General features: G+C 42.0%; 1 protein-coding gene and 1 long non-coding RNA gene across 7 annotated transcripts; one reads left to right on the forward strand and one right to left on the reverse strand.

Annotated features, from left to right (window-relative positions):
• Positions 1-16,960: 16,960 nt before the first annotated feature.
• On the reverse strand, positions 16,961-147,803 carry LRRC8D (leucine rich repeat containing 8 VRAC subunit D). 6 transcript variants are annotated; one of them, XM_027536573.1, is made up of 3 exons: positions 147,573-147,803; positions 127,022-127,175; positions 16,961-19,906 (listed from the first exon to the last, which is right to left on the reverse strand). In XM_027536573.1, the coding sequence occupies exon 3, from the start codon at positions 19,902-19,904 to the stop codon at positions 17,328-17,330; it is 2,577 nt and encodes an 858-aa protein (XP_027392374.1). In that variant the 5' UTR covers positions 19,905-19,906; positions 127,022-127,175; positions 147,573-147,803; the 3' UTR covers positions 16,961-17,327. The 6 variants fall into 6 exon arrangements, with proteins under 6 accessions (XP_027392374.1, XP_027392373.1, XP_027392375.1 ...); XM_027536572.1 differs by having other exon boundaries at positions 127,022-127,179; XM_027536574.1 differs by lacking the exon at positions 147,573-147,803 and adding an exon at positions 147,135-147,406 and having other exon boundaries at positions 127,022-127,179.
• Positions 147,804-231,416: 83,613 nt separating this feature from the next.
• Positions 231,417-233,967, forward strand: LOC113889628. The gene is made up of 2 exons (XR_003510302.1): positions 231,417-232,256; positions 232,741-233,967. It is a non-coding gene; the product is annotated as an uncharacterized LOC113889628 (long non-coding RNA).
• Positions 233,968-257,963: the final 23,996 nt, after the last annotated feature.

Here is a 257,963-nt window from a genome sequence, read left to right on the forward strand (position 1 = left end):
TATGATAAAGAATACTGTTCAACAGCCAGATGAAGAGATACATAGGGCAAGTTCTGGGAAGATTCTGAGCATAGGGAGCTTCTGTCCCCATAGATTTGGGGTGCATTATCTTCCCTGTAGGTGTATGTGTTGATCAACCTGGAAGCTCCCCAAACCTGATGCTACTGGGATTTTATGGAGACTTTTTCAAGTGCGTGTGCATGCTCAGTGGCTCAGTTGTGTCCAGCTCTTTGAGGCCCCATGGACTGTAGCCTGCCAGACTCCTCTGCCCATGGAATTTTCCAGGCAAGAATACTGGAGTGGGTTACCATTCCCTTCTCCAGGGGATCTTCCCAAACCAGGGGTTGAGCCTAGGTCTCCAGCATCACAGGCAGATTCTTTACTGTCTGAGCCACCATGGATTAACTCCATTTCCAGCCCTTCTCTCTTCTCTGGAGAATGGAGGGTTGGGCTGAAAATTCCAAACTTCTTACCATGGCTTGGTCTTTCTGGTGATTGGCCCGCATCCAGGAGCCTACCCAGAGCCCACCCAGAGTCATTAGATTAAAAGATGCTCCTATTTGTCTTATCACTTAAGAGTTGATAAGGGATTTAGGAGACCTGTATCAGGGACCAGAGGCAGAGACCAATAGCTTTTCTATTATCACACAATACCCCATGAAGAAAGACAACTTAAAGCAATGCATGACACTTGATTAGATCCTGGGTCAAAAGAAAGAACATTTTGGGGACATTTGGAGAAAGTTTGAGTACAAACTGTGCATTAATTATTGCTGTGTAACCAGTCATTTCAAAATGTGGTGGCTTAAAAGACCAATGATCATTTAATTTCTCACAATTTCTTTGCTTAGGCATTTGGGAGTGGCTTGGTTGGACAGATCTGGCTCAGGCTCTATTTTGAGGTTGTATTAAGAGGTTTAACTTAGGTTGCAGGATCCACTTCCAAGGTGATTCATTCAAACGGTGTAAATTAGTGCTGGCAAATTGGCTCCTCTTCATGTGGCTGCTTGGGCATCCTCATTATATGGCAAGTGGCTTCCCCTAGAATGAGCAAGCCAAGAGACCAAGGTGGATATTGTAATACCCCTAGATTTAGAATCACAAACCATCACCTCCATCCTGTTGTAGTCTATTTGTTACAAGAACCAGCCCTGATTCAAAGTAAGAGAGAACTGCATAAACGTATGAATACCGAGAGATGAAGATTGAGTGCCATCTTGGAGGCTGGCTGGTACAGATTTTATATTAGATGAACATTATATGTATTTAAATTTCCTGAATATTATCACTATAATGTCCTTGTTCTTAAGAGAAATGTGCTAAGGTATTTAAGCTGAAATATCAAAATGTGAGCAATTCTCTCTCAAATGGTTGAGCAAAAGTAATCATAAATAAAAACAACTGAAAACACCCTATTGGGGCTTCCCTGGTGGCTCAGTGGTAAAGAATTTGCCGGAAAATGTAGGAGGCACAGGTTTGATCCCTGACCTGGGAAGATCCCACATTCATTTACTCACCACAGAAGACCAACAAACTCTACAACTAGGACTCCTCCTCGCGACCTTGCCCGAGAGCCAGTTGTTCAACTTTTATCAGCACACACACATTTACACACACACACATACATATATTTGCACACATATAGTTAGAAAGACAGAGACAAAGAGAGAAAGAGAGGGAAGAAACAAACAAGGCAAATGACAAAAACCGGGCAACCTAGGGGAAGAATACATGGGTGGATTCTTACACTACTATGCTATTCTTGCAACTTTTCTATTGATTTAAATTTTTTTCAGATGAAAAGCTGGGGAAAAATTTAAAATATGATCAGGGAAAATATGTAGAAATTTAGATGAAAAAATATTGGTCATTAGTTGATTTAGTTAAGTTGGATGAAGTGCTTTTACGATTTATTATAATATTCTTCCTATTTTGGTATATTCTTAAAGTTTTTCATAATAAAAAATTAACAAAGTGTATATAAAACAAATTAATATACAAAGGCAGTTAACCAGCAAGAAACACTGCCAATACATGACAAATGTTAAGGGCAAAAATGTTAATTGAAATCTGCTAATTAGGCTTAGGTGAAGCACTACAAGAGACAGTACATATTCAAAGGACAAGTGTTTGCAAGAAAATCTGAATGTTCAATAACCATACTAGGGATAGGTTGCCTCTACTTTTATAAGGCCTGAACCTTAATCCTTCATTCTACTTGACTTCTACTGAGAGTCAAATTGAACAACTGAACATCAGGAATTTGTGTTTTGTACGCAGTAGGCAATTAATATCTATGAATGAATTAAGAGAAAAATAGGTCCCTGTCCTGCTCTCTTTCTAGATAGGTAACTCCATAAACAAGCACTAACACCCTCCTGGCCTAAGACAGAGAGAGACCGGGTAAAGAGAACTGTTGCTCAGTAGCTCAGTCACGTCCGACTCTTTGCGACCTGAGGGACTGCAGCACACCAGGCTTCCCTGTCCTTCACCATCTCTTAGAGCTTGCTCAAACTTATGTCCTTTGAGTCAGTGATGTCATCCAACCATCTTATCCTCTGTCGTCCCTTCTCCTTCTGCCTTCAATCTTTCCCAGAACAAGGGTCTTTTCTAATAAGTCAGCTCTACACATCAGGTAGCCAAAGTATTGGAGCTTCAGCTTCAGCATCAGGCCTTCCAATGAATATTCAGGATTGATTTCTTTTAGGACTGACTGGTTTGATCTCCTTGCAGTTCAAGGGACCCTCAAGAGTCTTCTCCAATACCACAGTTTGAAAGTATCAATTCTTTGGCACTTAGCCCTTTTTAATGGTTCAGCTCTCACATCCGTACATGACTACTGGAAAAACCATAGCTTTGACTATATGGATCTTTGTCAGGAAAGTCTCTGCTTTTTTAATATGCTGTCTAGGTTTGTCATAACTTTTCTTCCAAAGGGCATCTTTTAATTTCATCACTGCAGTCACTGTCTGCAGTGATTTTGAAGCCCAAGAAAATAAAGAGAAAATAATGAGAACCATGGAGAGCCCAAATGGAAGGATGGGCATTACAGCTCCTGAAGAAACTCTCCTTTCCCCCAGAGATGGAGCAAGGAGCAAGTCCTGCTTTAAAGTCATAAGACCTGTACGGTCACACCACACTTGATTTAATGATTTGTTGTTGCCATTCTGAAATTTTTAAACTTCTACTTATTATTATTCTTTTTGCCTGAGCTGTGCAGCATGTGGGATTTTCTTTCCCTGATCAGGGATCTAATTCATGTCCTCTGCATTGGAAATGGAATCTTAACAGCTCCCATTAGACTGCCAGGGAAGTCCCCATTCTGAAATTTTTAATCATTTTATCTTTGGACTTGGATTTTGCAAGTTACACTGATGGGACAAGGGAACTTGTATGAGCAGAGGAGAGAGATATAATATGAGTTTCTACTCTCTCTTGCTATTCTGTTTGCATATAACATTCTGGATGTCCCATGAGCACAGAGCTCCCACTGATTCCGTGATGCCTGGGAGGCCAACAAGACTCAAGGCAAGAACAAGTTAAGTGAGTTCCACCTACTGGAGGGGGAGGGAGAGGCAGGGCACTCACAGTCTTGAGAGGCCCTGCTGTGTGAAGCGGAACTTGATTTGAATGCAGAAAGAAAGAAATGGTGCTCTAGATATCTAGATATAGAGCAATGGTGCTCCCTATCTTTATCTATATCTGCATATAGATATCTGTGAAGAAAAATGTTTGCTTGGTGATGGCTGGCTCAATCAATGGATGGACAGTTGGACATACATATTGCAAAGGGAAAGAATAGAGTCTGTGAATATATATATATATATATATATATATACATATACATACATACATTGTTGTTGTTCAGTCACTCAGTCATGTCCAACTATTTGATATCCCATGGACTGCAGCACACCAGGCTTCCCTGTCCTTCACCATCTCCTGGAGCTTGCTCAAACTCATGTCCATTAATCAGTGATAGAATCCAACCATCTCATCCTCTGTTGTTCCCTTCTCCTCCTGCCTTCAATCTTGCCCACCATCAGGGTGTTTTCCAATGAGTTGACTCTTCCCATCAGGTGACCAGAGTATTGGAGCTTCAGCTTTAGCATCAGTCCTTCCAATGAATATTCAGACTTGATTTCCTTTAGGATTGACTGGTTTGATCTCCTTGCAGTCCAAGGGATTCTCAAGAGTCTTCTCCAGCACCAATTCCAAATCATCAGTTCTTCAGTACTCAGCCTTTTTTCATGGTGCTCTAGATGTAAATGTAATTTAAACATTGAGTAAAGAATCCTATGGATCCTTTCTTATTCATGTTACTTCCCTGAATTAGCTAACCACTAACGTGGAAAGCTATGACATAGAAGGAAAGGGCAAAATGGTGACCCACAGTTTTCAAGTGTTTGCTTATTCACCAGTAAACTAAAGGTAGAGAATTGGGAGAATGTGTGTGTATCAACACATGAAATAAAAGCAGTTGAGTTAGTTTTATCCAGTATTTCTACTGTTTTATTTAGTAAGCACAAAATCTTTATGTATCTTTGAGCTACAAAATACAAATTGTGTAATTTCACTGTTCTCCATACACATTTAATGCTCTCAAATTTGTATTTAAAATGGACACTGCACAATAAAAAGATGAATGGTAAAACTTATGATAATTATCTAAAACTTTTTTATTTACTTAGAATGATATTAAATAGCAAATTAAAAATACCATTAAGTTGAAAGAATGAAGCAGAAAGCATAAAACTTCCTATTTTAAAAATGACCTCTTTCATCCCTAACTTGCTTCTAGCCCCAGTCAGCAAGTGATCTCTCAAGGGGCTTTTCTGCAAGGTGACAAGCCTTTCAACACATTTTTAACATACAGAGTTGTATACTTGCTCCATCATTTCCCTGTGATACTAAGATTTGCTTATTAATCAATCCTCTCAGTGGAACAGCCACTCATTGCTTGAGAGGAGATTGTTTTCTGCTCCCTACAGGCTCAAGCCAAGGCTTATCCAGACCAGAACAGCCTGGCAACCATGGGTTGGACACGTGGCTTTAAAGTTTAATTTTACACAAACAGTGCATGCAGCCCAGGGCAAGGTCCATACAGATAGGTCCCGACAGCCTTCCCTTTTAGTGCCTTGATGGCTCTGGGTCATCGAGGCCTTTAAGTTTTGGTTTCTACAGGAGGGATTTCAGAGAGATAGTGCTGCTTCTCTTGGCCCTGTGGCTTGTAGCCAGTTGGGTAACTGAAATTATTTACTCTTCATGCTCTCCAAGCATGAAGCCCTGAGGAGGGAAATAGAAGAGGCAGAAAGTACCTTTCACCTGAAAGTTTGCAGGACAGCTGGTGGAAAGCCTGGGACATGATGTCAGAAGCTCTGTTCTTCTCAGATGTGAGACTTTGGGCAAGGCTCTCTTTCTGTCTATGCCTCAGATTCCTCATTTGCAAAGTGGGAGCAATGATACTGATCCTGCCTGTTTATTGAAGTTGTTGTGAAAAGTAAAATGGGATAATTTTATCATAAAGTTCTTTTTAACAGCAAAAGCACAACCAAAGTTATAAAAGCATTAAGGATGAAGGGTTCCAGAAAACAGCTTCAAATTAATGTCTTCAATGAACTCAACCAATGCTTATTAAGTTCCCACCATGCTAGGTTCCATTCTAAGTGATGGAGATACAGCAGTGAACAAACACTTTATGTGGAGAATATGTAGTTTGTTATCCAAAGATAACTGTGCAAAAGAGGAAGAGTGGAATTGCAAGTTTAAATCCGATCATATGGCAGTTTGCAATAATTCTGACCACTGACAAATCAGGCTGTCCTGGATCCACATCCCCTTGCAATGGACTCTGCTGTTCCTGACTTGCTCATCAGAAGCCCGTGCCCTAAGGAGTCTGGAAGCTTCCACTCTTGCCTTTTTGAAACCTTCATGCTGTTGTGTGAGGAAGCCTGGACTAGACCATAAAAGAATAAGATCCTCCATGAAGAGTGAAGCCCTGCCTTCAGCAGCACTGAGGCCCAGCTGCACAGATGAGGCAATTTATATGTTCTGGTCCCAGTTGAGCTGCCAGATGATTGTACCTCAGGATTATCCTGATGAACCCAGCTGATCTACAGAATTGACAGAAATAATAAATCAGTGTTTTTACGAGGAGGCCAAAGAAAGGAGATGCTTCTCAGAGAAAGCATCTCTGAGAAGGTGAAATGTAAATAGGAAGAGAAGAAGGAAGAAGCTGTTATGGCCTGAATGTATGTGTCCTCCCCAAATCCCTATGTTGAGGCCCTAACCCTTGTGTGGCTGTACTCAAAGATGGGACCTTTCAGGACGTATCTGAGGTTAAACCAGGTCATGAGGTTGCATGGAGGAAAGGCCATGCGTGGACACAGCAAGAAGATGGTTGTCTGCAAGTCAGGCAGAGAGTTCTCACCAGAAATCAAATTGGCTCAAACCTTGATGTGTGCTTCTGTCTTCCAGGCCTGTGAGAAAATAAATGTCTGTTGTTTAAACTGTCCTGTCTGGGGTATTCTGTCATGGTGATCCGGGGCAGACTAAGACAGAAGCCAGGCAGGTATCTGGGGGAGAGCAGGGCCACAGAAGGAACGGCTGGTGCAAAGGCCCTGATGTGACGGCCCGCTCAAGTGTTGATGCTGAGCGCAGGAAGCAGGGGCAGAACCAGAGGACACGAGATCAGAGAGCAAGGCGTGCAAATCAGCAGACCATTGCAAAGCTTGGCCTTTTACCCTCGGTTAAAAGGAAAGTCTGTGCAGTTTTTTGGGGGGGTGTGATATGTTTTCAAAGGACATGCATTTCTGAAATATTTGACTTATGTAATGATGAACACGTGCTACTTTTGTCATCAGAAAAAAAAACAAAGACATTAGAACACTTAGAAGGCTACATATGAATAAACAAACAAGTACGAGCTATGTCCTTTAATGCCAACTTATGGGTACAGAGGAAAGAGGGGAGGGAGAAAGAGGAAGAAAATGGTAGGAGGCAGAGATCGCAGCTGATTAAAATGCTTGTCTCGCTGTGTCACTGCCCTTGGATTCTCTGAGGACCTGTGTGTTCTCTGTCCTCCCACTGGCAATTGCACGCCTGTGCAACTGGCGCCTGGCATGAGATGGGGGCAGAAGATGGGGCAAGAAGAGAAAACAAAGCCTGGGTTGAATTTTTCTTGAGAGGAATCAAGTACATCTGATTATCCCAGCATTGAGCATATTGCCCAGCCTATGGGAGAGGAGCTAGGTTATTTCTTGAAGAAATGAATGAACTGACCTGAGAAGACTCCCTAAATTATTCTGTACCCCGCTTTCCCCATTCTCCCCCCTTCTTTGTGGGTAAAACTGAATTCTAAAAGGGATCTTTAAAACAAAGAATGGATGTAGTGGAGGGTTGATCTTTAACATAATAAAACAGTATTTAAGTCCTGTATGCCTCATGACTGTTTCTAGTTTTAAAAACGTAGTAAATTGGGCTGAACTTTCAGGATCTCAGAGTTTCTCAGATAACTCTTTACATTACATCATTTATTTCTAAGTGTGGATTGAGACTGGTGGTGTTAAAAGTGCAGTTATCAAATATTAAAAATAAGATGCACATATACATATATTGACATGAATTCTTTAAAGGAAGCAATGACCAGCTATTTGTAATCACAGAGATGATTTTTTCACCCTCTTGAATAAATTAGAAAAGGTTGAATAGTTTCAGCCCCAGTGACCAGTCTTAGGTACAAGTTTTAAGTTAATGAAAAGAAATACAAAATACTGATCAGCTTAGTGAAGGGTGACAGAATATGCCATCCCCAAATATGCTACTTTGGCATGAGGATTATTTTGAGCTAAAGGAAACTGAGAAGAAGCAAATACAAGAAAAGCTCTCTGCCCACCCCTATTTGCCTAAAAACGAGACTACACTTGCAAAGGTTTCCTGTCCCTCCTCTCTACTAATAAGGACAGAAGCTAATCCCTGGGGACAACTCTAGACCTCTACCAGCTCAGAGATAGCACGAGATGATCTATACAAGTCTGGCCTAAACTAGCCCTTATTTCATGGGTTTCCCCGGTGGTTCAGTGGTAAAGAATCTGCCTGCCAATGCAGGGAGATTTGGGTTTGATCCCTGGGTGGAGAAGATCCCCTGGAGGAGGAAATGGCAACCCACTCCAGTATTCTTGCTGGGATAATCCCATAGACAGAGGAGCCTGGCGGGCTAGAGTCTATGGGGTTCCAAAGAATTGGACATGACTAAGCACGCATGCAGTAGCACACTGGCCCTTATTCACCATTAGGTTCCCCATATATTTGCCTTCCCACAATTTGCCACCTTAGGAGCTCAAAGTCTTTTTCCATTGTCTTGTCACCTCTCTAAAACTTTATTGTTCTTTTGTTAAAATGCTATATAAGCCCATGCTCTAACCACTCCTTTGAATTACTCTTCTTTAGGTGTATCCATGATGCACTTAGTAATAAACTTCTGTTTGATTTTCTCTTGTTGATATCTTTTCTCAGTTTGATTTACAGGGCCCTGCCAATGAACCTAAGATAAGTAGAGGGAAAAAACGTTTTTTCCTCCCTTATGCTGCTGCTGCTGCTAAGTCGCTTCAGTCGTGTCTGACTCTGTGTGACCCCATTGATGCAGCCTGCCAGGCTCCCCCGTCCCTGGGATTCTCTAGGCAAGAACACTGGAGTGGGTTGCTATTTCCTTCTCCAATGCATGAAAGTGAAAAGTGAAAGTGAAGCCACTCAGTTGTGTCCAACTCGCAGTGACTCCAGGGACTGCAGCCTACCAGGCTCCTCCGTCCATGGGATTTTCCAGGCAAGAGTACTGGAGTGGGCTGCCATTGCCTTCTCCGTTCTTCCCTTATTCAGTTCAGTTCAGTCGCTCAGTTGTGTCCGACTCTTTGCGACCCCATGAATCGCAGCACGCCAGGCCTCCCTGTCCATCAGCAACTCCCGGAGTTCACTCAGACTCATGTCCATCGAGTCAGTGATGCCATCCAGCCATCGCATCCTCTGTCGTCCCCTTCTCCTCCTGCCCCTAATCCCTCCCTCCCTTATACCAGCAACCAATTCCACATACCCTGTACAAGTAAAATAGTCAACATGCCTTACAAGGACCCAATAAATAAGCCCAAGACAGAGTTCCTTGCAGCTGTTCTTTGGAAATCAGTCTTCAGGCCTTTGGCCAGATGGGTCATTGAGTCTGACCCAAGTTTAGAGAACTACTTAGAAACATTCATAACCAACCGAAGAGGGTTCTTATTAATACAAAGTCTGGTTCCTCTGACTTGCTAAGTAAAATAAACAGATTAATAAATGTATGAAAAGCTTCTTGTGAGACATAAAGTCCCCAGTGACTTGTCTTTGTTGGCTTTTGAAAGGAGAGAAAGGCATGATTAGTTCCTACTTGTAAAGTGTCCACTTCCTGAGCTCTAGTATAATTCAAATAGCTTTATTTTCCAGATTTTTTTTTTTTTTTTGCTTATGGACAGATCCTCCAAGTAGTTTAGAAACATTATTAATAAAAACCACTAAAATATATTAAGCATTCAAAGTGCTAGACATTGTCTTAAGTGCTTAATGTGTGTTAACTCATTGATTCCACACAACTATGCTATGAGATAAATATATCATTAACCCCATTTCACAGATGAGGAAGCAAAAGCACACCCATGTCAAGTAACTTGCCTGTGAGACAGTTCCAGTCACTAGAACCCTGGCCACTAGGTTGCAGTTTTCCCATTTCAGTGACAAAGAGCAGATCATTGAACTGTTGGCATGAGGCTCTGTCTGAGGCCAAGGAAATTAAACTCACACAATGAGATTTTAGCAACTAAGAAGTCAGTATCAGTAGGGTTAACTCACTCTGTAAGCTTCCCCAAAGCATCTGCAACAGGTCTGATTCACTGCAATTGAGCACACATGTTATTTACTATATCTTTAGCTCTGGCTGGTGGAAGAACTGAGGCCATAGTTAGACTGTGTCATTGGGCTAATTTTATTCTGTAAATAATAGAATAACTGTTTACAATATTTTAGAACAGCTCCACCTTTTCCCAGGCCCATAGACTTATTGCTCCAGATACAGAGTTTCTTGATCGGTACAGACTTGAAATTTAGTCCTAGAAATGACAAGATTCTCCTGCTTGTATTGGTCGTCCATGAGTTATGTTAGCTCGTAAAAGCTCTACTCACTTTTTACAAGGGGTCCAAGTTATAAAACATACATTACTGTTTCTCAAATAGTAGTTCATGTTTTGGTGAAAATTTGTTCCATCAAACTGAGCTGACTTTAGGTAAGATAGTAGAACAAATTTAAATGGATAAGGAAGGAAGGCAAAAAAAAAAAAAATCAAAATACAAATCTGGAGGTGGCAATTGTAGATACAGGGATACCAGCAGTGGAGCCACGGGGGAAGGTGGTACCTGCTTTCTTCTTCTTAGATTCTTCCATGTGAAACTGGGTTCTTTCTCTACATGGACCACAGATATCCCATTTCTCTTCCAGCCCAGATAGTGGAGTATAGTGACTAACAGAAGAAATCCAGTAAAACTAAATGTCAGGATGATGCAGGCTGGGTTAGTAACAGCTTGAGAATCTGGGTCTGAAATGCCAGGCTGGACAGGAAAGTCACATCTGCCCAGAGGGCCTGGCACATGTTACTGTTTTTGTGCACCCACCTTTCTGGACCTGTTGAATGTCACTCTCTGCCACGTTTACTCTGCATCACATAGCCCAAACAGAGCTTTCTCATTTCAGAATAAATGACCATGAGTAAAGACAGTCATGCCTTGAACATTTAGTGAAGGTACTAATTCCATTACCTTGGGTGGAGTGCCCTTTCACAACTGTCAGGCAGCCGAACAGAGGAAGCAAGTCGTGAGGCTAAGGGCAGATGCTGAGACACATCAAAAACTTTTCTCTAGTACTAAAGAATGAAGGAAAATCCTAGCCTGGGGCAGATTTATGTAACCGGATGTCAACACAGATTTCAAAACCTCTTTTGGAATTGCTGACAGAGCCCCAGACATCCGCCGTGTAGTTGGGTGGAAGAGCCGAGCTCTGGTTTGTGACCAGTATCTGCCACTTATAAGGTGGGACCAGAGACAAATCAGCCTCTCTGATACAGTTTCTTCATCTCCTAAATGGGGATAATGCCTTTGTTGTAGTGGTCTTGTGAGGATTAAATGGGATCAGATAAGTCATTGTCTGCCTTAGCAGTGCTCCTGTCACCTGCTGGCTAGGTGACCTTGGGCAGATCGCCTGTCTTCACAGTTTCTTCATCTCCTGTTATTGTTCAGACACTGTCATGTCTCTTTGCGACCCCATGGACTGCAGCATGCCAGGCTTCCCTGACCTTCACTACCTCTTCGATTTGCTCGAACTCATGTCCATTGAGTCAGTGATGCCATCCAACCATCTTATCCTCTGTTGCCTCCTTCTCCTCCTGCCCTCAATCTTTTCCCAGCACCAGGGTCTTCTTCATCTCTATCACAGGGATAATCCACACCTCCCAGGTCTGCATGACAAGTAGTCAATAAATCAAAGTGAGTTGTGTTCCTCTAGCATAGAATCCGAGCTATGATTATTCCTACTTACATTGTCCAATCTACTTTCTATCTTCTTCCACTTTCAGAAATGGAAACCTGAAACAAATAATCTCCCAAATAATCTCCTAAAATAACAGCAGTTGCTTAGAATTGAGAAGTGGAAGGTAGAAGCCTGATTATGCATCAGCTACTTGTTAGGCAGAGATGAAAGCACTGTCTTCAACTGAATTTCCTGCTGACCGTGATGATAAATTAATAGCGAACTATTCAGGCACTGTTTATCTCTAGGGAGCTCTAGTCATTGTGCTGACACAATCTTCACAACATCCTGGGGAAGAGAGGATGAGTGATTTAATCACCGTCTTCAAGAAGATGGAGGGTTATCATCTGGCTGGTGACCAGCTGTTTTCACCACAACCAATGCCAGATAAAGAGCCAGCAGGCCTAAATTGCTGCAAAGATCTGAGTTAAACCCTTCAAGATACATCTTAAAGAGAGTTCCACTCAGGCAGTACTTCATTTCAAAGTACTGAATCCTGAGGCTACTATTTACAGTTTTCCAGTGGCAAAGTGAGAAATGTATTTGTTTACAGTATCTACACAGTTTGGCTTAACACCTGGGTGATTCCTTTGGGCAGGTCTACCCTTGAAACTACTCCAGCCAATTTTCATGACAGGCTACTTGGCAGTTTCCCAGGGACATTCAGAAAAGGCTCTGAGCAGGTTATCCCACGGCTGGGTGAGCTTCAAGCAGCTAACCCAGACCCAGTCTGAAGGTTAAACAATGAAATGGATTTAGCTACCTGAGTCTGTGAAGGGTGTCCGTGTGTTGAGCACGAGTGTGTATGTCACTAGAGTGGTTGTAGGACCTTCAAAACCTCAGGTTCTTGGGAGAATGATATATAATTAATTATAAGCAGTCAACTATCACGCTTCCTCTCTCTGGTTGCCATGGTGAATGAAAGGTACGGTTGCCTTTCTCCTTAAGGGCCTGATTCGGAAATTGCATGTTCCACTTTCATTCCCACCTTCTGGGCTAGAATTAAGTCATTTGGCCACATCTAGTCTCAAGTAAGTTTGGGAAATAATTTATTTTACACATATTTTATGTTACACATATTTTATGTTTTCAGGTGTTCACTGAAAATCCCATGACTAAGGAAGTTGAGAATGCATATTAAGGAAGGCTAATTGTCTCTGTCACAGTTGGGGATAAAAATAATGCTAGCTGAATGTTATTGAGTACTTACTCTCTGCCAGACAGAGTCCCTTAAATCATTCCGTCTTCACCAAAAAAAATGCCATTGGAAGGCATTATTATTTCCAGGCTTCCCAGGTGGCTCTAGAACCCCCTGTCAATGCAGGAGATGCAAGATACTCAGGTTCCACCCCTGGGTCGGGAAGATCCCCTGGAGGACATGGTAACTCACTCCAGTATTCTTGCCTGGAGAATCCGATGGACGGAGGAGCCTGGTGGGCTACAATCCAAGGGGTCGCAATACTTGACTTTGAGTCACGACTGAAGTGATTGAGCACACATGGACACACATTATTATTCCTATTTACAGATAAAGCAACTGAGGCTTAGAGAGGTTAAGTTACTTGCTATGGTCATACAGCTGAGGCCGAGGCAGGATTCAAATCCAGACACTCTCACTCCAGAGCCTGACATCTTGGGAGTAAAAAAGAACTAATTAGGGGGCAGTTTTTATCAGAGAGGTCCTGCACTGTGGGAGGGTGGCGAGTCATGAGTCAGAGATGAAGCCCTGCAGGACTGACCAAGCAAAACAGCTTGCTCATTTCCACCAGCAAGTTGTAGCTTACCTGGGGCAATTTAGCAACTGTATTTCCAGAAGTAGTAAGGATGAAGACGGGACCACTATTCCTCTTTCGAGTTTTAAGACTGGCCAGTTAAGGGGCTTTTCCCCCTGATGTTGGTGGTATGACCACCTCCCCAGCCTAGGCCAGACTTGAGGGGCAAGGGCTCTGGCCTTCTGCCTCCTCCCCACCAGCAGACACTGCTCTAAATATCTAATGTGCTGTCCCAGAAGGGCCACAGCTGGCTAGGCCAGATGGGGCCACTTCTTTGTGTCAGTCACAAGTTAGAGGACGTTTGAAAACTGTTTTCCAGGTTTTTTTTTTTTTTTTTTTCCTTTCCTTCTTCTTTTCATGAAAGGGGCTTTTTGTTAGTACAGTCTTTGTTTAAGGATGATAAAGGGACCATTTTATTGGAATGAATTACTGACGCAAGCGCTGCCAGAGGTCTGAGGGAGAGGACAGCCCTCTGGCTTCACTTCAGCAGGTGAATGGAAACAGCCAGTGGGCGCTGGTCTCAAGGGCACTTGGGAGCTTGCTCCATCAGCAACTTTGAGTTTAGCTGCTGGCTGAAGCTGAGTCCAGGAGAGGCAGTCAGAAAAAGTACTAGCAATAATACTAATAAAACATAAGACATTTTCCTTTGCACATGAAAAATGTCAAATGATCAGGAATGTTGCCCAGGGCTTACAGAGAATGAACTCTTTCTACCTATTATCAAATTGCTAAGAATCACCTGCAGTGCAGGAGACACAGGAGATGTGGGTTCAATTCCTGGGTCAGGAAAATCCCCTGGAGGAGGAAATGGCAACCCATTCCAGTATTCTCCCCTGCAGAATCCATGGACAAAGGAGCCTGGTGGGGTACAGTCCATGGGGTTGCAGAGTCAGACTCGACTTACAGACTGCTGCTGCTGCTAAGTCACTTCAGTCGTGTCCGACTCTGCGACCCCATAGATGGCAGCCCACCAGGCTCCCCCGTCCCTGGGATTCTCCAGGCAAGAACCCTGGAGTGGGTTGCCATTTCCTTCTCCAATGCATGAAAGTGAAAAGTGAAAGTGAAGTCGTTCAGTCGTGTCCGACTCTTAGCGACCCCATGGACTGTGGCCTACCAGGCCCCTCTGTCCGTGGGATTTCCCAGGCAAGAGTACTGGAGTGGGGTGCCACTGCCTTCTCCGACTTACAGACTAAACAACAACAAATTACTACTACGAATGGGGCCCCAGTAACAATCTCAGCTCGTCTTTCTGAACCCCTGAAAAAGCCAATCCTCTCCGCTAAGCCAAAACTGAATGTTGATGGGAAAAAGTCAAGGAGCTGAAAATAAGCCAAGTTCTCAGGGATTCGCATATACATGGAACATTTAAAGATACTTCAAAATAATTTTCTTCAAGTGGTGCTCAAGGAACTTTAGAAGATACAAAAATGCTAGTAAGCCAAACTTGTACATTTTAACTTGTGTTTTCCCCATGTCTAGAGTGTGCAGTGCCAACATAAATTTGTGAAGACATATGGGTTGATGGTATATTTGGGCCCATAATCTCATCTGCTGTTTTATTGAGACTCCAAGACCCAGCGCATTTAAAATCTGTTGGATGAATCAGCATTTCTTAGGAATCCTCTTTTAAAATACGGCTATTTGCAAACAGTGGCAAGGAATGCGGCATTTAAATCAATTGACCGTGAACTCTTCAGAGTTCAAGGAAATCATTAAGGGCTGATAAAGTCAATAGAAGTTTGGGTAAGAGCAAAGATACCCCTTGATATTGTTTGAAGGCATGTAATACCAATCAGTTCTAAGTGACTGAACCCCAAGTATTGATAAAGAAACAGGTGCCTAAGGGCAGCTGCCAGTGTCAAGCTGTGGGAGGGTCAGACTCTGGGTTCCTCCAGGCCTCTCCTCTGACAAGCAAGTTGAGCTGTGGGAAGGCTGTCACCTGTGCCTACAAGAACAACATGCACTTTTTAGAGAGGAAAACAAGCTTCCTAGTCCATAAAGCAAGGATCCTAAGATCTGGCCTGTTTATCTCACAAGTGAGGCATCCTTCTAAAGATGTTGTACCAATTTTGGGTGGTGGCCTTACTCTTTAGGGAGAACAGCGCCCTGTGGGGCTGGTGGGGAGGAAATGTCCAGGAGTGTTGACAGGCAGAGTTTCCAAGTGCAAACTTCCCTGAACCTCCACTTGAACCAAATGTGCCCCCTCCCAGCTGTTATTCATGCACAGATTCTGTACGCCTTCTACATGACAACTATAACCAATTATTTGTATTAGTTGCCTAATTGATATGATCTCACACAGTCTGTTATAAACACAAGGCTGTGACTTATTCCAACAGTGAATCCTCAGTTCCTTGAATTTCCAAAGCACAAAGTAGGTACATGATCAATACCAGTGAATATATCAGTGAATGCTGAGAGAAATGGAAGATGCCTGTTCCGGAGAGAACTTGCTTACACCAAAACTCAGTCACGGTCCTCTGATTTTCTAAACCTGGCCTTTCAAGTTACTCTTCTACCTCAAGTCTTCTAGGAAGAGAGGGAGTGGCCAGGATGCTGACGCTGGGGTCGGTTGCTCATTCAGCCACGGTGGCTGCAGCTTCTATCAGTGATAACGCCTCTGAAGGTAAATATGCAGAAGCTATACAGTAGGCAAAGACCAGCACCACCTGCAACAGGCCAGCAGCCCCAGAGATCAATTTAGGGGAGGAAAAGCATGCATGCAAGTCCATCTTTGCACATTCTCTGCAGAATCTTTCAAGCCATGCTAAGGTGTGATGAGAGACTATCCAAGTGTACAAAAGCCTATGAAATACCTGCCAACCTATACAGACAGGTACCAGGGAATTTTTTTGATTTTCTGAGATCGATTTAGCTACTTTCTAAGTTAGATAAAGAAGGAAAAATCATCACCCAAAAAGTACATTCGGCTAGCATTTCCCTGAACATGACCCTTCCTAGCTGCAGACAAACACAAGAAGTACAGCCTGTCACTAAAATGAATAGAAATAGTTTTCCAATTCAATGAACTACAAATCCTACTTTTTTCCCCACAACAGTGCAAAGGGTAAGTAATTTAATGATATTTGCTTTGAATTTGTGTTATCTTCCAAATGGTGATAAATTGGAAAGATGTTAGTCATTAAAACATTAAAATTTTATTTTGGTTGTAATTAAATTTATTTTAAACTAACATTTTCTATTTATTGGCAGCTCTATAGTAGTGATAGAAAAGCATATCATATGATCAGAACTCCAGACTATGAAAAACAACTATTAGTAAGGAGAGAGTTCTTTTTTCTTTGATATTTATTCTTAAAAAACAAACAAACCAAACTCTCTCAATGATCTACACTCTTTTGCTGCATTTCAGGTCTTCAAGAGTGTAAAATCTATAAAATGGGATTCTCAGAAGTGGTAACACCAGTTAAATATTATAAGAAGTACTTATTTTAGGTGCTTGAAATTCAAACAAAAAAGAAATCAGTATTTCAGCAAATCTAAATTTGCCTGATGTGCCTTCAGTGGTCTGAATTAAAGCATTATTATACCAATTAAGCAAAGTAAATCAAGACACCTCAAAAAAAGGTGGTATAGTAAGAAAATGTCAATTTAATCATTTACTTTAGCAGGCAAGCAATTTGTAAACATTCAGTAGCGGCAGCATCCAAGTTACAAACAATTTAAAAAGAAACCAAGATTAGTGATTATAATTTTTCCTTCCCTTTCCCCAGAAAAAAGAAAAAGAGAGAAAAGATTTGGAAGTAAATGACTTAAAACACTACAAACGCTGAACATTCAGTTATGTCTTCTATCAGCCTTCTATGCGTCCTCTCCCTGTGTTGTATTTTTAGAGGTGTATCTACTCCTAAAATGCATCATCTTGCAATAACTGGTACATGAACATCTGCAATCTAGGAAGTGGTTCCTGCACACGTATGTGCATGCAGGATCTCAGTTTAAATCCCATTTGCAAAGGGAATATTTATATCTTGATTCAACGCTTCTTTGACTTCGAGGGGAAGGGTGTCAAAAAGGTGATCTTCCACCACAAGCCCACTTTTCTTGAGCAGGCGACACTGGCCCAGCTGGGCTGGCAGGCGGTCCAAGCAGTTCCCCTTTAGCTCCAGCTGGGTGAGCTGTGACAGCTGACCGATCTTCTCTGGGAGGGATGTGATACAGTTCTGCCCTAGATTCAAAGTCCTCATCTTAACACATTTAAACAGCTGTTTCGGCAGAACGTCCACTTTGTTCCCCGTGATATGCAAATGCTGCAGGTTCTGAAGCAATCCTATTTCTACTGGGATCATGGAAATGTTGTTGTAACTCACATCTAAGCATCTGAGTTTCTGTAAACTAAACACTGCCACCGGTAGGGATTCCAGCTTGTTGTTAGAGAAATAAAGTGACTCCAAGTTTTTGACGTGGGTGATGGAGGGTGGAATGGTGACAATTTTATTATGCCATAATTTTAAACAAGTAAGTCGTTTTAAATGCTGGAAACTGATGATTTCTTCAATTGTGCGGATGTTATTTGACTTTAAATCCAGTTCCTGTAAGTTAGAGAGGCTGAAAATAGCATGTGGAATTCTCTCTAGCTCACAGTTTTGGAGTTCAAGCTCGGCAACATTCATCATTTTCTTAAGGCTGTTCAGTACCAGGAGTTTAGTGCCGTCATTATGAATGACTAACTTGGTGAGATGTGGGGCCACATCAGTAATGTTGGAGGGGACTTTGGTCAAATTGCTCTTCACGTGGAGGATCTTAAGGTGCCGCAACTCTCGGAGAGATTCGAGGCCTATCATCTTATTGTTTTCAGAGTTCAAATTGCCTATCAAGTACAGTTCGCGAAGGTTTTTGAGCAGATACACCCAGGCAGGGATTTCTGCCACATCAGTGAACTTCACGTGAAGGCATCTCAAGTGATCACGGAGAAAGCTGAAAGCAGTCTGCTCCACTTTTGCAGGGCAGTGGCACAGGTGAAGCTCTTGGAGATTAGTCATCTGAGAAATCTTAGCAGGAAGTTTAGCTTCTGGAATCAGCTCGAGTTTTAGCACATCCAGGTCTGTGAGGTCAAAGACAGCATCAGGCACGCCGGAGAGCATAAACAAATGGAGCTCCTGCTTGTCCTGGGCGTTGCGTGACACGTGCTGCCTCAGTTTTTCAAATGTCCACTCGTGGTTCAAACTAATTTCCCGAAGTTTATTTTCACTGACTTCTGACAAGAACACCCCAAAACGCTTGGAATAGAGCTGGTCATACTGGTCTACCATGTGGAGAAGGAACGCAAAATCATTTTTGACATCTGGAATGTCACTGAAACTGCTCTCTTCTCTGACTTTTTCAAAAGAATATTCCTTCAAAGGAATCCTGAATAACCAGAAGAGAGTGTAGAGGCAGATAAAACCATACACACAAATAATGGATATGTAACTGATGAGCAGCTTTTTCAGCATGTACGCCATGTTGTGGGTGCACTCAAACACCTCGTAACCAGTCAGGTGCTCCACTTTGGGCTTGCAGACGTGTTCAAAGCTGATTGCGTTGACAAAGTTTGCTGTGTAGCAGAGAATAAAAATGAATTTGGCTGTTTTGATAACTGTTTGGACCACATAGAGTTTATAGATCAAGTCACTGTCTTCCACGTGAGCACGGAACTTCCGCACTTTCTCGAACAGGGCTTTGGCCTGTTCCCCGTCCTTTTTATCCAGGATGGTCATGCTGGGGACTTCGATCACAGGCTTCTCGGCTGAAAATTTGAATCCAGTCTTGTTGATCATTGGGGTGCTGGCGCTGGGGCTCCCTTCATCACTGCTGGTAGACACATGCTTTGGTAGAGTCTGGGCACCTGTTATTCTCTGCTTGTTTTCCTCCGAGTCTTCACACGCTGTCTCAGACAATGCTTTAGTAGTCCAAGGAGATTCAAAGCACTTTCCTAAGATTGAAACGAAATGCTCTACTTTTGAGCATGTTTTAGGATATTTGAACCAAAAGTTGCTACTGACCATGAGAATAATAGTATGTATAAGAGCAAGGTATGGAAAGTACTTGGAATACCACGGAAGGGCCAGATGGTAACACATCTGATTAATAAATACATATTGCTGGAAATCCAAGTTTGTTTTTCGGCCTGTTGGGTCTTTCTTCTCTTTCTTGGCCTCCTGATTTGGAGCCGTGGAATCTGCATGAGGATATGTGGCTCTGAGAGGTATGTCAGGTGTCACAGCGGATGCGCCAAAGGAAATCTCATTTGTCATCCGCCCATCTTGGTCTTGGTCTGTGGCTGATTCCATCTTCGGGATGTTGGTGGTAATGTCGGCATTTCCTGGTGTAGCATGTGCCTTTGAATTTATAGGAGCTGGCAATACTGGCAAGCAGACCACTTGATCTTTGGTAAGTTGCATGGTTCCTGCAAAGATGGCTACCATCAGCATAACAACAGCCAGGTAATCCATAAACACGTCCCACCATGGTTTCAGGATTCGGTAAGTTGGCTGAATGTCATTAAGTGAAGCAACTTCCGCAAGGGTAAACATTCCTAGAAAACAGGCAAACAAAAGATATTATGACACAGATGCAAATGAAAACATTAAGTGGCAAAATGCTTTCTATTTCTAGCCTCTTCTTCCAGCTTCTCCAATCAGCCAACCTCCCCTACACTCTACTCCTCCGAAACACTGTTTTCTCTGCCTGGAATACTTCCTCCCCACTTCTCTCCACGAGCCTATCAGTTTATGTTGCCTTTCCCAGGAAGCCCTCCCTGATTCCTAGTATGGGTGAGGTGCCTCTTTGATTCTATGTACTATGAGAGAACTATGTACCTCTATCCATCACAGCCCTTATTATATTAGTAGAACCAACTGTTTACTTGTCTAATCCTCCCTAAGATTCTAAGTTCCATGGGCATAGGGATCATGTCCATCTTCCTTAGTGTTATACAGCCAATGCTTGACACACAGTTGATGCTCAATTAATGAGACATTGTACTAGTTCTTGATCATCACCTTTATCGCCATCATTATAATCATCAAAATTCCTCAAGAACATTTATTCATGGTCTCCATATGGCACTGGGCAGAAGAGCATTTTATTAAACTTAACTGCAACCACAAGCAACCTGGACCCACACGAGAATAAAAACTGTTAGCCAGTTCTCAACATAAACATAGTTAAAGGAACACACAGCAAAGAAGCTGTGGGATCCTTGTAATCACTGACATTTTGCAGCTATCAAACCTTCAGAGGTGGTTTTCAAGCACCTTGTACTCGGGACAGGTTTTGATCCCAAGAGAGAGAAGAGATGGCTGACTATTTTCCTAGAGAAGGAAGAAAATAAAAGATACAGGGTGGAGAACACAGCAGCAGAGTACTGTAATGTCACACTGACACCGAATGGTCACCAGCTCTGCCCCATGCATCCTAGCAAGGGTGACAACACCTGAAAAACCAACACCAGCACACAATGATTCCAGCCTCAGATGGCTCTTCTCTTCTAATATGCTGCCCACAGCAGCCGCTCCCCAAAGGTTTTGTGCCCCTGCCATTTCCTTTCTTTTCCTGTTGAACTCTGACTTATTCTTCAAGTCCCAGCTCAAGCACTACCTCTTTCTCAAGTTCCTATTGTACACTCTAAAAAGAATCTATTTCCAGTGTTGGCCTCTTCAACTAGCTCTTGAGCTGCTACTGGGTAGAGACTATGTCTTATTCACCCTTGGGTCTACCGTGTCCTGCTCTCTGCCCTTAAGAGCAGAGAAGGCAGTGATTAGTGATGATGATGATGTCAAGGAGGATGATAATGATAGCAGCTATCATTTGTCATCTTCCTTCCGTATACCAAGCACCATAGCAGGAGCTTTGTATCTTCACAATCCCCTGCTTCTGTACACAGCACTTTCCTGAAAATGAACATATTAAATTTGAAGCTTTGGGGGCTGAGGGAATGATTCCACCTCCAAAATGCTACACAGTCTTATAACTCCTAAAATTAAAAATACAGATAATACTGAAGAGGTGAGGATGTGGAGCAATTAGAAGTCAAACACTTCTGGTGGGAGTATGAATTTATACAAATATGCTGGGAAAATTTTTTTTAATATTTACCCAAACTGAATATATGCACACTCTATGGCCCAGCACTCCCACTGCTAAGTATACACCCATGAGAAATACATATACCCATCAAAAGACATGAATTAGCAATCACAAAGGCACTCTGCAACACCCCTAAACTGTAGATTTTCCAAACGTCCATCAGCACTAGAACAGAAAAATCAGATGTGGTGCATTTACAAAGTGGAACATCAGGCAGTAATGAGAATGAATGATCTGGTTACATGGGTGTATTCAATTTATAAAACGTGATCTATACACTTAGGCTATGTACCTTTTTGGTATGCATGCTTTAACTTCAATAAGGAGCTTCAAAAAGAAATGGTAAAAGAAGCTGCAGTAGAAACAGCTGCCCTAGGAATGTGCTGGGACACCACACTGAGGCTTTGCCTCACCCCTGTCCCAAGGCACACCCAGGCCAGCTGGGGTCACAGGCCGGGAGATTCAGTAACTTCCTCCAGCAGCCTGCCCTTACTGTCCTCTCCCTGGCCTGAGAGGAAGGGCCTGCTCTCCCTGGGGTAAAATCTGCCATAGAAAAGAGGGTGCAGAGGTATGAATATACAATGTGCAAAAGCGCTGGTTGCTAACCGTTGAACATACACCGATGGACTATAAATGGAACATTGCCTGGATTCCATCTAACCTTCACAACATTACTTTAAGCTGCCTAAGTGTTATTGCTTTCCTTTGACAAGCAAAGACATAGGCTCTCAGGAGTTAAATTGTGCAGGTCAAATAATTAGTGGTGGAGTCTGGACTGAAAATCTTATTTAAGGCCAAACCACCTGTTCTTTCTACCAGATTCTAAGGTCTCTTCTCATGTTTGCAGCGCTTTCCAGTTTGCAAGCTACTTTTCCATAAAATGTCTCAACTGATTCTCACAATAACCCAGTGAACTAGGCATTACTATTGCCCAAGGATATGAGGAAACCTGAGGCACAAAAATCTTAAGTGACCTTCCTGAGCCAATTAAGTGACAGAGCTAACAGAATCTTTCATCTTCAAATCTCTGTCTCTATCACACTGTTATCCACTGACTGTGCTCTTGGTTAAGGCTTGGCTGTTGAAGGAAGGACCTTTTCACTGTTGTCCTTGGCTTTCAGGAGACAGAGGAATGAAATTATGTAATCAACACCTTCCCTAGAACAACCTTTCATGACATTCACTCAGAATTTTAAAAAAAACATGCGTCAGGCACCATGGAGAAGCAGATAGAAATGGTCCCGCAAAGAGCTCCTGCTCAAATGGTAGATGACAAGCAATAAGTGTATTATTATGACATGGTAAGAAAATCGCTCTTACCTGGTTAATGCAAAGTACAGGGGAGGCACAGAACAGGGCAAACTTACAGCCACACTGGGCAAATGGGAGGACTGCAGAGATCTGGTTTTTCAGATGAGACCGGAAGGATGAGAACTTCCATGTGGTTGTGAGGAGTAGAGGAATATAATTTTGGCAGAACAAATAGCAAATCAATAGCATAGACACATGGGAGAAATTATGTTACAGAAACTATAAGGAATTCTTGTTGTTCAGTCGCTAAGTCATGTCCGACTCTTTGTGACCCTATGAACAGCAGCACACCAGGCTTCTCTGTCCTTCACTATCTCCCTGAGTTTGCTCAAACTCATGTCCACTGAGTCAGTGATGCCATCCAACCATCTCATTCTTTGTTGCCCTCTTCTCTTGCCCTCAATCTTTCCCAGCATCAGGGCCTTTCCCAGAGTCAGCTCTTCACATCAGTTGGCCAAATAATTGGAGCTTCAGCATCAGTTCTTCCAGTGAATATTCAGGGTTGATTTCCTTTAGGATTGACTGGTTTGATCTCCTTGTTATCCAAGGGGCTCTCAAGAATCTTCTTTACCACCACAGTTCAAAAGCATCAATTCTTTGGTGCTAAGCCTTCTTTATGGTCCAGTTCTCACATCTGTACATTCTAATGTTATTCTATTATTAGTCTAGTATGTCTCTGTATAGATATCACATTTAATGGGTAAGTCAAGAGATGGAAACCAAGGATGGTTTCAATGAAGTTATAAGGAAGTGCCTGAGCCATAGGCAGGAAACCAGTACTTTTTTGCAATGTCGACCACTGACTAGGTCTTATCTTGAACACAGGACTTCAATTAATGTGTCCATTCTCCAATTTCACCTATCAAAAACTGGGTGGAAAACTGGAAGTGTTTCAACCACTACCTGAATTAAAGATGCAGTGGCACTTTGAAAATAAAAATTGCTCTTCATATATAATATACATTTGTGTGTACAAAGTACATTAACTACGTATTCATATAACATAGTTTATTAAGTCTCTTATGATCCTCAGGTGAATTTTTTATAATCTAAAAGTCAAGTTAATGAGGGAGGAGACTGTATCTAGATATCCTGAGGCTTGATCTCCTTAGCCATTAGTCAGAAATGGCTATCAATGGTTATTAGGGGATTTTTTCTTTTTAACTTGAAGAAGGCACATTAATAAATACTAATTGCATACATGTTTTGGGGTCCCCTTTATGTATCTTTAAGAATTACATTATAAGGAAGTAGATTTCACATTCAAAGACTTCTCTACGGCACATATGAAAATCAGCTTAATATCCTATAAGCAAATATTTCTCATGGATGGTGAGGAAGCTTTTTGGACTAAAGTTCAAAGGGGGAAATTACTGGACTTTGGTTGGACAAAGATGAATCAGAAAATTATAGAGAATGGGTCTACATTATTTTATGATATATGATTCTATTTCTTATCTTACGACCAATGACAGTAAAATAAACCAACAACTAACAGATTCAGAAATTAGAAATGATGATGGTTTGACAACCCTGTGACTATACCTAAATTAAGCACTGAATTGTACACCTTAATGGGCTTCCCTGTTGCCTTAGACAGTAAATAATTTGCCTGCAATGTAAGAGACCTGGGTTCGATCCCTGGGAAGATCCCCGGGAGAAAGAAATGGCAACCCACTCTAGTATTCTTGCCTGGGAAATTCCATGGACTGAGGAGCCTGGTGGGCTACAGTCCCTGGGGTCACAGAGTTGGACATGGCTGAGTGACTATCACTGTACATCTTAAATGAGTATATTTTATAGTATATGAACTATATCCCAGTAAAGCTATTAAAATTTAGAAGCTAGACCTCAGTCTTTGTTATTTTATTGCCTAAACCAACTCTCTGGAGAAGGCAATGGCACCCCACTTCAGTACTCTTGCCTGGAAAATCCTATGGATGGAGGAGCCTGGTAGGCTGCAGTCCATGGGGTCGTGAAGAGTTGGACACAACTGAGCGACTTCACTTTCACTTTCCACTTTCATGCATTGGAGAAGGAAATGGCAACCCACTCCAGTGTTCTTGCCTGGAGAATCCCAGGGACTGGGGAGCCTGGTGGGCTGCTGTCTATGGGGTTGCACAGAGTCGGACATGACTGAAGTGACTTAGCAGCAGCAGCAGCTGCAACCATACATATGCCAGGCAGAAACGTGGGTGTCCTGGAAGGGGCAGCGGCTGGGAGCTGGAGTTTAGGGATTGTGGAACAATCCCAGTGTGAGGGCTGCTGTTGACTGTGGAAAGACAGATTGAGGGGATGTGAGGGAGGAGACCATGGTGGGAAATGCCTGTGGAGGAAAGCCAGGCAGCCATGGAAGCAAGGCGATACTGCTGTCACACGTAGTGGGTGAAACCATTACCATAGCCTCTTTCTCTCCACACGCCAGCATCAACAGCTGAACAACAGAGAGGCTGGCCCATCAAACACCTGATACACTGAATTACAGAGTAGGACCCCACCCAGGGGGCTCCTTTAAGTGACTGATGCACTGAACTACAGAGTAGGAACACACCCGGGGGCCCCTTTAAGTGCCTGATGCACTGATCTACAGGGTAAAAAGAAAGAAAGAACTTTGCAACCTCAGACTGTAGCCTAGCAGGCTCCTCTGTCCATGGGATTTTCCAGGCAAGAATACTGGAGTGGGTTGCCATTTCCTTCTCCAGGAGATTCTTCCCAACCCAGGGATTGAACCCGGGTCTCCCACATTGTAGGCACATGCTTTACCATCTGAGCCACCAGGGAAATCTTCAGGATCTACAGGGTGGGGCCCTCTATATGCCTGATGTGCCGAACAGCAGAGAAGGACCCCATGCAAAGGATCCCTCTAAGTGCCTGTACTGGCAGAGCTATGGAGAAAGACTGGCCAAAGAGGCCTTCTGATTGCCAGGTACAAGAGGCTGGGAAAAAAAGACTCCTGCCTCGGAGGAAGTTTGTGTCCCTGAACACTTGGCGCTGCCGGGTCCCTGCAAGCCAAGCAGCTGCACCATCTTCACACTCAACTCTCACTGGGGCAGAGCTACCACAGGCAAAAAAAAAAAAAGTCTTGTGTTTATGCATGCAAGGTCGCTTCAGTCCTGTCCGACTCTCTGTGACCCAGTAGACTGTGGCCTGCCAGGCTTCTTAGAGAGGGGGTTCTCCAGGCAAGAATACTGGAACATACTGGCCAATACTGGTTGCCATACCCTTCTAGAGCACTATATTTCCTGCTGCCCTAGCCGCCAACCCCCCTGAGCACCTGGTGCTGCCAGAACCCCTGCAACCCAAGCAGCTGCACCACTTCCACAGCTGGCCCTCACAGGGGCAAACCTAAGTGCTCCAGGGCAGCCTCAGGAGCTAAACCCCAGCAGACAACCAACATGTGAATGTGGAAATAAAACCACAATTGAAACCCAGGGGCAGTGTGGCTAAGGAAGAAGACCCAGAATCTTCCTACAAACTGTACAAGCTGTAGATTAAATCTGCATGATCAAGTAGATTCTGTGTCTATGGAATATATAAAAGGCCACTGAGAGCTCCCACAAAAGAAAACACACTAGCTCTGATAGCTGTGGACATTGGAGGCAAGAACACACAGGAGTAGGACCAGATTAGAATCTGAGCTGCCCCCACAGCAGGTCCAGAAATCACTACAGTGTTGGAGGGCATCCTAGGGAGGTGAGGTGGACTGTGAGTCCCAGCACAGGAAAGGACTCTGACAGCAGAGACTCAAGAAAAACATTTATTATTCTAATTTTTTGATTTGTTCTGCAGATTCTTTTGGATTTTTTCTTTTTTCTCCTCTCTGTTGTAGTTGTCGATTTTATTGGCACTAAGAAATCCAACTAAACTTTTGAGCTTTTTTTTCTTTTTCCTCAGTCACATTTTTAATTGTTGTTATAAACCTCTATGTTGGGCTTTTGCAGTTCTGTGGCATTTCCTCTTTTTCTTTTCTCTTTTTTAATTTTTTAAACCTATTGTTATTTTTTCTACATTTATTTCTTTGTTTGCTTTTCCTACTGTTCTTTTCCCCCTGCAGTTAATCTTTAACTGATATACATCTTCTTTATCTACCTTTATTTAACTTTGCATATCTATTTTTTCTTTCTTTTCTTTCTTTCCTTTCCTCTGAATGTATTTGTTAGTCTTATTTCCATTGCTTTATTCCCCAGTTCGCACCTTGCTTTGTTTTCTAGTTTGTGCTTTAATTAGTTTTGTTCTGGTAGATATAATTTTTGTTTTCCTTTGTTTGCTAGGTCAATCTATTGTACTTAATTTTTGTTGGACTGTTTTGATTTTGCTTATGGGTATATGTATATGTGTATATTCAGTCACACTTTCTCTTGTTGTTATAAACCTCTGCCTCTACACTGGGCTTTTGCAGTTCTGTGGAGTTTTCCTTTTTTCTCCCCCCTTTTCTTTCTTCTTTCATTTTTTTTCTTTTCTCTTTTTTTAAAATTTTAATTTTTAATTTTTTAAACCTATTATATTTTTTCTATATTTATTCCTTCATTTGCCTTTCCTACTGTTCTTTTCCCTTACAGTTTATCTTTAATGTATATAAATCTTCTTCATCTACCTCTATTTAACTTTGCATATCTATTCTTTCTTTCTTTTCTTTCTTTCCTTTCCACTCAACGTATTTGTTAGTTTTGTTTTCACTGCTTTATTCCCCACTTGGCACCTGGCTTTAGTTTTGTTTTCCAGTTTGTGCTTAAGTTAGTTTTGTTCTTAACTGGTAAATATAATTTTTGATTTTCTTTGTTTACCAGATCAATCTACTGTACTTTATTTTTGTTGGACTGTTTTCACTTTGCTCATGGGTATATATGTATATGTGTATATTCCATTATTTTAATTATTATTTACCTGATTTTGTAACTGCCATTTGTCTGGGGTTCATCTTTGGTTTCTCATTTTTGGATATTGGTTTTACTCTCCCTTAATGCCATAACAAACCACTTGTGGAATCTTGATTCCTGACCAGAGATCAAACTCTGAGCCTTTGGAGTGGGAGCACTGACTCCAAGACCCTAGACTACCAGAGAACTAACTCTAGGGAGTATCAAATAGTGAGAACTCACACAAAGGACACCACTTGGATACAAGACCCGGCATCACCCAACCACCAGTAGCACCCTGTGCAGGACGCCTCATCTAAACAACAAACAAAACAAAAATACAAACCCAATCATCAGCAGACAGGAGTACCACCTCACTCAGCCTTCCTGTCAGAGGAAAAACAAACAAAAACTCAGCACAAATCTCACCCTATACGAAGCTCACACAAACCACTGGACCAATCTTAGGAGGGCAGAAACCAAAAGGAAGAAAGAAATCAACCTTCTTCAAGGAAAGAATTCAACTTTCCTTGAAGGCTGGGAAAAGGAGACCTCAAATACAATAACTTAAAAAAAAGAGAAAAGGCAGAGAAATACTGCACAAATGAAGGAACAAACTAGAAACACAGAAGTCCAAATAAATGAAGAGGAAATAGGATGGTTACCTGAAAAAGAATTCAGAATAATGATAGTAAAGATGATCAAAAACCTTAAAACCAAATAGAGAAAATGCAAGAACCAATTAGCAAAGACCTAAAAGAATTAAAGAATAAGCACACAGAGACAACACAATTACAACATAAAACAACACAATTACTGAAATTAAAAATACTCTAGAAGTAATCAATAGCAGAATATCTCAAGCAGAAGAGCAAATCAATAAGTAGGAAGATAAAATGGTGGAAATAACTTCTGAAGAGCAGAATAAAGTAAAAAGAATGAAAAGAGCTGAGGACAGTCTCAGAGACTTCTGGGACCGTATCAAACACACCAACATTCAAATTATAGGGGTCCCAGAAGAAGAAGAGAGAAAGAAAGGGTATGAGAAAAATTTTGAAGAAATTATAGTTGAAAATTTCCCCAACATGGAAAAGGAAATAGCCAATCAAGTCCAAGAGGCACAGAGTCCCATACAGAATAAACCCAAGGAAAAACACGCCAAAACTCATACTAATCAAACTAACAAAGACTAAACACAAAGAAAGAATATTAAAAGCAGCAAGGGAGAAGCAAGAAGTAACATACAAGGGAAACCCCTAAGGATTAACAGCTGATCTTTCAGCAGAAGCTCTGCAGGCCAGAAGGGCATGGCAGGATATATTTAAAGTACTGAAAGGGAAAAATATACAACCAAGATTACTGTACCCAGCAAGGATCTCATTCAAAATTGATGGAGAAATAAAAAGCTTTTCAGACAAGCAAAAGTTAAGAGAATTCAGTACCACCAAACTAGCTTCACAACAAATGTTAAATGGACTTATATAGTCAAGAAATACAACAGAAGAAAAAAGATCTACAAAATCAACCCCAAACAATTAGAAAATGGCAATAGGAACACATATATCAATAATTACTTTAAATGTAAATGGATTAAATGCTCCAACCAAAAGACACAGACTGGCTGAATGGATACAAAAACAAGACTCAAATATATGCTGTCTACAAGAAACTCACTTCAGATCTCAAAACACATAAAGACTGAAAGTGAGAGGATGGAAAAATAAATTCCATGCAAATAGGAAGCAAAAAAAAGCTGGAGTAGCAATCCTCATATCAGAAAACATAGACCTTAAAATAAAGAAGATTAGAGATAAGGAAGGACACTACATAATGATCAAGGGATCAATCCAAGAGGAAGACATAACAATTGTAAATGTCTATGCACCCAACATAGGAGCAACTCAATACATGAGACAAAACTAACAGACATAAAAGGAGTAATTGACAGTAACACAATAATAGTAGGAGACTTTAATACCCCACTCACACCAACGGACAGAACATCAAAAGAGAAAATTAATAAGGAAACACAAGTCATAAATGATACATTAGATGAGACAGATCTCATTGATATCTTGAGGACATTCAATCCAAATACAGAATACACAATCTTCTCAAGTGCACATGGAACATTCTCCAGGATAGACCACATCTTGGGTCACAAATCAAACCTCAGTAAATTTAAGAAAACTGAAACTGTATCAAGCATCTTCTCCGACTATAATGCTATGAGACTAGATATCAATTACAAGAAAAAAACTGTAAGAAACACAAACACATGGAGATTAAACAACATGTTTCTAAATAACCAACAGGTTACTGAAGAAATCAAAAGGGAAATAAAACAAATTCTAGAAACAAATGACAATGAAAACAAAACAATTCAAAACCTATGGGATGCAGCAAAAGCAGTTCTAAGAGGGAAGTTTATAACAATACAATCCTACCTCAAGAAACAAGAAAAACATCAAATAGACAACTTAACTTTACACCTAAAACAACTGGAAAAAGAAGAAGAAAAAACCCCCAAAATTAGTGAAGGAAAGAAATCATAAAGATCCAAGCAGAAATAAATGAAAAAGAAATGAAAGAAACAATAGTAAAGATTGATCAAACTAAAAGCTGGTTCTTTGAGAAGATAAGCAAAATTGACAAACCTTTAGCCAGACTCATCAAGAAAAAAAGAGAGAAGAATCAAGTCAACAAAATTAGAAATGAAAAAGGAGAGGTTACAATAAACAATGCAGAAATACAAAGGATTATAAGAGACTATTATGAACAACTATATGGCAATAAAATAGATAACCTGGAGGAAATGGCAGATTCTTAGAAAAGTTCAATCTACCAAGACTGAACCAGGAAGAAATAGAAATTATGAACAACCCAATAACAAGCATTGAAATTGAAGCTGTGATCAAAAATCTCCCCCAAAAACAAAAGCCCAGAACCAGATGGCTTCACAGGAGAATTCTATCAAACATTTAGAGAAGAGCTAATGCCTATCTTTATAAAACTCTTTCAAAAAAATCGCAGAGGAAGGATCACTTCCAAACTCATTCTACGAGGCCATGATCATCCTGATACCAAAACCAAAGACAATACAAAAAAAGAAAACTATAGGCCAATATCACTAATGAACATAGATGCAAAAATCCTCAACAAAATTTCAGCAGACAGAATTCAGCAACACATCAAAAAGCTCATACACCATGATCAAGTTGGGTTTATTCCAGGGATGCAAGAATTCTTCAGTATGCCCAAATCAATCAATGTGATACACCATATTAACCATTTGAAAGATAAAAACCATATGATCATCTCAATAGATGCCAAAAAAAACCTTTGACAAAATTCAGCACTCATTTGTGATTAAAACTCTCCAAAAAATGGGCACAGAAGGAACCTACTTCAACATAGTAAAAGCCATATATGATAAGCCTACAGCAAACATAATTCTTAATGGTGAAAAACTGAAAGCATTTCCCCTAAGATCAGGAACAAGAGAAAGGCATCCACTTTTGCCACTATCATTCAACATAGTTCTGGAAGTCCTAGCTACAGCAATCAGAGAAGAAAAAGTAATAAAGGAATCCAGATCGGATAAGAAGAAGTAAAGTTCTCATTGTGTGCCGATGACGTGATACTGTACATAGAAAACTCTAAAGATAGTATCAGAAAATTACTAGAGCTAATCAGTGAATTTAGCAAAGTTGCAGGATACAAAATCAATACACAGAAATCACTTGCATTTCTATATAATAACAATGAAAAATCAGAAATAGAAATGAAGGAATTAATTTCATTCATCATTGCAACAGAAAGAACAAAATATCTAGGAGTAAATTTACCTAAGGAGACAAAAGAACTATACACAGAAAATTATACGACACTAATGAAAAAAATCAAAGATGACATAAACAGATGGAGAGATATTCCTTGTTCCTGGGTAGGAAGAATCAATACTGTGAAAATGACTATACTACCAAATGCAGTCTACAGATTTAATGCAATCCTTATCAAATCACGAATGGCATTTTTCACAGAACTAGAACAAAAAATTTCACAATTCATATGGAAACACAAAAGACCCTGAATAGCCAAAGCAGTCTTGAGAAAGAAGAATGGAGCTGGAGGAATCAAGCTTCCAGACTTCAGATTATATTACAGAGCTACAGTTACCAAGGCAGCATTGTACTGGCACAAAAACAGACATACAGACCAATGGAACAAGACAGAAAGCCCAGAAATAAACCCATGCACCTATGGGTACCTTATTTTTGACAAAGGAGGCAAGAATATACAATGGGGCAAAGACAGCCTCTTCAAATAAATGGTGCTGGGAAAACTGGACAGCTACATGTAAAAGAATGAAATTAGAATACTTCCTAACACCATACACAAAGATAAACTCAAAATGGATTAAAGACCTAAATGTAAGACCAGAAACTATAAAACTCTTGGAGGAAAACAGGCAGAACACCCAATGACATAAACCAAAGCAAGATCCTCTATGACCCACCTCCTAGAGTAATGGAAATAAAAACAAAAGTAAACAAGTGGGACCAGATTAAACTTAAAAGCTTTTGCATAGCAAAGCAAACTATAAGCAAGGTGAGAAGACAAACCTCAGAATGGGAGAAAATAATAGCAAATGAAACAACTGACAAAGGATTAATTTCCAAAATATATAAGTAGCTCATACAACTCAATACCAGAAAAACAAGCAACCCAATCAAAAAGTGAGAAAAAGACCTAAACAGACATTTCTCCAAAGAAGAAATACAGATGGCTAACAAACACATGAAAAAATGTTTCACATAGCTCATTATTCAGTTCAGTTCAGTTGCTCAGTTGTGTCTGACTCTTTGCGACCCCATGAATTGCAGCACGCCAGGCCTCCCTGTCCATCACCAACTCCAGGAGTTCACTCAGACTCACGTCCATCGAGTCGGTGATGCCATCCAGCCATCTCATCCTCTGTCATCCCCTTCTTCTGCCCCCAATCCCTCCCAGCATCACAGTCTTTTCCAATGAGTCAACTCTTCGCATAAGGCGGCCAAAGTACTGGAGTTTCAGCTTTAGCATCATTCCTTCCAAAGAAACCTCAGGGCTGATCTCCTTAGAAATGCAAATTAAAACTACAATGAGATATCACCTCACACTGGTCAGAATCGCCCTCATCAAGAAGTCTACAACCAATAAATGCTGGAAAGGGTGTGGAGAAAAGGGAACACTCTTGCACTGTTGGTGGGAATGTAAATTGACACAGCCACTATGGAAGAAGGTATGGAAATTCCTTAAAAAACTAGGAATAAAGCCACCATGTGACCCAGCAATCCCACTCCTAGGCATATACCCTGAGGAAACCAAAATTGAAAGAGATACATGTATCCCATTGTTTATTGCAGCACTATTTACAATAGCTAGAACATGGAAGCAACCTAGATGGCCATCGACAGACGAACGGATAAAGAGGTTGTGGTGTATATACACAATGGAATATTACTCAGCCATAAAAAAGAATACATTTGAGTCAGTTCTAATGAGGTGGATGAACCTAGAACCCTCCAAGTGAAGTGAGTCAGAAAGAGAAAGATAAATACCGTATTCTAACACATATATACGGAATCTAGAAAAATGGTACTGAAGAATTTACTTACAGGGCAACAGTGGAGAAACAGACATACAGAATAGACTTATGGACATGGGGAGAGGGGAGGAGAGGGTGAGATGTATGGAAAGAGTAACATGGAAACTTACATTAGCATATGTAAAATAGATAGCCAAGGGGAATTTGCTGTATGGTTCAGGAAACTCAAACAGGGGCTCTGTATCAACCTAGAGGGGTGGGATGGGGAGGGAGATGGGAAGGAGTTTCAAAAGGGAGGGGATATATATATACCTATGGCTAATTCATGTTGAGGTTTGACAGAAAACAGCAAAATTCTGTAAAGCATTTATCCTTCAATACAAAATAAATTAAAAAAAATAAAGAGCTTATCAAAAAAAGAAAAAAGTCAAATAGCCTTGAAATGAAAGAGTTTTCATTTAATGAAAGAGTTTAATGTATGAAGAAGCAAATAGCTTAATTACTCAACCTAATACATATACTTTTCACTTAGGCATGAGTGCACTACCCAATCAAATACCAACTTTCATTTTCTTTCTACAATGTTCTGTGAGGCTCATCTTGTGGCTTAGCTGGGATTCATGGTGAGGTTTGACAGAAAAAAAAAAAAATTCTGTAAATCAATTATCCTTCAACTAAAAAATAAATTGATTAGAAAAAAATGAAATTACAAAAAAAATAAAATAAAAAGTGGGACATGAATAAAAAGAAAACCAATCAGCCTTCTTAGTCAAACTGGGAAAATGGGAGAATACCCAAGAGACTGGTGAGGATAACATTCTCAAACCCTTCACTGAAACAAGTCAAAGGGGAACAAATTAAAGTTCATAAGAGGTAATAAACAATAACTATCATTACCAATTACCCTTTTTCAACACCCAACATATACTTGTGCATGGACACACACACCACACCCAATTCAGATCCCTAAAATTCATACGGTTAAAGAAAATACACGCTTCAGATACAGAATGAGAAGGAATGATTCAGTTTTTTTCCAACAGAGCTTTGTATGACTGGTATGACATAAATGTTGTTTGAAATTTTATTTTTTTTAATTTATTTTTTAATTGAAGGATAATTGCTTTACAGAAATTTGTTGTTTTTCTTTACAAAGAATTCTAGAATGTTTTCTGTCAAACCATCTCCCTGCCCCATCCCACCCCTCTAGGTTGATACAGAGCCCCTGCTTGAGTTCCCTGAGACATACAGGAAATTCCCATTGGCTATCTATTTTACATATGGTAATATAAGTTTCCATGTTACTATCTCCATACATCTCACCCTCTCCTCCCCTCTCCCCATGTCCGTAAGTCTGTTTTCTATGTCTGTTCTCCATTGCTGCCCTGCAAATAAATTCTTCAGTACCATCTTTCAAGATTACATAAGTGTTAAGAGATATAGATTATAATGATACAAGATACTCTATAGCTGATATAATCCTATACACAATTAAAACAAATCACTAGTGTTACTCCCTCAAAGATTATGAAAAGAAATTATGCTTTTAAGAATATTTTTATTCTAATACTACCTTGGATTAGATACCTCAAAAATAACTGAAAAGAATATTCAAAAGAAAAAAATTCCAGATTTTTCAGAAAACTTCATATAAACCCTATCAAAATCAGATTGCACATTGGCAAAACCCATCCACTGAACACCTGAAAGAAGAGGACTAGAGAAAATTCAGAACTTGTGAACTATAAAAAAAACTTTACACAAAGTATATTTTAGTATCTACTGGGGTTTTTTCTCTAGAGTACTGCTATTCACAGAGAAAAATTTACTTCAAAGCTCTTAAACTGAGAAATATAACTCTGAACACATTTTAGCAGATCTAAAGCAAAATTTAAAAAAAAGTGTTAATACACTGTTGTGAATTGTTTTGCTTTCTCTTTCAGCTTTTAATTCTAAAAGTCAAGGTCCATGTTTGTGATCTTATTCATGAGATCTTATTCATGGAACAATACAAAAAAAAAAAAAAGCCTCTAAATCAATGGCTTTCACATTTTATTCCACACAGCATCAGAGTCTCTTCTATAAGTTATCATTCGTGTTCCCTAAACCACAAACTCAGGCCAAAGGATTTCAGAAATGCTTCAGGACCTACAGGACTCCCTTAATGTACCTTCTACTAGAAGCTTCATTTCATTCAACAAATATTTATGGAATACACTCTGCATGCTGGATATAAGTCCTAGAGATAAAAAGGGAAATAATAAAGCAGCTGTCCTGCCTGAGAAAGCAGCCTGGAGAAACACAAACAGAAAAAGAAATAATGGAAAAATGGTCTGATTAGCCCCTAAAAAAAGAGCCAGCAGGACATTAATAACTTATTGACCAGAGATACATTAATGCATCTTGTTACCTGATCATTATTGACCAGACATTTCAATATACACTTACATAACAAATTGCCTGGCACAGGCGTCAGCTTGGGCAAAAACCTCCCAGATAATAATGTGCATAAGGGATCCAGAGAAAGCTATCCCAAGTTCAGAACTAAGCGTTTGGTCAAAACTTGATAATCATAAACCCCATCCAGTTTACTAGGCAGCCAGTGGGACTCCTAAAGGGAGCTTTATTTGCACTTCCGCTGCTTCTTTCCATCTGTAAGATGGAAACTTAGACCCAAAATGATCTTTTTCCTTTTAAGGTCATTCACTTTCAGTCTTGTTTCTCTAGAGTATGGCTGGCACATGCCTGAAACTGGGCTAAGTAAAGTGAACTAGGAGCTCCTTAAAGCCCTAGCAGCTTTCCATGGTCCTGGGAAATCTGCCACATTCTCTTCTTGCTGTGATTGAGACAGAAAGCCCTGCTGATAACAAACCCATGGATATCTGCTCTGGATGCGGACACCTAGGAGCCTAGCGGTTTTTAATTCCTGGTTTGGTAATAAAGACTGCTAGAAAGCATCTGAGTACCTCACTCTACTTACCTTAAACACTTCTCAAAGTCAGGAAAATATACTCAGATATTGATACAGTGTACCTTGGATAGGTAGCTTATTTAGTTGAAAAAAGTTACTCCGCAGTTTATTAGGCGATCTTAACCATCAGTACTAAAAATATACACAGAATTAAGACAATGGTTGCTCATGGAGACATTTCAATATACACTCAAACCTTTTAAACTGTGAGCTCCATCTGTCTGTCCAGCTTCCTTTCTTCCTCCATCTGAGTTTGAATCCCTAACCTAAAGGGAGGAGAGTTTCTTTCATCTGCGTCCCCCCAGGGGCATGGCACAGGACAGCCACCTGATAAAGGTCTGTAACTGAATGAATCATACAGCCCGTAACAGCATTCTGAGAGAGGGCTCAGAAGGCCCTGAACCTGGGAGCCAATGTTGTCACTATTAATTACAGAGACATACAAGGTCACTATTAAGGATGCCAAAGTCAAAGTGATCAGCTCTGACAGGCGTTCTTCAATGTCTAGATGGATGGCATGACACAATTATTTGGAACGAGTTATTCTGAAGGTAATTCACTCTGATAGACCATCTGCAGGCAGTTTGGTTCATAATTAAACATTTTACAGGAAAACAAAAAGACAAAGGTAAGTCTGGGCACACCCTGAGCAGGACAGAATCTGATTCCTGATGGAGTGTGACAAGTCAGTGTGAACTCTGGGCAGAGGCAAAGGAGCACCAGTTAAACACTTGGCCAGGTGATGTAAAAGGTCAGGAAGGAAGAAGCACAAGAGAGGCAGACTCCCTGAGATAATGAATCTGCCAGAGCCTCAGGCCTTCCTTCTCCTTGTCCTTATGGGGGTTCACTGTCCTTCCCCACAGGCAATGGACGCAGAAGTTCTGACTGTGTGTGCAGTTTACTAGGGTCAATAAACATTTAAATCAAAAAACTGTGTCAAAGCACTGAGCAAGCGCCCAGAACAGAGTAATAAGTGCTTAATAAAATTAGCCTTTGTTATTATTCACCGTGTTGAATAAGCTGCTTTATAGAGAGAACCCTATAAAAGTATATCTTTGCTACTAGGTGTGAAAAGATTGTCTCTCATAAAGAGCTATGGAGGCACTTCCATGATGATCCAGTGACTAAGACTCTGCATTCCCAATGCAGGGGCTCTGGGTTCGATCCCTGATCAGGGAATTAGATTCCACATGCCACAGTGAAGATTGAAGATTCCATGTGCTGCAATTAAGACCCAGCGCAGCGCCCCCAAAAAGAAAGAGAGCTGTGGAATCCATACGTTCTCCACTTGGCTTTGGCTTCCAAGCAATTCGGCTGAATTTTATGTATGCATTATACACATTAACTCTTAGCCTGAGCTTTTACTTAATTATTCATTTACTCATACCTCCATCCATTAAAAACATACTGTAAACTCAAGTGTTAACATGATGCACATTCCTGGAGAAACCTTAGTGAGAAAATTCAGACCTACTTCCTTTGATAACATAATCTGTGTTATAGTGGAATTCATTATCAACACTAGAAACCATCTTAGAGTTGACTAAAAATTACCCCAAAGGGTTAGCCTTTTAGAGAAATGCAAACAAACCCTTATTTTAGAATTAGTCGTGATAAACTGGTAAGTTTGGCAGAATACCACTTTTTTCCTCTTTCAAAGAAATGCTTTAGTCAACTTCAGTTTGCTAAATCTTGTTTCTAAGATTTAGTCCTGTTTCTAAGGACTTACCATCTATTTGTGTGGCTCTTGTGAAAATTATAAACAATATTTAGAAAAGCAGGTAGGATAGAACATTTAATTGGAAAGTCCTTTCACTAGCCAGAATGTGCATGGAGTTCATGCTCCTCTCCTTTGCCCCCAATTATACAAACTAGTGGAGCTTTCGGAGAAGGCGATGGCACCCCACTCCAGTACCCTTGCCTGGAAAATCCCATGGACAGAGGAGCCTGGTAGGCTGCAGTCCGTGGGGTCGCAAAGAGTTGGACACGACTGAGTGACTTCACTTTCACTTTTCACTTTCGTGCATTGGAGAAGGAAATGGCAACCCACTCCAGTATTCTTGCCTGGAGAATCCCAGGGACGGGGGAGCCTGGTGGGCTGCCGTCTATAGGGTCGCACAGAGTCGGACACAAAAGAAGCGACTTAGCAGCAGGACCAGCAGCAGCAACTGAGCTTTAACAGAGAGCCACAGTCATGAGGTTATGAAAGTGAAAGTGTTAGCTGCTCAGTCGTGTCCAACTCTTTGTAACTCTGTGGACTGTAGCCTGTCAGGCTCCTATCTCCATGGAATTCTCCAGGCAGGAATACTGGAGTGGGTTGCCATTCCCTTCTCCAGAGGACCTTCCCGACTCAGGGACTGAACTTGCTGCTGCTGCTGCTAAGTCGCTTCAGTTGTGTCCGACTCTATGCGACCCCATTGATGGCAGCCCACCAGGTTCCCCTGTCCCTGGGATTCTCCAGGCAAGAACACTGGAGTAGGTTGCCATTTCCTTCTCCAATGCATCGAAGTGAAAAGTGAAAGTGAAGTCGCTTAGTCGTGTCCGACTCTTAGGGACCCCATGGATTGCAGCCTACCAGGCTCCTCCGTCCATGGGATTTTCCAGGCAAGAGCACTGGAGTGGGGTGCCATTGCCTGGGTCTCCCACATTGCAAGCAGAATCTTTACGATCTGAGCCATTAGGGAAGCCCTATGATGTTATAATATTTATTTCTCCCAGTCATAAAAAATTAGTGGAGCTATAAAATGAAATCACAATTGAGTAGCCCACCATTTGTAAAAATCCCTAAATTTTTTGAATTGGGAAGGTACATAGTTACTTTACTTATACATAATCACTTTAATTATAAAAAAATAATTTCTAATTCGGTATGCTGTAAGTTACCTCAGATAAGATGCTTCTTTGAAGATTACATGAAGATCTTTGACTTTGGAGATGTGGGGATATTTACTTTCTGCTAAAGCATGACATCAACTTAACTCTGGAAAAAACGGCTCAAGATAACATTTTTGAAAAACCATGTTACATACTTGAGTATCAATGATAAGTATCTGCAATTCCATTGTAGAGATCACTAATGGTGTTTCCCAGCCTAGTTAATGTCATGGGCCAAGAGAAGATGACGTTTTTACATGCCTTTGGGAAAAGAGGATGAACACATTCAGGCCCAAGGCTTTCGACTCTGCCTGAATGAACTTACATTTAACCCATCTGGTGCCCATTCCTAGAATACCCACTGGGAATTCCAGACTAAAGTATCAGATACTGGATGTAAACTAAGGTCTAAATCTTCTAAGTGACAGAATTTATCCTTCTGAGGTATTTTGGAGTGATTAAGTATCATTTCCCTTTCTTTCTCATGAGAGGCCAGAACAGTAAAAACAAATCATTATAACCAAGAAACAACTGGATCATTTGTGTAATTTACATGCAACACATTAGAACTATAACCAAAATGCCTTCTGTCTTGATGGGCCAATATCATGAGGTAGAGTGTGCCAACGTTAAGACCGACAGTAGCTGTCAATCATTCAGCGATTCATTCTCAAACAACAGACATTGTGTTAGGTAATAGGGATTTGTAGTTGAAGATAACTTATCTTACCCATCAGAGACCTTAGGAAACCTCTGTTGTCATGAAGTCATTAAGTCTGTACCATTAATATTTTCAATAAATATTTGGCTTAGGTGATGTGACAGTTGCTGAGAATATATACATAATGGAATAAGATGGATACAGTCCTGTGTTCCTAGAGCTTAAAGATCTGTCAATGCCTACCTTAAGTATTCTGCAAAAGATGAACCATGAACCACTACACCATTCTGTCCACAATTATTTAGGGTAAACAGTCCTAAAAATGACATCAAAGTTAAGTACATGACCATCAAAGAAACTGCCAATAACAGACCAACTATAGGCAACAAAAGTAAACATATCATACAGTCTCTGAACTGGACAACTCTTGACAGTGACAAATGCTAAACAAGGTGAGATGCCAGGATAAGGTATAACTGGGATTTTTCCAGGAAAACCAGAAGTTGTTGTCATCCTAAGTATGGGCCACATGGTTAGAAATACATGATGTCACTTCGTAAGGCTGATGTATAAACAAGTCTAGATCTTTTAGTCAAATAATCTGTAGACACGTTCTATCTTAGGTATTTCACACTACAGCCAATTCAAAGTAGTTGATGTCTCACAGTAGTCTTTACTACTTTATGAATGGAGACACCTTTGTATCACGGGAGCATGTTACATATTACAATTACTGAGTTGGCCAAAAAGTTAGTTTGAATTTTTCTAAAGACCCAAATGAATTTTCTGGCCAACGCAGTATTTTCTAGTAAGAAATCTAGAAACAAAAAAAAATTTTTTAAAGAGCAGAAATAGTCTGAAACCACCTACACAGAATTTCTTACACTTTGCCCCAACAGGATATACATAGAAAATGATAATATTTGTACTGTACAAAGTGGAAAAGTGCTAAAGTTGCTCCTCGCTGGAGTGCCCCAAACTGTGGGCTAAGAGGATTTGTATTTTGACAAACAGGTACTTAGGCTGTTACCTGTGTGCTATGTCACACCAGCTGAGAAACTGATCCAATGTTGCAACACACTGATAGGGGATGTTTATCGACAGATCTGAGAGTGAAGAATACAAGATGGAAGGACAAATGATAACTCCACTGAGAAAGAGAACTTGTCAACATTACCTTTCAGAAAATGTTTTGAAGATAATGATAAAATGCTACCAAAAGCTGTACTGAAGGCAGAAATATAAATGGTGAGTATAGACAGAAATTCCAAGCCATGAACATTAATTTGTATGTATGCTCATGTTATCAAGTGCCACAAATTTTTACCACAAATGCATTAGTTGAAGTATTAGTTGAAGATATGAGCAGCTGACATCTACTCTTTTTGTTCAGATATTCTTAACCTAGAATGATATACTTTTTTTGGAAGGGGAAGGGAAAAAAAAAGTAAAAAGTGTTGAGTGAATCCTGTAACTTGTATATTGCAGCTGCTGAAACCTTCCAGAGTAGATCCAGCTGAGCTTTTTAAAAAACCATTCATTTTCTGCCCATTTGACTTTTTAATCAACATAGTTTTTTTGTTTGTTTGTTTCTGTGATAGAGGCAACTAAGTATCTTCCAGAAAAACCATTTTCCCTTTCCACTTTTTGGCAGTACACAGGCAGCTTAGCTGGGTGCACTGCTGCCCAGCTAGAACATTTCCTAATCTCATCTGCAACCAGCGATGGCCATGTGACTAAGCTGGGCAAACAGGCTTTGAGAAGTGACTGTGCACTTCCTGGTCACCTCCACAAAGACAAGGCTACTGGACTTGGCCTTCCTTTTCCCCATTCCTGCAGGCTAGGAAATGGGGAACTGGGCACAATCTTAGAACCCACATTATTTCATGGCAGAGCTGTCCTGCCAGCCTGTGGCAGCTGGTACCTGGGCTGTTATATGAGAAGGAAATATGTTATCTTACTTAAGCCATTCTATTTGGGGTCTCTGTTACAGCAATTTAGCAGGTAACACAATTAATAAATTTCAAATTATTTAAAAATACCTCTTAAATAAAAGCATCTAGAAAGATTTGGATAGACTCACTTGTGAGCACTCCCCTTTGTTGTTGCCCAGATCACAAAAGTGTAGGGGGTTCTGCAGGACAAGGGCTCAGGGAAAGTGTCATCAGATCCAAATTAGAAAGGGACAATAAGGAACCCCTGAAGGGTTTGAACAAGGCGAGCAATGAGATCAGCACCCAAGTTTAGAAAGAATTCTATCCAGAGTAAGGAAGGGGGACCAGAGGGAGGAAAGACTCAGGAAGGAAATGTATTAGAAAGCTTACTAGTCAAGATGATTTCCAGATAAATTCAATTTTCCAGCTTGAAGAGCTTGTCGCTGTTCAGTTGCTCAGTCATGTCTGATTCTTTGTGACCCCATGGACGACAGCTCACCAGGCTTCCCTGTCCTTCACTATCTCCCAGAGTTCACTCAAACTCATGTCCACTGAGTCAATGATGCCATTCAACCATCTCATCCTCTGTTGTCCCCTTCTCCTGCCCTCAATCTTTCCCGGCATCAGGGTCTTTCCCAGTGAATGGGCAGCTCACATAAGGTGGCCAAAGTACTGGAGCTTCAGCTTCAGCATCAGTGTTTCCAATGAATATTCAGGGTTGATTTCCTTTAGGATTGACTGATTTGATCTCTGTGCTGTCCAACGGACACTCAAGAGTCTTCTCCATCACCATAGTTCAAAAGCATCAATTCTTTGGTGCTCAGCCTTATTTATGATCCAACACTCACATCCATACATGACTGCTGGAAAAACCACAGCTTTGACTATACAGACCTTTGTCAACAAAGTGATGTCTCAGCTTTTTAATACAACGTTTTCTAGGTTTGTCATAGCTTTTCTTCCAAGAAGCAAGCATCTTTTAATTTCATGAAGAATTTCATTTAAGAGTTAGAATTGGTATAATATATTTAAGTAGTGGTCAGTAGGCCTGCATCTCAAGAGAAGGACCTGGGATGAAATTATATTTTATGATTAATCCATATATGGTAGATGAGACTACCTTGCTGCTGCTGCTAAGTCGCTTCAGTAGTGTCCGACTCTGTGCGACCCCATAGACAGCAGCTCACCAGGCTCCTCTGTCCCTGGGATTCTCCAGGCAAGAATACTGGAGTGGGTTGCCATTTCCTTCTCCAATGCATGAAAGTGAAAAGTGAAAGTCAAGTCGCTCAGTCGTGTCCAACTCCCAGCAACCCCATGAACTGGAGCCTACCAGGCTCCTCCGTCCATGGGATTTTCCAGGCAGGAGTACTGGAGTCAGGTGCCATAGCAGAGTCCATTTAGAGCAAAACGTCAAAGAACATTGGAGATGAGTAATATTGAGACAACAGGTAGAAGAAAAGAATTTAGCAAAGGAGAGTGAGAAGAAAGGCTCAGAGAAGGAAGAAGAGAACTCTGTCCTAGAAGCTGAAGGAGGCAAACACTCAGAGAATGAGAAGCAGTATCACTTATCACAAGCTAGTCAAGGGAAGTTCAGGAGTAGATAAAGAGCGACTACTGGATCTGGCAGCTCAGAGTCCCCTGAGACCCCGGCCCAAGCTCTCTCCACGAAGAAGTCTGGCCCACCGCAGGCAAGCAGTAAGTGGGAAAGGAACGTTCATTTCTAAAAATTGGGGAGAAAAACAACAGGCTGGGAAAACAGCAAGAAGGGGAGGCTGGCTTGATAGAAGCATGTATTTTTTAGAATGAAAAGGAACAGGGAGATAGAAGTTAAAAATAACAGAGCAAGAAAGTACAGAGATGTTTTCACATGTCTGTTTCTTATTTCAAGCATAAAGTTAAATCATATACAGTAAACACATTTCCACTTGGGAGCTCTCACCCAAGTAGGTAGCATGCTGTTATGACTACATAAGGGTGTCAAGATAAAAGAATTCATAATTCTATGGACATTCTTAAACAGAGTTTGGATATATATTGTTTGCTTTTCCCTTCAGCAAGCTGGTAAACATTAACCTTGCTAACCACCATATTACTTATCCGGTCGTAAAACTTTAAAAGGTCCTTTTTGGGGAAAGTCTAAAGGAAAAAAAAAAAGGTGTCTCACAAAAATAATTCCACAACTCATATAACTCTGAAAAGAAAACACAGCCTGTGGACATAGGACTGAGTAGCTCTGTATATGTTCAAGGAAGCCAAACAGTGGGAAGCTTTCTCACCCACTGAAACTGTCTTTGAAGGTCAGGCATTGAAAGAACCCAAGTCAGATTACACTGAAAGGAAGAAGGTGGGAAAATAAATATTTATTATTCCTAAGGAGAGTGTCAGTGACCTAAAGTGCCTTTATTTTCTTCTCCTTTCCCTGGCCACAGTATGGAGGGGAAAATATGAGGTGAGGGGGCCATTTGGAGGTGGGACCCTTAGGCCACATCTCATCATGCAACACTGAGACTTGTGCAAACATCTGAGGGGAGATGAGAACACCATCCTGACTGAAGGACCAAGCACTCGCACACCAGACCTCATGAAACTGTCACATCCTTTCTGAGCAGTAGCATTACTCTTCTAGTTTTATTGAGAGAAAACTGAGGTTTAGAAAAGCCGAGCTTGACCAAGAACGTGCAGTTAAAATATTGGCAGTCAGGATTCAAACCTGGACCTGACTGCCTCTACCAAGCCCACACCTGCCCACTTCAGCTTGTTTTAAATTCAAGATTGTTGTTTTCTATAGTCGCTAAGTTGTGTCTGACTCTTTTGACCCCATAAACTATAGCCTGTCAGGCTCCTCTGTCCATGGAATTTCCCAGGCAAGCACACTGGAGTGGGTTGCCATTTCCTCCTCCAGGGAATCTTCCCAACCCAGGGATCAAACTCAAGTCCTGCATTGCAGGCGGACTCTATACCACTGAGCCACCAGGGAAGAAATTCGATATTAGCTCAAATTAAAGTAACTTCCCACTCCCCTCCCCTCCGCCATTCACAAGTTATTAGAAGGAACTCTTAAGCAAAGGAGACAAAACCCTGGTGTTCAAAGGCTGTCTCAGGATACAAGGAGCAAAGTCTGAAATGTGAAATTACAATTTACAACCCAGGTGACATTTATTAAGACTATTACTTCAAGTCCTTATCATCAACTCAGTTTTTAAAAGCATTTGCATGGATTCTAACTAATCTGATCTTTACAAACTACTAAGAGATGAAGAAATACTGTCAATTTCATTTTTTGGGCCAAGAAACTGTTGCAACAAGGAAACAGCATAGCTGAGGTTAGAACTGGAGGGTCCATAGCATCAAGTGTACTCGAATGGGCCTCTAGCAAGTGTTACGGGCTTCCCTGATGGCTCAGATGGTAAAGAGTCTGCCTGCAATACAGGAGACCCAGGTTCGATCCCTGAGTTGGGAAGATCCCCTGGAGAAGAGAATGGCAACCCACTTCAGTATTCTTGCCTGGAGAATTCCATGGACAGAGAAGCTTGGAGGGCTTCAGTCCATGAGGTCACAGAGTCAGATATGACCGAGCAACTAACAGCTTAACAGTTTTTTCTCACAATTTATCTTCAGGAGATGTTAACAAAGCCAGACCAAACATCCTGTATAAACTTACCTTTAAATTTAACTCACGAAGATTTTTTTATTCTAAATTCATTTAATATAAACTGTGATTCTAAAGGTATAAAGAAGTGACTTAGCTAGCTGCTTCCTAAAATGCAATATGTAATAATTACCCATCATGAACAGAGTACAGCCATAGCTATGATTTTAGGACTATTAATGGAGGGGGCTAAGGGCTTAAATAAGTGGTAATATCCTTACTCAATAAGGGGACTGGTTATATTTATTTATTCTTATAATTCTACTTTGCCAAATAAATTTCCTTCTCAAAAGATGTACCACAGTTGCTCCTATACACGTTCTCTTTCTCTTAAATTAAAAAAAGAGACATTTGGGAAAATATTTCTACCTATTATTTTTAGTTATGGCATCACTAGTTACACAATCAAATCCACCAAGTTGTAGCCTGGTAATCTATACCAATCTAATGTCAACTTTCCATAAACTATGGCATATGAAGAGGCAGTATATTTCTTAAATGACTCAAGTCTTCATTCTCTAATAATACAACCACAAGCAGAAGAAAAACAAGACTTAAATTGCACAAGCATGGCTGAGAGATAGTAATACCACTGATACAAATTACAGGCCTCCTCTAAATCAGACTGTCATCATTCTCACATTGAGCTTCCTGCCCAGTAAAATCTGCCTTAATTGGTTTTCTTTCTGTTGTTGTTGTTGAGAAACAGAGTGAGCCAGCTCAGGCAGTATCATGGGAATTTCAGAGAGACACACACACACACACACAAACACACACACAAGTATACCCTTTAAAGCTCAAGTGAGTACATCTAGTTTTTAAGGAAATACTAACAAGGAACAGGTTGAGGGTATTTTCCACTGGTTTAAAAATAAAGCCTTCTACCCATAAATAAATAAATAAATAAATCTCAGAATTATAGAAACAGGAAGCAGCAGCTGGATTTATCATCCTTCATTTCCTGAAAGTGGTAGTAAGGAACTCCCCCTCGAGACCGAAGCGACGGCGGGGTTTAGTCTCCTCCTGCCCAACCCACCCGCCTGTGCCACTGGTTCCAGTGCTGGCTGATCATTTCAGAATCACCCTGCTCACTGCATCTCATAAAGCTTTCTCTGCCCCAGCCCTGCATTTTGAGAAAACAAGAAATCTGACTGGAATTTAAGCACACATAGAAAACTGTCCTAATCCTAGAAGAGTCTGGCTCTCATCTCTCTAGGGCTTACTCACAGAGGCTTTCGCGGGGTGCGGGGTGGGGCACACCACCCTCTGAGGGACTCTGAGCCTTCTGCAGGTGGCTGTGTTGGAAAGAGCAAGAGGGTTGGGTTCAGGCATCCTCCAGCCCCTTGTGATTGTAGACCCAGGACTTCACTTTCCTCACCTTCATTCTCTCATGTGAGAAACGAGACACCACTTGCTATATTTCACAGGGGTGTGGTGAACAATAAAGGAGACTATGCGTGTGAAGGTACTTTGTAAATTACATATGTATAATAATAGAGTCCTCACTCCTCCGAGTCCTTGTAGGAGCGGTTGTGGGAGGGGTTTTAGGGGTTCTAAAGCTTTCACAGACATTATGGGTTTGTTTCATCTTCAAAATGATACCCGAAGATACAGCAGCAGTGGAGGCATCCTCATTGACACTGCCACTATGGTTTTATACATGAGCTAGTCTAGAGAAGCACCATGGGAAAACCGTGTCCTCCCTCACTCTGCACGTGAGCATGCGAATCATCTGAAAACATTTCTGGCAGCATGTGAGTGGTAAGTCCTAGATGAGGAGTCACGAAAGGCCTTCACGTTTCAGGTCGACTGGGCAAGTCCCTTAGCCTCTCCAGGCAACATGATTCATCCATTTGTCACCAGGCTGATGGGAGACGAAAATTAATTAGACCTGGTTCCAGCACTTGAAGCACTCACTTGGATACAAGGGTTGGGGGGGGGGAGGGGGTGGAAAGAAGTGACATATAAACAGATTAATTACAAAATAGGATTTACTTAAAATATAGAGCATGAACAAAGTGCCTCAGGATCACAAAGCAGGAAATGACTAACTTTGTCTGGAGGGCTCATGGAAGAATTCCTCTCATTTATAAACTGGGAAAAGAAGGAAATCAGATGACATATTTATCAACGTCCCTTTTGTGGCTGAAACTCTGAAAAAACTAGGCCTAGAGAGATTTTCTCTAAAATTAATACAAAGCACAAGTCCTGTTTGTTTTTGTATTGGAATGTAACTGCTTTACAAAGTTGCATTAGCTTCTGCTGTACAACCAAGTGGACACAGTGTGGAAGGGGAGGGTAGGACAAATTGGGAGACTGCCATATATACACAGCACAACTCCTCTTACACGTCCACTCAGCCAACACATCAGTGAAATAAGTTGGACAGCTTAAGCGCTAGATTACTGTATTCTAGAAAATGCTGAAAAACAAGATTTTTCAGAATATTACTTAAACACAAACCACACTTGTAAGTCTGTGGACACTTGTGAAAGCTGGGTCTATAGTAGGCCCTATATGTAGTAATTAGATTAGATCCTACAGTCAGACTATGTGGGTTAAACTCTTGACTTTATTAGGTACTAGTTGTGCTACATGGGGTCGCAAAGAGTCAGACACGACTGAGTGACTGAACTGACACCAACAGCTGTGCTACTGGGCAAGTTATTGGATTTCTTTGTGCTTCAGTTTTCTCAGTTAAGAAATGGTGGTGCTGGCAGAAGCAGTGTGCTGAGAGGAGAGGGGAGACTAATAATGATGACGATGACGGTGATGACAGTGATGATGCCACTGCCTTCCTCACTGTTGTGAGGATTAAATGAGCTAATACACATAAGTACTCAGCATGGTTCTTGGAACAAAATAAGGGCTACTTGAGTTAGCCACTATTGTGATTTGCAAAAGCGTAATAACCAGCCATTTTTGAACCGCTTCTTTAAAAACATTCTCTTAAGCCCGAAAATGTCCAATTTGATCTCAATCCACAATTTTCATTTTTTAGAACTGTATGGAAGATTCAATGAACCAGTGATGAAATGTAGACTGTCTGCTTCAGAAACAGACTTAAGCAGAATTTGGGGGGATGAACACCATGATTTTGAATGATATTTTGGAAAGTACAGAAAAGCAGAAATAAAGAAGGAGGAAAGCCCACATTTTCACAAAATTTTTCCTATTGTTTTAGATTTATATTTAAAATATAATTTATGGTACTTTAAAATTATCAGCAATTGAAGTAATATTAAAGATGCAAACTTAGTCACCCACTGAAAATCATAAGCATTTAAACAACAAAATTATTTTTACTTATCTCATTGAATTCCCATAGAATTTTAGGAAATGATTTGGTTTGTTAACAGTATTTTAGAATCATCCTATAGTAACCGTCAAGTGAAATGGATTGTATCCAGATAAAATTAAACTTCTGTAAATCAAACTGTATGTTTTAATTGGTGGCATTAGCAACACTCACCAAACCCAAAGATTCTGCCTTTAATATTTAATATATTAAACATCATTCATCCATTGGCTCTCAACCAACATCAATACGTACTGACTCTTGTGACCTATGGTTTTTATTGCAGTCATTAATGTTTAGGGGTTCAGGCCTTAAAATTAATCATTAAAATCTGCTGCTGCAAAAAAATGTTCCCCAGAAACCCAAAAGAATAGAGAAAGGCAGGACATTTATCATATTCTTATTAATGTTCTGAAAAGAGTAGGATAATTTTTCTTAATACAAAACAAGTTTGCTCTGTTATAGTCGTAGGAAATGAAGCAAAATAATTGAGCCATAGTTTACGGAGATTCAAGTATGTGCCAGGCACACTAGGGGAGGGGTTTTACAAAGACCATTTAATTTCATTAATACAACTCCTTGAGGCAAATTATTTCCCTAATTTTACAGGTTAAAAAAAAAAGTTTAGAAATATTAGTTAACAATCCTCATAAAGTTCATGAAGTCACAGATTTAAAAACCAGGAGGCAAAACTAAACATATACACACTCTTACACAGGTTGCCCAGGTAATCATTTCAGAGAAATACAAGGAAGGAAGGTGTTCAAATGATTCTTGATGAGGGTATTATACTAGTCTGTTTAATTCTACTAGTCAGGAATTGCAAATGGTATGAAAAATAAACTTATAAGTGCTTTGTGGCTATATGGTCTAAAATGTAGAAATCAACTTTACAGGAACAGAAATTTTAGGCAGCCCTGAAGGTCAAAAAGCCACTCTCTCATCTAATCAATCCTTATAATCATAATCAATTAAAAACAAAAAGAAAAATAGTGATATTTTAATAATTTTATAGAAATGATTTAAGATAGGATTCAACAGCCAATTAACTTGTTTAATTTATTAAATTTCTGGTACATTTGGTACAATGATTTATAGCTCCTAGATTACCTGGGGGCCACAGACTATTCCTATTAGGAAATTTCCAGACTTCCTTGCTTTTTACTGTTTTTGTAATAAAATATTAAAATAATCACCTAGTCCAGGTACCAGGAAAACTGTTATTTTAGATTCATACAAACAGTTACTTAATCAATCCTTCTAAGACAGCTTTATGATAAATGTGACTTTAAAAACAATAGGTTGTTCCAGGAGAAACTATACTCAAAATCAATCCCATTTTCCCAAAACAATTATTTCCTTGGATACCTTGAGTTCTATTTATAGAAGAAATAGTAAAGTTCTGGTGAAACTCTAGTTTGACACTGACTAGCTATTGTACCATGCCACTGCCGCTGCTAAGTCACTTCAGTTGTGTCTGACTCTGTGCGACCTCATAGGCGGCAGCCCACCAGGCTCCCCCGTCCCTGGGATTCTCCAGGCAAGAACACTGGAGTGGGTTGCCATTTCCTTCTCCAATGCATGAAAGTGAGAAGTGTAAGTGAAGTCGCTTAGTCGTGTCTGACTCTTAGCGACTCCATGGACTGCAGCCCACCAGGCTCCTCCGCCCATGGGATTTTCCAGGCAAGAGTACTAGGGTGGGGTGCCATTGCCTTCTCCGCTATTGTATCATAGCCGTGGCAATTTAAATCTCTAGGTCTCCAGTTCCTTATCTGTAAAATGAGAAGACGGTATTAGATTGTCTCTTCCATCCTGATGTAAAATTCTAAGATTCAGTTCACACTTAAAATCCAAACTCCATTACATCCTTCAGTGATAGTCATTTGTCTCCCATCTGTACTCCAAGGCTGAGTAAGCTACTCAGAGTAGCTGAGTCCCCATGCAACTTTATTTGCAGTTATTACAGTAATCATTAGGATATAATTATTTGTCTACCCAACAGACTGTACTGTTCATGGGGTTCTCAAGGCAAGAATACTGAAGTGGTCTGCCATTCCCTTCTCCAGTGGACCACGTTTTGTCAGAACTCTCCACCATGACCCATCTGTCTTGGGTGGCCCTACACGGCAGGGCTCATAGTTTCATTGAGTTAGATCAGGCTGTGGGTCCATGTGATCAGTTTGATTGGTTTTCTGTGATTGTGGTTTTCATTCTGTCGCCCTCTGACAGATAAGGATAAGAGGCTTATGGAAGCTTCCTGATGGGAGAGACTGACTGGCAGGGTTGGGGAAGTGGGGGGGGCAGTGGCGGGGACTGGGTCTTGTTCTGATGGGCAGGGCCACGCTCAGTAAATATTTAATCTAATTTTCTGTTGATGGCCAGGGCTGTGTTCCCTCCCTGTTGTTTGACCTGAGACCAAACTATGGTGGAGGTAATGAAGATAATGGTAACCTTTTTCAAAAGGTCCCATGCACGCACTGCTGCACTCAGTACCCCTGACCCTGAAGTAGGCCACTGCCGATTCATGCCTCCGCCAGAGACTCCTGGACACTCACAGGCAAGTCTAGGTCAGCTCTCCTGGTGTCACTACTCCTTTCTTCTGGGTCTTGGTGCATACAAGGTTTTTTTTTTTTTGTGCCCTCCAAGAATTTCTTTCCCCAGTCCTGTGTAAGTTCTGTAATCAAATCCTGCATAGGTCAAGGCTGTATATTGTCACCCTGCTTATTTAACTTATATGCAGAGTACATCATGCAAAATGCCAGGCTGGATGAAGCACAAGCTGGAATCAACATTGCCAGGAGAAATATCAATAACCTCAGATATGCAGATGACAGAAAGTGAAAAGGAACTAAAGAGCCTCTTGGTGAAAGTGAAAGTGAAAGAGGAGAGTGAAAAAGCTGGCTTAAAACTCAACATTCAAAATACTAAGATCATGGCATCTGGTCCGATCACTCCATGGCAAATAGATGGAGAAACAATGGAAACAGTGACAGACTTTATTTTTTTAGGCTCCAAAATCAGTGCAGATGGTGATTGCAGCCATGAAATTAAAAGACGCTTGCTCCTTGGAAGAAAAGCTATGACCAACCTAGATAGCATATTAAAAAGCAGAGACAAAGGTCTTTACTGACAAAGGTCCATCTAGTTAAAGTTATGGTTTTTCCAGTAGTCACGTCTGGATGTGAGAGCTGGACTATAAAGACAGCTGAGCACTGAAGAATTGATGCTTTTGAACTGTGGTGTTGGAGAAGACTTTTGAGAGTCCCTTGGACAGCAAGGAGATTAAACCAGTCATCCTAAAGGAAATAAGTCCAGAATATTCATTGCAAGGACTGATGATGAAGCTGAAACTCCAATACTTTGGCCACCTGATGCGAAAAACTAATTCATTGGAAAAGACCCTGATGCTGGGAAAGATTGAAGGCAGGAGGAGAAGGGGACGACAGAGGATGAGATGATTGGATGGAATCACTCACTCGATGGACATGAGTTTGAGAAAGCTCTGGGAGTTGGTAATGGACAGGGAAGCCTGGCGTGCTGCAGTCCATGGGGTCACAAAGAGTTGGAGATGACCGAGCATCTGAACTGAACTGATCTGAATAGACTGTAAGTTATTTCAGAGGAGAGACTGTCTTAACGATCTTTTTATATTTGTCATATAACAGATAGATCCTAATTGCCTACTATACAAAAGAAATGCAATAAATGTTTTTAGAATAAATTTTTTGAATTATCCTATCAAACAGTCATCGGGTACTTTGCTTTCACCTAAAGCACATTCTGCAGATATACCAAAGTTCCCTCCCTTTTAAAGTATTTGCAATTTAGAAACAGGTCAATCACATGTGATGATGAATAATAATACAAATTTTGTGCATTTTAATTCATATTTGAGCTCTACAGGAAAAAAACATTCTCCTGGCATTTAAGATCTCTAAGATCTTTGAGGCTTTACCATTTTGTGACTGGCTTGCAGGGCTTTACAATTTTTCCTCCCCCATGTTAGCAGCATGAATCTGTTCCATGCTTATTTTTAATGACTCAATTTATGGAGAAGAAAGTGATCTCAAAAGGAGAAAGGCTGATTCAGAGATAGAAAAGGCTAAAACACTTAAAAGATCAGCAAGAGGAAAAACAGGTAACAAAAATTTTTCATGGGGTGGTTTAAGTTAAGGGTGAGGTTACATCAGGCCAGGGCAAGGGGAAAAAAAAGAAGAAAGACATATATTTTTTGGCCTCAGAGTGTTTAGCTTTCAAGTTCCAAGAGAAAATTTCATGCAGTACTTGTCTGTTCTTTGGTATTTATTTTTCTTGTTCATGCACATCCCTGGCGATCAGTAACAAAGGGAGTGAAGGCTGTTGGCACCTGTGCATAAAGGCTCAGTGGAAGACAGGAAGTCCAACACATGAATGGTGGCCAAGAAGCCCTTGGGGACCCTTTGTGTTCTGAATGACCAATCATGGTAGCCTATCTGCATGAGTAAATGCTGACAGGTTTGAATGGAGGAACTGGAGTTATCCACTCCTTTGTGTTTCTTCTAAAGTAACACCTGAATCAAGATGAACTATTATAAATTTAGATTTCTTACACTCCACCTGGGGCTTCCCTGGTGGCTCAGCAGTAAAGAACCTGCCTCCCAATGCAGGAGACACAGGTTCGATGCCTGGATTGAGAAGATCCCCTGGAGAAGGAAATGGCAGTCCACTCCAGTATTCCTGCCTGGGAAAACTCTCAGAAAGAAAAAGCCTGGCGGGCTACAGTCCACGGGGTCACAAGAGTCAGACATGACCTAGCAACGAAACAACAACAAAGATCTACCTGGACCTAATCTTTCTAAGGAGCCCCCACTGATCAGCAAAAGAATGCTTGGCAGGTCAGAATGCAGTGAGCAGTAAAGCAAACCAATGCAGCTGGGGAGCCCTTGCCAGCCAGGCTGAGCCGAGATGACTCAGCAGGCTACAGCCATGACCCTTGTCTTCTGCAGTCATTATTCTGGTTCTTATTCAGTGGTTACTATAAATGCACACGCACGGATCGGTCTTACTCCAGAGCCCATCTGAGAACATCATGGAGTGACTACCATAGCTGTGCACAATCCACAGGCAGGTTTTTTTCACAGAAAGTCAGTCCAAAGTCCTGGCTGACAACTGGGTTTGGCTGATAACACCAACAAAAAAATCCTGGTCTACCTTAAATTCTGTAAAACTCTGTTCTTTAGAAAGGACACCGAAGTTGGGAAAACGAGAAAAGAAAAGCTGGGTGTGATTGTGGGGTTCTGTTCAGTTCAGTACTACAAATTCAACTCCCAAGCTAGGAAAAGAATCATGGTAATAATGATGATGATGATGAATTCCCTTCAGCAATAATAGTGACTTCTTTTTTCTGTTCTTCAGCAGATTTAACACACTTGCTTCTGTTTTGAGCCCAGTGTCATCAGGCAAAGACTCTCTATCCTGCTTACATTTAGGGTAAAATTCACCTTTCGGCTAAGTTATATACACCATCAGATGTTTGAAAGGCAGTACCTTATAAAGAGGATCTGTTCCTCTCATCATTTTTTAGTCAAGTAATGGATTTAATTTTTTAAAATCCTAAAGTGGTGACTGAAAGAAGCCTCAGATGTCAAAAGGGGGCCAGTTAACATGCCAGGGAGAAAGGCAGCAGCCACACAAAACAAGCTCTTACTCCACATGTAAAACTTCAGCCAGAGCTGTGCAGAATGGCAAAGAAGAGCCATCTCGGGTTCAGTCACAGCTGAACAGATGCCCTGTCTCCCCCTTCCAATCCCAAAGAAAGATGAGAGAAAGGAGAGAAAGACCAGGACTAATCCACCTTTGAAGACCCCGCTGCCGATGTTAGGAGAAGACTTTTATTCCCTTTCTTCCAACCATCCCCTGGCAAGAATCCCCTACAACAACAGACCTGGCCTCTCTCTCCATCTCCTCCTCCCTCCCTCTGCCTGCCTGCAGAAATGATGCATTCTAGACTTTTCTCCTGCTGGGTGCCAACTTCCGTTGCTCTGAAGTGCCAGAGAAAGAGTGGGTAAATCTATCTAATTCGAGTATGAAATTTCAGAAGGCTCACTTGGCTGCAGATCCAAAGTCACATTCTCCAAAAAGCATTTTCAGTAATAAAGATGGCATTTTGCTGTCCATTTGCCTGGCTCCTTTAGCTCCCTCAAATGCTTTTAAATTCAGGCATGGAGGAGGGCATATTTATGGCCTCCTCAAATCTCAAGATAGGGTGGGTCTCCTTGCCTTGGATGTCTATGATAGTTTTTAATAACTATTTACTGAATGCATAAATGTGGTGAGAAGGAAACTAAATAATCTGATTAATCTTACTTGTTCCTGGGTGGGTACAGGACTATACCCCAAACCACCAAAAGCTGGGCAAGATAGTCTAAAACATGGTAGCCAATTTCTGTGTGAATTCTGAGAGGGAAATAATTCATCTAAAATACACTCAAAAGAGAAACAATCCTATCCAAAATATTGCAGGCAGACTCTCTACCATCTGAGCCACCAGGGAAGCTTATTGATGGCTTAGCACATGGAAATACTTTTCTGATCTATGAAAACTGTTAACCACCTGGGAAGTTTCTTTCAAATGTTTTGTAAGCCAAATGACATAGGTGAACACTTAACCCTTGGGATGATTTCTTTGCGCGTGATGAAATAAATCTGAACAGCACCATGAAATGTCTTCACAGTTCTTCCTCATTTTTTCAGGCAGGTATTTTACACTATCCATCCTTTATAAAAGTGTTATTTAAAACCTTCAGAATAAATGTTCCCATGTAAAAATTCATGTAGTGAGCCATTGTCTGCAACTAGAAAAGCCAGCTATGGGTAGGAAACATAACAGCGAGGATCAACAGTTCGGTTGCTCAGTTGTGTCCAACTCTTTGTGACCCCATGGACTGCAGCTTGCCAGGCCTCCCTGTCCATCACCAACTCCCAGAGTTTACTCAAATTAATGTCCATTGAGTCGGTGATGCTATCTAACCACCTCATCCTCTGTCGTCCCCTTCTCCTCCTGCCTTCAATCCTTCCCAGCATCGGGGTCTTTTCCAATGAGTTGGCTCTTCACATCAGGTGGCCAAAGTATTGGAGTTTCAGCTTCAGCATCAGTCCTTGCAAAGAATATTCAGGACTGATTTCCTTTAGGATGACTGGTTTAATCTCCTTGCTGTCCAAGGGACTCTCAAGAGTCTTCTCCAACACCACAGTTTAAAAGCATCAATTCTTCGGTGATCAGCTTCTTTATAGTCCAACTCTCACATCCATACATGACTACTGGAAAAATCATAGCTTTGGCTAGACAGACCTTCATTGGCAAAGTAATGTCTCTGCTTTTTAATATGCTGTCTAGGTTGGTCATAACTTTTCTTCTAACGAGCAAGTGTCTTTTAATTTCATGGCTGCAGTCACCATCTGCAGTGAAAAAAGTCTGTCACTGTTTCCCCATCTATTTACCATGAAGTGATGGGGCCAGATGGCATGATCTTAAGCTTTCTGAATGTTGAGTTTTAAGCCAACTTTTTCACTCTCCACTTTCACTTTCATCAAGAAGCTCTTTAGTTCTTCTTCACTTTCTGCCATACTGGTATTGCTAAGTCACTTCAGTCGTGTCCAACTCTGTGCGACCCCATAGACGGCAGCCCACCAGGCTCCCCCGTCCCTGGGATTCTCCAGGCAAGAACACTGGAGTGGGTTGCCATTTCCTTCTCCAATGCATGAAAGTGAAAAGTGAAAGGGAAGTCGCTCATTCGTGTCTGACCCTCAGCGACCTCATGGACTGCAGCCTTCCAGGCTCCTCCATCCATGGGATTTTCCAGGCAAGAGTACTGGAGTGGGGTGCCATTGCCTTCTCTGTTTCTGCCATAAGGGTGGTGTCATCTGTGTATCTGAGATTATTGATATTTCTCCCAGCAATCTTGATTCCAGCTTGTGCTTCATCCAGTCCAGCATTTCTCATGATGTACTTTGCAGATAAGTTAAATAAGCAGGGTGACAATATACAACCTTGACGTACTCCTTTCCCAATTTGGAACCAGTCTGTTGTTCCATGTCCAGTTCTAACTGTTGCTTCTTGACCTGCGTACAGATTTCTCAGGACGCAGGTTAGGTGTTCTGGTATTCCCATCTCTTAAAGAATTTTCCATAGTTTGTGGTGATCCACACAGTCAAAGGCTTTGGCATAGTCAATAAAGCAGAAATAGATGTGTTTTTTTAATTCTCTTGCTTTTTTGATGATGCAACGGATGTTGGCAATTTGATCTCTGGTTCCTCCGCCTTTTCTAAAACCAGCTTGAACATCTGGAAGTTCACGGTTCACGTACTGTTAAAGCTTGGCTTGGGTAATTTTGAGCATCACTTTGCTAGTGTGTGAGATGAGTGCAATTGTGTGGTAGTTTGAGCATTCTTTGGCATTGTCTTTCTTTGGGATTGGAATGAAAACTGCCCTTTTCCAGGGCTGTGGCCACTGCTGCGTTTTCCAAATTTGCTGGCATACTGAGTGCAGCACTTTCACAGCATCATCTTTTAGGATTTGAAATAGCTCAACTGGAATTCCATCACCTCCACTAGCTTTGTTCATAGTGATGCTTCCTAAGGCCCACTTGACTTCTCATTCCAGGATGTCTGGCTCTACGTAAGTGATGACACCACGATAGGTGCCCAATATGCTACTGCAGATCAGTGGAGAAATAACTCCAGAAAGAATGAAGAGACAGAGCCAAAGCAAAAACAACACCCAGTTGTGGATGTGACTGGTGATGGAAGTAAAGTCCGATGCTGTAAAGGGCAATATTGCATAGGAACCTGGAATGTTAGGTCTATGAATCAAGGCAAATTGGAAGTGGTCAAACAGGAGATGGCAAGAGTGAACATTGACATTTTAGTAATCAGCGAACTAAAATGGACTGGAATGGGTGAATTTAACAGCAAGGATACCAGGCAGCTAACAAAGTGACTTTAATATGTTTCATCATTTTAATTTATCCTGAGCTACCCTGGGAAATAAGTCCTATTATCAACCTCAAATAGGGGAGAAAACTATTTGGGAGAAATAGAAAACTATAGGGGAGAAAATTCAAGAGGTTCAACTCCTTGCCCAGGTTTACTCAGCCACTTAACAGTGGTAGCACTGGGACTCAAACCCAGGTCTTGTGATAAAAGAATATAAGTGCCTTCCATGCAATCTTGATTTGAACTGGGATGGGCACTGCAGGATGGTAAACAAAGCTCCAGTAGAGCATGCCAGCAAAAACAAAATAGAGAGAAGGGCAAGCTAGCTCACTGAGTTCAGATTCCCCTTTTGCATCCCTGCAGAATCCTTTTAAGGAAGAAAAGGGAGTGAATTTGTTTCATTTTATTTCCTTCCTTCCTTCCTTCCTTCCCAGGGGCCTGACCCACAGACACAGCCTAGGAACCAGCCCAGTGGCAGCTGACATCTCTAAAAACAGTTTCACATCTGTTAAACTATAGATGCTCCATTAATTCCAAAGAGAACCTGAAGGTCCAACTTCCCTGAATCCCCAGTGGTCAGATGGTCATTTACAGCTTCAATGCACAGCTGAGGCTGGGGACTCCTAAGGGACCCAACGTAAGGGTGAAAGGTCTTTGGCTTTGATGGAAGCAGGAGGTGGGTGGGTAGTAAAGATCTTTCCAGAGTGCTCAGAACGATGTCTTTATTGTTAAGTTTTCATCCCACCTCCTCATTTTAGTTCTTTAAACTCTACTTTCTCTGGTTTGTCCTTTGAGTACAGCAACAGTCTTGAGGTATGAGTAGGGGGAATTTGGGTAGTCTCAGAATAAACTGGAAATTCCATAATGATTATTGTTCTTTGGGGTGAAAACAATAAATAACTGGACTCCCTCAAGCCACTAAAACCATTAAAAAAAAAAGTGACAAGTGGGTGGTAGATATCAGAACTATGAGAAGAATCTTAAAAGTGTACTTATGCTTTGGAAGAAATCAATTCAAAGCTAAATATAAGGTTTCTGGGCTCAACTCAAGGCATCAAATTAGTCTTAAGAACTCTACTCAAAGGAAGTAGTAGCTGACTGAAATGTTCATAAAATGAGAGACACACTTTTTAATGAACCATGGTTATTACTGCATTTAGGAACATCAGTAAACACTCCCCAAAATCAATGTGGTAAAGAAGCAGAGGCATTATTCTACAATTAGCCAAACACAGAGAGAGAAACACATGGTACCACAATATGTAGGATCTAAGTAAAAGTTGAACTCACAGAAAAACGGTCACCAGGGTCTGAGGGATGGAAGAAATAGGGAGATACTGGTAAAAAGGTACAAAAGATGAATATGTTCTGAGTTCTCTACTGTATAACATGGTGAGGATGGTTCATAACACTGTATAGTATAACTGAAATTTGCTGAGAGAAGAAGTTAAATATTCTCACTAAAAAGAAAAACTAAATATATGAGGTAATGGATGTGTTCATTAATTGGATGGGAAGACTACCTTCACAATGTAACATATACGAAGTCATCACATTGTACACTTTAAATATCTTACAATGCTGCAAATTATATGTTAGGAAATAAGTAAATCAAAATGTATTATGAAAATAAAGGAGCAGAGGAAATAATGTTTAACTTTCTGAAGGACCCCCTCCTTCTTAAAACAAACCAATCAACATCACCAGGATCCTGAAAAGACACATCTCCATGTACGAAACTGTGCTTGCTTGTTCAGGGAGAGATAAGACATCTACACCACTCTTTCTGGCTAAAGATGCTGTTTCTCTCAGTAGTAAGAAAAGTGTCACCTGAATGGAAATTACGCTTGGCAATGTGATCCTGCGGAGCAGGCAATGGCACCCCACTCCAGTACTCTTGCCTGGAAAATCCCATGGATGGAGGAGTCTGGTAGGCTGCAGTCCATGGGGTCGCTAAGAGTTGGACACGACTGAGCGACTTCGATTTCACTTTTCACTTTCATGCATTGGAGAAGGAAATGGCAACCCCCTCCAGTGTTCTTGCCTGGAGAATCCCAGGGACGTGGGAGCCTGGTGGCTGCCGTCTATGGGGTCACACAGAGTCGGACACGACTGAAGTGACTTAGCATAGCATAGCATAGCAATGTGATCCTGTGGACCTCAACGAAAAGGCATCCATATCAGGTAACTTTTATTTTGATCAAATACTAGTAAAAAAAAAAAAAGATGAGAATCAAAAAGATGGCATTACAGATACTAAAGATATCTAACATATTTAGAGGAGGAACTTTCTAGAATTTCCTCTTTTGGAACAATTCAAATGACTTTCAATTTGATGGAAAGAAACTCAGAATGAGTTTTTCCTCCTTCATCCACACATTCCCCAGCCCACCCTACCGCCCAATTCCTTGTCCCCTGAACACATAGTACAATGTAATGGTTGGAAGCAGGGGCTCAGAATCATAGTGCTAGAATAAGAATCCTGGCTCTGCCATCAGCTATATGACCTGCAGGTGTATCAATAGCATCCCTTTCTTTCCAAATCAGTAAGACAGAAAAAGCAGCACTCATTTAAGAGGCTGTGATGAGGATTTAATGAATCCACACGTGGACTGCCTTGAGCATGCTGCCTGGCACACAATCCCACAAAACATTTAACTTAATAATAATGACAATGACCATGACATGGGCTTAACCAGACTGTGGTAAAAATAAGGGACTGGGGATCACTTAGTAAACTGAAAGTCTTTCAGTCAGTCTGACTCTTTGCAACCCCGTGGACTATACAGTCCATGGAATTGTCTAGGCCAGAATACTGGAGTGGGTAGCCTTTCCCTTCTCCAGGGGATCTTCCCAACCCAGGGATCGAACCCAGGTGTCATACGTTGCAGGCAGATTCTTTACCAGCTGAGCCACAAGGGAAGCCAGGAGATCACTTAGGGTCTATGAAAAAGCCAAATGTTCTAAGCAATGACACAGAATCTACTAGAAAAACGCTCTCTCATCCCATGGGCCCAGGGGACTCAGCTTGGCTATTCTCAGTGGCTACAGCAGCTTATCTGAAGGGACAGGCTCAAAGGACCAAAGACAGGCCAGAAGAGATATGATGAAGGGACAGAGACAGACAGTCCAAGTCTGGGAGAAACCAGTTTGGAGCAGTTCTGAGAATGGGTAGCAGCCAACAGTCCACAACAATGGGATTCAGAATTTAGAAATAAAGTAACAGGCCATTCAGATACGCACATGTTGGTATTATGGTAAAACTCTCCACCACTTTTCCTTCAAGGTCCCTCTAGCAGGGAACATCTTTCAAAAACTGCTCTGCCTTTGAATTTCTGTAGCACTCCTTCAAATATTTACAAGCACGTGTGGCATTTCATTGTTGCAGAGAATAACTTACGTCTCAATTTAATTGAAAATTTTGGAGGGCGTGTCTTATAGTCAGATGTCTCTCTTCCTGGCCCCTCTCTGTCCCAGAGCTGAACTCCCCCCATGGAAATGTTCAACCAGAAAGTACACAATAAAATGGAAAGCTCTGAGTAAGCCAGGGCTACAGAAATATTAATACATGCTGCTGTACTAAAATAAGCACACATGGCTTGTACAGACAAGAGGGGACAAAACAAATCAACGTGCTTGTCCCTGTCTCTGAGAGGCTGTAATGAAAAGCCAAGTCCAAGAAGTTTGCAGGCAGAAGATGAAGCCTTGGGCAGCCCTAAGTACTGACTAGTTGATACATTCCTCTGAACAGAAATTAAATTAACAAACCATAAAATAATAAGGAAGTCCAGTAAAAGTCTGCAATTTTTTTCCCCCATGATGATTGCTTACATATTTTCTAAAGCAGTGAAGATTAAATTCTCTTGAAACCATTTTCTCAGGGTGTCTTTGCTTTGCAGGTGCCCTAAGCACACATTTGGTCTGTCTATCTGGTAATCTAGCCCTACTTGGGCACCGAAGGATTCCCTCTAGGTAGAAACAGGCAAGCATAAAAGAATGGAGTCAGGAGGGGTAGCAGGTGGAGAGGGAAGAGTGAAGGAGGTGGTAGGAACCAAGGGGAGGGGCCAAGATGAGGAGAGTTGGAGGCCAGGCAGTGACGCAGTTAGAGTAAGGTTAGTGCCTTTGATTCCTGCCAGCTGAAGTCCAGAGAGAACTTCAGAGATGATCTAAACCCAATCTTCTCCTTTCACAGGGGAGAAATTATAACTCACGGATGATGACTCACTCAAGGCCAAAACTGCTGCTCTGAGGCCAGAACTGAAATCTGGGTCTCGTGACTGCTCGCTTAGAGCTCTTTCTACTCAGCACATCCCTGTTTTACACTCTCAGGGCCTGGGGAGATCAGGGTTTAGGCAGATAGCTCAGAACTCAAGTAGCCATGAAAAAGCCCTTGCAGCTTCCCCAACCTCAACAACACATGCTGGCAGAGTCAACAGATGTGACGGGAGAGATTAGGCCCCTCGTCATCACACTGCCTTTGATGAAGCCATTTGGCCTTCTCAGAGGAGTCACTGGACTAGAAATGCACGGGGACAGTCTTGTCTGTCTCCCAGCCAGGAGGAAGTCTGGCTGAATCAGGCTTGACAGTTTGTGGCATGAAAGCGTACAAGAATTACGTACCTCTTACCCTCCCTGCCCCCCTCTTCCCCCCACTGACGGTTGCAGGAGAAAAGAAATCACCCCCGGGGAGCTGACTTTCTTGCTTTCTGTGATTTCTTGATTCTGAAGAGAGCACAAGGGTGGGGATAAGACACGTAACTGAGGTGGCTACTGTAAGTCCACTCTTGAGGGGATGACACTGCGATTTTGCCGGCTGTAAAATCAGGGCAAACATGATATTACTCAACAGAAGCCCTGCTCAGTGCTCTGCATGGTTTGGGGACCATCTCTGGGTTTAATTACAATTCAGATCTCCTGGGCTTTCTTTATAAAAGAAAGTCTTCTAGTCCACTAAGCTTACCTCCAGTGTTCAACATATACTACGCCTGACCTGAGTGAAGTGTTCTTTTTAATCATGGGATTTTGGCGATGTATATAAATCACTCATCCTCCTTCCTGTTCCATATCCCTAACGCCTACACAAAATCAGGCAAATGAAGAGAAAACAGATGACTGTTTTAACCTATAACCCTTGCCTTTCCTTCTCTGAATACTTGTCTATGCACCCTACTCAATGACAAGTCATTTCTCTCAAGGGAAAGCAAGCGAGCATTGAATAAAACACCTCTTAGCATGAGCGTCACAACATCCCTCTTCGGTGTTCTTACCCACAAGCCTTTGTCCACTGTGTTCCCTCGTTCTCCAATTCGCCCTGTTAACCTCCACTTTGTCCTCCACTAGCAGCTGTAGGAAGCCCCTGCTGAAATCCCCATCTCAATAACCCAGTCCCTCTAGTCCTTCCTTAATGCCCCTAGAGTAGGTATCCTGGGCATTTCTGCCCCTCCACACTCTTTTTAAACCAGTTTTGAGCCTATTCTTTTACTAAGCTGTCTTTTACTAAGCTGTTCTCCAGGACAGGAATCAAAACTTATTCATGTCAAGTTTCCCCAGGGTCTGTGCAACACTTGGCACACAGCAGGAGTGCAACACTTCTAAGTTGTAAGGCATAATCACACCCATTTCTCAAGCAGATTCTTAAAAGGGACACTTAGGCAGGAACTATCAGTCTCATTTTACAATGAGGCTCAGGGGGTGTCAAGGCGCTCCAAGGCCACCAATTTCCATACCGTCTGGCTCCCTGACTAGATTTTCACTGGACCACATTATAATCAGTTAACTATACAAGCTGCATATAGAAGAGAAAACAGAAAGCACTGATGTTCTGATAGAGGCATATATGTAGTGACCCACATATATGGGGTCATAAACAACAGAAGAAAAAACACACAAAAACTCTCAAGTATAGGTAAAAACCACTGTTCTGAAAGGAAAGCCCCTGATCAGATTTTGGGATGCAGCTGACACTAATTTTCTCAAGGACCTTTCCATCTTAAAGCTCTGCAGAAATGTCTGTGGACATGACTTTAGATACAAACAAAGGTTCCGCTGGGCTGGTGACAGGTCATGAAACAAACTGTCTCCGGTTAAACTGCCAAGACTACCTTGGATGTCTTGAAAGAGCTGGACGTGGGACAGCAGCAGCTGTTGCCCAACAAGAAGTGACTCGGATGTGGCTGATTCACCATCAGGGCGCAGAGAAGGAACAACATGCAGAAACTGGGGGCAGCTGGCAGGACGGGGTTGGTTTGGGTCTTTGACCCTTCATGACCCTCTGGGAGCGCTTGAGCCTCTCCGCTGAGGAAAGCAGCTTTCAGCACAGCTGCCTCTAGCAGGTATGACGCCCAGCCACACCCTGGAGGTGCTCACTTAGCTGGCCCTGGGGTGTGGCCCTCCAAGCTGCACCTGGAGTGTTTAAAATCTCCCTGTAATTCTAGCATGCAGCCAAAGTTACAGTGACAGGCACAACTGGAATATCTTCTGGGCCCTTCCACTGCCACGTATTCATCAAAGTTTAAAACACCTAAGTGAACAGCTGCTCAGTACTCTGGGGATAGTGGCACCACTTTTAAGTTATTTAAAACCAACTTTTCTAGAGATGAAAGCAGGACGTTCCTCTTACTATATCCCTAAGAGATTTTCCAGCCTCTTCTACTCATGCAATTTCAACAACAGGAAACTGGCAACCTTAAAAGGCACTTTGGAATTGTTACTAAGGTTTAGTAACTGCCACTCAGGTTTAGTCTAACTCCTCTTTCATTTGGAGGAGGAAATGGCAACCCACTCCAGTATTCTTCTTGCCTGGAGAATCCCATGGACAGAGGAGTCTGGAGGGCTATGGTCCATAGGGTCACAAAGAGCTGGGCATGACTGAAGTGACTTAGCATGTACACACACCTCTTCCACTTGACTTTGGATTCAAGGACAACAGGGTTTGAATTCATTACTAGCTGAGTGGGGCTTCCTAGGTGGCTCAGTGGTAAAGAACTGCCTGCAATGCAGGAGACGCAGGTTCAATCCCTGGGTCGGGAAGATTCCCTGGAGAAGGAAATGGCAACCCACTCCAGTATTCACGCCTGGGAAATCTCATGGACAGAAGAGCCTGGTGGGCTACAGTCCTAGCGTCACAAAAGAATCAGATATGACTTAGTGACTAAACAACAGCAACTAGCTAGGTGACCCACAGCAAATGATCTCCCTCCAAGCTTCAATTTCCTTATTAACAGGAAATGGGAGTGTTACCTTTGTGGGACTGGTGAGGATCAGAAAGCACCTAATATCTGGATCACTGTAAGATGCTCAGTGAATTCTTTCCTTCCCTTCCCCATAAAAGGAGACTACAGGTCTCCCCCAAAGTTCTCCTTTTTCAGGCTAAACATCCATGAGGTTTAGCAACCCACAAATATTTAGTGAGTCCTCATCAGGGTATGGTTTTTCCATTCTTCACCATCTCAGCTCTTCTCTGAACAATTTAAAATTTGGCAATGTTTGTGGTCACCTTGCTTCCATAGCACCAGCAGATTCTGGTACAGTGAATGTGGTATACCATAAACTGCTTACTGGCTCACGTGAAATGTTTTACGAGTTTTAGGAGCCCAAGATTTTCCCTCCCAATTAACAGTTGCCTATGGGCACTAAACCATATACAGAGGTTCAGTCACATTTCAGAGGCAATGAGTCATTTTTACTTAGCTCCTCAGGGGTAAATGTGAGAATTAGGTAGGAATTCCTTCTGTTAGCCACTGTGAAAGGAGAGGTGACCTTCATTTATTACAGCCCAGAAAAGCTGTTCCTTTGCTGTAAGCCATCAGGACTGGGCACACACCATGCTGTACTTACTCCATGTCTAACCTGTCACATTTGCCAAACCCCTTTTTAAAAAAATCATTCATTTATTTATTTTTGGCTCTGCTGGGTCTTCACTGCTGCCAGGTATTTCTCTAGTTGTGGCCAGTGGGGGCTACTCTTTTTAGTTGCAGTGCGCAGGCTTCTCATTGCAGTGGCTTCTCTTGTTGCAAAGCACCGGCTCTAGGGCACATGGGCTTCAGTAGCAACACACGGGCTCAACAGTTGTGGCTCCCAGGCTCAATAGCTGTGGCACATGAGCTCAGCTGCTTCACTGCATGTGGGATCTTCCCAGACCAGGGATAGAACCCATGTCTTCTGCATGGGCAGGAGGATTCTTTACCACTGAGCCATCAGAGAAGCCCCATCCAGCCCTTTTTTATTTGTGATTCTGGCTTAGTAGAATTAAACTGCAGAAATCCAAGTGATCTGGCTAAGGTAGACAGGTTCAAATCATGGCATTCTCTCTCAGACGAGTTATTTGACCTTGCGCATGTCATTTACCTCTGAGTATCAGCACCTTCCTCTGTGAAAATGGGAACATAGTGCCCTTCTACAGAAGTTACTATGAATTAAATAATATGTTACAATAAAATGCATAGCCCAACCCCTAGCGCATAACAGATATCCAAAAAGTGAAAGAGTAATTATTATCATCACTACCATGGTATGGCAATTTTCCATTCTTAGACTGGGCTCAGTCCTATATGCTATTCTATTAATACCTGGTGAGGGTCCTGACCACTCTGCTTAGTTCCTGCCATCTCTGGCCTCCCGGAGAGGTAAAACCTGATCCTCATACAGGAGTTTCCCCAATCCCGTGTCCTCCTTCATAGCTCCCTGTCTCCAAGCCGCAGGGTATGACTTTCCTATCAGCCTGCATGAAGCAAGGGGGGAATGTAAAAAGTCTACATATACTGGACTTTAGGTCCTGCTCGGCCACTAGCCATGTGACTCAGGCTAGTCATACAGATCTTTTGGATCTCGGCTTTCCCTTCTAATGATGGCATTAGACAACCTGATCTAAGATTATGCAGTTCAAACCTGTTCAAATCAAAGTAAAATAAAAAAGATAGAAACTCAAGATAAGTCAAAGAAACAATGAAGAGATACAGCTTTATATAAAAATTTCAAGTCAGCAGATATGCTTCTTAGAAGATACATGTACTACATAAAAAAACTTTCTATATAATACATACATTTACATACAGTCTTCTGAGCTTGCTCATGGCTAACCTAACCTGCCTTGGAAGTTTAAAAGATATCTGGGATAAAACCATGTGGCCATGAATTTTTTCTAAGCTGTCTGCCTATAATAATCACTTAAAGAAAATACACCAAGTCTGTCAAGTGGGTAAATATACAGTGATTTAAAATTCTTGTCAAATAAGAAAACAAAAAAATGTAATTATCATCTAGCAGACTTCATAATTTATGGATATAGTAGGCTTATCTTTCCGGAGAAGGCAATGGCACCCCACTCCAGTACTCTTGCCTGGAAAATCCCATGGACGGAGAAGCCTGGTGGGCTGCAGTCCACGGGGTCGCGAAGAGTCGGACACGACTGAGTGACTTCCCTTTCACTTTTCACTTTCCTGCATTGAGGAGGAAATGGCAACCCACTCCAGTGTTCTTGCCTGGAGAATCCCAGGGACGGGGGAGCCTGGTGGGCTGCCGTCTATGGGGTCTCACAGAGTCGGACACAACTGAAGCGACTTAGCAGCAGCAGCAGCAGCAGCAGCAGCAGGCTTATCTTTGAGGAGTAGGAATGTAAAAAGTCTACATATGCTCCCAAAGTATCTGGCTATCATTTTAGGTATATGTAATAATTTGGTTTCTTAAACATTTTCACTATACTATCACACATGTAGCTATTAATTATCCAGCATGCTTATCTGTCCTCAGACAAAGCAGGTGCAGGAGTCAGTTGACGCTGTTCACTGAAACACCCACCTGTGTGCTCACTGAGGATGGGTGGGCAGTGAGGAGGACATATTCGGGTCCTGGGGTTCACAGAAAAAGAACATGAGCTTGTAGCAGGGAATATCGCTGCTGTTTTTGCCAACTGCAGGGTTCTTTTTTTTTTGGTTGTGCCACACAGCATGTGGGATCTTAGTTCATGGACCAGGGATCAAACCCACGTTCCCTGCATTGGAAGCATGCTGTCTTAAACCACTGAACCACCAGAGAAGTCCTTGCAGGGTTCTTTCTGAGCTCGACAGAACCTTCCGCAACATGTAACCAAAGAGCTTCCTCAGCTATAATATAATACAATACACAGAACACCTTGTGTCCTGGAGAAAGGTAAGAGACAACTAAGCAGTGACTTGTGACTGCCTTTGTGAAAATACACTCACTCGCATCCAAATAATGATTAAGTGTAAACCATGTTTCTCTCATTCAGCTTACTTAATATTGTACCGAGGATGTACATGAACTTTTTCGACTTGGCTTACCTTGTCCTCAATTCACTTTCAGCCAATCTAATCCATGTGCTTAGTTGCTCAGTTGTGTCCTACTCTTTGTGACCCCCATGGACTATAGCCCGCCAGGCTCCTCTGTCCACAGGGATTCTCCAGGCAAGAATACTGGAGTGAATTGCTATTTTCTTCTCCAGTGGATCTTCCCAACCCAGGGATCGAACCCAGGTCTCCCACAGTGCAAGTGGATTCTTTACCATCTGAGCCACCAGGGAAGCATCATTAATTATACTAACTACCTCTGAACCCCAAAGAATCTGACTCTGTCCAATTGACTAAAAGCATTTAACTTACAGCTCTTTAAATTTCTATCTAAAAGAATGTTCAAGATAAGGGACCATCTGAATTTCCTATGTTCTGAAAGCCAACACTCAGAGATAAATAAGACCCAGATATTTTGGACCCCACACTCCATTCATCGTCTCAGTGTTTCCTCTCATGCTCTTGTGCCGTCAGTGCTGAGAATGCTATATACTTGGCTTACTCTGGGACAAAGAGCAGATAAGTGGTGAGATGACATGGAGATACGGAACCCTCTGCTCCCCGCATATACTGCTCTGCTGAGAGTTATGAAGGAACATTAAGCACATATTAATCTGAAGTTCATTTGGAAAGAATTTATCAAGAACTCAAAAAACTGATTATTTGCAAATATCAAAACACAACAATCCAAACCAAGAAATTACCCCAGATATATATCCAACAAAATTATTTTTTTCCCATTATGCTCTACTGAAAAGACTAAGAAAACAACTTATATTACTTGATTTATATCAAGTCTGCAATCATCAAAACATCCACAGTCTAAAAGCCAAGTGCATATTTCTAGGCAGTATTTTACAACAGATATTAATACATCCAAAACAATAACCCATTATAGTCCAGTGGTTTTCTATTTAGGAAATGTCATTGTATTTACCCGAGGGAGAAATGTACACTTGGAAAGATAGTAGTGTTCTTCCCAACTCTCAAACATCTATAATTTCCAACATTTTGTTGTGTTTTTATTTTCAGATGATACTCTGTTCCTAGGGAAAGGCACTAATTCTCTTCTTGCGATTCTGTTTGAACTTTTTTCCAGTCTAGCTGAGTAAACAAGATCAAATCTTAAGCACAAAATTAGACTATTTCTAGGGGAAAAAAGGAGTTAAGTATATCTTCCAAGTAACTGGAGGTTACAACATTGTTCTAGCTTACTGACTGACCTTCTGTGCTTTGAGTATGACAAAATCATCCATGCCTCAGGACTTCTGCACTTGCTCTTCCCTCTACAGAACTATTCTTCCCCCAGATCTTCTCACAGCTCCTTTCTCACCATTTAGATCCTGGCTCAACTATCAGCTCTTCACTGAGGCCTTTCCTGACTAGGTCCCAGTCTACTTTATTATCTTCATATCTTTGGTAACTATTTGAAATGTGTTCTTGCTTACATTTTTGTTTGCTTTTTATCCATAAACAGGAACTCATATATTTTGTTCACATCAGAGTTTTATGTTACAGCAGTGTCTGTCATATAGTAGATGTTCAATAAGTATATGTTTCATTAATGAATGAATGAAAGAAAAAAATTAAACAGACATCATGGAAAGATCATAAAAGACATGTACTTAAAATCAACTTGGTCTCATCAAATTTTACCTTTCTGTGGTAAGGAAAACCAGTCTACTTTATTTTCAGAGAAGTCTTCCCCTGTACCTGAAGAGTGCTATGTCAGTGTCTCTGTATACTTGGTCCTATCTTATCTCACACTGCTATCAATCATTCGGAAGGAGAAAAATGCTTAGATTGCACAAAGCTGAAAAGATAGCAAATGGGCTAGAGAAGAGAATTGGGTATTAGAAAGATCTCCAGTGTTGAAAAGACAGGCTAAACAAACAAGATGGTATTTATAGGGATCAGCCCAAAGCCTTGAACTTAATTTAAAAATTTAAGAGTAGAGCGATGGAGTTCAGTATACCTGGCTTAACAGCAGCAGTGCCTGTAAGAAAAGGTCCAATTTTGAATGTATTGTGAACTTTATATGGCTTAGCTGCCGAACAGTCACTACAAGCATGTGAAACAGAACAATGTAACATGCCAGGGAGGATGAACCAGGGTTATAAAGGCTCTAAAACCACATTATTTCATTCAAGTTTCTGAGCACTTACGATGTGACTGGTATTACACACAGGATAAGAGACCAAAGGTCTACTGCAGGAGAGAGAAAGCCCAGAATTAGCACAGAGGGTGGGGAAGGATGGTGGCAGATGGGCAAACTGTTAAGTTACAGGAAAAGGAGAGTTATTCAGTCTACACAGAGAGGCTGGATAAGATTCTGCAGAAAAGACAACACTTGGGGGCAAACTATCTAATTCAGAGGGTATTGTGAAAAGGTGAACTTAAGAGCTTAGCACAGCACCAGGCATATAGCAATTCATAACAACAAGACAGCACTATGACTAAACCCTACCTAATTAACAGTTACAGGCAAGGATCATGGACTGGATGGCAAATATGCAAAAGCATGATGAGAAACAGAATATCTGCATGGTGTCAAAGTATCTATAAGATGCTTATTACAAAGAGAAAAGTAGTAATTTTACAGTGGAGAATCCTGGTAGACACCACTCTGACCAAGAGATCAAAGTTAACATTTGCAGTGATGAGATGTATCAACATCACATAGCCCCTGGGTATGACAGGCTGGGAAGAACACACTCCTGTGATTTTCTGGCCAATAATGCATACCCCAATCCACATAAGAGCTAAAAACCCAACTGAAGGATAACATACAAAATAACATAGCCAATACGCTTCAAAAGTGTCAAAGTCATGAAAGACAAAGGAAAACTGAGAAGCTATCACAGAAGGAGGGTAAGGAGTGCCATGTGGGATACAGGGTCAGATCCTGAAATAGAGAAAGAACATCAACAGAAAAACTGGCAACATTCAAATAAGGTCTATAGATTAATCGTATTGCATGAGTGCTAATTTCCTGGCTTCTTCATTTGTTCTGCATTCCATAAGACTGACATTAGGGGAAGCTGGGTGCAGGGTATTTGGGAAATTTCTGTATTATTTTTGTGACCTTTTCTTTTTTTTAAATTTTCTTGGCCATATCGTGCAGCATGTGGGATCCTAGTTCCCTAATCAGGGATGGAGCCCACACCCCCTGCAATGGACGCTCAGAGTCCTAACCATTGGACCACCAGGGAAGTCCCTGTGAGTTTCTTAACTCTGAAAATACCTCACAATAAAATGCTAAGAAAAAGTGGATAAGCCAGAGATTCTTCCAGGAGATAAAAGAAGTGAGGAAAGGCTCCCTCAGACCTGAATTTTGACTACTGGGACTACTAGGCCAAACTACATCACAGGAAGATTGAATGGATGACAGACTGAATACAGAGCCCAGGGCTAGAAATATCAAAAAGTTGGCTCTGACCAAGAAAATGTAGTGAGAACCACTCTGAGTTACAGTGGTATGTGGAGAACAGTTGAACCTGTACTTGGTGACTCAGCTCTAACATAAAGAACATCAATCAACACATGGATTTTCTAACAGGAAGGCCCCAAGGCTCATGGGGTGTGGCGGGCAAGAACTCTAGCAATGCTTCTGCAGTCCTGCCACCTTTTTCTTTCTTTAAATAAACCCTTTATTTTAAAATAGTTTCAGATTTACAGAAATGTTGTGAAGCTGCTACCAAGAGTGAGAATACAACTCACACTTAGTTTCCCCTATTATTAATATCTTACACTAGTATTATATTTGTCAGAACTAATGAACCAACATTAATACATTATTATTCATTAAAGGTTATGCTTTTTGCAGATTTCCTGTTTTTTACATAATGTTCTTTCTCTGACCCAGGATAGTAGCATTGTCTCCTTAGGCTCCTCTTGGTTGTAACTGTTGCTCAGACTTCCCTGATTTTTGGTGACTTTGATAGTTTTGAGGCGTGCTGGTCACAGATTTGTAGAATATCCCTCAGTTGGGATTTATCTCCTTTTTCTCAGGATTACGGGGTTACACTGGAATTGTGGGTTTGGGGGAGGAACACCCCAGAGGTAAAGTGCCATTTTTGTCATGTCATATCAAGTAGAAATACTACAGTGACTTGTCACTGTGTTGTTATCAACTGTGACCAGCTGGCTGAGATGGTTTTGTCAGTTCTCTCCCCCTTTCCCACACTGTACTCTTTGGTGGAAGTTACCCTGCAAATCCCACACTGGGGGAGTGGCAAGGATGATCCACCTCCTTGAGGTTGGAGAACATCTACCCACTCCAGCATTCTTGCTTGGAAAATCCCACGGACAGAGGAGTCTGGTGGGTTACAGTCCATGGGGTCACAAAGCATTGGACATGATTGAGCACCTAACACTTCCCTCCCCATATACATATATATATATATATATATAGTGGTTTCAGATTCATTAACCTGTACCCTCACCCTCATGGAAAATGTTCTTCAAGTTGAGTTGATAAAGTGCTTTCATGCATTTCTTTGCCTTTAGTCTTGCAGTCTCCACTCAGATCCAAATCAGTGTAATCAGTACTCTTTTCGTCTACTCCCTTCAGTGACTTCACTGCATGATGTGTAACACAGTTGGATCCTTTTGTCATAGTTTAAATTTCATCCTGAGATCCTCCAACCCTCTATATGTCATGTATCCCTCAGGCCTCATCTTTCTGTCTCCTCTGGAGGCATCAGACCATTATTTCAGGCTATGGTTAGTCCACTCATCTCTAAGAACTCTCTCTCCCTCTTCAACTTGTGGCTCCTTATCTATCATTAGCCAAAAAACTAAATAGATGAAATTTGTTAGCATCAAAAATAATACAAGAAAAAGCCAGCAGAGAATCAGAGGCTTAGATGTTCATCTATGCCCAACCTACACTTTTTCTACAGGGAAGTCTTGAGCGCCGGTGCCCAGGGCTCTATGTCCTGTTCCTGTTGTGTCCCACATTTTAAATCAGTAATATAGTTGCAGAGAAAGTTTTATTGCACAAAGCTAAAGAGGACAAGAGAATGGAACAGAATAAGAATTAGTAACAAAAACGTATCAACAGTCTGAACCTTGGGTCAAAACAAAATAGGTTAGATTTAGCAGCGATCAAGTTAAATATTTATTTCAAATAATTCAAGAGTATGGATTAGGGTTAGAGAACTGGCTTAATAGCTACTGCATCCATAAGAAACACTAAGATGTTTTCATAAATGGGCTCAATATGATCAAAGATGAGACATGGCCCCAAACATTACCAGAAGGACAATGATCAGGACACAGGAGGAGACGGTCCCTCTAATCTTTGCACTTGTCAGATCACATCTGCCACGCCATGTTCTGCCAAACTGGCAAAACTATTAGATGAACCAGGGTTGTGAAAGGTCTTGGAAAATTAACCCAACAATCATTTAGTGAGTACTGGTGGCTCAGACAGTAAAGAATCCACCTGCAATGCAGGAGACCTGGGTTCAACCCCTGGGTCGGCAAGATTCCCTAGAGAAGGGAATGGCAACCCATTCCAGTATTCTTGCCTGGAGAATCCCATGGACAGAGGAGCCTGGTGGGCTACAGTCCATGGCGTTGCAAAGAGTCAGACATGACTGAGCAACTAAGCATAGGAACAGTGACTTATTCAAGGGCTTCCCTGATAGCTCAGTGGTAAAGAATCCACCTGCAATGCAGAAGATTCGGGTTTGATCCCTGGGTCAGGAAGATCCCCTGGAGATGGAAATGGCAAGCCACACCAATATTCTTGCTTGGGAAATCCCATGGACAGAGGAGCCTGGTAGCCTACAGTCCATGGAGTCACAAAAGAGTCAGATACGACTTAGCAACTAAACAATGACAACAACTTATTCGAGTTGTTATAAGATGTGCTAATGTTCAGGGGTGATCATGATGAAAATAATGACAGTGAAAATAACCATATTCCAAGAATTGCTCTAAGCACTTTTTATATATTAATTAATTTACCCAGATGACTGACTTTGCTTCTTGGTAACTTGTCCAGGTAACTGAGGCTTCTAAATCTGCCCCCGTGAACAATCACTATATCCAACAAGTTGTATTTAACCCTTTATTCTCCCACATTTTATGCCACGTTTCCCTTCATTTTTCTTCTTTTAAAAAAATTTAATTAAATACCAAATTGGTACATAGCTATCATTATTTGGCATAACCTTTAAAAAGTGACTTTATAAAGTTAATAACACTCACCAAAGAGAAGCTGGACAATACAGACACAGAAAAAGAAGTAAAAGAAATGAAACAAATCAGATAATTTTCTGACCACTGTATACATCTGTGGTGTTCCCCTCTGCTTGTTATAAATACATGTACGGTTTTCATTTTACACTGAAGCTATACTGTATATGCATATTTATACTTGACCTGGTTAATCTGATAAGCATTTTCCCTTTTACTAAATGAACTGTGTTACTGTGAATTTATGGGCTGTGAATATACCATATGTTCTGAGATAAAAACTAGAGAAAATGTTTCCTCCTACGCCCCATTTTAAATCACTTATTACCAAGTGATAACTTTACGGTTTCTAAAAAGATGTCCTTAGAAATGAATACAGTCTCTTAATTGTTACTATGACTTAAGGGCGCTTATCTAACTGGACAAGGGGCAATTTTACTGAGTGGGCTACACTATGAGAGCTACTAGATCCTACCCCCATTTCTTATACCTTTAAGAAGAAATTTGGACCAAAAAAAAAGAAAATTCTAACCGAGACTGCTATTTCTTAGGCAGTTACAAATTATTACTTGGCTTGTGCCTCTCAAGAACAGTGTTTTCCATCTTAAGGTGTCTCTTCCACTCTTCACAGATGAAATGAATTGGCAAAAGGAGAAAATCTTGGGATATTTAATTTCCTATCACTGGCCATGGATGAAGCACTAGACTCTAGACGATGGGAGAGAGAATTTCAAAGATTAATGGAATTCATCACGGATGAGGTGTGACATGGGAGAGATTCTCCCATTAATGCCCCTCTCAGCTTCTTCTTATAAAGTGAGGTAAAGTGTCTCAACAAACAAGAATAATTTCAATCGTAAAGACCAAGCAAAATAGCATTTGTCTCCAGGGAAGATTCCCTGGAGAAGGAAATGGCAACCCACTCCAGTATTCTTGCCTGGAGAATCCCATGGACAGAGGATCCTGGTGGGCTACCGTCCACGGGGTCGCAAAAGAATCACACACAACTTAGGGACTAAACAAAAACAACAACAAAAAAAGGGAGACAGTAAATACTAACAATGGCAAAATAAGGATTCTCTGAGGAGTTTAGAAAAAATGTTTTTTAGTGCACATAAACCAGAAACTTACTGTCTTTTTGCTCTTTCCAATGCCCTAACTCAAAGACATCTTCCTCTGCAGTTTAATACTATCGTACTAACCTTACAAGGATGTAGTGATACCATTATGAAGCTAATGTATCCCAATGCTGTCAGAAAATTATCAAGGCGAAGGAAAGCTGAGGGAAGTGTGTCAAGATACAAAGTTCCTCATGAGGTTTTAGATGACAGATGAGTTTCTAAGCCCTCAGGTTTCTTTCATGACTAATGATACATGCATATATACACACGTGTTTTAAAATGCAGACAATGCTGTATGCAGCTTTTCAGGCAGGAGAAATGGCCTGAGCAAAGGCACCATGGTAGGTCTGAGTTCACTGAATGTCTAAGCTTAGGCTGCCTGATGTGACTGTAGCAAAAAGTTCGCACTCGATAGTCATGCAAAATAAAGTCAAACATTATGGTTGAGCTAGATTTCCAAGGACGCTGAATTCCAAAGGGAATTTGGTTTCACTTAGCAGGCAGTGGAGAGAGAACACAAATTCACAGTAAGATGAAACAGAGCTTTAGGAAGCAGTGACACCATGGTACATGAGATACGTGGTGAGCACATCATGGTGGTGGGGGATGGGGAGAACGAGAGGCACTAGAGATAGGCTGGGAGGTTGCTGCCATCACTCGGCTGGAGATGAGGTCAAATATAGTACCAAGGGGACCCAGGCAGAAAGGGCACACAGGTGAGAGAGATGAGGGACGTAGGTGGGAACTGTGACCGTTTGAATAGAGAGGACAAAGGTGAGGGATGTTCAGTGACACCCAGCTCTAACAGTATACAATCTAAGTAAGAGGTTCTTAGTATTTATTATCTGTCTCTGCACCTCTCTGGTTCAGGCTGTGTTTGCAAGCTTTATAAACCCAATTCCTTTCCACTGTGATACCAATTCTGAGAGGAATTCTTATTCTAGTTTACCAAGAGGAAGTCGGGATTTAGAGACACTCAGTAGCTTGGGATTTGAACCCTTGTTTGTCTAATTCCATGATTCTTATCCACACTACTGCTTCCCCTGTCAAGGTTTGAAAAAAAAGAAAAGGAAATAGAAGCAGCCTGCCCTCCACCAAAATTCTTACCTCAATTAACACAGTCCCCTATATATCCAGTTCCTCTCTTTTCTTTCTTCAGTTTACAGTGGAACATCACGTATATGATTTCTGATATTTGGATGTGAATATACACAGCGTCAGGGAGCTCTCAAGTGCTGAACAGATGTTAGGTATTATTTTTATTATTATGTGGGTGTTTTCCTTCAGTGACTAATGGCAGGAAATAGAAAGGGCTCCAGTACACAGAGTCTACCTCATCTACAGCCCACCCTGAAGACTAACTTACTAAGGCTTACTGTGAGATCATTTTCCTTTATAGCAAGATATATAGAACACACAAGAATATGCATTCACGGGTTTGGGAGTCTTGCAGAAAGGTCCACCTGCAATTTTAGGTACAGGCTGCGGCACAACCAGCTGCTGTTTCAGACAGCATGCCCTACTTTCTTCAACACTGATACGGGGAAAAGGGTTAGCATGAAACACACTCTACACTAGCTGATGTGTTTCCTTATAAACTTTACCTACAAGGTATTAGTAACAACAAGTAAGCAAGCAATAGATCAAAGTAGCCACACTCTGCCAGGCCCAGATGTCCTCTCTGAGCTGGATGCTGGCGGAGGGTGGCTGGCCCGGCTTTCAAAAAGCACCCAGGTCTTCTAGAGTCCCCGATGTCTCCAATGATGGATTCAGACTGCTAGTGCTGACCAGGATCTGATGGGTTAATTTGACAAAGGAGGTAATTAAAGCCCTAAAAGACGAATGCTCAGTGTCCCACATTTTCTGCTCAGTTGTCAGTATTCCAGTTACACTATTGGTGCAACAAGTTAAGACACTGTGAAATATACAAGGGCGGGGGGTGGTGGGGACGGAGGTTAAGGTAGCATGAGCTCTTCTGGTTTTCCTCTCTTGTCCCCGCGCCCAGCTAAAATCCCAAGGTGAACCATTTTAACAGTGGCCCTGAAGGCCCAGAATCTGCAGCCTTGGCCAGCTCCTCCAGGAGCATCTCTCTCCAGCAGGGGCTTTGCTGAGGGTGTCCCATCCCTACAATGACCATGTTTCCAAAAGGCATGCTACTCATCTCACCATCTCAGAGTGACCGTGCACCTCAGAAAACCTTCCCCTTCTCCTATCGGTCCCTTTTCCCTAACCTCCAGTTATGTTTAGGTCTCTCCATTATTAAAACAACAACAACAACAAAAAACTCATATCTCAGTGACGCCTGGAAAAAAAAAATCCCTATTTTGATCCTGTGAAAGTGAAAGTGAAGTCGCTCAGTCGTCTCCGACTCTTTGCGACCCCATAGACTGTAGCCTACCAGGCTCCTCTGTCCATGGGATTTTCCAGGCAAGAATACTGGAGTGGGGTGCCATTTCCTTCTCCAGGAGATCTTCCCGACCCAGGGATTGAACCCGGGTCTCTCGCATTGTATGCAGACGCTTTACTTTCTGAGCCACCAGGGAAGTCCTGTAACCGCCCCCTCCACCCCCAAATCCACCCATCCCACTGCCATCAAAGGTAATTTGTGAAAGTACCTAGTGGAACATCTTAAAGAGAGTTCTCTTTAAGAACTCTGTTGCTTACTAACTGAAGTCTAAATTTACCTGACACAGCCCCTCCACCTTTTCTCACAACCCTACATTTCCCCACAAGCCTGGTGCTCATCACCAAACAGAATTCCCCGTGGTTTCTCGGGTTTAGTGAGTGGCTCGGGCCATTTCTGGTGCTTAGAATGCCTTTGACCATCTCCTTTCTTCTTCTGTGGAACTGCCACCTACAGTCCCAGGTCTGGTTCAGATGAATTTGCTCTCTGCTGAAGTGACATTAATTTCTGTCTTGCAACACACTTTGTTGTTTGTTAATTCAACCAACATTTATTCAGCACTTGAGCACCAGGTATTCTGCTGGGAATACAAAGATACCTGGAGTCTGAGACACAAAAGATCAAACACTGAAAAACTTAAATAGCGGTATGTGCTTCTGGAAGTACAATACAGTGGCATCTCTTCTCCAGAGTTGACTGTATACTGCCTGAGGGCAGGGGGTGTGCCCTTCCCATCAGCACCTTCCTCACGACTGTACACCAAGTGTGGATGCACAGAACTCTCAAGCATCCAATCACAGAGTAAATGTAAATGTACTGTCATTTGTCTGCTTACCCTTGAGCGGACTGACATTAATATTTTTACATTCCCAATAGCCAACTCAGTGCCTGGCATGCAGCAGTCACTCAGTAATTCTGAGGATGAATGAATGAAGGGAAAGAAAGAAGCAAGAGACAAACCACCATGACAGCAGGGATGTCTGCCCTGTTCACCTTTGTGTCCCTGGGGCTCAGGACCGAGCTTGGCACATCATGGAATATAACACACACTGAGCAAATGACCACAGCCACTATCCTTGAGGAACCTGTCTCTCAACCAACTGTTGGATTTCTATTCTCTCCCACTGCACCGTCAGAGAAAACACTATGGACAGGCTTAGGACAAGAAAGAAAAGTCCTGGTCCCAGCTCCAACGGGAGCGAGAACTTAGCCTTGCTTTGCCCGCGTTGGCAGCTACTCTGCTGGGCAGAACTTAGCACCCAACCCTCCCAAGACATCACTCTACCACCTAAGCAGGGCAACAGCTCATAGAGAGGCTTGAAGTGACCAGAGACAGTTCACAGCTGGGGCCTTGCCTCTCTCGGCTAAGGCTCATTAAGGCCAATGACCACTTTGCTCAGTTATCAGTTTGGAAATGAAAAGCAGAAGCTAAATATAATGTTTAGAGGAACTGTTTAAGGTTAATGGGATGGAAACCACAAAGAATTCATGCCTGAGGGCAAGGCCTGTGGCCTGGGGCGATAGCACACAATCAGCTAGAGGCTGGTCGGCCCCCTGCAACCTTTCCAGGCCCCTTCTCGGAACTGCACTAGTGGCCAGGCCCTGCAGGGCACAACTCACTGCTTCATTTGCCTCCACCCACTGTGCTTCAAATTCTTTCTTGAATAAGGTGAAGTACAGATGCAATTCCATGTGTAAAAACTTTATTTCCCTGACAAGAATATCCTCAAGGGAAAAAGAGGCGGTCTGAAGGTCTAACTACAATTTGCCACTGTTGTTTAATTAACAACAACAACAAACAGTAGTCAGCATTTACAAATTGGGAAATGGCAGAGCAAAATCCTGACTCTACCTTTTCGAAACTGAAAGGTCTAGTTGTCTGAGATCCACACACCCAGGGTAATAACTACAGCTGAGCTGCTCCTCTTCAGAAGGACCACATGCCTGCCGGGTGCCCACAGTCTCCACCCACTCCTTATTTTTTGATATTCTTACCTGCCTGGCCTTGTGAACACTTGAGCTTGGAAACCACATTTATCAAGTCAACCCAAGCTAAGCCCTGAGCACCATCTCTGACTTCACTCTTTCCCTCACTCCCCTCATTGTATCAATCACAAGGTTCTACTCAGCTTTTTAAACACTTCTGAAACTCTGAATTTTCCAAATCATTCCCTTGGATTTCACTCTAATAATCTGTTAATCCCACTGGGACTAAATTCCATGGATCCTACACTTTCTCATGGTCACTCAGCCACTCATAGCCTCTTTTTCCACACACCTGCTATTTATAAACACTGCCTTCCTTCCTCATTTCCACCTCTGCTCCCCTCACCCCTCTTTCTTCATCCTGCCCATCTGAAAAACCACAGCTCTCGTTACAAATCTTAATCTCCACTCATTTTGCACCTGTACCCAGGCTGCTAAATGTGGCTGAAGACAAAGATACTCACGGAGACCAACACGATCTATTTTATACTCATGCCCATTTATCCCAGGTGGATCCTTGGGTTAGCCTTGGCAATCTAACTAGATAATCAGTCCATCCCGCTTCCCCATCCTAGGTGACTATTCCACACATATGCTGCCCTCTCTTTAGTAGCCTCCTCCCACCCACAGCTGAAAAACCATGTGCTTTGTGTTTCACTGAGAAACAGAAGTGACAGGAGAATTTCCACACACTTCCACTTTCCCCAACCTCCCTGCACTGACGCCCCAACTCTCAGTCTTTCTGTTTCTGTGGAGGAACTATCTGCCCCTATTTACAGCAACTCCTACATCTGTCTCCTAGACCTCACTTTGTCTAACCTCTGCACCACCATCCCTCTAGCAGCTGTCTCTTCCTCTCCTTCATCACCCAGCTTCCCCTCAACACTGGGTACTACCTGTCAGCAAACGGCACACTAGAGTTTGCTCGTATTAAAAAAAAACAAACCTTCCTTCACCCCACATCCTCTTCTGGGTTCTATTTTTCTCCTCTGATCCCCTTTGCAGGAAAACTCCCAAAAGAGATGTCCAAACTCATTGCTTTGTTGTTGTTCAGTTGCTCAGTCGTGTCTGACTCTTTTCGACCCCATGAACTGCAGCACGCCAGGCTTTTTTGTCCTTCACTATCCCCTGGAGTTCGATTAAACTCATATTCATTGAGTCCATGACGCCATCCAACCATCTTATCCTCTGTCGTCCCTTTCTCCTCCTGCCCTTAATCTTTCCCAGCATCAGGGTTTTTTCCAGTAAGTCAGCTCTTTGCATTAGGTAGCCAAAGTATTGGAGCTTCAGCTTCAGCATCAGTTCCTTCCAATGAATATTCAGGGTTGATTTCCTTTAGGACTGACTGCCTTGATCTCCTTTCAGTCCAAGTTACTCTCCGAGTCTTCTCCAGCACCACAGTTTGAAGGCATCAGTTCTTCAGCGCTCAGCCTTCTTTACAGTCTAACTCTTATATCTGTGCATGACTACTGAGAAAACCATAGCTTTGACTATATGGACCTTTGTCGCCAAAGTAGTATCTCTGCTTTTTAAAATGCTGTCTAGGTTTGTCCACTCATTCCTACTCTCTGTAAAAGCCATCTCATCAGGCTTTCATCTCTTCCACTTCATCAGAAACATCAGGCCAGCTCCCCAGTCCCCAAACATTCTTCTGCACTAGAGGCTCGGCCCAGGTTGGCCTTCTGCTTGGCTCACTCCTGCTCCAGATGTAGCCACACGGCTCCTGTGTTCACTTCCTCCAGGCTTTCTTGACTGCTGCCCTCTCACACACACATCTTGACACTGTTTAGCAACCCCCCCACCCCCTTCCTGGGTTTTGTTTTTCTCCACAGTCCGTACTGCCACATGACATATCCTAAATTTGTTCAGCTGTTACCCATCCCTCTCCCCTCTCACTGGCTTTCTTGCTATTAAGTTTTCAATATGACAAGGTTTGCAGGCTTTTATTCTATATGACCTGTGGATATTCTGAGATCACAGAATACTCCTTGGGTTATCTGGAGTCTGATAATTCAAAGCACATAATGTACCCTCTTTAGCAATGTCCCTTCCTCAGGGAAACATGTCTGCACCTCTCGGATGCGTGCCTGGGAAGACTGCTAGGAAACACTTAGGGTGCGTCATCCAACGGTAAACAGCTATAACTCACCGTCTTTAGACATCCTTATGGGATGGGTTACGCATAAACTTGCCACTTACTAAATCACATACAAGTATGTACTGAGTGTAAAACTCTATTCAATCATATGCTTGTCAACAGTGTTTCGAGATTATTCCATAATCCTTCAGAGGCTAAAGTCACTCAGCATAAAATTTTTATAGGTGTAAAATTTCTTTTGTCCAAATCACTCAAAGCTGGGGTCAGTGTAATATGTTCAAACTAATGTTTGGTTAAAAAGATGCCATGATTTCTTCATGTCCAGGGACAGGACAAGTAAAACAAGGACACACTGTACTTTGAAAAACTATTCTATCAAATGGTTCTGCTGTTATTGTTAATATTAGAAAGACAAGAAGAGCCATTTTGGAAATCTCACCTAAGGAAATATGCCAAGATCTAGGAAAAACTACAGGCACACAATAATCAGCAATATAGATTATGTAGCATTTGGCATTCCAGTAAAACACTGCAAACACCCTGATTTTGGACCATAGTGACATACAGTCATAGAATAGCAATGACTCTATATTAATATGAAAAATGGTATCTCAAATGCTCTGTATACCACGACTTCGTTTTTAGAAACACTGACAGGAAAGACAGGGAGATATTAAAAGTGATTGTGTGAAGGTTCCTTTTTTCTTTTCTCTTATTTCCCCCAGTCTATCATATTACTTTTTAAATTTAAAAGTGTAACTAAATTTTAAAATTAAGAAAATATAGGCATTTTTGACACACATGTATTAACCCGAAAAAGCTCAACTGCACATGTTATTTTCTGACTACTGGGTCTTGAGACTTGAGTTCACATCCTGTTTCAAGTCCCCACTCATTCCTAACTTCCTTGTTAAATAGTTTCAGACAATTTTCTCTACTTGATAGTGCTGTTTTAATTTCTAAGTAGTTTAGACCTCTATAAAAGTTGCAACTTAAAAAATATAGAACAGAAAAATGTATACAGAAAGTAACAGATACCTTAAACTGTTCTCTCTTTTAACAGACTGTTATATAATATACAAGTACCTATCAATATCCCTTTTTTTGAAATAACTATTTCCTTTATTACCCATATTTTTAATTATGAAGGAATGATATACTCATTTTACAAATGCTAAGATGAAGAAACAAAGTAAGCAGTTATTGTTCCATTAAAAATTCCACAGTGCCTTGAGAATTTTATACAAGAAGTTGGAATAATTTTGTCACACTAATATTTAATAATTTATTTAACCAATATTTGGATGTCTCTAATATTAGGTGCCTAGTGCTATATAGCGGAGAAGGCAATGGCACCCCACTCCAGTACTCTTGCCTGGAAAATCCCATGGACAGAGGAGCCTGGTAGGCTGCAGTCTATGGGGTTGCTAAGAGTCAGACAGGACTGAGCGACTTCACTTTCACTTTTCACTTTCATGCATTGGAGAAGGAAATGGCAACCCACTCCAGTGTTCTTGCCTAGAGAATCCCAGGGACCGGGGAGCCTGGTGGGCTGCCGTCTCTGGGGTCGCACAGAGTCGGACACGACTGAAGCAACTTAGCAGCAGTAGCAGCAGTGCTATGTAGAAATGTAAAAATATGTAGTTCAAGTTCTCAGGGTGCTTGTGGTCTGGAAAGTGATATGCACACTTGATACCATCACTAGGTGATTAAATTGGGATGTAACTCCATCTTCTTTATCCACCAGGTGATGAAAACCCAAAGTGTGTCAGATTATCAGGTGCTCAATAAATGCTGGCTGAATTGACGATTGAATGAAAATATAACAAAAATTATAAAGAGCAATAAAGGAAGAAGAAATCCACGGAACCAGCAGAACAAGGGATAGAACTGGAGGCAGAAATGAGAAGAGGCCTAAGATAGGCAGGTGAGAAGGTGAGATTAATGTTGGAACAGTTGGAGCCAGTAGGTAAGAACCTGCTTTTCATGCTATGTGATGCGGAATGTGATTGAGGACCTTTAAACAGGAAAGTCACATAATATATACAATACTTGAAAAAGTGAATCTGACCTTTTACATTTAGGATAAAAGTATGGAACTTGGTTCAGAGGCTATTCCTGGCTACTGCAACAGTCCATGCAAGAAAAAATAAGGTGCTAAGCTCAGGAGGTTGAGGAGGATAGAAAGGAAATAGGTGCAGGGTATGTGGCTAACCGGGCAAGAGCTGTTGCTTTAAATACCATTTTATATTTAGATTCAACTAATACTAAGTTCCTCCTGTACACAAATGACAGGCTTCCCAGGTGGCCCTAGTGGTAAAGAACCCGCCTGCCAATGCAGCAAACATAAGAGACATAGGTTTGATTCTGGATCAGGAAGATCCCCTAGAGAAGGGAATGGCAACCCACTCCATTAGTATTCTTGCCTGGAGAATCCCATGGACAAAGGAGCCTGGCAGGCTACAGTCCATGGGGTCATACAGAGTCGGACATGACTGAAGTGACTTAGCATGCACACATACACATATGACACCCAGACTAGAACTGTCATATACTCAAGGAACGGCACTTTTGCCCTCCATATTATGGATGAAGAGACTAAGTCTCTACAAGATACTCAGCAAATAAGTGGTGGGAGGAAAAAAAAAAAAATCAAACCCAGCTCTCTTAACTCCAGTGTTCTTCGTTTATGATGAATGTTCAACCTAATGAGATTTCTGTGCATTATACAATCTGGAATTGGAATCTAACACTCTTCACTCCAAAGCCAATGTCAGCCTGGAACACTTTGCCTCTTATGGTCCTAGACATGACTCTGGGGAGTTAGTCAGCTTTTCATTAGGATTAGTTAATTTGACCCAATATACCTTTCCCCTGTCTTATCTGGGCTTGCCTGATAGCTCAGTTGGTAAAGAATTTGCCTGCAATGCAGAGGCCCTAGTTTGATTCCTGGGTCAGGAAGATCCACAAGGGAAGGGATAGGCTACCCACTCCAGTATTCTTGGGTTCAGCTGGTAAAGAATCCACCTGCAATGCGGGAGACCTGAGTTCAATTCCTAGGCTGAGAAGATCCCCTGGAGAAGGGAAAGGCTACCCACTCCAGTATTCTGGCCTGGAGAATTCCATGGACTGTATATTCCATGGGGTCACAAAGAGCTGGACACGACTGAGTGACATTCACTTTCACTTTCTCTCTTACCCAGTTCTCTGTCCCCACACACACTACTTTTAGCTACTCAACACCTCCTCCTTCACAGACCCTAAATAACTCTCTCCTTGCCCCTAAGCAATTTCTCCATCTGTAGAATGAGGATTAATAGCAGAAAACAATATAGAGACAAGAAAAGCATATAGAATAATGTCTCACAGCAGATACAAAACAAATGTTAATTAATTGTACCCACCCTTTCCAATCTTATTTGTCTTTTAAAGTTCAGTCCACCTCAACTCCCTGGATTACTCCAGAAGAGTTAATGGCTTTCTCTTCAACTTTGGTGATTTAAATATTCTTCAGTCTCAGTTTTGAAATTTAGGTCTTGACTCAAGTACACATGCCTATTTCCCCAATTAGAATGCAAAGGCAGTGTCTCATTTATATTTTTATCCTCAATGAGGCTAGCACAGTGTGATGGGTAGAGTCGGTCCCAAATAAGTAACTGCTGAATTTATTCATGTATACTCTCATTAGTGGATGGCTAATTAATTTTAACATAAATCTGCACAGAAGACGATTATACAACACACATAATTAGAACAAATATATCTGTTAGTGCCACATTCAGTAAGCTAGTCTCATTCACCTACAACTTTGGAAAAAAGAAATAATTCTTTGAACATAACATTATAAACAAAGTATTAATAACATCAAGGGTTTAATGCAATTTGTTTTCATTAAAATATCTTTGAAATATATGACATTAAAGCATACAATACCATCTCATCCAGTTTCTTATTCATGTGCACATCCTAACAGAATCCTAGCAGACTGCTGGTCAGCTCCAGTGCTTAACAAACGTTCCCTTATACTGAGCTTAAGTCAGTCTTCTCATAACTTCTACTCATTAATTCTAGCTCTGCAATTTATATTAATAAGGTTTCTACCCCGAGGAAATCTATAATTGGAACCACAGCCTTTTAAATTGCAAGCTGTACCCTTTCTCTACAGTTCAAACAAAAGGAGAAGAAAAACTACTGAACTTAGGGCAGCAGAAGAAAACTTTTCATTGCTTACTGGACAACCTAACCCATTACGGGCCACATCCCATCAGCCTTCAATGCTTCGGATCCTCCCATCCTACAGTGACCACAGTTTGAAGCTGTACAAGCTAGAGCATATTAAGAGAGAAACATTTTCTCATTGTTTCTGCTCTGTCCAATGAGCCCAGGAAAACTCTCAGCAGGTTCAATGCATCTCAGACACATTCTAACACAACCTAGAATTTGAAAATAGAAAACAAGCAGAATATTATGTGCTTATAATACTCTGTGCATAATGAAACAGCCCCTGCCGTCTGGATCTAGCTTTCTTCTCATATTATTTGCTTATCGAGGGGTACTGCAACATGATCTTACAGATCAAAAAGGCAGCCTTGGGGAGCAAGTGCTGAGCACATAAAATCTGCTGAACACTCTGTTGTTCCATTCTTGGAGAACAGATCTAAGGACTGTTGCATCACTGCTGTCTCAGAAAACCTAAAAGTTGATTTTCAAGAGGCCACATTCATTGGTCTCTGAGAAGTTTTACAAAGTGACACTGTTTAGTCATGGCAAGTACATAGCTCTGGATTATCAGTAGATGACACTGAAGATGAGAAAGTTAACAAATGAACATGCAATTTAAAAACGTACAGCGCTATCATTCTAAATACTTTCTTCACTTATGGATTCCTGCTGCTGTTGTCATTTACACAAAAGATACTCCCACCTCCCAGTGTGTTCCTGCCAGCCCTGCTCACACTTCTATAAAAGGGGTGATGTCAAGCTTACTCATGTGAGGAGACTCCCACATGTCTTAAGATAAAATGGAAACATATTTCCTTTCAAATAGTACTAGGATTTCTTCAGCCTAGGAACAAGCGCTAACACTATGAAACATCCTGCTTCTAATTAAGTATTCCTCATTTACTTGTGAAAAGTTTCTACAAAATAATGTGGCCATCTTTCAACTTTTGAAGTGACCATCAGTAAAACTCTGGCAATAGCATGTCACATATGCCATATGCTGGACCCAATCAGGTTAACTGTAGTCAAACTACTGCTGCCTGGAAGGATATGAAGCAGAGCTGGTCTCCAAGTTAGAACAGACTACCCTAGCCAGGCTAGTGTCATGTTATCCTGGAATTCAAAATCTACTTTCCTTAAACAAAAAAAAGACAGCGGGGCAGGGTGGGGGACGCGTGGAATAGTAAGAATTACTTTCCTGGACTAAGCTGTAAAAATGTATGAAATAGTGGTAAAAGCAGAAAACATTTACACTGTTTTTACTATATACAAGGCACTGTTAAAGCCTTTAAACTGCACAACAATCTTGCAAGGTAGGTACTGTCACTCTCCATCTACAAACGCAGAAACTGAGGCAGAGAGAAGCTAAGAAACTTGACCAAGGTCAAAAAGCTGATAAGCAGCAGAGGGGAATCCTCCCAACAGGTAACACTTAAAACTCACGATAGAAAAAAAAAAAAAAGAAAAGTTCTAAAATGCACTCTTTTGGCATGTTCCTTTCTCCAGACTTCCTCTTCCCAGGGCCTTGAAGTAAACAGTATCTAAGACACCTCACAGCCAACTCCAGTCTGAAACCTTCACATTCATCCTGCAAGATCTGTTACAGTAGCTATTAGTTAAATTAAAACTAAATAAAATGAAAATCTCCATTACTTGATCACATGAGCTACTCTTTAAGTTCTAGTGGCGATCCTACTGGAGAGCAGATAAAATGCTTCTATCTTTCCAGGAAGTTTTATTGAGTATTCAGTTGCCTGACAAACTTTTTCCATAAAGGGCCAAATAGTAAATATTTTAGGCTTTGCAGGCTGTATAGTCTTTGCAGCCATTACTCAATTTCACCAGTATAGCACAGTCATAGACAAAACATAAACAAATAAATGTGGCTGTTTCCCAAAAGTAGACAGCTGCCCCGTGCGTCACAATTTACCAACCCTTCCTCCAGATAACTAGAGTATACATATGTATTTCCTCTTAGTTTGTTTTTTTTTTAATTTAATTGGACTGTAATTGTATTACAATGCTGTGTTGGTTTCTGCTGAACAATGAACAGAATAAGCTATACTTATACATTTGTCCCCTCCCTCTTGGATCTCTCTCCCACCCCACCCTTCTTTATGATCTGCAACTTTTCTTCCCTAACCAAGGGAAAAAAGAATGGTAGTAGGATCATAGATTTGCCTTCTCTCTCTGTGGAGAGAAGCATGCATCACATTGTCTCTTTGTCAATCTCATCTCTTTCCCCTCACAAGGTACAACTGCATATTCTCCAGCCCAATTATTTTTAAGAAGCTGAAAATCAGATTTGGGGACCCCATCTGTGAAGGTTGATTTAGCAGATTTAAGGTGAAAATGGCTGTCTGAGGAGACCTTACAAATAGCTCTGAAAAGAAGAGAAGTGAAAAGCAAAGGAGAAAAGGAAAGATCTACCCATTTAGCAAGGAGAGATAAGAAAGCCTTCCTTAGTAATCAGTGGGAAATAATAGAATAGGAAAGACTAGAGATCTCTTCAAGAAAATTAGAGATACCAAGAGAACATTTCAGGCAAAGATGGGCTCAATAAAAGACAGAAATGGGATGGACCTAACAGAAGCAGAAGATATTAAGAAGAGACGGCAACAATACACAGAACTGTACAAAAAAGATTTTCATGACCCAGATAATCATGATGGTGTGATCACTCACTAGAGCCAGACATCCTGGAATGTGAAGTCAAGTGGGCCTTAGGAAGCATCACTATGAACAAAGCTAGTGGAGGTGATGGAATTCCAGTTGAGTGATTTCAAATCCTGAAAGATGATGCTGTGAAAGTGCTGCACTCAATATGCCAACAAATTTGGAAAACTCAGCAGTGGCCACAGGACTGGGAAAGGTCAGTTTTCATTCCAATCCCAAAGAAAGGCAATGCCAAAGAATGCTCAAACTACTGCACAATTGCACTCATCTCACATGCTAGCAAAGTAATGCTCAAAATTCTCCAATACGTGAACCGTGAACTTTCAGATGTTCAGGCTGGTTTTAGAAAAGGCATAGGAACCAGAGATCAAATTGCCAACATCCACTGGATCATCGAAAAAGCAAGAGAGTTCCAGAAAAACATCTACTTCTGCTTTATTGGCTATGCTAAAGCCTTTGACTGTGTGGATCACAATAAGCTGTGGAAAATTCTAAAAGAGATGGGAATACCAGACCACCTGACCTGAGTCTTGAGAAATCTGTATGTAGGTCAGGAAACAACAGTTAGAACTGGACATGGAACAACAGATTGGTTCCAAATAGGAATATGTCAAGGTCGTATATTGTCACTATGCTTATTTAACTTATATGCAGAGTACATCATGAGAAACGCTGGGCTGGAAGAAGCACAATCTGGAATCAAGATTGCCAGGAGAAATATCAATAACCTCAGATATGCAGATGATACCAACCTTATGGCAGAAAGTGAAGAAGAACTAAAGAGCCTCTTGATGAAAGAGAGTGAAAAAGTTAGCTTAAAGCTCAACATTCAGAAAACTAAGATTATGGCATCTGGTCCCATCACTTCATGGCAAATATATGGGCAAACAGTGGAAACGGTGGCTGACTTTATTTTTTTCGGGCTCCAAAATCACTGCAGATGATGATTGCAGCCATGAAATGAAAAGATGCTTACTCCTTGGAAGGAAAGTTATGACCAACCTAGACAGCATATTAAAAAGCAGACATTACTTTTCCAACAAAGGTCCGCCTAGTCAAGGCTATGGTTTTTCCAGTAGTCATGTATGGATGTGAGAGTTGGACTATAAAGAAAGCTGAGCACCGAAGAATTGGTGCTTTTGAACTGTGGTGCTGGAGAAGACTCTTGAGAGTCCCTTGGACAGCAAGGAGACCCAACCAGTCCATCCTAAAGGAGCTCAGTCCTGAGTGTTCATTGGAAGGACTGATGCTGAAGCTGAAACTCCAATACTTCGGCCACCTGATGCGAAGAACTGACTCATTTGAAAAGACACTGATGCTGGGAAAGATTGAGGGCAGGCAGAGAAGGGGACAACAGAGGATGAGATGGTTGGATGGCATTACCGACTCAAGGGACATGAGTATGGGTGGACTCCAGGAGTTGGCGATGGACAGGGAGGCCTGGAGTACTTGCAGTCCATGGGGTTGCAAAGAGTCAGACACAACTGAGCAATTAAACTGAAATGAACTGAAGGTGGAGCCCAGAGAGTGGCATGTTAAATGAGATCCCATGATGGTTTTAACCTTGGTGGTCTATGGACCACAATATGAAAAACTCTGCTGGTTTTTCAAACACTTGGTGGGAGAAGGGATGCGGAGTTAGCTGTTAAATTCCCCTCCAGGAGGTGTAACCGCCAATCACAGAGAGAAATCTATCACTTAACCCCAGCAGTTCCAGGAGTGTCCTAAAGTCACTTGAGCAGATTAGAGGGCAAAGGAGGCCTCAAGTATCTCTGGCAGGAAAGAGCTCTGGGTAGGAGGAGGCCTTCGGAAGACAGGTGTCTGCCTGGCTTGGAAGGCAGGGGACAAAGAAGCTTTTCAAAAGGACCTCAGGCACCAAAACGCTCCATGCCACCATGCTCCCAGCCACTGAGGACCCACCCTGTCTGCTGTTCCTAGAGCCCTGAGGCAGCACAAGTAATCTTCAAGAACCTATCTTTATTTTTTCTTCCTTTATAAATGGATTCATTCACTATTAGCTGTAACCATGTGCAAGTTTCTCAACATCTTGGTGCCTCAGTTTTCTTATAAAATGAAACAAAGCATACAAAGGGTTCTTGTGAAAATCAAACGAACCAACACTTGCAAAGCACTCAGAACACAGCTTGGCACAGAGTTAAGTGGCTTTATAAGTGTTCATTAAAGAAATACAAATGCCATTTAACATTTAATTATCATATCCTGTGTGTCAGGTATAGGGTTAGATGTAGAGATAGAAAAATAAAGAGCACCTCGGAGGAGATGGAAGTGGAAACATTGTCTGACATGGTGTTCATAAAGCACACAGTGCTGTGGGGACTCAAAAGATACAGTTGTAGAGCTCTGCTGCACTCTGTACATATAGTTCAGGGGCTTCCCAGGTGGTGTAGTGGTAAAGAATCTGCCTGCCAGCACAGGACCTGCAGAAGATGTGGGTTTGATCCCTGGGTCAGAAAGATCCCCTGGAGGAGGCAATGGCAACCCACTCCAATATTCTTGCCTGGAAAATCATATGAACAGAGGAGCCTGGCAGGCTACAGTCCATGGTGTCACAGAGAATTGGGACACAGGACTGAGCACTCACGCACTACAATGTACACTGGATTAAAATGGAAAATTCACATCATGTGTTTTTTACCACAGTAGTAAAAACATCACAAATGAAAATTAAGGAGAGAATGTGAGGAGACAGGGGAAAGGAAGCCGACTGGGGTAGTTTAGGGCTGCACAGAAGCAGGAGGATGCACTGGGGGTGGAGTAGAAGACCCAGTTTCTAAGCAGAAGACCGAATTTCATGCACTGAGGAGGAGCCCAGAGATGTGACTAGGAGTTGGGCTAGTGATCTGAGATAGTGTATATGCTGCTGCTGCTAAGTCGCTTCAGTCGTGTCCGACTCTGTGCGACCCCAGAGACGGCAGCCCACCAGGCTCCCCCATCCCTGGGATTCTCCAGGCAAGAACACTGGAGTGGGTTGCCATTTCCTCTCCAATGCATGAAAGTGAAAAAATAAAGTGAAGTCGCTCAGTCATGTCTGACTCCTAGCGACCCCATGGACTGCAGCCCACCAGGCCCCTCTGTCCATGGGATTTTCCAGGCAAGAGTATTGGAGTGGGTTGCCATTGCCTTCTCCGGAGATAGAGTGTGTATATATATATATATATATATATATATATATATATATATATGTAAAAAACTACTTGCTTTTGTTTAGTCATTAAGTTGTGTCTGACTCTGCGGTCCCAAAGATTGCAACAAGTCAGGCTTCCCTGTCCTGCACTATCGCCTGGAGTTTGTTTAAATTCATGTCCATTGAGTTGGTGATGCTATCTAATCATCTCATCCTCTGCTGCCCCCTTCTCCTCTCGCCTTCAAACCTTCCCAGCATCACGGTCTTTTCCAATGAGTTGGCTCTTCACGTTAGGTGGCCAAAGTATTAGAACTTCAGCATCAGTCCTTCCAATGAATATTCAGGGTTGATTTCCTTTCAGATTGACTGGTTTGATCTCCTTGCAATCCAAGGGATTCTTAACAGTCATCTCCAGCACAATTTGAAAGCATCAGTTCTTTGATACTTAGCCTTCTTTATATATAGTTAATAATATACTATTGTATATTTGAAAGTTCTCATCACAAGGAAAACAAATATAACTATGTGTGGTGAGGAATGTTAACTAAGCTGATTGAGGTGACAATTTTGAACATATACAAATATCGAATCATTATGTTTTACCCGTGAAACTAATATGTCAATTATATCTCAATATAAAAATACTATCAATCAGAAAATCGGTGCCTTTTTTTTTTTCTTAAAAGGAAATTGAACGTTTGGCCTTCCCATTTTGTTTCCAGGATAAAATGATTTCACAGAAACACTTTTTAGTAATGACTTTCACTATAGATTTATATGACTAGTATATTTTGTGATATGTGGTAGTATCTCCCTAGAAGTGAAAATTTGTCATCTTATGGAAAAATAAAAATCTCATCACTATTCTAAGAAACAAACCACCACCACCTAAATGTCAAGAGTGTAGTCAGTGGCCCAGAAGGCCTCAGGCCATCTACACGCCGGCCTGCACCCTCCTCTGAACTGCATCCTCTCTCCGCCCCCTAGTTGACTTGGCTCCACCAGGGTGCCCTTCTCCAACTGCACAGCCGCTGCATGGCTTCTACACCTGTGCTTCCTCTAACCAGAATGTTCCCGATATCCCACCCGGCTTGTACCTTCACTTCCTCCAGGTGTCTGCTCAAGTGTCATCTAAACAGAAGGGCCCTCCATGACCACCAGCACCCACTTCTCCCCCTTCTCTGTCTCCTTATCACACCTAATTTTTCTTGTTAGCACTTACTAGAGGAGACCTAACAGGTTTCCACACTCTGTGGTCTCTGGATCAGGACTTTGTTATACTCACTACATTTTCTTCAGCTCAGCAAAACAGTGTGTGGTGTTCAGCAGATGATCAAGAGCTATTTATGACATGAAATAATAAGAATATGAGAAACACTTAACGGACCCTTACATTATGGTATTTTTTTGTAAAAGCCAGGTACTCAAATGTTTTGGAGTCTCTCACTTTTAATCACTAGCATATTTTAAAAACTATAATCTAGCAAACTCCTCATATTAAAGAAATCAAATATCTATCACTCAATATCTAACACTCAAATGGAGAAGGAAATGGCAACCCACTTCAGTATTCTTGCCTGGAGAATCCCATGAACAGAGGAGCCTGGCAGGCCACAGTCCATGGCGTCCCAAGAGTCGGACATGACTTAGCGACTAAACCACCACCACCACCACCACCACCAACACTCAAAAGGACATTTGAATTTTGAATCAAGTCCCAAAGATTCTAACTGATTATTAACACACAAACGAACACTGGTTTATAGCTTTATTTAGGTATTTCGTTTATCTTTATAATGTTCTGAAGGGATAAAGATGGGATAGATATTTCCACCACTTAATAATGGGAAAATAGCCAAGAGAAGTTGCCTTGTCATACACACCCAGATCAGCAACAGAGCCGGAAATAAAGATAACTTTTCCTCCTTACAGACTCTGCTGAGTCATTAGGAGCAAATGATTCAAATTCCACTTATGAGATAACCCAGTAGTTTCACGGGAACTACTGAAATGACAGTCATGGCAAAGTCTTAGCAGAACCAGGAATTAAATGGATATGTGAATAAACACTCTCATTAACTAATTCAGCCAGCCTCCTCTTCTACCAACCTGTTAACATCTTCAGCCTATTTCTTAAGGCAGTATCCTTATCCACATGTATGTGTATGTCCACAGTATCTGTGGACATCATAGATACTTTTTTGCCACCTTTTGGCTGTAAGACAAATTAAACTTCCACATTCAGATTGCTGCATACTTCATCACACTACTAGACGATACTGACATTCCATGTCAGTACATACTGAAAGGAGAGGGAGGCAGGATCCATAAACAAATGGTAACATGTAGACATGTGGCCCCAATGCTGACTGAACAAAGTGTTTTTCAGGTAATAAAGTCACTGCTGTAGAACAATAACCCTCAGTACTCTTGATATAGTGAGGCATATCCAAGCAGAACACCTCTTCTCAATAAAAAAAAGTTTTGTACTTCTAGAGGAACAACAAAAGAAAACAGATTTATCATTGAGGGGCATATGGCCCAATTTCATCTTGTTACAGATAAGAAAACAGAGATCCAAATAAGTTAAAAGAGTTGTCTGAACCCACATAGCTACTTTTTGAAAGAGCCATAGCTAAAACCCTAGCCTCCTAACTCCCAATCCAGAGTTTTACATTTACAAGCTAGGTAATCCATACAAACTGGACTTTTTCCTCTTATTTCCCCCTTGAATGATCTTTTAGATTTTGTGCAGAGGAAAATTAGTCATGAAACAAAGTCCCCCAGACTTTCTGATCATTAAATCCCTTATAAATATTTGAGTGAACTGAACCCAATCTGGATATGACTTATCCTCATAAGATGCAGAATGTTTGTGATTTAAAGGCTATACCCATTTGTGATTTTTGGTTTCTATAGTGATAAGTAATATTTACTGCTCCATGTGGTCTGTCTTACATCTATGAACAAGCATTTCCTGATGAATGGCAACTCCCGCATGATAAGAGTTTCCCAAATATTTCAGACAGCTGATGAAGGAAAAACGTTCCCCATAGAAAAGATTAATAACTGATTAGGTCATCTGACATTGAAAGGTGTCCTAAATCTGCTATGATATAGCTGATACTCTGCCCTCATAAATTAGTTTTAAGAATGTAAGGGTAAACATTTGGCCTTTATTAGCAAACTTAGCAGACGGGATTATAAAATTTAGGACTACAAGAATCTCACCATAAATTCAATAGTTTTCAATCCTATACAATGACAAAGACGTATTTCATATTTTAGTGGTTCCACCATCAGTTTCAGCTTTATAGAGGGTTCTATTTTACATAATGGTGACATCCTTCTTCTGCTATATCTGGCATATTTAGAACATAACAATGTGGTCAGTCCATTCTGGATGTAAATATGGGGTGATGTTCAAAGGAGAAGCCATTAAGGAACCATGAGGTTCAGTTGAATCCTTCACTGGCTTCAGCTGTCTATTACGAGAGGGTAGTTCTGCAAGAACCAAACTTATCAAAAATGTTCCAGGTATTAGGTCATTAAAAATACAAGAAGAACCTAAAAAGGATATATGTGTAATTATACTTTTGCCCCCCCACCATCATCTTCCAGAAGGCTGTAATACACAAACTGATTCTATTTCCTTATTTGGCAACTTTCTGTTGACAGCTTTCAGGGGTGCTGAGTTAGAGGGAAGGGGTCAAACATCCCCCAAAGAGGACAGGTTGAATCAGTATCTTGATGTTCCCTACATCTCTATGATCTCTCCCCTGTGCAGTTACAGAAGCCTGTACAGTTTCTAAGAACATTTCAACAAAATTGCGTTTGGTGAGATCAAGAAACTGTTCACAGTCTGGAAAGAATACGCAAATCTTCTGCACTAGGAGCCTTGTTTTAATATGGCTTAAAAACATCTTTATTTATCTAAGGTCACAAACTGTTTCCACCTAAAATTTCCAAGATTTGACCCCAATTTTAACTCTACACTGATCCTCTCCCAACCTGTAGAAATTAACAAGCAAAATATTGTTAAGAGTTAAGCCACTTGAAGTTTTCATTCATGCAAGCTTTGAGTAGGCATCATAAGCACTTATTGTATACCCGGCATAGTGCAGAAGGTAGAGTGATGGGGGCCCTTAGTTATTTACATTCACCTGAGAGGGGAGGCACAAAGTTGGGGAAGATGACAAAACATACCAATATTCACTGCAGGGAAACCCAGTTGTATTAAATAGGCAGACAGAACCCAGAGAAAAGTTAAACAGTTAAATACAGACACTGTCCAGTTTCTCCAAAGGCGAGCAGAGAGGTCTTTCAACATCAATTTCTAACAATACGGCCATCCTTACAGAAATTATCTTGAAAATGTGGAATGAAGAAATTACAGCTGGGGAAAGGAGAACAGACTGTGAACGTGTTTGGTACAGAATATGTTTGGGTTGACTCATGTCTTGCCTCTTCTATAACAAACAACTGAACAAAGTTCTGATCACTATCGTAGAAGGACCCCCATAAAGAATAGAGAAAGGAGACTGACTGCCTCTGGGCAGTTTCAGACCTCATGTCTTAGTGATGAGTCATTTGGCCGGGTAAGGATACGCAACATCTCTGAAAGCAGCTAGCAGAATACTCTATGTTCTGCTTCCAGGTAATAAGCCATCCATTGTGCACCCAGGGCAACTCCATTCAACCAGATATTGCCAGGAAAGTATCACACGGTCAGCAACATACTGGTTGCTGTCAGTGGTAATCTAAATTTCAATTAGAGTCCTTGTCACTAAACAACTATCATTTAAACTGGAGACAATATACTCTAGAAAAATGATTGTATATACCTTATGTTTATGATTACCTAAGCCACCTTCTAATTTATAAAATATAAATTTGAAACTCTACAAGAGATTGTCACATACTGAGGAAGAGATCACTCAAGGAACTGAGCTATACTAGGTAAACAGAGGTATAATGTTCCCAAAGCCACATGAATGTAAAAGCTATGCAAGGAGATCCAACCAGTCCATTCTGAAGGAGATCAGCCCTGGGATTTCTTTGGAAGGAATGATGCTAAAGCTGAAACTCCAGTACTTTGGCCAACTCATGTGAAGAGCTGACTCATTGGAAAAGACCCGGATGCTGAGAGGGATTGGGGGCAGGAGGAGAAGGGGACAGAGGATGAGATGGCTGGATGGCATCACTGACTCGATGGACGTGAGTCTGGGTGAACTCCGGGAGTTGGTGATGGACAGGGAGGCCTGGCGTGCTGCGATTCATGGGGTCGTAAAGAGCGACACGACTGAGTGACTGATCTGATCTGATCTGATAGATGCCCAAGAGCAAAACTGGAGAAATATGAGATAGCATCCAAAGCAAATAAGCAAAAGTAAATAAATAAATGAAACTATTAAAAAAACAACAACCTCATAATAGTTTTCAATGGATTTTTACTACAGAAAAGAGCCACTGAGGGTACTGAAATAAATCTGCCCACCAACTGTACCAAGCCACAGGTAACCAGATATTATGAATCACTGACATGTTCCAACTGCAAGTCACCAGAAAACTTTAAAGTGAAGCCAACTGACATAAACCATTAACTCTCAAGATGATAGTTATCTTGTTAGTATTCCTATAAGTAGTAGAAAGAAGCAAGAGTGTTAATGAAAACTAGAATTCCAGTGCTATCAGAAACTTAAATTACTAAAGGTAATTATGCCCTATGTAAATTAATGCAAAGAGCCTAACTCTAAGTTTTAAACTCTGTTCAAATATACTTTAAGTCTAAAAGCCAATATATTTTTTAGGAGTGGTAAGAGGATCTCTTCTGAATATCTCAGCCCCTAAAGACCATTATGTATAGGCACTCAGAAAAAAAGTGCTTCTGTGTGTTTTTATGGCTTCCTTGATGGCTCAGACAGTAAGGAACCTGGCTGTAGTGCAGGAGACTTGGGTTTGATTCCTGGGTCGAGAAGATCCCTGGAGAAGGAAACTGCAACCCACTCCAATATTCTTATCTGGAGAATCCCATGAACAGAGGAGCCTGGTGGGCTATACAGTCCATGGGGTCACAAGGGTCAGACACGACTGAGTGACTAACACTTTCTGTGTATTTTTAATTAATCATTAATGAGGCTCTAAATACCAGTTCAACCTCAGGCAATCATCTACTCACTTTCTTAAACAAAATACAAAACAGAAACTTTGTTTTACTGTATAACCCATGAAACTGTGACACTTAACCCTAGACACATAATTTAACTCTGTAAACACAGGACAGCTGCAAGAGAAGACCAGATATTCACCATACTAAATGTTTGGGGTTTGTACTTCTGGCAGGAGCAAATGAACTTTTCTTTACTAGCATTTTATCTATAAACAACTTATATAACTTTGCAACCTTGAGGCCCTAAACACCAGAAGCAACTTCATCATCTATCACTACAATGCAATAATACCAAGTATCTCATATCAGAAATAGATTTTGAAGTAAACTATTGAGGTTCAATGGCAACCCACTCCAGTACTCTTGCCTGGAAAATCCTATGGACGGAGGGGCCTGGTGAGCTGCAGTCCATGAGGTCGCTAGGAGTCAGACATGACTGAGTGACTTCACTTTATTTTTTCACTTTCATGCATTGGAGAAGGAAATGGCAACCCACTCCAGTGTTCTTGCCTGGAGAATCCCAGGGACGGGGGAGCCTGGTGGGTTGCCACCTATGGGGTCGCACAGAGTCGGACACTACTGAGGCGACTTAGCAGCAGCAGCAGCAGCATTGAGGTTCAATTCCTATGCTTTAACTGAAGGCACAAGTCTGAATTTAATTGTACTAAGAATAAAACACTGCTATTACTACTGGTTCACTTAAAAATGATCAAATATTCATAAGGCTGATTTGGAAAGGGTACCTAGTTCCACCTTGTCCCTACTCCATACAGGGTCTATTTCCCTTAAACTCAAGATTTATCTGAGGAATCTTGTAGCTAAAGATGGGATGGATGTAAGACCTACAACTGGGAAAACACTGGCATTATCAATTAGAATTCCTTTGGGGCGGAGCAGAGTTTAAAATGTCTTTTACCAGCTTAGTAACAAAATGTTGTTTCTTGAGTTTCCTTCTAAATATGTCTACTTAAAAGAAAATTTTGCAAAAACCTGGGAAAAACTTTAGTAGGAGCACTAATAGTTTAACTAAATGCTTTTCTTGCCTTAAAGAACTACTTGATACCAGGAGAAATGCTAATGTTGATCAATTTTGTAGATAAACTAAAAGGCAGACAAACACAATTGAACTTCTATCTTCTAATTAAGTTGACTAAAGTACCCAAGATCAAGAGAACCACAAAGGTTCTCAGACCATCAAGAGTGGAGCCTTGAACTAAGTCTACCACTGGCTTTGATATTCCTGACCTCATCGATCACCTAATCCTACAATTCTGCGTCAATATGGTACCTTGCCCAGGTTTTCTAAGCTAGAATTCTTGAAGCATCTTCAAGTCCTATATCTCTCAACCCTCACATCCACAGGGTTACCAGGTACTAATGGTTTCACCTTAGAAGACTTTCACATTGGTCCTCTCTTCCTCATGGCCTACATTTAAGCTTTAACCCAAAGTCCCCGCCACTCATCTCCACCTTCTTCAGCCTATCCTCCACAATGCCACCAGTTACATTTCCTTAGAAAAGAAAAGAGAAACCAATCGTTACTCTCCCAAGTTAAAAATTCCCTGCTGGCTCAAGAATCAAATCCAAACTTCTTAAGTGTGCACGAAGCTGCAATATCTGCTTCAGGTGCAGCCATGGCAGCACACTCTGCAAGGTTCCTGCCACACTCAACTGCACCTGCAGGGAGCAGGCCAGCGAAGCAATGACAAATCTCCTTCCAAATAACATGGCGTAGGTATGTACATAAAATTCTCATTCAACATCTTCCCAATTCCTGCTGCAAGGACTCAGCGGGGTAAGGAAGACTTTTGTATGGAGTTCAACATTCTGTGACTTGTGAACATACCAGACTTGCCTGTGAGGGTCCATGAGTCTCCAGTAGAGGTGTGGGTCAGTGGTGGCCTGCTGCAGGGTTGGGGGCACTGAGTGTAGCAGTACATGCATGGGATCTTTTGAAAGAGGTTGCCATTATCTTCATTACCTCCACCATAGTTTGACCCCAGGTAAATAGCAGGGAGGAAACACAGGTCCAACCATCAACAGAAAATTGGATTAAAGATTTACTGAGCCCGGCCCTGCCCATCAGAACAAGACCCAGTTTTCCCTTTAGTCAGTCTCTTCCATCAGGAAGCTTCCATGAGCCTCTTATCCTTCTCCATCAGAGGGCAACAGAATGAAAAACACAATCACAGAAAACTAACAAATCTAATCACATGGACCACAGACTTGTCTAAGTCAATGAAACTATGAGCCATGCTGTGTGGGGCCATCCAAGACGAACGGGTCATGGTGGAGAGTTCTGACAGAATGTGGTTCACTGGACAAGGGAATGGCAAACCACTTCAGTATTCTTGCCTTGAGAACCCCATGAACAGTATGAAAAGGCAAAATGATAGGGTACTTAAAGAGAAACTCCCCAGGTCAGTAGGTACCCAATATGCTACTGGAGATCAGTGGAGAAATAACTTCAGAAAGAATGAAGAGATGTAGCCAAAGCAAAAACAACACCCAGTTGTGGATGTGACTGGTGATGAAAGCAAGGTCCGATGCTGTAAAGAGCAATATTGCATAGGAACCTGGAATGTTAGGTCCATGAATCAAGGCAAATTGGAAGTGGTCAAACAGGAGATGGCAAGAGTGAACGTCAACATTCTAGGAATCAGTGAACTAAAATATTAGGACTGAAATGGGTGAATTTAACTCAGATGATCATTATATCTACTACTGTGGGCAAGAATCCCTTAGAAGAAATGGAGTAGGCATCATAGTCAACAAAAGAGTCCAAAATGAAGTTCTTGGATGCAATCTCAAAAACAACAGAATGACCTCTGTTCGTTTCCAAGGCAAACCATTCAATATCACGGTAATCCAAGTCCATGCCCCAACCAGTAATGCTGAAGAAGCTGAAGCTGAATGGTTCTATGAAGCCCTGCAAGACCTTCTAGAATTAACACCCCAAAAAAGATGTCCTTTTCATTATAGGGGACTGGAATGCAAAAGTAGGAAGTCAAGAAACACCTGGAGTAACCGGCAAATTTGGCCTTTGAGTACAGAATGAAGCAGGGCAAAGGCTAATATTTTGCCAAGAGAACACACCATGGTTATTATTAGCTCTTTATTTCTGCAAGAATTGATCTGCCTTATGTAAGGAGGGGGGGGAATAAAGAGAGACATAGAGATATACATAAATCTCATTGGTATCATGGACTCCACAAATACTTTCAAGTGTGTGTGGTAATAGTCATGGAAGATATTAGGCAGGTATTTTTGAAGGAATCTGTATAATCTGAGGAGACCTGGTAGACTTTACTCTATGGTTACTTCACGTCACAACTCCACTTTACGCAGTATAAAACCTCCATTTCTCATATTTTATAATTCTAAACTCTTGGTCTGTCTGCTATACTTAAGGATAAATCTTCTCCAATGCCAAGAATAAATATTTTTGTGCCAAACACCAAACAAGATACTAGAGAATATAAAGACGACTTTTGTATTTTCCCACAATTTGAAGGCCATTCTTTGGCTCGGTTGTGTTGGTAACTTAGGAGCTTGAAAGGGACTCTCCCACACTCGGGCCCATTTTACAACTTCTCCTTTACTTGTTGTGGACAAGGATTCCATGTGGAGGTCCCTGACAATGTGACGCTTCAATTGCTTCTAAGTTCTGAATAGTCAGTCCTTAACACTAAGAGCAGTTATTTTCTCTCAATCTTCCAGTCCCCAAAGGTGTACTTGCTTCTTAAATTGTAACCCTAGGAGTAGAGGGAAACTTGAAGAAGAAAAGCTTTAGCTAAATTTTTTAAACTTCACATGAAAAGATGTTCTACATCATTAATCACAGGAGAAATACAAATAAAGATCACAATGGGATACTATTTCACACCTTCTAAAATGGTTCTAATCAAAAGACACAAAATAACAAGTGTTGGCCAGAATGTGGAGGACTTGAATCTTCATATGTTGCTGACGGAAATGTAAGATGGTGTAGCCACTTTGGAGAACAGTTGGGTATTTCCTCAAAATGTTAAATACAGAATTACAATATGACATCAATTCTGCTCCTAGGGATACACCAAGAAAAATGAAACACAGGTCCACACAAAAACTTGTACATAAATAGGCAAAGTGGAAAATAATGCAAATGTCCATCAACAAATGAGAATGAATAAATAAAATGATGAAGTATACCTAGTTTCAGTTTTGCAAGATGAAAAAGTTCTGGGTATCTGTTTCACAACAATGTGAATATAACACTACCAAGCAATACACTTGAAATTTTGGTGGCAATCTATATAATGAAATATTTGGTGATAAAAAGAAATGAAATATCGACACATGCTGTAACATGGCTGACCTTGAAAACATTATACTCCACGAAAGAAGCCAGAAACAAAGGACCTCATAATATATGATACTGTTTATATTAAATGTCCAGAATAGGCAAATCTACAGAGAAAGAAAGTAGACTGGCGGTTGCTAGGGCCTAGGGAAGTTGGGAAGAATGGGAATGACTTATAATGGATACACAGTTTCTCTTGGGGTGATGAAATATTCTAAAATTGTCTGTGATGATGGTTTGCACAAATCCATGAATGTACTTAACACCAGTGAATAGTACACTTTTATTGGGCCAACTGTATGTATATGAATGTTATCTCAATAATGCTATTAAAATTATATATGCAAAAAAGTTACTTCTAGGTCCTTAGGCTAAAGCCAAAATGTAATAAAGTGCCTTCGACTTTGGGGTCTGTATCTGCATCAATTTTTCCTTTTCATATTAAGAGTAAGAATCTGATTTACTTGAAATCCTCATTGCCTTCCCTACCTGCTCTGCTATGTTCTTCTATGCTCTCTCCTCAACAAGTGCCCCATGCTTCTGAGTGATAGGCCTGCAGAGTTACCTAGGGAACCACAAAAAGCCAGAGAGAGACTCCAACAGAGAGCCTCTGAGGCCTTAGAGAGACCAGAAAATAAGGCTTCTCCATCGTTCATCAAGAAGGGGCTTGGTTAAGATGCAGGGACAGGCTAACAGGCTAGAGAGATGTAGAGAACCAAGGGAATGACCCCCATGAACCAGAACATTTTCATAAACACAGTGATCTGGCTATGGTTTGTACATGGTCTGCTGCAAATGCTCTCAGCACATATCCTCAACTGGGGGTCTCAGGATCTCTAGAGACCCACAGATACACTCAAGAATCTGTGACTTCTCCAAAATAATCTTTCAATTCTGTATTTTCATCCTAGTGTTCATCCGAAAGAAAGTGGTATAAATCCAGACCAGCTCATTTTAACCACCCCTTTACCAACACAGTGCCCAGGTGTACATTTATTATTACATTGGTGCTGAGTGATCCTCATCACAGAAACAGTGTGCAGGCAGGCACACATACGACAGTGACAAAGGCCAATTTTAAGACACTTATTGATCACCAAGACTGATTTCATGACACCAGAATGACAGGCACTGGAGTTCTGTGCTACACTCACTGCTACAGCCTAATAAGGAAAGGACAGAGGCAGACTGGATACATAATCAAGTCACACCAAATGAAGGTCAAATGACATTAAAGCATTCATAACAACATCTTCATAATGGCATGAAGGTATTGTAGAACAAAGGTTTTGTTCTGGTGGTTCAAAAATTTACAAAGAGAAGGCAATAATAAGAAAAGGAATTATTATGTTCAAGTTGTTTTCAAAACAGTGTAAATGAGTCATTTCCACTATCTATTGACTTCCTTCAACAGTCTGACACTTGGCTGTATGCTGAAACTAAAAATCTGTAAGAACTAAATTTCACAAACATTGTGCTCCTTTTCTTGACTCTAGTAATCATTGAATTGAATGTATGTTTGATGTCAATTCAGTACCTGTGAATACTAGTCTTTGAATGTATAAGACACTAACTACACTAGCAAAGAAATTGGAAATCATTAAAATCATTAAAACTGTAATTCAAGGACTGCTCACTGACACAGCTGCAGTCTGATGGTCCTGAGATAGCAAGCAAGGCCTTCAAGTCCATAATGTGATTTTGAATAATATATTTATTGCCAACAGGTATTTTCTGAATTACTATTATCAAAATCAAAAGGTTGTTACGCATTAAGTATTTATTAGGACCCAAGGCAACAACTTTATATTATTTAAAATAAATAAACATAAGTGATTAAGACTCAGCAAAAAAAGCATTCATTAATTTAAATTTTAATTGTTTAATAGTTTTTGCATTTATTGGTGATTTTTAAAAATGGTTTAACAGCTATATAAAAGTTATAAGCATAAAGAGTATATATTTTATTTCATGTTTATATATAGTTAGTACAATTAAGCAAAGCTAATTTAAGTCAACAAAAGGGGATGGCTGAAATGCATGTGTGGCTGGCAAACACTAATATGGGGTTGATTTGAACATGTTCATTCATTCAAAAAACATTCAAGATCCTACTGTGGGCCTGGTAATTACGATACAGTGTAGAACAAGACAGACATATCTATGCCTTCATGGGGCTTAGAATTTACTGAAAAAGGCATGCGAATGTAACAAGTGAAATGCCAAAGAGATAGGAAGTATTACAGAAAAAAATAGCATTTTTTAATTTAGTTTATGGGGTGAAGAGGACTCCCTGAGAGAAAATTACATTTAAGCTAAGAAAAAAAGAAGAAATGGGAGCTAGAAGTAGCTGAGACAGTAAAGAATCTGCCTGCAAAACAGAAGACCCAGGTTCAATCCCTGGGTTGGGAAGCCTCCCTGGAAAAGGGGATGGCAACCCACTCCAGTATTCTTGTCTGGAGAATCCTATGGACAGAGGAACCTGGTGGGCTACAGTCCATGGGGTCGGACACGAATGAGTGACTAACACAACTTCAGAGAAAAGTGAAGCAACAGAGGGGGAGAGTAATCTCAGCATCAGACACACCCTGCAGACTTGTCAGGAAAGCACAGAAGATTAGAGGAACAGAAAGAAGTCCTGCAAGGCTGTAAGTGGAGTGTAACTCTGATATATGCTGGTGGGGGTGGGGGGCTGGCCATGGTGGGGGTAGGGTAAGAGCTGTTGATTCTAGATAGAGGCAGGGACTTCCTCTCGCAAGGTCCTGAAGACTTCTTAAAGGGTCTGACTTTTAATTCCTTAGGGAGGACTTCTGAGGGTGATGAGAAATCACTGGAGAGTTTTACACAGGTCACACACATTGAGTTTTATTTTGTAAAAACCCCTCAGACTTCAGGTGTACAGAGCACTGGAGGTCAAGGTCAGAAAGGACGGCTAGAGGCAGCTTCAGCAGGCTGGGCAAGACAGGAAGGTGGCCACCTGGGAATCCTGCACTAGAGCAGCATATGGGAGAGTTTTAAGACATATTGGATAAAATCTAGGAACTTAAGTTTAAGACAGAATTGAGACAGCTTGACAACTCATTGCAGGTGGGAGTTAAATGAGAAGGATATATTGGGTTGACCAAAAAGTTCATTCCGGTTTTTCAGCAAGCTGTTAAAGAAAAACCTGAATGAACTTTCTGGCCAACCCAATATTATGGAAAATGGCCAAGTGGTAACTGGTGGATGGTGTCTTTCACCAGATGGAGGAAGAATCACAAATCCTTGTAAGTTGAGGACCACCTGCATTCAAAGGCTGCTTTGTACAAGTTGTTGGAAAAAAATACTTCTGTTTTTCTTGCAATTTCATACCTCTGCATCCATTAAGAATATTTTTTAAAAATACTACTGACTTGCATAATCACTCACACCCAGAGGCGGCAATATTCAAAACAAGCCTGTGTTCTTTTGGGAAAGTCTTGGTTCAAAGACAAAATCTGAAAACAGACAAATCTTTTGATCCTTACTATTGACACGGTGCTTCAATGCAAACCCGAACTACTTCAGACCTTCCTTTGATGGGACAAAGAGCAACAGCTCCACATAGGCACTTAGGTTTAAGAGGCTCCCACTCTCCACTTCATGCCTGAGAAACACGGATTTAAGTATCAAAAGAACTCGGAATTCAAGTTCAAGTGACCACTGCACCTGGCAGAATTTAACCCAGCATTAAACCGCTCCATGCAAATTCACAATTTGTTAAGGACAAACAACTCTGGGAAAAGTTTTCCCATGACCCACTCCCTTATGAACATTTTTAATATTTCAAAAATGCTTAGAAACTGGAACAAAGCAATTTAAAACTCTCAAAGGGCCAGAGCAACTAGAATTAGCTGAAGAATGCATTATACATGAAAGACACCAAGGCTCTATAAACAGGGCATCTTCTTCACACCAAAGCACAAGAAAACAAAGGAAAAACTAAACTAACACAGACCACAGAAAATATCACATGAAAGGAAATTCACGTCTGGCCTAGCCTACAAAAGAAGAAACGCAATAAACAGGCTTGGTTTCTGTGGGCTCCCTGGGAGCAAGGAGCAGAAAGAGGAGAATCATTTCAGTCTTGAAGGTGAAACTTCCAAGAATTTCTAGGATTATTAAGGAGGCAAACAGAGGCAGAGGGTCCCCTGCCTCCATCTCAGTCCATTATCCGTTCACTGCAATGCACGATCTACATTCTGTGTCTGCCTCTAGTTCTTTCTCCAGGGGCCAAAGATGGGAAGACTATTGACATGGATGATTATTTATTTCATCAACACTTGTATCACACTTATTATGTGTCAGGCACTATTCTAAATGTCTCACAAATAAGAACCCACTTAATCATAACTACTGCACAAGTTAGGCACCCTGAGTTTTCTTGCTTTACACACAGGAAACTGAGGCATGGAAATGTCAGCTATAAAATTTGCTCGAAGTCAAACAGCACTAGTAAGTGATAAAGCTGAAATCTGAACCCACTTTTAATCATCTGAGCTACAAAAAGCTATCAAGTTTATTGCAATTTTCTTCTTTATTTCTTATATTTTCACATTTTCCTGTAATGAGGATTTACTACTTTTATACTAATAAAAAACTAAAATATCATTTTTACTTTGAAGTATCAAACCAAAAAAATAAATGTAAACAAGGCTTTGAATATCTCATGTATGAAATCACACCTCATCTGTCAGAAGCTAAGAGGTTAGGTCAGATGATCCTCTTTGGATCATCTGCCACAAGATTTCAATTCTATGCCCTGTTTTCCATTACACAGGCAGTAAGGGCTGCAGAAAATGTAGACAAGGCAGCAATTATGAACACATGGTCTGGAAAACTGATCTGAGATCTAGTTCCAGTTTGTAAACTATAGAATCTGGAATAAATGCTTAAGCCCTGTAAACTTCAGTTTTCTGATAACTGAGTATAGATAACTATACCTGTCTGCCAGAGTTAGCTCATGTAAACTACTTAAAAATATAAATGTGCCTGGCATGGAGTAAGAGATCAAAAAATTGTCAAATACAGGAAAACTAAGCTGTCCAGATATTTGCCTATGTAAATGATTCCTGGGCCAGAGCAATCAAATAAACCAAATAAAGTGAAAGTCGCTCAGTTGTGTCTGACTCTTTGCAACACCATGGACTATACAGTCCATGGAATTCTCAAGGCCAGAATACTGGAGTGGGTAGCCTTTCCCTTCTCCAGGGGATCTTCCCGACCCAGGGATTGAAGCAGGTTCTCCTGCATTGCAAGTGGATTCTTTACCAGCTGAGCTACCAGGGAATCCCCAAATAAATCAAAGATTTCATAAAGTCATCAAACATGGAACAAAAGAAAGAATCTGAGTAAGAACATGGGAAGTTTCTTATCTCATTACTTAGCAACCAGGGCTAACAGAGTAGAGACCATCTTTGAGCCACAGAGATATGACTTCCAGATCCAAAGGCCAGAGTTATGGTACTGCAGTGGAATATAAGAAAATGACTGCAGTGGCAGGGGCTATGTTTTCCAGTGTGCCTTTGTTTAATACGAAGAGTTACATTTCAAGGAACAGGTTACTTCATGTCTCTGATTCTCCATTTCATTATTTATAAGAGAAAATCACTGAACTGAGTGTCCACAAAGTTGCTTTCCAGTCCTAATAACCTGTATTTTTTAAGGGTATAGCCACATCTCTTTTAGTCAAGATGTACTAAAGAGTTTCCACCACATTACTAAGGGCTATCACTCTGTCAAGCAAGTGGTCTTCAAATAGCATGTAATGAACAAAATTTTTATACCGCCCCTTTACTACCCACAGCAATTCCCTAAGGTTATGTTAAATGTTCCTGTTAAAAAGAATGCTTCTGGCTCTGTGGTCCTGATATTCTTCTTCTCTCTAAAATATAATTCTCACAGTTAGGAGCCTGACTCCCTAAAAGAGACTTAAATAAAGGAAAAATTAAATGCTGCCAGCACATTTTTACTTTCATAACGCTTTGTATAAAAAAATTTTTCTCTGTCCATATCCAACTCCATTCAGTGCTTTCATGGCCATCAACTGTGAAGCTGCAAGTGCCACAGTGAAAGCTAATGCAGCAATGTGTCTTGGCTTTATTAAGATCTTCAGTGCCATCCCTCATGCCAAATCTAAAGGACACGGAGGATCACCAGTTGTTCACTGAGTTGCCTAGGAATCGGACACTGATGGTAAGGTTGCTGAAGGAGCTCAGGGCATCCCTGGCACCATGGGCAGGCCCGAGGACACAGGTAGAGAACTGGAGAGAAAACAGAGACTGCTAAAGAATGAATGTGAGGACAGAAAAAGAAGAGAAAAGGGGCAGAGAGTGAAAAGCTACAGAATCAGAAGGAATGACTACACCAAGTGCTTTACATTCATTACATTCATGTAAGCCTCACATCATTTTGTTCTCATTTTAAGGGCAAACTGAGGCTTAGAGAAAGTAATCTAGATTACTTTCCTAGAGTTGCACAGCTAGTACACAGCAGAGCTGGTACCTGAATGAAGTTCTTCCAGCACAAAGCTTATGACTGAAGATGCACTGTGTGACCTCGGAGGACATCTCTGATCCCCCTCCTCCCATGGGAGGTTTCAGGTCTCTCTACAGCCTCGGCCAAGGATGGACAGCCCCTACAAGGTGCCCTCAGGGCTGGGCCCTCAACAGTGCCAGGCAGTTGAGTCTGGCTCTGCATGACTTTAAAGGAGATCTGTCCTCTATATTAAGCTGAAATCTGTCTCCCACCAATTTCCACCTGTCTTTTTCCCAGGAGATGATCATATCTGCAACAAACATGAGGCTTCCTGTCAAAGCCCCCATCCATAACTAAATGGAGGGAGGGAAAACGTTAGAAAACTTTCAAGGAATATCTCAAAAAATTATATAATTTTTTTAATCTCAAAAAATTCTGTAATTTTTTTTTTTCCCCTAAAAATAGCACTTTTAAGGTAAGGGCAACAAGCTCTGGGATTAGTAAACTTATTACAGAGAAGTAAGCTTATGACAGTTGAAGGTGGGCTTATCTTTGGTTAGTTATCTTCACATTCACAGAGGAAGATGTAAATTTATTTTTGTTAAGAAAGAAATCAGTTGCCTTAAGTTTTAGCATAATATTTAGCTCAAAATATGATGAATTTGAAAGAGATCAGAGTACAGAGGTGTTCATTTCTTCCAGAAAAGCTGAAAATGTACATTCCCTTAATTTTGTAATGGCTCAGATAAATCTACTTACTCCTTAAGTTGGAGATTGATAAGCTCTCTTTCCCAGCACTGATGAAAGCTTACTTAGGAATGAACAGCTCATCTACTGTGTGGCCTTCAACTTCAACTTACTGCTTGGTTTTTAGGTTCCATCCGGAAAGTGAGAATACTACTTGGTAAATCGTATTTTAAGACTGTTGTAAAAATGTTGCTTTGTTACTGTGTCCTAAAATGTAAGAATCACACATCTAGAATTAAACACTAAAAAAGGCCGGGAACTTCATTTTAGCAAATATGTAAAATATTTTCATATATTTTATTCATTATATGTATTTATAAAATGTGTATCAATCTGGCAATTATATAAGGATTATTTTAATGCTCAGTATTTTTGCAGGTTACAGCCACAGTCATTTTTGCAATTTTTACATTTTCACTTCGCTGTTTACAACCACCTCCTGAAAGCACAAAATGGGAGTCGGCCTCTTTGTCAATGCACTGCTCTAGTATCTAGATCCCATACTGGGCATCTGTGGCAGGGCTGATTACAAGCTCATACTTCTTTCAAAGAGCAAATAATTTAGGAATCATATAGAGGAATCATCATAAAGTAAAAGGATGAAAAGGTACCTCAAAATTAGTGCCTCTTGACTTTTTCCTAAGAGTAGTTATTAAAGCATTACGGTTTACATTTATAAAAGCTAAGACGACCTATTTATACTATCAGTTCTTCTGGGGTAAAAGCTCAGGATTGCAGATAATCCTCTTTCCTTGTATTTAAACAATGAGCGGATTATTTCTTTTCTCCATTCACAGTTCTTACCCCCACACCATTTCTCACTTAAGTAATTTTCACAGCTGTACAAGAGGGACAAAAAGGCAGAGAAACTGTTACAGCACAGACTTTGACAAATCAAAACCAGAGTGAAGGGACCGGCAGCAGCAGATCAGAGGCACCAAGCCCACACAGATAATGCTTAGATAAATGGGCTAACCTAGTAACAAGCCCTGGATTTGTCATTGTTGTTTCTCCATTAATATTTCCATGTATCAAGTCTTTCATTCAGAAATGAGTTTTAAAAAGAGGCAAATTACTTCTCTACTTCACACATCTATTAAATAGTCTGCTAATATACTTTATACTACAAACTTAAAAACTCAGTAACTTTTCCAACTAATCTTAGTAAGCACCCCAGAAACTTCTGACTTCTCTACTTCCTGTAAAATATCTAACATAAGAATATTACAAAGAAAGTTTGTTAAATTTTACTCATAATTCCTTAAATAGCAATATTTAATCTTTACATTTCCTTTAAAATGTGTATATATTTTAACAGTTACAATAATAAGTGTACTGTGAATGAATTCTTTTTTACACTTATTTCATAACATTTCTAATTTTCTGTATATATCTAAATGTATAATTCTATTAGCTTTAAACAGAATATGACTACTACTTCATTTCTAACCTTAAAATTTCCTGACTCTAGTAATAAAATACATAAAAATGGAGAATTACGCTTTTTTTGGAAAAAGAACAAAAAAGTGTTTGTTTTTTTAGGCCCTCCTCTTTCAGAAGACATAAAAAGCTTCACTTGTCTTTTGTTTACTTGAATGCAGCAGTTAAGCAGCAAAAGATAATAGTCCCAATTACACAGACTAACAAACTGCAATATTTACAAAATTTATGACTTTCTTGAAAACACCCGGCAGGTTCAGTTCAGTTCAGTTCAGTCGCTCAGTCGTGTCCGACTCTTTGTGACCCCATGAACCGCAGCACGCCATGCCTCCCTGTCCATCATCAACTCCCGGAGTTTACCCAAACTCATGTCCATCGAGTCGGTGATGTCATCCAGCTTGGTACTAAAAACCATTAAAAAAAAAAAAATCTACATTTCATCTGTTTGCACTGAGCCATGCAACCTTAATTGGGTTTGGTTCACATGCACAGGTAAATTCAGAGGATATAATTAACATTTCTAAAACAGTAATGATAATTTTCTCTAAAACGTCACAAGTGGGACTGAGCCCCCTCCAAATCCAGACAGAACAACAGCCTCACATTAGTTACACTATCTTCACCTATTACTACAGATACCAGAACCAAAGAACTATTACAAGTTTTACATGGAAAGCTATACTTTAAACTAGTTTTTGAGTGCTCTTACTCTCCTCATTATTTTTTGAAAGACAGTTAAGAGGCATAAAGACATTCCAAGTAGAAGAAAACTTAATTATGTAGAAATAGAGGTTTTTGGTTCACTGTGTATTAAATGGAAACCTGTCCTATGCCACACTACAGGGGGAACTGATGCTAAGAAATTCTGAGGCTTCGATCTCACCGTATAAGCACAGAAGGTACAGACCAGGAATCGACGACCTTCCCAGGGCAAGGTCTTTCCCATTTCCTACCCAAGGAGTGCTGGTGGAGTGGGACAGTGTGCTTGCCTCAAGTCAGAAGCAGAGAAAGGGTATAAATTTCAGAACCATGGGAGATTTTTCAGCTTGTTTTGCTGTGATTTGCCTTTTCCTTTTCTTCAAAATGAAAAGAGCCCTGTTGTTTCTGATTATAACAATACCTGCTTGTTACTTAAAAGAAAATCAGACAATACATAAAACTATAAAAAAAAAAAGAAGGAAATCATCTTTAATCCTACCACTTAGAGATTGTTGTTGTTTAGCCGCTAAGTTGTGTCTGACTTTTTGCTACCCTGTGGACTGTAACCCACCAGGCTCCTATGTCCATGGGATTTGCCAGGCAAGAATACTGGAGTGGTTAGCCATTTCTTCCTCCAGGGGATCTTCCCAACCCAGGGATCAAACCTGTGTCTCCTGCAGGTGGATTTTTTTTATCACTGAACCACCAGGGAAGCCTACCACTCAGAGATAACTACTCTTAATGTCTGAGTATAGATATTTCCAAATTGTTTCCTATCTATACACACAAAAATGGGGGTTTTGTTGTTGCTATTGTGTTTTGGTTTTGTTTTTAAGAAAGTGAGATCAATTGTAAGCTCCACGGTCAGGACTAAAAAAATGTTGTAAAGGAAATATATGCTTAAAGAGGAGATAAAACAGAACTATATAAAATGTTTACTTAAAACCATAGAAAGCAAAAGAAGGGTAAAATACAAAGAAGAAATGCAATGAACAGAAAACAGCTGGACACTAGTAGCAGATTCCTTCTTCAGACATTAGTCCAACTTTATCAATAATCACATGTAAATCATATAAACATACCAACTAAAAGACAGATTGTCAGAGATTTTTTAAAAAGACCCCATATTTGTTACCTACAAGAGATCCACTGTAAATGTAAAGACTTAGGTTAAAAATAAAGAAACAGAAACTGAGATCATGGGCTGTCTACTACTTTGAGATTTACCTTTTTAGCATTTTTTTTGGAGTATAGTTGACTTACAATGCTGTGTTAGTTTCAAGTGTACAACAGTCAACAAGTCAACAAGTCAAGCAGTTACAAAAATACATATGTCCACTCTATTAGGTTATTTTCTCATAGAGGCTACAGAGTACTGAGTAGATTTCTACTTTTTCTTAAAAGACAAAGGAAAAAAAAAACTGGTCTATTAAGAAATTCTATAAAGTTCTCAAGTAAACATAATTTCTCCAATATATATAAAAACTGTTCAATATTTCAAAATGTTAACCTATTTTATCCTATTTGAGAAATATAAAATTCTTTCAGCTCAGAAATGAATGGTAGATGAATACTTAACACATGTATTTCTCCCTAATCTTGCTTATAGCTCAGAAAGAAAAATTTGGCAACATAACACAACTCATTTCCTCTCTTTATAATGTGCTCCCACCACTTGTTTCTGGAAGTAGAGAAATACTAATAAATGCCCCTATTCCTGCCTGAGAATTCAGATTACTAGCAGATTCCTCCTTCAGTGTAGTTGCATGTTCAACATGAGCTGCTAAACTTTTCTTACTAGCAAAGCTATGAAATAATTCACTGACCGAGCAAGTTTTAAGTTCAAGTTTAAATGCTATATGGATATATAGAAACTCAGCTGGTTGTTGTCTATTCTAAGCTTAATGCTGAAGGACCCTTTCTGTTGTTGCAGGTCTAACATGCCCATACTGATCAAATACATCTTGGAAATAGACTCTCCTAGACATATTAGATAGTCACTTTGGATTACCACAACTTCATGTATGCCAAAGGTATATTCCTAAATGGTACATACACATCTTGGTTCCTTGTGTTTCAACAAAAAGTATTAGACTTGATTTTCTGAGGTTAGAGAAAATGACTGAAAATTTCCCATTGTATGATGATGCTGGAATCTCTGATCTCTACTACTCTGAGTTCACAGTCAGGCTACTTAGTTTATTTTGAGAGAGCAAATCCTTCCTGCTGTTTCTCAGGAAATGGAAGAACACATTTATAGACTATGTTTTAATTTTATGTTTCAATGGTTTTAGTTTTTTAACTATGTCTCACTTTGAAGAATATTTAATTATGTGGAGATAATAACACTTCCAAAAAGAAGCTAAAGCAGGGTGGGGGGAGGGTGGGCGGTGGAGAGAAGAGTATTCTCAGAAACAAGCTAAAAGAGTGACTTTTCAAAAAATGTCTCACACAAACTGTTACACCCTGTTTCTTCCTGTGAAGAATTTTCCAAGCCTTAAATTGTGCAATAGCTTAACGAAGAAAAAAGGAAATGCCCAAGTTTCTCTCAAATTTGTAATAGCATAGAGAAATTAGAGGCTTAATTTTAAAGTGCCCTATCACCTGCTTAGGCTTGTGAAATCACTACAATAATCTCTTAGTCACTCAACTCATCTGGACTCACCTTTTCATGCTAGCCATACCCTCCTGGGCTTTCAGAGGCCATCACTGCTCTTAATAGGGTACAGAAACAGTTAATGGCTTTGAAGAATAAATCTTTCAGGGGATTAACACAGCTAACCGAGAAGAATGGTGAAATGCTTCCAACTGTTTCTGACTTCTCTACGGGCAAAGACAAGCAAGGTATAGTGAAGGAGATGGAAAGGAGACAGGCTGCATAAGCTAAGATACTGCAAATAATGCTAAACCTTCTGAAATGGTTGAATTCTCTCCTATGTAGAGCATTTTCAAGGAAGAAGGAGAAACAAACGCAGTGAAAATAAAATGCAATCATATAGGCAAAGAAACAACATAGACGAATGCAAAGACTATGAATGACATGACCTGTCATGTTTCGGGGAGCTGTGGCACACAGCAAACCCACTTCCTGTCCAGCCCTTGCCCAGCTCCCCCCAGCTCTGTTCCCCCTTTCCTGACTTGCTACCTCTCTCCCACTGTCAAGTGCAGCCCAGAGTCAGAGGCCTGGGCACGGTCACCTGGCAGCTGTCCTGGTCTCCTGCTGTCAATACTCCAAAGGCACAGGCATCAGGGCCGTTATCAGAAGGACTCATGAATGATAACTACTCTGATTTTGTCCAATGATGTACAAGTCTCACAGAAGTTCTGAGAGTTACAAGAGACTTGGGGGACATGAAGAGTAACTTCCTCCAATGAAAGATGAGGAAACTGAGGCTCAGAGGGATTAGCGGACTTCCCTAAGCCCATCCTCTGTTAATGGAAGAACTAAGACTAGAACACAAGTTCCCTAAACTCAATTTTTGTTCCCTCTCTTATTTTTCCTTCCCCCTACAACATCCTTAAGCTTCTTTAAATCACCACCTAGACTTAACATTTCAGGCAAGGCCTGTGTGTTTTATTTTTGAAGGTCACTCATCATATTCATTTTAGGGTATCAACCAGAAAAGAAAAAACAAAATTCACTACTGGCATTTAATCCCCACTAACAAAATCCCAACAGGGCCCTCAGTGATACAGGACTATTATTATACTTGTCCTAAATCAATGAGCTCCTTTTTCCAAGTTAACTGTTACTAACTTTCAACTGTTTTCTCAAGGCCTCCTCACTCTCAGCAGATTTCATGTGCTTCTACCTCTCTGTGAAAACCTAAGTCATCAGGAAGGAACTTTCTCAACTTCCTCCCTGCCTCCACGTGCCCACTCAACCACAGTGGCACGTATCTTTCCCACCTCCTCTTCTGTCTCCAAGGTGTGAATGTCCTTATTCCCTCCTGAGACAAGCTTGCGCTCCAGACCCTGGCCACCCTATCTTTTCTGGAACTTTACTCCATTCTGCCTCAGTCACTTCTACCTCTCTCTTCTAGCTCAGTCACTTCTCCACTCTTCTCAACAAAAATACAAGCTCTAGCTACCATGCCACACAAAAAATATTCCTCATGGACAAATGTGTACACACAGACACACATGCACTCCATTCAGTGCCCCCACTTCTCAACTCCTACTCTTTCTTCATCCATGACAATCTAGATTTAGACTGTAGAACCTCTACCTACGAAATACCTGATCGCCAAACCCAATCTCTCATTTTCAATCTTTACCTGACCTTCCTGTGGCCTTGGTCACACCTGACCGTTTTCCCTATTTAATACATGGCTGATTTGGCAAGCTGCTCACCCGAGCTTTCAAGATAGTTTATCTGTAAAGGATATTTCAACAATTATTTCAGGGGGTTACTATAAGGATTCTCTGACATAACATATGGAAACAACACCAAAAAACCCTGGTGCTTAATATTATTATCATCTGTATTTGTGCATTTTCCTCTCTCCCCTTCTTTTGTCTCTTCAGTCTTTGGTCCTTGCATGGGGATCTCAACTGTATGCGTGGCTAGAACCATCAGTTCCAGTCATTCCCCAATACACATCTCCAGCCCTGACTTCTCTCTGGGGGTCTAAGCTTGTCAAGATCAGGTGAATGCCCCAGAGACACCCCAACTTTACGTCAAACTGAACTCACTATTCTCTCTCCAAACTTGCTTCCTTTCTGTTTTCCATTCAGATGAATGACATCTTGAGCCAGTGAATTTTCCCAACCAGAAACACTGAGTTATTTTCTTCTTCTTTTCTCTTACTCTTCTCCCATTTTTCATCAACTTGGCAACCAATTCTTTCTCCTAAATGTTTCTCAAATCCATCCTCTCCTTTCCTTTCCCACCATCATCACCTTAGTTCTGGTCCTCATTATTTCTACCTGGACTATTTCAACAGCCATGGAACTTCTCTCTGCTTTCTTTGCACATACCAGCCATAGGACTTCTCTCTGCTTTCTTTTCACATACCTTAGGACATTGATTTAAGCATTTACTTCACTTTTGATAATTCCACAATGCTAGTATGTATGATCCTAGACGGGCTGGACCAAGAATCCGAACCACGATGCAGTTTCTGCTCTCCTCCCCTCTGCACCTCTCTGTTTCAGTCCCACAGACTTTGTGTTCCTCACAAACTGAGTTCTTCTGGGTTCTGAACCTGGGCTTTCTTCTGTTTTTTTTTCCCTCCTGTTGAGCCTGGTAAATAATCCTGTCCCTCCGATATTTAGCACCAAAATCACCTCCTGCATGAATTCTTTCCTCCCAAACAAGAAAGAACAAAAAAAGAGAGAGAAAGAAGAAAGAACAAATTACTCCCTCCTTGGTTCCCCATTCTCCACTATTATTTATCACAATGGACTGCTGTAAAGTGTTTCATATTCTAAGTTCTGATTAATGATTTGTGTATCTTTCTGAGGTCAAGAACTGTGTCATACTCACATTGTAACCTATTTGCAGAGCAGAAATAGAGACACAGATACACAGAACAAACCTGTGGACACAGGGAGGGTAAGGAGAGGGTGGGACGAACTGAGAGTAGCACTGACACATATATTGCTAGCGAGAAGCTGCTGTGCAGCGCAGGGAGCTCAGCTCAGGGCTCTGTGATGACCCAGAGGGCTGGGATGGGGGTGGGGAGGAGACTCAAGAGGGAGAAGATATGTACACTTACAGCTGATTCACACTGTCGCACAGCAGAACGCAACACAACGCTGTAAAGCAATCATGCTCCAATTAAAACACTGAAAAGTTAAAAAAAAAAAGAATTTATCATAATGACTGGTATACAGCAGGAAGGAGGAAAAGAGATAAAGGAACTAAGATGTAATAGTTTGGAGCTCAGCAAATGTCTGTTAAACAAATGAAGCAGCATGGATGTCAAGTATATCAGAATAATTGAATAGAGAGGAGGCTAGAAGATAGGTGGGTCTGACAGCTGCTGAGGTGAGCACAGAGGAGCCTGAATGAGAAACAGAAAAGGTCCACTTAGATGAAGTCCTCTCCTGAGGATGTAAGGTCAGTCACGTCAGTGGCTAGGGCTGTTATCATCAAATTCCGGTGAATAGAGCCTGTTTAAAGCACAATAGAAGAACAAGTCCAACAATCCAAGGACACTGATCTTATAAGCAGCTTTTGGACTCTAGAACACTCTATATTATCATTTTATCAGACTTTGTGCAAGCCTAGTACATGTCAGTTGTTAAACTGTATCCCTCTCCTATACACACAAAGCACCTTAAGAAGATCAGACAAAAGAAAAATAAAATACACCTATCACCCATTCGTGGACCAGAAGGCCTAGATGAACCATGTCATATACTGTCTATTTTGAGACCACAGCTTGTCCCCTACAATAATTTCCAATAAGCCATGTTATCCACAACATGGTTTCATCCCATGTATACTAAGGAAAAAGTACACTTACTCTTCAAAGGCATGTAAATGCCTGCTTATCAAACAAAGCAACCTAGCATTTGGCGTGACGTATATAGGAAGCTGAAGGAGGAATGAGACCCCATGAACTGGGAACAGAGTGAAGCAAAGTAAACTCTGAGAAAACCTGAGCTGCAACTGGCAGTGTCTTCCCAATAATAAAGGAACATCTATAATTAATGGGCTTTCAAGAGTGTTCAGCCATGTATTACGGCATCACACCTCATAAAACATTCATTCAAAAGCCATATCGGGAATGCACACCCCAGCTCCATGAGCATGTGCAGGCACTGAAGAACAAACAGGGGACTTGGAAGTGAGACACCCACTGCCCTACAAAAATGACCAAGCGTGAAAGGCTGCCATCAGTGCTAAACAACAACAATAATTAAACTGAAAAGAAATTGGAATGTTGGGAACGTTAGGATTAAATTAAATTGTTACTAAATAATGTTCCCAAAGAGTAAACATATTTCTAGAAAATGTTTGTAGATGTAAAGGGTTACAGTGAAATTGCTAGTCGCTCAGTCTTGTACCAAGTCTTTGCAACCACGTGGTCTGCAGCCCGCCAGGCTCCTCTGTCCATGGGATTCTCCAGGCAAGAATACTGGAGTGGGAAGCCATTCCCTTCTCCAGGGGATCCTTTGGATCCAGGGATCAAACCCAGGTCTCCTGCACTACAGGCAGATTCTTTACCTTCTGAGCCACTGGGTAACACACATGCAAATACAGGCAAGAAAGATACCTAAAATAATCTCAATTACTTTTGAACTTTTAAAGTTATATCAATTATGCTAATAAGGCCAAGTCATAAATGTACATGTAACAAGATAAGGCATATTTCAAAGCCCTCGTAATTTAAAAATCAATGACCCAGGAATACACAAATAAGCCACCTGAACAAGATATAGATCTCAGAAAGTGATCTGTATAAATGTACATGTTCATGCTAGAGGTGGCACAAAAAATGTGAAGAAAGAGTGGATTATTTGGTAAGTAGTGTTGAGGAAACTGGCTAGCCCACAATATGAACATTTTTTAAAAAATGAATATACACCTCGTATCTTAAGCTCCAAATCATTAAAAAACCCCAAGAGTAAACCTATAAAGCTAAAAAAGTGAAGAGATGCCATGTGAGCCCAGAATACAGAAGGGCTTCTTAAATGACTCAAAATGTATAATCACAACTAATACTAAAAATTGTGAGTTCAACTACATTATAATTAAAGATTCTGTAGTTGATGTTAATAAAGGGCACCACAGACAAAGTTATCAGACAAGTGACTTACCGGAATAGAAGTATTCACAATATCCACAGCTAACAAGGGATTCATTTCTAGAATCTACAAGGAACTCCATAAGAATTCTTTCAAGGAACTTCTTACAAGAAAAGGGCAAGAGACCCAATTCACAGAAAAGGGAAATTAAATTAAGTAAATGAAGAGACACTCAACCTCACTTATAATCAAAACAAGGCAGAAATGAACCATGAGCCACAACGAACAGCTAATGGATAGCAAATTCAGGAAATCAGTTAATAAAAAAAGGAATCACATGTTGTACTGATGGAGATATAAAACCGACAATATTCTGTGCAGTTCGTTGTAAAATTAGTATATTTATGTCCTAATACTCCTTGTGGACAATACTGCCTCAAGAAACACTCACCAATAGATTCAATATACTTATGTTGCCAACATCCGCTGGATCATGGAAAAAGCAAGAGAGTTCCAGAAAAGCATCTATTTCTGCTTTATTGACTATGCCAAAGCCTTTGACTGTGTGGATCACAATAAACTGTGGAAAATTCTGAAAGAGATGGGAATACCAGACCACCTGACCTGCCTCTTGAGAAATCTGTATGCAGGTCAGGAACCCACAGTTAGAACTGGACATGGAACAACAGACTGGTTCCAAATAGGAAAAGGAGTACGTCAAGGCTGTATATTGTCACCCTGCTTATTTAACTTATATTCAGAGTACATCATGAGAAACGCTGGACTGGAAGAAACACAAGCTGGAATCAAGATTGCCGGGAGAAATATCAATAACCTCAGATATGCATATGACACCACCCTGATGGCAGAAAGTGAAGAGGAACTAAAAGGCCTCTTGATGAAAGTGAAAGTGGAGAGTGAAAAAGTTAGTTTAAAGCTCAACATTCAGAAAACAAAGATCATGGCATCCGGTCCCATCATTTCATGGGAAATAGATGGGGAAACAGTGGAAACAGTGGCTGACTATTTTTCTGGGCTCCAGAATCACTACAAATGGTGACTGCAGCCATGAAATTAAAAGACGCTTACTCCTTGGAAGGAAAGTTATGACCAACCTAGATAGCATATTGAAAAGCAGAGACATTACTTTGCCAACAAAGGTCTGTCTAGTCAAGGCTATGGTTTTTCCTGTGGTCATGTATGGATGTGAGAGTTGGACTGTGAAGAAAGCTGAGTGCCGAAGAATTGATGCTTTTGAACTGTGGTGTTGGAGAAGACTCTTGAGAGTCCCTTGGACTGCAAGGAGATCCAACCAGTCCATTCTGAAGGAGATCAGCCCTGGGATTTCTTTGGAAGGAATGATGCTAAAGCTGAAACTCCAGTACTCTGGCCACCGTATTCGAAGAGTTGACTCATTGGAAAAGACTCTGATGCTGGGAGGGACTGGGGGCAAGAGGAGAAGGGGACAACAGAGGATGAGATGGCTGGATGGCATCACTGACTGGATGGACGTGAGTCTGAGTGAACTCCGGGAGTTGGTGATGGACAGGGAGGCCTGGCCTGCTGCGATTCATGGGGTCGCAAAGAGTTGGACACGACTGAGCGACTGATCTGATCTGATCTGATCTGATGTTCCTTGGGGGGAAAATAGCACATACATACTGCATGGAAGTCAAAAACATTTATAAAATGTCCCTATTTCATGTCCCTATTTCTACAGTCTGCATATGTGGTAGGATTTTAATGGAATCTTTGCTAAAAAGGTCAGTCAGTTCAGTCGCTCAGTCACATCCGACTCTTTGCAACCCCATGGACTGCAGCACGCCAGGCCTCCCTGTCCATCACCAACTCCTGGAGTTTACTCAAACTCATGTCCATTGAATCAGTGATGCCGTCCAACAATCTAATCCTCTGTCATCCCCTTCTCCTCTCGCCTTCAATCTTTCCCAGCATCAGGGTCTTTTCAAATGAGTCAGCTCTTCACATCAGGTAGCCAAAGTATTGGAGTTTCAACTTCAACATCCTTCCAATGAACATTCAGGACTGATTTCCTTTAGGATGGACTGGTTGGATTTCCTTGCAGTCCAAGGGACTCTCAAGAGTCTTCTCCAACACCACAGTTCAAAAGCATCAATTCTTCAGCGCTCAGCTTTCTTTATAGCTAAAACGGTAGGTAAGACTAAATAAAACGTTATCATTTCTCTTCACAGATGAGGTTAAGGACAGAGAAAGAAGCAGATCTAATGACACAGATGTTTTAGCGTGTGTATGTGTATGTGTGTGACTTGCTCAGTCATGTCCGACTCTTTGCGACCCCATGGACAAACCTGGATCCAAGGCCAGGCCTAAGCTTGTCCATGAGACCTGGGTAAGTTACAGTCTCCACTTGCCTCAGTTTCTTTACATAAAAAACATCAATAATACCCAACCTGCACCACACTAGGATGATTAGAGATAATCCATGTAAAGCATTCAATAAATAGAAAATGATTTTTTTTAAATCAGAAAAAAGTGCATCATGCACTAACCCTAATAGATTGTGGTGTCCTGCCTAATCCATCTTAGAACACCAAAACCTCAGCAACAGACATGAAAACCAGAGAGACAGATTCAATATAAACTTAGATGTCAGCTTTTCCCAGTACAGAACAGGGTAAATTATCTCTCTTCTTCCATATACTTATTGAAAACTGTAAATGTTAAGGTTCAGTTTAGTTGCTCAGTCGTATCTGACTCTTTGCGACCCCATGAACCGCAGCACACCAGGCCTCCCTGTCCATCACCAACTCCTGGAGTTTACCCAAACTCATGTTCATTGAGTTGGTGATGCCATCCAGCCATCATCTCATCCTCTGTCGTCCCCTTCTCCTCCTGCCCCCAAGCCTTCCCAGCATCAGGATCTTTTCCAATGAGTCAACTCTTCACATGAGGTGGCCAAAGTATTAGAGTTTCAGCGTCAACATCAGTCCTTCCAGTGAACACCCAGGACTGATCTCCTTTAGGGTGGACTGGTTGGATCTCCTTGAAGTCCAAAGGTTAAGGTTAGGAAGTCTCTTTTAGCTCCTGGGAAATGAATATAAGGCTGCTTCTGATGGCAGCTATGACAGTGATGACCCTGGGACTAGTGTCAGAGTCCTGACTCCACAAACACAAGGAAGTCCACTCCAATATTCCTGCTTGGAGCATCCCATGGACAAAGGAGCCTGGCAGGCTACAGTCCATGGAGTTGCAGAGTCAAAAGTGAGGAAGCAACTTGGTACGCACACACGCACGCACATATCGGAAAATGTCGGGAGAACGCTTAGAACTCTAGCTATCCATGACTGAGTAACTGCAGGACCTGAAAGCTTGACCATGAAAACAATTAACTTGGAAACAAGATCAGATGGAAAGCAGGATTTTACACATCAGCTATTGAACATTCAACAAAGAGGAAAAATTCTGCTTGGGAATCTTTATAACCTGATGGCTAACATGGTGTATACGTTACCATTTTGGCATTTTCAGCCTGGAGCAGTTGTTTCACTTTGGTCCTCAGTTTCCAACCTATGAGCTCTAGGATCCTGGCAGAGGTCTGTATACTGAACCCTTGTCTCACTCATACATGGACCACTATTTTACAAATATGGAAGATGCTGTGGTCGTTCTTCATAATACATATCCAGTTAAGTAATACTAAATAGTAACTTTGTCACTAAAAATTAGCAATCATCAGAAACGAGAAGAAAACTCTAAAGAAGCAAAAATCTTTAAAACCTTTTAGTATTAATAAAAGTATCCCAATTTTTATAAGGGTTGAGAACCACTGCTTTAAAGTTCACGATTTCTAACTGAAGACAGTTTGTATTTATAATAGACATGAAGGAAAAAGAGAGAGGGTTTCAAAAAACTGAAAGTCCTAATGTACATTTATCTCCATTCCCCGTCCTCTCCTGACCATAAACTTTCCCTTGGCATTTAACATCAAAGGTAGTTACCCTTTCATTCTTAGTTCACAAGCCATCGCAACCGTTCAAAGATAGAAATGGCAGTGCATTGTGTATTAAGAAAATATACATGTATCATTCCATTCCTCCCTTAAAACAGAAAAGATCACTCAGTTTATTTCTTCTCCCCCATCTTCCACCTTCTCTTCCTTCTCCTGATACTCTGACACAATTCTACAAAGGGGAAGATATAGATCACTACAGATACTCAAAATGTTCAAGAGAAAAAAAATACATATTTTATCCAGCATTTCCCAGCGAAAACATACTCCAAATTTTAATTTATATTCTTCTCAGTGTAACATAAAAATCCTAGCTAAAGACAGCCTCAATGTTAAACACTGCAAAAATAAGAAAAATAAACATTTCTGTCTAGGGAGTATTACAAAAATATTTAATACATAAAGTATATATGGATTTGGCCACATCTTTCTATAATATAAGCTTTTCAGTAACTTATCCTGAACTGGGGATAGAGAGGTTAGGGGCCTATGTAAGGTAGTCATAATGTATGTAGGGTAATGGGGTGTGGAGAGAGTTATATACATCGTTTATTAATTTATCATTTCTTTTCTGGGATGTAAACTGTGTCCTAAGGGTAAACCAGAAGTGTTTTTTTATTCTAAGAAGTTAATATATGCTAATCTGACCTTTCAAACTAGGACCTGACAAGATATCTGTAAATTAAAACCTGCCATTAGAATTTTGGCAGCAGAAAGCAAGTCACAATGATACAAACACAGCTAAATCTAGTCACCAACACAGAGGAAGTGTAAATGTAAAAGATGGAAAAAAACAAAACAATAAAACCCCTTAAACTCTGGGTAGAGAGCAATGGGAAAAGACCTAAAGATTTAGGTAAAGTTAATCTCAAGTCAGTGTTTATCAGCTCTCCTTTAGAAAGGTGAAAGATCATCTGAATCATCACTGCCATCTCTGCCTTAGGCAGCAACTTTCCAGATTTCAAGGGAGCCGAGCGTTATAAATCGTTAAGACCCCTGTTCAAGTCCCAGCATGTCCATTTACTACTATGACCATTGACAAGTCACATTTTATCAGCCTCAGTTTCTTCTCTCCATCAAATGGAATAAATGAATCCTGTTTCAGACTGTCAGAAGAAAAAATACATTACAAATGAAATGGAGAAAAATGCTCTCTGTAAACAGAAAATACGGAGAAGGCAAAGGCACCCCACTCCAGTACTCTTGCCTGGAAAATCCCATGGACAGAGGAGCCTGGTAGGCCACAGTCCATGGGGTCGCTAAGAGTCGGACATGACTGAGTGACTTCACTTTCACTTTTCACTTTCATGCATTGGGGAAGGAAATGGCAACCCACTCCAGTGTTCTTGCCTGGAGAATCCCAGGGACGGGGGAGCCTGGTGGGCTGCCGTCTACGGGGTCACATACAGTCGGACACGACTGAAGTGACTTAGCAGCAGCAGCAAACAGAAAATAGGGGGATTCCCTGGTGACTCAGCAGTAAAGAATCCACCTGCTAATGCAAGACACCTGGGTTTGATTCCTGGGTCAGGAAGATCCTCTGGAGAAGGAAATGGCAACCCACTCCAGTATTCTTGCCTGGGAAATCCCATGGACAGAGGAGTCCATAGGGTCATAAGAATAGGACACGACTTATTGACTAAACAACAACAAACAGAAAATAAGGATCTAAAGGCCACATATTATTATTCCTGGGTTATTATTTAGTTATTATTAAATTCCACTAGAGTGGGAATAAATCCTGTTCCTAAGTAGGGGATAAGTTTGAGAGGTCACAAAGGCTGTTCTATTTTACCTGAAACAGAATGACAGATGCTGAGGAAAGTCCTCAAGTAAATTAATGAACCAGAGGGCCAAGAGTATACCTGGGTATAAAAAATAGAGACAAATGGTTGAACAGGTCTTTCCTTTCAAGAGTCTCTCTTAATGACTTGTTTTCACTTTTAATCTCATGACGCATTTGGCAAGAAGAGGCACAAACACAGACATATGAAAATCAAATTTAAGAAGTCTACATCTATCTAAAAAAAGATAAAATTAATTGCTCAGTGCTCATAGTGTATCTTGGTTACTTAATGCTCACACAGTTATACCAATTACTGATAATATCACAATGCTCAAAGCAGCTGCATTTTAAGAGATTAAAGTTCTGAAGGATTATTGGAATAATGGGATCTTATAATTCAAATTACCTCAATGCTGCTAAAAAGAAAAACAAAGGGGAAGGGAGGGGAAAGTACAAATTTACCAGGGTGAGAAACTACCAAAGATTTTCCTTTCAAAGCAAAATCAATTATGTAATAAATATGTTTTACTATAAAAAATTCAGCATGGAGGGGGGGCGGGTATGATGAACATAGAACATCATGAATTTAGGCTTTGCTTTCCGAGGAAGCTCAAGTGCCCAATATGATGAAGGGGCTAAGTGTACACAGTACTGCGATTGTGCATTTTCCCTCCCTGCTACAAAAAGAGACCCCTCTTTGCGGAATTTCCTTTTTCTCCCTCCAGTCATTTGCTTGGATCCCTTCTTCCAAAACAAAGTAAAAGACGATGTCACTGGCTTAACATCATTCAAACATTTAACTTGAGGCTACAATCTTCCTACCAAACTGACTCTCCTCAACCATCACACCTCCCCTGGTGTCCCTCTGCAAGGCTGGAATTCAACCAGACAGATAAATAAAGGCAGGAAAACAAGGCTGGGCTTTCACTGGGGGAGGGGAGGTGGGGAGAAGTCCATCTGATTTAGTCCCTGGAGAGAGGAGCTGCCAGAGAAATAAAGAAGCAGAAAGTCTGTGCAGAAAACCAACTTTTGCTCTAGCATTTTGTTCTTCACCTCTGCACTTCTGAGACGGAGCAAGACAAGCATGTGAATTGTAATTACCTAGTGAATTTGAGAAAACTCATTCTCAGTTTTACTCTGATGAAAAATGGCATTTAATGAATAAAGATGTCAGGCTCCTACCTTTAAAAGTACCTCTGTGTCAGTAAGGGAGCCTGGCTAAGAAACCACGACTGGAGTTAACAAACCAGACACCAGACTAAACATCTCACAACTAGCTGCCCCTCATTCCTGGTCACTACCTTTCCGGTGTGTGTGTGTGCATCACCAATTCCCTTAGGTCCTGACAGTCTGGCTCTCCCAGAATGGAAAGCAAAGAGCCTGGACTCCTCTGTTCCACTGGCTGAAGAAGTAGGATTTCTGAGTCTGGACACCAGGACTCTTGCTTCCCTCTCCACCTCACACATCACCCTCAACTCATCCTCTTTCTCCCCTAGGTCCCCACCCCACCCACTCACAATACTGTTAATAACTCCCGGCCCAGGGAACAAAGTGAAGAACAAAGAGCCGCTGCTTCAGGCGGCAGGAGGAAGACAGGCAAGGGTGGAGAGGGCAGCTAAGGACTCAGGAAGCCTCCCAAGCACAGTCAGTCCTGCCTGGAAAGCTCCCGCCTAGAGTGAGTGGGTGAGGAAGCAGGGTAGGTCCCCGGGCTCCGCGTGCTGCCGCGCGCGTTTGCGCCCGTGTCCATTGCACCCCGCAGGCAGCACAGCCACAGAGTTTGGAGAGACCCTCCGAAAAAGCAAGCAGCCAGGGGCGCACAATGTAGAAAATGCACGCGAGTGAGGCTGCAGCACGGAGCTGCAGATCGGCTGAGTGACAGCCCAGCGCCCAGCCCGCGGGCTCACGACCCGGCCTCGCACCTGGACCAGGCGGCCACCCTGCACCCTCAGGGCGCTCTCCTCTCCGGGGACTGGCTGCTGGCGGGCTCCGCGAGCTGGGACCGGCGCGATGCGGCGGGGGCTTCACTCCTCCATCCTGGGACCCGGCAGCACGTTACAGACGGCCGTGCACTTCCTGTCTGAAACACACAGGGGAGAGAAAGAACGGGAGAGATCCGAGCGCTGGCCGAGCGGAGGCAGGGAGGGAGGCAGGCCGGCAGGGAGGGCGGCCTAGGGGGCTGCGGGTTGCATAACCGCCGCCGCCCGCCTCGCACGGTCGGCGGCCCCCAGCACTCTCCTCGGCGGGCGACCCGCCACCCCGGCGGCCCGCGAGGTGGCCGCCCCGCGGCCCGGCCTCCCCCTGCCGGCCGCCTCGCCCGCGGCGCGCTGGCAGCCCTTCCGTTTCCAGCCCCCGCCTGGGTTCTCCTCCCCGCGCTACCTAAGTCAACTCCACGCCGTCCGCCTGCCTGCCTGCCTGCCTAGGGGTTCCTCCTTTCCTCTCCTCTCCTTCCCGCCCCCGGGGCGGGGGTGGGAGTGGGGGGTGGAAATCTGACGAGGGGACGGTATAAAGACCGACAATCCTTACCAGGGGAGAGGAAGCTGGATTTTAAAGTTTAAGAGTCACATCCCCGTATATCTATTCCAGCTCAGCAGCCTAAAGAGCTTCAGGATGGGAAAAGACTTGTCTTGCGCCTGGCTGACTCAAACGGGAGAACGTGCCCGCAGCAGACACGAACTGCCAGAAAAAGAAGGAAAAAAAAAAAAAAAAGTATTCTGTGTTCCTAGGCTCCCTCTCTACTGAGACCCTTAGCTGCACAGTGCCCTAATATTTATGTATACCAATTCCACATGAAAGATCAGCATATAGTGAAGAATGCATATAGTGCATTCTTCCAAAAAACAAGTATTTCTCTGGGCGTACAAATCACTAAGCAGTTCCCAAATTCTGGGTTTATGTCCATTTTGTTACCCTCCAACTTAGGTGAACCTCAGTTCAGTTCAGTTCAGTGGCTCAGTCGTGTCCGACCCTTTGCAACCCCACAAATCCAGCAGGCCAGGCCTCCCTGTCCATCACAAACTCCCGGAGTTCACTCAGACCTCAGGGTCCTGCTAACAAATTGTTTAAGAATCTGCCATAAGCAGAGTGTGCCCGCTCTAGGAGCGTTCAGTGCCCAGCTTCTGGGCTTGCAAGTGAGAACAATTTCATCCCTACCGTGCTTGCCCTTGCCCAAGAATCCATCAGGTTGCCAGGCACTTAAAGCACTGTCTCTGATCAACAGCTTCTTTTATCATCAAGGTGATGGCTTAAATAAAAGTTATTCTCGCTTCAAAACTCAACATGGAGAATAGTATATAATGAATGATTATTCTACATGAAAAGTTCAATTTTGACTGAAGTAGAAAGAAACTGATGGACATTAAGCTCCTGCTCAGTGTTAGCATCTCATTTTAAACTCCCTTAAATCTTAATATTTCCCAATAGATCTGCAAAAATCCTATTCTCACATTCCCAATTGAGGAAACTGGGTCAGAAAAGTTAAGTATCTATCCCGATGTCTTAGCTAAAAAGTAGTCAAGTGGAGAGGTCTTTTCTAAGTATAAAGTCTGCGCCACTTCCTCTACACTCTAATTCTCAAAACAATCATGAATTCTCAGGGAAAAATCAAGCCCAGTGACTATCCATGATCCATCCCTTTGTCTCCCACTGAGCCTGCAAGTGCATACTATCACTCCATCACACTAGCTGGGCTCCTTACCCACCTGAATTATATGTACCTTGATGACTCAAGCAAAGGACACTGTGCTCTTTACCATTATCTACCACTGGCTCTGTCAGCCTTTTCAGAACCATTCACTGGCAAAAGTTCAGAAGGTTATGGGACAGCCACTTATATGCCAAGGTACAAAGTCTGCTCAGTTCAGAACCTAATCTGCTGACTAATATTTGTTCCCTGAATTCTTTTACTCTAACTGGGCTCTTTTAAGACGAAGGCAAACAAACACACAAACAAAAACCACACCCACACAAAATGAACAAAACACGCATGAACTCCACTCTTGATGAAATTTGAAATTCTCTCTTTTCATTTCCTTCTGTTTTAGCACTTAGTTCACACTCACCTGTCAATAGCATGCTGCTATTAGCCTCTTGACAAGCCAAGAAAGAGTATGTATTAAAAGGAGATTAAGAATCGTGGCAACAGTGAGACCCCAGACATTTGAGGGGGAGAGTGAGGGAGAAAGTGAGTGCTCTTGTCTTGTCTCCCGTGAACTGTGTCTCATTTGCCCTTCCCTGCCACCTTACTCAGCAGCACAGCCTCTGGGAACTCCAGAGTGGGTAAGTCAAGGCCAAGGACAGTTCAAGTGTGCCAGGAGGGGTTGAGCAGAAGCAGATGCCTTCCCATCCTTCAGGTCCGCACAGTGTCATGAGGGCTAATACTAAAAAACCTCCTGAGGGCTCTTAGCATCCTTTTAGGGTCCAGCTCTGCCTCTGCTGCTGTCATTTTCCTTCTTGAAGTCCCTTGTTTTTCCTGACCTGTCCACTTTTCATTTCTTTTCACAAACTTAATGTTTTGTCCAAAAGCCCTGATATTTCTTTCCCACAAAGTACCCGCTGGGAGAGAAGGGGGACAGAGAGCAGTTAACTCAAATTTCTCTCAATTCTCTCTCATTAAAAAAATAAAAAATGATAATTACTATGTTTTGGATACAATTCTATTTTGAAATACTTTTTGGTATCCCTGCCTTCATTGCTATTATTTATTAATCCAAGAGCCTTGAAGGAAAAACCTCTAAAGAAAAATTAAATTCTTGAGACAAAGCAAAGGAAACATGCTCAAGTCAAGCTGTATGGATCCCAAAGTTCATAGTCTGGATAATGCAAGACTCCTAAGATTGCATCTGTTCCCCACATATATGTATCCTAACCATCACAAGGCCTAAGCATCATATCGCACATTCCCATGGCTCAGCTATTCTCCTGCTCCTTCTGTATTTCATGGAAATTGTTTCTTGTTTGCCACTGTTAAGTAGGGAAAAAAATATTAAAACAACAACCTCATAAAAAGAGGGAAAAATGCTCCTGGGTAGGCACAAATGACACCACAAAAAATAAAACTGATTCTGGAAGAATACTGGAGGTTAATTTTTCAAGTCTCCACTCCCTAAGTACCACAATCCATGGATGAATACAGCAAGGGTGTGAAAGCCATTTTTGAAGCTCCAAATTAAGTGACAAGAGACCGCTTTCCTCAGGACTAACGGGTGTGGAGGGGGAGATGATAAACTCATATCCAAAAATGATGTTCCTTATCTTTCTTCATCTTCAAAGAGGAAGTCCTTACTTTGACAATTAAAAATGTCTGCTATGCGATTTCTCTGTGTGAGGATTCCTGGCCATTATTACAGGATTTTCTGCAAACAAAAAAAGAAACATGACAAGCCATCTGGTTACCTAAGAGATTGCCTGCCTGTACCAGCAGCCTTCACAGTGGCATCCCTGTCTCTGTCTCCACTTCCAGGGTAGCACATGCAACAGGCTCTTCTGGGAAGGAGTTTTTTGGCACTCACACTCACTTCCCGGCCTCTGCAAGACCAGGACCTTGGTTTTCAAGAAAGACGTCTTCAGAGCCAACTGGCTGGCTTGATTGGCATTTACCCACAGAGGGTTATTAGCCATTTTCAAGGAGCCAGAGTATCATTTCCCATGGCAAACATGCAGCAAAAAAAAAAAAAAAGTCTGCCTGCAAGATGGTTTAGGCTCCCTTTTGGGCACAGAGTTCCCTGGCTTTAAGGAAGCTGAGAAGGAAAGCATTACCTAGAACACCTGCAGCCTGACTTGGGAGACCCAGCTGCAAGTCAGAAACACAGGCCAGGATGGCTACAGGCCTGAGCTGGTATGTGTACTTCAACACACACACATTTTGAGCAGAATTAGTACTATTTACATAGGACCCACAGGTGCACTGCCTCACTGGATTCTCAGAACTGCCTTTGCAGGGAGGACTCACTACCACCGCGTTAGAAGCAGCAGAGCTCATAGATGTTAAGTCATTTTCTCAAAGCAGTAGGTAATGGAGCCAAAATTCACCCTGGGTCTGTTCTTCCTCTTGAGGAGACATGAGTAGGTGCATTTTGGCTGTGGATTTATTATTCTGTGCTACACATCCTTTCCTCAGAAGACTCTCACTTTTAAAACACAACGTGGAATGTTCTCTCTCAACTACATCCTGTGACTTCATCCCCTTGCCAAGTTTTTTGAAAGTGTAAACTATAAATGTATTCTGCAACGGGCAACTGATTTTTAGCAATATGTCAATATAAATCAGGTTTAATCTGATCTTAGGTTGCAGCTGACAAGTGTTTAATAAAATAATAAAAAAGATCCACTGGTCAAATTGTAATGGACAAAATCTTCATACATTTTTCCAACTTAGAATGCAAATATATATGTAAAGTGGGTCACAATGACTGATGTACTGTGATTTAGTGAGTATAAATATGAAATATTAGCAAGGAACCATGAAGGCTTAGCTTAGATGCAAATACTTGTACATAAGTTAAAGTATTCAAACTGCTCCTGGCACAGACTGTGAGCATGAACAGCCTTGAGTTATTTACTGACTGTTGATCATGATGTGTATTGTGTAGACTAAACAGTGTCCTGTAAGATATTTTTCTTTGGAAGGCATGTTTTGTCTATTCATCTTTTGTAGTGGGTATCTCTGCCTCCTTATTAAAAAAATATTTAAAAAATTCTCTTTGGGCATCCTTTAAAAATAATGTATTAAAGAATCCAACAACTTAAAATAATTTGTCTTAACAGGTCAAATGAATATAGTACTTATTACTAAGACAATAACGTTCTTAAAAGGATTTTAAAAATACCTAAATATCTGCACAATTACACATTGGGAACTAGCACTAGGTGAGCTGATAGGGAAGAAGTCACACACATCACTGTCTACTGATATATCAATTCTCAACTATCTATTAAAATGGAGCCTTACAAGGTGGCAAAGTTGGACAGTTTCATCTTCATTTCCCTTCCTTTGCCTGTAGTGGCGTGACTAAGGCCAACAGCAGGAAAGAGAAACAAAGTGCCTGGAAAATCCAGAATGTTATTATAAACTTTTGAAAGATTATTCATCAAGTTTTAAACTAAACCTAGCTAAACAAATTCCAACCACTTTACACGTACTGACTCAATTATTCCTGACAACACTTTGAGGCAAGAACTACCATTACCTCCATATTACAAACCAGGAAACAGACAGAGAGCTATTAAATAATTTGCCTAAAGTAATACTACCTAGCAAATACCAGACCATGGGCAGCCTAGCCAGCCAGAGAATCTACCTTTAACCAACACATTTTACAACCAAGGAGACACAATTGGCTTGGACTTGCCTTCTCCAGCCTTAAAGTTCATGGGGAATACTCCCATGATAAGGCAGAAGAAGAGAAGTGAAAGGCTCAGAGGTTTCCTTTCCTGCAGCAAGAATGTAACCACTGGTTAGGCAGGGTCAGGGATATAGCACCTGCTACATGTTGCTGAATAAATGAATCATGGAAAGAAAGGAAAAGATATTTGCAGAACAGTAAAGTTGGGAAGAAGGGCTGCTTCCTTACCCTGACCAGAATCCTGGATTTTAAGGCTCCAGGACTGCCTGCCTCCAACACAACTGAATGAGCAAGGGGAGGGAATGCAGTGCACTCCCCCTGCTTTGATCTTGATGAAGCATTTGATACAGTGTCCCATACAATCAGGATCTCCAAATCAACTGAAACTTAAGTGGCTACCAGATCCACACAGGAGTTAAGCAGGCTGGAAAGAAAAACACCGGTTATATATACCAGTGTGATGAAGAAAAGAACCACAAGGAACAGTATTCAGTTTGTAGTCAAAAGTAACTTAGGAATTGTCCACCCTGTTATAATCAAATTTGCACATACCATTAATTTGGGAGCTGTGAAAAGGGCAAATGAGGGCAAGCCAACTGACTCAGTTAAATTAACAGAGAGGTGAAGAAAAACAAGAAGTTTGGTTTTATTTTTGTGCTCCCTTTAATTTTCAGGGAGGGGCTGAGAGTGCCCACTGGGTAGTAACTGCCTCTGGACCTGAAATGCCAAGACTGAACTAAGTAAAGTAAGCAACAGTAAACTGGATATGTTTAAGATTTTAGGACCTTCCATCTGAATTTCAAAAAGCATGATCCTATTATTGCATGGACCATCAGTAAGGTTCCATGGGAAATGATATTCCTTTCAACAAGAAGACTTTGTTAGCAAAACTCAAAGAAATGAAGGGGCTCAGAGGCTGAATTTAGAGGTCAGATGAAAAAGTCAGTAGTGTATGTATAATCTGGCCCTGCTACAAATATGCCGCTCCGGCAGAAGGTCATGAGAATGGTTTGCAAACACACGGCAGGATAAAGAACAGCGGAGAAGGAAGAGGGAAGAGAGCAAAAAACTTGGACTAACATTATTTTTTTAAGCATAAATTATCATTTCTAATTTTTTTAATGTTGAGAAATTGCTTTTCCCTTGGTAGAACTGTTTGCCTTCCCGGTAGATTTAGAAATCAAGAAACGGAAGTAGGAGAGGTCCAAGACATTTGTGGGGGGGGGGGGGGAAAGGCCTAATTCACGCTAGGTCCCAGGAAATGCACAAGTGAGCATCATTTCATTCAACTCCTAAGAGACTGAAGAACTGAACTATTAGCTCTGTAGAAACCATGCCCCACACAGTGGACCCCATAGCTCATGAGAGACTGTCAATGAAGGGACAGTCACCAAGGAAATGCTACATGATCCATTTCATTTGAAATTAAAGAAAGGGGTGGGGTAGGGGACTTAACACAAAGGCATGAAGATTAAAGCCATACATAGTGCATTCTCAATATGGGTGGGAAATTTATGTGAAAATGATGACATTCTGAGATTATTTAATATATATACAGAATAACAAGCAAGTGATAAAACCTAAACAGATATTCTCCAAGGTTTGATTACTGGCCCCCTCCTAAGGTTTAAAAATGAGATTGATGACAGGTGATGATATGATGACAAACTCACAATTGGCCTCAGAATAGCTAAAGGCTGCTGCTGCTGCTAAGTTGCTTCAGTCGTGTCTGACTCTGTGCGACCCCATAGACGGCAGCCCATCAAGCTCCCCCATCTCTGGGATTCTCTAGGCAAGAACACTGGAGTGGGTTGCCATTTCCTTCTCCAATGCATGAAAGTGAAAAGTGAAAGTGAAGATGCTCAGTCGTGTCCGACTCTTAGTGACCCCACGGACTGCAGCCTACCAGGCTCCTCCGTCCATGGGATTTTCCAGGCAAGAGTACTGGAGTGGGGTGCCATTGCCTTCTCCGAGCTAAAGGCTAGAGGTCCCTTATCTGACTGCACTCAGAATCATCTGCAGGCTTTTAAATACTATGTCTAGGGCAGGAGGGATTGCCAGTAGCATGGGATGTTCCCATTATCTATACATTTAAGAAACTCGCAGGCGACCCTATGTTGTAGTCTGGTTGGGGAACTTTTGCTGCAGACATTCTACTCCCTTCTAGACTCTGCCACCAGAACCAGCCACGATAGAGACTAAATGATTTCCTTTCTCAAGAAGCTTTAATGGAATAACCTTCAAAGGCAACGGAATGAAGTCCAAATTCCTTAGCAGGACACTTGAGGCCCTCTGTGATGTGTCCCAAACTACTTTTCTGCCCTCCTTGGCTCCCACATCCCTCACTCTGTCACTGCACCATTCCGCAAACACATCACATGCTTCTTTTACATCTTTGGCACTCACTGCCCTAATGTTCCCTCAGCTTACCCACCCGTTCCCTACCAGTCACCATCTTTCTCATCATTCAAGTCCGGGCTGCTCAAGTTATTTTTCTCTGTGAAAACTTTTCTGATCTTTCCAGCCAAAATCAGTCTCCCTTTCCTCTGAGCAAATGTCCAAAAAGTGAGCTCGTGCACAAATGACAGCATATACCGCATGCTGCACTGAATGACACTGAACTGCTTGTGGACTGGTCTCCCCCAGAGAGCAGGGCCACGGAGCTCACTCATTTCTCATACCATGGATGAGAGTCAGACAGCTTCAAAGTTTACTTTCTTAGTTACTCACAAGCACTGTAACCATTGGTAGGTTATTTAAACACTATAAGCCTCAATCTTATGATCTTTGAAATGGGAGCCACAAAGAAGGAGCCCTACCTTCACGACTGATTTGAGCATAAAACAAGAAATGTGTTCGGCCCAATGCAGACCACATAAAATGTGCCAAGATGATAGCTGTTAGTATTCTCTATCAACTTTTGTTTCCCTCCCTACTAGAATACATCACAGACACATCACAGAAGAGCTCCAAAAGCATGTGCTTCCACTCAAAAATAAATAAATAAAAAGCATTTGCTTTCAAAGTGATAAACAGTGATTTCTTAAAATTTCTTAAAGCCCTTTCTCCTTGCCCAATTTTGTTATGAAGGGCATTTCATAACATTTCTATTGAGAAGTCATCTCTTAATCCCCTTTCTTTCCTTCAAAAATCAATGTACAAAATTCTAACGAACAAGCCCTGTCTGTCCCTCCTACTCCAGCTTGGCTTTCTGCTTTGAACTACAGTAACTGCCTGCAGCCACAGTGTCGCTGCCCAGAGAAATGCCTGCTTCACCCTCACAACAAACAGCACTTTGTAGGCAAACTGGAGGCGAGCCCAAAGTAGGAGGGGGGAAAACCAAGGAAAAGGAGTTTGGGCCAGAAACTGAGTCGACACCCACATTATCGTCACTCTGGAACACAGGTAAGGAGGGAACAGGAAAGGAGAGAAGCTCAGATCAACGCCAACCTTCCCAATAACTCCCAGGCATCCAGCTCATCACCACCCACCCATGAGGGAGACTCCAAGACTCACAAAGAACACGCTGGTTCCCAAATGCCCAATACACATGGCCACTGTTGTCGGTAAAACATCATCACGTGTAGTATGCAGCTTATCCCACACAATCAATCCTGTTGCTGTTATCAACGTCTCCACCAATTACAGGGGATGAAACCCAAGTCCCAAGAAGTCCAGTCAGTAGGGAAGTGACAGGACCAATACTCAAGTCCTCTAAGCTCCAAACCCTTGGCCCTTCCCACTGTCCTTTATGAAAGTGTGAAAACAATTTTTAAAACATTCTCAGAAGCTCACCAAATCCCTAAGTTGTAAAGGTAAGGTAGTTTTTGTCCTCTTAAAAACAATTCTGGTGCAAAGAATGAGGACTGTCACAGCAAGGAGGCCCCACCTGCAGCCCTTAGAGGGATCAATCCGGTGTCTCAGGACAGGACTCCAGGAAGACCCTTTAGTTTCTGTGCCGAGATGGAAAATATCTACTGACCATGCTGTTTGCTCATTTGGTTTGGGGATGAAGTGTTAGGGAAGGAGTATAATTTTTTTTCCTTTTGTTTTAATCAAACCCTGATCTTGATAAAGGTGAAGTGAGGGGGAAAGCAAAAGAAGATTCTAAGACTTACTTGAGATCCTTGACAAGAGAAGAGTACTGGAGTGGGTAGCCTTTCCCTTCTCCAGAGGATCTTCTCCACTCAGGGATTGAACCCAGGTCTCCCACATTGCAGGCGGATTCTTTACCATCTGAGCCACCAGGGAAGCCCAAGAATACTGGAGTGGGTAGCCTATCCCTTCTCCAGCAGATCTTCCCGAGCCAGGGATCAAACCAGGGTCTCCTGCATTGCAGGCAGATTCTTTACCAGCTGAGCTACCAGGGAAGCCCACGAGAAGAGTACAAGAGGCTGTAATGCAGTCCTCAGACCATGAATGCCTGGGTTCCAATCACAGCTCTGCCACCTCCAGCTCTGAGGTCTTGAGTCCCTTGGCTGCTCCCAGAGATGGGAAAGTGCAGCCAGATGGGGAACTGGGCCTTGCGGTCCTCTGCTACAAAATGGGCTGTTGTGAGCAGTACGTGAGCTAAAAACACATAAAGTGCTCCAACAGTGCCAGGCACGTGTAAGTACAAGCAAGTGCTTCCTATTATTATTTCCAGAATAGATTAGTCTCCATGATTGAGTTCTTTTTTTAAGTGTGTTTTAGAAGGTTAAAGAAGATTTCTTAGACAAGTTGTTAATCCATAATGCCCTAAAACAGCACAAAGATTTATTCACAAGTTTCACTTCCTGACAGGATCCTCCAGGATTTCCATCTGTGGACTAGAGTCCCTGGAAGAACAAACAGTGGAATCTAAAGAATTTTCCTTCTTCCCAGCAATGGTGCAAGTAAATCTGCACCCATTTTTCTCAACACTACAAACAGGCTTCCACACTGAGGAAAAAAACAAGACACTTATAGCATTAAGCTAACTAACGAAGGGGAAAATTTTTAAATTCACTTTATATCTGAAAGCAACCTAAGTGTTAAAAATTTAAAGTTATACTAGTTGAGAAAGACATGGTCCAGATCACGTTGGGATGACAATCCTAAGGACTGGGATAAAACCTGATGAATCAAAAGATTATCTTCCCCATAAAATGTTGGAATTCCAGGAACAATGGGCTATCCCTGGGATGATTGAGGGAAAAAATGATTTTAAAAATCCCCTTTCAGGCTAAAAGTCTAGACTCAGCTAGACACAGAGCTCTGCTAAAAATCACCTCTCTTCTCTCAGAGAGGGCGTATATACAACAGATTAAACAATGGAAGGATTTTTCCCCAAAAGAGCAGATAAAACTTAAAGACAGCAGCACTAGAAGGAAGGGTCACAGCACTGGTCTGGGGTTGTGTCCTGCTCAGGGAAAGAAAGGCTAAAACACAGCCCACACTGGTCTCCAAGCAGCGTGCCTGGTGGAGCAGATGTGGCCCCCGCTGCCACCAACTTCACACGGAAGGGTTGTGGGGGCAGTGTCAAGTGGTGCCAAGCACACCAACTCCCCATGAGCAAAGCAAGCTGGTGTCCAGAGCCATCTCGGAGCTGGAGGCCATCATGCATAACCCCTCAAAACAATGCTGTGCTCTGGAGAGGGGCAGGGAAGAGACTTGGTTTGTACAACGGAAACATTTTCAATTTTCCTGGTTTACTTTATGATGCCAGCTGTTCTATCTCCCTTCCTTTCCTCACTCTATATTCTCCTTTCATTTACACTCCAATTCTCCTTCTGCAGAAGCCACGAGTTGACGTGCACACGAGGGATGGCAAGACAATAGCCCCCGCCTACCCACAGAGGTTCTGCACTGCTTCTAAATGTGTATCAGATCACAATTTTCCCTTCTCAGGTAAGGCCTCCTCTTTCTCATTTCTCTCCTATTACCCCCCAAATCAATTCTAAGATACAAAGAAATCTTCCTCTTCTCTTCTGGGATAGATGATCTTTCTTCACCTCCAGCGGCTCTTACTCTGTGTTCGGTATTTCTAGGGCCACTTGCCTCCCACAGCTGTATCTTCTACCTGCTTTGCTCCCGTACTCTACATATTTCTCCCTCAATCATTACTCCTTAGAAGGAAAACCCCATCAAATACATCTACTCTGGATATAATAAATCAAATTTAAAGAGCAGAAATTATTACATTGACAAGTATGGGGATTTTGGTTTGCTTTGTTCTGCTTTCTGTGTGTATGTGGGGGGGGGGGAAGGCGGGGGCAGGGGGTTACACAAAACAATGACATCAAGTTTTCATTTGTTTCAACTTTTTAAAAGTGTATTATGCTTTTTGTTGAATCCTCTGCTTCCATTTACCTGGCCACTAAAGAGCTATCTATCTCTAAGGGCCTAAGATCACAGGCTCTATCCAACCCACAAAGCTATTTTATTGGGTCTGCAGGAAGTTCTTTTTCAAATGTTGAGCTTAGCCAATCTTTCAAAATCAGGAGATTTTTAAGTAATCCAGATTTCTGGCTTCCAGTGAAGATCTGTCAAGACTGGCCCACATTCTCATATGGCAACAGTTGGCTGCTGAATAGACTGGCTGAACAGGACCCCCTTTACAGGACCTGCATTTTCTGGTTCAGTCCAGGCCTGCCCCCACTCCCCCACCCCCATCACTCTACCCTGAGGTGAATACCAAGTGCCTAAGTCACCTCACGTGAGGCCCACTTCAGGCAGTGTTTGGTATATGCCTAAGACCATAGCTAATATCCAACTCCAACTCGCTCTCTGGTTAGCACAGAACTTACAGGGGTAATTAGAAAGTTTCTCCTTGGTACAGAATTTTCCAGGTATAATTCATAAGGAAAAGAACTTACAACTAAGTAAAAAGGAAAATGTCCCATAGTAAAGAAATACTTGATAAGCACTAAGTTAAAGAGAAAGGCTGTATGTGTGGTGTGTGCATGTAGGAAGAGGATTTGTTGTGTAAGCTGTGTAACACTGCAGACCATTTTACAATTTGTACTTTATTATTAGATAAACATTAATATGAAAAATAAAACCATTAAAGTACAAACTCAGAGTGAATTCACTCCACTGAAATGACTATACTTGAACATAATAAATCTATGAATGAAACAGACTATATATATATCACATAAATATATGGATATTTATTGATTCATTATTAACTCAGAGGATATGGGTATGATTGTCTTTAATTGCATATACTTGTGATAGCATTTATTCAGCAAACCTTTGCACAACACACCTTCCAAACAGTAGCTACATCCTTTTACATTTATGTACAATAGTCCTGTAGAGTCAGATCTAATTAGGGGGAGGGCACTGGTGTGCTATTACAAGTGGCATTCTATGACCAATATTGATGATAAAAGAGAACAGGGCTAGAGAAAGCACCAAAACAAGTGATTTTAAATTACCCTCTCAATTCCAGGATCAACTTTCATTCAAGTCATTTTACTGACAGGCTGGTATTTCTAAAACCACTGTGTTGATGAGAACTCTGGCCTGCACAGCAGGGTAGCTCACAGCTCCCCTCTTCTCAGCTGTGTGCCCGTGCTTCAGATATGGTCCATAAACAAGGAGCAGGAACCAGACGAGCTGGAAGGTCTCTTTACGACTCAAAATCGGATTCTCTTTTTTAACAGAAACATTATTATAAAATGAAGAAAAACAAACCTAAGAGAAATGAGAGGAACGCTGTACGTAAGAGAATGAGCTTTGAAATAAAGACTAGTTTCAAATTCCACTTGCCCCACTTCTTGTGATTTTTTTTTTTTTTGGGGGGGAAAATCACATAACCTCTCATGCTTCAGTTACCTCATCCCTAAAGTGGAAACAAGTCCATCTTCCACTCAGGACTGTTTTGCAGATTAAATGAGAATGCATGTAAATTCCAGGGCATGGGTTTGGAATTATCAGTAAATGCCTAATAAATGATGGTTGTTATTACCTAGGAGTATTCCATAAACTCTTGACCTAAGTTTAAAAAACTAGTTATAGATGATAATAAACTGATCTTAAAAGCTTATGAAGTAGGGTATTATTACAAGAATCACAGGGGTCATTTTCGAAAGAATTTGAGTATTTAAACATTTCTTAGAACTGGATTGGGAACAACCTGTAAAGAGAATGTGACTGATGGTACTTCACACCCAATGTGAAGAGCATGAATGTGTCTGGTCTCCGTTGAGTGAGCTCGGCAGAGGCAGCTTCCTGGAGGCTGACACCCTTGAGGGAAGGGCTGTCTACACTTCTCCTTCCTCCTCCCAGATTTGTAGACTTCACTGCAGTCTTGGTGATCTGTTGATGCTGAGATTTAGCAATGGGATTTATGGGTTGCTGTGGAAGTGAAGTCTTTTCTGGCGAAGTTCCTAACTATTACCAGCAAGCAGAGAAGGAAAGTAAAAAAGCTTTTTAAGAAATGTTTACGATAGAACTGAACATCAATATGTGTGCTCTTTTCCCAATAGCAGGTGTTAAGAGGAGGAAACGGACATCTCAAACATCTCAGAAAGGCAGTAATTCCCAGACTTTTGATATCACAGACTAGTAAAATTTCAAAAGAAGACTGTCATAAAATTGCCACATTTTAGAAGAAATAATACCAAAAACAAATCATCACCAGTCTTTCATAACCTATCAAAGTAAGCAAGATATCCCAACCAAGATTTTTTTAAAAATCCTTTCAACTAAATAAACTTAGCACTAAAATTAAAACTGAAAAGCCTGCTGCATTGTCTCTATTTTTATTTTTCCACAGGCTGGTGTAACTGTCACTATGCATTCAGAATGGACCACACAATGGTCCCCTCACGCCATCCAGTCCAGGATGTAGTATCTCATGCAGCACCAAGGGCCACACAGTGGACCATCTGCTGTCTTGGTCATCATCTTCGAAGGACACAAATGTATCCTTAAAGCTCCTTGTTTAACTTAACTACCAACTGTGTGCTTGTCAGCCACTAATGTTTCAAAGCTTCTCTAAGGTGTCAATACCCACCCTTTCTGTACAACTATGCAAGACGCTGGCTCTCAGTCTTGGCTTCACACCAGAATCACTTTGGAGTGATTTGGAGTATGTCATTGGTATAGTGTCACACTTACCAGATTTCACATATCTTCAACAAGAAGACATTAGGAAATCACCATTCTTGGATGTCTCTTGAAGCAGACAGGACAGAAATCCTAGGTAACTTAATGCCAGGTTATGCAATTGAAACTTCACTCCCAGAGATTCTGACCCAAAAGATGTAGGGAAAGGTCTGGGCTCATGTAACTTTAAAACATTTCCCAGACTGATTCTGATGCCAGCCAGGACTAAGCAAAGCTTTTTACATTCTTTCCTGAATTTATGTCTTATAAGGCTTTAAGGAATGCACCTCTTCATGTACTCCTTCAGGTATCAAATATCAACGCAGGGCCTGCTGTGGCAGGCGGGGGGGGGGGCACCAGGAAATCAGTGGCGCACAAGACAGATACATCTCTGCCTTCACCACACTGACAGCACCGGAGCAGGGAGACAAGGAAGCTGCCGACTGAAATAGTACATGGGACGAGGGGGTACAATCCAAGTTTCCTCTGTCCCTCTCCTAGCGGTTTCATGGGCGTCAGAATCATCTCCTCCTGGCTGTCTTCTGTCTTCTTTCCAGATACTAGAAACTATATTTTTTATCAGAAAAACAGATGGGCAAGGCTCTGTCCTCATGGAGCTTACATTCTGTCAGGACTGTCTACTATTTCTAGGTATATTACATTGGTCATTCCAGCTCTGGTGTCTCACCTAAAGTCAGATGCCCATGCTTTGAACAAAGCACAGTAGAAATTCAATTATGACTATGTTTTCTGTTTTGTTGCCAAAATCTTTTTGATGAAGCTTAGCATTTCGCGTCCTTTTTAATCTGCAACAAGTTGGGAAAACACTGTAAAAATATTTTTGAAGCCCTTTCCTGGATCTTCCCACCAAAAACCATCTTATGACAACTCTGTAATTCCCCCCTTAATACCTGACCTCATATTTGCCCACAAAGAAACACACCTGCAAATCTTCTGATGACTAACATATCCTGGTGCAGTTTCCCTGGAATAAATCCCCGTTGGTTAGCTATTTCATAATTCAGAAGAGCACGCTGTCATCTGTAAACCTAGAAACTCCACTGTGTATTCCTTCTTTTGGATCAATTATGTAAATAAGTCCTAAGGGACCCCACTGTTTACTCACCTCCAAGCAGAGTAATCTTTATCCTTAGCCTGTATCTGTGGTCTTTCATGCAGGTCGATTCTAATGCCTGCTCCATGACTGTGTGTGTAACCTGCCACTAATCACATCACCTCCTGAGGCCTCAATTTCCTCTTCTACCACATTCAAGCACTGATCATTCCCATCTATTAAAAATTCTCTCCTTCTACACAAAAATGATACACTGCACACTTAATTCCAAGGTGACTTCAACTTTGATACAGCCTTTGAAAGTGTAAAAGGACAATTTCTAAGGATTTTCAAATATGTCCCCACTCAAGAAATCTCTTAAATTCACAAAACACTAGTTCTTATAGAAACAGTTTCATCTCCAGAGAATACAGACAGGTTCCCCATGTGGGCCACACACAGAAGTGAGAGCGAGCAGACTGCACCACCTGGGCAGTCTGCAGGTGGACTGGGCGCAATGGACATTCCTAACAAAAGAGGTTACATGTGTTGGCTATGAGATCTGGAATCTTGTTCTAGCACTCTCAACACTACTGGATGGTGACTACCTGAATCAAGTAATTTATTTAAATCAAGTAATTTATTTAAATCAAGTAATTTATTTAAATCTAGTGTGCTGGGCAGATCTAGAACATTTGGATAACCTGGCATTAAGTTACCTAGGATTTCTGTCCTGTCTGCTTCAAAAGACATCCAAGAATGGCGATTTCCTAATGTCTTCTCGTTGAAGATATGTGAAATCTGGTAAGTGTGACACTACACCAATGACATACTAAAGCTCAGTTCTAGCAGAAAGGCCTGTCTCTAAGACCCCACCTCTCTCTCCTTCCCCAAAAGTAAATCTGTCACTAATTAAGTATTTCAGGCATTCTAGCAAAAAAAAAAAAAAAAAAAAGAAGAAGAAGAAGAAGAAGGAAAAAAAGCTTGAGTGGGAACAAACCTCATACATGGTTTCTGCCAATACCAGTTATTACCCTATTTACTTCTTCACAAATTTCAAAAGCAACTCTGATTTGGCAAGCTTCAGATTTGCACAGAACATTGGCAATTCTCTTCCAGATGTCTAAATAGAATTACAAAGACCCCAGAGGATGGAGTACGGATTTCAGAAGCTTGCAACAGACTCAAATTATATCAAAAGGGCACTTCAGGTGCAACATTAGCAACAACTGAACTCACTGTAGCTTGGCCACAAACACAAATTTCTCAGATGCCCTAAGCTCGGGGTTCATCAACCCCTGGAATTCCCCTCCATCACCCAGAACTCCCAGCTTTCAGATAGGACAAGCAGCGCCAAACAAAGTACTGCATTTCATGAAGTATTAATATTAAGTGACTACAAAGCTTTTGGTAGAGTCATCCTCCACTCCTCTCTCATATGATTAGAAAGCAGAATTAAGATTTTGAAATCTCAAAAGACTTGAAGACTGGACCAAAATAAATAGGACAGTACTGAAGAGGGACAAAACAAAAAACACCCACTCAGCTTCACACACACACACACACACTTGCACAATGAACACAGGATGCAACAGCTAATATGACAAATACCTGGGAGTTCTGACTGTCCAGACCCTAAACATGAGTCTGTGCTGGGGCGTTTCGTAAGCTTAAGCTGCAAAAAGTAGATGTTTGTGCCTTGATCTCAGGAAACAGCTGTCCTACTGTACTCTTTGCAGACCAGGTCAGGTCTCCACTACCGTATTCAATTTCAGTCACCATGCTGCTGCTAAATCGCTTCAGTCGTGTCCGACTCTGTGCGACCCCATAGACGGCAGCCCACCAGGCTCCGCCGTCCCTGGGATTCTCTGGGCAAGAACACTGGAGTGGGTTGCCATTTCCTTCTCCAATTCAGTCACCATAACTCTCCATAAAAGATGCTGACAAACTCAGGAGGCAGAAACCATGTCCCATGTAGAACTGTGAAAAGAATTAGGACTATTTTGCTTTGAGAAAAGTTAATCCGCTGGAGTGGCAAGAAGGAAACGTTATTCTGTGTTTGCGCCTTCGCAGGACTGTCTGAGGAGGTAGGTCGTTCCAGAGGAATGGAATCAACAGAACAAAGTTTCAGGGAGGCAGTCATCAGCTAATGATCATACACACAGTCCAAAGGTAGGATGGCATGTCTTTGTAAGTAGAGAGATCCCTGTATCTGGCGGTGTTTAAACAGATGCTGCCTTACAAGTACGAGTTTACTAAAGAAGTTAGACCAAGACTTCTCTAAAATGCCTAGTCTAATTCTGTGACTTCCCCATCTGCCAGGATCTCTCAAAAATGCCTTTTTCTCTGATTAGAATTTGCCCAGATTCTAATCCCTTCAGGCCTGAGTGTTGCAGAAGTCCCCTCGATTGGCTTCCCAACTCACGATCCTTCCTCACTTTTCAAAACCACCTCCTTCGAGGCCTGTTCTCAGATGTCACTTCACAGTGGTTTCTACCTTCCCTATCTAGGCAGAGTGTCTCAACTTTGGCACTACTGACATTTTGGAGGGGACTGTTCTTGGTAGTGGGGAACATCCTGCACATTGCAGGATGTTTAGCAAGATTCAGGGTCTCTGCTCACTAGGTGTCAGTAATGCCTGCCTCCTAGCTAGGACAAGCAAAACTACAACCGTGTCCGGATATCCCAAATGTCTGCTGGGAGGCAAAGTAACCCCCTGTTGAGAACCACACTTCTTGAAGCAAATAATTAACACCACTGACTTGTGGTTCAAGTCTTCTACGAACTACATCCTCTCTACCTCCCTTCATCAGACATGTTCTCTGTCCCAGCCAGGCAAACCTATTTTTGACCCATGACACACCTCAAAGCTTCCCCTAACACATGTGCCCTCCCTCTTCCACAATGCACAAACACTCCCAGCTGGCTCCAAATACTCTTTCCATCCCGTATTCCTCGGCCTCCTAAACAAATGCCACCCCTTGCTTCTGGTGGTGGTCTCACATGGACTGTCTTACTTGCTTTCTATTAGTACAAGAATCCTCTCCTTCTTGACTAAGGCACCCCAACACCCACTCAGGTTCTCTGCTTCCTGCTGGTACTCAATAAATATTGGCTGGACTTTTCAAAATGTCAATATCAGCTTCAATGATACATGAAAAACAGGTGAAATCCCTTACCAACTGCCATTTCAAGAACATATGTGATCAGGAGCACACGGGTTTGACAAAACTTTCATGTTTTCACAGTTAGTGCCAATTTAATACCTATAGTACTGAGACTGAATCAAGTCTGACTTCCAAAATACAGCTATCAAAATAATTGTACTATTGGGACATTAAACACAGCAAACTTTTTAAAAATCAAAAAAAAGTTCTGAACAATGTAAAAACTAGGAGGAAAAGGTCAAGTTTTGACCAAGTTTTTAAAATTCTGTAAACCTTGGCTGAAAGAGAAAGATACGAATATGGCTCAATACTCTAACTGTTGCATCATACACTGCTCCACAGGATCATTAAGAGAATGGGGGACTGGGTCATGTAAGGACATCTTCCTCTCTAATGTGTTAGGTTTTCATCAACAAAGTACACACTCAGACGCCCTCAATAGAAATGAGACAAATCTAAGATAAAATGTTCAAATATATAAATAAACCATGCCAATTCAAGATTTTGGATTGCTTTTTTCCCAGCTCCATGGATTACCTAATCACTTCATGGGCAGCTCCCTTACCAACCGACAGAGACCAAAGACTTTGTCGGCACCTTATTCTACCTGATTTTTATCTCCGGATCCTTCCTATCTCGTTCTTGTATTCTAACAGGGTTTTAGTCAGTGGGTGTAGAAGACAGGAAAAGAGAGGATTCTCACCCTGTGCTAGCTGATGGGAGGTGTCTGGTCAGTATTAACGAGATGTAAAAATAAATGCTTCCTGAAGACGCCATTTATTGGGTATGGTGAGAGTTCTTCCCACAGGTCTGTACCATGAAGAAGCCCCAGAACCCAGGAGGGGAAGGTCTGAATCACAGTCATTCTTGGCACTTGGAAGCGCCCTCTGGTTGTTTATGCGGTAAACAGCCCTCCCTAGAACTGCAGACGGGAATTCCCTGGCTGCCCAGACTCTTCCGACCTCCAGCACAGAACACGTAATAGGTGCTCAATAAACGCAGCCGGACTAGAATTTTATTAGCAAAGCTGCTAAAGAAAAGTTTCCAGAAGTCAGCTCTCTCTTTACTCCTGAATCTCTTTCAAAATATGTCCTCAAACCTTTCTTTGCCCAACAAGAAATATTTTTTTTCCTAAGTCAAAGAGAAGGAAAGGAGGAAATCTGCGAAACAGAAGAAGTGATACATGAGTTCAAGGGGCTCAAGTTGGGCCCCAAGGTCGGCTAGGACTCCCCAGTACCTATTCGCCCTCCTTCTGCCCACCTCCTGAATACTCCACATTCTCACCTTTGCACTTTTTCTTTCCTGAAACCCCACCTCCCCACCTTCTGACACAGACACCCCAACTGCGTATCCAAGTGGGGCCGCACACCCCACCTCTCCAGCAGGGACCTACCTCTCCTCCCCTCGACCTGGGGCAGTTCTTCTTTACTGCAGCTGGCTTTTTAAGAAACTAAAAAAACTCATCTCTTTATCCGTGAGGGATACCCCCAAATAAAGGGGGAGAGAAACAGGAAGGCCCCTATGAACCCTCCAGTCAGCGGAGGTGTGATTCTCTGAGCAGCCACCCCCAATCCTCCTCCTTTCCAAGCCCCTGGAAGGGATTCGCGCAGAAGTCCGGCTCCCAAGTGCCCACGCTTCCAAACAAGCTAGAAGCGGATTATACCGGTACCCAACCCGGAGATGGCCCGCGGCGGGCTGGGTGCACCTGCGGGCCCCCGGCTCCCTCCCCCTCGCGCTGGGGGCGGGGCGCGCCCTCACTTCCCAGCCCAGCCCACCCCGCGCGGGAAGGAGGCGGGAGGAGAGGCGTTTCTGGAGAAGTTGAAGGGCTCACCTTCTGGGCAGCGGGCCAACGAGGCCAGACACCGAACACCCACCTCCGGGAAGAATCAGCGGAGCCGTAACCGGGTCTCCCCGCCCTTCCGATGGGGCGGAGGGAGGCGAGAGAAGGGAGCGCGCGTGGCGGGGAGCCGGAGAGAGGCGGTCGCAGGCCGGCACGGTCCTCTCACGGGGCCCACTCCGCGGCCCCGGCGCCCGCCGCTCAAATTGCCGAAAGCTGAAGGATCTTCGGGGACGAAGCTAGCGCTCGGCCCGGCCCGCTTGCCGCCCGCGTCCCCCAGCCCGCGAGGTCCCAGCCACAGCCTCCGCTCGGGCCGCGGCGCCGCGGGGCAGGTCGCCGGCGCCGGGGTGGCGCGTGTCGGCTGCGGCGCGGCTCCACCGGCACCGTCCCCGGCCCCTGCCCGGGAGAGGCGCGCACCAACCTTGGGGGGGCAGCCTGGGCAGCTTTGGCCGCCTAGCCCTGGCTTAGGCGGAGGCGAGAGGTGGCGGCATCACCTGCGGCGTGCGGCTACTGCTGCTCCCGGACGCGCCGGGGCGGCGGAGGCGCGCGGCGCCCTGCACCCTGCTCCCGCGGCCCCGCCCGCGGCTGCCACTTCGAAGCGCGGCGGAGGAGCCGGGGCACCACGGGCGGCGGCAGCGGCGGCGACGGGAGCAGCAGCACATGACTCTGTAACGGGGGGAATTAGACAAAGCGTAACATGGACTCCGGGCCCGTGCAGGCGCTGCAGCTTCGGGACCAACCGCAGCCGGCGAGCGCCGCCACTGGCTCGGCCGCAGCCAATGGGGGCGGGCCCGGGCCTCCATGTGATGGCGAGCTCTCTTCCCCCGCGGCTCTCCGGTGCCTGCCGGGGGTCGGGGCGCTTCCGCCGCCGTGCGGGCTGACCGGAGGGGAGGGGTGGTGAGTTCGGAGGCCCGGGGTCGGGCACTGGCGGCGGGAGGCGGCGGCACCGCGCGCAGGTGCACCCGGCGGGGTCGGGGCGGCTGCGGGAGCTCGCCGTCCCCACAGCTGCTCATCAGTGAAATGCCCACCTGGGCCGGGCACGATGCCCGGCGGCCAGTGTCGCCAGGCGGGCGAGAGTCCATCTCAGGAACCTTCACCCTTCCTGGGGCTATCCTGTCAACTGGGAACTTTGATAGTAAGACGGGAGTGGGGCTGGGGTATGCCTTGAAATGGTAGGGGGAAATTTGCCGAAAAGTCATTTCAGCGGCTTCCAACCGTACTTACCTGGGATATAGGGCACACACAACTTTATCTTGGCGCGAATAGCTTCCCTGCCTAATTTGTTCTGTCTCTGCTATTAAAGATGCAAGAGAGAGTCACTTATTGTTTTTATCTGAGTCTGCTCTCCCCGATTCCCCCCACCCCATTCTTTTTTGCCAAAGATGTCTTGTGTCTGAAGCAGGCAGATGAAAGTTTGTCCTCCACTAAACCGTGTTTCCCAACCTGATAGTTCTCCCTCTTGTTTTTGTTGTAAGATCAAAGTGTATTTGAAGTCTTTTTCATGGGTGGGGAGAAGCAGAAATCAAGAAATAACGTCACGAGAGATGTTTGGAAGTGTTGGTTTTTAACATGGCAGATGGTTCCAGCCCAGTATCACAATATCTCCTTTTATCTGAATCTACCTGTTTCCATGAACAATGGGTAATGAGTCTATGTGCTCAGTTGTGTTTGACTCTGCGCAACACAATGGAGTGTAGCCCACCAGGCTCCTCTGTCTATGGGCTTCTACAGGCAAGAATACTGGAGTGGACTGCCATTTCCTTCTCCGGGGGATTTTCCTGACCCAGGGATCACACCTGTGTCTCCCGCATTGCAGGCAGATTCTTTACCGGCTGAGCCCCATGAAAAATGGGAAATCTCATCTCTTCTACCAAGATGTCTCCATGTCAGTGAATGTTCAATCAACATTTCCTAAGCATCTAAACGTTCTTCATAAGCATGCTGCAAAAATGTCATAGGTACTCAGGAAGGTGGGAGTTCAGATACAGTGAGAAAGTAGAGATTCGTTTTTAGGGTTTCAGGAAAGACTTCAGAGACAAGGGAGTAGAACTGACCTTCAGAGAGTGAACACTTGTTCCCCTGACCCTGGAAGTAAAGAAGAGCAGCCCTGAGGTTGAGTATGAACAGAGCTCCAGCACACACTCAAGGAACAGGCCTAGACTACTTGCAATATGACACTAGATTTTGAGCCCTTCTCACCTCTTGCTCTCTCTTTCCCTGTCCTGTTCTTGGTGCCAGTAGCCTCTCCTGTCCACACACTGAGCCAAGAAGGAGGTGTGTAGGCAGGAGCTGTGTATCCCGTGATCTAATTACAGTACCAGATTCGCTGATCTGGGAGGTTGGTGCTGTTTTAAAACTGTTAACATCTAGTGGTGTGATATTTTGATGGAAAACACTACTCACTACTATGATTAATTTGGAATGTTTTGCTGTTTGTAAAAACACTGTTCCACATTTTGATCTTCCCTGAGTTTTAAAGTATGATTTTAGACTTGAGAACTCTGATTTCAAGAATGGGATAAATTGAGAAAGGAAAAAAGTAGTACTCAAAAAGCAAATGTAGAGAAACAGGCACGTATTCTCATAAATGTGAGTGTTAATTGAGTAAATCCATTTGGAGGACAATTTAGCAATTTTGGGTGAAATTAATATGTGAAGGATTTTTTTGACCAGACAGTTTCACCTCTAGCAATTTCTACTTTGGTCATATGTGTGCAAAAATCATGTATTGCAGAAGCATTTACAAGCATGTAGAAAGCTGTATGTACAGGTATATTTATTGCAGTATTGTTTATGACAGGAAACATAGAAGGGTGCGTAGGTTTAATAACAAAATCCCAGTAGGGGACTGGTTAAGCAAATTTAACCTGTTTTATAAAAATTAGAGACCTATTTGTACTAAAATGAAAGAATGTCCAAAATCTATACATGAAAAAAGCAAGTTGCAGAACAATATGAATAGTATGATACCATTTATAAGCATATTTTATCAAAAATAGACATGTTATTAAACGTATGCTTAGGCCAAATCTGGGCTTCCTTGGTGGCTCAGACAGTAAAGTTTCTGCCTGCAATGCTGGAGACTCGGCTTCAATTCCTGGGTTGGGAAGATGCCCTGGAGAAGGAAATGGCAATCCACTCCAGCACTCTCGCCTGGAAAATCCCATGGATGGAGGAGCCTGATAGGCTACAGTCCATGGGGTCGCAAAGAGTTGGACATGACTGAGCGATTTCACTTAGGGCAAATCTGGAAGCATATATAACAAGCAGTTAACAGTGGTTATCTCTGGATGTGAGATTATTAGGGTCGTTGCTTTCTGTTACAAGTTTCTGTATGCTTGAATTGTTTTTATGTTGAGTACCTATTACTCTGTTAATAAGAAAATAATAATAAAAAAAGATAAAATTGCTAAGAGCTGTACCAATGACAAATAATGAGGATCACTCTGAGGATCTAGGAAACAAAAATGTCAGTTTCCCCTACTCCCCAAGAAAAACAAACAAGTAGGAGGCAGCAAAGGATGATAACTGACTTGACTTTGGATTGCAAATGAAGAAATATGATAGAAGAGGCATCTGAGGCTGGTCAAGGCCTGTCAACAGGGATCAAGTGGGAGAAACACAATAAGGCTTCAAGGAAGTTCTAGTAAACAGAGACTTAACACTTACTGTCCTTTGTTGAGTTATGGTCACAGATTGGCAACTGTTTCAATACTTGTTAAATCTGTATCACACAAATCATGACTACAGCCAACACAGTGCTTGTGATGGGCCAGGCTCTGCTCTGAGTACTGTACATAAGTCTACTTTTAGTCCTTGCAGAAACCTTATGAGAGAAATACTATCATTTTTTTTTTGGAGGGGGACTTCCCAGATGGCATTAGTGGTAAAGAACCTGCCTGTCAATGCAGGTAGACATAAGAGATGTGGGTTCGATCCCTGGGTTCGATCCACTTTAGTATTCTTGCCTGGAGAACCCAGTGAACAGTCCTTCAGTCAGTTCAGTTAGGGTCGCACAGAGTCTGACACAACTGAAGCGACTAAGCACGCATCATTTTTTAGACAGGCCTGGAGGAGTTTATAAGCAGTGCAAGATCACACAGCCTTCAAGTGGCCTTGCTAGATTTTGAAGCCCAGCAGCCTGGCTCTAGAGATACAAACACAATACTGAAGACCACGTAAGATAAAGGTATTTATGTGTGCGCCTTATTCTACCAAGTATTGTAATTCTAAGTTGATTTGTATTTAGTAGCATTTGAAATGCCCTAAGGCATTCAACAATACTGATTGAATGAGTGAATGAATAATTGAGTTTCCTCCTAAAGAAGAATTAGAACTGCTTGGAGGAGTGAGTTTTGCATTGTTCCCGTGTGTGTCACCTAGTGGTGTGCCCAGCACGTGGTAAGTGATGTGAATTTCAGTGATGTGTAAACATGTTTTTGAAACATTGTGCAGAAATCAACCTTTATAAATTGATCCCAAATACACCAGAGCAGCTTCTGAATCATATCATGATGAATTCCTTAGAGTGAAGAATAGCCCTGAAGGGATGGAGCTAAATCTGCTTGTACCTGTATGCTGCTGCTGCTGCTGCTGCTAACCATACACAAATAAATGGGGAATATATTTGCTTGAAAAGTGGCAGTAATGCTGGAGAGCTGTGGAATTTCAAATTATGTGAGTCTCTCTCTCTCTTGCCTCTCTTAGTTTCTGAAGGAGATAATAACACCTACATCCAGATAGTGTGAGACCAAGGATTCATTCACATATGGAAAGGGCGTAGCCAAGTGCTTAGACCATAGGTATTGTTCAGCAGATGTTACCTACTGTAAGTGTGTCCACATATTGTAAGTGTGATCAGATTTCTGAGTCTATGGTGATTCTGTAAATACTACAGTGTATATGACCTGTGACACCTGGGAGCTCACATACATATAAGGCTTAGAAATTACATAGAGGACATTCCTGATGGTCCAGTGGTTAAGAATGTGCTTTGCATCGCGGGGGATTTGGGTTCCAACCCTGGTCAGGTAACAAATCCCACGTGCCTGGGAGCAACTAGGCCCACAGGGCAACGACGAGAAAAGATCTAGGCCGCTGCCAAAGATCCTGCATGATGCATCTAAGACCTGAAGTAACCAAATAAATAATAATAAAATAAAATTTAAAAAATACATAGTCTGTGCTCAACCTAAGCACGTTATAAGCAGTAGACTTCTCATCTTTCTTCTCCTTTGCTACCTCCTGCTAGCCTCTTCTATGTTTTACATGGGTTAAAACCATTTCACTTCTTGGACTTTTTTAAACTCTCAGCCTATTTGAAGCTAGGAGGCAAACTGCCTCCCTTCTTCACAGCTAAGTAAACGGAAATGCTGGAGACCAGACTAGAAACCAGTAGGTAAAGGGTGTAGAATAGTATAGAGAAAATGGAACCAGTTAACGTGTGTGGGGTAACTCTCCATGGGGCCTGACGTAACATAGGTCCAAAGGGGAAGGGGAATTGCCAGACTGCTATAGTTAGAAATAACATGGTGAAATTGAAACTAGAAAAACTCAGGGTGCATGTCTTAATCAACTGCAATGAGAAGAAAGAAATGGACCTCTGCCTTTTAAAATGGACTCATAGGCAGATTGAATCAGGAGTGCCTGTCTGGTAAGCCAGTTTCTTAATTAGCAGCCCAGGACTGAGTGCTCCTTTCACTGGGGAAAATATTTTTTAAAGCAGAAAGAAACACCACCATCAACCACTTGAGAATCTGTGCCCATATCCTCTGCCTTTCTGCCTGCTAGTACTACAGATGAACTTACCCATGTTCTTTCAGAAAGCCAGTCCCTTCATTTTGCACTAGGTCTCATTCAATCTCAAATGATAAGAGTAGCAACTGACCCCGGTCTGCTATAGCATTGACTTTCCCTCGCTACTGAATGACTGCCATCACCATTTCTCCCATCATTAGGAATAAAATTTCTCTTGACCCTTTCCCCACTCCAATTCTTGTTTCTCCTTTGCATCTAAACATCTCAAAAGAATTATTGATACTTATTATCTCTAATTCAATTCTTTCCATTTTCTCTTCAACTCAATCTAATCAGGAGTTTACTCCCATTATTGCATCACTGAAATTGATTTTACAAAGGACACTGACAACTGTCATTTTGCTAAATACAGTGATCAATCCTTGGTCCTTAATTGACCTCTCAGCATCATTGGACACCATTGACTACTCCGACCTCTTTGGTAAGCTGCCTCCTCCTTCCTCCCAAAACTGCACTCCCTCCAGGGAGTTCATCCAGTTTTAGAGCTTTGGATTCCCTCTCTATGCCAAGAACTTCACATTTACACATCCAGCATAGTTTTCTCTCCTTCACACCACGTTGTGTTTCTAACTGCTTACTTGACTTTCCCATTAGACCTCTAATAGAACTTAAATTTTAGTTCAAAACCAAACTCTGATTTCCCCCTAAAACCTGTGAAACCCACACAGATTTCCCACTCTGAGTAAATGGCAAGTCCGCCTTTCCACTTCCTTGGGCTAAAAGCCTCCAAGTCATCTTTGACTCATCTCTCACAAACAATATCAAAACTGTAGGAAGTCCTGTTGACTTTACCTTCTAAACACACACCCTTCAATGCTGCACTTTGGTTTCATCCGCCATCGCCTCTCTCCTGGCCTGACTCAAGAGCCACTGCACTAGTCTTCGTGCTTCCATTTCACTCTGCTGTCCCATCCCTCCCTTACAGGCTGTTCTCCATGGCAGCCAAAGTGATCCTTTTAACATGTAAGTCTAGTCACCTCATCCCTTTGCCCAGGCCCCGTGATAGCTCTCCATGTTACTCACAGTAAAGCCCAAATCCTTAGAGTGGTTTGCAAGGTTCTTACTTGATCTGCATCCCCTAAACACAACCACATCTAAAAATTAAAATTCCCTTCCTACTTCATTCCTCTTACCTTGCTTTATTATTTTCCTCTGAGTACTCATCATGTATATATATTATATATACATTTATATATCTTCTAGACTATAAGCCCTTTTATGATCAACTTTATTTGCTAGTTTATTTTTAGTTGGCTATGTTTCATGGCATGTGGGATCTTAGTTCTTCCACCAGGGGTTGAACCTGTGCTCTTGCAATGGAAGCATGGAGACCTAACCACTGAACCACCAGGGAATTTTCAGAATATAAGTCCTTTAAAGACAGAAAATTTTATTTATCGTGCTCAACTGACATATCCCAGATATTTAGAATAGTGTCTGACACATAGTAGGTAATGTTTTAATAAATGAATGAATTTATTACAGATTTTTAATCAATATAATTATGGGGAAAATTTTCCTAGGAAGAGAGTCTTTTCATATCATGCTGTTCTCTAAGTGTTTGTTAATTTGTTAATATGAATGAAAGGCATTAATATTCAGAGTCTCCAAATCCAAATATTTTATTAAAACTGAACCTTGTAGTATGTGTGGCAAAATATTAGTAGAAAATATTACCTTTTGTTCTCTAGCAAACAGGAAGAAGAAAACAAGCTGATCTGATTCAACGACAACAAAAAATTGCAAAATAATAATTCCAAAGTCCTAAATTATAGTCTTATTAAGGAAAATATTTAAGCCAAGTAACACAGTAGTGAAAAGAATGTTAGAGAAGATTAAACATTCACTTCCTCCTAACGTATTACTTACTTCAAATCTATCCTGTTGTGTAGGAAAGTGGCTGTGTAGTCTAATCTGGCTACAAGAAAAAGTTTTAAGTGAAAGAAAAGTACATTAATGTGACATAAAATAGCAAGTGGGGACCTTCGTGACAGTTTTGGCAGTTGAAAGTTGAAATAACACAAAAATCCTGAGAAAGAGCCCTGTAAAAAGGAATCAGGCAAGACTTGAAAACAAAACAGAACCAGTTCCCAGAGCAAACTGATTTATATGGTCATTTGAAAAGAAGAAGGAAGAATGATTGCCATTTTCAAGTGGTGAGTTGAATGTTTAAAAACCCACACGGAACTCCCCCACCAGACCCCTGCCCCCATGTGGGATGTCTGCTTAGAGCTGTGTCTGCAGGAGGAGACAATGAACATAGCAAGAGACCTGACCTGTCAAGATGAGGCTGAGCAGGGCTCGGGCTAGAGAGAGGAATGTGAGCCCAGGAATAGAGAAGCCAGCCTGGGGGTTTTCTTACTCACGGGTGAAATGCTAACATTCTGGGTTTGAAAGATTATTATGTCTGATTACATCTGAAACTTCATCTTACAGCTCTTCAAAACAGTATGGCCCAGGAATAACTTAAAGTGGAGGATGGAGGTAGTCACAAAACTAAAAGTCCCCTCTATCCTATGGTGAGGGGCTCCCTGGCAGTGCGGCAGAGGAGGCAACCATCCTGGCTCCTGTCCTGATCACTCTCCCAGCCCAGGCAGGATGCATGAGCCAAAGGCAAGCTAAGACCTTGAGCCTAAATCTAAATCTGTGTCTGAATCCCTGAGACTAGATGACTAGGGACCTCCCATTCCCTCATCTCCCCTGGAAGTCTATCTCCAGGGTGCTAATAGTTCCTCTTGCCACTTCCCTCCCTGATTTTCGCCTCATCTCCTAAAATCTCTGGGCTTCCCTGGGGGTTTAGCAGTAAAGAATCCATCTGCAATGCAGGAGACTCAGGTACCATCTGTGGGTTGAGAAGATCCCCTGGAGGAGGAAATTACAACCCACTCCAGTATTCTTGCCTGGGAAAGCCCATGGACAGAGGAGCCTGGTGGAATACAGTCCATGGGGTCGTGAGGAGTTGGACATGACTTAGTAACTGAACCACCACCACCACCTAAAATCTCTCTTTCTCATGCAGTGAGAGCTCTGTGGGTAACCATGTTTGTCCCGCTTCTCTTTTTGTGATGCCTGAGTGATAACATATAGACCCATAGCCTGCAGATGTTTTAACTGCAGAATGTTTTCTAAATTTTTTTTCAATTGTCAATATTTAATAATCAGGAAATGTCACATAAATATTCAGATTTCCAACACTTTTGACAACTAGAACAACCAAACCTTGCTTAATTCCTGCACAGCAAGCTTGTGCTGGGCTGAGCTGCTGCTGTCCCCTTCCAGCTGCTTCTCACTCTGCAGTTCACAAGCAGCCAGGCCACTCGTGATGGTCTTGGGTGATGGTGTGGGGATGGGGAGTGGGGGAAGGGTGCTGTTGCCCTTTATTATTTTGTGTGTGTTGTTTTATCTATAACAGAGGGAAAGTTCTGTGTGTGTGTGCCTGCTAAGTTGCTTCAGTCATGTCCAACTCTTTGTGACCCTATGGACTGTAGCCCACCAGGCTCCCCTGTCCATCGGATTCTCCAGGCAAGAATACTGGAGTGGAAGGACTGTCATACCCTCCTCTAGGGGATCTTCCTGACCCAGGGATTGAACCAGACTCTCTTGCATTGGCAGGCAGGTTCTTTACCACTAGTGCCACCTGGAAAGGCCAAAGTTCTCTGTACCACATCTTAATGTTTTCTCCAAAAGTGCTTCATGTACCTTATACCAGACCTACATTTAAAGTACCTATCTGGTTACTCTAGTCTCTCGAGGCTGTGATCCATAGTTTATATTATCTGGCTATACGCCCAGGTATGCAACTAGGAAACCTCTAAAGAGAATTCAAGAATGAGGTGATGGCACACCTTATGCCCCAAACAATCCAAGGCAGTATGTAATCATTGGGTGGCTAGGCTGAGGACAGGCTTTCAAGGTCTCTGATAGTCATACCTTATCAGATCAGATCAGATCAGATCAGTCGCTCAGTCGTGTCCTACTCTTTGCAACTCCATGAATCGCAGCACACCAGGCCTCCCTGTCCATCACCAACTCCTGGAGTTCACTGAGACTCAGGTCCATCGAGTCAGTGATGCCATCAAGCCATCTCATCCTCTATTGTCCCCTTCTCCTCCTGCCCCCAATCCCTCCCAGCATCAGAGTCTTTTCCAATGAGTCAGCTCTTCGCATGAGGTGGCCAAAGAACTGGTGCTTCAGCTTTAGCATCATTCCTTCCAAAGAAATCCCAGGGCTGATCTCCTTCAGAATGGACTGGTTGGATCTCCTTGCAGTCCAAGGGATTCTCAAGAGTCTTCTCCAACATCACAGTTCCAAAGCATCAATTCTTTGGCGCTCAGCCTTCTTCACAGTCCAACTCTCACATCCATACATGACCACAGGAAAAACCATAGCCTTGACTAGACGAACCTTTGTTGGCAAAGTAATGTCTCTGCTTTTGAATATGCTATCTAGGTTGGTCATAACTTTCCTTCCAAGGAGTAAGCATCTTTTAATTTCATGGCTGCAGTCACCATCTGTAGTGATTTTGGAGCCCAAAAAAATAAGTCTGACACTGTTTCCACTGTTTCCCCATCTATTTCCCATGAAGTGATGGGACCGGATGCCATGATCTTCGTTTTCTGAATGTTGAGCTTTAAGCCCACTTTTTCACTCTCCACTTTCACTTTCATCAAGAGGCTTTTGAGTTCCTCTTCACTTTCTGCCATATGGGTGGTGTCATCTGCATATCTGAGGTTATTGATATTTCTCCAGGCAATCTTGATTCCAGCTTGTGCTTCTTCCAGCCCAGCGTTTCTCATGATGTACTCTGCATATAAGTTAAATAAACAGGGTGACAACATACAGTCTTGACGAACTCCTTTTCCTATTTGGAACCAGTCTGTTGTTCCATGTCCAGTTCTAACTGTTAGAAATTTTTCTTAAGAATGTGGTCCTGAAGCAATTCTGTGAGGTATGAGTCACTATCCCCCTTTTAATAAATGTAAAAACCAAGACATAGAAAAGTAAAGGGGTTTTCCCTAATCACACAGCTCCTAAGCACTAGGAGCCCAGCCCGGATTTGTAAGGCAGGCCCAGTGCTCTTTACAGCTGCTGCATTGTGGCTGCTGCACATCACCATTGAAGATCAATGTGCTTTGATTGTGAGAAACCTTTAGGATGCTCTTTACCGTCAACTCAATAACACGTTTCAATGCCTCACTGCCCAGCTAGTGAGGAGAAACCGTGGAATCATCTTTGACTTACACCCCTCCAGCCCCCATATCTATCCAGGTAAATGGCCTATTTTGCTTTTAAAATAACTATTCTACCAAAATGTTTCTTTCTATTCTTTCTACACAATCCCTAATCCAAATCCATTGACTCACTCTTAAATGAATGTAATGGTCTCCAGCTCAGGACTTCACATAGCACTCTCTGTTCCTTGAGTCTCTCCCACCCTCACTGTCCCCACCAATCTGTATTTACAAGCAAAGACGATGGCCTTGTAACACGGCTTTCTGGTGCCATTGCCTGCCTCAGAAACTTACAGTGGTTTCCTCTGCATTAGCTAGAAACCACTGGGATGATGTGCAAGGTCCATGGTTGTGGTGGCTGTGACATTCTTTCCAATATCTGCTATTCTCCTCTGGGAAATTTATGCTTTCCCAACCAGCAACCCCAGGCTTGGCCACATGACTTGCTTTGCCAATGAAATGTGAGTGAAAGTGACATGGGCCATTTCTGAGCAGGAGCTTTCATAGCCATTGTGGCTGCTCACCATCTCTCTTTTTGTTGTTTCTGGAGAATATTAATGCGCCAGATTAGAGCTGCTCTTTCAGCCTGGCTCTTCAACTAAAAAAAACATGGTACGGAGTTACCACCAGCACGAAGGCTGAGCCTGGGGCAGTGCATTGCACACTCACCGGAAGACTCCTGTTTATGTAACATATTCACCTAATATGAGCAAGAAATCAACCTCTGCTGTTGTTTGAGAGTTTGAAGCTGTTTATCACAGGGTAGCCAGAGAAAGAAAATGATACAGCCTCTACGAGCAGTCTGTTTTCTTGACCCCGCCCAGTAAGAGCTGCTTTCCCAGGGCTCTTACTGGGGTTGTTCATAGCTTTTCTAGTTTTCACTGAATTAGAGCCACTTAACTGGAACTATCATCTTCCTTGGTATCAACTTGGTCCCCAAAGATGTGCTTAAGATAGATATTGCTGAATTAGTCCAAGTTCTCTAGAGCAGGGCAAGAGGAAATTAGAACCTGGTAGATATTCCGCTAATATGCAAAATAGAATGATCATACAATCCGACCCTTAATACCAAATGGATGGTACACTAATCAAACAGAGCTCTTAAATGTCTGGCTATTTGAGATTGCACATAAGGTTGCAAGCTTCAGAATCCACAACTTCTTTCTTAGAGATGTATAAATAAAGTGACAAACGACTTGCTCAAACTTAGATGGTTTCTGTGATTTCTTGTACTGTAGCTGCTGCCTTGATGGCTGGTTTTTGCACACTATAGTGCCCTTAGTTTGGTAACAGCATTCTCGGTTGCCTGAATAGATGTTGGGAAAGAGTCCTGGGGAGACATACTATAGCAATGTGGAGCCAGAGGTCTGGTGAAACCCTAAGGTAATTGTCTTAGGAGTGCTGTATCCCAAGGCTGCATCAAGGAGGCAAGGGGATGTTCAGACATTTCCAGAGACAAATTAGGGTCAGAAGCCAGGGACACAGAATTGAGCATCAGAAAGCCAACAGTAGGGCTTCCCTGGTGGCTCAGACAGTGAAGAATCTGCCTACAATGTGGGAGACCTGGGTTCAATCCCTGGGTTGGGAAGATCCACTGGAGAAGGGAATGGCCACTCACTCCAGCATTTTTGTCTGGAAAATCCCCTTGGATAAAGGAGCCTGGTGGGCTACAGTCCATATGGTCACAAAGAGTCAGACACAAATGAGCAACTAACACACACTTAAGCCAACAGTGGCATTAAGCTATGGGCATCAAGCATAATAACTGGCCAGAAAAGGACAAAATTAAAGTGAGAGCAAGGACGAAGCGATGATTAGCAATTGAATGTCAGGTCTGCAAATTCTGGGTTTGAGGCAGAACCTTTCCCTGTGTGGAACCCAGAGGGCATGGTGGGGTGGGGCAGCTCCTTTTTCAAAGATCTTCCATAACCACTCTGGTCCCCATAGAAGACCTCTAGTGCCAAGGAAAGGCTGCACACTAGCCCCTGGGCCAACCCCTTCAGGTCTGCCCTGACTCAAGAGTGAGGGTTCTGGTGGGTGTCAGTCTGAGCAAGAGCAGCCAGGAAGGAGGAGAGAAGTCACAGGCTAGGGGTTGGTGAGGGGGGTTGGATTTGCAGACTATTCAAGGGCAAAAACAGGAAGTGGGGTGGAGGCTGGGGAAATGAGAAAGGGGGTGGACTGTTCAGAAAAGCAAAGTAGAACAAGGTGTGAGTGTAAAGTGGGGTCAGGAACAACCCAGAAAAGGGACTCAGACAGCTATTTGACTTGTAAACATTGGTCTGGGGTAATTCTCTTAGGTAGGGGAGTACCTTGATATTATCAAGCTCTGAAACCCCCCTCCTACCCTCTGAACCATCGACTGTAAGATGAAATCACAGATTGTGTCACGTTTCCCCTGCTGTTTCAAGTGTGTTTCTCTGAGTCTCAACCAGGATCTAGCCTGTCTTCTGTTTCTTCAGTCTTTTCCCCATCTTGCACAGCGATGAGCCAATGGTTATTAATTTATGAATTATTACCTATCATCTCTCCTTTTTATTGTCTGTTCTTCTTGCCATTGCCAGACATACATTCCTTCAACAGGAATTTATTTTTATACATTATAAATAATAATATTTATTGAGTACTTATTAGCTGTGAATCAAACATTGTGTTCACATATCAATGGGACATGGGACAGATTCTGAATCCCTGAAGAGCTACAGTCTAATGGGGAAGAGAAAGAAATGCAAACAGAAATGTTTTACTCTGCCTAGTGTATCAATCGGAGAAGGCGATGGCACCCCACTCCAGTACTCTTGCCTGGAAAACCCCATGGATGGAGGAGCCTGGTGGGCTGCAGTCCATGGGGTCGCTGAGGGTCGGACACGACTGAGCGACTTCTCTTTCACTTTTCAGTTTCATGTATTAGAGAAGGAAATGGCAACCCACTCCAGTGATCTTGCCTAGAGAATCCCAGGGACGGCAGAGCCTGGTGGGCTGCCGTCTATGGGGTCGCACAGAGTCGGACATGACTGAAGCGACTTAGCAGCAGCAGCAGTGTATCAAGGGAGGCTTCATAGTAGAGGTGATCATTTTGCTGGGTCCCAAAGGATGGATAAAAGTTCTCTTGATAGACAGGGCAGGGAGACTTCCACGGGCAGAGGGAATAGTATGAGCAAAGACAGAGGTGTGCTCTAAGTTCGAGTTCTTGAATAAGAAAAAACACAGTTTATTCTTATACTATGCATGAAGTGAATACTGTGGCTTTAGTCTTCGGCCTCACTAGCAAACGTGCGACTGAAGTCCTCAGCCAATTGCGTTTCTGATGGGGCTGTTGAGTTTTTAAAATTGCTCATCAATTTTAAACACACAATTTAAAGGCTAAACACGAGATTCTTAGCCTTTTTCATTATGAGCACTAGACTTGAGTGGCAACTCAAAAGATGTACTCTTTTCCTCTTGTCTGCTTTTGATTAATTAATTGATGTTGTATACAGCATGAATAAATAGTCTACGTTCATTTTGACTACAAACATTCAGTAATAAATTTTAAAGTGACTCCCATTATCTACAAATTTCTCCTTTATTTCTCAGCATCCTAAAAATCTTTTCATTTAGCTAAGATGGTCCAACAGAACTTTACCCAGCTCTGAGGGGGCACTTTTATCTTCTGAGATTCCATGGAATGCTTGAAATAACCTGGATTCTAAAGACTGGTACACTGTAACACTAACACAGTTCAGGGAGGGTGGGCTCTTTATCCAAGGAGAAAGTTCTTTCTCTGCTGAAGGCAAGTATTTCCCTCTCTTCTCCCCAGGATTTCAAATCACCAGTAGCAATTACAGACTCAACTTATTATGCATATAACAGCGTACAGAAAGTTCTGGCCACTAGGCCACTTACTGTGAGTCCACTCAATAAAGCCATGGCTGAACGAATTAAGAATGCAAGTGCCGGAACTGAGAGGGTCATCAGTGGACTTTGGATCAACTGCATGACTAGGTGTGAGCATCCAGGAGATGGGAGCTGTCTTCACATGCCTGGAAAGGCCTCCATGATACTTTAACTTGAAAGTCCAAAGAGCAAATGGCCATGTCCTGACTTTGTTGACCCTGCTGGGGGCAACACTGTAATTTGTGAGTTATTTGTAATTTCATCCTGCAGAACAGCTGAGAACCTTTGCCAAAAATCAGCTTTGACCCAGATGGACTCCTGGGTTTGGGTGGGTGGACAGCTGAGATGTTTATTGCCATAGTATCTTAGGCTCTGAAAGAACACCTGCGCTCCTTTTTGTTGTTTTAATTGTTGTTTTTAAAAATAATTGTATTTATTTATTTTTGGCTGTGTCGGGGTTTTGTTGCTGCGTTGTTTTTCCTCTGGTTACAGTGTGAGGGCTTCTCATTGTGGTGGCTGCTCTTGTTGTGGAGCACGGCCTCTACGGCACAAGGCTTCAGCAGCTGCAGGCTCCAGAGCACAGCTTCAGGAGTTGTGGTGCACGGGCTTAGTTGCTCTGCAACATGTGGGATCTTCCTGGACCAAGGATTGAACCCATGCCTCCTGCATTGGCAGGCAAATTCTTTACCACTGAGCCGCTAGGGAAACCCTAGTTGGTGGTGGTGGTGGTGGAGTGGGGCGCGTGTGTGTATTGGTTTTACATGCTCAGGAACAAAGATCTGAAATTTCACTGTGCTTCCTATCCTTTGTATTGCTGGCTGTTAGAAGCACAGAGTCATGTTGGCGAGAGGTGCTGAAAGCAGCTTTAAGCAGCAGGACTTCCCATCCCTCAGGAACTCTTCCCTCCTTCCCCCAGCCCATCCTCTGCAGCCCTGAGTTCTTTTCCTGAACCTCTCACCCAAATCTCCACTTCTTTTAAGTTCATGATGAACCCTGTGTGGCATGTTTGTGGTGTCATGTGGAGGCTGCTGTCCAAAAATAAACTCCTGTATTCAGGAGAGGAGAGGCTGGTTTGAAGAGGCAGGCCAGCCAGCCACGGTGTTCAGTAGCACTCATTGGTTAATGTCTGCAAATTTTCTTTTCCGGCAAGAAGCTAAATGGGGCTTATTAAGCTCCTCTTGGTGTAATTTTTTTTAAAAAGGACAAGTTAAAAATATCCTAAGAACAAGTCTCAGAGACAATGAAAGCTTTGGTTGTTAGGAAGAACTGGTGATGGGGTCCAGGGAAGGTTTTCACATTTGAAATTCAAATCTCCGCAGGGGCTGCGCCCCCACCCCACAGGAGGGAAAGGCTAGAGGGCTGAGTGAGAGAGGCCTGGCTCACTTGCTTGCACGCTAAGTCACTTGTGTCCCGACTCCGCGACCCTGTGGACTGTAGCCCAGTAGGCTCCTCTGTCCATGGAATTCTCCAGGCAAGAATACTGGAGTGGGTTGCCATTCCTGTCTCCAGTGGATCTTCCTGACCCTGGGATCATACCTGGGTTTCCTGCATTGCAAGCAGATTCTTTACCATCTGAGCCACCACAGAAGCCCAGGCTCACCCTCAGATTCAATTCGATTTCACATTTTCCAGCACCTGTAAACATACAGGTTACCAAATGGTAATAATCAAAGTTCCTGACTCATGTCTGCCTATGAGGTCAGGATCCTGGTACAGTTTTATGAGAGAGTTGGGACCAGGAAAACTGAAGGTCTGCCCCAGCCCTTTGAGGAAGACAGCTGTCCTGATTCATAATGGCTGACGAGGCCTAGCCTTGCCTACTGTGAGCCAAGAGCAAGCAGACAAACAGGTAAGTGGTGGGTGAGTATGGTCAGAAGTGGGGTTTCAGTTACTGCTCCTCCCTGATGAGCCCTGGTGCTGACAGCTGATGAGGAGGCTTCCAGGGGCAGCACATTCTGTCCTGACACCACCCTCCCCAGGCTTTCTTGTCAGTGAAAGGAAAGGTGAGGAGAGCCTTTCAATGAAAACTGAAGTAGTCAGTGAGCATTCTTGGGCTTCCCTGGTGGCTCAGCTGGTAAAGAAAACGCCTGCAATGCAGGGGACCTGGGTTTGATCTCTGGGTTGGGAAGATCTCCTGGAGAAGGGAAGCCCAACAGCTTTAAAAGGGGCCTGTGCATGCTGGCTTCTGAACCCAGTACCCACAGAGTTGTGTGGTCTTTCCTTTCTGAGTACTGCAGTCTGAGCCGCTTTCCTCTGCCAAAGCCTCCCAGCTCTCAGCCTGGTGCCCACTACCCATTTACCCAGGACTGAAGAGCTCTCTGCTGCTACTGCTGCTAAGTCGCTTCAGTTGTGTCCGACTCTGTGCGACCCCATAGACGGCAGCCCACCAGGCTCCCCCGTCCCTGGGATTCTCCAGGCAAGAACACTGGAGTGGGTTGCCATTTCCTTCTTCAATGCATGAAAGTGAAAAGTGAAAGTGAAGTTGCTCAGTCATGTCCAACTCTTGGTGACCCCATGGACTGCAGCCTACCAGGCTCCTCCATCCATGGGATTTTCCAGGCAAGAGTACTGGAGTGGGGTGCCATAGCCTTCTCCGGAAGAACTCTCTAGCCTGTACCATTTAAAAAAAAATTTTTTTTTAAATTGAAGTCTAGCTGATTTACAATGTTGTGCTAATTTCTGCTCTACTATGAAAAGATTCAGTTATATATCTGTATATATTCTTGTTTATATTCTTTTCCATTATGGCTTATCACAGGATATCGAATGGAGTCCCCTGTACTAGACAGCAGGACCTTGTTGCTGACCAGCGTTAGTCTGGACTCGTGCACACACGAGCTCCCTGCCTCCTGGAGGGACAAGGGCAGAAATGGGAGGCAGCAAAGCGTGACTCATCCCGCAGGAGGGAGCGGGGAGCTCCAGACTCTTTTAAGGTTCTGTCCCTACTGGTCCCCACTCCAGGCAGGGCATAGGCAGGACACCCAGGGTTGACTTAGAAGATCCTGAAAGTGTTGTCCTGCGATGACTTCTGGTGCTGGGGCTCTGTGCCCTATCATCCTTGCTGGAGAGCAATGAAAAGGTGGCATTCAGAAGAGGGGTAAGGCTGAGACAGGGATGGAAATGGAGACAGCCATTTAGTGATAGGAGGTAGGGGGAGGCGTGTGCCAGATGGGGACCCTGGCTGGGTGACCCGTGAGGTCTCTGTAATCCTAAGATGCAGTGGTTCCCTAGGAATGGGGATGGCACCTGAGTCCAGAGTTGCAGCAGCCCTGAGAGGCCAACTGGCACATTTTTTTGTCTCCAGTTTGTGCCATGGACTCAGCAACCCAGGCCTCTTCCCTAAATGCTAAATTGTCCACATACTAATTCACCCTGGAGGCAATAATTCTGTGGGCCCAGATTCTTGAGTATGTAATAGATATATTGGAAGCCTTTGACTGAAGGCTTATCATCTGCCAGGAACCACACCAGGCTTATACCTACCTTATCTTACTTATTCATCAGCTAGTCCCAAATTCAAAAATCCCAACTAGGCCATTTGTTATTAGGTGTCACTTTAGGCAAACTACTTAGCCTCTCTGAGCTAGTTTTTCAAGTAGCAAAATGTGACTAATGAAAACACAGAGATAACTGAGAAGATTAAATAAGTCAGTGTATGCAAAGAGCTTAGCAGAATGCCTGACACAGTGCTCAGTAATGTTATTATTTGCCAGGAGTGTCATTATTATTATCAGATCTATTTTATACATGCAGCCAAGGCTCTCCAACCTGGGCTCACTGGACTTTAAAGCTTGGCTTTTTTCCCAGTCTGCCTCATTGCTTTTTAAGACTTCTCTTAAATGTTGTGGCAATTATAAGACTCAGAGTCATTTGAACTCTCTTGCGAGTGGAACAGTGTCATTTCTTGTTTCCTATTAATAGTTAAACACACTGACATATAGATCACAAGATGATTTCACTTTAAATATTGCACCTGCAAGTTCAGGAGCTGTGTCTCACACATTTTTGCTTCTCTAGGGTTTAGCAGAGTGCATGTCACATCAAAGGCACCTACTACATAAGTACTGAGGTGAACTGACTTGTATCCAGAGGAAAAATGAAGCTGGTGAAGTAACTAGGGAGTCACAACTCCCCTTGACCATTCCCTAGGTGCCCTGTTTGGCCCCAAAGGTTATTGTCTCCATATTTTCCAGTCTATTGTGAAGTAAGGTATATATATTTTGAAGTTTCTTCTCCTGTGTTTCTTTCTTCTTAGTCACTCTTGTCAGTTTATTCATTCACTTATCTACAAATAATCATGAAGTGCCTAGTATATATGAGGCTTTGTGCTTGGTGCTGAGATATAATAATGAGCAAGAAAACCAAAGTTCCTGCCTTCACACAGGGATCCAGGAGTTATTCAGTGGGTGAGGCTGGAATAAAGTTAGAAATGAAACACGTAACGACGTGTACCTGAAACAGAAAGAGGTGTGTCCTGTATCCATGCCCTGGTGGGAGAGCTGTGGGCTGCCATGAGAATATGTGTTTGGAGCACCTCACCTGGACTTGTGATCAATTCCTGAAGAGCAGTGGGAACTAAGTCTTGAAGGGGAGTGGGTGCTGACACAGGTAAGGGAAACAAGTTTTTGGCAGGGAGAAGTGCTGGGAAACCCAATAGGGACCTGGTGGGTATGAAAGGGGGGAATAGAGCTTTTACTCTTGAGAAACAAAATGTATAGAAAGGAGGCAACCTGGGAAAAATGTCTAAAGTAATAGCAACAAATGGCAAACCATATCTGATGATGAATATATGAGTGTGAATTCATCCAGAAGAATACAGTAAGAGCTATTTTGTCAAAGTGAAATTCACAGGCTACCTGCATCAGAGTCACCTGGGATGCAGGGACACTATCTCAGACCTCAGGAATCACAATGTCTGCAAGTTCAACAAGCACCATGGTGCCTCTTAAGGTTTGAGAATGACTCTGAACCAGCATTTGCTGGGCAACTCTTCGGCCTCAACAAACCCCAACAGTCAGGAACAGGGGTCTAAGGGCCAGAGGAGATGCTCTGAAAGCATGGTGGTCTCAGAGCTGAATAAAGAAAAGGGAGGATGTAGTAGATGAGGTTGGAACAAAGTCACTAGAGAGTCCAAAAAGATGTGTACATGGGACAGCAAAAATATTGGACTGGCTGGAGTGAAAGAGCAAGATTGTAGAGTAACCAAGATTTAACCAAACAATTCCTAAGGAATTCCGCAAATGAAAGATATTTAATTAGAATGTAGGACATTATTAAACTGTCTTCAGCAGGAAAACACCCTATGAGGTGGAAATGTTACTTCAAAGGTGGTTAATAGTAAAATACTTTTGCATTTATGACTTTGGACATCCCACTTACTTTCACTGAACCTTGATTTCTTCACCTTTAAAGTGGAGATAATAATACCTACTTTTCAGAGTTATGAGGATTGAGCGGTATACATGTGAAAAGTTAAATTTATTCTGGACCAGGGGTACACTGAAACAATAACAAAAACTAAAATACAAACTTTTCTTAATACATTGTTGTCACTGTGATGTCTGCTCCCATGATAATGACTGTACCTGTTCATTGTTTATGGACTTCCCAGGTGGCACAGTGGTAAAGAATCCATGTGCCAAGCAGGAGGCACAGGAGACACAGGTTTGACCGCTGAGTAGGGAAGATCCAAATGGCAAATCCAGTCCAGTATTCTTGCCTGGGAAATCCCAAAGACAGAGGAGCCTGGTGGGCCCCAGTCCGTGGGGTTATAAAGAGTCAGACACAACCGAGCTACTGAGCATGCATGCAGGTTAACTCTATCTCCTCTCTGCTGCATGCTTGTGTCTAGCTGCTCAGCGCTTCCTGGGAGTCCCTAGAGCCAGCCTTCTCATGGTGCGCCCTCTAGTGTTAGACACTGTAATGACTCATTCAGTCTTGAGGATCATGTTTTCTAATCTCACAAGAAATTGTCCTTTAAAGCTAATGTAACCCTGGTGGCTCAAATGGTAAAAAAAAATCTGCCTGCAATGTGGGAGACCTAGGTTTGATACCTGGGTTGGGAAGATCCCCTGGAGGAGGGCATGGCAACCCACTCCAGTATTCTTGCCTAGAGAATCCCCATGGACAGAGGAGCCTGGTGGGCTACAGTTCATGGGGTCGCAAAGAGTCAGACACAACTGAGCGACTAAGCACAGCACAGCAACCTAAATCAGGGGTTGAAGATTCGCAGATACAAACTACAATATAGAGTGGATAAACGACAAAGTCCTGCTATATAGCACTGGTAACTATATTCAATCTTCTGTGATAAAAGGAAAGAATGAAAAAGAATATCTATACATGTATAACTGCATCACTTTTCTGTACAGTAGAAAAGTTTTTTAAAATTTTATTGGAGTATAGTTGTAGTTACATGTACAGTAGAAATTAACACAACATTGTAAATCAACTATATTTCAATAAGATTTTTTTTTAAAAAGCTAATGTAACCTACATAAAAATACATCTTTAGCAGGATGCTGTACACTGATGCCAAAGAAAAATTACTTTGTAATTTTATAGCTATAACATTAACTGACGATTAAGGATTTTTCTACTCAAAACAAAATCTCTCAGCAAATACTGAGGAGTTGAAGATAGAACTAAAGATACAAAGTTTCTTCATTCTGAGGCTTTCCTATCATGCTTCCAGCCATCTTGGGTAGAGAAGGTTTTTGTTAACAGTCTAGGAAAATGCCGCAGGGGAGCTGGCTGGACTTATTTGTCAACAGTATTCTGAGGGCCGAAGGGTGAGAGGCCCCTTCCACAACACCGAGGCAGCTTCCTATCAGCAATATTTCCCTGTTTTTTGAAAAACAACTTCTGTTTTCAGGCTGTGTGACTGAAAGGGAGAGGACAGGTTACAAAACAATAATGATAAAAGAGTCTAGGCGCCTCCCTCCACTTCCCTTGGAGCCCAGTCTCCCTGACTAGGGAGGAGTCCGAGGAGGGCAGCGGGGAGAGAGCACGTGGGCAGACAGGTGCTGGAGAGTCTGGGAGTGCTGAGGGAGCCGGCTCATTCCTCCCGGTCTCATTGTAAAAAGCCTCCTGCCAGCAGCATGGTTAGCGTGATGGGCATTCATCTTAGAATCAGTGACAGTGAGGTTTTATAACCACGCGGCTATAAAGCTGACATTCGTGGGCGGCTAGGTTTCCCCCGCCCTCATTCCACAAAGGATATCAGGGCTTCCTTGCACACTGCCCCAAGTCAGTCAATTGAAGTGGGCGTGTCTGCTTTCTGCAGCGCTCCTCACTTTGTTTGCAATATCCCAGGAGATGGGTTGGGGAGAATGGGGGAAAGGAGACTGTCACTGAAAGGGCCCACGTTCTGCATTTCTAAGTCCTATCTTCTCTATCTAGCTCAGAGTGGTTATAAGAATGAAAATTAAAACGTGATAAGGTTTATGCAAAGCCTCTGGCAATGAGAAGGGGTATTTAGACATGCCTGCCTGGCCGCTGGTTCATACCCAGCAAGTATCTGCTGGAAAGAGCTGTGTGGGTTGTCTGGCATGAAACAAGCAAAACTGATGGGAAGGTATCCGGGGCTTTGTCTTGGTTACTTCCTTCAATCATTCGGGATTCCCTTGTGGCTCAGCTGGTAAAGAATCTGCCTGCAATGCGGGAGAACTGGGTTTGATCCCTGGGCTGGGAAGATCCCCTGAAGAACTGAAAGGCTACCCATTCTAGTATTCTGGCCTGGAGAATTCCAGGAACTGTATAGTCCATGGGGTCACAAAGAGTAGGACATGACTGAGCGACTTTCACTTTCCCCTTCTTTTCACTTTCAATTGTTTATTTCATCGGTCCATACATGGAAATGGCTTCAGTTCTCTTCAGCCACACTATCCCCACCAAACCGCCATCCACAAAGGGTACACAGTGGGCCTGATTCTCCAATACCATCACAGCATCCTGGGCCCACCCACATGTGACTGACCGTGTGCCCAATGGCTTATCTGTAATGCCACCTAACATCTATCTTCATGTAACAGGAGCCCAGTGTGTCGGTCTCCTGTAGACCTAAAAGAAAAGAGTATCCAGAAGTGTACAATCACCTTGCTGGGTCCCTTCTAGGCCACAGCTGAATTATGTTTACTGAACAAGCAAATTTGGCCTTGGAATACGGAATGAGGCAGGGCAAAGACTAATAGAGTTTTGCCAAGAAAATGCACTGGTCATAGCAAACACCCTCTTCCAACAACACAAGAGAAGACTCTACACATGGACATCACCAGATGGTCAACACCGAAATCAGATTGATTAGATTCTTTGCAGCCAAAGATGGAGAAGCTCTATACAGTCAACAAAAACAAGACCAGGAGCTGACTGTGGCTCAGATCATGAACTCCTTATTGCCAAATTCAGACTTAAAGAAAGTAGGGAAAACCACTAGACCATTCAGGTATGCCCTAAATCCAATCCCTTATGATTATACAGTGGAAGTGAGAAATAGATTTAAGGGCCTAGTCTGATAGATAGAGTGCCTGATGAACTATGGAATGAGGTTCCTGACATTGTACAGGAGACAGGGATCAAGACCAGCCCCATGGAAAAGAAATGCAAAAAAGCAAAACGGCTGTCTGGGGAGGCCTTACAAATAGCTGTGAAAAGAAGAGAAGCGAAAAGCAAAGGAGAAAAGGAAAGATATAAGTATCTGAATGCAGAGTTCCAAAGAATAGCAAACAGAGATAAGAAAGGCTTCCTCAGTGATCAACGCAAAGAAACAGAGGAAAACAACAGAATGGGAAAGACTAGAGATCTCTTCAAGAAAATTACAGATACCAAGGGAACATTTCATGCAAAGATGGGCTCGATAAAGGACAGAAATGGTATGGACCTAACAGAAGCAGAAGATACTAAGAAGAGGTGGCAAGAATACACAGAAGAACTGTACAAAAAAGATCTTCACAACCCAGATAATCACGATGGTGTGATCACTCATCTAGAGCCAGACATCCTGGAATGTGAAGTCAAGTGGGCCTTAGAAAGCATCACTACAAAGCTAGTGAGGTGATAGAATTCCAGTTGAGCTATTTCAAATCTTGAAAGATGATGCTGTGAAAGTGCTGCACTCAATATGCCAGTAAATTTGGAAAACTCAGCAGTGGCCACAGGACTGGAAAAGGGCAGTTTTCATTCCAATCCCAAAGAAAGACAATGCCAAAGAATGCTCAAACTACCGCACAATTGCACTCATCTCACATGCTAGTATAGTAATGCTCAAAATTCTCCAAGCCAGGCTTCAGCAATACATGAACCGTGAACTTCCAGATGTTCAAGCTGGTTTTAGAAAAGGCAGAGGAACCAGAGATCAAATTGCCAACATCCGCTGGATCATAGGAAAAGCAAGAGAGTTCCAAAAAAAACATCTATTTCTGCTTTATTGACTATGCCAAAGCCTTTGACTGTATGGATCACAATAAACTGTGATAAATTCTGAAAGAGATGGGAATACCAGACCACCTGACCTGCCTCTTGAGAAACCTATATGCAGGTCAGGAAGCAACAGTTAGAACTGGACATGGAACAACAGACTGGTTCCAAATGGGAAAAGGAGTTCGTCAAGGCTGTATATTGTCACCCTGCTTATTTAACTTATATGCAGAGTACATCATGAGAAACGCTGGGCTGGAAGAAGCACAAGCTGGAATCAAGATTGCCAGGAGAAATATCAATAACCTCAGATATGCAGATGACACCACCCTTATGGCAGAAAGTCAAGAGGAACTCAAAAGCCTCTTGATGAAAGTGGAGAGTGAAAAAGTGGGCTTAAAGCTCAACATTCAGAAAATGAAGATCATGGCATCTGGTCCCATCACTTCATGGGAAATAGATGGGGAAACAGTGGAAACAGTGTCAGACTTTATTTTTCTGGGCTCCAAAATCACTGCAGATGGTGACTGCAGCCATGAAATTAGAAGACGCTTACTCCTTAGAAGGAAAGTTATGACCAACCTAGATAGCATATTGAAAAGCAGAGACATTACTTTGCCAACAAAGGTCCATCTAGTCAAGGCTATGGTTTTTCCTGTGGTCATGTATGGATGTGAGAGTTGGACTGTGAAGAAGGCTGAGCACCGAAGAATTGATGCTTTTGAAGTGTGGTGTTGGAGAAGACTCTTGAGAGTCCCTTGGACTGCAAGGAGATCCAACCAGTCCATTCTGAAGGAGATCAGCCCTGGGATTTCTTTGGAAGGAATGATGCTAAAGCTGAAACTCCAGTACTTTGGCCACCTCATGAGAAGAGCTGACTCATTGGAAAAGACTCTGATACTGGGAGGGATTGGGGGCAGGAGGAGAAGGGGACGACAGAGGATGAGATGGCTGGGTGGCATCACTGACTCGATGGATGTGAGTCTCGGTGAACTCTGGGAGTTGGTGATGGACAGGGAGGCCTGGCGTGCTGCGATTCATGGGGTCACAAAGAATTGGACACGACTGAGTGACTGAACTGAACTGAACTGAACTGAAGAGTGCCATGATCAGTTGCTTAGTTGTGTCTGACCCCTTGTGACCCCAAAGACGGTAGTCTGCCAGGCTCCTCCATCCATGGAATTCTCCAGGCAAGAACACTGGAGTGGGTTGCCATGCTCTCCTCCAGGGGATCTTTCTGACCCAGGGATTGAACCTATGTCTTCTGCACTGGTAGGTGGATTCTTTACCACTGTACTACCTGGGAAGCCCATTGAATTCAAGAACAGAGCTGCTCAAATGTGCATGGAACTGCCTGGGGAGCTTGTAAAATGTGAATCAGATCCAGATGGTCTGGGTCAGGAACTGGCACCCAGCCCTCAGGGGTGTGCTGGTGCCAGTGGTCACAGAGCAGACTTGGACTGGTAAGGCTGTGGGAGACTAGCAAGGATGGAATCCTCTCTACCTCACAACCCCGTTTGCTGTGGTTGACCCAACCCACCCTGTGATTTCAACCCCAGCAAAGCATGGGGTTGTTCCTTCTCCTCCATCTCAGTGGCCAGGGCTCTCTGCCATGGGCAAGTGTTCAGAGTAGACTCTTGTGCACACAGGCTGCTCTGAGACTCTTTGGACACCCAGACCCTGGGGTCTCTCACCTGCACATCCCAAATTCCATGATCTACTCACAAACTGGCTGCTTGATACCCTCCTTTTAGCCTCTGTTCTTGGGAGCTGAACTCTCTTTGTTGAAATTCCTTTAGGAATGGCCCTTTGAGGCAAAATCTCTTTAATGAGGTTCCAGGTCAACTGACCATTGCACCCTCCCAAACCGCGCTTCTGTTTCACGGTAAACACGCACTTTTGCCCTGTTGTCAGTTGCGTGAACTTACTTCCTAACTGACACCCTCTGCAGTGTTGTCACAGGCTGCTTCAGTCAGACTCCTGAACTTCAGGTTTCTCAAGCCTGGGGCTGATATGGTCCACGTCCCACCTCCAGGGACATATTTCAACTGCTTCAGAAGGTCTGCATTGTGAGGACTGGGGGTGAACCACACACCATCCACTGACCAGCTCTTCCTTCTGCATGTTCCAGTCCAGCTCTCAGACTCCTCAAGCTCTCTCAAGCTGGGACTGGATAGTAAGCTAAGGTCTCAAACCATTCTTAGCTCCTCCTTTGCAAGTCCTGCGCAGGAGAGCTGGCAGCCCACTCTGGGAAAGGGGAGCACTTGCCACCTGCTGTCCTGTGTCCTCAAAGGCCATCCCAGGATTCTCTGCCACTGTGGTCTTAGATACGCTAACAGACAAGGAAGCGGGGTTTGGGATCACAAAAATTGCTTTTGACTGAGAATAAAATGCAACTCTTGCTCCCTAAGCTCCTCAGGTGTTTGGAAAAAAAAAAAAAATCTGTTCGAGTTCTTCTCCAGCTATTTGATGTAGTAGAGAGTGACAGGTCCTGTCACCCAGCTTCCCAGTGAGCCTACCATCCTGATATCACCCCCCACCCCGCCCCCCTGCAACAGTAAGAAGAGCTCCAGTCCAGGGGGTGGAGGAAAGCACAGACTGGCTGACTCTACTCACTTCCGAGCTTGGAAGAAGCTGAGGAAGCTTGGGCAGAGTGGGCAGCAGCTTTGAAAGTTAGATATTAAGAACCCCAAGGGCAAGGAGTGGACCCGTCCCCTTCATGGTGCCAGTGCCCTGTCTGGCCCACATGGATGCTCATGGAACATCTGGGGAATGAGTGACCAGGAAAGCTGGTGGCCAGGTCAGCCCATTTCTCTGTGTTGATGGTCCTTCCTGAGTCCTGAATTTTTTTTTAGAACAGTTCTTAATCAAAATATGTCCAGATTTGGAATTTAGAAATTATGGTGACTATTTCAGGAAGGGACATGCTCAGTTCGGATGCTCTTTGAGTCCTTGTGTGGAAGATACCACCCACCCACCTTGGAAAGCAATGTGGCAGGAAAGCTTGGACCTCATACAGCAGGAGGAACCCTGGGGACATTCAGAAGTTGGTGTCTACTGGGCGGAGTGGCTGACTGAATGTGTAGTGAGGGAAAGGGTGGAGTCCATGACTATTACAATTATTTTGTAAACCATACCAGGTATTAGTTCCAGTGCATTGGACAATCATTTAAATGATTAATGAGAGAACTGACTTCTACATGTATAAATTTATTTCACCAATATATCAGGAAAAAAAATCTAAGTGTAAGTCAATTGTAAAGCTTGATGCCGATTTGCCTCTTTTGTCTGGGGTAATGCTTGGTGAGAGTACCTATTTCTCCCCTCACCTCCAGAAATCACACATTCAAAATTCATTAAGAAGAGATGTGTTTATAGGCATCATCACCTCTAATCCTGTAGTAAACTAGGGAGCATGAACAAATTTCCATGGAATTAGCCTATTCACCAGGGAAGACAGGCTGACTATTCTAGCATGCTACAGCACCTCCCAAGCCCTGTATATGGTAACATGCTAACATATCCAATGAGTGTACCAGTTATCTGGACTGCAAACCCCAAATTTAGTAACTCAAAGCAACAAGCATTTATTATCTCAGTTTCCATAGGTCGGGAGCTGGGAGTGACTCATCTAGGTGATTCTGGCGTATGTCATATCTCATGAGGCAGATGTGATGTCTTCCAGGGCTCGAGTCACCTGGAGGTCTAACAGATTTACAGGTGGATTTACTTCCATGCTCACCTCAGTTGCTAGCAGGTTACTGACTGGAGGCCCATTGTAATGATTAAAATATAATATTTACATATTACATATTAAGTTTGTACATATAATTTTATCTCACTAGGTACCTTTCTTTCCTAAAGTCTAGAATTATTGTCATACAGGAGACTGTGACTTTTTTTTTTTAACATTAAAAAGAACTTTTGTACTTGAGTTCTTGGCACATAATAGGTGTTCAGTAAATATTTGTTTGACTGGATAAAATCAAATGTAGGACACCATTGAATAAGATGATCACTTTGGTTTCTGCCAACTCTAAAATCTTATGAATTCTTTACTTTAACTCTGAGGCAATTTTCCAGTTTGAGTTTTACTGCAACCAATCACTTCTACATAATTAAAACCAGCTCTGGTCCACTGCATCAGTTCCTAAACATGGGGAGACTTTTCCGTTTCACATACATATAATGGCACTGCTCCCTTAGTATTCACATCTTCAAAATCCCTTCCTGGAATAATCTTCCCCTTTTGTGTAAATGAAGTAGGTGAAACTTACACTCCATTCTTTGAAGGTTTTGCATTATAAATTCATTCAGGAACAGGGATTATCTCTGCTTCTGAGGGTAAAATTAGGAGACAATATGGCAAATCCCTACTAGCAGGGTGGGGATTTCCAAGGCTCTTCATAAACCCCAAATTTATTATTTTATGCTGTATAAGGTTATTAAGTTCTAAAGTGTTTAATCAAAACTATGAAACAAAATATGTTGGCTTTCAGGGAAAGGAAACTCCTGGTGCTTCCCTCATCTACCTCTGAGGTCAACCCCAAGAGGAGGGATGTTTCTACAGATTGGTCACGTTCCCATCCAATGTGCAGAGATATTCTTGAGTCATGCTTTCTAAGGCGTGGGGTATGGGAGGCGGAGCTTAAATAAGACTTCCGTCTTTGCAGATGATTTTCCTCCCGAGGGGAAGGAAGAAGCAGAGTCCTGGCTAATTCACTATTCTCTTTCTTGAATCTCATGATTCTTTCTTCCCTCGCCCTCTTTTCCATCTCTCTGGATAAGTCAGAAAGGCAGGACTGAGTTCATCTGAGGGCTGGGGTTGGCTGCCCTGGGGACTGGTACACACACAGGCTCACTGCTTTTCTTTTCTTGGCCCCCATTCCTGATTGTAGTTAACTTGGTTTTGCCCTGCCATCCAGTGCTGGGATGAGGGTACCGAGATGAGTAGGGCCTAGACTAGGAGGGTTAAATAGGCTGTGAGATCAGTTTTATTTCTAGGCTCTGGGCCGCTTTAACTGGCTCAGCATCACTTGCTAGTGGAATACAGTGGCATTGGAGGCCAAAGCCCAAGTTTCAAAGTTTCCCTTGGCACAGCACAGTCTTCCATATACATGTCGACCTCCAGAATTTCTCAGAGGGTTAGGGACAAGTGGAGCATGAGATCGAAGGGTTCTGATCTTCTATCCAGGTCATCTATTTTTGTTTGCAACATTATGTCATAAGTTATTTAAGAGGAGGATTTTATGTAGAGAACATAGAAAATGAACATTAATTCAGACTGTTCTAAGTTTGATTTTATAAAACTGGAGATTATTTTGAAATGTAACAAATCACAAATGTAAAGTTAGAAAACAGATTAAAATCCCACTCTATTATATTGGCTGCTGCTGCTGCTGCTAAGTCGCTTCAGTCATGTCCCACTCTGTGCGACCCCATAGACGGCAGCCCACCAGGCTCCCCCGTCTCTGGGATTCTCCAGGCAAGGACACTGGAGTGGGGTGCCATTGCCTTCTCCAATGCTATGTTTGATCTCTGGCTTCTTGGAAGGGTCTGTGCTGTATATACATCTTATAGGAGAGTTAGTAGTAAATGAGCTATCATATATACTTATACAAATAGTAGGTGCTTGGTAAATACTTCTTGAAATTCTATAGTAGTTCAAATACATTTACTGAATTTAAAATTTTGAGGTTATTTCTTCTGAGTATTTTCCAAGACTAATTTATAGATTCAGAGCATTCTTTTATTTTCAAAGCAAGGGGTAAAAAGCTTGTGTTTTTCACTATGCAGTCTATTTTGGGAGTCAGCAATTACTTCTTATATTCAAAGAATTGAATGGTCCTGACACTCAACTATTTTAAACTATAACTTTTGTCATTTAGTTAATCTCACTTAATTTATTACATTATGCTGATGTAAATTATACATATTTTACCCAAAAGGATTAAAAACACTTCACAAAGAATATTTTCCACATTATGTGCTTTCATTCTACAGATAGATATTAGTGATTTTGACGTAGATTTCTCTATTATTCTAATTGAGGGAGACTTTCTTAACATAGAATCAACTTGGTATGTAGCCAAATTTTTAAATAAACAACTTAGGATTTTATTTTGTTCTTCCAGTCATGTAATGACAACATCATAGACAAAATGAATCAGTTCTTTGCCCAGGGGTACACATGGATAAGTGGGAGAAAGATAGTAGCCAATCTGGACAGCCTGGCTTCCCAGGTGGCTCAGTGCTAAAGAATTTGCCTGTCAATGCAGGAGACTCAGGTTTGACCCCTGGGTTGGGAAGATCTCCTGGAGAAGAGATGAAGACCCCACTTCAGTATGCTTGCCTGGAGAATTCCACGGACAGAGGAGCCTGGTGGGCTACAGTCCGTGGGGTCGAAAAGAGTCGGACACGACTGAGTGACTATGCGACAACGACTGGGCAACCTGACCTTAGAGCCTGAACTCTGAGCAACTGGCTACCCAGCCTCCTAATTGATGTCTTAACCACAGTGATCACCATGAATTTGAATTGTCTTCTACAGTCCTGGCTTCCGCTATTCTGTCCCTTTAGTTTATGAAAATGCTCTAACTTGTTGAATCGTGTGTCCCATTTTCAGATAGAATTTTAACATAGGTGGCAACCACGTGTTTGTTAAACAGACACTTGCATTGTGCTTGCTAGTCTAAATGCTGTGTTAAAATTAACTTAATCCTTATCACAATTGTGTAAACTATGCATTCCCATGTCACCTCCATTTTATCCATGAAACAACTGAAGAACAGAGAAGTAACTTGACTGAAGTTGCAGAGCTAATGAACAGTAAATGGCAGAGCCAGGATTCAAACCCAGGCCACCTGCAATGCCGTATTACCCAGGAAGTGAAGTGAAGTGAAAGTTGCTCAGTCATGTCCGACTCTTTGCGACCCTATGGACTGTACAGTCCACGGAATTCTCCAGGCCAGAATACTGGAGTGGGTAGTCTTTCCCTTCTCCAGGGGATCGTCCATATTACCCCTTCATTTGTGATAACAATGTAGAGGTATACTTCCTCTGCACTCAATTAGGGGTTACGGACAAGGACGGTACCCTTCATTTGCACACAAATTACAATACTAAATAGTTGCCCAGAGAAAGGTAAAGTTGAAGCAGGCTCTGAAGGTGCAGCAGACACTGATGGTTGTCTGTGTCATCTTCAGGCTCTTCCTCTTCCTTTCGACCAAATGCCAGTTTTGTTCAGGATAGCAATGTGCTCAGTAAGAGGTGGCCATGCAATCAAGTTCTGGCCAAGGAGATGACAGAGAAAGTCTGCTGGTGGGGCTTCCTGGAAAGCGATTCTTTTCCTAATACAAAAGCACAGATTCAGTCGGCCTGTACCTTTGACCCTCTGCCCTTGTCCTTGCCCTTTGTTTTTCCTTGGGATCCAGACATGATAGTGGCTCAGTAGTAAAAGAACCTGCTTGCAGTGCAGGAGATGCGAGTTTAATCTGTAGGTTTGGAAGATCCCCTGGAGGAGGCAAGGCAACCTACCCCAGTATTCTTGCCTGGAGAACCCCATGGACAGAGGAGCCTGGAGAACCCCATGGACAGAGGAGCCTGGTGGGCCACAGTCTATAAGGGTCACAAAGAGTCAGAGATGACTGAGCAACTGAACATACATGCACAGACGCAATACTTGGAGTGGAGCAACTATTCTACAACCATGAGGACTGAAGCCAAACACTAAGAATGGCAGACAAGAAAGTTAAAAGCAGCCTTGTCCTTGATGATTTCTTCAAGCAGCTGTAGCAATCCTGGACTGCTGACCTCTGGACTTCCTGATGTGTGAGAAAAAATAAACCTTTATACAGTTAAAGTAATGCAGTCAAGTTCCTGTTACAAGTAACTGAATGAAATCCTAACTTATACAGAAAACCTCCTGCAATAGTCTTTTTGTAAGCTTTGAAGGTCAGGCATATTCAGCTAGGTGGGGAAAAGAGAAGCATACCAGGTATGGAGTGCATCTGACCCAATGACCAGAAGCAGAACCGACAGAGTTGGTTCAGGGGGAGGTGGGAAATCAGCATGTCTGGGGAGACCATAGTTAACACATCTCTTTAGCACCTGAAGAAGAGCAAGGTAAAGGGCTGATGTGTGAAACAGTGTGGAAGGGGCTGAGACTTGAGAGATGAGCCTTGGGCCACATCACGGATTTGTAATGAAGAGTTTGGGACTTATGAATACAGAGGTGGGAGACACTGAAGAGTCTGGGGCAAGGACAGGATATTAAAAAGCCTGCATACAAGTGTTCTGTAAATGCTACTAGATCTTCCTGCAGTGAGTCCACAAATATTTTTGGACATTCTTCTGTGTGCCAGTCACTGTTGTAAGCCCAGGTGAGAGATCAAGTTTCTGTAAGATAATATAAGTTCAATGTCTGGGTCCGTAAACAAGCATTTTAGAAAAGGGGTCCCATTATTCCTTTTTTAAAATAATAAAACATGGAGTGTTTTGAGGGGGACTGGCTGAGCTCAAATCCTGGCTTTGTTACTTTATACCTCTGGCCTCAGTTGCCTTATGCATCTAATAAAACTACGTGCTGCATTGCTTAATTATGAGGATTCTGTGAGGCGGGACTGACCTAGCCCTCCCTGTCTAATGGCTGTTCAAACTTCCCATTGTTTTGGCCCCCAATCATGGAGTACCCCTGACTTCTCACATCAGCAAATCCTGTTGGATTTAACTTTGAAAATACCTCCAGAATCTCACTGCTTTGTAGGACATTCACTGCTGTCATCTGGTCAGAGCACCTTCATTTCTGCAGTGGTTATGTTGTGCCTGTTTTTCCCAGATGTCCTAGTGTGCCCATCCTCCACCCGCTGGGTATTGGGTGTTGAATGCACAACTTACTTCACTCAAAGTGTACACACTCTTCACAGGGGCAGCCCTGTGAATACGTTAGGGACACATGCCAAGGGGGAACCCTGGTGGCAAGTGAACTGCCATTCAAATGGGGAGCTTACCCTGAATCATTTAGGTGGACCCAGTGAGTGTAATCACAAGGGTCCCTATATATGAAAGAGGGGGTAGAAGTCAGTGAAGGAGATGGGAAAAGGGGAATACAGCTAGAAGTGATGGATTCCCAGAATTGGATTTTCCCCTAGAACCTCCAGGAGGACGGCAAGCTATGAGACAAGACATTTGTCTTAAGTCGCTGTCTGCAGTATTTTGTTACAGCAGGCACAGGATATTCATGCAATTTTGGACAACTCTGAAGGGCCATGCCAGCTCCAAGGGCTTCCCTAGGAGTGGCTGAGGCCTCAGTTGCTACCATCTTGCAGGCTGGCTTCTCCCTCTGCCCTCATCTGCCTTCTTCATGTCTTTACAGGTGTATTTCCAAACACATGCCCCAAAAGCCTTCTGCATGCAAGTTCCCATCTCAGAATTCATTGCCAGGGAACCCAAACATAGGCAGTCTCTCACTTGAATTGTTGGAATAGCCCCCTGAATCATCTCCATGCTTATACCCTGGACTCTCTGCAGATTCTTCTCAACATGCTAAAAGTAGATGCAATGACTCTGTGAAAGAATAATTTAGATCAAAACAGCCAAAGCTTTCCTTTTCATTCAGAGTTCAAATTCCTTAAAGTAACCTAAAGGCCCTTTCCTAATCTTTCCAGTCACCCTGCCAGTACTTCCCCTGCCTCATCTCTCATGACCCAACCCCTTGTTTACTCCGCTCTATACACAGTATTCTTGCTTTTCTTGAACCTGCCATGCAAACTCCTGCCCTGGGACCTCTGCATTGACTCTTTCCTCTCTTCAATGCCCCCTTTCCAGTGGGGTCCCTGATCACTCTATTTAAAATAGCAATTGTCCTTCGTCCTACACTGCTACTCCCTATCCCTCTCAACTGCATTATTTTCTCTATGGGCCCTAGAACTTCCTATTATATTATATAATTTATTTATTTATGTTTATTGCTTTTGTATTCCCACTAGATTATGCCCTCTATGAAGATGCTTATTTACTGCTATATCCCCAGCGCTCAGAACTATGCCTGAAAAATAGTGGTCGCTCAATAAAAATTTGTTCAGTGAATAAATGAACAAATGCAGTTACAGTATTTAGTGTTTGACACATAGCACATACTTAATGAGTGTGAACTATCGCTTTTTGGTAGAGGAGAAGGGGTTATGAGATTCCCGGCATTTCGGAGACTACGTATACTGGTGTTTGGCCCTATGAGACTGCAGGAAAAGGAAAATGAATCACATGTGCATCAGATCAGGACCTTCATTTCCTCGCTTTTATGTGTGTGATCTAACCTCAGGGATGAGCTGAATTCCCCTTAGAATAGACTTATAAGCAAAAGTCTGAGTCTCTCACAGGGACTGAGGGGGTGATCAAGGGCACAAGAGAAGGATGTGGGCTGGAACTCTTTTGGGAATTGCAATTTGGGCCCAGGGAACAGAGGTCAGGAGGAGTCTGGTCTGACTTGAGGTCAGGTCTGATTCATCCCAGGACCTCTTTGGGAAATGGTGACAGTTCAGCAGTTATTCTGAGACAGGAAGGTTGATGGCAGTTTATTTACGTATTTTTATAGTTTCATTTATTTATTTATTTTCGACTGTGCTGGGTCTTTGCTGCCGTGCAGGCTTTTCTCTAGTTGCGGCGAGCCAGGCCACTCTCTAGTTGCAATGCACAGGCTTCTCGTTGTGGTGGCTTCTCTTGCTGTGGAACATGGGTGCTCGGGCTTCAGTAGTTGCAGCATGCTGGGTCCAGTGCACAGGCTTAAGAGTTGTGGCCCAGCGGCCTAGTCACTCAAACATGTGGGATCTCCTTGGACCAGGGATTGAACCCACGTCTCCTGCATTGGTAAGTGGATTCTTTACCATTGAGCTGCCAGGGAAGCCCCTGATGAAAGTTTATACTGAGTCTAAACTCTTTATTTATTAGAAGGATTGCTCTGTCTTAATGGGATTTCTGTGAAGAAAAGTCTAGAGGTCTATTTCATATCCTTGTTTATGAGCGCTATCCTTTCTTGAGTTGAATGTGCTATTGACCTGGGGTACTAGCCAAAGGTGAGATTCTTTCTTTTGGTAAGTTTTGGTGAAAGAGGCTCAGAAGTGTACTTTGAGATGGGAAGGAGCAAGAGTATATGCATGTAAATTTGTAAGATATTATGATTTCTAGGGAAATATGCATGCATCTTTAAAAAATATCTGTTCTGCTTCATATATAGATTTGTATTAAATCATAAAAGAACAGCATAGCCAATTCTGCCATCTGTTGGTTGTGGGAGCTTTTTGAAGACAAGCTCTTGTGTATGAGGTACTTAAAATCATTGAGTCCCTGACTCCAAAATATAGATAATGCCTAAACTGTTAAGAACGGGAGGGGATTGGCCCTATTTTAACGATCTTTTGAGATAGACTTGATTATATCTGCTGCTGGTTCCTTCCCAAATTAGAATGTCTTGGAATGTCTTTATAGCACTTAAGCTCAGTTTTGACCCCAGTTGATGATGGTAGCTCCTAATCAGATGCTAACCCTGGAAGTTGCATACTTGACATATATATGAAGTAACTCTGGTACTTTTTTCCCCCAAGTAAGGTCAATTCCTACTTCTTTGATAGTTCCTTTTAAAGAGATCGGATGGGGGAGCTTTACTGAAACTTGTGTAGTGCCCAGATCATGTCAGAGGGTCTCTGGGCTTCCACTCCTATCATACAGTGTTTGCTTTGTAAAAGTTGAATCCCTAATTTCTTTAAGAATTAACCCATCTTTAAATATCTCTTCTAAATAGTCAATAAGTAAAACACAATATAGACAACAATATGCACATGGAGGACTTGTTTTAGGTCTTGAATAATACACGTCCTTGTCGTATTTCTGCTGATAGGAAGTATGAGCTCTATCTCACATTTCTGTGTCTTTACAAAAAATCATTTATTATTTATGGCTTTGCTGAGTCTGTGTTGCTGAGCACAGACTTTCTCTAGTTGCGGTGAACAGGGGCTGTTCTCTGGTTGCTGTATGCGGGCTTCTCACTGTGGTGGCTTCTCTTGTTATGGAGCACGGGCTCTAGGTGTGTGGGCTTCAGTGATGGGAGCGCGTGGGCTCAGTGGTTGTAGCTCGTGGGTTAAGTTTCCCTGATGCAGGTGGGATCTTCCCGGACCAGGGATTGAACCTGCATCCCCTGCACTGGCAGGCAGATTCTTAACCACTGGACTGTGAGGGAAGTTCCATCCTTGTGTCTTAAAAACTTTTGAAGTAACACACATTACTGAAGTAAGATTTTTGCTTAGAAAGTCATAGTTCTTTCATTGCAATTTTCTTTAGTAATTTATTTTCCATCTTGTCCCAAGACAAGATGAATTGGACCAAATATGCAACCTCATACCTTCATTCTTGCTGTATGTATTGCATCTTTGTTTTACTGGGCCGCATTACTAACCTAATTTTGAATAATAGTCTAATCTTCTAAGGTGTGATAGTCCTGTCCAGAGCTGCCTACTCATTCTGCCAGCCCTTCACACCTCACCCTTGTAATCATGGATCACCTTGTCCCTGCTCCATTGACACGGATTGATGACTGATATTTCTAGCCACCTTAGTCTTCATCAAAATGATTTTTTAAATATAATTTCTTCAAACATCATGTATTACAGGGCTGTGTCCGAATCTTCAGATACCTTGTTGAAAGAAAATGTCAGTGGGCAAATTGCAGTCAAGTGTTCTCACTTCCTGCATTCTCAAGATCACCTCTGAGTTTGCATTAATGTGACACATGCTTGAACTTACACTTGTATTTTTAAAAAAATTCTCCATCATCCTTTCAGTCTTGTTTCTTGGTACCTAATCTAATGTATCTTAGCAACATCTTCAAACAACAATCAAGGGCATAGTTTCCGAAAACTACAGCATTCAAAACATCCTACTGGGTTCTGTGCTGATGTTTTCCAGTCAACCTCTTTTTATTTTAGGAATCTAATATGAATCTAGAAGGTAATGATTTATTGCCTTTCTGTCTTCAAGGTAACACTTCCTGTTGCAAGCATATTTCTAAGACTCTGACAGCTTAAGGAGCTTCTATTCACTGCTAATACTCCATCAGCTATTGTTTTTAAGCTTCCCAAGGAAGGCCAAGCATTTTTGAGGGTTAATTCAGACCATGTCCTGATGGAAAACACCACCAAAATCTTGTACTCACATGAATCCATTAGTCAGAGATTCCAATTTTTTTATTGTTATAGCATATAAACAGTAAGTGTACAAATCTTGTGTAAATTTGATAATTATATACACACACACACAATGTAATCACTGCCTAAATCAAGACATTCATTGTTTTCAACATTCCAGAAAGTTTTCTTGCCTTCTTTAGCTCTCCCTCTTCTCAGTTAATTCCTTACCCGTTAACTAGGAATCTGACTTCCATCAGCATAGATTAGCTTTGTCTGCTCTCTAACTTCATAATAAATGGATCCACATAGTGTGTGTACTTCCATGTCTGGCCTCTTCCTCGTTAGTCTATCAGTGAGATCACTTATGTTTGTATTTGCAGTAGGACTACATTCTTTCTTTCTTTTTTTCCTATTGTTGTGTCTTACTCTATCAATGTTCCACAGTTTATTTTTCCATTCTACTAATGATGGACATTTCGATTGTTTATAACTTTGGACTATTTTGAATAAAGCTGCTTAGTCAGAGATTTTCATCTGTAAAAAAAAGTCTTAGCTTCACATATATTCTGGTATTTGGGCAATTCTTTGTATCATGATAGACATTGAGTAGAAAACCAGATCAAGAACCCTAGGATGCTTTCTGTAAGACTTTCTGTAAGTGTCTGTAAGACACTCAGAATCCATGCATCATTCAGGTTGAAATCAGCTCTAAGAGCACAAGCAACAAAGAAAAAAAAAGGTACAATAAGACTTTATCAGTTTCATGGAGATTTGTACACCAAAGTAAACTATCAAGAAAGCAAAAATACAGCCTACTGAATGGGAGAAAATATCAGCAAATCATTTATCTGATGAGATTATCATCTAGAATATATAAAGAGCATGGAAAACTCAACAACAAATAAATAACTGAATTTTTAAAAAATGAGAAAAAAATCTTTGAATAGACATTTCTCCATAGAAGATATACAAATGACCAATAAGCCCATAAGAAATGCTCAGTATCATCAGTAATTGTTGTTATGTTGTTGTTTATTCACTCAGTCATGTCCAACTCTTTTGTGACCCCATGGACTGTAGCCTGCCAGTCTCCTCTGTCCATGGGATTGCCCAGGCAAGAATACTGGAGTGAGTTGTCATTTCCTTCTCCAGGGATCTTCCCCACCCAGGGATTGAACCCTTATCTCCTGCTTTGCAGGTGGATTCTTTACCACTGAGCCACCTGGAAAGCCCCTATAATTAGTCACTAAAGCAATGCCAATCAAAACCATAATGAGATACCACTTTACAATTACTTGGATGACTATACTTTTATTAAAAAAGAAAAAAATGGAAAACAAATGTTGGCCAGGATGTGAAGAAATTGGAAACCTCACGCATTACTGGTACAAAGGTAAAATGGTGTGGCAGCTAGTGGCAAATGCCACGGCAGTTTCTTAAAAGGTTGAACTCAGAACTATCATATGACCCAGTAATTTCAGTTCTGGGTAAATGTCCCAAAGAACTTAAAGCAGAGACTTGAACAGATATTTGTACAACGATGTTAATAAGAGCATTATTGACAATAGGCAAAAGGTGAAAATAACTGAAGTGTCCATCAACAGATAAATGACTAAACAAATGTGGCATTATGCATAAAATGGCATATTGTTCAGCCATAAAAAGAACTAACTTTTCACATATACCACAACATGAATAAAACTTGAAAACATTATGATTAATGAAATAAGCCAGACACAGAAGGGCATCTGTTGTTTGATTCCCCTTACGAGGTACCTAGAATGGGCAAATTCACAGAGACAAAAAGTATTATTAGAGGTTACTAATAACTTCTAATAGGTTAGGCAGAAAGGAGAAGTTACTGTTTAATGAATAGAAAGGTTTTGGGTGGGGAGATGATGAAAACTTTTTGGGTGTAAAAAGTGGTGAGTGGTTAAATATTCATTCTGAATGAATTTAACTCTACTGAACTGTATACTTATAAATGGTTAAAATTATAAATAATACATTATGTATATTTTACCACAATAAATTAATCAACTCTAAGTATATACAGTGTTTCCTTGGTATTCAGTCATTCAACACACACTTATTGAATATTGGAGAGTATCAGTCTTAGACACTTACAGAAAGATGAATCAGACATAACATATTAGCGTCCTACTGCTGTTGTAACACATTGCCACCAATTTAGTGGTTTAAACAACGTTCGTTTATTATCTTACAGTCCTGAAGGTCAGAAGTTCAAAATGAGTCTCAATGGGAAAGAAATCAAGGTACAGCAGGGCTGTGTTCCTGCTGAAGGCTCTAGTCAAGAAGCAGTTTGCTTGCCATTTCCTTGGAAGCTATCTGCATTCCTTAGCTTAGGGCCCGCCCCTTGAGCTTCAGTGAAGAACAGTCACAACACTTCAACCCTTTTGTTATCATGCCTTCTTTGTCTCTGATTGTCCTGCCTCCCTCTTTCACTTGTATGGACCCATGTGATGACATTGGGCCCGCCTGGGTAATCCAGATAATCTCTCCATCTCTACAGTTGATTAACAACCTTAGTTCTATCTGCAACTTTAAATTCTCCCTTTCTATATTTGTGCTTTATTGACTATGCCAAAGCCTTTGACTGTGTGGATCACAATAAACTGTGGAAAATTCTGAAAGAGATGGGAATACCAGACCACCTGATTTGCCTCTTGAGAAACCTATATGCAGGTCAGGAAGCAACAGTTAGAACTGGACATGGAACAACAGACTGGTTCCAAATAGGAAAAGGAGTTCATCAAGGCTGTATATTGTCACCCTGCTTATTTAACTTATATGCAGAGTACATCATGAGAAACGCTGGGCTGGAAGAAGCACAAGCTGGAATCAAGATTGCCAGAAGAAATATCAATAACCTCAGATATGCAGATGACACCACCCTTATGGCAGAAAGTGAAGAGGAACTCAAAAGCCTCTTGATGAAAGTGAAAGTGGAGGGTGAAAAAGTTGGCTTAAAGCTCAACATTCAGAAAATGAAGATCATGGCATCCGGTCCCATCACTTCATGGGAAATAGATGGGGAAACAGTGGAAACAGTGTCAGACTTTATTTTTCTGGGCTCCAAAATCACTGCAGATAGTGACTGCAGCCATGAAATTAAAAGACACTTACTCCTTGGAAGGAAAGTTATGACCAACCTAGATAGCATGTTCAAAAGCAGAGACATTACTTTACCAACAAAGGTTCGTCTAGTCAAGGCTATGGTTTTTCCTGTGGTCATGTATGGATGTGAGAGTTGGACTGTGAAGAAGGCTGAGCGCCGAAGAATTGATGCTTTTGAACTGTGGTGTTGGAGAAGACTCTTGAGAGTCCCTTGGATTGCAAGGAGATCCAACCAGTCCATTCTGAAGGAGATCAGCCCTGGGATTTCTTTGGAAGGAATGATGCTAAAGCTGAAACTCCAGTCCTTTGGCCACCTCATGCGAAGAGCTGACTCATTGGAAAAAACTCTGATGCTGGGAGGGATTGGGGGCAGGAGGAGAAGGGGATGACAGAGGATGAGATGGCTGGATGGCATCACTGACTTGATGGATGTGAGTCTGAGTGAACTCTGGGAGTTGGTGATGGACAGGGAGGCCTGGCGTGCTGCGATTCATGGGGTTGCAAAGAGTCGGACACGACTGAGCGACTGATCTGATCTGATGTAGCCTATTATATAATCACAGATTCCAGGGACTTGGAGATTGTCATCTCTGGGGGGCTGTTATTCTGCTTACCACACATATTAATACCTTCTTGACTTCAAAGATTCAGTTGAGTTCAGTCTCTCAGTTGTGTCCGACTCTTTGCGACCCCATGAATTGCAGCACGCCAGGGCCCCCTGTCCATCACCAACTCCCGGAGTTTACTCAGACTCACGTCCATCGAGTTGGTAATGCCATCCAGCCATCTCATCCTCTGTCGTCCCCTTTTCCTTCTGCCCCCAATCCCTCCCAGCATCAGAGAAAGATTAGCAGGAGAGATACAACAATAAAATAAGTCATGAACGGCGCAGCTGATGTGTTGCGAATTTAGCTTGAGAAAGATTATTTCAGATGAGAGAGAGAATCAAGGGATTCTTCTTAGAGACCATATCGAAATCAGTCAAAAAATAATACAAGGATGACCTCTGTGTCAGGGACTTTGGGATTCTCACGGCTTCAAGGCACATGTGAGCCGTATTCCGTATCTAATGGCCAGACAGATCACCAGAAAGCAGCTGATCAATCAATGCCAGAGAGTGAGTCACAGTGGCTGCCCAGAGACAGGATTCAGGTCGGTCAGCTGGGGACAGGACAGCTGTGCTGTCGCTGCTCGACAAGCAAGGCTGCCAGGACCATTACATCTCAGTGTAATCCACAGGTGACTAGTCTGCGGAGTGCCTACTGGCAAACCAGAAACCCAGAGAAATGTGAATTCTGGCACTAGCATCAAAAATGAATATGAAACAGGCACAGAGAAGAGACTTGTGGTTGCCAAGGGGGAGAGTCGGAGAAGGGGTGGAGTGGGAGTTTGGGATTGCAGATTCAAACCATTATATATAGAATGGCTAAATAACAAGGTCCTACAGCAAGGAGATCCAACCAGTCCATTCTGAAGGAGATCAGCCCTGGGATTTCTTTGGAAGGAATGATGCTAAAGCTGAAACTCCAGTCCTTTGGCCACCTCATGTGAAAAGTTGACTCATTGGAAAAGACTCTGATGCTGGGAGGGATTGGGGGCAGGAGGAGAAGGGGACAACAGAGGATGAGATGGCTGGATGGCATCACTGACTCAATAGACGTGAGTCTGAGTGAACTCTGGGAGTTGGTGATGGACAGGGAGGCCTGGCGTGCTGCGATTCATGGGGTCTCAAAGAGTCGGACACGACTGAATGACTGAACTGACTGACTGACTGTATAACACAGAGAACTATATTCAACATCCTGTGATAAATCATTATAGAAAAGAATACTTTAAAAACATTTTATACACATTTATATATATGTTTTACATAATTTATATTTTTATATACATTTTATATAAATGTATAAATGAATCACTTTGCTGTACAACAGAAATTAACACAATATTGTGGATCAACTATACTTCAATTACAACATAAGGCTAGGTTAGGTAGACCAACCTAACCAAATGCTATTATATCTCAAAATAAAAGAGTGAGCTTGAGAGACCTAGGAATAATGGCAGCCTGGCCCTGTGATTCTCTTACACACACAATGCAATGTGGCTACAAGTTGGGTTGTGTATCAGTGTTTGCAGGTGGCGCTAGTGGCAAAGAATCCACCTGCCAATGAGACATAGGTTCAGTCCCTGGGTAGGGAAGATCCCCTGGAAGAGGGCATGGCAATCCACTTCAGTATGCGTGTCTGGAGAATCCCATGGACAGAAGAGTCTGGTGGGCTACAGTCCATTGTGTCTCAAAGAGTCGGAAACCACTGAAGCAACTTAGTACCCATGCAAGCACCAGTGTTTGTGGTTGCTCTGATTTAGCCAAGAAATAACCTCACCAGCATTTTCATGTAAATGGGCTGCTCATAAAAACAGCAAGACTCACTACATCTTTTGATATAAGATTTTTTAAAAGTGACATCTTTGTATCTTCAGTAACATCAAAAGGCATTTTCACCTCACTAAAATGTGAACTGAGATACATTTCTCTCCAGGTAGATGGAGAGGTGAATGCAGAAGTATTGTGTTTTTTACCTCCAAAAACGTGATGTTGTGTTTACAGCATCACAGAACAACTCTGCTAAGCATCCAGGCATGTCCAGCAATGGCCACCATGGTAACCTCACCAACCAGTGTGCTTCTGTTTTGTCCTTCTCGTTTGTCATTGAATGGATTAATCCACTGGGAGTATAATATGTGCTCAGTAAGTGTCTAATAAACGCATGAAATAGGAATAAGCAAATGACTTCAGGTACCTAAAACTCTTAACCCAAGTCTAGGTTGTGGGTTTAAAGGATTATACCTCTGTGATCACACCCATTTCTTTGCAATGACCTCATGTCCACACACATCCTTGTTTGCTCAGTTTAAGAGACTTGTTGCCAGGCTGTGTGAACTCTACCAAGAAAAACACATTTAAGGATATTAGAAAAAATATATTTAAAGGTTGTTTTATAAAAATAAGAAACATTTTATTTGCACTTTTGCCTTGGTTAAAGGAAAACATTACTGTGTCTTGCTTTGTCCTGCTCCAAGATGACATCTGAACCACCGGATGAGGTTGGCTGCTTGGAGCCCAGGAGTCCCCTTTCTCTTCTCTACTCACTGACACAAAGGAATAGTAATAATAATCACTTTCAGCTGGGGGATCAAGGTCTGCAAGGCCCAAAGTACTTCGCTGTTTACCCTGAGGGAATGTCTGGAAGAGTTGCTTATAAATCTCCAGACACAGCCAAGGTGACACCCCAGACTCGTGACCCCATTATAAATGGAATGGATTCAAAGATGTGTGAAGTCCTCAGGAAATTATATGCCACATCTTTGCTTAGGTCTGGAGTAACATTTTATGTCACTTTCTCTTTCTTTTTTTCCATGTGTCTCCTTCGTTCCACTTATTCATTAATTCAATAGCTATTATTGAGCACCTGGTGGTTTAGACAGTAAAGAATCTGCTTGTAATGCAGGAGACCCAGGTTTGATCCCTTGGTCGGGAAGATTTCCTGGAGAAGGGAATGGCAACCCATTTCAGTATTCTTGCCTGGAGAATTCCAAGGACACAGGAGTTTGGTGGGCCACATTCCACGGGGTCACAAAGAGTCGTACATGTCTGAGCGACTAACACTTTCACTTTTCATAGTGTGCAAAGGATTAATTATTCAGCTGGGAATGACAGAGTGGTTCTTGATTTTATGTACTAGGGAGAGGGTCCAGTCATGAACAAGGGAACTAAATGATTAATGAAATATCCTCGGACTATAGGTATTAGGAAGGCAGCTAATAAGTTCTGTGATAGAGAATTATGGCGCAAGCGTGTTATTTCTTATGCACTGAAATATGTGTAAATGGGCAATTGTCTGCAAGTGTAGAATAACACTGAACCAGCCTTTTTTAGGGAAGCTTCTAGAGGAGAAAGCTGTGTTAGTCTTCCTGGTAAGGGAGGAAAATGAAAACTTAAAATGCCAGGGCAGTTTATCTTGTGAGAAACTTAGTAAGGGACATCCATCTTGTTTATCATATTGTGTCCAGTGTACAGCAGTGTGCATACAGAAACTGCTCCAAAAGTAATAGTTTATGGAAAAACCAACTGACGCTGCAAAAAGTTCTTTCTTTTGTTCTAGGTAGAAGAAAATCCAGCGGTCTCCAGTGATCTTTAGACATCTTCCCACATATGGCAGATTTTCTGGGAAGGCACTTAGTAAAAAGTGGCAACAGGCTCAGGGATGCAAGGAGAACTTTCTTCATAGCCTTATCCAGGAGGTCAAACCACAGGAGGACATCTCCTGAAATTATCAAGATGCTGATGGTGGCTGATTGGATGTTTGGGTAAGGATTATCTCTCAGGGCCAGATGGCTATTTACCAGAAGAAAATGGTCACTCTTGGCCCACTCTGGGAAAGGTTCATTAGGAAAACACAATACTCAATTAAAGCATTTACCCTCTAGTACTTTGTTTAATTGTGTGCACATCAATCTCTCACTCCAGTAGACCGTAAGCTTCTCTTGTGACAACTTAAAAGGGCTGACAGCAAGAAGGGGTCAGCCTTGTCTTGAAGCTGTCTTTTCATTATAAGCATGTGTGTACTTAGTTGCTCAGTCATTTCCAACTCTTTGCGACCCCATGGACTGCAGCCTGCCAGGCTCCTCTGTCCATGGGGATTCTTTAGGCAAGAATACTAGAGTGGGTTGCCATGCCTTCCTCCAAAGGATCTTCCCAACCCAGGGATCGAACCCAGGTCTCCTGCATTGCAGGCGGATTCATTACTGACTGAGCCACTGCTGCTGCTGCTGCTGTTGCTGCTGTCACTTCAGTCGTGTCCAACTCTGTGCAACCCCATAGATGGCAGCCCACCAGGCTCCCCCGTCCCTGGGATTCTCCAGGCAAGAACACTGGAGTGGGTTGCCATTTCCTTCTCCAATGCATGAAAGTGAAAAGTGAAAGTGAAGTCGCTCAGTCGTGTCCGACTCTTTGCAACCCCATGGACTGCAGCCCACCAGGCTCCTCTGCCCATGGGATTTTCCAGGCAAGAGCCACTAGGGAAGCCCAATTATAAGCATATGTTTTGAAACTACAGGTTTTATTTACATGAATAAAAATTTTCATTCAATTTTACACTTTTTATTTACCATCATCACCATCATGTTACCAGGTGGCTTTGGGGTGGCTCTAAAAATCAGAGTCAAGCCATTTCCTGCTTCCCCTACATGTACCACAGATCACCCCCGTCAACCAGCAGGCTTTTCTTTAGATTTCTTAAATCCTCAATATTTAGCATATAGTAAGTAATTGTTGCCTTGAGTTTAAACACTGAGAATAAAGAAGTAATTTTTTAAAAAGTATATTTATACAAATATTCATCTTATTTCCTAATACTTATAGTTTGAATGTGTTTCTCATTATTAGTTATTTTTAACATTTTTAATGTGATAAATAAGAAACTGCAACAGGATAATCATACTTAATTAAAAAAAATTCATTTTAATGCCATCTCTAGCAGGATAGACTGGAGACCACAGGGGAGAGTAGAGAGGAATACTGTCTCAAAATATTTACATTTAACATTTAAATATTGTTTTTTTAAACTTTTTATTTTATATTGGACTACAGTTGATTAACCATGTGGTGATAGTTTCAGGTGAACAGCGAAGGGATTCAGCCATACATACACATGTATCCGTTCTTCCTTAAACTCCCCTCCCATCCAGGCTGCCACACAATATTGAGCAGAGTTCCCTGTGCTATACAGTAGGTCCTTGTTGGTTATCCATTTTAAATATAGCAGTGTGTACATATTAAGTGTATAAAGGCTTAATACAAAAATGAAGGCTTAACAAAAATACCTGACCGGCTATGTACATGTCAGATATTTATACCTCCTGTCCCAGTAGGTATTTATACCTCCCTCTCCCAACTAGACTGATTGACCCCCCACCCACATCCCCAGCCCCAAGCCTCTAAACCTTCTGTCAGACCAGGTGCAAGAGGCAAGAGACCAGAGAGTCTCCAGGGATAAGCTGTCATGAAAGCCCCATAAGCTTTCCTTCCCTAGGACACCGTATTAGAGAAGTGATTTGAGCTAAAATGATTATCACTGGGCTGCTGCCAACTGAGAATACTGTATTCCCAGCTTATTAATAGAAAAAAAAAAGATGGAAGTTGAATCCAAATGAAATATAATTCTATCTGCTTTTTATCCAAGTGATTTCAGTGGACAAAGGATAATGGCTCTGCAGAGAACGAATTAAATGAGTCCTGGGATATATCACACAGTGGCTTTTAGGGTGGTGAGAAGGGTGGGCTGAAGAGGGAGGGAAGGGCGTTCCCCCTCCCCAAAGGCAAGTCTCTGAATGTCTGAAAAGAGAGGGAGGTGAGGGTGGCATGAGGCCCTACTTTAGTGATATTACTCCCCAGAGGAGTGTTCCTCCCTTGGAAAATCACTGCAAGGCAGAGTTACAGAAGATTCTTGAGTAGGGGAGGGGCAGGACCAAAGTAGCATTTAAAAAGCTGAATAAATATTTTTTTAGTGAATGAGTGATGTGAGTGATTCATATGTGACTCTGCGGACTGTAACCCACCAGGCTCCTCTGTCCATAAGACTGTCCAGGCCAGAATACTGAAGTGGATTGCCAAGCCCTCCTCCAGGGAAGCCCTACTCAGGGATGGAACCCAAGTTTCTTATGTCTCCTGCATTGGCAGGTGGATTCTTTACCATTAGCACCACCTGTGAAGCCCAAGACCAAGACAGAGACATGAATTTGGCTACTTCTGAATATGTATTTCAATAAAGATTCTAGAAAAGAAGATTAGAAAATAATATCCAATCAATATCATAAGTATAGCTTTAGGTTATTTACAGTTTTCTAATTGTTTATTCTTCTATGTGTTCTTTGGAAGGAATGATGCTAAGGCTGAAACTCCAGTACTTTGGCCACCTCATGCGAAGAGTTGAGTCATTGGAAAAGACTCTGATGCTGGGAGGGATTGGCGGCAGGAGGAAAAGGGGACGACAGAGGATGAGATGGCTGGATGGCATCACTGACTTGATGGATGTGAGTCTGAGTGAACTCCGGGAGTTGGTGATGGACAGGGAGGCCTGGTGTGCTGCAATTCATGGGGTCACAAAGAGTCAGACATGACTAAGCGACTGAACTGACTGAACAGAAGTTAATACAACAAGATAGTTAGACAGATCTAACTTATGGATGTGATAAGACACAACTCTATTTTTGTTTTTATTGATGAGATTTGTGTGGCACTTTTTGCTCGTCCTGGATAAATATGATTCACTCACAGGTAATGGACAAAATCCCTTGGACTGCAAGGAGATCAAATCAGTCAATCCTAAAGAAAATCAATCCTTAATAGTCACTGGAAGGATTGATGCTGAAGCTGAAGCTCCAGTACTTTGGCCACCTGATGCAAAGAGCCGACTTATTGGAAAAGACCCTAATGCTGGGAAAGATTGAAGGCAGGAGGAGAAAGGGGTGACAGAGGATGAGATGGTTGGATGGCATCACCAACTCAATGGACATGAGTTTGAGCAAGCTCCAGGAGATGGTGAAGGACAGGGAAGCCTGGCGTGCTGTAGTCCATGGGGTCACAAGGAGTCAGACATGACTGAGCGACTGAACAACAGTGGACGGTCAGTCCTGTAGTCATTTTAAGTTGCAAAACACAGCCTAAGACATGTTAAAACACATAGCCCCAGGAACAATTAAAACCCTGAATTCCATTTAGTGACAAATCTCACTTTCTCTGGCCCCACATCTCTCCTATCTGTTGTTTCTTGCTCCTCCCTCACAGAGAAAGGGAGGGTTGGAACATAGAGAAAGGAAAAATGGGAGCAGGAAATGATCTTACTCCTGCTTCATTTGCCATTCCTTGGCTTTGTGTTGAATGAGTCCATTGTGCATATGTGCTCAGTCATGTCTGACTCTTTGGGACTCCGTGGACTATAGGCACGAGGCTTCTCTGTCCATGGGATTTCCCAGGCAAGAATACTGGAGTGGGTTGCCATTTCCTTCTCCAGGGGATCTTCCTGACACAGGGATCAAATATGTGTCTCTTGTGTCTCCAGCATTGAGAGGTGGATTCTTTACCAGTGCACCATTAGACTCGTGTTTAAAGCTGAAATTTTCCTGAGTGCACTTTTGGGAGCCCTTGAATCCCTTATGGGATTCTCTGGAAGTGTTTTTGTTGATGCTCCTCTGTTAGCTGGCAGCCCACCCTCTTCTCTGAGCTTCCACCCACACACTGCTGGAATCCCATTGCACATTCTAGGTGGTCCTTTCAGGGGGATTCTAAAACAGCCTCAGAATGGCAGACCCTTGATACTGGGGGCTCTGTACTGCAAAAACATTTGGTGTCCTTCTGCCGTAGGGGCTTGAAGTAATTTTCCAGGCTTTAAAGTGGCTACTTGCATTGACTGCATCACCCCCAACACAGCTTCTCTCCTACCTGGTGTATTTTCTGGGGTAGAAGTTAGCCCTCAGCTCATTATGACTCCCAATCTCTGGACAACACCTGCCAGACTCTCAAAGTGGCCGTGTCAAACACCTCTAAGGCTTGACCTCCTTCATTTCCTCATGGGGTGAGAAGTTTTGAGGTTCTTAGGACAAATTTCTCCAAAAAAAGTTCTTCTCTCTTGAATTGTTTGACATCCTTCCCATTCTGTCAAAACATGTTATACTTTTGGGATTCAAAAGAAGCCCCTGCATAAATATCCTGGAGTTTTGAAACCAAACCTTTAAAACCTCCAGATTTTTAAAACCTCCAGATTGTTTTGAAGTGTCTCTTGTGGCCCTCCATGTCATATATTTGGTACATGAGAACTGTAACATCAGTCCCTCTGAAGAAATTGAGGTGAAAAATGTTCTATTTAATATCAAGTTACACTCACTTAAATTCTAAGTAGGGCATTCTATACAGCAGCTTCAATTTTTCCCACTTAATATTCTTGTCCTCTCAAAGCCTGAAGCTAGAAGAATTTCCAAAGTTTCCAGACAGATTGGTAAATAATACTAGAAATCTTTTTTCATTAATAATTGACTAACTTATTAAACATAAAAATTAGAAGCATAATCAGATCAGATCAGTCGCTCAGTCGTGTCCAACTCTTTGCGACCCCATGAATCACAGCACGCCAGGCCTCCCTGTCCATCACCAACTCCCGGAGTTCACCCAGACTCACGTCCATCGAGTCAGTTATGCCATCCAGCCATCTCATCCTCTGTCTTCCCCTTCTCCTCCTGCCCCCAATCCCTCCTAGCATCAGAGTCTTTTCCAATGACTCAACTCTTCTCATGAGGTGGCCAAAGTACTGGAGTTTCAGCTTTAGCATCATTCCTTCCAAAGAAATCCCAGGGCTGATCTCCTTCAGAATGGACTGGTTGGATCTCCTTGCAGTCCAAGGGACTCTCAAGAGTCTTCTCCAACACCACAGTTCAAAAGCATCAATTCTTCGGAGCTCAGCCTTCTTCACAGTCCAACTCTCACCTCCATACATGACCACAGGAAAAACCATAGCCTTGACTAGACGGACCTTTGTTGGCAAAGTAATGTCTCTGCTTTTGAATATGCTATCTAGGTTGGTCATAACTTTCCTTCCAAGGAGCAAGCATCTTTTAATTTCATGGCTGCAGTCACCATCTGCAGTGATTTTGGAGCCCAGAAAAATAAAGTCTGACACTGTTTCCACTGTTTCCCCATCTATTTCCCATGAAGTGATGGGACCGGATGCCATGATCTCAGTTTTCTGAATGTTGAGCTTTAAGCCCACTTTTTCACTCTCCACTTTCACTTTCATCAAGAGGCTTTTGAGTTCCTCTTCACTTTCTGCCATAAGGGTGGTGTCATCTGCATATCTGAGGTTATTGATATTTCTCCTGGCAATCTTGATTCCAGCTTGTGTTTCTTCCAGCCCAGCGTTTCTCATGATGTACTCTGCATAGAAGTTAAATAAACATGGTGACAATATACAGCCTTGACGAACTCCTTTTCCTATTTGGAACCAGTCTGTTGTTCCATGTCCAGTTCTAACTGTTGCTTCCTGACCTGCATACAAATTTCTCAAGCGGCAGGTCAGGTGGTCTGGTATTCCCATCTCTTTCAGAATTTTCCACAGTTTATTGTGATCCACACAGTCAAAGGCTTTGGCATAGTCAATAAAGCAGAAATAGATGTTTTTCTGGAACTCTCTTGCTTTTTCCATGATCCAGCAGATGCTGGCAATTTGATCTCTGGTTCCTCTGCCTTTTCTAAAACCAGCTTGAACATCTGGAAGTTCACGGTTCATGTATGAACCGTGAACTTGCTGAAGCCTGGCTTGGAGAATTTTGAGCATTACTTTACTAGTGTGTGAAATGAGTGCAATTGTGCGGTAGTTTGAGCATTCTTTGGCATTGTCGTTCTTTGGGATTGGAATGAAAACTGCCCTTTTCCAGTCCTGTGGCCACTGCTGAGTTTTCCAAATTTGCCGGCATATTGAGTGCAGCACTTTCACAGCATCATCTTTCAGGATTTGGAATAGCTCAATTGGAATTCCATCTCCTCCACTAGCTTTGTTTGTAGTGATGCTTTCTAAGGCCCACTTGACTTCACATTCCAGGATGTCTGGCTCTAGGTCATTGATCACACCATTGTGATTATCTGGGTCGTGAAGATCTTTTTTGTACAGTTCTTCTGTGTATTCTTGCCATCTCTTCTTAATATCTTCTGCTTCTGTTAGGTCCATACCATTTTTGTCCTTTATTGAGCTCATCTTTGCATGAAATATTCCTTTGGTATCTCTGATTTTCTTGACGAGATCCCTAGTCTTTCCATTCTGTTGTTTTCCTCTATTTCTTTGCATTGATTGCTGAAGAAGGCTTTCTTATCTCTCCTTGCTATTCTTTGGAACTCTGGATTCAGATGTTTATATCTTTTCTTTTCTCTGCTTTTCACTTCTCTTCTTTTCACAGCTATTTGTAAGGCCTCCCCAGACAGCCATTTTGCTTTTTTGCATTTCTTTTCCATGGGGCTGGTCTTGATCCCTGTCTCCTGTACAATGTCAGGAACCTCAGTCCATGGTTCATCAGGCACTCTATCTATCAGACTAGGCCCTTAAATCTATTTCTCACTTCCACTGTATAATCATAAGGGATTGGATTTAGGGCATACCTGAATGGTCTAGTGGTTTTCCCTACTTTCTTCAATTTAAGTCTGAATTTGGCAATAAGGAGTTCATGGTCTGAGCCACAGTCAGCTCCTGGTCTTGTTTTTGCTGACTGTATAGAGCTTTCCCATCTTTGGCTGCAAAGAATACAATCAATCTGATTTCGGTGTTGACCATCTGGTGATGTCCATGTATAGAGTCTTCTCTTGTGTTGTTCGAAGAGGGTGTTTGTTATGACCAGTGCATTTTCTTGGCAAAACTCTATTAGTCTTTGCCCTGCTTCATTCCATATTCCAAGGCCAAATTTGCCTGTTACTTCAGGTGTTTCTTGACTTCCTACTTTTACATTCCAGTCCCCTGTAATGAAAAGGACATCTTTTTTGGGTGTTAGTTCTAAAAGGTTTTGTAGGTCTTCATAGAACTGTTCAACTTCAGCTTCTTCAGTATTACTGGTTGGGGCATAGACTTGGATTACTGTGATATTGAATGGTTTGCCTTGGAAACGAACATTCTGTTGTTTTTGAGATTGCATCCAAGTACTGCATTTCGGAATCTTTTGTTGACCATGATGGCCACTCCATTTCTTCTGAGGGATTCCTGCCCACAGTAGTAGATATAATGGTCATCTGAGTTAAATTCACCCATTCCAGTCCATTTCAGTTCTCTGATTCCTAGAATGTCGACATTCACTCTTGCCATCTCTTGTTTGACCACTTCCAATTTGCCTTGATTCACGGACCTAACATTCCAGGTTCCTATGCAATATTGCTCTTTACAGCATCGGACCTTGCTTCTATCAGCAGTCACATCCACAGCTGGGTATTGTTTTTGCTTTGGCTCCATCCCTTCATTCTTTCTGAAGTTATTTCTCCACTGATCTCCAGTAGCATATTGGGTACCTACTGACCTGGGGAGTTTCTCTTTCAGTATCCTATCATTTTGCCTTTTCATACTGTTCATGGGGTTCTCAAGGCAAGAATACTGAAGTGGTTTGCCATTCCCTTCTCCAGTGGACCACATTCTGTCAAATCTCTCCACCATAACCCGCCCGTCTTGGGTTGCCCCACGGGCATGGCTTAGTTTCATTGAGTTAGAAACATAATAGGGTTCCACTTTTCATCTGACAGGTTAATAAATATTAAAAAGTAGAACACTCCAGTATTCTTGCCTGGAGAATCCCAGGGACAGGGAAGCCTGGTGGGCAGCCGTCTATGGGGTCGCATAGAGTTGGACACAACTGAAGTGACTTAGTAGCAGCAGCAGCAGCAGAATAAAACAGTGATGATATGAAGAAATTTTCATAAACTGTTAGTGGAAGTAGACATTAATGCAAGATTTTGGAAGGTAATTTATTAACATATGTCCAAATTTAAAATGCAGTCTCTGTTGATTGTATCCACTGCCTGACCAACAGAGGCAGCTCCGGGTTATGTAGAAGATTTCACAATTTGAGGAGCATTGTTTAAGAAAAAAAATGCAAGATTAGGAACACAAACTGGATAGGAAAGCAAATAGTTACTTAGAAAAAATGTATAGCAAATTACAAATTTTAAAATGCTAATACCAGAAACATAAAAAATCCAGAAAAATTACATGTTTTTGTGAATAAATTATAATATATATATACTTCTAGAATTTCTTTTGAATTTTGATATAATTCAAGAATTCTGAATAAATATAGAAAATTATCTGAAATTAAAGCATGTACAGGAATAATTAAAATGTGTTAAAACATTCTTACATTGTATTAAGCTAATTAATTATATCACATATTATTTTTATATACATTGATTTATTTATAAATACATGTAGTGATTCTTTCCCTGGGTTATCTCTTTAAGCTGTTATGCTCCAATGATGGATAACTTTTCATCTTTTTGTCTAAAACTGCTGGTTTTCTTCAGCATGTAATGTGATCCATTATGTTGGATGGATGAGATGGTTGGATGGTATCACTGATTCAATGGACATGAACTTGAGCAAAGTCCAGGAGATGGTGAAGGACAGGGAAGCCTGATGTGCTGCAGTCCATGAGGTTTCACAGAGTTGGACATGACTTGGTGACTGAACAACAACTTGTTGGATGTATAAAATATGTAACCAAAAAAGTAGGCCTGGTCACAATGGAATTGGCACTGATTTGTACCTTACAAACTCAGGAAACATGATAAATTCTATTTTATGCAATTTACACCAAAAAAGAAAAAATATATTGTGGGTTTATAATTGCATATAAAGATGCAAACATATTTGATAACTGCTTATGAAATATATTCATGGCAGAACTGAACTTTTGACTAGACATTTGTGAGAATCAAATGCCTTGCTTATAATAGTACATACCTGAAGATTGGCAGAACTTTCATAGACCAGCTTCTGCTCACACTTTTGTAAACTTGTTTCTCCTTCAATACCCACATACTTCCAATGCCTTGTGAATAGGTTACATTCATTTCCTCTGGCATTGCCAAAGCAGACAATGGGAACACTGCCGGAAGCCATTCCTGCACCAGAATAGCTAACAATAGCTTAACTTGATGTCAAAGTGAACCCCATAAATATGACCTTCTTAACATAAACTCTGTGTGTCTTCAACTCAGCTTCCCCATAGCTGAATCCCAAGCAGCCCGTGGTTTCTAACACCAGTCTACATAAAGGCAAGTGTTAACAGAAGGTAAGTTGGAGACAAAAGAGACTGAGGTCCTAGTTGACTGTGGCTGAAATAGCCTTCACGTTTTACAAAAGCATATGATCGTGTGAACATATTGCTTGGGCCCTAAATAGGGCCAGGAAAGGAGCATGTGCATATGAGGGACATAGATGTCATTAGCTTCAAGGTCAATCTGCCTTGCCAATCAGGAAGGAGAGCCCTGTTTGCATGATCCGTCTATTCATATCACACTTATATTCACAAGTTCGGCACACCGGGGTGTTTGTGGACAAATGCAGTTAGGTTATGTTTAGCAGCTGGCCAACCTCTGACAAGAGTCAGCAATTGAGTATTTTCCTAAATCTTATTTTCTAGCCTCAACCCTGAGGAAAGTTACTCACCTCATTATGGTGATCATATACCATTGAAAGGTGTTTGACCTAGGAAATGAAGGTATTTGGTAAACTAGCAAGGAGCAGGCTCATGGAAGGACTGGGTTGTACTCAGACACTGGGAAAATTAAAGAGAGCATGGGAAGTTCCCTTAATGATCAGTTTAAGGACTCTCTTTTGTACACATATTTTGTAAGGGAATAGTCAGGAACAATTTGATCTGGAAGTAACAGAATACTCAACCAATGGCAGCTTAAATAATCAAGATGCTTAATTAACTCTTAGAACGAAATATCTGAAGGTAGGAAACCTTATACTTCTGCTATTTTGGGACTTTGGGTCCCTGTCTCTGTGATTCTCATGGTCAAAAGTCAGTTGTCACAGCTCTATGAATCATTTATCCAAAGGCCAAAAACAGGAGGCAGTGGGAGAGTATGTGCCTATCTCATTTTAGCAAGGAGAAAAAGTCTTTCTAAACAGTTTTCCATCAGAATTCCTCTGAAGGTCTCGTTGGCCAAAACTGGGCACGTGGGCAACTCTAGGATAAGAGGGAATTGGGAAAGTGGGTGTCTGGCAAAGGGTCATGGGAGTTCTAGGTTTGGCTTAGTCATACTTCATCTTTATGGGCTAAGCATATGAGTTTTCTGAATAAAAACACGGATCCTACTGGTAGGAAGAAAATGGGAACAGCTATTTGGAAGAAGCTAATGTTACATGCAGTTGGAACTTTTGGGTTGAATATCATAAAACTATCCTTAAAGCTCAACATTCAGAAAACTAAGATCATGGCATCTGGTCCCATCACTTCATGGGAAATAGATGGGGAAACAGTGGAAACAGTGTCAGACTTTATTTTTTTGGGCTCCAAAATCACTGCAGATAGTGACTGCAGCCATGAAATTAAAAGACACTTACTCCTTGGAAGGAAAGTTATGACCAACCTAGATAGCATATTCAAAAGCAGAGACATTACTTTGCCAACAAAGGTCCATCTAGTCAAGGCTATGGTTTTTCCTGTGGTCATGTATGGATGTGAGAGTTGGACTGTGAAGAAAGCTGAGTGCCGAAGAATTGATGCTTTTGAACTGTGGTGTTGGAGAAGACTCTTGAGAGTCCCTTGGACTGTAAGGAGATCCAACCAGTCTATTCTAAAGGAGATCAGTCCTAGGTGTTCTTTGGAAGGAATGATGCTAAAGCTGAAACTCCAGTACTTTGGCCACCTCATGGGAAGAGTTGACTCATTGGAAAAGACTCTGATGCTGGGAGGGATTGGGGGCAGGAGAAGAAGGGAACAACAGAGGATGAGATGGCTGGATGGCATCACTGACTTGATGGACATGAGTTTGAGTGAGCTCTGGGAGTTGGTGATGGACAAGGAGGCCTGGCGTGCTGCGATTCATGGGGTCGCAAAGAGTCGGACACGACTGAGTGACTGAACTGAACTGAACTGATCCTTTACTTATCAATTATTAAACTGACATGAATTGAGAATATATATGAATACAAACTAACAATTATTTACTCAATATTCTGTGCCACATTGGGACAGAATCTGTGCTATTCTGTGCAAGCTGTTAGATATACGCTATCTGCAATTAGCCCAGCCCTGCAAGATGAATATTACTATTATTATTTTTCAGAGAGATTAGTTTACCTTCCCATTGAGGAAGTAAGTAGCTCTATTTGTCTAATATCATTAAAGTCTTTGCCTTTCTTGAACTTTAAATGAATTAAATCATATAAAATGTTCTCCTTTGTTTCTTGCTCAAAGTAGGTCTATGATTCATTCATGATGGAAAGAGTATCAGTAATTCATTTTTTATCACCATGTACTATCCCATCATTTGTAAATATGACTGTTTATTCATCCATTGTAATGTAGGTAGATGGGGCTTCCCAAGTGGCACTAGTAGTAAAGAACCTGCCTCCCAGTGCAGGAGGTGTAAGAGACATGAGCGGGATTCCTGGGTTGGGAAAATTCCCTGGAGGAGGGCATGGCAACCTACTCTAGTATCCTTGCCTGGAGAATCCCCGTGGACAGAGGAGACTGTCTGGCTACAGTCCATAAGGTCGCAAAGAGTTGGACACAACTGAAGTGATTTAGCACACAATCAAATAGGTATATATTGGGGTTGTTTCCAGTTTGGAGATATTCTGAATAAAGTTGCTATTAATGTTCTTAATATGTGTCTTTTGGTGGATAGAAGCCCTCCTTTCTGTTGGATTTATATCCAGGAGTAGCATAGGGTATTTTTAGCTTTAGTAGATACTCATAAAATCCCATGGATGGCGGAGCCTGGTAGGCTACTGTCCATGGGGTCGCAAAGAGTCAGACATGACTGAGCGACTTTACTTTGCTTCATCTCATTAAATCTTTAAAGGATTTCCAAAGTGGTCTTACCAGGTTCAGTTCAGTTCAGTCTTTTAGTGGTGTCCGGTTCTTTGTGACCCCATGAACCACAGCATGCCAGGCCTCCCTGTCCATTACCAACTCCCAGAGTCCACCCAAACCCATGTCCATTGAGTTGGTGATGCCATCCAACCATCTCATCCTCTGTCATCCACTTCTCCTCCTGCCCTCAATCTTTCCCAGCATCAGAGTCTTTTCAAATGAGTCAGCTCTTCGCATGAGGTGGCCAAGGTATTGGAGTTTCAGCTTCATCATCAGTCCTTCCAATGAACACCCAGGACTGATCTCCTTTAGCATGGACTGGTTAGATCTCCTTGCAGTCCAAGGGACTCTCAAGAGTCTTCTCCAACACCACAGTTCAAAAGCATCAATTCTTTGGTGCTCAGCTTTCTTTACAGTCCAACTCTCACATCCATACATGACCACAGGAAAAGCCATAGCCTTGACTAGACGGACATTTGTTGACAAAGCGATGTCTCTGCTTTTTAATATATTGTCTAGGTTGGTCATAACTTTCCTTCCAAGGAGTAAGCGTCTTTTAATTTCATAGCTGCAGTCACTATCTGCAGTGATTTTGGAGCCCAGAAAAATAAAGTCAGCCACCGTTTCCACTGTTTCCCCATCTATTTCCCATGAAGTGATGGGACCGGATGCCCTGATATTAGTTTTCTGAATGTTGAGCTTTAAGCCAACTTTTTGACTCTCCTCTATCACTTTCATCAAGAGGCTCTTTAGTTATTCACTTTCTGCCATAAGGGTGGTGTCATCTTCATATCTGAAGTTATTGATATTTCTCCTGGCAATCTTGATTTCAGCTTGTGCTTCTTCCAGCCCAGCGTTTCTCATGATGTCCTCTGCATATAAGTTAAATAAGCAGGGTGACAATATACAGCCTTGATGTACTCCTTTTCCTATTTGGAACCAGTCTGTTGTTCCATGTCCAGTTCTAACTGTTGCTTCCTGACCTGCATACAGGTTTCTCAAAAGGCAGATCAGGTGGTCTGGTATTCCCATCTCTTTCAGAATTTTCCACAGTTTAATGTGATCCACACAGTCAAAGGCTTTGGCATAGTCAATAAAGCAGAAATAGATGTTTTTCTGGAACTCTCTTGCGTTTTCCATGATCCAGCGAATGTTGGCAATTTGATCTCTGGTTCCTCTGCCTTTTCTAAAACCAGCTTGAACATCCGAAGCCTGGCTTAGAGAATTTTGAGCATTACTTTACTAGCGTGTGAGATGAGTGCAACTGTGTGGTAGTTTGAGCATTCTTTGGCATTGTCGTTCTTTGGGATTGGAATGAAAACTGCCCTTTTCCAGTCCTGTGGCCACTGCTGAGTTTTCCAAATTTGCTGGCATATTGAGTGCAGCACTTTCACAGCATCATCTTTCAGGATTTGGAATAGTTCAACTGGAATTCCATCACCTCCACTAGCTTTGTTCATAGTGATGCTTCCTAAGGCCCACTTGACTTCACATTCCAGGATGTCTGACTCTAGGTGAGTGATCATACCATCGTGATTATCTGAGTCGTGAAGATCTTTTTTGTACAGTTTTTCTGTGTATTCTTGCCATCTCTTCTTAGTATCTTCTGCTTCTGTTAGGTCCATACCATTTCTGTCCTTTATTGAGTCCATCTTTGCATGAAATATTCCCTTGGTATCTCTAATTTTCTTGAAGAGATCTCTAGTCTTTCTGTCTATTGTTTTCCTCTATTTCTTTGCATTGATTGCTGAGGAAGGCTTTCTTATCTCTCCTTACTATTCTTTGGAACTCTGCATTCAAATGGGTATATCTTTCCTTTTCTCCTTTGCTTTTTGCTTCTCTTCTTTTCACAGCTATTTGTAAGGCCTCCTCAGACAGCCATTTTGCTTTTTTGCATTCTTTTTTCTTTGGGTTATACTCCCACAGTTTAGGAGACAACCATTTGTTAGTGTTTGATTTTGTTATATAGAAAGTGGTAAGAGGAAAATTTGGGCAAGACAAAGAATTTTTAACACTGGAGGTAAGTGGGGCTGGTTGAAAATTTAGATACAGTGGTTAGGATAAGTTTTCGGGTTTTTTTTTTTTTTTTGAGAAGGTTACATTTGAGAAAAGTCACAAAAGAGGTAAGGGAGTGATCAATGCAGGCATATGGAAAATGTCCTGAGCAGAGGGAAGAGCCAGTGCAAAGGCTGTAGATAAATGCTTGATGCATTCAAGTGAAAGAAACAGGTCAATGTGGAAGAAGCCGAAGGAGTGAGAGGGAAAGCAGTAGGAGATTACATACAAGAGGCAGATAGAGCCAGAGCAGGGGGTTTTATAGGACATGGGGAGGACTTTCGCTCTTACCCGGAGTGAAATGGGGAACCACAAGAAGGTTTTGAGCAGTTGAGTGACATAACTAACTTACATTTGGAAGAGATAGCTCTGATTTCTTGGTTGAGAATGGACTGCAGAGTGTGTGTAGTAAACTACTGCAGGAGGTGATCATGGCCTGGGCCAGACGGTAACAGAGAGACATGTCAAGACTAGTTAGATTCTGGATGTATTTCTAATGGAGAGCCATCCTTATTCTTGGTATAACCGGCTTTAATATTAGCAATGCTATCATAATAATAATAATCATTTTCAGCCCTCTTACTATGTCCATAATCTCTGTTTTATTATCCTCATAAACTAAAGCTCAAAGACATTAAGCAACATCCCTAAGGACACATATTTCATAAGAGATAATCCAGGGATTCAATCTTAGCTCTAGCAGATTTCAAAGTCCTTTAAACTGCTTTATCACTGGATTGTGGTTTCCTTTTTGCCAAGCCCACTCAGTGCCTTATTCATAAAAAGTAATCAATATCTTTATATTGAATTAATTAATGACACCGTTCACTTTTTTCTGTACTTCCTGAGATTAAACTACATGTTTGATACTGAGCCTTTTTAAAAAGTACTGTTTTATTTTATATTTCCGTGCAGTAAATTTCACATTTTTAATATACAGTTTTATGAGTTTTAACACATGAATAGATTTGTGCAACCACTACTGCAATAGGATACTTCTGTCAACCTCCCCATAAATTCTTTTATGCTGCATTTTAGTCAAATACTATCCTCACTCCTAATTCCTGGTAAATACTGATCTGTTCTTTGTGTATAGATTGTGGTGCACAGGTTTTTGTTGCACATAAGTGTGCATTTTTCTAGAGTGAAAACCTCAGCATGGGTTTGTTGGTTCATATGCTGATTGTTTATTTAGCTCTATAAGAAACTACCAAACTATTTTCTAAACAGCTGTACCACTTTGCAAGTCCACCAGCACTGTATGAGAGTTACAGTTGCTCTGCATCCTTGTCAGCGCTTGACAAGGCCAATTGCATTTTTTGTTTTAGCCATTCTAATACGCATGTGATGGTATCTCATCATGGGATACCAGTTATTTTTGAAATTCATAGTAAAATGTTTTAGGCTCCAGAATTTAAGTCATAGGCTGTACTCCAAGTACATTGTGAATAAACACGGTATGTACGTGCGTGCTAAGTCACTTTAGTCGTGTCTGACTGTTTGTGACCCTATGGACTACAGCCTGCCAGATTCCTCTGTCCACAGGATTCTCCAGGCAAGAATACTGGAGTGGGTTGCCATCCCCTCCTCCAGGGGATCTTCCCAACCCAGGGATCTGATCCGAGTCTCTTGTGTTTCCTGCATTGACAGGCGGGTTCTTTACCACTAGCGCCACCTGGAGGCCAAACATAGCATAAGCATACTTACGCTAAAAATTGACCCCCTGTACATTTTGACCCAGATAACCTTGCCATTTGGACACTGTGTTATCGTGATGTTGCTTAAATATAAATAACAAAACTTGTTTGCAAGATTTTTTAGCCAATAAGAAATTGTTTATGAAATAGGCTTACGCTTTGCTTTTCTCTCAGGGTTGTTATAGAAGATAATCAAAGGTCATAAGACAACGGATGGAAAATTGCCTCAAGATACAAGAACATACATTAATATTATTATTAGAGTTGCAGTCACTGAATTAAAGAGGGAGTAACTTAATTAAATGAAGGCAGTGTTTACTAAATAACTAATATAGTGAAGGTATTATGATAGATATGGTCTATGGAGACTATATTGGAAAACAGAGTTCTTATCTTCATGACATTTATAGTCTACCTGTGGAGAGAAGGAACATGTAAAAGATTTTAAATAACTAATTTCCATAATACATCAGTTTGCATTAAAGGATTTATTTAGGTTTTCAAAATGATGGTACAGTTTATAAAAATATCATACTTATCTATCAAACATCCATATATATATTTATATGGTGCACTTAAATAAGTATTTAAGTTTTCTCTCACAATACATAATGTGTGAGATTTACAGGACCAATGTTGTTATATTAATCCCTAAGATTTGAGCTGGGCTTGAGACAATAATGGAATCTTGGTATCAGAGAGGAGGAAGAGGGCATTCCAGGCAAATCAAGTGTCAGGAGCCAAAGCCCAGAGTTAAAAAGTGCAAAGCCTGTGCCAGACCTGTAATGGGGGAGTGATAATCAAGCACTTACCATGTGCAGGTGACACCACCCTTATGGCAGAAAGGGAAGAAGAATTAAAGAGCCTCTTGATGAAAGTAAAGGAGGAGAGTGAAAAAGCTAGCTTAAAACTCAACATTCAGAAAACTAAGATCATGGCATCCGGTTCCATCACTTCATAGCAAATAGATGGGGAAACAATGGAAACAGTGAGAGACTTCATTTTCTTGGGCTCCAAAATCACTGCAGATGGTGAGTGCAGCCATGAAATTAAAAGATGCTTACTCCTTGGAAGAAAAGCTATGACCAACCTAGACAGCATATTTAAAAGCAGAGACATTACTTTGTCAACAAAGGTCCATTTAGTCAAAGCTATGATTTTTTTCCAGTAGTCATGTATGGATGTGAGAGTTTGACTATAAAGAAAGCTGAGCACCAAAGAATTGATGCTTTTGAACCGTGGTGTTGGAGAAGACTCTTGAGAGTCCCTTGGACTGCAAGGAGATCCAACCAGTCCATCCTAAAGGAAATCAGTCCTAAATATTCAGTGGTAGGACTGATATTGAAGCTGAAACTCCAATACTTTTGCCACCTGATGGGAAGACCTGACTCATTGGAAAAGATCCTGATGCTGGGAAAGGTTGAAGTCAGGAGGAGAAGGGGATGACAGAGTATGAAATGGTTGGATGGCCTCACCGACTCTATGGACATGAGTTTGAGCAAGCTCCAGGAGATGGTGATGGACAGGGAAGCCTGGCATACTGCACTCCACGGGGTCACAAACAGTCATACATGACTGAGTGACTGAACTGAACTGAACTGTGTGCCAAGCACTGGGCTAAATCTGATCCATGGGCCAGCTCATTAAATATCTTAGTTTCTTAACAGTAAAGAAACTAACACTTTGGAAACTTCCACATAGTTACAAAACTGATAAGCTTCAGACCTGGGACTCTAACCCAGATAATCTAATTCTAGCCCTAACTTAGACATTACACTGCAGCATTAATGTTGGAGGGCTGAGATATTTGATTTTTTTACCCAGAGAACTTGTGATTCTTCATCTTTTCACTACTTTTCTAGGTTTGAGGAATTTCCCCTCAGCAAGACGGGTTCAATATGAGCATGGTTTGAGGGAAAAGCATCCATACCATCAGCATCTATGTGGGCATGCTGCTTACTTGTCCTGAGACACTGAGATGCCTCTCAGGAAGGGCATCTCCCTTTTGAGAATCGGCACTTTAGGTAATGGGGAAGCAAGGAAGACTCTTAAACAAAGAACAAGGAAGGCAAGAATGAAAGTCTGGAAGACAAATTTGGCACCAAGGTGTGGAAAGGATTAGACACAAGAGATGGAGGCAGAGAAGCAGGAAAGAGAATATGGCAGCATAACTCAGCACGGGTGATGAGGCCAGAGCTAGGCTGGGGCAACAGGAGAGTTGTTGAGGGAGCAAATTGATAGGACTTGGTGCCCGGGGTCCTCTGGGGGCTATGGAGAGGGAGGAGTTAGGCTCTAAATATATTATTACTGTGCTTTTCCTTCCTGAGTCTTCTAGGAGAGCTGACTGACCTGGGCGCAGAGTCCCTGAGCCCTCAGAGGCTATTGTCACATCAGCCACGGCCACTAGAGGGCTTCCCCGCCTCGCCTGCTCGCGCCCACGGAGGGCTTCTCTGCTGTTTAAAATCCAAGTCAGGCTGGCCCTGGAACGCTTCAGGGGAGCCGGGGTTTAGAGCAGTTAATCTTCACTGACACGGAAACTTAGAAGGCCTCCCACTTGATTACAATGACTGGAAACTGAGTCTAACATGTAGCGATGAATGCAGGCGGGAGTGCAGGTGGAGGACCGGGAGGTGGGGAGGAGGAAACAGCTGCCTAGAGGCAGCCCTTAGCTGGTCCTGGCCTCAGGGGCCTGAGGCTCCAGAGATTCTGAATCTGCTTTCCATGGTCACTCAGCTGAGCCAGCAGTTGTATTCCTCTCTCTGTCGCAGGTTTGAAGTGTGTGTGAATGTGTACACGTGTGGATGCATTATGTATAAGGGTGTATATATAAGTGAGGGTTGTTTAGTCACTAAGTTGTGTCCAACTCTTTTGCGACCCCATGGACTATAGCCTGCCAGGCTCCTCTATCCATGGGATTTTCCAGGCGAGAATACTGCAGTGGGTTGCCATTTCCTCCTCCAGATCTTCCCGACCCAGGGATAGAATCCAGGTCTCCTGCATTGCAGGCAGATTCTTTACCACTGAGCCACCAGGGAAGCCCCTATATAAGTGAGGACATGTGTACATATATGTGTGCATGCATGTGGGTGAGTTCTTGTGTGTACACATGTGGGTGCAGGTGTGTTAGTGTATGTGTATGCCTGATTGTGAAATTGGGTGCGTGTGAGCATGCTTGCGTGTGTATGTGTGTGCCTGCCATGCAGGGGGAATGTTAATGTTTTTTGCTTGGCTTCAGCCCAAAAGAGAAACAAATAATGACATGAACGGAAGTGAACTCCAGTCTGGGCTTCAGCACTAATTAGCCGCTATCAGTTTTGACAAAGAGGACAGACAATAGTGGCAAATGAGCAAAGGATGGAAAAACCAGGGAGCTGAGTTGCACAGGGAGCCGGGAGGACACTCAACAGTCCCCTTGGGCAACAAGGCCATCTCAGAAGCCCAGGTGCCTCGGTCAGGCAGGAGACCCTTCCTGCCCTTAGGTGCAGATGAGTGGGCCAGCCCAGCATCTCTTTGGGCTGATTTTGATCTTACTAAGTGCTGCTTCACTTTTTGATGGGCTGACAGGTACCCACTTCACCCTCCCCTGGGTAGTTTTTGCTTTTGTTTGTTAGGCTGGCTCCCGTCCACATTTCCCAGGGATATGGTCACACCCCTCTTACTCACCAGTTGCTTAGAGGGCCCTGGCTTCAACCTGAGTCTGCATTGAGTCATGTTGTTCTGCCTTTAGGCTCTTCTTTTGCTCCCTGTGGGGCTTCCCTGGTGGCTCAGAGGATAAAGCATCTGCCTGCAATGCACGAGATCTGGGTTGGATCCCTGGGTTGGGAAGATCCCCTGGAGAAGGAAATGGCAACCTACTCCAGTATTCTTGCCTGGAGAAGAATCCCATGGACAGAGGAGCTTGGTGGGCTACAGTCCACAGGGTTGCAAAGAGTCGGACACAACTGAGCGACTTCACTTTCTTTATTTTGCTCCCTGTGAAGGTTTGGAAGAATGGTGGAGGCAGAAGCACAGACTATTTGTTGGGTTGTGAGAAAGAGCTGCTCCTTAATTTCTAGACCTGCGTATGTATTTATGTGAAATGGGTGGGGAAAATGGTGGTAGAAGGTGATGTCAGACCCCTCCCACCCCCAGGTAAGCCTTCATCCATCATCAATAGCTGGGGCCCTGTCTGTGGGTTTCCCACAGGCCCAACTCACACGGGCTTCAAAGAAAAGGGTTCAGCTAAGGAATAAGTGTCTCCCTTGCAACTGCAAGGGCTTCCCTAGTGGCTCAGACGGTAAAGAAGCTGCCTGCAGTGTAGGAGACCTGGGTTCGTTCCCTGGGTTGAAAGATTCCCCTGAAGAATGGATACCCACTCCAGTATTCTTGTCTGGAGAATCCCATGGACCGAAGAGCCTGGTGGGCTACAGTCCATGGGATGGCAAAGAGTCGGACACATCTGAACGACTAACACTTTCACTTTTTCAAGTTGCCAAAAGGCCCGCCACACCCTCAGAGAACAGATTTTCTCCTGGGCCGTAACACCTCCTTGTAAACACAACCAGAGGGCACCAGGCCCCTTGAGCAGAGCAGCAGGACTACAAGAGTGTTTTCCAAATCTCTCCATACACAGCACGCTCTCCTCATACTTGTATACTAGAGCGTGTGTGGAAGGAAGGGAAAGGGTGTCAGGGAGGGTCTCTGTCAACATTTCATTCACACCATGATAAATCTAGGGAGCGTTTGCTTCTTCTTAGAACTTATTCATAACACTTCCTATTTGTTGATTATCTTGAAATAATATTCCCTGTTCTTCGTTTGCCCCGTCAGGGCACATGTGGCCCAGTCCCAGTTGGTTTTTCTTTCTAATGTGCTTCTTCCTTTACAGTTTGCTAGGATGAACAGCAGTTGGAATTCTCAAATTTTAGTAAGAAAAAAAAAAATCTTCTGCAGAACTTGTTTTAAATGCAGATTTCTCAGGCCCTGCCCAAACTATAGAATCAACACAGGAATCTGCATTTTACCAAGCCCTCCCCTTGTCACTCCCCACTCCCAAGATCCTAAGTCAGGTGGTCTACAGAACATCTGCTGTAAAACATGGTGCTAAAGGATGTATTTATTTTTAATGTTGAGTTCCGAGAGTTCTTTAAGATTCTAGACTCAAAGCCTTTGTCAGATTTGATTTTTCCACAGGCTGTAATTTGTCTTTTCATTCTTTGTACAGGCTCTTTCACAGAACAAAAGTTTAAAATTTTTATTAAGTACAATTTATACACTTTTCCTATTATGGATAATGGTATGATGTCAAGTCCAAAAATTCTTCCTAGTCCTAAGTCAGGAAGATATTCTCCTGGGTTCTTTTCTAGACGGTTTATAGTTTTGTTTTTATATTTAAGACCATGACCCATTTTGAGTTAATTTTGTGTGTAGTGTCAGGTTTAAGTCCAATCACTCCAGCACCACTTACTAAAAAGACTATTTGTCCTCCACTGGATTGTTTTTACTCCTTTGCCAAAAATTAATTGGAGATATTTGTATGGATCTGTAGCTGGGTTCTCTATTCTGTTCCACAAATATATGTGCCTGTTCCTTCCACCAGCAGTACAAAGTCTCAAATTGCAGTTATATACTAGACCTTAACATTGACAAGAGTGATTTTCCCACTTTATTCTTGTTTTTCAAAACAGCTTTGGCTGATCCAGAGCCTTTCTCTTCCTGTATAAATTTTGGAAGCTTGTATAGGCCTACAGGAAAACTTGCTAAGATTTAGATGGGAATTACATTAATATGGGTCAGTTTTAAGATAATAGTTTTTTTTTTCCTTGTAGCAGAAGGTTTTTAAAAAACAGCCCTAAAGTCTTATCTGGTTAAAGGTATATTTTTACTTCCAACCAATACAATCTCTGTTTTGGTTATAGAGAAGAAACTATGTGGAAAAGCTGGGGGGCTGTTGTTGGTATAAGATTCATTAACAAATATTGTTCCATCCTAGAATTCAGAAATTAAGAAGACTTGCAAGGGTTCAGAATAGGTGGTGGTGGTGCTTTAGTTACTAAGTCGTGTCCAACTCTTGCAACCCCTTGGATTGTAGCCCTCCAGGCTCATCTGTTCATGGGATTTCCCATGCAAGAATACTGCAGTGGGTTGCCATTTCCTTCTCCAGAGGGGTTCAGAATAAGCCTCCCACAAATGTGTCACTTTTATGTAAGAATTATTTTCAGTTAAAGGCAATTGAGATTCTGGGAATTCAAGAGAAACTATTGCTCCTCCCTTAGCTACCTAGAAGAATTTGAATTGGGGATGTTCCTCAGAAAAGAGTCATTACCAGAGATAAATTTTATTGACATGGCCCCATCTGTATGGCTGAACAAACATATAATTACCAAACATCTGCTCTTCTTCTTGTCCTGTGAATAACCCTCCTTGGTTATTCCTTGTCCTTGGAAGCCCAAGGCCTCTATCCCATTCTTTAGCTCAGGATGGCATGCATACCTCATTTTATTTATCTTTGAATCAAAGTATGTGGGGTTTCTCACCCTGTCATGTATGTAGGGTTCCCATAAGTATGAAATTAAGTTTGATTTTCTTTTGTTAAGGTCTCATGTCAATTTAATTCTTAGACCAGCCAGAAAGAACCTAGAAGGGCAGAGGAAAGATTTCTTCCTCCTCAACAGACTCAGTGCTTCTACTTGGCTTCTTCAGTGCCCATTGTAGCTTCTTAATTCATACATTGTCTTAGGAACACAAAATAGAGGTGTCTTAAGAGAAGTAGTATACTTCTTCTCTTCAAGAAGTATACTTCTTGAGTCTGTGAGAACCAAGTGTCTCCTTCAGCAAAATTGATCCTCCTCTCCACTTTGATGGAGAAGGAAGACTGTGTGGACTTACTGGAAATACATCTCTTACCAGCACTGTCAGGAACTGTTCTGAGGGCAGGGGAAGAAATGGTGGTGGTGCATTAAAGGGAAATTTTGCTGAAGGCCTTCCAACTTCCCATCACTGCCCTTGTTCTCCTCCTGTATTCTCCTAATGCCTCTTACCCATGAAGGAACCAGCTCTGGGATCAGATCCTCCTGTCTTTACACCCTTCATTTGGGTTTCACCACATCCTCCTTGTCACAACTTTAGTTCTCCAATCTGTTATCTTATTTTTAGTCAGTGACCCAGATACATGGCATGTTAACCTTCATTTTATTTGATTTTTAAAATTTTTATTGTTATAACTTACACACAACTCACTTGCTTTTACTTGCACAATTCAATGATTTTTGATATATTTATAGAATTGCCTACCATCATGACAGGCATAGAGGTTTTTTTTTTGGCCTGGCAGTGTGTGGGATCTTAGCTCCCTGACCAGGAACTGAAACTGTACTTCCTACATTGGAAGATTGGAATCTTAACCCCTGGACCTCCAGGAAGTTCCTAACCTTCATTTTAGTTAACACCAAATGAAATGAACTCAGTTTCCCTTCTGTCCTCATCAATAAGTTGATCCCAAACTAGTTTAAAAAAATTATCTCTAAATTCACTGTGGGCAAGGCTGAGTATTGTGAGCTCCTTTAGTGACATTATTTATACTGGGTCTGTGATGGGCATCACATCAGACCACTGCAAGCATTGCTAGGGAAGCATTTGATAACAATGACTACTTGTCCAAACTTTGCCCCCCGATTGTGGGAGTCCTGACTATGGACAACATTTTGGGGCATCCCCAGATGCTTTTAAGGTGTTCACTCTGAATTTTAAAAAAATCAACCATCAAAAGATTTGTTGAGAATGACAAACCTAACGTGAAATGAGAACTGTATCCAGTTAACTAAACAGGTGTTAGATCAGATCAGATCAGATCAGTCGCTCAGTCGTGTCTGACTCTTTGCAACCCCATGAATCTCAGCACCCCAGGCCTCCCTGTCCATCACCAACTTGCGGAGTTCACTCAGACTCACGTCCATCGAGTCAGTGATGCCATCCAGCCATCTCATCCTCTGTCGTCCCCTTCTCCTCTTGCCCCCAGTCCCTCCCAGCATCAGAGTCTTTTCCAATGAGTCAACTCTTCGCATGAGGTGGCCAAAGGACTGGAGTTTCAGCTTTAGCATCATTCCTTCCAAAGAAATCCCAGGGCTGATCTCCTTCAGAATGGACTGGTTGGATCTCCTTGCAGTCCGAGGGACTCTCAAGAGTCTTCTCCAACACCACAGTTCAAAAGCATCAATTCTTTGGTGCTCAGCCTTCTTCACAGTCCAACTCTCACATCCATACATGACCACAGGAAAAACCATAGCCTTGACTAGACGGACCTTTGTTGGCAAAGTAATGTCTCTGCTTTTGAATATACTATCAAGGTTGGTCATAACTTTCCTTCCAAGGAGTAAGCGTCTTTTAATTTCATGGCTGCAGTCACCATCTGCAGTGATTTTGGAGCCCAGAAAAATAAAGTCTGACACTGTTTCCACTGTTTCCCCATCTATTTCCCATGAAGTAGTGGGACCGGATGCCATGATCTTCGTTTTCTGAATGTTGAGCTTTAAGCCCACTTTTTCACTCTCCACTTTCACTTTCATCAAGAGGCTTTTGAGTTCCTCTTCACTTTCTGCCATAAGGGTGGTGTCATCTGCATATCTGAGGTTATTGATATTTCTCCCGGCAATCTTGATTCCAGCTTGTGTTTCTTCCAGTCCAGCGTTTCTCATGATGTCCTCTGCATATAAGTTAAATAAGCAGGGTGACAATATACAGCCTTGATGTACTCCTTTTCCTATTTGGAACCAATCTGTTGTTCCATGTCCAGTTCTAACTGTTGCTTCCTGACCTGTATACAAATTTCTCAAGAGGCAGATCAGGTGGTCTGGTATTCCCATCTCTTTCAGAATTTTCCACAGTTTATTGTGATCCACACAGTCAAAGGCTTTGGCATAGTCAATAAAGCAGAAATAGATGTTTTTCTGGAACTCTCTTGCTTTTTCCATGATCCAGCGAATGTTGGCAATTTGATCTCTGGTTCCTCTGCCTTTTCTAAAACCAGCTTGAACATCAGGAAGTTCACAGTTCACATATTGCTGAAGCCTGACTTGGAGAATTTTGAGCATTACTTTACTAGCATGTGAGATGAGTGCAATTGTGTGGTAGTTTGAGCATTCTTTGGCATTGCCTTTCTTTGGGATTGGAATGAAAACTGATCTTTTCCAGTCCTGTGGCCACTGCTGAGTTTTCCAAATTTGCTGGCATATTGAGTGTAGCACTTTCACAGCATCATCTTTCAGGATTTGGAATAGCTCAACTGGATTCTATCACCTCCACTAGCTTTGTTGGTAGTGATGCTTCCTAAGGCCCACTTGACTTCACATTCCAGGATGTCTGGCTCTAGGTCAGTGATCACACCATCATGATTATCTGGGTCATGAAGATCTTTTTTGTACAGTTCTTCTGTGTATTCTTGCCATCTCTTCTTAATATCTTCTGCTTCTGTTAGGTCCATACCATTTCTGTCCTTTATCGAGCCCATCTTTGCATGAAATGTTCCTTTGGTATCTCTGATTTTCTTGAAGAGATCTCTAGTCTTTCCCATTGTTGTTTTCCTCTATTTCTTTGCATTGATCGCTGAAGAAGGCTTTCTTATCTCTTCTTGCTATTCTTTGGAACTCTGCATTCAGATGTTTATATCTTTCCTTTTCTCCTTTGCTTTTCTTCTTTTCACAGCTATTTGTAAGGCCTCCCCAGACAGCCATTTTGCTTTTTTTGCATTTCTTTTCCATGGGGCTGGTCTTGATCCCTGTCTCCTGTACAATGTCAGGAACCTCATTCCATAGTTCATCAGGCACTCTATCTATCAGATCTAGGCCCTTAAGTCTATTTCTCACTTCTACTGTATAATCATAAGGGATTTGATTTAGGGCATACCTGAATGGTCTTGTGATTTTCCCTACTTTCTTCAATTTAAGTCTGAATTTGGCAATAAGGAGTTCATGATCTGAGCCACAGCCAGCTCCTGGACTTGTTTTTGCTGACTGTATAGAGCTTTCCCATCTTTGGCTGCAAAGAATCTAATCAATCTGATTTCGGTGTTGACCATCTGGTGATGTCCATGTATAGAGTCTTCTCTTGTGTTGTTGGAAGAGGCTGTTTGCTATGACCAGTGCATTTTCTTGGCAAAAGTCTATTAGTCTTTGCCCTGCTTCATTCCGTATTCCAAGGCCAAATTTGCCTGTTACTCCAGGTGTTTCTTGACTTCCTCCTTTTGCATTCCAGTCCCCTATAATGAAAAGGACATCTTTTGGGGGTGTTAGTTCTAAAAGGTCTTGTAGGTCTTCATAGAACCGTTCAACTTCAGCTTCTTCAGCATTACTGGTTGGGGCATAGACTTGGATTACTGTGATATTGAATGGTTTGCCTTGGAAATGAACAGAGATCATTCTGTCGTTTTTGAGATTGCATCCAAGTACTGCATTTCGGACTCTCTTGTTAACCATGATGGCTACTCCATTTCTTCTGAGGGATTCCTGCCCACAGTAGTAGATATAATGGTCATCTGAGTTAAATTCACCCATTCCAGTCCATTTCAGTTCGCTGATTCCTAGAATGTCGACATTCACTCTTGCCATCTCTTGTTTGCCCACTTCCAATTTGCCTTGATTCATGGACCTGACATTCTAGGTTCCTATGCAATATTGCTCTTTACAGCATCGGACCTTGCTCCTATCAGCAGTCACATCCACAGCTGGGTATTGTTTTTGCTTTGGCTCCATCCCTTCATTCTTTCTGGAGTTATTTCTCCACTGATCTCCAGTAGCATATTGGGCACCTACTGACCTGGGGAGTTCCTCTTTCAGTATCCTATCATTTTGCCTTTTCATACTGTTCATGGGGTTCTCAAGGCAAGAATACTGAAGTGGTTTGCCATTCCCTTCTCCAGTGGACCACATTCTGTCAAATCTCTCCACCATGATCCGCCTGTCTTGGGTTGCCCCACAGGCATGGTTTAGTCTCATTGAGTTAGACAAGGCTGTGATCCTAGTGTGATTAGATTGACTAGTTAACATTTAAATGTGATATCAACACAGTAAGCTTCCGTGGCATTAGGTACATTGTAACTTAAAAGTGCCTACATCTTAGGGAACTAACGACAGCCTTCATGGTGCTTGCCTGTGTGCTCAGTGGTGTCCGACTCTTTGGGACACCACAGACTGTAGCCTGCCAGGCTTCTTTGTCCATAGGATTATCCTGGCAAAAATACTGAAGCAGGTTGCTGTTTCCTCCTCCGGAGGATGTTTCTGACCCAGGGATCAAACCTGCATCTCCTGCATTGGCAGGTGGATTCTTTACCACTGAGCCATCTGGGAAACCCCGACAGCCTTCCTCAGATGTGGCTAAAGAAATGACTTGATCTGAACTCAAAGGAGACTTCTTTCCCCACTCCTTCCCCCATCATGCTTATTCTGTATTGCTTACACAACCTCTCACATGTCCTCTGCCATGTTCTATTGCAATGGCTCCTTCTGAATGCAAACTGTAGCTGATGTGGTCATTGTGCCCACTGTCCCCCAAGAGTTGACCTATGGTGAAAGGCATGTCCAGGGCCTGAGAGCAGGAACCCAAAGGAAACAAAGATGGAGTGTTGCTGAGCTAAACAAGCAGCTATATGTCTTCTTTGTTCTTTCTCCTTGGACCATGAGAGCACACAGCTGCCTTGCTTGGGATACAGATGCTGTGGGACAGGGCTTGGGGCTATGGAAACAATAACACCCAATGGGATTAAACCATCACTTGTCTTCCTTGCTATGCTCACTTCCTTCACTGCAGCAAAAACCATGGTCATCCTTCTCTCCCACCATTTCTGTCCAGTCACCTTATAGGCACATCACACTCTCACCTGACTTGCCAGAGAAAGAGAGGGTCTCTGTTGGGATGCACAGAGGAATCCCGAGTTTTATAGTGACATTACTCTGTCCTTCCTGCCCCAAACTCCTTCTGTTGATTATAGAGAGTTGTCAGTTTGTGGGTGCTCCTTCTTTCAGTTTTGCTCTCTGTAGAAATTGGCCCAGCTGCTATTTGGGGGATAGCATTTCCCACTGAGGGGCTTCCCAGGGGGCCCTAGTGTTAAAGAATTTGTCTGCCAATGCAGGAGACATTGGAGACATGGGTTCGATCTCTGAGTCGGAAAGATACCCTGGAGGAGGAAATGACAACCCCATCCAGTGTTCTTGCCTGGAAAATCCCATGAACAGAGGAGCTTTGTGGGCTACAACCCATGGAGTCACACAGAGTCAGACACGATTGAGAGACTGAGCACACATTTCTCCCACTGAAGTCTGCATGGACTCTGTCCCTGTAGGTTGCAGGGTTGAGAGTGGTGTTAAGTCCCTAACTTTTTGGCAGGAAGGAAGAAGCTTTTAGATTGAGTATAAGCTAAAACATGTTTCCCCCTCTCAACTGAGATCCTTGATACTTCCTGTGTTGCAATAACAACGACCCCTCCTTAGGATATGGGTTCCACAGTTTAACCCCTGCAGGCTCACTAGGGAGGTGGGGCTCAGAGAGTGGGAGTTAAAGTGCCACCCTTTCACGCAGGCTCCATCAGCAGAGCACTTCCTGTAATTTCCTTTGTTTCTGTAATCTCAGCGGGACAGAGGTGTCCCTGTTCCTCTTTGCACAGCCCTGTCTGTGCTCAGCACCTCCTGTGCCCTCTATAATTTCCCTCTTCCTTACAAAACACAGGCTTCTCTCTCTGTATTTACAGCCATCTAATCAGCTGGTAATTTACTTTCAATCAGTGTCAGATTGTGTTTCTCAGATTTGTATCTCTTCATTTAATGAGGCAATTATTGGCTTTCCTTTTTACCATCATTTTACATGTTAGCTGCTATGTTGTGCTGATTAATAATCCCTTTAGTATGAAGGTATAAACTATCAGCTAAGGGAGCACTTATCAAAAGCTAGACAACACAAGGCTTCTCAGGTGGTGCAGTGGTAAAGCATCTGCCTATCAATGAAGAAGATACAAGAAATGCCGATTTGCTCCACGGGTCAGAAAGATGTCCTGGAGAAAGGAATGGCTACCCACTCCAGTATTCTTCCCTGGGAAATCCTATGGACAGAGGAGCCTGGCTACAGTCCACAGGGTTGCAAGAGTTGGACATGACTGAGTGAACACACACACAGACAACACTTACATCACAGGCAAGTTCAAATGCCAGAAAATGGAGTAGAGTCTTTCCCTCCCAGTCTTATGCTTAGTCTTAAATCTCTCAGTCATCAGTGTCATATCTAGATTTCTAGAAGCTTTCTATTATTTAACTCCAGCCAGGAATCATTTTCCTTACCTGGCTGCCTGTTAGGACCATCTTGAATGGTTAGAGGTGGGGGAAGGGTGGTGGGGCTGTGCCAAGGTGTTTTGTGCTAAAGACTTGAGCTACACCTGGTTATAGAGGCTGCTTGATAACACCTAAAAAACTGTAGGCCAATAACAGGAAATTATTTTTGTGGCTTGTGAAGGTGGTTAAGTCTAGCAGAATAGAAACTGGAGCAATGAAGATAGCAGGTGAAGGCAGAGAGATTGAGGGAAATCACATCCACCTAGACCCTTTAAGTGCACCTTGGATGCTTCACTAGACAGGGGAAGTGTCCTTAAAGGGCTGATGTTAGTAATCTGTTGGTCTGTCTTCTCTTCTGAGAAAGACTCTACTAGTGGGACAGAATCACAGCTGGGAGCCCTTGACCCCTGCCTGTGCTCAACACTCTCTCCTTTGTCTGATGTATCCCCAAGGGCATTCTAGGATTTCTCTAGAGGGACTTAATGGCAGCCATCTGTTTGAAGCAAGTAGATAGAGTGATGGATAATAGGGGATCTGTTTCAAACTTTCCTGGCATGGTGGGCAAGCTGTTTTCCTTTACAGGAAAAGTAGGAGAAAAGTGTAGCTCCTGGAGGCAGACTACATGAGTTCAAGTCCCAGGGGTATTGCTTAGCTTTGTGATCCTGGACAGGGTTCTTAACCTTAACATATCTCAGTTTCCCCACGTGGGAACTGAGAAGAATCATTTGGGACACTCATTTGGGAGACCTGTCCTCAGAGCTTAGTGGCCCAGCCACCAGACCAGGGTCTGGAGTTACGGGTCTTCCAGAAGAAGGACTGGCAAGGGTGAAGAAATAGCAGACCCCTACCCAGATCTGTTTAAGGAAGGGGCACCTGGGAACACCAAGCGGCCGAGTAGCCCACTGGGAGCACTGGATCCTATCTGGGGTTAGCAGCGGACATGAGTCCGTCCGTTCTCGGGTGTTGTGCTAAGGCCGTGGGGCCAGGGAGAATAAACATCACAAAGTGAGTTAGGCCCTTCCTGCTGCTCATGCCTCAGAATCACTTCTATGGCTTCATGAGAGTCAGACCTGAGACTCCACCTTGGAGTTACTGAGATGAACAAATCTTGAGGTCAGGCCTTGAGTTTGCAGCTCTTTCCTGGGCTGACCCCAGGCTCTGACAGGAGGAGCTAAAGTCAGCAAAGCCAGGGGAAATGAGGTGGAACTCACACTGGAATCAGCCTACAAACTCACACGTCTTTGGACTGATTCTGACTGTGTTCATTTGCTAGGGCTGCTGTAACAAAGACCCACCAACAGGGTGACTTACACAATAGAAATTTGTTGTCTCACGGTTCTGGATGCTAGAAGTCTAAGATCAAGATGTAGGCACCTGTGGTTCCTTCTGAGGGCTTGGAGGAAGACCCTGTCCCATCCCTTTGTCTTGGATCCTGGGGCTCCGCTCACAATCTTTGATGTTTACAGGCTTGCGATGCATTGCCCCATCTCTGCTTGCAAGTTCTCCTCGTGTTCTCTCTACGGTGTGTCTGTCTCTGGGTCCAAATTTCTCCTCTTTTTTGGAGATAAAGATACCATTATTATGGATTATGACCTTAATTTAAATTGATTACCTTTATAAAGACCTTATCAACCCCCCCCTCAAAAAAAAAGGTTACATTCTGAGATGCTGGGGGTTAAGGTTTTAACACATCTTTTTGAGGGAAAATAATTCAACCCAAAATCTTGAACAGGTGGGACCTGGATGATAAAGAGTAGAAGGGGAGTGGGAATCATCTGAATTACTTGGAAAGGACATCTGGGCTCCTTGACATGCTCTCAAAACTCAAAATCACATTTGAAAATTTCTGGGGAAAAAAAAAGAAAAACTCACAGTATAATCAAGAGATCTGATCTGGATAGATAAGTAACATTAAGAAAGAATTCTGGTAACAAAAGTGGAGGTAATCCTGAAGGAAGAAATTATTGTGTCTGCAAAGAGAGCTCTTTGGTAAGTTCATATATTAAAGGATTGTTGGCAGAGGAATAAATAATCAAGAATCTAACATGCAAAACGAAGCTGAAAGTGAAAGGCATCTTACCAAAAAACCTTAGGTGATGCAGTGAACTTTGCTACATAGGTGTAGAGCAATGAGAACAAATGGTAAAGAGGTGATAGATGGTAACTAAACCTACTGTAGTCATTTCACTATATAGACATATATCCAATTATTGCATTGGGTGCCTTAAACTTCTACAGTGTTCTATGCCATGTATTGCAATAAAATTGGAAAGAAAATAAAATGTAAATGAGTAATTGAAAAATGAGAAAAATAGTGATTTCTGCCTTAAATAAATGATCTTTACTATTAAAAGTTCCAAATGTGGAAGAGACATTGCATGGGGCAGAAGATATATGTCAACAGTTGATAATAGGCAGCTATTTTGTTTTGAGTTCTTTAATAGAAAGAATATATATCAAATTGTAAAGGCAGAAGAAAGATGGCTAAAGAGGAAGCATATCCAAATATAGATGAGCTGACAGAAAGAAGTCACATAGTCTGCCTCAGATGAGTTCAGAAATTTACCCTAGACCAGGAGTTGGCAAATTGTTTTCTGTAAAGGTGATATTTTAGGCTTTGTGGGCCATGTGGTCATGGTTGCAGTTACTCAAGACTGCTTTTGTAGTGTGAAAGCAGCCACTGATAATTTGGAAATAAATAGGTGTGGCTGTGCTCTAATGAGACTTTATTTATAAAAGCAGGCAGCTAGCCAGATTTAGGCTGGGCTGTAGTTTGTAGATCCCTGCACTAAAGTAATGACAAACTTGGAAAACGAAAAAAAATCACTGTAGGTCATCTTTGAGGAGAAGAGCTAAAAACAAAAAGGGGAGTTTGTTTTTTTTTCAAGTATAATTGATTTACAGTGTTGTGTTAATTTCTGCTGCACAGAAAAGTGACTCTCTTATACATATATACACATTCTGTTTCATGTTCTTTCCCACTGCGGTTTATCACAAATACTAAATCTGGTTCCCTGTGCATTATAGTAGTACCTTGTTTATCCACTCTATATATAATAGTCTGCATCTGCTGATACCAACCTCCCACTGCGTCCCTCCTCCACCCCCACTCCCCTTTGGCAACCACATGCCTGTTCTCTATGTCTTTGAGTCTGCTTTGGTTTCATAGGTAGGTTCATTTGTATCATATTTTAGGCTCCACATGTAAGTGATATCATATGGCATGCATCCTTCTCCTTCTGACTTACTTAGTCTGATAATCTCTAGCTCCATTCTGTAAATGGCATTATTTCGTTCTTTTCTATGGCTGAATAATACTCTATTGATGCGAGCAGCTGACTTATTGGAAAAGACCCTGATGCTGGGAAATAGTGAAGGAAAAAAGAGAAGAGGGTGGAAGAGGAAGAGATGTTTGGATAGCATCACTGACTCAATGGACGTGAAGTTGGGCAAACTCTGGGAGATAGTGAGGGAGAGGGAGACCTGGTGTGTCACAGTCCATGGGGTTGCAAAAAGTCAGACATAACTTAGCGACAGAACAACAATATTTTGTTGTATGTATATTTTATATGTATATGTAATATACATTTATATTTTTAATGTATATGTATATATATTAATATAGGGTTTTTCAGGTGGCACCAATGGTAAATAATCCACCTGCCAATGCAGGAAACACAAGAGATGCAGGTTTGAACTCTGGGTCAGGAAGATCTCCTGGAGTAGGAAATGACAACCCACTCCAGTATTCTTCCCTGGAAAATTCCATGGACAAGAGGAGCCATGGGGTCGCAAAGAGTCAGATACCACTGAGTGACTGAGTAAATGAGAGATCTGGACTTGAATTTCTGAAGTCCTTTTCAACTTGAAATTATGCTATCCCAAAACAGCTGAAAGAATCTAGGGATGCGTAGCCTAAAGCAGGAAGTAACGAAAGGGAACAGTGGGAGCTCTTTTTAATTATCCAAACGACTGTCTTGAAGAAAAAGTATTAGATTTGCTCTGTAAGTCGGGTCAGAGGGAAGACCACTTCTTAATGGTGAAATGGCTTCCAGGTGAGGCAGTGACCATTTAGCAGAAGTATGATACAGATTCTCCTCCAGCCTCTCTGAAAGTACTTGGCACAATCGTAAAAATGTGTGTGAGAATTGTGTTAAAATTCCCATTATAAGCACTCACACAAACCCTTGGGAATTTCTCTAGACCCGCTCACCTCCAATTCGCCTACTCTTTATTTCTCCTCCACCAGCATCCCGTGTATCTGCTTGTGTGGCTTTATGCCCTTTATTCTCTCTTTTGCTCCTGAGATTAGCAAGTTTATTTGGTGTTCCCTTTTCAGGGTGTGACTTTCTCTATCTGCCCTTTGGCCCTTCAGACCATAAGTCAGTAGGTACCATCACCAATGACCTTCCCAAACCAACAGAATTGTGTATAGTGAAATTGCCATCGTCTGGCCCGCATCTGACATAGGAGGGAAGAAGAACACCGCCGAACTCCCTGTCAGCTGCATAGAAGCATCTACACGGGGTGGAAGGTTGGACTTGATGGCCACTAATGTTCCCTTCTATGCCCAGATTCTACGACTTTCTCAATTATATTTGTCACTGTTCACAGGGTGGGCGACAAATAGAAAGTTTAAAATGATTCTTTTCAATGGTAGTGCTTATCTAAGAATGCCACCATTCAATAAGCCACTTATAAGTATAGACGCTTTTCCTTGATTTTGTTTTTGAACTACCTGGGGCGGAGCACAGGCAGCTCTTGGAGCAGAGGAGACGAGAAAAATGATGTTTCTTCATTTACCTTCTTTTGTCTGGGGTCCCATATGACCAAAGGCAGCCTGTAAAGTACAGCCAGATGTAGAGAGGAAGAGGGAACCCGCATTCATCATAGAACAATCCACTGCTGATGGCCCATGTGGCCAAACTTTGGCCTTTCGGCCCTCTGAGCATAACAAGATTCAATGCTCTTTGAAAAGCTTTCAGTGAGAAGAGTAGGGACATGGTTGTGTTGACCCCCAAATAAATCAATTCCAGTGAAAAATAGCAGTAGACTAGGACCCTGACCCACAGATCCTGTATAATGGCTCTTCCCCTTCATGGTAATCTGATTTAAAACAAACAAATATGATCACATCGCTCCACCAATACTCTCCAAACGTCTTTATAATAATATCCAAATTCTAGATCATGGCTTAAACGGTCTGATTCTTGCTTCTCACTTCAACCTCATCTCATATACTTATTCTAATACTTATTTCTTGAAGGCAGAAACCTTTTCTTGTGCCTTGTTGCATCAGCAATGCTGAAAACAGTACTTGGCATATACTTTAATAATTATTTGTTGAATAAATGAGTTCAGACTTGACTTCCAAAGAACTTGACTGAATTCATATAATGGAACCTCTCATTACTAAATTCTTAAGAATAATCCCTTTTCAGAAATTCCATTTCCATATCCCCGTCACTCAGAAGTAAAAAGCATCAGTTTGATTAATAAAAGCACAGCCAAGAAAGTAAAGAATGATATCGTGTCTAGTTCAAAGTCCTTGGGGAAATTTGGTTGGGAGGATGGAATTACCCAAGTTGGACTCTGCCCAGCATACCAGGCTTAAGTTATTGGGTAAGAGTACATTAGAAAAATGAATTTTGGCAGCTGACAAAATATTCTCTTTATGTGGAAGTAAGTGACCTTGGATTTAGTTTCTCTTAAAGACTGGCTTTTTCTGGCAGGGGCAAGAGATGATACTTTGAAGGAGCCAGTATTTTGCAATGACAGCAGCAAGTACCAGGAAACTTGTGGGTGGTTCTACTGCATCCATTTCTCAGCATCCATTACAGTAGGAATGTGATGGTTTAGATTTGCTTTTTGTTTTGGCAGTGTTTGGCCTCTTCTTTGGAGAATCATTCATGACTGTAACTGACTGTATTCCAAGATTCATGAGCCTTGGCACCTGAATCATATACCTATAGATAAAAAGAAACCATTTATTTACTCCTTTTTTCTTTCTCCTTTCTTCCTCCCTATTGGACTGTCCCAAGTTGTCAGTGAATGAGTCAAGTATTCAACACTTTTTTCCAGAGACTGGTTTTGGAAAAGCCAATACAGTCTATCATATGGTTTCTCAATGAGTTCATCGTGACATTCTGGGACTTTGAAAAGACATATTTTCTATGTCAAGTTGTCTTAGGATAGCTTATACCCCTTTGTTCATTCTTGGCAAGATAGATGGAGGACAGGGTGACAACACAGCAAGATGAAAAGAGTGGGAGGAGGAAGGTTGTAGAAATTGACGTCAGGAGTGGAGGGTGCAGATGGAGCAGAGCGTAAAATAAATGGCAGGGAGGGGTGAGAGACCTCCTTGTCAGAATTGCTCACTATTCCAGCATGTTCCTAAGACTGGAAAAGAATTTAAACGCTGGAAGCCTTCTTTGAGGTATTTATAGTCTCTGCTAATAAGATCATAAATAATCACCTTTATTGTGAATCCAAATAGAGTATGTAATGCCAGTCGTGGTGGGGTTTGGAGGAAACCACCCCAAACACTTCCCTAACCAGTCTGGGATGGTGCCTACCAACTCTGCTCCCAACCTTTCTTTGCGCAAAAGTCCTACCTCTCACAGCCCCTGAGAAAGCGCTGGCATTTTACCTGGGAGGTCAGCTGACAGGAACGGGGTCGTTTTATTTAGCTGTCAGCTAAGAATGCAAGCGATCTTAGCTCGAAGTTTGGAATGCGGTCATGGAGGTGGGGTGGCAGCTGCGGCTGCTCTCTTACTGGAGAGCTCTGGGGAGGCAAGAACAGCAATAAAAGACACCTGCTTGGGGCCAATGAGGCGACCTAGAAGATTAGTGGCAACACGTGTGAGCTACAAAATGACCACTGCTTTGCTTCTCCCCTTCAAATCTCCTGCAAGAATATCTGCTGTGGCCACTCTAATGGGACACGTGCAGGGGAGGGAACTCTGGGAAAGGCAGTTCATCCTCACCAAGTTGACACTATCAAGCCACCCTGCCAGGTCAGCTGCTTCCATGGCCCTGCCATGACATCACATCGCCCTTCTCCGAATATTCAGCCTACATTAAGTATCGATGCCATAGGCTTTGAGCAGGGCTGGTGCTATTGGTAGAATGAGGAGAAAGACTGGGAGGTTAGCATCTTCTAGAGGAGATCTGGAGAAGGCAATGGCACCCCACTCCAGTACTTTTGCCTGGAAAATCCCAGGGATGGAGGAGCCTGGTGGGCCTATGGGGTCGCACAAAATTGGACACGACTGAAGCGACTTAGCAGCAGCAGCAGCAGAGGAGATCCAACCACAGATTAAACTCCAGCTGCAAAGGAAAAGGATCTCATCCTTCGGGTGTATACAATAGGGGTCAGGCATTTTGCTTTTCATGACCTTCTCACATAGCCAACCACCAAGTGCACTTTTGCAGTTTCTGTCCTGCACAAAGATGTCCAACCAAGGAGAAATATAGCCCTACTTCTCTCACAAGTGCTCCAACCTTGAGGAATAAAAAATGTTTTCAATCCAAGGGCCTGGAAGAGGCAACTTTTTACAGTTTGCACAAAGTGTATGACTGGGAATGTTCGCACTGGAAGTGTAGTCGCCCCTTACATCACCCGCTTGTAGCTGTCTCCCATGCTTTTTTTCTCTGGGACAGCCGAGGCAGGGCAGTGTGCCTAGACTTCGCAGATTGACCCCTAGAGGAGCTCAGCTCCTGGCCCTCCTGTCTGGGGCCTGAGTGCACCTCCACGTGAGGAAGGTGGGAGCTGAGAGGAGCAAAGTTCTCCTAAAGCATTGGAACAGTGGTACCTTCATCACGATTTTGAAGAGTTCCTCCTTTTCTCTTTGAAGATCAGCAGAGTATTTCAATGAGAAAACTGAGCTTGATAGAAGAGGATTTGTGGTTTGTGTGTGTGTTTTACAAAGTGAGGAGATAGAAGCACATTTTGAAAGAACCAACTTTTCAACAAGATGGGAGGCAGGCTGTTCACTGATTTTGGCCACATACAGTCTGTGGGCTCATAGAACAGAAATGTGCTGGGTCAGGATGCCCTGATAGCTTGGTATCTACTGAGGATGCTTCTTTCTCTCCTGTGTCACGGCTCAGATCCAGCTGCTTTAGCACCTCCAGCCTTCTGCTTTGATGTCACTTTGCACTTCTGCTTTGGTACTTACAGCCCAGCACACTCCTAATGGTGCTATTGTGGGACAGATAATGAGCTGGTTTTGAACAATTCTTCATATTTTCTTTTAAGCATCATATGAAATACTGAAAGTATGTAATGCTTGTGATGAAAATTGTAGTGAAATGTCCAACTGGCCCAGAGCAGATTCTGGTCTAAGAATCAAAAAAAGATGAACTAGTTGGCTAAAGAGCACACATATACTGTTTTCTAAGCTCTCTGAGATAACATAATCAATCATCATTACATGGTGGGCACTTTGTGCTGTTTAGGGGGCCAGGCCTGGGGAGCCATTCACTTACTGACATCTGTAGACCTAACCCAAAGCAAAACTGTACCATTGAGGAAGTCTGTTTTTATGTCCTCGAATCCTCACTAATTCTCTTTTATCTGCATCCCTTTTTCTCCTCTCTGGAACTTCATCAGTCTTTACTGTTTTGCAACATGGAAAATATAATAAAGATAGTTAATGTGTATTACACACAGGGCATATGCAGGGCATTTTGCTGAGCACTTCACATAAATCGAATATTATCCAATAAATATTTATATAGAACTTACTACATATTAGAAAATGTGCCAGGTGCTGGGGATACGGAATAAAGCAGACAAAAATCCCTTCCTTTGTGGAATTTACATCTCAAAGGGAGATAAAGAGAATTTAAAGGGTAAAACAAATGATATGAAGATAATGATAAATGCATTGTAAAATAAATAAATACAGGCATTGTAGAAAAGTAAAATGAAGTAGGGTGCTAGGAAGTGCTGGTGAGCGTTGAGAAGGGAGGGTGTGGCTACTGTAAATACGGTGGGTGGCAAACCTGAAAGTAGATCCACACATCTCTGAAGACAGATAATGCTGTTATCCTCATTTTACAGGTGAAGAAACCGAGGCTTAGAATATAAAAAATTTTTCTCAAGAATAGATCTACTAGCTATTCTTATACCAGAGTCTATCTCTTCCAGAAGCATTTGCTATAACTTTCTTCCTCACTCTAGAAAGCAAAATTATTGTACACAGTTAAGGAATTACGTCAGCAGGGGCTATGCCCAAAATGTGAGAAAGAGGGAAAGTCCCATTGTTTGTGGCTCCTATAGTCAGGATGGCTTAGTCAGCTTGCTTGCTGGTCTCCCTCTTGAGCTAGAATGGACCTCTCTGCATGATGCTGCCTGGGATTCCATGGCCACAGAACAGATTAAAAAAAAAAAACAAAAAACTCAGTCAATTGAAAAAAATAGACTTTATTTTTAGGGCAGTTTTAGGTTCACAGCAAATTGAGTGGAAAGTACGGAAAATTCCTGCCCCCCTCCCCATTCCCACAAACCAGCCTCCCCCACGATGGACATTCCATCTTTTATTTACAATCTTTTATTTTCTTCCTGTCCTGTTCCCTCTTCATGTGTTAAATCTGGACTGCAGACTCAAACACTATTGCTCCCTGGGTGCTGAGGCCCTGATGCACACTTAGGCTGTCCTGTCCTTCTTGGGGCTGGTCCTTCTTTGCAAGGAGGACCCAGCACCTGCAGAGGAGGTCAGAAGGGCATACAGCAAACTGGACCGAGAGACGGCTGGCTTCCTGAGTGCTGGCAGAGCCGTGAGCTGATGTAGGTCCGAGGTCGCCCTTGCCTCATATCCCTGTCAATTCAAGTAACCTTCTCCCGGCCAAGGTTTGTGCGTTTTTTTTTTCTTTCCCCCTAGGAATTTCTCAGTCCTGGTTTCCCTTTTGCTTTTCAGTTTCTCATTGTGAGCTGGCTCATCTTGCCCTCCAGACTTGCCTGAAAACTCCTTATTGGATGTTGAGCCCTGAACGAATTCCTGTCTGCTGCCACGTGCTGAGTCACGGTTCGTGTGACTCCTCACTGACTCCTGGCTGCCTGCTAGGCAGATGGGCCTGCCGGGACTGAGAGGAAGCAGCGGCCAGCCAGACACCCACACCTCCAGGCAGAGTCACTTCTGAGATGCCGTCTTCCGTCCTCGGGGTGAAAACGAGTCATCGGCCAGCTGGGTGGGGAGAGAGGAGTGGGGTGGGGGTCGGCTGACATCATGCCTGATCTTTCCTGCCGGGTTTGAGGGAAGGTCATGCTTAAGCTTGACTTTTGAGGGAAAAGGAGGTGATGTCATCGATGAGCTTTCTCTGCTTGAGCTTCAGGGGATGGAGTCACTTCCAGGTTTGTCTTCTTTAGAAGAGTGAGATCATGCAGCTTTTCCCCATATTTCGGGTCGAGGAGTGAGGGGAAGAGGGTATACTGGACTGGGATGTGCCTTATTTAAGAGGCTGGGGCGGTTCTGAAGCCCTCTCTGCCTTCCTACAGAAAAGCAGGCTTCTCTTTGGGAAGGTGCCTGAGGGACCAGCCCTCCCGGGGCAGCACAGGGCGTGGCGAGTCTGCTCTTCTGCTCGGCACTATGATTTTCATGGATTCCTTCCTCCATTAAAAAAAATTAAGAATGTTATTTTATGATTGTGTTAGTACAAAAATAAGTATAATGCAGGCTGGAATCATTATTACATAAGCATTATTATATTCCTTTTCTTCTGATTTTAAGAGAAAATGAAAGCATTTTCTGTGGGTCTCTAAAAAGTTTCATAGACCTTAGACCCTCTCTGTCTGATGGATAAATTGGCCATGAGGTCGGGGGTCTTCTCATTTTCAGACAGGAATCTGGGCCTGGAGCAAGAACAGACAGGACACCAGCAGCTCCCTGCCCTCACTTTGCCTGACTGAGATGCTCTGCTGGAATTGGGCTACAAGACTGCACAGAATGCAGCCTGTCTTCTTATACAGACAGGGCACTGAGCAGAAGCAGAGTGGTCCATCAGACAACAGCCTTGCTTAAGAGGACTGACTTCTGGTGAACGGCCCTTACAGTGAGTAACTAATTCATCCAAGAGCGGATATTAGTCATTTCCTCAGGCAAAGGTAAACATCAATGGGGGCAGGGTTTGGAAATTCATGCCAAGTGGTCAGTGTTGAGGAAGCCATATAAGGTAAGAGTGATCACATACATTATTCACGTTTATTCATTCAACAAATACTTATTGAACATCAACTATGTGCTAAGCACCAGATTTAGGGGGATGCAAGTTCTGACATTCATGGAAATTACATGTGTATTATACACTCCAAGGTATCTATAGCCACAGATAAGTTAGGAAAAGAGGAAGGGAGAAAGGCATTTAATTGTGAGAAGCCATGTCATTTATTACCTGCCAGCAGCCTGATAAGCATTGTCCCTTTATCCTCCTCTCCACCCATGAAGCATGAATGTGAAGGCAGGTCTATACCTCTGGTTGAGATACTTGCAGCATCAATACGGGTACCAATTCTGAAGTGTGACTGCCTCACCCAGACACACGCAGCAACTGGGCATGGCAGCTAGTGGAACATGGAATTAGGGGAAGACTGAGCAGGAAGTCAAGTTTCCAGGAACTAGCTGGGGTCAAAATCCTGGGATATACAGAACAGGAATCTCAGATTAGCCAAGTCTCCTTCAGGCAAGCACCAATGATCAGGGCACATCCAGCTCAAAGCAAGGTGTCAGAGACCATAGCACCCGAGACCTGGACCCAAGGAAGGTGAGTGAAAGCCAGTTTTACAGAGGGAGATTTGTTTTTTTTTGCCTCATGTTAGGGGTGCATGCACGCAATGCGTGAACATCAACTGGTTTGATTAAAAAAAAAAAAAAAAAAGAACTGGTTCCAGGTATTCTTAGGAGTCAAGAATCTAGCAGTTTCTGAATGAACTCTGCTTAGATTATTGTGTTGGTCTCTCAAAAATGTGAAATTGCTCCTTCATTGTACACTGCCTCTGCCATAGCATCTACTGAATGAAATTATCTAAAATGTACTTATTATAAGCAGGTATGTTTCTTCAACTCTGATACTGTCCTTGTCTTTTCTTATACACTGAAACTCATGTATAACCCAGTCCTGTCCCACCCAGCCTTGGTCACATAATAGTAACTCAACAGAATAATGTGCTGAGACCCATAGTTGCCATCATTTGCTGGTCAACTATCATTCATTTCTGCTTTTAAGCTCAAACTCCATTACCCACCCACAACACTTTAGAAATAGAAGATTATTTTTTCTTCTTTCCACTCTTAAGCATCTGACCACACCAAGAATATGTTGTTCTTTGGATGAGATCCAATCTTCCCAGTCTATATGGTGTCCGCTCCTCCCTCCCTCCCCTCCTTTCTCCCTCCTTTCCTTTCTTCCTATCTTCCTTTTTTCACTTCCTTCTGAGCAGTAAGTAGAGTGTATAGAACATTTTTGAGTCTGTTTTGGTTGATAATGAAAATACTTCTGGAATTCCAAATTCACCATTAGGAATTGTTTTCATTGGATAGAATGACAAATACTGATGCGGGAAGTCTGCAGACTAGTCTGAATCGATAAATCCTTGAGAAATGTATTGAAAGTTGGTTATGAGTAATCCTCAATCGACTATTTGAGGATTAATAGTCACTATTTTTGTGTGATTTTCCATTTTCTCCTAAAAATCAAAGGCGGATAAATTTCTGATTAACTGAAGTTTCTGGTTATTTGGTTAAAGCTTTCTTTTACACTCTCTTCTTTTCCAGATGTGTCTGGGTTAAAATTTTAGGAAGAACCTAACAAGGGGGTAGGGGCTTCCCAGGTGGCTCTAGTAGTAAAGAACCTGCCTGATAATGCAGGTACACATAAGAGATGTGGGTTTGATCTCTGGGTTGTGAAGATTCGCTGGAGGAGGGGAACCCGTTCTAGTATTCTTGCCTGGAGAATCCCATGGACAGAGGAGCCTAGCCGGCTACATGAAAGGGCCCACATGGGGTCTCATTGTTAAGATGGCTATCATGTTAACCTCACAAGCAAAGAATAAAATCACAGCGATCCTTGAAGCTGACCAAATTGCCCAAATGACATTCTGTTTTCTCACTGACGCCTATCTTCTCAAAGCTTCGAGACCACCAGATTCCAGACCTCCGGCTATGTGACCAAGGACTCAATGACAGGCTAAAAATTAAGCAAACCTTCAGAGAATTTTTCATTGATGGGGTATAGTAAAGACCCTGTCAAAAAGGGAGGGTGCTGGTTCTCCTTAAGAGCCAGTCATCCTCTCTTTTCCCTCTAATAAATTTCCCTTTTCTTGCCTGACTGCCGGCCTCTCTCTTTTTCTCTCTGCACTTGCCTTACACTACAGTCCATAGAGTTAAACAGAGTCAGACATGACTGAAGCAACTTAGCATGCATGCAACAATGGAAAAATCCCTTCTTTTTATAAACCAACCACCTATTTGGCTGCAGGATCATTTCATGTTCATAATTGTCTCTGGTTGCAAACATTTTACCTTGATTAATCAAAGCACTGCTGCTGCTACCAACAGCAGGGAAGAGCTTCTGGAAAGGACTCCAAAGTCACTCAGCCTCTTTAAAATCTCTACTGTGCACAAATCTAGACTAGTACATGCCTGCCAGCACTTTAATTATTTTATCTAGCAAAGCAGGAATGTGGCAATTACATTCTTTCAATTGCTTCTGTCACAATTGAACTTTACCCACCTAATTAACAACTTCAACCTAAAAAATGTTTTTCTACTTAAATGCTATATACTTTCATTGTAGAAGATTATAAAATATAGAGAAACAGAAAAATACAAAGACCACACATAATCACACTACTAAGCGCTATGCTAACATTTTGGTGAATATCTGTCAAGTATTTTTTCTAGTTACACAATCTTTTATATTCAATGTAAATCTTCCATTTTAATAAAGAGTTGATATTTTTTCCATTAAAAATAAATCACAGACATTTCCTCCATGCAGATGAGTATCCATACAGGACGTGGCATTTAATGGCTCTGTAGTGTCCAGTTTTATGTAGATGTATCATGATTTAGTTAATAAAACCAACTACAGTTAGGTTGCTTTTTTTCACTATTGCATGTAGTACAGACATAGACGGCCTTGTACATATATCTCTGCAAGAAACCCCAATTACTGCCTTATGGCAAATTCCAGAAATGGGATAGCTGGCTGACAAGGCTTAAACTTCTAAGTCTTTGGCTAAAATACTGCAAAACTGGCTTCCAGAAAGAATGTACCAATTCATATTCCTAAGATGGTTAGGAGACCAATTGTTTATCTATATCGTCAATGGTATACAGTCTTCAAAATAAAACTTCACTAGTTTGGTTGTTGAAAATTGGGAACCTCATTTTCATGGAAACTTGCTTGAATACTGGTAAGGTTGAGTGCTGTTTTACATGTTTAATTGGCTATTTGTATGCGAGCCCTAGGGAATGGCTCATTAATGCCGTCTACTCAATTTCCTATTGAGATGGCTATCCTTTTACTTATTGGTTTGTAGGTGACCTAATTGTTTGGCAGTTTCCACTGTCAGATCATTTCCAAAGATAAATTTTATGGCTATGTTTGTTCAACAGGCTTCTTTTCTGTTACCTTCTCTAAGAGGGTCATGGAAAGTGAATGCATGTTAAAAACTGTCTGGATTAAATACAAACCATATTTGAAACACTGAATATAAAAGAGAAAAACAAATGGCAGAAAAAAGTGGAAACAACTGAAAGAAAGCACTATTCTCCCCACCCCCCCAAAGTCATCTGATTAAATATTTTAAAAGAAAAAAGGAATCAAGGAAGTCAGATGATCATATATTTTTTAACAACATAAAGTTACATTTCTTTAGACCTATATGAAAGGTGATATTACTTTCCTTCCAAATTTGCATATAAAGTTTCTCCTAAGTAATTATTCTGTTTTGAAATGCTGCTGTGACTCCTTTCTACCTTCAGGGTGAAAATGAAATTTACTAGAAAAAAGCAATGTACATGGCCTAGCAGCAGATTTCTTCTAGAGCTATGCTGCTCAATACACACTAGACTTTAGGTAAAGCATTCTCACTGCCTACACAGAAGACTAATAAATAGAGGACAGAAGGAAATTTTAGGAGGTGATGGATGTGTTTATGGCATAGATTGTGGTGATGATTTCACAGGTGTACACTTCTCTCCAAGTTTTTCGAGCCGTATACATCAATTATGCACAGCTTTTTGGATGTCAATCACTCCCTAATAAAGTGGTTTAAAAATCACACTAGCCACAGGTGGCTATTTAAATTTAAAAATTGAAATAAAATTAAAATTTCAGTTCCTCACTTGCTCAGTAGCCACATGTCACCTGCAGCTACCTTTTTGAATAGCCCCAATATAGTAACTTTCCCATCATCACAGATAGTTCTGGACACCATGGATCAACAGATTTAGCTTTTTCCAGCCTCTAGATCTGCTCGTTTCTGTATCTTCTAACCTCTGCTTGGAATGTCCTTTTCCTTTTCTTTAGCTAGCTCCCACATATCCTTCAGCATATAGCTCAGATACTACCTACTCTAAAGAAGAGTCTCCTGACCACTCACAATCCAGACTGTATGTCCTTCTGTGACCTGGGCATAGAATGCCCACAACAGTCAACAGCAATGCCAGTTTGGTGATCCTTAGTCCCTACCAACTCACTGAGGGAAGAGTGTATGTCTTCCACTTCTGCTTCCCCAGGCCTCAGCTTAGTTTCTGAAAGATGGACAAAGCTCAGTATATGTTGAATAAGTGGTTTGCCCATTATTTGTCCCACCCCATGCAAATGCGATGGTTTACTCTTAAAAATTATCAAGAATTAAAAAGATATAGTGCTGAAGAATTGATGCTTTTGAACTGTGGTGTTGGAGAAGACTCTTGACATTCCCTTGGACAGCAAGGAGATCCAACCAGTCCATCCTAAAGGAGATCAGTTCTGGGTGTTCATTGGAAGGACTGATGCTAAAGCTGAAACTCCAATACTTTGGACACCTGATGGGAAGAACTGATTCATTTGAAAAGACCCTCATACTGGGAAAGGCTGAAGGCAGGAGGAGAAGGGGATGACAGAGGATGAGATGGTTGGATGGCATCACTGGCTCAATGGACATGAGTCTGAGTGAACTCTGGGAATTGGTGATGGACAGGGAGGCCTGGCATGCTGCAGTCCATGGGGTCACAAAGAGTAGGACACGACTGAGCAACTGAACTGAACTGAAAAAAGTATATCAATAGAAGTATTTAAGAAACAATACATTTATTTCAGGAAGAGTAAAATTATAAATTATAATAAAGTAATGAAACAAGTGGTCATGCTTTATGAACTGCCTCATAAGAGAGAGTCACAGCAGCAATACTGTAACCCTTCTTTTGATAGAGACATGGATATATTACCTTCAAACTTCAACAAACATACATCATTGGAATAATTGCAAAGCACTTCCTCTTAATAATTCTCGCCAAAGATAAAAGTTTCTCTGTTATCCTTGATCTTCCGGAGTGTCTCTGGGATCTTCATCTCCAGTTTCTTCTAAAATGACAGAATATTGCTGTAGAATGTGAATTTATGAGCACCAGGCAGGCCCAGGGTGCTTTTTTCCTTTTTTTAATTTTTTTTAAATTTTTAATTTTTATTTTTTTTTATTTTTAAACTTTACATAATTGTATTAGTTTTGCCAAATATCAAAATGAATCCACCACAGGCAGGCAATGGCAACCCACTCCAGTACTCTTGCCTGGAAAATCCCATGGACAGAGGAGCCTGGTAGGCTGCAGTCCATGGGGTCGCTAAGAGTCGGGTACGACTGAGCGACTTCACTTTCACTTTTCACTTTCATGCATTGGAGAAGGAAATGGCAACCCACTCCAGTGTTCTTGCCTAGAGAATCCCAGGGACGGGGGAGCCTGATGGGCTGCCGTCTATGGGGTCGCACAGAGTCGGACAAGACTAAAGTGACTTAGCAGCAGCAGCAGAGGAAAAATTTAAAATAATGATACATATAAAAAACAAAGGAGAGACTTCCTTGTAGTCCAGTGGTTAGAACTCCACTCTTCTAATGCTGGAGGTGCAGGTTTGATCCCTGGTCTGGGAACTAAGATCCCACATGATGGGAAGTACAGCAAATTAAAAAAGGAAGTAAAAGAAGAAGGAATTTTCAAGACAGCTACCCAGAAACCCTACCTGAGTTTCCAACCATCAGACTCAAGGTGGCAACATCAGCTCTTACCTGAGTCCCCTTCCTAGAAACTTGCTGGACTCCATTACCATGTGAGCCAACTTCTTTAAAAAAATTTTTTTAAAAAGAACTCACCCACCACCAGATGACAACTTCTGTCTGCATTTGACATACAACTTCCTCCAGCTTTTCTCTACAAAGAGATAATCTTTTTTTGTTTCTTGCAAAAGTGAGATTACACTGTGCTTAGATTTAATTTTTTTCAATTAACAATCATAAATAAGTTTGTCAATAAATATGTCTGCAACATTATCTTAAATGTCTATCTAGCATTTAAAATAACACTGTCCAATTTGGGAAGCTTAGATTGTTTCCACTTCTTTTTTTCCCCTCTTGTTAATAGTGCTGTGATGGCTCTCCTTCTGACTAAATGCTTTCCAGGGATCTACAGATCTGAATGTGTTCTGCTCCAAGACAGAAGCAAGGAATAATCTTCTTTGCTGAGGTGATTAAAACCTGCCCAGGCCAACCTAGGAAAAAATGAACCAAATTAATGGGTCAGTGTTTTTCCCTAGAAAACAGTGTGAGGTAAAGTGTGCCTGCTAATGTTTCTCTGGGAGGTGCCACGGCAGAGCTGTGAAAGTGAGAGAAAAAGAAAAGCAAGGCAGGGAAGGAGGAAAGTGAGTACTTGTTAACGAGTTGGTCACAGCTTCACGATAAAACGTGACAGGTTTCCTGGTGACATGGGACAGCTCTGGCAGGGCATACCTAAAAACTGAGCCTCAGGATGATCCATAGCAGGGAGGATCCCTGGGTCTACTTTGGTTTAAGTAAACCCTGTGGGCAGAAACTCCTCCCCACTTCCAGTGTCATCTGGTCCCTTGGTTGCTGTGGGAGTCGAGTCACGCTCAGAGGGGTGGTGCTTCCTCTGGGCCTGAAAGTGGTTGGAAGAGCTGATGCAGGAGATAGATGGGCTCCAGGTTAGCCATTTACAACTAGCCTCCCGTTTGCATTTCCTGAGACAAGAGTTAGATGGGCTTCAGTTGAGGCATTTACAATCAGCCTTCTGTTTGCCCTCCAAAATGGAATTAACAACAGAAACAGGGTAAATAGTCAGCGTTTGTCTCTTGTAAACACCTGAAGGTAATAGTCATAGCAAGGAAAAAGAGAAGCAAAACTCTGAGTAAAAGATTAAGGGATCTCTACTCCCCACTCTTTTGGGACAAGGGAGATGCTATACATGCCCAGAAAGGCTCTTTGTGGGTCAAAGGCAGGGGTTAATGCCAGACCAGGGGTCTTCTCTAGTAGCTTAGTTCGTAAAGAATCTGCCTGCAATGCAGGAGACCTGGGTTCGATCCCTGGGTCAGGAAGATCCCCAGGAGAAGGAAATGTCAACCCACTCCAGTATTCTTGCCTGGCAGGCTGTAGTCTCTGGGATTGCAGAGTCAGGCATGACAGTTTGTCACTTTGTAGCCAATGCCAGACCATAATGAGGCTTGCTTCTCTCAGAAGCCTTCACTTCGAGGTCCATCTTGGCTGAGGGGTGTGTGTACACCCCAGGGGAGGGTCCCAGGGTAGGTCAGGTGTGGAAAAAGAAACCAGATAATTGGCCTGAAGGAAGACAAAGACCCAGAAGAACTGACCTACATAAATGACTTACCCACCTCTTTGCTGGGCCTCGCCTGCCAATGAAGGAGATGCAAGAAATGTGGGGTCGATTCCTGGGTCAGGAAGGTCCCCTGGAGGAGGGCATGGCAACCCACTCTAGTATTCTTGCTTGGAGAATCCCCATGGACAGAGGAGCCTGGTGGGCTGCAGTCTATGGGGTTGGCAAAGAGTTGGACACGACTGAGTGCGTGTCTTTGCTGCACTCCTCCTCTTCTCTCTGGGTGTGTATCTCTGCCTCGCTCCTCTCTTAACTAAACAACTACATCTCTATGTGCTCTCCCACTTATTGCTGTACTATGTCTCTAATAATAAACTTTGTAGCTGCATTTCCAGTTTCTGCCTCCATGATAAACACATTTTTCACTTGGGGCTGAGATCCAGGGAAATAATAGCTTCTAGCCTCTAGCCCTTGCTGGTCTAGTGGCTAGGATTCCTGGTTCTCATCTAGGCTACCCAGGTTTATTTCCTGGGCAGGGAATTAACATCTTGCCTCATGCCACTGTTTGCTGCTGCCTCACCAGCTGAGATCAGATTAGGGGCTCCCCTGGTTTAGTCAGGGTGAACATGGGTTACGAGATGCTCCCACTGTGGCTGGGTCATGGGGACCTGCCAGAAACCGAGCCTCACCCTGAGGGAGGCAGGACGTGCAAAGAAACTAAGAAATGGAATCAGCAGAGAAGGGGGATAACCTTTGGCTTTCAACGTGTAGTCTTCCCAGTAGGCCCATCAAAGCCCTTGGTTTTGAGAAAAAGGGGATTCTGCAGAGTGCTGTCCATGTGAAACACCAAATCCCATTCTCCCCAAGAGGTGGGACAGGAGTACAGCATGGTAAGGAATGGGGAAATGGAAATTAAGTTCTGTGGGCAGGAAAGCACCACCTTTCCTCTGAGGACAGAAAAAGAGCAGAGGTCAGACAGGGACATTTGGCTGAGTCTAACCACGTCTTCCTCCGCATCTCCTGGTCTGGGCCATCCAGCCCAAGTGACTCAAGCAGGCAGCCTGGGCTCAGCCGGGAGCTGGCTTCAGAGAGGGTGGGCAGGTACAGCTGTACATCCTGTTGTGCCCTGAGACCAATGGCACCTCCAAATGAACATCCCAAAACCGCAAGGGGCAGAGGCAGAGGGAGAAGTTTTGCCCTGAGAATACTACTCAGAGTTCAGTTTAATTGAGTGGTTTCCGTTATGACTTTCCAGACTCTGAACAGGGCAAGTTTCCTGCAATCAGCTGGTCTATTAAAAAAAAAAAAAAATGGCAGCAAAGCAAAGGAAGAAACTAGGGTGTGAAAGGAGAGGAAGAGGCAGGGACAAAGGAGATTGAATCTGCTGGGTGGTTTCCCTGAGGTCTCCCAGTGCCAAGGACAAGTTAAAGCAACACATTACTGCTTATGAGTCTCATTATGCTCGGCCAAATTTGCTCTGGGCATTGTCAGTCTGCCCACGCTTGGCTTCTCTTTGCAGTCTTTGGTTTTCCTCAAGACCAGATGGTAGTTTTTTTTCTTTTCACAAGGATTTGAAAACAGAGAGGAAGATCTCAGACAGCCTCTGTAAGATTGTCCAGGCTTGGAATATAACAGGGTAGGATTAAATTCCTTCCTGTTTCCCACCACCTGAAGGATAAATCAAAGAGCTCTCTGGTGTTGGTGGCATATCCAGGGCATCCTCAAGCTAATCTATCCATCCTTACTTCCCATCACTTCAAAGGTTCTTGATCCTTCCCTGCTCCTAAGCCCTCCAATGACGTCATGCGTCTCTCAGACCTCCATGCTCACTCGGAAATCTCTTTCCCCGAAGTGCTCTCACTTCTGCCTGGGCATCACCTGCTTCTGGACCCAGTTCAGATTCACCTCCTGAAACCCTTCCTATCATCAGGTGAATCTGACTGCATCTTCTCTGTGCTCACATGTAGTGTGAATGGACATCTAGGTGAGATCTCAGTATACACTGTAGCTATTGGGAACAATCCAGTCATTTCCTACTGGATTATGAACTGTTGAAACACAGGAATCATATTCATTTATGATCCTTCAGCACCTAAAATAATGTCTGGTCCCTGTGATGTACTCAGAAAATGCTCGTTGTTAGAGAAAGTGCCTGTGTTTTCAGAGTAGTGCAGTTGGTTCTGTGGATACAGAGGGCAGATTATTCTACATTATTTTATATAAGGGACTTGAGCAGCCACAGATTTTTGTATCTGCAAGGGGTCCTGGTGCTGTGAAAGGAAAATCAATATGACCAGTGTTGCTAAGAGAGCTGTCTAAATGAAGCTGTGGAGCCATTGAGGAACTGTGGCTTGTACTCATCTCTCCTAGATAGAATCAGACCTTTTGACTACGACTGTCTTAATGCAAGCAACCAGAACAAATGCCAGAAACTCAAGATGCTCACTCAACACTTACGTTAAAACAACTGGTGTCAGCCCTTAAGGACAAATATTTCTTTTCTTACGTCAGAATACAGCCTCATGGCTTTTGCCTTTATAAGCCCCTGACTCTTTCATTTCCTTATAACACTCTTTTGGCTTTACCTGAATCTGTGTCTCCTGAAATACAATTTTTCAGACCCCCAAATACACTCTTTTCCTTTTTGCAGTTTTCTGGGCTTTTACGGTCCACAGAACCAATCCCCTGAAGATAAAAAGGGGTGACTTGCTGTATTTACATGCCTGCTGCACTGCTCAGCATGTTGCCCAATGGTAATCGCTTATCTGTGGCTCTCTGGGATGCTCCAGGTCCTTGAGGGCAAAGGACAATGCCTTTAAGACAATGCCTAGAACATTCTAGATGCAAAATGAGTGTTGACTTTAGGAAAGTGCAGTACTGTAGAGTACTTTTTACATTAGCCAGAGCTCAGTCCATAGTCATTGTAACATTAGCAGATTTCTTGAGTACGAGCACTGAGCTAAGCGTGTCTTACACATCACACACTAATCATCACAAGAGCCCTTAGGATGTGTACCCCTCCCCTTACCACTCACCCATTTTATGATGAGGAGACTATGACTCAAGGAGCTGAGGGATTTGCCCCAATATACACATCTAGACAGTGGCCAAGATGAGATATAAACTCTGGTTTGAATTCACATGCTATGAGGCAGCCAGCCTTTGAGCTTTAGCCCTTCCTCCCCATATCTCCAGTTACCTTTCAGCATCTGAACTTTCAAGAAAAGTAAACAAGCTTTCCTTCCACACAGTCCCTGATAACTGCTCCACTATATAGCTAACCAGTCATTTGGTTGACTGCAATATTACTACATTGTCATTTCATTTTACTTTCTGGCTATCAAACTTAAAGTTGTATCATAGAGACCTTGAAAATAGCTATGATTTGTGGCTGCGGGTGCAAGTAGAATTTCAAATGTGCAAGTAGGATTTCAAGAGTACAGATTGTCTTTATCTTGATTGGAACCAGGTTCAGTGAGAACCTATGAAAAGATGTTTACTGGATAAAGAAGACGTGGTATGAATATACAAAGGAATACTTTGTTGTGGTGGTTTTTCAGTCACTAAGTTGTGTCCGACTCTGACCCCAGGGACTGCAGCATGCCAGACTTCCTTGTCCTCCACTACCTCTTGGAGTTTGGTCAAATTCATGTCCATTGAGTTGGTGATGCTATCTAATCATTTCATCCTCTGTTGCCTCCTTCTCCTTATGCCTTCAATCTTTCCCAGCATCAGGGTGCTTTCCGATGAGTCAGCTCTTCCCATCAGGTGGCCTAAGTATTGGAGCTTCAGCTTCAGCATCAGTCCTTCCAATGAATATTCAGGGTTGATTTCTTTTAGGATTGACTAGTTTGATGTCCTTGCAGTCCAAGTGACTCTCAAAAGAGTCTTCTCTAGCACCACAATTAGAAAGCATCAATTTCTCAGTGCTTAGCCTTCTTTATGGTCCAAGTCTCACTCATGACTACTGGAAAAACCATAGCTTTGATGATATGGATATTTGCTGGCAAAATGATGTCTCTGCTTTTTAATATGCTGTCTAGGTTTGTCATAGCTTTTCTTCCAAGGAGCAAGTGTCTTTTAATTTCATGGCTGCAGTCACCGTGTGCAGTGATTTTGGAGCTGAAGAAAAATAAAATCTGTCACTGCTTCCACTTTTTCCCCTTCTATTTGCTATGAAGTGATGGGACCAGGTGCCATGATCTTGGTTTTTTGAAAGTTATATTTCAAGCCAGCTTTATCACTCTCCTCTTTCACCCTCATCAAGAGGCTCTTTGGTTCCTGTCACTTTCTGCCATTACAGTGGTATCATCTGGATATCTCAGGTTGTTGATGTTTCTCCCAACAATCTTGATTCCAGCTTGTGAGTCATCCACCCAGGCATTTCACATGTTGTACTTTGCATGTAAGTTAAATAGGCAGGGTGACAATATACAGCCTTGTTGTACTCCTTTCACAATTTTGAACCAGTCTGTTGTTCCATGTCCAGTTCTGTTATTTCTTGGCCTACATACAGGTTTCTAAGGACACAGGTAAGGTTGTCTTGTATTCCCATCTCTTGAAGAATTTTCCACAGTTTGTTGTGATCCATATAGTCAAAGGCTTTAGCATAGTCAGTAAAACAGAAGTAGATGTTTTTCTGGAATTCCTTTGCTTTCTCTGTGATCCAAAGAATGTTGGCAATTTGATCTTTAGTTTCCCTGCCTTTTCTAAACCCAGCTTATACATCTGGAAGTTCTTGGTTCACATACTGCTGAAGCCTACTCAGCGACAAACAATGAAATATGCCATTTGCAGCAACATGGATAGAACTACAGATTATCTTACTAAGTGAAGTAAATCAGAAAGAGAAAGACAAATATCATATGATATCACTTATATTTAAATCTAAAATAGGACACAAATGAAATTATGAAACAGAAACAGACTCACAGACATGGAGAACAGATTCATGGTTGCCAAGTAGGACAGGGAGTTAGAGAGGAATGGACTGGGAGTTTGGGATGAGCAGATGTAAGCAATTATATATAGAATAGATAAGCAAGCTCTACTGTATAGAATAGGGAACTACATTCAATATCCTGTGATAAAACTGTAATAGAAAATAATACAAAAAAGAATGTGTGTATATATATATATATATGAAATATATACACATATGAATCACTTTTCTGTACAGCAGAAATTAACATTATAAATCAACTATATGTCAATAAAATACATTTTAAGAAAAGAAATTTACAACTTAGTAAGGACAGAATTGGTACCAGCATTGTTATGTAATATTTTAGAGCTTCTTGGGAAAGACCAAAATATGGACATCTTTAACATAAACAGACATCAGAGAGTTCACATTCACCCTCCCAAAGTCATAGAGAAGGTATATGGAGAGTGACAATTAGAGTTTGCATTGGATAACAGGGCCTGTGTTGGAAATGCAGGTCAGGCCCGGATTGTGTTAGATCATGAAAGGAATTCTAAGACTGTATTAAGAAGACAGTGAGAAGATTTTTGAACAGAGGGGTAATATAATCAGAACTACACTTTGGAAAACTAGCGATGTAGAAGAGAAAGCGAGGATGGAGGGATGAGAGGTTTGTGGGGAGACCATGAAGGAGGCTGTTGCCCTGACCAGTTTTGCTTCGATGAGATTTGCTCTAGATACATTTAAGACATCTCTTCAGTTAACAGGACAAGCAGAAATGCCCAGAAGGCAGGTGGAAGTGAGAGGCAGAAGAGAAGGGGTAACTAGAGGCAGAGATCTGTGAGTGGCTCTAGAACACCTGCAAAGCCCCAGAAGTAAATGACATCGCTGTGGCTGAGGTAAGAAGGAAGAGGGATGAGGAGTGAGGATTCAACTTGGGGATTTGGGACCTTCAGAGGGAAGGAGAAAGGCAGGAAATTTTGAAGACAGGAGGAATAGTTAAAGAAGTGAAGCTCAAAGCAACGATTCCCAACCCAGGGACTGAAGCCAGGTCTCCTGCATTGCAGGCAGATTCTTTACTGTCTGAGCTACAAGGGAAGCCTACCAATGCAGGAGATGCAAGAGACATGGGTTCAATCTCTGGGTTGGGAAGATCTTCTGGAGGAGGGCGTGGCACCCCACTCCGGTATTCTTGCCTAGAAAATTCCATGGGCAGAGGAGCCTGACAGGCTATAGTCCATGGGGTTGCAAAGACTTGGACATGACTGAGCACATACATACACAGGGAGAACACAGATCTCAAGGCAGCAACACATACTTCACCTCAACTGCTGCAGGGCAGGCTGCCCAGCTGCAACTCGTTAGCTTTAATTGTCTGCTGGAAAACATCTCTGAGACTTTTCTGGTTCCTTTGTTCATGAGTAATTAATTCCTAGAAAACTTTTGGAGCCCCCAAATGTTCCTCCTCAGCTAGAAGGGTGGGACCTAACAGAGACTGCTGCTGCAAGGAAGAGGTCGGAGGCTTAATAGACCTGTTCTTGCTGCCTGTCCTGCAGTCACTGTGAGGGTTTGTCAGGTAGGGAACTAGGGTGGGAGGAAGGCTTCTGTGTTTGGAAAGGAACATTAACTGAGAAGCTTGACAAAGGGAGCACGGTGCTTTCCCCCACAGAGTGACAGGACTTTTCCTCTGAAGAGTTCGTGTCACAGACCAGGGGTGTGTGCATGTATAGTGTACACACGCATCTCTGAGGAATGGAGGAACTTTTGGCTAACATTGGGAGAAACATGTGATATCAAATAAAATTTCTGAATGCACCTTGCTTATACTCGGTCAAAAAGCTGATGATCTTTAATAGATTTCAATAAAATGAAATGATGGCTTTCTTCCAGTTATTTCATACTAGAAATTCTGCCAGGCTCTCCCAGCTTTCCCAAAGAAATTAGAAACAAAGAAGTGAAGAAAATGCTAGCTTTCTCAATTCTCTAGTTTTTTATAATAATCACTGGACATACTGACAGGTTGTGGGAAGTTTGTGAGTGTGCTTGGCCTCTATGGATCCCGCATTTCTTAGCTACAAGCGCCAGTGAACATCAGCAGTAGAGAGGTGCTGCCCAATAGTTGAAGAGGATGGTGTGGGTAGTGTGTCAGATTATATTTTTCTCAGATTTGTCTCAACAGTATCTCCTGTTCCACGTATGTGGATGGACATAGACACTCCTTCCATCGAAAAGTGGGTTTCTGTGTCCCTACTCCTCTGCCCCTGACATGGACAAGATTTACAACTATTTCAACTAAGAGAAAAGACCCTGATGCTGGGAAAGGTTGAGGGCAAAAGAAGTGGGCCACAGAGGATAAGATGGCTCGATGGCATCACTGACTCAATGGACATGAGTTTGAGCAAGCTCGGGTGGCTAGTGAAGGACAGAAGCCTGGCGTGCTGCAGTCCATGGGGTTGCAAAGAGTTGGACATGACTTAGAGACTGAACAACAACAACCACCAATAGAATATAGCAGAAGTGAGGTCATAAAAGGTGATGCTGTATACTTTCTGCCTGTTGAAACAGCAACCTTGGAACCCTCAGTTATCATCGAAGATCTCTGGCTACCCTGAAGCTTCCCATGCTGTGTGGAGAGGCCCAAGGAGTTTCCAGCCAACAGCCAGAATCAAACGCCACACGTGGGAGTAGAGACATCTCCAGACGCTTTTAGCATCCATCCACCAAGTTTTCCCAACCGGGGTCTCAGATACCATGGGGCAGAGATAAGCTGCCTTTGCTGTGCCCTTTCCAAATTCCTTATCCACAGAATCTGGGAGTGTAATAAATAATTGCTTCACCCTATTACGTTTTTTGGAGAAGGCAATGGCACCCCACTCCAGTACTCTTGCCTGGAAAATCCTATGGATGGAAGAGCCTGGAAGGCTGCAGTCCATGGGGCTGCTGAGGGTCGGACACGACTGAGTGACTTCACTTTCACTTTTCACTTTCATGCATTGGAGAAGGAAATGGCAACCCACTCCAGTGTTCTTGCCTGGAGAATCCCAGGGACGGGGGAGCCTGGTGGGCTGCCATCTCTGGGGTCGCACAGAGTCAGACACGACTGAGGCGACTTAGTAGCAGCAGTATTACATTTTTGGTTTTGTTTTTTACAAGGCAATAGTAAGTAGTACAGATATGAAAGCAGGAGACCTATCTGGTCTCTGAGTCCTTCTGAGATACATTTTCGGAGAGTTAGAGCTTCTTGGAATACTATATGAAAACCTTTGGATCAACCAAGGCCTCCAAATCCCATGTTTCTAAGAAACCTAGAATTTAATAGCTTTATCAAGAAAGAAATATCTTGCTTAGTGTCATGAATTGTGTCCCCTCTCCCAAAGAAGAAGTCCTAACCCCTACCTGTGAATGTGAAATTATTTGGAAATAAGGTCTTTGCAGATTATCAAGTTAAGATGATGGCATCAGTATGGGCTCAGATCCAATATTACTGTGTACTTAAAACAAGAGACACACAGGGGTAATGCCTGTGATAACACCTCCTAATGAAGATGGAGGTAGAGATCAGGTGATGCATCCATCAGCCGAGGATTACCAAAGATTGCCTGCAAACCACAGACTTATGAAACAGTTTCTCCCTCATGACCATCAGGAGAAACCAACTCTGCTGACACCTTGACCTAGAACTACGAACAATAACTGTTTGTTTAACCCACCCAGTGTGTGGTAGTTTGTTACAACTACATTCAAGAACCAGTTTGAACAGGGACCATGGCCCTTCATAGCTCCAAGGCTCTCCGTTAATGAAATGGTTTTTCAGGATTCATTTCATAGAAGTCAGAATGAGAAGCACTTAGAAAAATACAAAAATAAATTAGGTCTTGGTTTCCGCAATCATTGGAACTACAACTCTGGAAGAAGAGACATGGTAAGTCTTTTTTTTTTTTTTCATGGTAAGTCTTAAAATAATCATAGTACAACTGGTAAGTCAAGGCATGTAGAAAGTCTTGAGAGAAATTCTTAATGTCTTAAAATTCTTTTAAAACATCTCTGGGATCTTAGTATAAGTAGAGCCAAAATTAGATTTGGATGGATAGGATTGAAGATAGAAGGGGCATTTTTATGAATATTTAACAACCTGTGAATCCCTGTCTAATCAATTGCTGTTGTTCAATTGCTCAGTTGTGTCCAACTTTTTGAGACCCCACGGACTGCAGCATGCCAAGCTTCCCTATCCTTCACCAGCTCCCAGTGCTTGCTCAAACTCATATCCATTGAGTCAGTGATGCCATCTAACCATCTCATCCTCTCTCATCCCCTTCTCCTTCTGCCTTCAATCTTTCCCAGCATCAGGGTCTTTTCTAATGAATCGGCTATTCACATCAGGTGGCCAAAGTATTGGAGTTTCACCTTCAGCATCAGTCCTTCTAATGAATATTCAGGATTGATTTCCTTTAGGATTGGCTGGTTGGATCTCCTTGCAGTCCAAGGGAATCTCAAGAGTCTTCTCCAACACCATAGTTCAAAAGCATCAATTCTTCAGTGCTCAGCCTTTTCTATGGTCCAACTCTCACATGCATACATGACTAATGGAAAAGCCATAGCTTTGACTAGACAGACCTTTGTCAGCAAAGTAATGTCTCTGCCTTTTAATACACTGTCAAGGTTTGTCATTGCTTTTCTTCCAAGGAACAAACGTCTTTTAATTTTGTGGCTGTAGTCACCATCTGCAGTGATTTTGGAGCCCAAGTAAACAAAGTCTGTCACTGTTTCCATTGTTCCCCATCTGTTTGCCATGAAGTGATGGGACCGCATGTCACCATCTTTGTTTTTTGAATGTGGAGTTTTAAGCCAGCTTTTTCACTCTCCTCTTTCACCATGAATAAGCTCTTTAGTTCCTCTTCACTTTCTGCCATAAGGGTGGTGTCAGCTGCATATCTGAGGTTATTGATAACTCCTTTATTGTCATGTCTATTTAAAGCATTTAGAGTCCTAGACACATTTTTGTATAATGTTTGTTTCCTCCTTGTACACATAAGAAAAAAATGTCTATGAGTCTAAGTATTTTAAAACAACCTAGAATGCAAATTCTGTCTTACAAGCATTTTCTACAAGGTTTTGCAGTAAACTTTCAAGCATTTTTGATGTGAGTTCTTGATCAGATTTATAGTTAAAGCTTTCAATAGTTTCTGACTTAGGAGAAGTTTTCTGAAAATAATGATCTAGCTAGTTTTCCATAATTGAGATTTGATGGTTTTAACATTGTTGATAGAACTGAAGGGCAATGAATCAGCCTGAAGTTTAGAAAGTGCACTGAGCATCCTTCATCAGGAGGCTCCCGGTTAAGTCAATCACACCTCTATCCCCTGTGCCCTCATAACAAACAAACGCCTTATGTAAATAAACCAGGTATTTAATCCCTCTGACGTTTTTCATATTTCCCATTAGACACCAGTTCAGTTTCTCTGAGAGGTTATCTGGACTTACAAAATATTTATATAGCTAAATGCTTAGAGTGAATAGTTTTGATTGAAGCTTAATCTCTAGTTTCCAATTTTACAAGCATGAACTCATTTTAAATACTTCCTCACTTCTTGTAATAACCTATAATGGAAAATAATCTGGAAAGGAGTATATATACACACATATACATATACATATATATATATATATATATATATATATAAAACCCAATCAATTTTCTGTACACCTGAAGCGACAACATTGTTAATGAAATGTACTTCAATTTGAAAAAACAGCCAAAACAATTCCTCACCAAAGTAAGGGGAGTTAGCATCCTATCTTTGTTTCTGGATGCATAAAACAACTAAACCTCTGAATATGCTGATACTGTTAAGGTTCAGAATGTGACTTCCAAGAAAGTCTATAAGTCACATTACCAGAGGCTAGAACCTGGGAGAATTAAGAAACAACCCTGAATAAATAATGAGTTCTAAATAAAGTCTTTCTTACCATTCTAACAAGTATCAAGATTAATTTTTCTTTAACACCACTTTAGTGGTCATTAATGTACATGGCCTCAGGTTTTTGTTGAGACTGGCTACATTATAAAGTATTTTTTATGGAGCAACTTAAATCATTAAGAACTGTAATTTATACATATAACTCAATAGAATAAATGGAACACACCTACTACTTCATAAATTTGTGGACATTTATTTCTCAAGTTTACAATGATGTAGCTTCATGTTCTTGTATTGATTTTATTTATTCTTGGACTAAATCAGCCTGACAAGTTGAAAGCTGTTCAAATGTTACTTAGAGTATGATTTTAACAAAATTATTCCAGATAGTCTATGTGAAATTACAATGGAATCCCAAGAACTTTGTAATTCAGATAAAAATGTTGTTTATCCCTATACCAAAATCACTGCTGAGGAGTTGATATTTTTCTTAGAAGAATTATGGAAGAGATATAAAATGCAAAACTTATATGTGGCCTTTTTGTGTCACTTTTCCCAAGATCTGTATTACCTGATCAGGTAATTATCATATTATACTAATAAGAATGGAACTAAATACTTTTAATGGTGATGTCTAGATGTAACCTGAGTTGAAATAAAATTAATTCCACAGGGACCTAATGCATAGCACAGGGGACTATGGTCAATATCTTTTAATAACCTATAATGGAAAAAATCTGAAAAAGAATATATATATTTTTATATCCATATATCTGGGGCTTCCCAGGTGGCTCAGTGGTAAAGAATCCACCTGCCAAGCAAGATAGGTAGGTTCAGTCCCTGAGTTGGGAAGATCCCCTGGAGAAAGAAAATGGCAACCTACTCCAGTATTCTTGCCTGGGAAATCCCATGGACAGAGGAGCCTGACGGGCTACAGTTCATGGGGTTGGAAAAGAGTCAGACAAGACTTAGCAACTAAATAGCAGCAGCAATATCTTTATATCTGAATCACTTCGCTGTGTAATAACAATAGCAACATTGTGAATCAACTATTCTTCAGTTCAAAAAATTAATTAAAGGACTAAAAAAAAATAAAGAGAAAGACCATCTTCTAACTGTTTCCAAACTTTACAACAGAGGAACCCCTGAATCACAATAATCAGAATGGCCAGTTTGGTTAAGATGTTTGGTGATAAAATCTTTGCCTGATGCTTTGTTTTTAAAAATATTTATTTATTTTATTATTATTATTTATTTGGCTGAGTCAGGTCTCAATGGTAGCATACAGATTCTTCACTGCATCATGTGGAATCTTTCTCTGTGGTGTACAGACTCGGCATCTGGGCTCAGTAGTTGCAGTGCATGGGCTTAGTTACTCTGCGGCGTGTGGGATTTTAGTTCCCCAACCAGGGATTGAACCCATGTCCCCTGCATTGCAAGGCAGATTCTCATCCACAGGACCACCAGGGAAGTCCCCTAGTGCTGTGCTTTTTATGCAAAATATCCAGACTCTGAAAACTTCATCACTGTGGTATGCCTGATCACATAAATGTTCACTCATACCTTGATTTGTTCACAGATGCTTAAATATGAAACCTAAATTATAACCTGTATTCAAAGATTTATACATAAAAATAATGCAGCTTATGAAGAGCTTTTCACTTTTTCCTGCTTGGATATTTAGAATGACATTCAAATATACATTCAGAAACACACAGGCCTGGCGTTATGGCTGTTTAAGTACCCTGCTTATTTTAGTGACTTTCATATATCTCTCCATCTAAATCAAAGTGCTTATCCTGTACCTTGCTAACTGAAACAACTGAGTTAATTTTAGTGTTTATCTCGATGTTCTGTGTACACGAAAGGACTGGAAGATGGGGTGGTGGGAGGTGGCAGTGGACAGAGACTTTTTATTTGTGCAACTTGCACTGGAATCACGAGATGTTTCTGATCTGCTGCCCATCTCAGCTCGTCTCCGAAGTTTCTCCAGCACTCTCCCATAATTCCTTCTAAGTTTCTGTACACATATTCGCAAGGCCTCTCTCATCACACTCACAATCTCTCCTCATCTCGACAGTTCTTTCCCAAAGGACTATCAGTTGATTATCAGTGAAATAACTGAGTCATAAATAACTACAGAAAAATTTGTAAAATGATAATTTAGCTTCAAAGTTACCATCCACAATTTTCTTATGCATAAGTGATTCATAAAGTTATTTTATTAAGCACTTCCCTATGCTTGGAGTGTATGTGTTTAACTAGGGAAGTCTTTCTAGTTGTACAGAAACATTCTGATTTCTTTAAGTAGACCCAATTATTACCATAAAAGTATTTACTGAGACCTGGGCTGGACAGCCATTGTACAGTCTGATCTGGCAAATACATAGAAACTGCACTCCAGATTACACAGCAAGGCACTAATGACCCAAATGAAACTCCAGGGGCACCTTAGGTAGATGCAGTACAGAGAATTAAGGAAGGAAATCATTAGTCACAATTGCAGAAACTAGCCAAATACAAAGTGAAAAAAATGCATGCAGCCTATTTCCTGCAGAGTACGGGGAGCCTTGGTAACAGAATATGCAAAAACATAAGAGAAATGCAAAAGAGAAACATGATTTCTACAAATAAATAAGAAAGGGTCTGATCTCAATTTTAAATTACAAAAACGATTTTATTTAATTTATTTTCTCTTCCTATGTACTACATAGCCAAATAACATTAAGACATTGTATCATGAATTTACACTATGACAGATCAACTTTCAAGCATTTTCTTGACAGTCTTGGAGGTTTTGCCAGCACTGACAAAATCTGAACATATACAGTAAGAGGAAACGAGCAGCAAAAGGAAATCTAAGTGACCACATAAGGCATTGAGTTTCAACCCCACAAAAAAATATTCATTAAATAGGCAGAATCATATGAGAGAGTGAACAATGTTCAGCAGAAAGCAAATTTATACCATATCCAAAACCATGTATAGGAACTGTTATTTAACAGGACCAAAAAACTGTTTGAAGTTATATACCCCTTTTTGAGGTCTGAGCCCCGAAGAATTGATGCTTTTGAACTGTGGTGTTGCAGAAGACTCTTGAGAGTCCCTTGGACTGCAAGGAGATCCAACCAGTCCATTTTAAAGGAGATCAGCCCTGGGTGTTCTTTGGAAGGAATGATGCTAAAGCTGAAACTCCAGTACTTTGGCCATCTCATGAGAAGAGTTGACTCATTGGAAAAGACTCTGATGCTGGGAGGGGTTGGGGGCAGGAGGAAAAGGGTCGACAGAGGATGAGATGGCTGGATGGCATCACGGACTCAATGCACGTGAGTCTGAGTGAACTCCGGGAGTTGGTGATGGACAGGGAAGCCTGGCGTACTGCGATTCACGGGGTCACAAAGAGTCAGACACGACTGAGTGACTGAACTGAACTGAACTGAATAAAAAGAAAAAATTCCTTGGTGTGAGAGGAGAGCTTCTCTCCTCCCTGTCTCCCCAAAATGAATTTAAGCATGTTACCTTTACCAGTGAAAGTCTCTGAGAAGATGGAGTAAGAGTGGATAGCTAGTTTGAAAGACTGGTATGAAATTGTATTAGAAGCATGTCACTGAGGCCTCAATCTGAAAAATCAATGGCAGGTCTGAGACTGTCCAAGTTTTCTTACAATGTGTCTGAATAGACAGGAAAAAAAAAAAAAAGAGAAAATCTTACAGACCCTTGAGGCATTCCCCTCACTAATAACTGTGCTATTTTGCTATGGAACCCTACCTACCCTGAGTTATTGAGATCCTACCAAAAATGTGAACTGCCTGAATAGCATTATCACATTCAAGATTCATAGGAGAACACAAACTGAATCAATTTAGTTTCTAAACACAAATTTAAGTTGTCTAGAAGCTTATCTCTTTTCTACTAAATACTGCAGTTTGCATAAAGGTGGATCACTGTTTAAGTATAATAAATATATCACTACTACTGATCAGGTATTTGCTATGAAATCCCATGGACAGAGGAGCCTGGTGGGCTACAATCCATGGGGTAGCAAAGAATCAGACACGGCTGAGTGACTATCACTACACTACATTAGAGAGTAAAACACTACTTAAAAAAATGAACTTTTCTTGGAATTAGGAACATAAACCACAGCAAAACTCTTGGGGGGAATGGTAACAACAGATGTAAATATTTTTTTCTTCCCTTTCTTATAACAGAAATCATAAGAGAGCATGTTGCAAAAACATGAACTTTGTTCATCCCCAGTAACTCATGGAATACTTCAGGTTGCTAAGCCCCTCTCTGTAAAGATGGCTTCAGAGGCAGAGAAGGAGGCACCTATAAATGAACAGAATACTCACAGCAGGCTTATTTTCCAATCCTTTCTGAAAAAGTAGTGCCTGCACATGGGATGCTGTGGAAATTGTTAGAACTCATTGCACTAACTACATGGGAAACCTAAGGCAGGGGAAAGGTGGGTGAACAATCAGAAAATTCACCAGTGTAAATAACAGGTTTCACTGAATCAAGAACACATATGTTAAAAACCATTGTACTAAAAACAAAACAGAGTGAGTGAAAACCCAACAAATAACTAGTTTTCTGAGGTGTAGTCTTTTTAGGTGAGTTCCACTAGGATATACTTAGATGCTGTGTTTCAACCGGACCATCCACCAACAACTGATCTATACTTAACCATTAAAACTGACCAAAAAGCATACTCACCAAGGGTGTCCAGTAGCCATAGGACTTGAGTATGTATGATGCTTTTATATTTACATAAGCAGTTTCTCATGAATCTTATAGAAGTTGGAGAAATAGAGCTAGTTGTTCCTTTTTAGCAAGAGCACTTGTAAAAATATGAAAAGGATTAGGTAAATACTCCTTTTAACACTGAGTTGATTCATTAAAGAACTTTAGAAAAGTCAGCAGTTCATTTACCTGAGTTTCCCATTTAACGGCTAAAGAGTAATTAAATGCTTTTTACTTAAGAATGTGAACAAAAATATACAATATTTAAAAGGGTCAAGTTGGAAAATTGAGACTCAAGATGAAGTTCGAACATTTTGAATTTTTATAAAATCTAACAAACATCTAGGAATTTTCCTTCCTAGTTAAACCATAAACTCAGAACTATACTGATTTACTGGATGTTATTTAGAACTTAGGTTAGGGTCAACCTGTGAAATCATTAAGGAAGTAAATAAAATTATTTTGACATTTTGAGCAAGTTGTCACAAAGACTAATTACTAGTTACTTACTTCAGTTATGAACCCATGGGAGATTATAAGTTAACACCAGATAAAGATTTCAGCATAAATATGATGTTTAACCTGAATAGATCCCTTTTTAAGGGTGATATAGAAAACAAGTATAAATTTTATCCAGAAGAATAATGCACCCAGTGTCTTAACAGTAGTTATCAAAGCTCACCTTTCAACAGGGGTATTCTTGTCATGCTCAGTGACGGACAATCTTCCAGGTTTGTTTGTTTAAAACAGGTAGTGCTATGTCTCTAAATACAACTCATGGTTCATAATCAAGATCCTAAAAACATACTAGAATTGAATATTTTATCAAAGAAGTAAAACCGTGTTGCTATTTTAAACATATTGTTTCAATTCCAGGTCAAAATAAACCAGCTATACAAAATCACCATTCTAACACTTAAACATGGAGCAGAAACAGCAAAGCACTTTGGTCTACATGATTAAATTATTCAATAAATGAAAAGCATCTCTTCCCCAAATCCTTTACCCCATGATGTATCATAACGTTTAAAATACAATGGAGGTACATGTATCTGCTGAGTAGTTTGTAGAGCTGTGTCCCGTGTATGACTCAAAGTGTCATTAAGCAAATTTACCAGGATCAAGGAGTAAATTTTAAAACCAGCATTTTGAAACCCAAACCATCTTCCTACTTTTTTTTTTGTTAAGTCACAAAACCGTCTTAGATCAGACTAGGGTTCTGAAAACAGTGAGTGTGAAGCTGGAACATGAAACAAAATTCCCATGATAGATAGCACTGGTCCTGGATTGAGGGCACAAATAGTGTTTCCATTTTCCTGTTTTACACAGTTTAATAATCAGTGAAAACTTTTGCCCAAGACCCATACATTTTGGGCTTCCCTGGGGGCTCAGCTGGTAAAGAATCCGCCTGCAATGTGGGAGACATGGGTTTGATCGTGGGTTGGGAAGATCCCCTGGGAAAGGGAATGGCTACCCACTCCAGTATTCTGGCCTGGAGAATCCCATGGACTGTATAGTCCATGGGGTCAAAAGACTCAGACACGACTGAGCTACTTTCACTTTCCACTATGCTGGATTTTTTAGTAGAGAGATAAAATAAAAACTCTGCTGGCCACCAGGCAAAAATTATTTCTAAGTGATAGCCACTCAGC

This window comes from Bos indicus x Bos taurus, chromosome 3, assembly GCF_003369695.1.
Source record: "Bos indicus x Bos taurus breed Angus x Brahman F1 hybrid chromosome 3, Bos_hybrid_MaternalHap_v2.0, whole genome shotgun sequence".
Lineage (NCBI taxonomy): Eukaryota > Metazoa > Chordata > Mammalia > Artiodactyla > Bovidae > Bos > Bos indicus x Bos taurus.

Bases quoted from the DNA above. Each gene is read 5' to 3' on its own strand.
- LRRC8D (XM_027536578.1), bottom strand. From the start codon at position 19,904: ATGTTTACCCTTGCGGAAGTTGCTTCACTTAATGACATTCAGCCAACT.